Source organism: Labrus mixtus, chromosome 12 (genome assembly GCF_963584025.1).
Source record: "Labrus mixtus chromosome 12, fLabMix1.1, whole genome shotgun sequence".
NCBI lineage: Eukaryota > Metazoa > Chordata > Actinopteri > Labriformes > Labridae > Labrus > Labrus mixtus.
In genome coordinates, this window is record NC_083623.1 from 12,011,728 (window position 1) to 12,300,085 (window position 288,358).

Sequence of the window (288,358 nt, forward strand, 5' to 3'; positions counted from 1 at the left end):
ACACTCCTTCACTGTGCAGACGTCTGACCTGTTGATTATGTTCCACAGCTTCAGGCCAGACGAAGTTTGTGATAAGAGTCCAGTCCTGATGCAGTGATGTTGACTGGCAGACAGAGGGAGCTGTAGGTCAATTCAGAGCATAGACATTTGTCTTTCCTCATGTAGTATCCTCGTATTTTCTTTCTGTAGTTTGTGTTGTAGTGTTGGCTGTAAAGCAAATTGACCCTCTGGGATAATAAAGAAATTCTTGATCCTTGAGTTAACCCTAAAATCAATAATACCATTAGGATGAAGACTGATTTATGACTCCTGGAAACAAAGAAAAGAAATACTGAGGGTAGATGTGGTTTGCAGAATAAGTTAATTATTGTATCTGTTTGATTTTTGTATTATATTTACGTGTCACGCACACAAAGTGCCCAACCTTAATGGGTTTAAAAGACACATGAAATAAAGTTACATAAAGTTGGAAGGTCTGATTTTTCAGAAATGAACAGCAGAGATCCATGCTGTGTTTTGTAAATGCACCATTGCTTTTATTTGGAGTCATATTCATGAGAGATCAGTGAGCTATCTGAACAAAGAGAGGGAAGATCAAGGCTTGTGTTTATTTTTAAACAAGCTCAGATTCAAGAGTAGGCAGCAGCTAGCATCGGATGACTTCATCCCTTTCTGTGAATTGCCTTGATTAATCCTACAAGCAACTTGAGAAAGCTGCACTTGCATGCAAATATCTGTTTAAAGACATTAAAGCTGAATCGTGACAAACTACTTCAACTTCTTTGTCCTTTTCAATCTTAGCTGAGCATGCTCCAATTGCCCCTCAGTGTAGATCAGGGTAACATACAAGTGGTCAAATACGAAAGTACTGTCCCATATTGCCTACTGAGCTACAACAACTGAGACAGAAAAAAAGCAGGGACATCTGGCTCACCATAAGTAATATACTCTGTTCAATAAGTGATGCTGACATTTGTGAGGAAAGACAAGACTGTTTCCTGTTATCCAGGCACCCTTTGATTAAAAAAAAAAATTGACATTCAACAAAGAAGAGCTTAAAAAACAGGTCATTAAAAGGCTGTAGACACTTTATTAAATAGTCACAAGTCAAGTGCATTATTGGGCTGTCCTTGTGTTAACATCCCTCTGTTGTGATTCTTACTGACGTACTTCAAACCCAGACAACATATTTGCATAGGGGTGAACTGTATAGGGATCAGAAGGACTAGATTATTTAGTGTCACATGTCAACATTAGAGGGATTAGCAAACCTTGTGTAAAGTGCCGGCATAAATTCTGAGACACAGAAAAAATGCAAAATAACCAACAATCTGCTTTCTCCCATGGCTACTGCTGGAAGGCAAGATAGTGAAAACATTACCACTCCCCTTTCTCTGAGATTTATACAGAATAATATACATCTATTGTGCATATGTGTCTTTAAGAAAATAGACTTATTTTACCAGAATAAGGGATTAATTTCAGCACAAACCCATGCAAATCTAAATCTTTTTATTTGTTCTTCACCACACACATAGGGACCACAGACCTTTATTGTGGCAGGTAGGTTTCATTAAGGCTTTTAAAAAAAATCTAGTGTGATACATGAAGTGTTTTATGTTTTAAGAGACAGAAAATTGTAACATCCATATAATACCGGAGTGAATTTAGTGCAGTTTTTAGTGTGTTCGGTCAGTGGTTCACGTGACGCAGGACGCGGCGCAGCGAGTGTCCGTCTCGTGCGCTGCACATGGCAGGAAGAGGTACAGGCTCCGTCTTATGTTCCACTATGTTGAAGGGGCACTTTTTTAGGTGGTCCGACATGCTGGGGAGGTCGGTGAAACCCCACGACAACACCGGACTGAAGGCAGTGGTGAATCTCCACACCTGCAACAGGAAAAGAAAGCAGCTGTTGGAATGATGGCACTACATGACATTAATTCAGGCTCATTAAATTGTTGCCTGTATTTTCTAAACAATTCTGGCTCAAAGTTCAGTTCACATTCACAAAAGCAGATTTTGAACTAAGTTCACAGTCCAAAAAGTGAACTAGTCCACGTTCATTTATTCCTTTTTCTTTAGCTGCACAGGCTACTCTTTTTCAGTAGACTTGTGGGGATAATTCACTTGCAAATTTCCCCCAAAATTAAGTCCATAAACACTACACCCTGTGAAAAATTATTGGTTTGATTTATTTTAAAAGGGTCGATTCTAAACAGGAAAGGGTGAAGAGGCGTGTGCTCATCTGTAAATTGTAATTAATACAAGTCAATACATTACACAATTGAATCACTCTTCGCTGAGCAGACTGTCTGCCATACATATACAGAGGTGGTTTCAGTTACTTTAGGTTTCGGGTTGGGCTTTAAGAAAACGATCTATTTAAAAACCTGTTGCTTAATTAATACACAGGCACAAAAACAAGTGTATACATACAGACTCAGGGAAGCAGAGAACAGGGAGACCCCAAAGAATAAATATCGACTGTATTGTGATGTTTATGAAGTGGTCATGAGCAGGACTAATCATCCATCTATCTCTCAAAGTGAAAATGTATATTGAAGTACAAAACTTGTTCTAAGCTTTGTGGGCACCACTTCACAAATATATCAAGAAAAGGGCTTTAAAATATTTTTTCTTTACTCCATGAAAATGCAAAAGGACGACTCATTTTTGTTTACTAATGAATGGGGAATTTGTGACAATGTGGGTCATCTACTCACTCTGTCTTTGATCTGCCATGACACAGTGCCAGGAGCACCAGGACCTTGTCTCCGCTCCCACTGAAGCTCCACTATGCCTCTGGTCTGCAGCAGACTGGCACACACCTCCCTCATAGTCCGTGACACTAGCGACAGCTGACAGAGGCTGAAACTGTCCAGAAACCCAGCTATGTGCCACAGAATCTCAATGGGAAGCCCACTTATTTGGTCAGACTTTGAGTCAGTAGGAAGTTTGGCCCTAGGGCAAGGCTGAACCCCAAAGGACCTGAGGTGCTTGTCGTGAACCACTTTTGCTCCGTGGGTGGATGGGTAAAACCTCCGCTGGGAAAAAGTGCAGCCGTAATAAGCCAGGGGGCAGCGGTGCTCCATCCAACCGTTGAGGCCGGCATGAATGTCCCCGTGTACGTTTGTGAAGTGGGATGAGAATTGGTCCCGACGGAATGACTGAGCACAGACGAATGGGAACATGTGCTGATAGCGAGGCTTAGGAGGGAGGTAACGGTTATGTGGGACTGCCTCCACCTCCAGAGCTTCCAGGACAAGGCCAAGGCGAAGAGTGCAGAAGGGGCTGGGGTAAGGGAGCTGGGGGGCGGCGTGGTCACAGGCAGGCGCAGAGGCCATGTCGCCCACTCTCGTGTTTGTTACCAAGATGGCGGCAGGGAAAGTAAAAGTCTGCGTGCCAAAGTCAACACGAAAGCCATCGACGTAGACCGTATCAGAGATCCTTCTGCACTCTCTGGACTCTTCTAAACAGAAGAGCAAGGCTGCTGTGATCAGATCTATCTCCCCAAGACCCATGGGATCATCCTCCTGCTCCAGGTCTGAGGTATCCACTGATTTGTCTTCCATTTTGGGTCGTACTCTATGAAGTGACCTGTCTGGGAAGAAACCTATCCGTCCATTTGGTAAGGAACAAGGGCCCAGGCCCCTAAAGAACTGGTAGTTGTGATACTTGCGCTCTTGCATGTGGCTTTCTAAAAGAACGACTCCTCTATCTTCCAGCACCACATGACCGGCCCTCTGTGCCACACCCTGGCTGACGTGAACTGGAGCTATCATTGGAGGAGTAACACTAGCATTCAAGTCTTCTTGCACCTCACCAGGACAGTCTGCTTCCGGACAGATCGCCGCTGCTTCTGAAAGCGATCTATTTGCTGTGTTTAAAATCTTAAGATCTGCTTCTCTTGGAGCCCCGTTTTCTATTAAACAGCTGGAACAAACACTTTGCTCTTCCAGGTCTTTTAAATTCAGTCCTTCAGTGGTTATGGCTGTTCTGTCTTCCAGTCCATTCTGAAGATCTCCATTACTAATCTTCTGCAAAGCAGCTCCCCTGTCTGCACACACTGTGCTGCTGTCAACAGAGTTGGCCATGCTTACAAAGTCTAAAGCAGCGCATAAGCTTCTCGCAGTCTCGACTGTGGCCTCGTAAAGTTTACCAAAGTGCTCCTCGTTCAAGCCATTAATTCCACTAGCTATTTTCTCCTTTACAGAGCCTGGTGGGGGAGCTTCAGGCTGATTGGGGGATAATGACTGAGTAGGTGACTCAATAAAGGTAGAGGCTCCAGGAACAGGCAGCTCTCTCTCTGCGGTAGGTGTCATAGCAATCACCTTAAGGGACTCCAGTAATGTACGCTGGTCCTGAAGAGCAAGTGCCATGTCTAGCTGCTCTGCTTCCTCCACCCCGCGGCTCAGGCTCTCATAGGACATATAGTCCAGGCAGCTCACAGGCCATCTGTTCCACTCCATAGTGCAGCACACCACTCCAGCTGGACACACCTCGAGGTGTGCGTACATTTGATTGCGCTGCAGGCTGGCGGGGCAGCCATAGCCACCGTTTAGGCACGGGACCCTCACCAGTGGGCACAAAAGGTGGTGCTCTTCAGCTTTGCAGGAGTGAAATACAGCGCCACACACCAGAGGACAGGAGATAAGATCACAACTAATGCCTGGCTCAGGTTTCACCATGCATCTCTGGATAACACAGGACATGCAGTGGACATGGTCCTCCTCCATCTTCAGACCCGAGGGTGTCAGTGAGGAATCCACTGTCCTAAAAATAAGAGAAAACAGAATTGTCTGATTATTTAAGACGAGACAAAACTCTCGTTTGAATGGACCTCTATTGGGGAAATAAGTGCTGGTTGGATAAACAAGAGGCACAAAAGTCTGTTTCAACCCTGTTTTGTGCACTGTTTCAATACATTGTGTCTTTGTTTTGTCAAATGACAGCCACCATGTGACTGATGACTCTACAAGGGTCAAAAGTCATTAGTACATCGAGCAGCGCTTCATTCAGTTAGACAGTTTTAAAAGCTCAATAGCAAAACTCTATGTTTAGCCAAAACGCAAGGTAACTATGATGGCACAATTTAAGAAGAGTAATGAAACAAGGATGGTAAATAGAAAACAGAAACATTTTGAATTTAGGTAATACATATTGTGTTTCTCAGTCACACAATCATGAAGAAAAACGTGGCCTGCCCACAGAGAACACATGACCTGTACAACACTAGTTTCTTCAATAATTGATGCTAAGAGAGTTACATAATATGCAGGCTTTTTGGGCAACACATTTATGAAATAATCTTTGTGAACTTTTGCAAATTAATATTGCAGATAAAAAATATTTAAAGAACCCTTCTTGGACTTTTGTCACACCCATTTAGGAATAATATAATGTAATCAGCGTGGCATGGCAATACAGCTTGGGTCATGTCATGAATCATTGCAATAATTACTGGCAGCCACCAGGTGTCACTGTCTCTGCTGAGATTCATGCTTCAAATTTATTTTCAGCACATTCAGGAAGAGAGCTCCAAAACGTCTTTGTCCAACAAAGAATAAAGACAGCATAACATTGTACACAGGATGGATCACATGGAAGGAGTCACATGGGAAAAATATAGAAAACTACTCCATAAATCAGTCTTGAAAGCTAAATACAGACAGTGTTGTAAGAAGAGAAGAAGAATAAAAACACTACTGGAAAACAGAGCATCTATTGTCATCTTATACCTCAAGCTTTCTCATCAACACTGACACAGCAGCACAACAAGCTAAACTGATATCACAGTGAATGAAACACAAATACCAAACAATACACAGCCTTTTTCTAAAGCCTGCTTAAACACTGCCCCCACTCCACCTTATGGGAAAGTCATCTGCAGTCACGTGATTCATCCAAAATGTTGTCTCAAACCAATACCTTATTAGGGAAGCTTCCCAGCTGGATATCAATGAGGTCAAAACCTTTCCTTTCCTATTCTGGGGACATTTCTCCAGGGAGTGCTCCTCAGACCTAAACAAACAAACAAAAACACACGAATGAATCTTTGAAAGTAGAGTCTCTGTGAGTGATTGACCTCTGCTATCACACACATTGTACAGTTTCCTCTCAGCAGGATGATTTCCTATACTGACTGAATAATAAAAAAAAACAGTGACACTAACACTGTGACTACAATGTATCTTATAAACATTGTTCTCAGTTAATATAAACATGCAGAATATGATTAAAATAGCTTTTCTTATTGTGTATTTAAATGCATTTTGTTGATATTTAATAAATCTGTAGCAGACTAGTGAGAAAATGCTGATTAATCTAACTCTTTACCACTGGATTGAATAACTAAATGTAGTTATTTTAAGGAGTAGATTTAATTAATGCGTCATAAAAGCAGCTTGTGTTGCATCAGAAACCACACGTCATCTATTGTTATCAAGCCATAAAGTTATCAAAAGTAAATCACATGATATGCATGCATTTAAGTCTTAATTAGATATGAGATGTAGCCACAAAAAGAGAGAAGACTAGAATCTCCCTAACAGGAAATATACAGTCCTAAATATCCTGACAAGTTTACTAACAACAAATAGCACGAATGCAAATGCATGGGAATGTGTAACTTCTCTGTACACTCGCTTGAATAAACTCTAATACTAATAAGACATAAGACAGTTTGTTGTCAAATGTTCTCTCGCTGTTACAACTTGTTTTGCTCGCAGCCGGCTAACAGCAGCTAGCTACCTCGGAAGTTCACGATAATCTAACTTAACTAAATAATGTTGAGTTGGGCATGCCGGAAGCTTCTTACCTTATCGTAGCGTTTGTAAAAAAACAAAACAAACAAAAAACGTGTGATCCGGTATGTTTGGTATTAAAACAAATACAACATGCAAATGCAACTAGCTGTTACTGAGGTTACCTTTGTGGAGAAGCTGCTAACTCCAGCTAGCTACATTTTTTTTTCTTGGTCTCCTTTTTTTTCTTCCCCCGGTTCAAAACTTTATTGACAAAATTGTCATGTTCATTTGACATTTATAGTTGCAGGTGTTCTTAACGACTCTCAGATGGACACGAAATTAGGCAAATAAGAAAAATAAAGCAAGACGTAGAACAGGGTGCATTTATGATAATAGAAAAATCTAAATTCCGGAGAACTTGCAAATGTATGAAGAAGTCAAAATGTAGGCCTTTTAAAATAATTTAGTCTACACAGAAGATTAAATTGTTTAGAAACAAACGTCATCTTTCGTATTTTATTAACAAAAAATACACAAACTTATTTTAAACGTTTAAAATTGTGTTTCTAATTCATATAATTAGATGACAAAAATGTCACTAGCCTATATGCTAATTATTACAGAATATTTTAGTTAACGTTAATATGTTCAATATGCCATTGATAATCCTATTTGTTTATGCAAACTATGAAAAGCCTACAATAAAAAAAATCCCGATAACAGGTAGGCTACGTTATAATGCTTGTCAAATCATGTTTTAATGACAATATGATACAAAATTAAAACTTGTTATTTTCTGATGAAAAAAATACATTTTCATTAATAAAATCACTTCATGTCTCTCGACCCTAACAGGCTTACAAGCAGTAACCAGAAACAAACAGAGGAGTTCGCTGTTGCACTGTTTTTCAAGTGGCCTCCTGGCTTGTGATTCAACTGTGTGCCTCAATTCATTGTTGTAAGACACCACGTATCGAGGTCGGGGTCACCTACAAAACTGCACCCCTGGAGCCCTGGAGCTGGAGGAGCTGACTCATGGACATAGCAGCAACACATGGCTCAGCAGTACCAAATACACTTGACTTTAAATGTGGAAACAAATGCATGAAGACAGAGAGACCATCACTTTATTTCGTTTGAAAATAAACACATTTAACAATATAAAGGGGGTACGAAATTGTACTTTCTTGTAATGAAATTACACGGTATTAAAAAAAATAAGAAAAAATGATTCTCTTTGTACCACAAGGGAAAATTTGTTTTGCAGGAGCACACAGAAGATACAAGGACAACAGCAACAGCAAAATCCGATTCAATCTAAAATGTTAAATGCACAAGCTTATGTTACATCTTCAGATCGACTGAAGATGTAAAATATGTTCAGAGGGTTTAGGATGAGAACAAAATGCATTCACAGTTTCTGTCCGGATTTTCTCTTGCATGCTGTTTTCAGTTATATTTGGGAATCCAAAGCAAAATGACATGAAAACGATTATGATTCAGTGGTTTATGTGCTTCATTTGAGGATTAGTGACTGAGCAAGGCGACCAAAAAAATCTGATACTAAGGTCCCACCGTAAATAGCCTTCCAGTTGGATGTGTTGGATGGCTGAATATGTGAATCAATGATAAACCTGACCACTAGTGGGGCTGTGAACTATCCCACCCACCTGTTTCATGGAGGTGTCTAGTGTAGAAAGTCAAACCTTCCTTGACGTTACTTTAAAATTGTTTGATGGGCTTTTTCACCAACAAAACAAGCACTTGCTTTTTCATTTTTGTGTGATTTTGTTTGCGAAATTTCGTGGTTTTCCCCCGCCCCCTGAAAAATAGACTTGAACGCTGATAGTTTTTTTTTTTTTTTTTTTTAAGAAAAAGCCAGACATTGTTATGTTTTTGTCTCATCAGAAACTAAGACATTAACAACAGTTTTAGTGAGAGAAAACGGCCTTTCAAATAAATCCGATTATTGATCACTAGCTTTCTCTTTATCACCAGGCTTCTGCTTGATCAAAACAATAATAGCCTACTCATGTACATTGGATCTTTCATACTGATACTCAAAAACTGGATGTTAAATTCATTTCCCATACGAACTCAGATCTGGGTTGTATAAATAAATACATACCAACACCTTTACTGCATGATTGTTAATCTCAGGCTAGCTGCAGATGAAGTCCCATTCAGCAGCTGGAGTAAATCTATGACTGCGACTGCATGGCTCTTACCTGCTAATCGAAACTTAATCAACGACCTCCAGCTAAACGCCAGATGGCGCTGTGCAAAACGTTAATCGCTCTCCATGGTGCTAAAACCATTAACTGCAGTGTTTTTTTTCAGGCGCTCTATTAAAAGCCATGTGGCCTCATGTAAACTCAAAGATGGATCGCATGAGATGGTTTAACCTACCTCTTCTATTTTCCACACGTTTTAGTGAGTGGTCATAAAATGAAATCTGAAACTTTGGCAAAAAATGATTATTGGCAGACTGAATGTTAAGTTGCTACCAATGTCGAATATAATGGAACATGTGGACTAATAACACATTGGAACTGGTTTAAGCGAGGTAGAAACATTGTTCGGACGTAGCTGCAGTTCCGCCCATTTCCTTTAACATTCGTGTATCTTATAAAAAACAGAGCTCCACATTTTTTAAGTTACTGATAAAGAGTTTAAAATATCATGCGTATAATAACTGCATATGCATTGTTGTGATTATTAAATTCATATAAGTGACAACACATTTCTATAGGCTATGGTTTGCTTTCATTTTAGCTCAGATAAAAAAAATGCAGGTGCTATTCTCATTTACATTTTTATTAGGCCTACATATTTGAAGGCTTTAGATGATAAAAAAAATAAACTGTATTGAAGGCGAAATGGGGGTCTACATGTTCACGTTTATGAGAGAGTGAGTGAGAGAGAGAGAGAGAGAGAGAGAGAGAGAGAGAGAGAGAGAGAGGGAGAGAGTGAGTGAGGGAGAGAGTGAGTGAGGGAGAGAGAGTGAGGGAGAGAGAGACTCAAGTGATTCAGCCAAGGACCACGCGCCACAGAAGACGGACGAAGGCGACATGTCTCAAGGATTCAGGTAAGTTTTGATGCGCTGAACAGAAATTTCCGACCTAATTGTATTTGATGTGAAAATGAGGATGAAAAAAAAAAAATCAAGATAACGCAGGCTACTGAAAAACACAATTCATGTAATTCTAACAGATACTAGTTCAGTGTGTGTGTGTATGGATGGATCGATTACTGTTATGGTTATAATGATCATCATCAAGCGATGTACTCTCTGTTGCATGACGGATAAGAAGCACGCTGTAGGGTGAGTCTGAACCATACGCAGCCTCGTGCATAATCTTTATGTATAATTCCTATAGATGTCGAATAGGGAAGGATTGTTGTTTCTCGGTTTCATTACAAACGGGAGAACAATGTGTATTTGTGTGAGAGAGGATAACGAGTGCAGGAAACATTCCCTGACACGTCCTTGCAACGTGTTTGGAAAGCGCACTGTCCACGGTGCTGAAATCTGCTTTCTGGACGGCTTTGTCAATGGAAAACGAGCTCAGTGCATCCTGCCTCTTTTAGCCTTCTATTCTAAATGTAAAAAAAAAAAAAATTCTTGTGGAGATTTTAGAGTACCTGGTTGCTCCATAGAGATCTAACTATCCCTCTAAGAAATTCCCTTTGGAGAGCCACAAAAGCCCGCTGGTCAGGAAGGGGTGTGTTAAGTGCCTTGCTCAAAGGCACCTCAGTGGAAAAGGCGCGAAGACTGTTGCCAGCAATAGGAATGTATAACAGGGCGTGTATGCAAATGAGCATGCGTGCTAAGTCAACTCTGCCTACATAAAGCCAGAGCACATCTGCTCTTGTTTCTCACTTGTCTAAGCAGTGTGTGTCATTCTTCTACAGGTGCGCGCGGATCTGCCCCGGGTCTCGTGCTCGCACATCATGGACGCTGGGATAAACGTGGATGTATCGACAGACAGCGGATAGTATGCCTATGCCTGCGCAGTTGGCACGGCTCACGCGATGTGGCACGACATGGCACGCGTAAAGATGGGTCTCTTCGCTCTCCTGTGTCTCCCCACGCTCCTCTTCCGCGCCCTCGTGCTCTCCCACAGCAGCGCCATATACGAGAGGGCGGCGGTCCCTCGCGCGGTGTCCCGCTCCGTGGCCCGCATGGACGGAGACGTGATCATCGGCGCCCTCTTCTCTGTGCACCACCAGCCGTCTGCGGAGAAGGTGGCAGAGCGGAAGTGCGGGGACGTCCGCGAACAGTACGGCATCCAGAGGGTGGAGGCCATGTTCCACACCTTGGACCGGATCAACGCGGACCCGAACCTGTTGCCAAACATCAGCCTGGGTTGTGAAATCCGGGACTCCTGCTGGCACTCATCTGTGGCCTTGGAGCAGAGCATTGAGTTCATCCGGGACTCCCTCATCTCCATCAGGGATGATAAGGACGGATCCAAATGGTGCATCGACGGGACCCCCTCCCACCAGCCTCCACCCTCAAAGAAACCCATCGCCGGAGTGATCGGACCCGGCTCCAGCTCTGTGGCCATCCAGGTGCAGAACCTCCTGCAGCTCTTTAACATCCCGCAGATCGCATACTCTGCCACCAGCATCGACCTGAGCGACAAGACTCTGTTCAAATACTTCCTGAGAGTGGTGCCCTCTGACACCCTGCAGGCCCGGGCCATGCTGGACATCGTCAAGCTCCACAACTGGACCTATGTGTCTGCGGTGCACACTGAGGGTGAGACCCTGACCTAAATATTTGGAACATGAACATCATCAGCATCATCATCAGCATCATCATCATCATCATCATCATGTACAACAGCCACGTTATCATCCTTCATTGTGCTGTTTTTGATCACCCATGACATCATTACTGTCAATAGAAACTATGATGATTTCTGAGTTTGAGAGAAGATAACCATTTTAAGTGAAGTTAGTCTTTAATATACAAAATAATAACTAGGCTATTATTTAAAAATGGCCTCTTGTGGATAAACTTAGATTTGAGATGTTTTGTGGAACCTTGAAAGTTAAACAAAATGTGCATTGACCAACTCCGTGAATGTTTGGGTATCTAAAAGCCTCAAGCAATCCCAATTAAAGTCACCAAGCCGGCAAAGTTTGTCTCTTTTAGAAGAACTGATTTCAAAGAAATCTTCTTTAAAGCTTCTCTTTGACTCTCCACATTTTTGCAGCCTGTCGTTGTATAATAAATCTCCATTAGGATTTGAATGCAGTTGCCTGGAGTTGAGTTTTATGTGGACATTACTGAAAGCATCCTCCCACACATGCTAAGCATCATGCTGCTGGTGTGTGTGTGTGTGCACTATTGTATGGACTGTAAGTAGAGGGAATATGGTGTAAAAATTAGCTGGTTGTGATTTCTCTCTTTGTGTTGCCAATCTCTCCTTTTACTTGATGCCTTTTTGGATAATATGATGTATCACAGTGTTTTGCATATTTGCAGTAATCACTGTCATGACCGGCTCAAAGGCCACGGCAAATCAAGGGAGAGACACTGAAATAACACTTAAATTAAACTGATTTATTTACAAAAATATGAATTAAATTGCCAAAGAAAAGAAGTTTGGATGTCAGTAGAGTCAATAGTGTAAGTGAGTGGGTGTGTGAAAAGTGTATCGTGCATGTGTGGGATGGCGAAGGCAGACAAAGTAACCAAACAAGGCGCATGCAGAAAGTCTTCCTGAGCAGACTGAAGTGGCAGCTTTTAGAATGACTGTGCGCATCGGGCCCAGGCGCTCTCAGTCAGACTGACTGGTCAGCCACACCTTACACCAACCTGCAACACAAGAAAAGAGAAGGCACAACCTCATCACGCACTGAACTTTCACACGTTGTCATGTGTTACAACTGCAAGTTCAACACAAAATAGAACATTAATTTGAAGTGGGATGGAAATCATTACATATAGCTTTTACAAGGATTTACAGCCATAACAGTTTTGAGTCTAATGCTGTTAACTCCCTAAATATCCTGCGAGTCATACTGCCTTCAGGTAAACTTGTGCATCCAACAAATATCTGCTTTCTGGGCTGTTCTGGTTTGTTAATCAAAAGCTGAAAACCCCCATATAAAAGTGTTTCAATTGTTGCAACACAGCAAAATGTGGAAACATCAAGGTAGGTGGAAGTACTTTGCTGCGTCAGAATTGTGTCATTTATTTTTTTCAAGTCAGTATCCTGCCAAACAAGAGTGCTCCAACTTAAACTATATTGAACAAGGGTCAGGGGGGAGGATGTATGATCTTGACAGAAACCCTGGCATTATTACTATTCACATCTTGGCGTACTCGCATTCCTTTGCGAAAACTCTCTTGTTAATTTTTATGCGACACAGCAAAACATAGTTTAAAGACATGAGGTGAAATTAGAGAAGGGTAGGATAAAATTGAGTGAATTATGTCTCTAGTTGAAGTGAATTACGTCTCTAGCTTTTCATTAGTCTTGAAGTCAGTGAAGTGCATCCAAACTATGACTGACAGACTACATTACCCATGACACCCCACCCCCCCCTCCCTCCGAGGAGCTGAGGACTCTTGGGGAGTGTAAAACATCTTTGGAAAGTCTATTATAGTCAGGTGCAGGAGATAGGCAGACGGATGAAGAGAGGGAGTTTTGGAGCTGTAGTACCTGGAGGCAGAACTAGGTGGCGTCAGCTGTCTGACCTTCAATAAACCTGCAGGAGGATCCTCTGGGACTCAAGTCATAATTTAAGAGTAATGAAAGACCAGTAAGGGGGAGGATGGATGGATTTGATTGGCAAGCAACATTATTCACCCAAAAGGCATCAGTGAGTGATATAAGTAGGATACTTCCAAAAAATAGTTGAAAGTACACAATTTAAAGATTTAGTTGAAAGTAAATGGTGCCGTTTTCTTTCTGTAAACACATTTTTACACTTATAGGTGCAGATTTGATTTTTTTTTTTTAATGTACTATTTATTTTTGTCCTCCATCTGCAGTTTTCTCCTCTCCACCACCTCAGACAAGTTATAAATGCAGCCTGTTCCCGTAGCAACAGCTAAGGAAAATGCATAAATTACCTGTTTTGAATATCATCAGGCTGGTAGAAAGCAATCAAAGCAATTTTTTTTCTGTGGTCATTGTCAAACGGGTTGTCAACTAATGCACCACCACCCACCTGTCTGCAGCCTGGATGGCAAGCTTGAAATAATTGGAGAATATTATTTCCATTTAGCGGTTGGAGAATGAAATGAGGCAACTGGGAAAAAAAAAAAAAAAAATCATCAAAGGACTATTGGAAAAGCAACACGTGCGTCCATCGCGTGCCTGAGTGAATGCGAGGAAATGCATTACTGCGATGCCTATTTCAGCTGCTCTGCTCACGAGAAAGAAAAACATGCATAGCATATAAAGAGTGCTTGTTCTCCTATCCCTGGTGACAGTACAACAGGCATTCTAGGGTGCCATAAGCCCCCTCCATAAAAATTGATTGGCCAAACAGGGTGCCACATAATAACCTTAAACTTCGATTGGCTCACAGCCCGGTCAGACAGGACTTTTTTTTCCTTCTTTTTTTTTGCAACAGGCAGCATGTTAGTAGCATTTGTGGCAATTCATGGTTGCACATTTTTTGTAGGTTCTCTATATATCTGATTACACACTGTCCATTTTGCTCTGACAGTAGTATATGCTGGGACTGAACCCTACTTCCATGTTCCAGCTTGAGAGTCCTATAAATAAAGGAAATATGACCTTTCCACCATTAAAAAGCAGTGGATTGTGAAAATCTGAGGCAAAACATCTATACAAGCAATATTCTAAGTTAATAAATGTAATTGATAAGCCATTTGCTTAAATTCACATTGACTAATTAAAAGTAAGCCTGGAAGTGTCTGAATGTTATAATGACCTTTTAAAGGAGTTATAGGCTACGGTAAGAACTTTGTAAATTCCTTTTGAACAATAAAGTTCAAGGTTTGATGCCTACTAAGCTGTCAGAGGTGCCAATGAGGTTACCAAATGTTTTTTTTAATTGATATGGCTGAGTGATGATTCATTTCCCCTATCCATTGTCCACTTTTGACTTGCTGATTCATTCGTCAGGGACCTGAGCAAAGGCAATTTCACAACAAATGTTTCAGATATGTACGGCTAGATGCTGCTCACTTCCCCTTGACAACCACAAACACACATACACACGCGCACACACACACGCTCAAGCATGCACAAATGATTGGATTGTCTGTGTAATCCAGCTCTCATGCTAAAGAGCCCTGGGCTTTACCAACAATCCCGATCGTGACACATTAGTCAAGCCGCTGCAGCCTGAATGGAAATGGAAGATTTAAACTCAAACAGCTTTACAGAGGCGTTTGATTGGGTTGGTGCATGTGCAGTTAAAACAAGGATAGCTATCTTCTTCAACCCCCTTGTGACTTTGATTGCAATCAGCAGCCAGGAAACTGTCTTCAGTGACAGTCATTATCAGAGGATCAGCTCGGTCTTTACTCGAAGCACTGAGCTAGTGCTGTGTGTGCTTTAAGCAAAACATTGGTTTTGTCACAGAGTCATGATTATACATGTTTTGGATGAGAGCAAGTAGACCCGTATTTTAAAATATTGATGTGTTTGTGCGAGGAACACGGCCTGTAAACATTGATTGTGTCACTTGGATCACAGAACAACGCTCTTTATATTGAGTACATGATTAGGGAAACTGCCTCAGAAAATGATTTATATATACCCACAATGGCTTATTTACTATTACCCGGCTGTGAACATACACTTCAAATGGAAACAATGTTGTTGTTTTCTTTCAGGTGAAGTCTCACTTTTTAACAAACTTCTTCTTCATCACTTTTAGGAAACTACGGTGAGAGTGGCATGGAGGCTTTCAAAGAGCTGGCCTCTCAGGAAGGCTTGTGCATCGCCCACTCGGACAAAATCTACAGCAACGCGGGGGAGAAGCACTTCGATCGCCTTTTGAGGAAACTCCGGGAACGTCTCCCAAAAGCTCGTGTTGTGGTGTGTTTTTGCGAGGGCATGACCGTCCGAGGTCTCCTGATGGCCATGAGGAGACTGGGGGTGTATGGAGAGTTCCTACTCGTCGGCAGGTATGTATAGATGTGTGTATGCGTGCGTTTTAACATTTTTAACGCACAGTTGAGAGCATCTCTCTCGATGGAAAGTAGGCCCTAATGGCTGGAAGGCCAGGAGATGCTGCGTTGTCTTCCTGATGTGCATGTCACCCAGGCAACTAAGCAGAATTAGACCACATGCCAATAGCAGTCAAAAGGAATGTTCTCCAGTGGTGAATAATTGGTATTTCTGTGACAGAGACAAAACCAGGGAGGGAAACAATGCCTGCAGTCCAGTCTCTTGCTTTTTGGGATGTCTTATTTTTTTTTTTTTGGAGGTAGCATCATTTTTGCATTAAGTAACCCAAGAAAGCAAACACACCTCCATTTGAAAACCTGAACGCCTTCTTCCTCATCTTCTCTGGGTTTTTAACTTCATCTCTTCCGTCAATTTCTCTTCCATTCTTTTCTCTTCCTCTGAAAGTCTACGTTGAGTGACAGTGACTGACTGTAGCTGAGTCTTAAAAAAAAAAAAAAAAAAAGGGCGAGAAGAGTCTCCTCACACTTCCACGGCAGCACATTACACCATGAAACTGCCCTCGAGGAACATTCACACTTGTCAGTAAAAAAAACCCCACAGAAACCTTGATGCTACTTTTCAGCTCATTCATGTAAAATCATTTAAGAGAGGACGGAGGGGTTTCTGGCAGCGGTCTGTTTGTAGGGCGGCTGTCAGCTGTATGTTACATGAGGAAGGAATTAATAAGACAGCTAAGGATGGCCGAGGCTTTGGCGGCATTCGTTGGGAGATTTGCTGAACGCTGCATGAGTGCGGCTCAAATCCTGAGCCATCATCTTCTAACAGGAAGATCTAGGAGACACAGCACAGAAACGTCCTTCTTCACTGCACATTTAAGATGGCTCAGGGTTTTGCCTTGTAGTTCCCAGAATGTTCAAAGATATTGACCTCACTCCTGATGCTTTAAAAACTGAGCAGAGCACTAAATGCGTCTTCATTTGCAGCAGAAAAAAGTCTAAAAAAAAAGGTGTTTCATTCATCCCTTGGACTAAAAATGGTTTAAAAAGACAGTTCCTGAGGGTCTTAAGAATTTACACACCTTTAAAAAAAACAATAGATATTTGTTGCCAAATTCATTAACATATAATTGGTTTTGGCTACACTGACAAATATCTTGTTGATCGGCTACAGTATCTATCTAACTGATCTGAGTTAGGAGTCCTTGTTGTGTAGATTTAAATCTGGCAGTGAAATTTATGTCACATCTTATTTTCCTGTATGTACTCACATGCATACGTAAGAAACTTACTGACACCTCTCTGGCTTTCTTGGCATGCACAGAGGTCTTTGTTCCTTGTTATCACTATTATTCTTATGAAGCTTTTCCTTTTATTCCTGTGACGTCTCCTGGGGGAGGAATAAAGAGGCATCAAGTGCTGCTCTTACCAGCCTCTGTTTATGTTATATGTGTTATGTTCAGTGCAGACGTGCATGTTTAAGTTCCTGGCAGGGGGAAGGCTTTCCAGATGCAGAACCTGGCTTTTAAATTATCCATTGTAATGACACTGGGGTTGCATTCCTCCTCGTGTCTCTCCTTTTCTCTTTCCTCTATAAGAGACGGGAAAGTGGCTCTTTTTTTAGCTTGTGTGGAAGTCTCCATCGGCGGAAGAAGTGCTTCTGGGTCAGCGCGAGAAGGAGGGGAGGAGATATAGGGACAGAGTCTGGGCAGATATAGATGCCAAACCCTGTGTGGGTTTCCTGACATGTAGTCAACGACCGAATGAAGCTTGCAGACAAGTACGGGCTCATCAAATGGGAAGCTTGTTTTCATAGTTTATGCTTTCATCTTTAAAGCTTCATCCATGACGTGCTGCAAGGATGTAAGCATACAAAGACAAAGGAAGGGCAACGTTCAAATTTCACTGCTCTCTTTGTCGTACACTTCCTGTACTAAACGACATACACAAGGTTAGAGACGCTTTTAAACATTGTGGGGCGTTGTTCATTAGGTGGCCGGAGACAAAACTGAGAATGAAGGCTAATATCACTATGTGACCGATGAATACATACAGATTACTACATTAACTTGAAAAGGTGATAATATGTCAGTGTTATGTTTAGGGCTCGTTTCCACAGCCCCAGAGTGGTAAGAGGGGCTACATTGGTAGAGTTGATCATCTCTTGACCAAAAGGTGGGGGTAAGATCCCCAGCTCCTGCAGCCACATGTCCGATGTGTCCTTGGGCAAGACACTTAACCTCAAGTTGCTGCCGCTGCTTCGTTAGCCTATATAAATGTGTGTGAATGGGATGAGTTACTTCTGATGGTCACTTTACATAGGAGCATCTTTGCCATGTGGGTGTGAATGGGTAGGTGTGATGTGCGGTGTATAAGCGCTTTGATTAGTCAGAAGACAAAGAAAGAAAAGCACCGTACAAGCTCAAGTCCATTTACCATTAACCATTTAAAACAGTAATGCAGGTTTAAACATACGAGTGTCTAAATCCAATACGAGTCAGAAGCAACATTTTGTTTTATAAGTTTGTATTTGGTTCGTTCAAATATCGAAAGGGTGATGAAAATGATCAATGTAGCAGCATTTTTCCGATTTCCGTTTTGGGTGAAGTCCGTAGGTAAAGGCGAGATCTCAAATGAGATGCATCTGAAAAATCACTGTGTGTGAACGTGCTGTGACAGAAGCAGCAGACATCTTTTCAACTCTGACCATTGTCGTCCTTAAAACGTCTTTCCGATGGAAAGGTGCACACTGGGATGATCGTCTGCTGCATGCTGCTTATACACATCCAATCAGATACCAAAAATCGTGTTCACAGTCGTTAAAAACAGCAACTGTAACCTAAAAGCCAAAAACACATCACCTACTATACTCTGGAATACTAAAAAAAAAAAAATCCCACAATGTGTACAGCCTGTTTTTACAGTGGAAATGTTTTGCGCCCTTAGCAGCATGTTAGCCCTTGTCGGCCAGCGTACACCATGGCTTGACAACATGGTAAAAACTGAAAGTGGATTTTTACATTTTGGAAAGTGCCCAACCGCTTAAAGCCGTGCCAGGCCAGAAAATGTATCAGAGAATAAGTTGGAGGTCGAATTTGACACCAAAATAAACCAATCCTCCATCGCAGACAACCTCTAGTGTTCACACAGTGTTACTTTCTAGGAAATTGTTGTTTTGATCCAAGCACCACTTTTGGATTAAAATTATACTTTGAGATGGTGGAACAGTGGTTGCTTTACACATGTTGTACTTTATAGCTCCCTGTATTATTGCAGTCATTACAGGGGCGCTGGTGGTGCAGTGGTTAGTGCGCGCGCCCCATGTATGGAGGCTGTCGTCTCAAGCAGGCGGCCCGGGTTCACATCCCAACTGTGGCCTCTTTCCCGCATGTCATTCCCCACTCTCTCTCCCTGATTTCCGACTCTATCCACTGTCCTATCTCTCTCCATTAAAGGCATAAAAGCCTAACCCAAAAAAAAAAAGTCATTACAAACCCGCCTGAGAGTTTGGAATCTGAGGGCTGTTTGTTTCAACCGCTCGGCTAACCTGCTCTTCAGACGAGGGCCAGGTGAGGCAGCAGCCTCGACCCACTTTATCCCTGACCTGCAGACTCCACTCTGCATCACTTCAACACTTTACTCCCACTCTGCTGGGCTATTGTCAGGCAAAGGGGCTCTTGTCATTTCTACTGTGTGATGTCAATCATGATTTAGCCAATCAGTTGCTTCTACTAACACATAAGAAGGCATAATTTCTTTTATGCATGCACTCTACAGACATGTTTCAGACAGATTCCATACAAGAAAACACTGATATTTGATTAGTTCTTGAATGCAAAAATATTTTTTAATGATTCTATTAGCTAAAAAACACATTCTGCTTAGAGATGAGCTGTATTGGTATCACCACAGTTACATTTTATGAGTCTAAGTAATTGTATCACTGACCTGGGAGCTGATTCTTGAGTGGATAAGGAGAAATCTGCATTAGGTTGCAAAAAGCTGAATAGGAGTAGATGTTGGATTTATTGGTTGTGTTTTGGAGTCTTGCTGGTCTGTACACAGATTAAGGATTTGAGCTTGCAATAAATAAGACAGAAACAGAGACACGAGGAGGTAAAGGGTGTGACAGGAAGAGCATGGGCAGGATAAGACAACTAAAAATGGATGGGAGTAGATTGTGTTATGTAATAATCACTAAACTAGGACATTTTCATTTGAGAGGAGGCTTCTCGAAAGGATGAGAAATCCTCCTGTGTTCACCAAACAAGATTTTGCTGAAAGGGAAAATGAAAAGGGAGAAACTTGGGATGAAGAGACACAGCTAATGTTAATCTGTGTATCTAGTGCCAATCCGCTGGCTACGTTATTAGTTTCACATTCACCATCGCTACTTCACAAATGGGTATAGAAAGTGTTTCAGTGAATGTCAGTGTTTTGGTAAAATCTTGTTGTTTGGCCCTCAAATTGATAAATATATCAGGTCATGCAGGCTTCACAGAGTAGAGCCCAAACCATCTGATCAGAAAATAGTTCGAAATGGATACATTCATAAAACCTTCATTTGGAATTTTACTTGCAAAAAATATCAACCTGTCAAAAGGTGGTCCATCAAAAGTTGTGTCAGATCAGAAAACGCAGAAAGCATGAAATACATTTCATTATCTCATCAAAAGATTGTCACTGGGGCGCCGGTAGCCTAGTGGTTAGTGTGCGCACCCCACCTGCTGAGGCCATACTGTAGTCCTCCAAGCGAGGGCGGCACGGGTTTGAATCTGACCCGTGGCTTCTTTCCCCATTCTCTCTCTCTGATTTCTGACTCTATCTACTGTCCTATCGCTAAATGAAGGCATTAAAAAGCCCTCAAATAATCCTTTAAAAAAAGTAGATTGTCGGCTACCGAAGCCCTAAAAGAAAATGCATGTGCAAATGTTTTCTTTACTCCGTTCTCTTCTTTGACTCTCAGTTGTTTTTTTCGCGAAACCTCGACTTATTCATCTTCTATCAGGGTTGCAAAAGCACAGCAAATATAGAAACAGGCCAAACTTACCACATTAGTGTGGGCAATGGCAGCTTGGCATGTCGGGGTCTGACCTATCGCACAGTTTCTCACATCGTTTAGTTTTTCTTGATCTGTTGAAAATGATCCTGCTATCAAGAAAACAGGCTATGTTATGAGCTAAACAAGTTAAAAAAAAAAGATCTCCAGAAAACAACCGGAAAGTAATCATTCCCCAAGTAAAACGGAATAAATAAAATGGATGGATGAATGTTCTCTCAGAGCCGCCTTAGTCATCAGACTCAAAAAGTCCCCGCCTGTTATTGGATGTGAAGATGACATCCAAATCCAAGGCTTGTAAGTTCTGTAAAGAAATATCGTGTCAGTTTTGAGGATGTATTTTCAAAGAGCATTTTAAAAAAAAAAAGAAATTGCTTGAACTTTCAGAAACCGACTAAAGAAAAGTCCTACACAGCAGTTTGTGTGACAAATTGACCTTATAGCAAAAAATGACATAAACATTTTTTTACTCAGGTGTCTTTGAAGTTGCTCAGAAATAACGATTGCTTCAGTTTACCTTCAGAGGAGCCCTTTTCTCTTTTGGAATACAGCCACTTGACTGCTGGAGTGAAGATATTTTCCTCTTCACTTCACAAGAAAGTTGTCTGACTTTTTAAAGCACTCGTAAAAACAATCAAGAATTCACCAATGTGTGTATGGGGCATTAGTCTCTTGTAAGACAGGAACATGATATGGTATAGTGTTTGTTGCATACAGTAGGGTACACTTGATGCTGTAAAATGGTCTCAGATTTCTCGCCATTCATTTGCCCCCAGAAACATTACACACACACACACACAGATACAGACACACACATAATCACTCCCAGGGGACGGCTCCAGTTGTTATTACAGATTCACCAGCAGCATGTTGTTGTTACTGAGCGCTGATCAGTGCTTTGTGCTGAAGCAGTTGTGCTATTTATAGATTATGTTTGTCCAGATATTTAACCTTATAGCACCAGAAAATAGCATTTTGTAAGAAATGGATATAAGAATCAGGGCACCAAATTTTAACCAATTGATTTTACTTGCCTGTAACTTGCTTGTAAAACCAACAAATGTGTGTTCCTTACTTTACAACAAGTTACATAACAGAGACACTTGGCAGAGGGAGATTGTGCATAGCAACAGCTATCTGATGCAAACTGGACACTTTAATCACAATTGGAAGTGTAATGTAGTCATTTCTCACATAAGGAAAAAGATCTCACATTTCACGCCAAATTGTTTCAAAATCAATGCAATTGGAAATTGTAGGCTTTGGGTGCATCTGTCCGAATTGAACTTGAAAATCTGTGAGTTTTGCAACCAGTTGAAAGAAGATTCAAAAACTCTTTGCAGATTTCTTTCAGGTCCAAAGGCTACGCAAACAAAAAAAACGAACAAAGATGGCACAAGCCCTGCAGAGAAGGTTTTTTCCGATTTGATTCGAAGAGCAGAGAAAAGATAGGTTTGATTCATAAAAAAAATTTTTAGGGTCTAATGTGATAAAAGATGTGTAAGAGCTTGACAAAAGCTGTAGAATCCATGAAAATATAAAATGTCAGCGTGTGTTTTTAAGGTTTCCTTGAGGTGCTCATCATTACACCGTCTTGTTAAACTGGGTATTATAGTCCATTTCTGAAACCTGACTACACTTCCACCTACTCGGTTATATAAAGAAACAGCCATGAAATCATTTTTTGCAGCTTTTAGAGATAGATATACATCTACTGCACTGTCTTTTGTTGGTGTTTCCAGGCAGCGTGCAGGCTTTCTGAATGGCAGCGTGGAGTGAACCCACCTACCCATTTGCCCGTCTGCTTGCTCTCATTGCAATTAGCTCCATTCGTTCTCTCTCTCCTCTAATGCTGCTTGAATGCTGTTATTACTAAACATCATTTGCATAAGCTGCTTTTCCACACGTAACGCTCAATTCCTGCCCCTGTCTTACACGCACACTTTTGGTCGGGGTCCCATTTGGAAGGCTTGATACTTGTTCTTATTCCATTTGTGACAAAAGGGACAGGAACATGGACTTTCTGCCTCCGTCTGACTTGGAACTGGTCACTAAGAGGGCATAATTGTGAAGCTGGTATTGTGTCTTACATGAATTTCTGTATTTTGCTGTCCTATTGGATGCTTTGCAAAAAGGGCAACTCTGGATTTGCTCTGAGATTGAATACTTAAAATGTTCAGGGTGTTAGAAAGGGATAAAAAAAAAAAGAAGAGGACTTGTGGCGCAACACATTTAGCTTTCTGTTTCCTGTCATCTCTGAGGCTTTCATCTCCTCCCCATCGCAGGAAGGCGAGTGCAGAGGATGTGGAATTCTGCCTATTGAGTTCTTGTTGCGAGTAATTTGGCGAATAGCATGAGTGAAAAGAGAGTTTATCTCTAGTAACACAGTCAAAATAAAAGGGTATCCTTCTCATCCAGGACTGCAGATGTACTAATGCTGGTAGCTGAATTTGGTTGATACTTGGTATTATCAGTTCTTTATAATTTCTGATGAATTAAATGTAGAATATAATCAGATTTTTGAAAGCTGCTTGGATCTCAAGATGAAGGACATTTAGGGCTGCTGAAATGATTTCAACTCAGTTGCTTGGTGGAAATGATAGTTTTAGGATTTATGTAACAGTTTCAAGTTGTCAGCGCAGAGAAAAAAAATACAGCAGGACCGTGTTTAGCTTAAATCCAATCAATTGAATGATCATCTAAAACGCTCCTCTTCCCTTTTGAGGCACGACCCACACATCCAACCATCTGCTTCTCTTTTCTAGAAAAGGCCTTCTTTCTCACAACATAAATCATGAATGTAATGTGTCAGAAAAAAGAAAGTTTGGAAGGCGCTAGAAGGATGAGCTGGGATTGTTTGGTATGATTCTGCCCTCTTTTTTAAGTTTGGTAAGAGTTTACTGGGTCACGTCATGCAGGATTCAAAAACTTAATAGAATTTGTTCTTAGCAGGGCAGGATTTACTGTACTATTGAAAAAAAGAGGCTTGTGTGCTGATTCTATTGCTGTCGCCATGGAGATTGTGTTTGGGCTCATGGCAGGGTTGGTGCGATCGTCTCACTGCAGATCTGTCACTCAGTCTGTCAGCAGGGCTCCAAACAACAATAGTCCCTTCTAGGGTAAATATGGCTGACATCTGAAAAATTCCACCCAGCAACAAAGGTTGTAATTATAAGATAGGCACACAGTGTCTGTGTTCATCCAGTAATGGAGGATGTCTTGTACACACATGGAAAGTATATTCAAGTTGGGTCAGGATCCATGATTGCAGCTGTTTGTGTTCCAGCGAGCACAGGGAGCACAATGAGCTACATTTGAATATTTATAACACGCCTCTGATGTTAATTGAAAGCAGCCACACATTGTCAAGGACATCTCTGTCTCTTTCCAATTGATGCCTTGTGTTCCCTCGTGCATGGGGATGGCTGAATGACATCGGAGTGATCAAAAATAGCACGCAGGCTTTGCATCTGGACATAGTTGTCACACGGTGATTAACAGACGCTGAAATGCTTTCTTGTACAGACAGCTAGCGTTCTAGCGAAGTGTATGGAGATAACATATAAATAGAGAGAAAAACAGAAGATAGGCAGAAAGACATTTGAACCAAAGACAACCAAATCAGTGAGAATCTGCATTGGTAGAATTGTGCTCAAATTAAAACAAAAACAATGAATTGAAATACATAATTACAATGAAAAAAATAGAGTTTAACATTTTGCAAATGAAAAAATAAAGACTTTTTAAATAGATTTATAAGATTAAAATGTACGTGGCCTTAGGGTTTGGTCACACGGATCAATCATTTTACAAGACATCATGTTTGTTTGTTTTAGTTATTTAATTCAGCTAATTGATTTTGTGCACATCAAACCTCAGATGGCTTCAGCAGCATACCAAAAACAAAGAGGCACTGCACAAACAGAATTCTGCCAGCTCACTAAAATGTAATATTGCATTGATTGTATAGAGCTAAATGGTCTTTGTATAGCAAATATACTTTAACAGAATTTACACATTATGCAGGATATAATAACAATTGCATTTACACCAGGATTTCCACCTTCTAACCATCCCTAAAGCCCGTACCGAATTAGGAAAAAGGGCGTTCAAGTATGCTGCTCCCTCTTCTTGGAATCGGTTGCAAGATACTTTAAAATCTTCGGGAGCTGGTTTCCTTGAATGTTTTTAAAGGTCGTCTTAATGATCTGGAGACAGAAATATCTGACTGTAGATGTTTTAGCTAACTCATATTGCCATTTTTGACTTATGACAGATTCTGATGAACGTTTTTTTTTGTGATTCCTGTATTTATGTTCATTGTTGTTAAGTGTTTTATGTCTGAAACCCTGTAATTGTGCTGCTGCCTGTCTTGGCCAGGATGCTCTTGTAAAAGAGATTTTTAATCTCAATGAGACTTTTTCCTGGTTAAATAAAATAATATTCCATTAATACTTTTAATGGAGATTTAAAGTATTTGAGACAAATGATTGAATTGGTTATTTTGAAAACTAGACATATTTATTGCTTTTGAAATTAAAGTTGGACACTGCTGAACAGAATTTTATTTTTTCCAAGATGAGCATCCAAAATGTCAGGAAACGTTAAGTGTGGAAGCATTTTTCTGTTAATGCAGTAAGGTTTTACCAGCAACAAACCTCAATTAATGTTTATACACTAAGTTGACCAACTGACACTTAGATCTTGTCATCCATCACTCACTGACACTGCTGATATTGACTTCAAAGACTTTGCCATGAGGCTCAGTAGTGGACTGGTGTCTCTTGACGGTAAAAAGCAAAGAGGTTTTCCTCCCGGCAGTGCTTCCTGTCGATGTAGAAGAGACTGATCTCCCAACTAAAACTGGGGCATGATGAATAAGTAAAAAGCAGCTTGGATGGGCTTTTAAAGTCTCCCTGGCTCACTCGGGGTCCTGTGTGTCACCTCAGGAGAGCCCTGCTGCTGCTGCTGCCATTGAGCTAACAAGCCCCCATCCCTCATTTAAACTCACAGAATAAGAGAAATGGAGGAGAATGGGAAAGTAAGGAGGGAGAGATGAAGGCAGAAAGTTTTGGAGATGTAGCATTAGTGTTCAGCCAAGGAGAGAAGCCCCTGTTCGAACAGTTCTTCTACTGCCACAGTAGTTTCAAATTAATTAAAATTTTGAATGTAGTGTCATGGAGATAAATGTAGAACTGGAAAAATTACACTGTCATGTAAAGTTAGAGGTAGCAGTGGTAGATAATAGGATGATACATTTATAAAAAAAACAATATATGTTGCGCATAATTTGTAAGGGGAATGATGGATTGCCAATTCACTACGTTTGACAGATGTCTTACATTATAATGCATTGTTATAAACCAAACTACCCAACAGAGGAAAAGGGTAAATCGCTTCTGCCGCCTGGATAAGTAAGGATTACTGACAAAACATAGCTAAGGCACAGAAGTTAAAATGCTATTGTCATGTTTTACTGCTACAGTGTAAACAAAACCTTGCTTACCAGGTAGGCTAAGCTAGAAGACAAACTTGCCTGAAAAAGCTAGATGATAAATTATTCATTCCAAGCTAACATTATCACTACCCCTACCCCATAACATTATCAAAGCTAATGTTAGCTAGAAAGCAGTTAACAGCTAATGTGCTGTTATTTAGGAGCTCAAAGGTAATAGGTAAGGTGTTATTTTACCTTGAAATATGTCCCAAACTGCCTATGGGATAGCCTAAACTTAATAGTAGACACTTTGGGGGTTTTAAGCTGTAGCCTAATGCTAGCTAGTTGTCAATTCCTTGCTAACATTAACATTTCATAAGAATTGTAGGCCTTTTTTTCTGTAACACAATCAAACAGTTGTGTTCGCTTGAGAATGGTGGATTGCTGTCTAACAGGTGAAAAATATGACGTTTTACTTTGAAATATATACTGAACAGCAACATAGAACTATTGTTTCAAAATTGAATGTTGTTACCTGCTTTGATTAACCAAAATACTACAAGGAACATGTTGTGTGTTTTAGTTAATGGTGGTCCAACAAATGTTTGGTGGTGTCCCATTAGGCTACTTTCCAAAAGGGGGAAGAGGCTATACAGCTACTTGAGTAAGGTTTTGTTGTTCCCTTTTGCAAATCTTAACCTGTTTCATTAACTGGTTTTGTTGCTGTTCTAAGCTATCCAATGCGGTCAGTGACACCTAAACGCTCACAGATTTCGCTGGTTATTTGGACCCCTGTTCTGTAATAATCTTGACAGTTCTCACAAAAACCTTCTTGTGACAGAAAATGTCCATATGAATGAAATTGTTTCATCATTTTAATCAGTACATTCAATTACTATAGCCTAAATAATTCAGATCTATTTTTCTTAATTTTCAAATAGCCTGAGTTATCTTGAAAAAGGAGTCATAATCACATGAATATTTGATGCTATAAACGTCTTCAAGCATCAGGGATAATACTAACTTTTACAGAGGCCAATCTGCAATATGTGAACTCCTACTTTTGATAATTAAGGCACATTTTTTTTTGCTGAAAATCGCTCAGTATAACTAAGCAAAAAGAGAAAGAAAGAGAGACGATAGCTAACACAAGGAGTAAATTAAGTCAGTTTGTGTTTTACATTAGGTTCACAGACTTACTTTCAAAAAGTTATGTAATTCTCTCATTGCACCGATTGACATCTTCCTGGACTGAGACTGACAGACAGATTAAAAGTTTTTCCATTAACTACCTGAACTTTTATTTTAACACTGGCAGAGAGCAATTAGGAAACTCTTGACTCCCCTATCCTCCCCTTTCTCTTTTTAAAGTAACTCTTCCCACTCATCCTCCAGGGGAAATGGCGCATGTGATTAAATCTCTGCCCTGCCAATTAATTCATGGCTTCATAAATATACAAATGTGCTATCAAACTGGAACTGGATCATCTGGGGGAGTCGAGGGAGCTCTCCGTCTACTTGCTGTTGTATACTGCTCTATAAATTATCCAGCTGTTGGCAAGCTGTGCCGCTCTAAACAATGCCTCACATCATCAAGTCTCAGTAAATCTTCCAAATACACACAGATCATTATTAAGCACATGGCATCAGAGGATCAGCATGCAGCTGATTTGACTAACAGAGATAAAAATTGGATTAAATGATTCATTAGATGCATTTAGAAAGTTGAGAGTGAAGAAAATTATCTATTTTCTCGTACAGTCATGGAAAGCCGTGTTAGTCTCACTGTGTAAACCTGTAAATTGTACCCTGTCTGTCAATGTGCATGTGATGCATTCATGGGTCACACATTGGATATCTTAGGGTATTATCAACTACATGTCATGTTTATTTAGGAGTGAGTGAATTGTAGTTTAGTTCAGTGTTTCAGAGCTCAGTAAGATTGTCCTCACCACGCAGAAGAGCAGCAGCTGTTGAAATGCTTTAACCCCGTTTACATTTTCTGTTGAAAATTGACTGTAGCAGCCACAGCAAGAGATAGATATCTTAAGCAGATATATGAAACTCTTGTTTTACCTAATGCAGTGTCGTAAGTCTCACTAAGACACCATAAGAGTACAGAAACCAAAAAAACTGAAAGAAAACCACCATGAAACTGCAAATGACCATAAAACATATAACACTCACAACACCTTATATTCAAGTTAAAATACCATACATATTTAAAATATGATCATACTAGATAATAGATAAAAAGGTATTTAAATAGAGAGCACAAGATAAAGCTTTACTGTTTTTTATAGGCGGTGGCGCCATTACAGCAGAGGGCCTTTCAGCGTCTGCTTCTGCCTTCTTATTGCGACAGGATAGTTAGATTTAAAACGTCAGACTGCTGCTTATGAAGGTAGCTTAGTCTGGGGTTCTTAATATTGTTTAGTTTTTACATATTAGACAAATTTTACAACATCAACCTGATGACATAATGGAGAAATAAAGAAAAACTTAACCATCCATCACATCATATGTGATGCTGTGCAAAATAACGTTATTCTACAGGCTAAGTTAGCTTCATCTGTTAACTGCTGCATTTAATCATCACAGACTAGTTGCATCGTGAAATCCTAAATAAGTTGAAGAATTATTTTCAAATTGTAATCATGTCAGGTATTATGTGCTTTCTCTACACACCCTGTCCCATCTCAGTGCCACCAATGCAAAACGCATGACATACCTGGACAGTGTTGACTCCTTAATCTGCTTAAACAGGTGTTCCTCCGGTCGATCAGACTCAGGTTATGCAGTGATGGGCCTTTTAATATATGCAGTGTGAATCTGGGAACATTTAGGTGACATTAAATCAGATTTTAGTCCCATTAGACGTCTCTCTGATGGCCCCAGAGTTTTGATGAGCTGTTTGGAGTTGTGCCAGACAGCTTAGTGATCCAGAGAGAGGAGAGCGACACGAGAGGATGTCATTTTACTTCATCACAAACCCCACTGTTAAAAAAAACAGCCAAGCATATCTTCAATGCCTTGTGCATTATTCATTCATAGTGTTGCAAAGCCCTTTGTCCCCCCTCTGATTATCTAAAAGCCAATCTGTTTTTTTTTTACTGTTGTGTTGGGACAAATACAACAAACACCAAGTTGTGATAAACAGACCATAATACATGCAGTTACTCTGTTAAGCTTATGATTTATGCTTGTAAAAACAAAACAAAACAACTTTTAGGTTGCAAGTGTGTCTGTGTGGCCTTCCATACTTAATGCACTAAAAGAGAAGGGGAGGGACAGAGAGAGCATTCACTTGGAGGGAATGAGGGAAATGTGACCAGAACCAATGAAATTCACGTGTTGGACTTTAAACTGAATTAGGAGAGTGAAAAGGATGACTATGTTAAATAGTTCTCTTTAAAAATACAGCAAAACTACAGCAAACGTTTTCAGATAAATAACAGGCAGGCATCATCACCTGAAGAACAAGACTTTACAGCAGGTTATGTTAAGCGTGCTTATGTTGCTGAATGTCAGGCTCTAACCATTACTAGGCACGGAACCAGTGATTTACAAAAAGCAGACAGTAGTAGCAGCACAGTGTATTTAGTTATATTAGCTTGCATTACGACACACATCAAACGTGAGAACATTGTCATCACATTTTCCAAACATTAGTTAGACTATAAGCTTGTTTTTTTTAACCTCACAGAATTTTCTGAATTTCACCTTTTGATAGAAGGTCAACAAATCTGAACATTTACAACACATCTGTTCTGTTTCCTGTCTTTGTTGCACCTATCTTGCCCTAAACACACACTGCTGGCTCTGGTTGTGGGTAACAAAGAGCCAATTTTGTAACAATTAGCTAAATAAGAAGCCAAATCTCTCTATTGGCTTTAACAGAGTAAATCTTGCTAAATTGATGCATACTGGTTGAAGCACCAAAACTACTGAGTTAAGACTTGAATGATGTTGTGGTCTGAGTGTGAAAATTAACATTTGTTAAATTACGTCACTGTAGTTTTATGTTGGGTACATAATGTTAAGATACGCAGATTCTTTTATGAGAACTGTTGTGTAATGTTACATGAAAAAATGTTACAGGCCTAGCTGGCACATTTACTTTTTGTATATTCATCTTATTTGCTCTTAATAATTCAATCAACTGGAGACAGACAGTAAACAATAAGTGATAAAAGTTGTAGTGGTATGCAACAGTTGAACCTGAAAGGTTTCTGCCTCAGTCATGGAGCAGGTGCTCTAACTACAGTAATGACCTACAACCATTGCTCCAAGAACAACTGATTTCAGTCAAGATAAGTCTATATGTACATTTAGTTTCACAAAGGTCTCAGACTCTGGTCTCCTTGGTGAGAAATGTCTGCCTTTGTTCCCATTGTAATAACAACAGCCAATACAGACAACCTTCAAATTTTAAACGTACATTTGGTTCATGATAAGCTGTTGCAACGTTAACCTATACAGTCAGATTTTTAGTGAGGACATTCTCTGTGCTATAGGGAAATCAGAAAGCATGGAGGGAATGAGAAGTGCAATGTCAGTATGCACATTTTTGCCTTTATTGGACAGGACAGCTGGAGATAGACAGGAACTGTTGGGAGGAGAGAGTGGGGGATGACGTGCAGCAAAGGGCCGAAGTCTGATTTGAATTTGAGCCTTTTTAGATGGGGAGCACAACCGGTAGACTATCAGGCAGCCCCTATTTTCCATTAGACATTTGGTCACTGGTGATGAGTCAAAAGGATCACAAAGACAGATGTCAGGTTCAGATCGAGAAACTTTAACAACCACTGCAAGACTTGGGCACTATTTCCAGGATGATTTCCCCACCGCCTGTCAGACTTTTGTAAGGACCTGTGTCTTTAACTCAAAGATATTCTACTTCAGTCCCATTGATTGTAGAGTTACCTTGAAACAGTCCCATGAATTTGGTGAAATGTCTGCTTTGCCATGACTGACAGTAATTGTGGACGTAAAGGTCAGAAACTTTGGCCCGCACACAAAAGAAACTGAAGACACACATGTCGTCATCCATCTCCCAGAACATCCCATGTGTGCAGGATAATTGCTTCCTTGGTGAGTCATACCTAATTGGTGTGTAGCTGTCAATGGCCCAGGTATTTCAAGGCAGTAGCCCAGAGCAGAGATTAAAGATAGAAAGCCTGTGAGTAAAATAAAGCTGTGATCCCTCACTGGGCTGAGATTTAGTGGAAAAAGCAAGGCTCGGATTGGAGCTGTTTTTCAGTAAATTTGTATTTCAGAGTCACCGTCGCTTGTTTGATCCATTTCTGTTTAGGACAAATGAGAAGCTGTGTGTCCAAATAAGTTTGCTAAGGTAGAAAAACTGGCATATAGGGTTAAACAATTTAGCAAACAGTGAAGCTGAAGGGATTGTGTAAAGCTTGCAATTATTGTTTAGACACTGTTGTTGAGATTTCCGTCCTTCCTAAATTGAGGATGGCTGCAGGGACTTGAGATAAGCCTCCAGCCAGAGCAGCCACTCTAATTTAACATTTTAAAACAGTAGAGGCTCTAGTCTACCGAATTCAGCCATTCATGCCATTTAAATTGCTGCTTTTCAGTGGAACTTTTCAATCAATTTTCACCTGGACCAGACAGTACTCTACTTTTGTCTTTCAGTCTGTTACCGCTACTCCAGAGAATCGCCAACCAATTAATTTATAATTTCTGTTCAAATAGCACCAAGTCGTCACCAAGTTATCTGTGGTAAATTTGCCAAAAAGGCAGGTAGAGACCTACCTTCTCTTTGTTAGATTATTAATAGTGACTTTTATCTGTTTTGTAATCTTTGAATGTCCTCCCCTAAGGTGGTGTAACTAAAGTTCCTTCTTCTTCCTCTCCGTCTCCTGCAGTGATGGATGGGCGGACAGATACGAGGTCGTGGAGGGTTTTGAGCAGGAAGCAGAGGGAGGAATCACCATGAAGCTTCAGTCAGAGGTGGTCAAGACCTTCGATGACTACTACCTGAAGCTGCGTCTGGACACCAACAACAGGAACCCTTGGTTCGCTGAGTTCTGGCAGTACCGCTTCCAGTGCCGCCTACCGGGCCACCCACAGGAGAACAAGAATTACAAGAAAGTCTGCACTGGTGGGTACTCTGGAGAAATGTCTATTTTTGAAAGAAAGTGATTGGAACACTGTTTTATGGTTCACGTATTCCTCTCCCTGCTGTCATATTGCTGTCAGTAGGTAATAAGGGTTAGATATGACCTGAGGGTGAGTTTTTACAACTCGTAATTAATAAAAACTGTATCTGTCTCTGCTTTCCTCTCTGAATACTCTCTCCCTTTGCTCCCCAAAAGGTGATCATGGTAAATTGTGTTCTTGACTTCTTCAAAATTACTTACACCAAATCAAAAAATTAAAAAGTCATCAAATGAACAATGCAATCATAGCCACATTTCAATTAATTGCGAAGCATGCTTTTAATTAAATGATAAATCAAATCAATTAGTGCTTTGTGATGTCTGTTACTCGGAGCAGTTGAGTCATAGGTTCTTATTTTATTTTATTTTTTACTTCCTCTGCATCACATTGTTACATAATCTGTTAATTCCCAAGACCTTCAAGGTGGTAAGTTCATTTTTACAGCTAATATTATGCTGATGACTTTAAACAGAATTGCACCCGCACTCTGTAAGCATTTGAGTCCTCAAAGACAGGAAGACTTTGACTGATGCTCTCTTTTACACAACACTCTCTGCAATGTCTTAAAACTGAGATATTTTGATGCTGGGAAAGCGCAGAGTGAAGGATTGCATCAGTCAAACTCTAGTACAACTGAGCACTGGCCTTGTTTATGCTGTATGAGGAATACAAAAGAAAATGAGCCCAAACTTTTACACAAAAGTGGCACAAAGGAATGTCTCACCCTCAACACTGTTCACCCAAACACCTGACAGATGATGCATATGACTAATCACAGTACGTGCATGTTGCCTTCTAAAGATGATACTTTTAATGCACTTCCTTAGGAGACAATGGGAAATGTTAAAGAAATATCTTCAAACAAGCATACAAAAACATGTACTTTTACAAAGAATCTTCCACCCTCCAAACAATGATGTGCCTTTACATGGCTGACAAGGAAAACTTGGCGTCTGCAGTCCTGGGATTTTCCCAGACATCTGTTTCCTATTGAGCTTTTTGAACATTGTGCAATGGTTTCCTTGCGTGCCCATGTAACTTGCTGCAAAATAACATTGTGTTTTGCAGTAAATGATCAAATTATTCAAAGTTTATCAAGCACTTTGGAAAAAACACCAAATCTTTTTTTTTGTTTCAGAAACAAAACTGCACTTTGAAAAACAGAGCTCAACAGAAGAACATCTGGGAATTTTCTTCAATTTAAAATGATTCCATCCTCTTTTTTTTTTTACCCTCTAACAGGAAATGAGAGTCTGCATGAGAACTATGTTCAGGATAGTAAAATGGGCTTTGTCATCAATGCCATCTATGCCATGGCTCATGGCCTCCACGATATGCATAAGGAGTTGTGCCCAAGGCAGACGGGGCTCTGTGAGGCCATGGACCCCATCGATGGCAGCAAGCTGCTGGACTACCTGCTGAAGACCTCCTTCAGAGGCGTCTCAGGGGAAGAGATTTACTTTGATGAAAACGGAGACACCCCAGGAAGGTAAGAGGATGCGGACGCTTAAAAGAAGGAAAGAAAATGAACTGAGTCTATAGATCTACTTGGCTGTAATCTTTGCATATCTCCTGTCTAAAACGGTCCTACTCATTAGCACACATGTGCACCAATGTTAAGCACCAAAGGATCTAATTAGTTTGGACTGGAACAGATTCAGTGGATTGTCCACTGTGGCAGCCACTTTCATCTCTCTGCAGTCCAAAAGACAGCGTTTGACAGTGAGAAAACACAGCCGTGTCATTCCTCCGTCAACTAGAGGTCAGGTGGAGCAAATCCTGGATCAGTATAGAAATGAGGCCACAGTGCACATTGGCATGAGCTCTTGATGTCACACTAACCGGGTTGTACGCTGTTTAAGTGACTCAGGATAAGAAGAAAGGTTTGCTAAGCTGTTAGGTTGTTATCATTAAATTACCTGTCACTCTCTTCTTCTCCCCTCCCTCTCTATCTCCCTCTCTCTCTTTGATCAAGTCTAATTTCTATCCCTTCTCACTTCATAAACTTATTCATGCTGATTATTTTCCTTCTGTCTTTCCATCCAGGTATGACATCATGAATCTCCAGAGTGTGGGTGATGGTCGCTATGACTACATGAATGTGGGCTCCTGGCATGAGGGCATCCTTAACATCGATGACTACAAGCTGTGGATGAACAGCAGCGACATGGTCCGCTCAGTCTGCAGTGAGCCCTGCTCTAAAGGACAGATTAAGGTGGGCATTCAAATCCTCCTACGAGCAAATCCTTTGTCATTAAATTCACTTTGCCACTGTAAATTTAGTCTGAAAAACCCTCAAACCTCAAAGAGATTCAACAGTGTAGACTTTGCTTTGAGACTGAGAGAATGATCCAAAACTATGTTGAAGTGACAATGTAACACTATGCCAGTAAGCAGATCTTATTTAGCACCCATTCTGCTCCGTGTAGCAAACCTTTCATCACAAAGAGTAATTTCTCATGGCAGACACACAATGGTTTCACAAAAACTTGCTCTTTATCATCTACAAGTGTGCCAACACAAGTGAGATAATGTTCTATCAAACCCTTCAGAACAAGAGGGTCTGCAGTCAGCCATGCTAGTGGCTCTCTGGGGCTGTACTTCAGCATACAGGGGCAATGAGCCTAATGCTACATCAGCATGCTTATATACACTTGTTAAACAGGTAATGTCTATCATTGTACCAAGTTTCTTAGATGATCATGTCTCCAAAAGGTAGCTACTTTAAGCACAAAATGCACTCAATATAATTCGAAGTTGAATGCAATATTTTGGAAGATATTTGCCAAACTCTAAAGTTTAAAATCAGACTGCAGGTTGTACCAAACAAAAGGTGCAGAAACCCCGATGATGGTGCTTGAAGTTATTGGTCAATATTTGGGGGTCAATTGGTATTCCCTTTCATGTCTACAATAATGGCTGACAGCCAGCTATTACTTAACATGATCACACCTAGCTTTGTACTGTTTGAAGGAAACAAAATTAGCATAGTCAACCAACACCTTTAGACCTCAACACTTTTTTTTAGGTAGTATGATTAAACCATGCAAAAATCGAAGAGTAAAATCAATACATGTGTTTTTAGGAGGAAGTATGTGCTGGACTATTCCTAGGGTGTGACGTGAAGTATCAACTTTTTGTCTACCAACTGGCCTCAGCAAAAAACGCATTAGATAAAAATGTTACTTCAGGTTTAGAGATGCAGGCAGTTTTTTAAAAAGATTTTGGAGACACTTTCAATTGTATCAGTCGTGTCAGGTATAACATACACGAGTAAAAATATTCTCCAAAATGTTTTGTTTCCTCTCGTTATAGTTAGCCTGTGAAGGACATAGATAAACACATTCAATTTGATGGCAATCCACCTAATAGTTGTTAGAGTGGGTGGTAGAGTGACTGACCATCTGACATGGCCATCCCTCAGTGAGACTAAAAATAAGCACAGTGTGCAATCAGTTAAGACAGACATGGTGTTTTCCCCTGTGCTCCTGAACAACTTATAACTTGTTTTTGTTAAAACTGGAACTATTTCACCAGTTGTACATGATGAATAGTTCTTGAGGGTTCTTATTTCTTCCCTTTGGTGACTGTGTCCTACATTTTGGAATCCTGCTTCATCCTTGAAATGTTTTGTGAAGGGCTTTAAGTAAGATAAAGCATATACAACGACTTTATCATTTGTAATGTACGAGCACACATTGTCCCAGTCTTATCAGAATATGATGGAAAAAAGGTCTTAAGTAAAAAGACAGTTCAGGATAGTAGATAAAATGCTTATTTGCTGAAATGCCCTGATTTGCTTCAACGGGAGCCATTTGTTTTCAGTCTCCAGTAGCTGTGCTCTAAGTCGCCCTTGGGGAGGGTGCATCCTCTTTCCTGGCGGCTCAAGCTTCCCCTTCTATCTGCTTTGTTTCTTGCCCCACTTATCACCCTGCTTTACATATCACAGTGCTGGTAAGAGCTTCCCTGTGTTCTGAATGGCAATGCAGCTGGCCTTGTTCTATAAACAGTATGTCTGGGGCTCACTAAAAGAAAGGCCCCATCATATCCTCATCCTTAATATCCCTGCCGACTACTTCTTCGGGTTTGCGTTGCGTGTGATGTGCTTGTCGTGTTTTGATTTTGTCGATTAGTATTGTGACTGCTCACTAAGATGTCTTTGACCCCTCACTGTTGATGTGTGGCCTCTCTGTGTGCAGGTGATTAGGAAGGGTGAGGTCAGCTGCTGCTGGATCTGCACCACGTGCAAAGACAATGAGTACGTCCAGGATGAGTTTACCTGCAAGGCATGTGAGCTGGGATGGTGGCCTGATGACGACCTGGCAGGTAGGAGGAACTAACTAACCAACCAATCATAACCAACACACAGTAGCTTGGCTAGCTTTGACTGACTTAATATTCTCTGCTAGCATTATACTTCTATAGTTTGTTATTGTCACATAGTTTACTGGAAACCATTTTTTTGGCCTTGTTGGGTAAGGTATTGGATTAGTTCATAAACTGGCATACTTGCCAACACCTAATGCATTATTTGAGCTGTATTGGGACTGACACTGTCACTTCATTAATAGATAATACTGTTTCTTACACCTAGACTTGAGTATTTGGTAATCCAAGTGCCCCTCTGACTCAAAAAAATAATAAAAATCCATAATATTGTTGGTAAAAACACAAATTAATGTAATTTCTTAGCTCTGAAAAATATAACACTCTGTTTAGTTTTGGTAATGGATCCGTGGATAATTCCAGATACCACATTTTATGCTTTCATGTCAATACTGGTATCAGTTTAAAAAAAAAAAAATCATGTTTAAACATCAGATGTTATGATACCATTTTTTCCTCCTCAATACTGATTTTGATACCTAGACTTTAGTAGTGGTCAATACAGAGTGCCCCTTTGATAACAGTGCGATTAAAGAAATTTAGATAATATAGGTGGAAAATGCTGATTGCTAACATTTCACTAGTTTTGTCCAGTATAACAGTTTCTGTGAGCAGGTGGGTGTAAGTGGAGTGTTGACTGCCATGCTTGCGGATACATGACTGTACAGTCTAGGCTGAGTCAGAGGATAATATTGATACTGTTATCTGTTTGGGGACAACTTCAGGTCCATTTACAGATGTCTCTATACAATTTTGTCCGTCCTGATTAAGATTCCAAAACCTAGACTTGAGTGTGGCTGATACCTAATGTCCTTCTGATGGTGGTGCAATAAAAAAACAACATTATTTTCATAGAAAAACACTGATTGCTAAAATGTTTATAGGTTTGACTAAGTATATACTATCATCACCCTGTTGATCCTGAAATAGGTCTATTTTGGGGGACTTTGGTTATGAAAGAAGATCAGTGCATTGACTGGCATACTCGCTGATACCCAATACTTAATCTCCAATACATCTCCTTATTTTCGCTGCTTGGTAACCAACCTTTTACCTGCTTCATTTTCTCGACATTTATATCCCATAACACCAATCTCACATAAACAGTACATATCGTTTCCCTTGGACTACATTCATCCTACACCCATAAGCCTGTTGACACTTCACACCCTGACACCTTCTTTTACTGATGCTGTTCATCATCCAGGTACAGTGACCCTGCTCCCTCTGCACAGCTCCCCTCATAGAAGTGACGCTGCTCACTTCCCTCCTCCCTGCTCTTTGCATGGTGGTGACCCAGGGGTTGTTTTGACAGCGATTTATAGAGTTGAGAGGAGCTCTCAGTTCCCAGGTGTAAAATCCTATTACTGACATGAGAGGCTTGGGGATACATTTCGGCAGTGTGTCGAGGAAGAAATTCTCCCTCCTCTCTCATTACATGTCACATCTAGAGAATACTAATAGAGAGAGTTGGTGTCCTATTCATAGAGTGAGGCTGTACTGTCCATATGTTCAATCATTTAAGGCTTCTTTATTTTTTACCAAGTCATAACATAACTGTAAAGTACAGCAGAAAGGTGAGCTTTGTTTTTGAATTATTTAAGTGTCATTCCAAAGCCTAGATAGGAAGAGTTTGAGAATAAGGGATTAAGGGAAAGAATTGTATAAATACAGATACGTGCTTTTCCTCCTTGCCACCCTTGTCCGTTTGCACACAGTGAAGCCAAGCCGGGTGGGTGGTCATAAAAACAAAAGCAAACAACACTTCACTGCAGTGTGCTTCAAACACTTTCTCCTCATGTGTGTTTTTGCAGAACTGCTGAAGTAATACTTTGGAGCAACAACTGGTTTGCACCTTCATTCATTTACATCAGTATATTTCAAATTTTGTGTTGAAAATGACCAACCTCCTTCTTGAGGTGGCAGGTGAGGTTATTTAAAAATTTCTCATGATTTGACACATTTGGAGTAAAGGGTTCCCATGTGCATAGCTGTGTTTGTGATGATAGTCAGCGAATGTAATGCTATTAGCAGCAGCATGTAATTTATGAAGTGTTAAGCTGAGGAAGTCTAGGGATGTCACTTTATTCCCATTAAGCTCGACAAAGTTCCACTGTGTGGTGGATGACAAGCATGCAACTAGTGCATCATGACAGAGTTCACACACTTACCTGTGTGTGTGTGTGTGTGTACATACGTATTTGACATTACAGGAAGACGGCAACAGATAAATCTGAGAGAAATGCTGCTTTGGAAGGTGTATGATTGCACATGAAATTAGTTACTGAGCTATTTGAGGCCATCTTGAATGACTAATGTCTGCTGGGTTGGTCTCTTCTCTCCCACCTAAAGAGATTCTGATTCTGATACCAGTGTCGAAAATCCCTCTACGGCCTAGAATTCAGTGTGAGGTACCAGTAACGTTGCCAGATAATGCACTGTTCTTCTAATACATAGACTGTATAAAATATGGACAGTGATGTCACCAATTGTTCTCTGTAGAGACATTATGAAGTCCAACAACCACCTTTATATTGGAAATTCCTTCCAACCTAACTTTCAATCAATCTAGTAGCAGATAAAGAGGTGGTGGTGAGTGCTACAGTGTGCCCACCTGTCAGTCAAATCAGACACGCCCCTAACTATGTAAATGTATGAAAAACTAGACATGGATGAGTTTTTGAAAATGTCAACCCTGTCGCAGTGTGTGTGAATAAAAAAAATATTTAAACCAGTCTGTAAACATGTTTTCTGCTGTAAAAATCTGCATTTTTTTATGGGAGCTAATGGGGATTCCTTATTTGGTTTTTGCAACCAGACTCAAGTGGACACTTTTCTCCAATTCAGCATTGTCTTTATTTTTTAACACCAGAGGTTAGTGGTGCAACAGATCACAAATCACATGGTTTGGATAAGATCGTCACAATTGGAGCATTTTTTTTGGAATGGCAAAAAAGATAAAAAGATATTAAAATCTCTTACATAACTTTTATACCAAAACTCAAACTGTGCATTTTAACAGCACAACAAATCCAGATGCATCTTCATGAATTAATAATAATAATGTATTATGTCCTCTTTTTTTTTTTTTTAGTTTGGCTTCAGTATATTTGCTATAATTCCAATGATAACAATTCAAGCAGGTAGATAAACCAGAACTCCCTTTTTTTATTTGGAAAGCAGTTTTAAAAATCTGAGTTCAACAGTCTATAATATAAAAAGCTGCAGCATTTCAATAACAGTATTTGTTACTCCCCATCAGGGACATCCACGTTAGAAATAACTAAAGAGAAATCTGTCTGAGAAAAATAAGTCGGCTGAAATCTGCAAAAACATGTTCTTTATCTCATATGAGCTTTGACTATGTTGAACACGTTACATTCACACTGTTCATTTAGGGGATGTATATGTTTCATGTGCACTGGCTGCGCCTGCAGCGTGTGTTGTAGTTCAGAAAAATCATTAAGTGGGGCAGTTGCATTTGGAACCTTAATGTCAGTTTTTAAAATGTTTTTTTTAACCGAAAGCAGTTCTCTGTAACAGAGTTTGTTTGGCTTAGTTTGCAGCTGCAGCAGGCTGTGACGCTAAACTGAAGCTACTGATTGTTGTCACACCCCTCTCCCACCCCCTTAAAAAATGTTTCTTCTTTTCCAAAACAGTAACCTACACCGCTGTGCTAGTCAAGGGTGTTGCAGAAGTCAAAGCTAGCAAATGTCAACAATGGGATTGTCGCTATCACACATGCTAAGACTCTACTTTTTCATTTAGAGTCAATTTAAGTCAAATAAAAATACAAAATAAAACAATTTAGAATAAATATCAGAAGCTTGTGTAAATAAAATATAAAGTTTAGGATCTAAGCTTGGTTGTTGCTAAAATTAGCAATGTTAACTAATGTTAACAGGTGCTAGCCTGTTTAAAAGGTTCACAGCTTGTTTTAAGATTTAGGTTTCCATCAGCATACAATAATGATAGCAATAATTATATTATTATATTATTCATTCAAGACATTCAGAATCCAGATAATATGAATACCTGTTTCATTGCAAGGGTACCATGGGCACTTGTAAATGGCTGAGTCTAAAGATAGGACTCAGTCTCAGAAAGGAAATAATGGTATCAGAACATCTCTACTTGTACATCTGTCTGCTCATGGGTTCTTTTCACTTGTCTTCATGTGCCTTTTTTTCTCACAAAGATGTACAACAAAAGACAAATCTAACAACTCCTCTGCTCTTTTCAGTCTGCCAGCCCCTGCCCCTGAAGTATCTCGACTGGGCTGATGTGGAATCCATAGTCGCAGTGGTTTTCTCCTGTGTGGGCATCCTGATCACCTCCTTTGTCACCTTTGTGTTCATCCAGTACCGTGACACACCTGTGGTTAAGTCGTCCAGCAGAGAACTCTGTTACATCATCCTGATAGGTATCTTCCTGGGCTACATCTGTCCGTTTACCTTAATCGCCCGTCCTACGGTGGCCTCCTGCTACTTACAGCGACTTCTAGTGGGCCTATCATCTGCCATGTGCTACTCTGCTCTGGTCACCAAAACAAACCGCATCGCCCGCATCCTGGCAGGCAGCAAGAAGAAGATCTGCACCAAGAAGCCCCGTTTTATGAGCGCCTGGGCCCAGGTGGTCCTTGCCTCTATGCTGATCAGTGTGCAGCTAACTCTGGAGATCACACTCATCATTCTGGAGCCCCCTGAGCCCATCAAGTCCTACCCAAGCATACGTGAGGTCTACCTCATCTGTAACACAAGCAACGTAGGCATGGTGGCACCACTGGGCTACAACGGCCTGCTAATTATGAGCTGCACCTACTATGCCTTCAAGACGCGAAACGTCCCAGCCAATTTTAACGAGGCTAAATACATTGCCTTTACAATGTACACTACTTGCATCATCTGGTTGGCCTTTGTGCCCATCTATTTTGGCTCAAACTACAAGATCATAACCACGTCTTTCTCCGTCAGCCTCAGTGTGACAGTGGCACTGGGCTGCATGTTCACGCCTAAGATGTACATTATCATTGCCAAACCAGAGAGAAATGTCCGAAGCGCCTTCACCACATCTGATGTGGTACGAATGCATGTGGGAGACGGGAAGTCAGCCCAGTGTGGGGGCAACAACTTCCTGAATATATTCCGTCGGAAGAAGCCTGTTACTGGAAAAGCCAAGTGAGTATCATTTTTAAGTTGGTTTCCTTGTCAGATTCTGTGTTGTTTCCTGGGGTGATGAATGCCTAAACACTCAATGGTGCACAGAGTTTTTACAAAATGTTGTTTGGCAGTTCTAAAATAACTGATGGATGTTCCTAGGCCTCCAATTTCAAAGTCTATTACATGCAAATTTAAATGACTACTAGTCGGCCAGTCTAAAGTTAAGAAAAACCTTCAGAAAACAGTCAAAATTTAGCACATTTATTTCAACACGCATAGACACGGGATCACAGCATCTGCAGGTAAACAACGTCAAAATTGGTTTGCCAAGTGAGGCTTAGGTTAGCAATGCAAGCACCAGCCTTTGGTCCACCTTGCAGGTTAATGTCTACATCCGTGTGTTGGTTACACATTACTCTGGTTGAGTGGTTATATGCCAGTTTACTCTAACACAGCCTACACACAACTTCAATTTTTTCTACATCATAATACTGCCAAATGCCATACGTTCACTGGGCTGTTTACATCAGGGTAGTAGAGCATTTTACAGTATGGCTGTAGCAATTAATCAGAGCTACAATGCTCGATAGTGGCCGGCTGCTTCTTTGACACAACACTGGACCTGCATTGTGGGCCTGAATTGATAAATATATTCATTATAAGTTATACCCAGTAGAGACATTTTGCCTAACCAGTTGGGTTGATGACACTAAATTGATAAGTCGGCTAATCACACCCCAAAAAAAATATTTCCAAGAATATTTGAGTGTTTAAGCATGTTATTATTGTTCTAATTTTACCATTTCAAATCTACCTAAAATTAAAGTGAAACAATGATTTAGAAAATGTGGGCAGTAAAGGTGAATATATGTGGCGCATTCCCCTCCCCCAGACAGTGAAATAAAATCCAACAAACAAGCTAATTCAATACAAAACTCTGAACATTGATGCTAATTTGTCATCTATTAATAAAAGTATAGATTTCTCACCTTCAAACTACATATAAGACTTGCATATAACTTTTTTTGAGATCCACAGCAGTGACACATGGACAGGTGTCTAAAGTAAGAAGTGGAGCAGGGTGTGACAGTGGTCCCAATATGTTTACATGTTGTCTCTCACCCTTGTTATGCAGCCTTCTTAATCTTCTAACACCTTTAACACTCAAGAGAGCAGCATACTGTCTGCAAGTGTCCAGGCTGGCTAATGTTAAAGCAAGGGTGTCATTCGACTCTGGAGAGCTGCACTGCCAACAGAGACACTGACATTTTTTATTGTTAAATACAACCAGAAAAAAAAAAGTTCACTTGGCCTTCATGGTGGTTTAAATTACCTTATGAAATTTAGGAATCAATTACCTCTGTCAATTATTTGTTTTGACACTGCAGCCCTCCAAGAAGTAGCACTGGCACCCTGCTGCTTTTGGTTTATCCTGAATTAACCTCACATTTAACTTTTCTCAGCATGAACGCCCCTCCCCTCCCCATCTCTCTAACTAATCATATCAGAGCCAGACCTAGCTCATTCTGTTCCAAACTCTGTGTCGTCTTCAGGCCAGTAAAGGCACCAACTGACATACTTATTTCAAAAGCATGCGTCCCATTTTAACCAAAAAGAATATCCCAGAAAGGAGGAAATTCTATATGCTCAGTGTTATGAGTGATCTAAAAATCATTACGCTGTCTTCAGCACATTATGAATCACTGGCTCCTCGGAGCTCATGAGTGAACCCCTTAACAGTGCTGTTAATGTCATGTGACTAGACTGTATTTTGACATGCATCAGAAATGTTGAAATGCTGCTGCTCTGTTTTGTCATGTTGCTGCTGTGTTGATGTTGTTTTCTCTGCAACCACTTGCCGGTTTCCAGTGTTAGTAACTTGGGTCTTTATCTCGTTCATAGTTCTAATGGCAAGTCTGTGTCATGGTCTGAATCAGGTGCAAGACACCCTCCGAAGGGGGGGAATGTGTGGCACAGACTGTCTGTGCATGTGAGGAAACAGGAAGCCGGCTTGAATCAGACGGCGGTCATCAGGCCCCTAACTAACAACCCCGACCCCCACAGTTGTGAGCCCTCGTCCCGCGACCTTGGCACAGACCACCATCCCGCACAAGAACCGCGCGCCGCTAAGCCTCTGTACAACCTGTCAGAGGAGGATGACGAGGGCGATTCCCAGCGCCCCCTCTGGACCCCGACTTCCTCTGGACAAGGGCTGGAATCTAATTTGAATAAGCCGGCTTCTTATTTGCCCTCTAACTTGAAGGGCTGCGCCACGGAGCGCTTGCAAGGGGCTGTGGTGGACACACACAGCTCCTATGTCCCTGCACTAAATGACTACACCCCCAGGGAGACCCCCCCTGCCAATGAGCCTTTGAGCCTGATATCCTCTCCGCTTCCTCAAGCCCTTAAAGTTGGGGCATTTGAGGAAGAGGGACCCGAGGACGAGGACGAGGAACTAGACCTCTTACACAGCTACATTTATGATGCCAAGGAGGAGGGGGAGGAGGAGGAGGAGGACGGGGACAGCGAGGATTTGACTCAGAGCAAGCCAACTCTGGAGGATTCCCTTGCTCTGTCGCCCCCCTCCCCCTTCAGAGACTCTGTGTGCTCGGGAGACTCTCTGAGCGGCTCCCTTGCCATGGAGTCCATGCTCGGAAGCCCTTCGAGCTCGATCTACACCTCAAACATCCTCCAAGACTTTGCACACAGCTCCTCAACACTGTGAGAGCAACACTGATATTCATTGTCACATATACAGATTACACATGCGCAAATACAAATTCACACATGTACAGACGCATACTTGATTACAACTTGATACAACCACATGATTTGATCATCATCTAAGGTTTCTAACATTCATTTTATGCTCTCTCATTAGCTTCCTTGTAATTAGTATCCTGCTTTTATCGGTAAGGGGTTTATCATAACTATAAGTAGAAAAACACTAGTAATCATCAATGAGTGCTACCTTTCCTGAAGGGCTGTCTTATCACAGAGCCTTTCTGTAAAATGTAAAGCAGGGACCAGTGCCAAATCTCGTCAGCTGTCGTGCCAAATTTTGATGAATTAAGCAACATCAAGAATCACAATACAGGATGTAGCTGTGGGGATGCATTCAGAGAGGTCTATGAGTAACAAACAGAAAGGGAAACACAATTCAGTGTGTGTACTGTTTGTGAACTGTACGATACATCCAGCTCTGGGGAGCGTAAAAGCTCAAGTGCATTTCATGCCATTCTTTTTTTTTTTTTTTTGCTCTGTTCTCCTTTGCTGCACACGTGCAGGTCTGTTAATATGTGCAACAGGAACAGCTGCATCCACAAACTATTTGATTTTTGCATTTATAATCTCACTTTAGCTTTTTGTAATCGGACCTCATCACGATTTAAGTTTTACAAAGAGATGAACTATAAGAAAAGTGCAGTAAGTTGGTTGAATATTACTTTTTATGTGTTGCAAAGTGTGCTCATCACAAAAGCATTAGAACTTAACGATTCTGCTAAAACTTTGCGCTGTATGATATACGATGTAAAATAAATCATGTGCCAATCGCAGTTGTTATCGACCTACATCCCTGCTTTCAAATTTTGTAGCTGATACAGGTTATAGCGTGATTGTAGGTGATCGGTTGTGTGTATTCAGTTTACACTCATTCATAACCCTGAGAACAAATTTTACACACATTTGGGGGGCATGATAAAAGACCTACATTATGCTTTTTGATGCCATGTTGATATTTCTCATGTTTTCTGAGTTTGCTGTGTCATCGTAATGAAAAACACAGTACTTGTACGAGTTCTTAAAAGTTTGTAATACTGTTAAGCCATCTCTTGTTTTTCACACAGGTGGTATGTTTGTAATACTGATAAATGTTTCTATATTTAGAATGTCAACAGAAAAAAAGAAGTTTATACATTTTGAAACTGTCCTCAGAAACTTGTCACGGAGCATTGTGTTTGGTTTTTTGGGTAACTTTAAAAGCTAACTTGTATCCTCTTGAAAATATTCAGTTGTTAAAGTAACCGATGATTAGTTGCTTCTTGTAACGAGATTATACATGTTTCAATTTTTTGCTTCAATCTTGCATTATAAACTTAAATAGATTACTTGAGGTTAAGTTTCTTAGTTCTTTATCTATAAGAATGAAAATTATTTCAAAGTACAAGCCTATACAGTACATAGTGCAATTGTATTGTATTTCCAAATGTTTTTAGTCTCTTATAGTGTAAGTTGTTCAATGATTTTAACCAATGTAAAATATATGAGGGTGCCACCTGTTTAACACTGTCAAATCTAGAATGACATAGGCCTTTATGTTTTGGGCAAGCTGAGCAATGCTGTAAAATAAAAACTATTTATATTAAGAAGACTGATTAATGCCTACGATAGACTGATTAACTGGGTTTCATTAATTTAGAAATATCCATAGATTTAGTCAGACTTAATATTTACAAATATTTCAATCAAGGCAAAGTATCCTATTTACTATGAAATGTATTTCACTTACAGTCACTTCACTTTGATGCAAATCTGAACTCGAGGTATGAAGTTTACTCATATATAAAAACTATTTTAAGTTAAGTACTTGCAAGCACAATTTGCGACATCACAGTGAGTTTGGAGCCGGTCCTAATCAAATAAGAAATCTTTCATATTTGATGTGTAAGAATTCAGATAACATGCTCATAAACCTTTCTGTCACCAGTGCAGCTTCACAGACTGCGAGTAGTGCTTAACGTGACCACAAAGAGTCCGAGGAAAATGCAGAAGGCACACTCGATTCCAGTATTTTGTTTTTCCAGTCTATTGTAGAAACACAGTGTAACAACATATTGGACTCTTTGGAAGAGGACCTGCTCCTAGCAGAAGGGCGAGGGCATTGTCGTTGGGCGAGCTATGACAGGGCAGGACAGGAGCTAACAGTTTTTGAAAAAACATCAAATTATATGTATTCGGCTGCAGAATACTATTAAAAAAAACGACAGAAATGTTCAAGTTGATTGAGCTAGAATTGAAATGCATGTTACTAAATAAACCAATTAACTGTGTAGAATACTTTTGAACAAAACCAAATGGATAAACAACTCAACAACAAACACAAATAATCATTAAGCAAATCACAGTCACTTTAAAAAAGCCTCTTTGGATTTACAAAAACCTAAGCCATGACAAAAATCAGCTTCAACACTGATAGTTAAATACTTTATTATAAAGCCAATTTAGCTATCATTTCAAAACAGCAATACACAACTCCAGTTAGCTAGCAGTTAGCTCTAGCTAACTTTAGCATGAGACCCACACCAAATGTCAAAAAGAGCTAACTTTTAGACACCGATGCTGACTTCCAGTATCAATGCAGCTCAGTCAGGCAGTCCTCTTATTTCCTGGTCTGCCTCATTGTGTCCTTACATTCCTCCATTCATCCAGTTGTTCCAGCACTATGTCTTCAACACTGACCTTAGCAATTAGCATCATCATAACTAGTACTAGAATTAGCATTATATATACTTTCATATTGAAAATTATAGGTTTGGCTGACCAATGTATCTGTTTGCCAAAAAGCTTCAGGCCCAGCTCATCTTTACTGCTTTGTTGGTTACTCGGTAAACAATGGTTGAGGAAGAATAATTTCCAATATGGCAACTTGCATGGTTTTGCTTCAAAACTGCACTTCAGAAATCCAGTGGGTGACATTGACACTAGCCTATAGTACAATTTAATTGTTTTATTTTAATACATAACTATGTAAAGGTCAGATTGATGTCCCTATAGGCCTATGTCTCTGATATATAGGCCTACCATATTTTTTAAGAAACTTTTTAAAAATTATTTATAATTAAACACCCACCCCACCAAATTTCCTTTTTTCAGCCCTGCTCGCTGTGATAAAAAAAAAAGAGGAAGGCTTATTCTGTGTTACCAAATAGATTATTCTTATATATTTAGCCTACTAAAGTAAAAAATTATTTACAACAAGGGCATTTTAACATTTGTCTTATTAACTACGCTGATAATGTAGGCTATATTTCGTATGGTAATGACACTTCTCGTGAAAAATCCCTGGAGCTTGAATACTAATAAATGACTGTAATCATGAAACCATCATAATCATGCTTACTGTAATCGCCGGAACACGAGGAAACTCTCGCTCAAACATATGTCAACTTTCCCTCACATTTCCGGGTCCTATGACTTATCAGGTGGTGTCTGAGCGGCGTCGAGGAGGAGGAGGAGGAGGAGGAGAGTCAGAAAAAGTGGGGGTGAGACAAATCTGCGTTGCGGCTGGCCCTCAGCACCCCCTTGGCATACCAGCACCATTCAGTCCTCAGCAGCCCCCCTCACAGGACAGGAAGCCTACATGAGCGAGAAAGCAGAAGCTGTCTGAGTTCAGAGAGAAAAAGTTGTCAGTGTCAGAATCAGCATGGCCGGGGGCTCGGTGTCTGAGTGCAAGGAGTACTTGTTCAAAGTGCTGGTCATCGGGGAATTAGGCGTGGGGAAGACCAGCATCATCAAACGCTACGTGCACCAGCTGTTCTCGCAGCACTACAGGGCGACGATCGGAGTCGACTTTGCGTTAAAAGTTATCAACTGGGACAGCAAGACACTTGTCAGGTTACAGCTGTGGGATATCGCAGGTAGGAAAACACTGGGTTCACTATAACACACAACTGAGTCACCTGGCTTGAATAACAACTTTGGAGCACTTTCACATTATAATGGAATTTTACATTTGCACTTGAAGTTTCTAGAGATATTCTGTGAGCGTGAAAATTCCCAGCTGAGCCTGAACGCATGGACGGATACCGGTTGATCATGCTGGTTGTCATTTCCACTTTGTGATCACGGCGGAGCATAATTGTCAGTGGAATGTAGGTCACGTTGTTATTAGCGACCGAGCGCCGCCCCCATCAACCAAACTCGCTTTAGTCTTGTTGTATTTTCTCAAGGGAGTGAAAACTGTGTTTACAAATCATCTTTATTCCACGCTGTTCACAGTGCACTGTCTCTAAGAGTCTTCTAATGTCCCTGCCGCATATGGCTCATGTAGACTAGGCTACTTCTGAAAAGGATAGTCAGTCAACTTCAGTGTCTTATTCTCTTCAAAGTGTTTAAACTTGGCAAACACACAGACACACACACACACACACACACCAACTAATCGGTGCATACCAGCAGCTTGGGTAAGCAGAGAAATCAGAGCAGTGTAAATAAAAAGTTCCTCTACTTGCAGGCAGACAGGCAGCCTGGCTCAAACGCTCTCTGTTCGTCTGTATCTTCAGGCGCAGTAAAAAAAAAATATATCTCACTGTCAACAGAGCAGCTCTGAGAATGATGTGCTTGAAAAGGACAGGTGGGAGCGGGAGTGGGGGCAGATGAAATATAGACAAACAAAATGTTTTAGATCACAAATTGACAGATGCAGGTTGACTACATGTCCAAGCAGGAGGAAACATGGTGTACCATGCTGGGTTTATGTGATCATTTGCATCAATATTTTTTTTATTGTTGTCATGGAATCTTCATAGCTGAAAATACATCTGACAATAGGGCATGTGAAATTGCTTGGTCACATATAAAGTCATTCTTAAGTTAAGTCCAGTTTACAGTGGGTGGTTTTATGTGAGGTATAATGAGATCACATGGTGTAGGGCTGTGTGTGTGTGTGTGTGTGTGTGTGTGTGTGTGTGAGCGTGTGTCTTTGTGTGTGCGTGCTTGTGACTTAAAAAAAAAAATGCATTTAGTGTCCGTCATTTTGAACGTTTATTTAGAATTTTTTTTTTGTAAATAGCATAGACATCCTTTAAATCATTACAGTTTGCAAAGTGTGTTGCATGGTTTTGCCCAGTTCCAGAAACAAAAGTGATGTCACATGCCTGGAGGGACAGTATACCAGAAGTTCATAGTTCTGTGAGAATTAAGCATTTAAAGACTTTGATTCAGCCCTTTTTTTTTCTCTGTGTAAAGAATATATTCACACTGCTGGAAAAAATATATACAGCTGTAAACTATTACCAATGTCATTATTGCTAAAAATGACCATATGCAAGTGTTTAGCCTGCACTGAGAGAAGTGTTTCTAGTACATTGTGTTCGGCAATAGCCTCTCATTAGGGTTCGTTGTAAAATGTTTTATTGTCTCGATTCCGTCTTGAGAGTCAGCTGACGTCCTTTATCTGTGGTGTACGTAAGTTAGCTCTCGTTAAACGATAGGCCCATGTCCTGAAAGGGTTTACTTGCATGGATACTGTTTCCTTCATGAGCTGTAGTTTAAAAGGACTACAGACACGGAAAATAGTTTTTCCCCTTTTCACAGTAATTGAAGGTTCACTAGTTAAACTTGTCTGTTACACATTTTTAAAGGATACATTTTTGTGAAACTGGTGTTAAATTGGAGTACAGTAGTATGACTTTAAAAAAGCAACAACAAAAACATTTTTACTTCAACTTGTACCGTGTCAGGGAGCCAAGCTGCTTCTTATAATGGCTTAGCTTGCTACAGTGGGATTTTAATCAGCAATCCCCCTTAGAGACTTCATCACCCAGCTCTAGTGGAAATTGTGTTAGGAATTCTTTTTTTTTTTCAACTGCAGGAAAAAGATCAATTTGGGCAACTATGGTGATTCATTTAACGTTTATGTAGATGTGCTTTTTTCATCCTGTTGAAAGAATAAAAACTGTATTCTGAGAATACCAGAGTCAAATTCCTTGTATGTGTAAACATGCCCAGCCAATATGCCCTCATGATTCAAAAAGAATTAGCCTTAGCTTTAGTTATACACATGATTGTGATGGTCTGATACTCCACCAGACAAAACTCACAAGCTGAGAAGAATCAGGGCAGATGGTTAGAAGAATGCTGTTTTTATTTATTCCATCGCTAATAGCAGCGACAAGAAGACAGTGGACATTTTGTCGTGTAGGGTTGTCGTCTGGAACAACTTGCATGTCTGTCACTGACTGATTGGCAGTATGGGCCACGTTGCCTGCTGTCACTTGGGCCCTGGCAGCATGCGCTCAGTGCAGAGAGGCATCTGTGACTGAGAGAAAGGGAAGGCCGTCTGCCTGTCACAGCCAGACAACACACGATCAGAGGATCGGTGAGGGTAAATAAAACAGTGACACACACACACACACACTGACTGATATAATTCATGGAGACAGGGGAACATGACTGCACACATTTGGTCAAAGGAACCGTCTACATTCTCACACACACACACATACATTCACACACACAACCACGCATACACACATCCTGACCAGAAACAGAGGTTAGATGACACAGTCGCTAAACCTCATTATTCACACAAGGCCCGGCCTTAGGACACTCCGAGAACAAGATAAGTAACATAACGTGAGTGTGAAAGCTGGAAGTATATTCGCCAAGACAAGCCATTAAGCCGTTTAATTGTGCAGAAAAGGAGGAGGGATATCTTCTTGGCAACGTTAAAAGCAACTTCAGAGTGTCTTCTGTGTGTTCTACCAACCTTTAATAATTACACCCTAGTAGGAATGATAGTAATCAGGGGTTGTGCAAGAAGAGGAAGAGGGAGGGGGGGGGGGGGGGGGGGCACAATAGACGTCAGTATGGAGCTCCTGGCTTTCCCACCCCATCTTTAACTAGAATTGCTACTCTCTCCTGGATTTGAACTAATGGACCGGATGATTACCACCATGGTATGAAGTGGAAAAAAACTGTACCTTTGAAGACATAACACTCATTATGTTTATGCACCTCTGCGGTCATACTAAAGGCAGGGAATTCATAAATATGTAGGGAATCTAACAATTTTTCAACACTTCTCATCCGATTGGAAAAAAAGCCAGCGGAGAGGCATTGGGCAATTAAATAACTTATCTTTTAATTAACAAGTTAGCTATTGATAAGCAACAGCTTATGTTAGCATTCAACCACCTTCCTAGCTAACACTAGGCTATCATTTGACTGTTTAAAAAACACAAAACTCTCAAATTCCTTGCTACTGTAATGTTAGCCAGGAATTTTTGTCTCTTCATTTTTTTTGGATGGCCTTCCCCAGATTGTTGGTGAGGTATCTCACGACACCTGCATTAGTAAAGATGAATAATGTTAGCTAGAATTGTACAGTATGCCTTTCCTATCACATTAGCATTGCCTTGTGGACTTGGCCTACCTATAGTGAGCTATTGGTTGAATGCCAGCAGTAGCTGTTGACAGAGATTACCAAATGAGTTTTCAAGGAAGTTACAGCATTATCGAACGTTTGTACTTCCCATCCTGAGCATGCGGTCAGATAAAAAATTGCCGCCATGTGAATCTGGTGAACGCCTAAAGTAAGAGGTCACACATTAGCAGGATTTTTATCACAGTGCTAACCTGCAGTCCTGACAGAAATAGCCAAGCCCATGACCCTTGACACTAACAAGATTAACCCCTCTTATTCTAACAAACAAAGCTGACATTTTTCAACAGGATTAAAAAATATCTGCTCAGCAAACCTTATAACTCAAAAGGCAAAAAATGTAATGTTTTCCAATTTCATTTCAGTCAATTGTCTATATTGTACTTTTTTTTTTTTTAAATGAACAATTTCAGCCTATTTCCTGTTTGTCTGAGTCACGCTCCAGTGTTGAATAATATTGAGTTTATTGTAAGATTGGAAAAAAAACACCCTAAAATGAGAAAGTTCAAATAGGACGTTTTTGTTTTTTACATTATGCTTTTGGGATCATTTAAAGTTCTTAAAGTAATTAATTTTTTTGACTGCTTTATTGAATATTCTGTTGTCATTGATTGTGTAAATTGTCAAATTGATGAACAGACTTATTGTCAAAAAAAAAAAACAACAACACAAAATCACTGCCAAATAAATTAGCTATATTTGGCAAGAACTGTGTAAACAAAAGGTGATGCAATAACCTTTTCAAAGAATCAGTGTGAAAAGCAAATGGCATCAGGAGCAAGAGCAAGAGCGTGCCTGTAAAAAAGCCTGTGTGGCAATAAAGATTAAAACAATGGGTGACTAAAATTCTATCTAAAGGTATTGAGAAGAGACAGAATGGTCAATGATCTTTGGTTCGGCTTCATGATACTTTTGAACTCTACCTAAGAGATTGAACATTTAATGATTGTTGTGATCAATGGTGTCAAACATTTCACTCCAAAATCTTCCAGTGGGGTTAACTGGGTTGAGATCAGGTGACTGCAAAGGCTCTTGCAAATGCTTCACATGATTTTGATTCCTGCATTGTTGGTTGTGGAAGTAGTAGTAGTAGTAGTGTAATATATTGTATATGACGTATTTTACTTCCAATACTTATAATACATATAATACAGCCATTTGTACAATTATTATGATTGTTAAAACTTCCCCCTGTTCTGGATAGTTGCACAGATTCTCTGACTGTTTAAACAGGTCACATGTAAATATCCTACTTAAAATTCCTCGACAAATATGGTTGGTGTAAACTTAATGCCTACAACCTTGTGCCACAGCTTTACATTGATCATCCGCCAGCAAACCTTAAGTTGAAGGTGAGGAGAAACAAGGGTAAGCGCACAAACTGTAAAGGTTAGAGGATTTTCCCTGAACTCAGATTCTGCTCAGTAGTAAGCTGGAGTAAGTCACTCCTCACATGCTACTCTGTGGAATTTGAACGTGCCGGTCATGTGTTGTCCGTAGTTTCTCGTTTAAATCTTGTGCTAGCGACTACCTCAGCCACTGGACCCCGCTCTGTCGAAGTTATTTCAGTTGTTAGGAGGGTGTGCAGGGAACTTTCACAGCCAGTTGCCTCCTAACAACAGACGAAGACTGCTGCTGTTGCTACTGCCGTGTCTGGCTTGGACAGTTTCTATGGTTACCCGCCCACATGATCGCAGCATGTACGACCATAGAGGAAACTGAGGTTGCCAGGGCTATGGATAATGATGAGACTTTTTCTTACGGTTTCACCCACACAACAAACAGAGGCGATACAGCTGCTGTAAATCCAACAGTTTCCCTTTCATCAGTCAAGATCTGTATCTGCAGATTTCTGCAGATTTCATGCATTGGTACACAGAATGAACAGATGTCTTTAAGGTCACGCACCAGTACTCGTCAGTGTCGTGATCTGAACTGTTATGTCCTAGTTAAAAGCCTCTAGAATTCCATAATAGTTCGCTGTCTGTTCAGTACAGATTCAGATGTGCTGCTCTTTAGTTTGGAGGCATGTTGAGCGTTTGAGGCAGCAGCACATGTCTTTGTTCTCTCCTGCAGTCTCATGCTCCTCAGTGGCATTCAGTGTGAAAATACTCCATTGTTCACACAGCTCATTCCATTCCTGTGCTCTATGCTATTGGAGTAAGCAGCATATGACACTCATTAAAGTTTTTTTTTTTTGAAAGACATATATTATTTTGTAGAATAATAATGAAAACAAATCAAGTAGAATCTTCCATTACGTATTTATATCGCCCTTAGCCACCTTTGCCTTAAAGCAACAGGAATTGTAAAAAAAGATATAGATAAAGCAAGCTTTGGTTCCTATACTAATCCTTTTGCTGGCATCCTCCTGTTCATAGAGTCAAACCTTTAACAGAAGACACAACCGAAGAGGCAGAGGATTTCTGGCACAAGTTAACTTCACCAACTACCAAGGTGCACGAAGGGTGAAAGGCTTAGAAGAGGTCAAAAAGCTCCAGCAACACTTTTAGCACGAAGATCAACTTTGTTAACAAATTAGACCGACGCGTTTCGGCTTGTGGCCTTCATCAGGGTCATACAGAAGAGACAACCATCAGGCTATATATGAACTCAATCGGCCTGTCTAAATGAATCTCTCATCAAGTTGTAAACAAAGTGCACAGCCTTTTTTTTTTTTTTTTTACTTATTAAATCAAAACAAGGAAAACAGAGTAAGCAAAATGAAGATGGATACACTTTATTTATATGTTGAGGCATTATATGCCATCAAAGGTTAAGTTTAGGGTAGGCATTAATCTGCTGCTTTTTCAATAATCAAAATGTAGTTCTATTTAAGGAAGCTGGTTCCAGCTCCTTAAATGTAAGGCTTTGTTAGTTTTCAATGTTGTGCACACTAGTAAGCTAATTCATTTTTTTTAGGTTTGGACTGTTGGTTAACCAAAACAACATATTTAAAGACATCACTTATAATTGTGGTAAGTTGTGGGACATAATTACTGATAAAAAAGATTACATTATAGGTAAAGAAAACATTGCCAGTTTTCAATTTCATGATGAAAACAATTATTAGAAATAATCGAATGATAAATATTTTCTATTGTCAACCTGGAAATAAAATGACTGATACACACAGACTTCTGAGCAACAGGACTCTGATAAGTAAATGCAGCAGAATGACATGTCAGACTTTATTATGACACTTGAAGGCAACATGGGATTTGCTGTCAGTTATTGCATGTGACATCTGCTTGGAACCGATGGCACATTATCGATACCCCAAATGACTCATTACAGCCTACAACAGTCAGGTGTGTATGTGTGAGCGTGCACATGTGTGTACTCGCACATGTGCAACAGCAATCAGTGATATTGATTGATAAAATACAACCCTTGCAAGTCTTTCTGATGCAGCATGGGTCTCTCTCAGGAGTAGTGAGGTTAACACTACAGGACTGGCTGTGCTTAAACATCGACCCAGCAAAGAGGAACAGACCTCTAAGGAAATCAAGTGAAGTGATGGATGTAGACAACGACACGCTGTCACTGTTGCTTCACAGTTAATTGAACAGGTTGTCCTTGTAAAGACTAGACTAAATGAATGATCATACTTAATGTCCTTGTTTTTTTATCATAGTTCTTTTTTTTATCATAGGTGTTATGAATGTCAGAGTTCAATGAAGGGTCTGCTGATTTGTCTTTGTTTTCCATTAATCGGTCACAGAAAGTTTCTTTCATCAGGCTGATTAAAACATGTTGAACTGTGCTGACTTAATAGCCTTTTGTAAAATTTCAACAATGTTTTTTTTTCTTCTAAAAGTCAGAAAATATGGTTTATGTGTAGCATAAGCATATATATTGAATCATTTTGTGTGCTACCAAAAGGTCATGACTCCCATTGTTTGGTTACTGGAGCTAAGAGTTTGATACTGTGCTGACGTAAACCTCTGACCATGCTACTGCTAAGCTATTCTGCTAGCTCGCTCCATTTACACACTAACACTCGTGGTGGAAGAGTTAAAATTCCGATTTAACGTCGAACAACCGTGTTCCAGGTTGTAACTTACCTAAATGTAGGGTATCTGCTTTTCTATTCAGAGCAACTTTGAAACACAGCCTTCAAGTTGTCTTCTCAGTAGAACACATTTTCTATGGTTAGACATTACTAATATTCAACCACTTTATAGCAAAAATTACGTTAGCTAGAAAGTAAATTAATTCTTGGCTAACTTTACATTAGCTGGGAGTAAATGCCTTTCCTATTGTTTTGTGTAAAACACCAAATGTTAACATGAGTTTTCTGCCACTTCTTGCTTACGCTAAAACACATTGCTTTAACTTAAAACTCCATGTCCCTCCAGATTTTTATGTCCATTGACTTATTCAGTGGCTTATCACTCTAACAAATATGACAATGACGTGTGCACATAAAATTATTTGAGCTTAACACCTTGAGCATGACTTACTGTAAGAGGGAAATGGCAGATGTGTGAATGTGGTCGATTGATTCTCTCACCCTGCTTTATTCTCCTATGTGGAGGTGGATTTTTGGTAGTTTTTCATTGCGAGATTAGCTAACAGCTAACAGAGCTAACGGTGACTGTTTCGCTCCTGTGCTGGCGAGTCACTCCACTCTGCTGTAACATGAAGTATGTCCCCGTCAGACCTTTAAATAGAATGTATAACTGACTATAAAACAATTAAGTCAGTAATGTATTTTCTGCATTTAGCTCAACTCTGCTGGATGTAGCGCTATGAGGCCTGGAAATAAAAGCCTTATTTCCATCTATTGGCTCTTTTATCCCACTGTGTCGTGTCTCTTGTGAATTCACCTGGGGTTACATTGGCTAAAATTAGACTCTCAATTATGAGCAATTACCGTCAGGCCTGTGGGCCCCACAGTGTATTCACTCTCTGGCTCACACCCGCACTGCGCCCATCACTCTACTTCCTTGTTGGGTTAATACCTACAATAAAGCGAAAGTATGCTTAGAGAAGCAGTGCTCACAGTTCCTCAAATGCTTCTCTTCGTTCATTTTCTAGTTTGTGACTCAGTTCTCATGGAGGCTGTTAATACAGGTCATTTACCAGAAGGAAACCATGTTGTGAAGAAGGATTGCATCTAAATATCAGCCTTGAACTTATTTCTGTTTGGTCTTGACAAAAAGTTCTGTTTTACTGAACATGTAGGACATATTAGTTCAAGCATATGTTCTGATCATTACCATGATAAATACATTTTCCAAAATGTATTTTTTCTGCGTTTTTTTAGCCCAGACTGACTAATGAACAGATAATTTTTAAACTGTAGAGTCCGTCTTTGTCCGTGCTAAGTTGCTACATTGCTACACATTTCTGTAACAGAATCCAGTCAAAGATCTCAGTCACATGGTTTATTGGTCTCTTAACAAAATAACTTATTTTTTTTCCAACCAAAACTCTAACCAAAAGTCAGTGGACCACGATTTGTTTGGCCGAAGTTGACAGAAAAATCATTGTCTTGTGCTGCAAATCTGCAGGCTCTAACAGTCCCAGTTGATTGATCTGATTAATGTTTGATTTGATTTGTAAGAACTGATGTTTGTTACACTTTTTCCACAAGATTTTTCATGAATACGTAAAACATGGAAAGTGGTTAGCCTTGTTGTTTTCTTGTAGGAGATGCATTCCTTCATGGCAAAATGAGACTTAATGATGGAAGCATTAAATGGACAAGGTCCTGACTTGCAGATTTGAGATTTCATACTGTATGTAAAAATAGAGCAATCTGAGCTTTAGATCACATCAATAAGCCTGAGGATCTGACGTCAGCCAAGTGTTAGCAGAGCTGCCTTTCATAAATTATATCATAGATTCACTTCCCTTATTGAAGTCCTGTAGTAGTCGCCTCAGTGAACATGTATGCTCGTGTGAAGCGATTTGGGGAGACTGAAAGGTATAGAACTGTATAGCACTGTTCCTTATTTTTCACCTCGAGTATATTTCCTCATCAAGGTTTCATTTGAGATTAATTTATGATCGTAGGGAAATTTGAAAAGTTCTTAAACCTTACATCTAGACTGATACTTTCCTCGCGGTGGCTTCTCAAATCGAAATATTAAAACAAACACTGGAGATCAGAAATGATGGATCATTTCACTGACATTAAGCACGGGGGAAAAGATGGCTTCAGTGAAAGGAGAGTTACGATCTAGTTGTATTTAAAAGAATGCTTCTCAGATTGATGATGACACCTCATACGCTGCTGGTAATTCCCCTTCCCTTGCCTTTGTGAAATATCACCTCAGATTTTCTCACAGAATGAGTACAGAGAATGGGCTTATTATCCTGGCAGATTACTTCTACCCTTCTCTGAGGGGGGAAAGTAGGTCAAAGAAGATCATCATTTTTGGTGCCGCATTTCGAGGAAGAAAATTGCAGAGCCCTCATTGAGATGTAAAAAAAAAAAATTGAGACAAAAATTAAATGCTTGATATTGCACCAGTTTCTGCATGGAGGATCACTCTTCGGTTGCTTTTTGTTCAGACTTCTAATCACTTAAGGATTCATCTCATTCAGTTTCAGTTACACAAAACATTAACACATACTTTTTACTGTATCGTAGGGAAATGTTTCGTCAAACTGATCAACTACATTCTCTTTCTGTCCTCTGCAGGTCAGGAACGCTTTGGAAATATGACGCGAGTGTACTACAAAGAGGCCGTGGGGGCGTTCGTGGTGTTCGACGTGACACGAGGCTCCACGTTTGAGGCGGTTGCTAAGTGGAAGCATGACCTGGACAGCAAGGTGAAGCTGGCTAACGGCAACCCGATCCCCTCTGTGCTGCTCGCCAATAAATGCGACCAGAAGAAAGACATCTCCAACAGCACGGCCCTAATGGACAATTTCTGCAGAGAGACTGGCTTTCTGGGCTGGTTTGAAACATCAGCTAAGGTGAGAGATCGATCCATTAGATGGATGTACCAAGTGCATGAAATAGATCAATGCAATTTTACACTCCTATAGTATATGTGTTCAGGCTTCTGATGTTTTATTTCTTGTTTCTCCACGCTTGGGTTAGGGTTAGGGTTAGGTGTTAGGGGTTAGCACAAAAAGCTCAGCAGTGTGAAATGACCAGACTTAAGCCTCAAATGAATGCATTCTGAAACATCGAGCATCATGAGGGTACATTTTCTCCTTAAAGCTTCTCAAGTCATGATCCAAACGTGACCAGCGATGGCTTCAAATCTTATTTTAACGCATGAGCATGACTTGTGTTTGTGGCCAATCAGATGTGATATGGGCTTTGAAGTGCCTGCATGTCTGGGCCAGAGTAAGAAAGAGCCACTCGGCTTTGATTGTGAAGACATTCTGCCATTATAATGAATGGATTCGTCACTTCTTTTACTTCACAGATATAATGATTAGAAGGCATGCTGCAGGGAAGACGGGCCCAGGGCCGAGGTGTAACGACACTGTGGTGATTGTGAAGTAGTTTTCTTGGGCCCTAACTAAAAGCATTTTAAACTTTATATAATATATTTTATTATAAATATATATTATTATAAATATATTTTATAATATATTTTATAACTATATATTACATATTGACTTGAAATTCAATGTTAAAGCTCCTGTGAGGAACTTTCAACTGGGTTCAACTTTGGCGCCCCCTGTGGTAAAAGCAGGACCTCTTTTTGTTTTGCTGTTTTTCTTCGTTGATGTGAAAGTAGCGTTTATGACACATCTTATCCTGCTGTCTTATAAGAGTCAAATGTGTCTCTAATTAAAACACCTTTGTTTTTGGAAATTAAAAAAGTATAAGAATTAGGGCCTGGGTCCATTATTGGTGCTTTTTGCACTGGCTGACACCAAAAAGGTCAAAAAGGTCAACATTTGGTGCTTTGCTGGACTCTCCCGTGTCACTTCCCCTTGATGGACCAGTCAAAATCAAGAAGAGTCAGGGCTTCTGATATCATCTTTGTCAATAACAACAAAACTAAAACTAATCTGACTCGTCTTTTCGAGGGTATCATTTTTCATTTTTAGGGTCTAGAGCTGCTGCTAATGCCAAGACTGGATTCCTTTACAATATCTTCATGTTTTCCTGGTGATATTTCCTTGAATAAAAGCAGATACTAAGCACACACAGCTATCTAAAACAGACCTAACGGTCAATACAGAGTGAAATGGATGTTAAATTCCGTAGCCTAGCAACAATAAGCTCCAGAAGTTAGTGAGCAGGCTGTAAATGGACACAGGCCCTAAAGCTGAGACTGTAATGTGTTCTGCAATATTTCTGAAACTATGAAACTTGACAAATGATACCATTAGTTACAAAGAAAATTGTTTCCCCTCTATCTTTCCCCTCTTTCACAACTTGTGTAGACACTTATCTTTCAAAGGAGTGGAAGGATTTGTTGGACAGCTGCTGTGATAATGTATCATGTGACGTTGATTGATGTTCAAGCACAGAGATGTGAGAGGTTCAGGGGCAGGGCTCTCTGAGAGACAATGTTTTGTCGAGTTTCTCGCAAGTTTGGTGTCACTGTGTTTATGTCTTTACGCTGTCCTCCTCTACTTCTGTCCTTGTGCGTAGGATCTGGTGAAGTGAGATCCTTTTTGCTGCCTCTCACTTCAACAAATGTTCATCAAGTGGGAGAATAAGTATTCCAATAATTTACAAAAGTGAAAGAAGCAATACAAAACTATACAATAAAATCACTTCTGGTAAATATTCTTTGTGCCAAATATTATTTTAGATAATTTAAAAAGCTCCCATGAGGAGTTTTTAGCTGGTTGTGAAACAGACTGAGATTAATACAAATTTCTCTTTATTTCCGACAAAATTATACAAGACCATCAGTGACAAGATTGATTATTTCTATTTTTTCTTTTTTTAATGTCTGTAACCAATGTCGCCAGGTAGGTGTCAGACGATGTAAGTTACAGCATGTTGCAAAAACGCCATTGGTTAACATTTGTCACAACAAAGGTCCACCGTGAGTGAAGCGATTGTTAAAAGACTGCAGGATGAGATTTTTCATCAGAAAACACTATACTTCAGTTACCTAGTCTAGTTGCCTTTGGATCGAGCTTTGAATTCACAATGACCTGGATGACCAAGAACCTACACAGACAGATTAGAGGCACCAGTTTTATCCACAAAGGGCACCAAAATCAAAACAAACCAAAAGGAGCTTTAAAGTATTGAACCTGAAATGACAAATACCTGGTAACTTTATACAAGCACATAGTCAAACCAAATGCTTCTGATTGTCTGCATGTGCCAGTCTGCATAACATGACTTCCTTTTGAAACATGTAGTTGTGTTTGAATCACTTCAAGTTTATTTTTTAGTGGATCCCATGGTTCTCTTGCCTCTGTTTCCCATCACATTCCCGTCTTTTTGCTAACTTTTACAAGTAATAAGTCAAGAGGATACTTAAAAACAAACCCTTCTACCCATTCAACCATCACCATCTTTTCTTCTCTCATTTGGAGGAATGCTTTGAGTTATTGTATTAACTCACTGAAATTGTGGGATAACCTTAAGTCCTGCAGCTGTGTCACGTGCTGTGTCATGTGAAGTCTGTGAGTGGGGGTGTGTGTGTGTGTGTGTGTGAGTGTGTATGGAAAGTATTTATTTTCATTCCCATTGTTTCAGTGAAGTGGTGTCCCTCCTGTGTGTCTATCGTGTGACTAAACCTAAAACAACATGTGAAAGGAATGCTGTAAAAAAAAAAAAGAGTAGCAAACTTTCTTTCAGTTTCTCTCTGACAGTGTACTTCCCTTTATAAAAAGACGTTATTATAAGAGAACAAGACACAATCATGAAGTATTTATGTAACAGTTTTGTTGAGGTTGGGGCGAAGGCAGGTTACTGGGTCAGATTTTGAGTGGCTGTTAATTTTCTCTTGCCTTAATCAACCTCTGCAATGACGTTATCATTGACCTAGTTCCTCTAATTAGTAGGTCCAGATTGGTGCACATCTTCTACTCATTGACAAATCAGGAGTAAACCAAAAATTGAGTCAAAAAGTTATCTAGCCTGTCCCCATAATAAGGGACTTGTCCAGACTGTGTTGACTCGGTTGGCACAAATTGGGCAATTCAATTCAAATCATCTAACAGAACTGGATTAAACCCTGGGACGATGGGTTGGAGCAGCATGTATGTAGAAGACATACATAAACAGAGTGACGTACAGAAAACCATAAATTAAGCAAAAGAGCTCAAATATGAAATAAGATCTTACATGAATGCTTATATTTAGCAGACAGATTCATAAATAAATACATACTAAAGGCAACAGAGAATATTCTCTTGAGAGAACATTTTCCAAAAAAATTTAAATACTTCCGTCCTTCTGAAGGATCTTTTAAGGTATCATACATATGAGACACGTTTTTGATTAAAAAATAACATCAAAATAAAGGCTCCTCCGAAAAAGAAAAAGCTACTACAGCCCCCACAAATTGGTTTGAACTTAAAGTCTTCTGCTGCATTCATGTGCTCCTTGGATGGTCCCAGTTTGGAAGGTGTTCTTCCGGCTTCAGTGTGTTCACGTGCTTTCAGTTCGGAGAGTCGAAATGTTGTGTGGAATGTCATTGTAACAAGCTATATTTAAGGAAAAAGACGAGGCAATAGGTGAATTAATAAAAAGCATCTTAACATTAACAAAACATCTTTTGCCCAGCATGTGATGACGACTATGACGCCAAGTCGTCAAGTCTGGTACCAAGTTCTGTACCAAGATTCTGAGTTGTTGTTCCGGCTTGAGTGGGCGGTCACGTGAACTTTCAAACTCGGAAACTTGTTTTTCCGATGCATCCGACACCACATGAATGCAGGCTATCGCTGACCTTTCAGAAAACCTACAGTACCATAGTTTAGGACTTTTGGGTGGCACCTGGAGTCGCCAATGAGATGTTGCCACTCCTTGGACACACCCCTGCTCATAATATATCAAAATATTCTTCCAATCCCTCTTATTGCTTCTTGTCTGAGGTTTTACTACTTTTTTTTTAATAGCAATTGTTGGACATCAATTTGTAATGCATGTCCTTACATTTGCAACCAAGTGCTTGTATTTGTTTTAAATGTCTTAAAACATTTATCCTGTGTTTAAACTTCAGTACTGGTGAAGAGTCATTAATATTCATCATTACGTCTTCAAACCATGTGCAGACAGCCTTGGGCCGCATTGTGAAGGACAATAGCAACGTTTTTTTTTGTTTACCTTGTCTCCACTGGCCTTGGATTGTGTTCCTGAAACCCTAGCTGTCTCACAGCTGTTGCCTTCATTTTAATTCATTTTTGGGCTTTTTGTCTTCATTTGATAGGACAGCTTGAGAGACTCAGTGCAGTCCCAGCTGTTGCTTTCAAGGGCTGCTTCATTTAATGGGGGTTTAGTGGACTTCTTTAGTCATTCTAAAAAAAGAAGCATGAACGGAAAATACAGGTGTCTATATTACAAATGTACAGCATTTTCTCTTTTGAATAAATGTCTAATTATTCCACTTGATCTTTTCTCAGGAAAACATCAACGTGGACGAGGCAGCGTGTTTCCTGGTAGAGAATATCTTGGCTAATGACAAAGGATTACCATACGAGGAGAGCAATGGAGACCGGATCAAACTGGACCAGGAGACTGTGGCTGCTGAGAGCAAGTCAGGCTGCTGCTAACACTGGAGTCCGTTCACACATCCGCCTCCCTTTGGCAGGATCCAACCCGCTCACCCAGCCTGTGGCTCTCAGCCCTCTACTGCAAGTCTACTGGAAGTCTTTTGGGTCTTCAAAGCTCCAGGATCTTCTCCTCTTTTGCAGTGACGCCCATTTGACCAGCACATCCAAGTTTCTTGTTGAAGCTTTCCCTGTAGGCCAGAATAAAACCACTCTTTTATCTTGATGTTTTCTGCCACTTCCCTTGGCCTTTTCTCTCCTTGTCTCTCACTTCATAATCCTAAAAATCTTTATTAATGTATTTTATTTTAATCACATCATATTTATGTATTAGCCTACTGCTAAGATCCCCAACCCAGCCCTCCATACTTGAACCCTGCCACTCTTCCTGTTGCCCTGACAACCTCTCAAGTCCTGGACTGTACCATTCTTAAGAAGGGGTGTAAACTAAGTAGAAAATTGTAAAACAAAAAGTAGAAAACTACCCGTGGCCTCGTTCATTTGGTCAATTCTTTTTCAGTATCCTTTCAGTTACCTTTATCTGTAAAACAATACACATTCTTCAGTTCAGTGTTTCTAAAATATGTCTTTACTTCATAAAGATAACTCCCCTTAAACAACACATTTTGACAGCAAACATATGTTTGTGTCCCAGGTGTTCTCAAGACTACTGTGTAAAAAGTAAGCAAATAAGTTATGCATTATCAAAGTGTTATTGTTTCTGTCTTTTTGCCATGTTTTCTCTCAAATGCTGTGCCGTCATGCCATAGTTATTTTGTAATGTTGATAAGAGGGGACCACTTTTGTTGTTTTCTTGAACATTAACAAGCACACTGAGAAAGACCACAGTATTTCAGGAAGAAGCACTGTATTCATGATAAATGTGTGACACACTGAGAAAACGTTGTTGAATTGTCATTGCACCAGTATGAAAATGTAGATCTTATTTACAGAATGTTTTTCTTTTTTTTTTTTTTTTAAATAATGTGTTGGGGCATACATTATACAACCTGTGGGATGTCATGAAAACAGAATCCTGAAGAGGACTATACTCTCTTGTACATAAGGAAGGTAACCTGTTTAAGTGTTAAGATATAATATGATGGATTTTTTAAAACATTTACATGTGAAAATACTTACAATTTACAAGACCAAAATAGAATAAACATTTGAACAGATTGTTTGTGTCTACTAGTTATTATTATAGGCCTACAAGTTATTATACTGTCAAATTAAAGGTTTTTATTTCATGTGATATGCTAACATAAAGAGTTTGATTAACATAAATCAAACTTTTTTGCTTAATCACAGAATAAAACTTTCATTAACTCATTTTGATGTTATAGTTCATACGCAAATGTGCTAAATCAGATAATGTTAATTGTTTCAACTGCAATATCTTGCATCTCAAGCCCCTTGAGTTGGTTTGAGTTTGACTGTGCACTTATTAGGCCTACACTGCAAGAATGATGAAGTAGCAACTTAGTTTGATACAACAAAATGAAACACAAATTTTGCGGTTTCACTTCCACAATCTCAGCTGTCTGGATTTTACATAATCTCGCTACATCTGAGCAGATTCACCATTTGTACTGAATCCACCCATCTTCCTTGCAAAAAAAACCTTGTGCCACAAAGGACTATGGCGAAAGCCTCGTGTGTGTGTGTGTGTGTGTGTGTGTGTGTGTGTGTGTGTGTGTGTGTGTGTGTGTGTGTGTGTGTGTGTGTGTGTGTGTGTGTGTGTGTGTGTGCTGATGTGTGCACGTGAGGGAGAGAACCATGTGACTCCACTCAAGAAACAGTGTGTGATAGTCATCAGACACTGTGCTCACAACACTACAGCTTGTGCTCCTCCACACACCTAACTGTTAGCAGATCAGGAATGCAGTATTGTGTGCAAACATTACAGCCACTCTCATTCACTTACCAACAATGCAGTCCACAACATGTCAGTAAAGCATTTAAGCATGCATGTCAGTGAAGTTGGAGCATTGACAGCACTGTTTTTTTTTTCTCAATGATTCTCTGGACGCTGTTCTATGAACCATGTGTGTATCACATGGTGACTTGAGGGGCAATACAATGCAATTCAATACCTAGGCCATCAGGCAAATACAATCTGTGAAAGGCTTTAAAGGTACCACCCTTCAGCACAGTATGAGGTTTTGTATTTTTTATTCAAACAAACTACATTTTCAGCTGCACACATTAGCTACGGAACGAAATCTCATTATTATGAGAAAATACCTCACAATAACGAGATAATGTGTCTGATTTTATTTCTTTGATGAATGCAAAGCGCTTCTGCACATTAAGACCACATGTTTATTTCAAGGTAAGTACTTTCCGAGGTTGAGTAACTTCCTGTAAATAGAGGTTTGGAAAGGAAATCCTTCCTCTCTGGCAACTAGTGACACTGTCGTTCAGACCCCGCCCATGTGAAGCTACGTCGCCTAGCAACCAACAAACTTTTAAGAGCACAGGCCAAACCCAAACAAACGCTACCGGGGAAGGGTACTCGTGTGTCTGCAACTTATCTTGTTAAATTATTACGCTGAGCTAGTACAATGTCCAAGGCAACACCAAAGAAAAAGGAGTCCACCTCCAGCAAAGTGTCTTTATCCGAGCGACAGACAGAGTGAGTTTGGTTATCAGCAATAATTAAGGTCAGCCGATTAGCTTTGACATTAGCAAAAACGACATCAGAAGAGCTACGCTAGCAAATCTGTCTATCTATCTATCTATCTATCTATCTATCTATCTATCTATCTATCTATCTAGCTATCTATCTATCTGTCTATCTAGCTATCTGTCTGTCTGTCTGTCTGTCTGTCTATCTATCTATCTACCTACCTACCTACCTACCTACCTACCTACCGATCCATCTGTCTGTCTGTCTGTCTGTCTATCTGTCTATCTATCTATCTATCTATCTATCTATCTATCTATCTATCGCTCAAGCTATAATAGAGAAAACAGGAATTTGATCAGTTTACTCCAGGGTGACACTGTGGCACTGAGATAACTAATGTTGACGCTAAATATATTACAAAAGGGAAGCCAAGAACAAATGTAGTGAATAGCGTCAATGTGTCATCATTGCAGTGCAGTTTCCCGAGCAGCCACTTCCTCTCAGAGCCTAGGAGGATGCAGATTCCCCATGTGGCCAGAGTGGAGTGACGCAGAAGTCAACAAAGAGAAATGGGACTCAAGCAAAGGACCTGAAGATGGAAAGACAAGCAGGAGTCCAAATGCGGTAAATCTGGAGATTTAAACAATTTGAATTGAAACATAATTATTTTATTTGTTAACAGCAAATATACCGAACGGTGCAGTGTATTGGAAATATTATGATTCTTTATACATTGTGTCTGTATTTCATGTTTGTATGCTTTTGTCTTCAGCCATTTTTTGAAGACCCTGAGGGAAAAATTTCCCTGCCTTTATCTTTGAAAGTGCACACCTGGAAGCGTGCTACAGAGTTGGTTGTCAACAAGGTAACCTTCATGCCTCTATATTAATGGCAAATCGTCTTAGGGGAAGAAGTTGTCAAACTTCTACTGGCCCAAATGAGTACATTGGTCCATGTGTATTAAACATAAATTACTATTGCTCACTATGTTGCTTTTCAAATACATGTCAAGGAGCCAGCACATGCACTGTGTGAGTATACAAAAATCTTCATAGATCACACATTTTGTTTCAATTAATTCTAAAGCTTTTGGTTTCACTTTCTCCTTAACTGTTCTTTCCGCTCCCTCCTATATAATTTTATATTAAATTCATGTAAGGTCATGGAACTACAACACATAATGAATTTCAAGCCCTTATTAGCTCCCTGTAGCCTCTCGTGGTTGTGTTGCCTTTACAATTTTTATTTTAGACTTAAGGTCAAATAGGCTTCATGGGCTTGCACAGGCTAAATAATTCAATTCCTTATAAAAAAAGATTGATAAGTAGCTGTTGGTTGCAGCATTACATGTATTAACAAAGTGCATTTCTCTGCCACACAGTGTGAAATGTAGTTAAGGAAATATGCTCTCTATTCGCCTCCAACAAAGTTTTAATTGCATCACTCCACTTTTCAGTTACCCTCTCTTGGTGCAGAATTGGGCAATTACTGCAAGCTTCCTGCTTTCTGAATTAGTCCTCGCATTTTCCCTCAAGATGTCGAAAGCATTTCATTAATTTCATACAAGAGGAACTCTAATCACAAAAGCCATCAGCCGTGCAGATGCAGGTTACAGCTCTACTGTGAAACTCTCTCTTAGTCAGCACACAGAAGTTTGCGGTTTCAAAATAAATCGACGTCGATGTTACAGACTGATTGGGAGAATATTTCAAAGATTGGTTCACACTTACAGAGAGGCTGTGACAATTTAAAAAACCCTGTGACTAACATAATTGATCGTTCTCACTATCCCCTGACCCAGTAATTCATTTTTAATTAGTTACATGGCTGAGTCTATTAACTCGGTCGTGAAGTATTCATCACAGACACAATGTTGAGGGTATCATGGCGAGGTTACACCAGTAGGCCCAGGATATAATAAAAAGCACTAAGTAGGGCATATACGTGTGTCTATTTTGAACAGGAGACATGTTACTCTGATATTCTGAAGTTTAGGGATTTGTGAGTGCAGAAAGTTCATCTGACTGTAAAAGGGGCGAATGTTCCAATCTGTGTTTCATTTCAGGGTCTCACAGTTGTTGAAAATCAAACATCCTTCGACCTGATCTCCTCCAATGATCACCTGACCTGCAGTGAGGTTAGCTTTGAACAGTTTTCTCTACTTTTCAATTGAAGACTGCACTGACTTTCTGCTAACCAGCATTGATCAGCCCTTGGATGCCGTAATTTAGACGTCCGACATGTTGACGTTTGACTGACAGAAATGAATTAGACCTGGGTAACACAATGCCCTATTGATTCTGTGAATGATAGATCTGATAAGTAGTGATTCAGCAGATAGATTTAAAGATTGGCTTTGAGTTGTTAGATCTGTGATTACTTTTTCCTTCCCTTCTCTCCTCAATCTTCTGTCAAGCTGATGAGGTGGATCATCAGTGAGATCTATATTGTTTGGACTCTGCACGGCAGCACATCTACAGCTGGGCATGGCTGGAGACCTTGGGAGCACATCTACTCACTGTGTAAGGTCGTGAAAGGTCATGTGCCACACTACAACAACTATGGGAAGTACGCTGTCAAACTCTACTGGATGGTGAGCACGATGCACACAAATCTACCCAAACATACGAATAAAGCACACATCCCTGCAGATGTAAAAAAACAGCTGTATAAAAATACCTGTTTGTTAATTATTCCCGTTATACTTGATGCAATGCATGGCATACGATTGCAGTGTATTCCTCATCAGACCCCATAGGATGCAGAAGATGAGAGGGGAACGAGGAAGGACTGATGCTTGGAAGGGGGAAGGGATGAAAAAGTCTTATCCACTCAGAGCTCAAATCAATCAGTCTCACTGCTGTTGCCAAAAGTGGCTGGGCTTCATACACTGCCTGATGAATAGATAGGGCTTAACAGGAGTCAGCTGCTTCTCAGAGAGCTAGGCTCAAGTTGTGTATCTACATCCAGTGAGACCATGAGAGCAGGCACCACCCTGAGAGGGCTTTATGCACTGTTGTGCCAGTCGTGTTCATTATTTGTAAACATTTCAAGGAGTTTTACCTCAAAATGATGTAATGCCTTAGATTGGACATTTTAAAGTTGCTTGTCGACAAGTCTCCGTATGCCCGTTCCTTGCCACAGATCTCTAATTAGTGGGAGCTCTATCATACTGTCAGTTCATCTCAGAAAAGGGGACTTCTTCTTCTTCGGGCACAAGAATGTGGGTCAGTAAGAGAGAGAGAAGAAAAGACGGAGCAAAAACTGATGGTGTTCTGTAACACTGTGACTCTCGCCTTGACAAACTGGCATGACACGGTTGTAGGCAGCAGTCCCCGTGCCAACCATAGCACGCTAACAGATGGTTGTTGAGATGGCATTAAGCACCCAACCCCCTCCTTGTAATTTCCTCGCCTTTTGTTGCTCATAGGCTACCTGTTTTTCCCCCTGCTCATATGATCTTTTCCCCATTAGTCTCTCATTCATATACCTCTCATACCACCCTGTCTTTCTCATCCTTTTACTCTGTCTCTCTCCCTTTTCTTCCTTTCTTCTGTTTCCTTTCCTAACTTGCCCTCTTGCACTCTATTTTACCCCGTCTGCGCGCACACAGAGCTTCTCCTCAGAGGGACGCTGTGACAAGAAAGTAGAAGAACATCCAAGAAAAGGAGTGTGTCAGTGTGCTTACCGGGACTCTTCGGAGGCTTGCACTGCTTTTGAACACTTCTCTGATAGATAAGGAGAGGCACAGCTGTGCGCAGTCAGTCAGATTATCACCTGCTTGTGTTGCTTTTTCTTACAAGCAGTGTGAAACTCCCCCAGACGGCCATAGACAGACCACCACACAGACAGCATGTAACAGGCTCTGACACCAATCAGGATGCTAAGACGCATGAATAAGGCAGCTCATGTTATGAGACGTGTTGCATTATAAAGACAATAGGTTGAAGAAAATGTGTTGAGCTACTGTATGTATTGGATTTTTACGGGGGGGGGGGGGGGGATCTCTCTCTGGGCTTATAGCTATGTCTTGTAGTAATTGCACAGCAGTGAACAGTATAACTTTTTATGAAAATTATTAGAAACACATTTTTCCACTTGTGCCATTCCAAGTCACATTAAAAATCAAAAGAGGTTGATCATTTTTCTATCAGCTTTATTAGTTTGCAACACACAAGAAAATTATGCAAAATAATTACGTACCATATTTTGTGTTTGTGGTGTATTGAAGATACTACACGTTAAAGGAAAGTTTGAATTTTGCTCGGCTTGATATAGGAAGCAAAATAAAAAACATCCTGGCAGCAAACCCCTGGTCAATTAGTCGTTTTTCTCCTCTCTGTTTTTCTCAAGAATCAAACTAATGCGAAAGGCTAGCTGTTTCCTACTGTTTCCACTCCTGATGCTTAGCTAAGATATCATCAATCAATCATTATTTGTATAGCGCCAATTCATAACAAGTGTTACCTCGAGATGCTTTACAAAAGAGCATACGGGATAATATGCAGGAAAGATTTCTCCTTTGTATTCCTCGCGTTCCTCTTGTCCACACTTCCTTGCCGCTGAGGTGGAGGTCGGAGCAGGCCGTGCATGAATGAGGATGGCGGTGGTTGTGGGGACGACAAAGTCCGATGGTGGTGGCTGGGCGTCAGAGACAACGGGTGGTTGTAGTGCTAGATCACCTGGCTGAAGAGAGCTCTGTCTACTTGAGAGCCTGGCTTCTGCTGCCGGGACAAGGCCTCCTTAGCTTGTTGATATCTGCTGCTGGCTGTAGCCCAGAGCCATGAGATTGGTATTGATTTTCATCTGACTTTTGCCAAGAAAGCATATAAATGTGTTTCCAACTAAAGGTCAAACCTTGCTTTTGCCGAATGACATGGATTGCTACAGTCTGTATAAAATCTAAACAGATTTAGGACAGTCTAATTTCTTTGGTGTTTTGATTCTTACAGCCTTTTTTTATTGTTATACACTATCATCTCCACATACTGAATCTTTCTCCTTTGCTTTCAGGGTTGTTGGCGGAAGATCACAGTAGATGATTCCTTGCCATTTGATGGAGAAAACAAGTTGCTTCTCCCTGCCTCCACCTGTCAGTCAGAGCTTTGGCCTATGTTGTTGGCTAAGGCTCTCATTAAAGTGGCCAACACAAAGTGAGTTACTGTAGCTTCCAACAGAATCTTTGTAAGCATCTCAGGTATCCCCCAAGGTGTTGAAATATAGTTGTTTAAGGCCCTGTGTCCACCTAGCGATTTTTTTCCCAGTGCCAGTGTCTTTTTTCAGTTGTTTTCAGTAGGTAGAGAGCTTCAGCCACCTGGATGAAAAACGCAGGGCCAAGCGTCTTTTTTTACAAGCGCTATGCCATTTTTGTGCGGCCGCTCGGAACGCTCAAGTTGAAAATCTTTCAACTTTTCAGAAAGGCGCTATTGACGTCACCGGCGCTCTTTTCCAAATGTAAGATATTCCCTGTATTTAAGCCTACTACAGATTGTATCTTGTACCCAAATCCTCTTCGCTCCGTGTCTGCTAGGGTAAAAAATGATCTCAAATATCAAACTTGCAGTACAAAGGAATGGAGCTGTGTCGATCATACAGCGGCCGTTGCCAACAAACTGTTGTCATAGAGACAGACGGGCAGCGCTTTTCTTCTCAGAGCACAAACGCTTCATGCAAAAAGTAGGAGATCTGAAGAGTTAATCTTCTTCCAGGTATATAACAGTGTATCTTACTTTAAGAAAGCCACTGGAACAGCACACACTGATGGAGAATTCAATTCAAATGAGTTTATTTGCCCCAGTGGAACAATCACAGAGGAGCACAAAGTAGAACAAATAACACAATGTGGGAAGAAATCCATGAAATATACATAAACGTACCTAATGAGGTGAACAACACCATTTAAAGCTCAAACACCTGCAGGGCCCCCACAGAGTGTCTTTCGCTGACTCAGCCAAACCTTCACCTGCCTCGGGCTGTGCTGAATTTGGTGACAGACAGACGATGTGCGTGTCTGTGATGGGGCAACATGGCGTGTGGTAAAGGTGGCTGTTGCAGTGTCTACAGAAGGTCGAGGTATAAATGTTTCATCCCAGACAGGAAACAAAGGAGCCGCTCTCCTGTTGAATCATTTATAAGTCGTAGTGAAAGTTCTCCGTACTGAACTGGCACCTAACTTTTTTTCCTAGAAGTCTGCTGGGAGTTCGGTAGTCCTTTTATTGAATAAAAAATGGAATTTGAAGGCTCCTTGCTGAGTATTATTTTTTCCCGTGGTTATGAGGTATGGCATTATTGTTTCAGCTGTGTGGATTACACTTCCTTGAGTATCATCACTGTGGACTGTACAGGTTGGCTACAGGATCCCAAAAGGACCAATTAGAACTGCTGCAGCTACTGTTTCAGCTGAACATTTTTGTTCACAGAATACATGCATGCTCACACCTTTTCTCAAAATCAGTTCTAGAGATTTAAATAATACTTGCAAAACACACAAGACAAATGTGTAACTGTAGAGCAGAAACTGAAATGTGAAATGTGTCCTTGTCATTCAGTCACATAGAGAGTAGTTTAAGAACAGGCTGGTAAAGATGTTGTCAGTTTGAGTATCTGTAGTCCTTCAGTAGTACACATTTTCTTGAGAAAAGATGATATTTCCAGCTCATGGAGGTCAGTAATTATTGCTGTTTAAACTGGCTTCATTCCTGAACGTGATGGGAAATAAAGACACAGGGACAGAAAAAGTAACATATAGTTAATTTGTTCTAATTTGCCTGGCAAAACATTGCCATGAGTGCACACTCTTGAATGTCAAGTACATAATGTACAATTTAACATCATGATTCATAACAAGTCTGTTTTGATAACAGTGCCAGTGCCACTATGGATGATTAGTCTCTAGGTTGTAGCATATTTTCTAAAACAGTGTGTGTGTGTGTGTGTGTGTGTGTGTGTGTGTGTGTGTGTGTGTGTGTGTGTGTGTGTGTGTGTGTGTGTGTGTGTGTGTGTGTGTGTGTGTGTGTGTGTGTGTGTGTGTGTGTGTGTGTGTGTGTGTGTGTGTGTGTGTGTGTGTGTGTGTGTGTGTTGGTTTTCTTAGTGTAGTATCAGAGCACCATGGTGAGATAGGGGAGTTCACCTTCATCCACATTCTTACCGGCTGGATCCCAGAAATCAGCCCTCTAAAGTAAGTTCAATGATGTTTACACCTCTGCCTTCTGCAACTCTTGTTCTAATTTTCCCCCATATATTTCTCCCTTTGTTGTGTCTTTCATATTGGAATTGACATTCTCTCTTTTATTTCTCCTCTTTCAAAAAAGAAAACAGAGTAAGAATAACAGAGAGCATCTAATCCATGTTATAGAGCTACAGCTACTGTGGGCACTGAACAAACTCACACAATCTGACAAGCTGGCTGCATATCACTTCCTCTTGAGGGTACTATTCTATACCAGACAGTGTTTCAACATCGAGCAGAGAAATGTATCTCTCTACAAAAATATGGGCAGTCACATGCCATGATCACGAGTCATGATAAAGCAATAGTTTGGAAGAAAGAAACAAATACTGCTTGACCACTTGGCTTAAAACTGAGACGTATTTAAAAGAAGGAAAAAGTTCTGCTCTGATTCATCATAACTTCCTTCTGCTGTCACCTTCTACTGCAAACAAGCTAACAAGTATTATAGCAGGAACTATTTTGTAAGGTTGTCTGAATTTTAAGACTGCTCATCCCTCTCTTTGGGGTAAACTTTAAAAAAATAATATGTTTGTGCAGTGAAGCTTCAGTTTTCTCTGTTATTTGATTTATTATTTCAAATTTTGATGTTGTTTTATAAAAGCTTAAATACGTAATTTTAAGCACTTTGAATTGGCTTTTTGTATGAAACGCGTTGTTCAAATAAGCTTGGAGTACCTTCTGTAAAAACTTGTGTGTGGTGAAGTAGAGAGAAGATTGAATGATGTGCTCTATTTTCCAGCCAGACAGAAATGCTGATATAAAGACCTCCATCAGCTTTTTTTCACAAATAGAAAACAAGAAAGTGACGGAAAGAATCAACAACTGACTCAGGTCCAAGAGAGACAGTGCAAAAACAGTTTACCTTATCTGATAGTGGCAGTGTTGTAGCTGAATATGATGAGGTCATTTCATCTATTTATGTATAAAAAATCAGAATGGCACTCAGATGAGATAGATAAACACTTATAAGGGAAACAGTGATGTAACAAAAAGATATTCCTCAACAAACAGGAAAGCATTACTGGATCACTCTCTCAAGCATTAATCCCAGTACCAGTTTACAAAAACAGCTTTGGCCAGAGATAGTTCTTTCATACTTGCACTAAAATCTGATTTTATATCAGGAAGACAATCTCAGTTAGGCATTTCAAACAGGCGTATTAACGCCACCTGATGAATAGACAAACGATATTTCAAAACCAGCTCAAAAAGATACTAACCTCTACCACATGAAGTTTAAAAGAAAAGAAGATTATTTTTCAAATGCAAGAGCAATTCTTTAATTCTTGTAGCCTGTCGTAAATATAAACATTATTTCTACTCCACTCAGGTCTATGTATGTGGGGGAAACCTGGGAATTCTTACAAGACAGCATCCCGATATTTACACATCCAGATGAGAGTGTACCGGAGGTGAAGCCTCAGACTGCAGATCCAGCTGCAGGGAGAGAATCCAGCCTTAATGACAGCAGGAGTCCGTCGCTGCATGAGCCAAAGAAAAGTGAAGGTCTGAATGGTGTCACAGTCTCACCCACAAACACACACAGTCACGCAGAGAGCCACAAACGCATACTGAACATACATCTCCATTACACACTCTGCTTGCACATTTAATTGAGCGAGTCAATTAAATCAATCATCCATTAGGTCGTGATGATTGGTACGCACTACAGCTTATTCATTTATCAACGGCTTGTTTGGAAACCATATGTTGTGTTTTATGTCTTGTATGTGCAGGACCACACTATACCTTTTGTACGCATGTATGTGAATGCACAGTGTGTGTATGTCACTATTTTCCTCCCTGCATCCATAATTTAACTAGTATGGAGCATGAGAATGAATATTTCATTGTCCTACAGAAACTCGCACTTATCAATGATTCCTTTCTATGTGATTCTCATATAGCAGTCATAACACATGCACCTTTGCAACATTCATAGTATAGCTTTGTGATTAACGTTAGCACTGGGACAAGCTGCAGGCCTAAGGTCACTTTGTGCCCTATTGCAAAATACATCCATTTCTGTTCTCATGTGGGCTGGCGCCCCACTGCCCCTTTCCTGTTGTTTCAAGCATCACTTCCTGTTTTCCCAAGCTCATGTATAATGGAGCGCAGGGAGCGTTAATGTGTGTGCGGTGGACTATAAATAAACCAGCAGAGGGAGCAGTGGCAGGGTGAATTATTTGGTGTTCCCTCAGGGCAGGAGAGTCTCCCAAGGCAAGTGTGGTTGTGTGACGGAAGCAGGATTGAATGATGTCGTCAGAAAAAGAGTGTGTGGCTTGAAGTTGTCTCAGGTCATTTAGGTACAGAGATTAAACATTATTTTCAAGGTTGAACTCTTCAGTTTTAATTGAAAATTCTTAAACAAAAGGGTAGGATCATCCTTAACAATGCTGATCACACTAGGAATAGTCTAGCATTTTTCATCCACAAACCCTGCGTAGGATAACAGAAACAAGCTGAACTTACGGGTGTAAAATTAAAACAATGTTCAGTATGATTTGTATTAAATGAATATTATGAACTCAATCAAACACATCAATAAAGTATTACTTGCTCTTACCTGCTCTTTGTGACAGCCATCTGCCCCTTAGTTTCTCTTGTGATCACGTTTATTCACAATAATTGAAGTCTTGAGTATATTAACATGATGCAATAACATGCATACACAAAGTGCTTATACTTCATAATAACATTACTGCACAAGGAAACTTAAATGCAAAACACCAGAGACCCACACAATCTTTCCCTGTCTCTGTTTCCCTGCTCACCACATTCTTTCATTGAAATGCATACATTGAAATGCATAAATCACTATGCAGTGAGAGAACCACTTTTCTGTTCAATTCTTAATGTGAAGCCTTTTTATTAGTCTAGCGGTGCTCCCATCTATCTTCACTATGGTCCCTCAAATTGATTTTCCATGTCTTCTGGCCCATGTGCTTCGTATATGATATACTCTTAAGATGCACTATAGGGGGCAGGGAGCTCCAGAGATAACCAGTGGATATTCTCTTGTTGTCTTATGTATACCTGTGGAGGCCAATAGTGCTTACACATCACCAGGGGTTCACTTTATATCAAGAAATAAAACCTAAATCAGCTTCATTTTCATTGGCATCTCTAAGTTTAACTAATCTTTATTGTGTCAAGGTGAGGTCTGCAATGTTAGTCAATCAGTTCAAGTATATCGATTTTTTTATGTTGTGTGTTTATTGTTGAAGTTTGCATATTACGTTAGTCTTGATGTGTGTGTTTCCCAGGTACCCCTGAGGTAGTGGTGTGTGCCAGCTTTTACCCCGTCCATCCACATAATAATTCCTTTGGGTTTGGACAAATGGTAAGTCTTCCTCTCTCCTCCTCCTCTCTGGCTTCATCCATTGTGTGTAATTAATCAAGATAAATAGGTTATCAAAAGTGCAAATCAACAAATGTTAAACCAGACAAATGGATTATGAGTTGTGCAATATTAAGTGACTGCTAATGAGGACAACACATGATGATGTGATTGTGAAGGCCTATAACCTGCTAGTGGGTGGCTGTGTCCATTAGCATACAAAGTGTGGCTGCAAGACTGTCTTCAGGCACATTTCAAAGCTATGTAGAGGAACTGCAAACCTGTCTATCCATGACATACTGTAGCTGTTCTTGCTAAAAAAAACTTTTGTTGAAACACATTGATTAAAAATATTAATAAACATTTTTTTCAAAGATTTATTTTTGGGCCTTTATTGGAGAGACAGGACAGTGAATCGAGTTGAAAATTGAGTGGAGAGAGAGAGAGAGAGAGAGAGAGTGGGGAATGACATGCGGGAAAGAAGCCACAGGTCGGATTTGAGCCTCTCACGGGACCACTCGGCCACCAGCGCTCCAGAAATTCATTTTCGACTTGTAAAATTTCACGTAATTAAATCCCACATAAACCCTTCACCCTTAATGTAAAAAACTATCCATATGTTAAGCTTCTTTAAAAATACTGTTTTTGTCACCGTGAAAATGTACAAAAGCCCTATAACAACACGAGGGTGAAGAAGATGACACATAGTACTTGTGACCTGGGGACATGGTGTGTTCTACTTGGATGAGTTTCCTCAACAGGCCTCACTTGTTTTATAATTTAAACACAAGCTATGGCTAATTGGTGGACAGTTTCCAGAATTCTCCTCTGATAGAGGTGTTATATCACGTTTGAAACTTTAGGAAGATCCCCCTTTTTTGATAGTATATAGGGTTTGTTGGTGGAAATGCACTTTAAATGTTCATTAGTGGGTTTAGATGAATATTTATTTTTGTGCATTTGTCTACATGCTTGCTCACAGGCTAATTCCTCAGAGTATCTGCGGCAGTACGGTCTCTCCTTGCTGCACAGCCATATCGTCCTGTTGACCAGAACCCGAGCATGCCAGCTGGAGGCACCGCCCAAACCTCCACCTGTGCCCCGATGGAAACTCATCCGCCAGCGCAAGGAGATCGTGGTCTCTGATGAACCACGGAGTGCGTGAGAGACTGAGAAGGAGGCAGGAGTTAAAATAGTATTTGGAAGGATAGGTGGTGAAGGGGAAACCAGGAGGAGGATGCAGGGGAGGATATCAAACAAATGAAAAAAAAATCACAAATTATGTGATAGAGTGTAGGTGAATTTCATAAATAAATATGACTAGAAAGGAGAGTGCTAATGCAGGAGATTCAGAAGCTGCAGTACAGAGGGCACACAGTACCACATGCTGAAATGAGAAAAAGGTGGAGGATAGCTACAATATTTCTGTAATGAAAATAGCTGCTGGCTCAGGCTTATCTGACATCAGCTGATCTCTGAGGGAAACAAAAAAGTGCATATAAAAGCGTAAGAGTGTTAAAAAAAGTAGTGTTGGCATGATGTGTGAGATTTTTTTTTTCTCCATTTCTCTTTATTGTAGAGCTTCCTTTGTCAAAACCAGAGTGGTGCATAGAGGTTGCCAGCCCTTTTCTCTCCTACCGTGTCAAGAGCAGCGTTGGCCCGATCCCGGAGCTGTGCGTACACAGAAATGATCTAAAACTTAGACATGAAAGAGGATGAGCATTCTTCTATTGTTCTGCACATGTAACTGTGTTGTTGCTGGTGGAGGATTTAATGTTTCTATAGCTAACCTGTGCTCTGAACTCACTGTGGAGGAAGGAAAGTGAAAAAATAAGTTACTAGCTTTGGTTAAACATCCTAAAGTCTCACACTCTTTCCTGAACCTCTTTCTGTCCCTAAATCTGTTCCCATGTTTCTCCCTGCAGCAGGGCAATGAAAAATGTGATACACACACACACACACACACACATATATAAATACATCAACGCAATGCTACGATAGAAAGGCTGTTCCAGTGTCATTCCATGTCTATAATGTGACATGCATGACTCATGCTGTGGATGATACAGTGTGTTGCTTCAAAATGCCATGAGATGGGATGCGGGTACGTCATGACTATGATGTGATGCCGTATGTCGTTCTAACATGCAGCATGAAAATGTGTCTTTGTGTGTCAGAGAGGCCAAGCAGAGCGCTCAGAGGAGGCGTTCCCATGGATCCCTGCTGGTGTGTATTGCTGAGAGAGAGGAGAGAGACCGCAAAGAAGGACTCGAGTCTGATGCAGCTGAATGCATCTCTAACTCCCTGAACGGCACAACAGATGCAATAAAGGTAAATAGAGATTCTGTTTGCTCGGGCACAAAGGTCATTTTAAACATTCACAATGTGTGTGTTTAATAATAAAGAGAGATTCTGGTTTAATATAAAACCTTCATTGATTCTGGTTGCCTAAGGTCTTTTTTTTTAATAGCTATGAGGGTGTCTGAAGTCCAGCGAAATCCCACATGTTCAAAAACTAGAATAATAACAGCCAGCCAAAAAAAGTTGTCTCCTCTTGTTATTTCCTCTACTGACCCCCCCCCCCCCCCTGTAAATATGCAGTTGAAGGCTCACCCGGGTAGCTGTGTGTGTCAGTGACAACAAGGCTGCCATCCCCCAGTCTCAAAGTCACTTCTGTTGTCTCCCAGCCATGCCACCACTGACCAGGGGCACATCTGCACTAAAGACAGCACCAGCAAAAGAGGGATGTGAAGGGTGGGCTTTAGCAGCAAGAGGGACACAGAGATGAGCTTAGAAAAAAAAGAGAGAGAGCGAGGGATAACGAGAGAGGGACAACTGTATTGAATAAGACAGAAGGGGGACTGAAAAATGGATCGAAAGCGACAGTTGGACAGGAAAAGATGAAAGTGGCGCAGGAAGCAGAGGATCTCTGGTGTTCGGCGGGGCGCGTGGGTTTCAAACAGGGAGAGGTCGTGTACCCGCGATGATGAAAAAAGCAGTGCAATTAGATGGTGAGCCATCAGTGTCTGCGCCTCCTGGGGGGTTCATTATTACACTTCACTCCTAGCATACAGAGAAAAAATAGAGTTCATATTAATCGCCCTCTTGTGTAACAGTGACCAGTTATAGAGCGGCCCGGGCTAGGGCGGTATGGACACACTAATTTGATGTGTCGTTTGATGTGTGCGCGCACGTGCACTGTTGTGGTGTGTGTGTCATACATGTGCCACATTTTTATTTATTTAATGTGCGTTCCGGCTCTTTGCGAGCACATGGTGTGTCATGTGTTCGGGGACTGTACATCAAGTGAGTAGGAGTTTTTTGCTGTTTCGTCCCCTCCCTCTGATTCTTTGAACCTACGCTGACAGCACTAACCTCTCCGTCTATGCAGCTCCTAGAATTGTAGAAGGTTGTGTCACATGGTGTTTAATACCTGCAATGGCCTACTCACTCAGCAAAAGGGCGGTTAAAGAATTAGATTCCTGTGTAACTTTGGTGTTTCAACTACTGTATAAGATGCCTGAAATCTGTACAATCGCTAAATCAACATATCACCTCCATGGTTTAATTTACAAATAACAGAGAAATACAGCTTCCAAAATTTCACAGAAGCCCAAGAAAACATTGGATTTCATTGTGCCTGTGAAATCTAAACACAAAGAGATGTTATTTTTACGTGAATTAAAATTCACTTCAGGGGAAAATAGTGGAAGTCTATTTGTGAGACTTAACTGTGGCTGTGTGAAATAAAGCCCCATGAAGTGTGGGATTAAAAGAATGCCCCCTCTTCCTCCAAACCCATGGCTACGATTTGATCACTGTGAAATAAAAAGCTTTCTCCTCTGAAAGTACTAGCTTAAATCCCAAGAGCCTTGCCTGTAAGATCCATCAGTCTCAGTGTCCTCTTACTACACACAGGTGAGAGATCTAATAAAACGGTATTCTGTGGGCGGACGGAACCTACCATGCTTGCTTTGGTACTCGACTCAGAGTCTTGTCTACCCTTGCGACACACACATTTACATGTTTGGTTAGAATGAAAGTGTTGCTATTGTCGTCGAGAGGAGATCAAGTGTGCTTCTAGTCACAATGCCTCTTTCCGTCTGTCTGGGTCTCCGGGTACTTATTCAAATAAGTGATGACTCACACACACACACACACTCACTCTGACTCATTAGAAAAGTCTTGCTGGGGTTGCTCTAAGTTACAGAAAAAAAAGACACGTTTCTCACTCAGAGCAGAATAATCTGGTGGAAACCAGCTTTATTATCCATGTCCTGTTTCCAGGCACAATGTCCTGCCTGGCTCTGACATAATATTTGAAAAATGTGATAATGACTCATTTCTTTCTTGTGTTGGACAGACAAGTATGAAATCAGTCCAATAGAGGAACAACATGATAAACAATGTAATAAGTCTTCATTTGTCTCTGACAGGGGGAAGTAAATTAGCGCTGCTGTTCCCTGGTGGTGTTTTGTAGCGGGAGAGGAGCAGCCCTTGTCACATTAAAACCGTGTCTTGTGTCCCGGGGTGTTCGCGAAAATGGTGCAACGCCACAGCTGGCATGAAATCACTCGAGGGTGGAGGCGGATCTCTGGCCGTGTAACTCTATCAACCGCTCTCTCTAACTATCTTTCTCACTCTCTCTCTATCTCTCTTTTCCTGTTTCCCTTAAGGTTACTGCAGAGGACAAGAAGAAGGACGATGATGACAACTCAAATGGTAAAACCAGTGTCTCTGCGATGCTGGGCCCTAAATTAAAATAATCTAGACTTTATTATAAAACTAAACAGCCCCACATGAGGGCAGTAAAAAAAAAACGCTACTAGAATGGGTAGATGCTTGTTAATTCAGTTTTGGGGGTAGGATGTTGAAAAAAGTCTTCATAAATGGTTGACTTAAGCAGCATCCGAGCAACATAGTTCGATAAATGTGATCACAAGTATTTGTTTCTCTCGCCCTCCATCTCTCTCTCTCAATACCTCCTTTGGTTTGCCAAGACACTTAAAAGACATTGGGACTGAAATCATGCATTACGACAAATAGCCAATTCCCTGCCTTCTCTCTGCCCCCGTTTAGTTGCTTAGTAACACCTGCAGTTTGAGTTAGCGGACCACCATTGCTCAGCAGCAGAGCCAGTGGCCCTCGCCGCCTCAGCTCTCTGATCAGACATCTGGCTTTGAGAGGAGCTTGGGGGCAGAGCAACTGTGTGTGTGTGTGTGTGTGTGTGTGTGTGTGTGTGTGTGTGTGTGTGTGTGTGTGTGTGTGTGTGTGTGTGTGTGTGTGTGTGTGTGTGTGTGTGTGTGTGTGTGTGTGTGTGTGTGTGTGTGTGTGTGTGTGTGTGTGTGTGTGTGTGTGTGTGTGTGTGCGCTTTTAGGGCGGAGTGTTTGTTAGCCTGCTTGTGTCTATGGCTATGCTCTGCATGCATTGAGATTGTGGGAGTCAGCGAGTGGGCGTATGGATGTGCATGTGCGCTTACACTGTGCCATTATGTGGGAGTTTGGCCAATTTGGCTCACCAGGTTTCAGATAATGATTTGAGTCTAGGATAACTTGCTATGAGTCACAAGAGGAAAGGCTTTTTGATACTTGCAGCATTTTGAAAACGGGAGATTTCACAGGCTTTTCTACAGCTCTTAAGTGTGGCATGAAAACAACCAGTCTACTCAAATGCTACTCAGCTTTATAAGGACATATTTTTCCTATGTTTGGATGCTGCACATTTTTAGAAGCAGTTTTAAATGACATTTATCTAATTGCTAAGTGACTGACTAATGCAATCCTACTGCTTTACACAGAGAATAATGTTAACAAATACTTTCTTAATCACAAACAATGTCATGCTTATATCTGGATTTTGAAAATTCCTTCCAGATCACCCCAAAACTGCAGCAAAGGAGCAAGTTACTGAGGAACATTCTGGTCCTTTGCTGAAATCTGTCCTGCAGCAGACCTGGGTGGACCTAGAGGACTTTGCTAACTGCTTTCAGTGAGACAAACACACACATGTGTAATTGTGCACTGCATTTTGATGTATACAATTTGGAAAAAGCTGAAGAAGTAACAAAATACAGGTTTTATTAATCAGGCTAAAAATATCCTGTATTCATATTTTCTTCCCAGGAATCTCTTGGTCTTCCATAAACCACAGATCTACCCACATCATGTCCATAAATTTCATTTTAAGGTAGAGTATGTTTCATGAAATAACATACAGAACATACAGAAATGAAAAATGTCTGCATTCCCGTACGACTCTATGTGTCGGTGCTCTGAATAATTACCGTCAGCACATATATTGTTATTCATTTCAGTGTGTTTGTGTCTACAGAGTACTGTCTTGCCCAAAACTGCGACAAGCCCCACCTGTAATGAATCTACGCACTCTCTTACTACTGGGTCCCTCCGCGTGTCATCTGCTGTATCAAGACATGAGGTATACACGAGAAAACACACAGACATGCACACCATCCTCTACTATACAACCTAATCCTGTACAAAGTTTTCAGTCATCATCACTTGCAGGTGCCCTATTGAGATTTTTTGTAAATAATTTTTTCCCCCATTCAGTGTAAGTCTTTAAAAACAAATTCTTTGTAAACCTTGTGGTCTAAAATATGTGTTAGGTGCAGGTAGCTTACAGTTTTTTCCTCTCCCTTTGATCACACCTGTTTGCATTTCTACTCCCACCTGTAGATCTTTGGAACAGTATAAAACCAAGCAAAAATGACACAAAAAACATGGCAAATGGACATTTTTGTTATTTTGATGGCACCACTACCTCTAAAATCTTTAGTAACAACAGTTTATGTCCCGTGCTGTTCATAAGTGTGTGTTTTTGTCACATGCATCCTATGAACATACCTCTGAAGTGACCGTGTGCATGAGTGTGTAGCCAGGTTCTTGTCTAACTTTGTGTGTGTGTGTTTGTGTGTATAGACTGCTGAGTCTGTTTGTAATTCCAGCCACATTTGAACCCCCCCCTGCTCCTCTTGTTCTCTATCTGTCTTTTCTTACCCCTCCTTCTTTGTCTTTCTCACCTGCCGCTTTTTCTTACAACGCTAAATTCACCTTTTTGGCCTCTCCTATCCAGATGTCACTTCAAATGCCTCTTAAACCTATTCAGCTTTTTTTCCTATATCTTCTTATTTCCTCTCCTTACCGTTCCATCTTTCACTCTCTTCCTCTGTATTTCTCTACAGCTCGTTTTTCACTAAGCCACCCTCCTATCAGTTTATCCATCATCCCTCCCTAAGGCTTCCTCTTCTTCCCCTCTTACACTTGTTATTTTCCTTGTCTGCCTTCAAACTGAAATCTAAAGCCAGCATATGAGTGTGTGTGTGTGTGTGTGTGTGTGTGTGTGTGTGTGTGTGTGTGTGTGTGTGTGTGTGTGTGTGTGTGTGTGTGTGTGTGTGTGTGTGTGTGTGTGTGTGTGTGTGTGTGTGTGTGTGTGTGTGTGTGTGTGTGTCTCCCCAGTGTCTAGAGGTGAGAGGCACTCACTACCTGTGTGTGGACAGCCTGCAAACTTCACAGATCCTCGTCAGCTTCTCTCCTCTGCTCCTCTGGGGAGAGACAGCCGAGGAGAGTAAGAATCTATCTACAAAAAACATGCGCACACACATCTATAGCTAGATTACAAAACAGTTTTCTGATAATATAAGTATCACCAGGATTGTAATATGTATGATCACAATCACCATGTTTGTGATATTTGACCGTGTTGTTTGACCCTTTTACCTTTTATCTCCACTCCTAGAAAAGGAAATGACAGCTGCACGCAGGTCTGCAGTTCTTATCGCTCAGCCGTACTCCTGGATAAGCCTGCAGTCTCAGCTGCCACTTCTCACCATCAAGTCTACGTCCTCGAAGGCAGCCATGCTTAACTTACCCCCAGGGTAGGACAGCATTGATGAATACAGAGAACTGTGCACTGTATTGATCAAAATAAAACTGGGATAAGGCTCATGAGGGAACCAGTACAGACTACAATGTTGCAAATCTATGCTACTTGTTTCTGTAATCTACATTTATGTTTCTTGAAATATGATATCCAAGTAGTCTTGTACATCTCATAACCTTAAATCACCCTAAGCACTCATCATAATGGTACCATTGCTGCCATGGTTAGAGCTTTTTTATTCCCACTTTGGGAACCTGTGTTAAAAATGAATGCTTTTTTTCTTTTTGCATGGGACCCTTGAGAGCTTTGGTTGAAAAGGAAGCTTTTCACTCTTATTTGGATTTTGCCCTGCCATTCTGAAGTCTACTTAAAGCTCTCATACTGTAGAGTGAGATGTCTGCCTAGCCTCGGATGCTCCGGAAAGCAGCAAAAAAGCCTCTGTCCTAGTCTCTATTAATGGGTGCTGCTTGGCCTAGAATCAGAGGGCCTAGTTTTCTGGGGTCATGTGCAGGTGTGCAGCAGTGCAATTACCACTGAGCCATAATCACACACATAGCACTCAACTTATCATGCCCACATGCCCCATAGCACACTGTCACTAAGAGAGATGAGACAATGTGTCCATGCTTCTCAGCAGCGACCATTTTTGAATGCACTCCCTCTCTTTTTCTCTCTGTTTGTTAAGGTCATCCCATCAGAAGGTGTTACACGATCTCCTTTAATCTCTTCGCTGACCCAGTGTGCTTTCTTCTTTCACTTTATTGGAACATACTAACCTGTGTTATTCTATTAAGTGATGTCATCATCCATCTCCCTTTGTACAAGTCTCTTGCTTTTCCTCTCACCCTACATTTGCCTTTTATTCCCTTTCTTCTCCTCCTTACTCTCTCCTTTTTTTTCTCTCTCTCTCGCCCTCGCCCTCTCCCTTCCATTTCCCTTTTGTAGAATGCCCTCTTCTCCTGCAGCACTTGCCTGATGCTCATCCATCTAGTTAGGCTTGGATTGTTGAATTATGTAAAGCTAATGGGGCCATGGAAGTGGGGTTTCTTTCTCTCATGCCCGACAAGGCCCTGTGAACTCAGCCTGGCACTCAGCAGACTGGACATTAGGCTGCTGCCCTTGTGACAGAAACGTAGTTCCATTATTAAGACTTAAAAGGGAATTCAGTGGAATGCATGGACTGTTGCTAGTTGTTCACATTTTCTGTCTAATTGTACAGTCATGGCGTTTCAACTGAAACGATCTAAGAAGGCGGCATCCCTCTTTGATTGACTAAGGGGCAGCACATACTGTATAGCTATGATCCTAAGTATTTAAGATTGATGACCCCTGTTTTATTAGGTAGAGTGAGTCTGGACTTTGTGGTCCTGTTTTTAAATAATAATCACAAGTCTTTCTCCCTCCTCCAGGCGCCATGTGTTGTCCTTCCATACGAAGGCAGCACTGGGTTACCACGTTCACCTGTGCAGCAAATCACCTTTTATCTTTGGGGATGAAGAAACCGTCATGGCACAGCTTACCAAGGTGACAGAGGGCATTAGTTTACAGTTTACAGTCATGGTCATATAGTTATCTTTTATCTATGGATGACCTTTCTGACCACAGCTGGAGTGAGGTAAAGTAAGGAAACAAATCATGTCATTAAAGCAATATATATACAGTATATATAGCCCTTCAAATTAGCATCATGACTACCCTCATCATTTGATAAAAGTTCAAACAACATATGCATATTGCTTTAATACTATTCTCAGCCTCCAGATCATTTTCTCACCAGAAAGCTAAAATTACCCTCAACAAACACATACCAAGAGTCTCTGAGAAGGACATGTAGTGAGTGAGAAATACCGTGACTAGACAAAGGAGCAAGAAACCGCTCAGAGCGGTGAATTTCGTTGTCAAGGCTGCACCCCAAGAATGCACACACACACACACACACACACACAAAGACAAACAAATGGAGAGTGCAACTCGTGCATCCTAAGTTGTGAAGTTTTAAAAAGTACAAAACAGAGCTTGGTTGAATATACAGAGAGGAGAGGAGGAAATTGCCTTTGTAGCAATATCCTGGCTGTAACATTTTTGGAAAAGGCTTGCCTCAGTTTAATAAATCACATGTCAGTAATTCTTTCCCTCTGCTTTCCTAGATTCTAGCCTCATGTTTCTGTTGCTGAAAATATCAGCTTTCTGAAACAAAAATAATTTCAGACACATGGGTGTATTGAAAGTCTAATGCATGTGAGAAAAACAAAGAAGCAATGTTTTGATCTTGTCTGCCATCCACAGTTCACCTGCTTGAAGCAATTTTCCACACAGTCCCAATGTGTGGGTGTTCTGCTCTTCTATTTTATTTAACCTTTTTTCTGTTTAATTCATCGCTATTCAACTAAATTAAATTACTCCCTGTCTGTATTTCTGTCTTTAACAGGAAAGCTCTCGTTTCACTGAGCAGGCCTCTTGCATCTTCAGGGCTCTGTGCAGAGTGGTGGCTTCCTTCAGCCATGAGCAGGACCAGCCAGCCGCTCGACTAGCCCTGGATGAGGCTCACCGTCCCCGAAACATGGACACCAACCAAGCAAAACACCGAAAGGTAGCTTGTTTACCTCTGGTTATATGGTGATGTTGACAATTTGAAAAGCTCCTCCTTCTTTTAGGCTGTTCTTAGAGGTAGACTGACTTTCTTTAAGTAGTGCACCTGACTGCAAAGCGTTCATTTGAGTTAATTAGGCTCTGCAGTGAAAAGCAGATACAGTTGTCTGAATCTTTGAAAAATAATTCAACTCTGCTCGGTGCCAAAAAATGTACTGGACTGATACTTATTTCACAAGGCTCCTGGTTGAAAGCTGCTGTGAAGAACTTTCCGTTTGTATTGATTCTGGCATCCGCTGTGGACAAAGCAGTACCTCTAATCTTTTTTGGTCTGTACATGTGAAAGAATTGTTTTTTTTTTATATTTGTTTTACAATATACAGTATCTCATCCTGCTTTTCTTTTAACAGTCAAATATTTCACTCACTTTGCATCTAAAAATTCTCCGTTTTCATGTTGATGGTCTTGTTTGCTTTTAAGGTCATAAAGAGGCATCGATCTTTTCTATTAGTGTGTTTCATAACCAGCTCTGAAGTCCTCATAGGAGCTTACATTTTTCAGAAAGCATTGTGTTTGTAATGTTTTACACCATATTTCTGATGAGTTTGAAAATGTAATATTTGGGTCATCTTTAGATTTTTGGAAAGTGGCCATGGTAAACGAGGGATAATTGACATGATAAAAAGTCTAACTTTGCTTTCAAGTTTGGTTCGTATGATGTACTTATGATATCACTTAACTGTATGTATGGCTTGTGTGTGTGTGTGTGTGTGTGTGTGTGTTAAGGTGTTTAACTCTGCAGTTTACCACATGCTGCGTGAGGCTATGGGAAGAAAGCTGACAACAGAGGAGCACTTGGCTTCATTGGCCCTCACAGCTGACCCTTTAGTCTTGACCACTGTCCCCAAAGAACACTCTACTTCATGTAAGTGCCAATGTCTCAGCTCAAACACAGTTTTACAAGGAATCAAACATGCCTAACTGATGTTTGTTATAGCACCTCATTGTCATTCTCCATTCCTAATATCCAAATATGTACCTATTAGCGTATGGAAATTAACTTGCAGTTTTTAATTGTTAAGCAGATGCAGAGCCTCCAGAAGGCTGGAGAGAAAGAGAGCCAACAGACAGGGAGGTGAATGCAGTCATCACTCTGCAGGCTGGATTCAAAGGGCACTTGGTGAGAGAGGTCCTGAATGCCTCAAAACCAGGTAACATTACCCGCCCACCAAACATTGTCTTTGTCTTCAAACATTGTGCTCTGTAATCAGAGCACAATGTTTGAATGTGTTCAATGTTTGAAAGACAAAGACATCTTCAGAGAGGGGAAGGCTAAAGGCACAATGTGTGGGGAAAATAATAAGAACTATAACAACAGAATACCTGAGCTTCATTTGAAGATTATTAGTCTGTGTCTGAATGCACACACATGCACACACAAAACACTTTCTTCTCCTTCCATTTACTGTTTGATTTAGCCTGTTGGCATGTATATTGAGCCCCTGAGCAGAGGCACAAAAATGTATTGATGAGATGCCACTCTTACTAATACACCCTGACAGATGAGCAGTGGCCATGGAGGACACACACACACACACACACACACACACACACACACACACACACACACACACACACACACACACACACACACACACACACACACACACACACAAGCAAACAGTATTCCAGCATCTATCAGCCAAACCTCTCCAAAGTGATACAAAGTGAAAGACAAGGCAGACAGAGCTGAGCAGCTTTTCCTTTGTACATTTATCAGTGTTGCTTTGGAATAATTATTTATTAAACTAGCTCTTGTGCAGGTCGCAGGCAATTTATCTCAGTTTCAAATGAAGAATTTTAAAATCCAATTTTCTTAAAGGAAGAATGTGCGACTTTTTGATCCAGTAGATGTCGCCCTTGAGCACCAGCATTAAACCAAAACAGTGTCACTCTCCTCCAGCAATACACACCTCCAATCCCTCGCATTCGCACAAAGGAGTTATCAATTTGAACGCACCATAATTAAGCACATTTAAGCACAAGCAGCGGACAAAATTATCCTTTGCTCGAGCTGCCATTGCCTGTGGCCTGCATTGTTGTGTTAGCAGGCTAATGTTAGCGCACGTTGGTTAACTCATAGCTTCATATTTGCACATAAATTGACATGAAATGATCGTGATCTAAAGACACTTATGTGGCATCGAAAAAAAGCAGTGAATAGTCTATGTTATTCTTCTTCTTTTCCTTGACTAACAGCTTTATACCCAAGGCTGTCCCATCCATGTAAACATGATGTAACGACGGCCAGACAAAAGTACAGCAGGCGAGACTCAGGGTGCGTTCGAATTGTCCCTCCTATCTCCTTTCACTATCCACTTTACCTTAACCCCGGGGAAAACGTCATGAGGTTAAGGAAAGATGTTAGGAGAATTCATAAAGGATTTAGGGAAAGGTGATCTCGTTGTTCTGACAATCAACCCTAACCCTAAAGTGGATAGTGAAAGGAGATAGGAGGGACAATTCGAACGCACCCTCACACTTCTCACTCATTGTAGACAGCCATGACTCAGAGAGACTTTTACACTTGATTTCTTCTGTATTTATGTGTAAAATGTCACACATTCTGCCTTTAAGAGTTTGCGCTAATTATCTTACTATGGTGCACCACTGTTTAAAGAAACTCTCGAGGTGACACAACATTCTCTTCATTGCCCAAAACCTGAAGCTTACTGAGTCTATTTGAGTTGTGATGAACATGAAACTGTCAACATTTCAATACTTTAAACACATGGGGGTATGAGGAGCTTCATTAAAGCAGCATTTCAGAAATCGGTGGCATTCATAGCAAAGAAGGGATTTTACCTCGTGTTCCGTGGCTTTAAAAGTGGTTTAAGCACACCAAACATCCAAAAGAAATCAACATCATTATGGAACTATTTTCCACCAATGCAAAAAATATTGCTGTCGATTATGTGCCATAAACATGAACACAAAGGCTAAAAAGCTTGATGTCCCTGAAATGGGACCTGTCATGGTTAAGTCATCTCAGATTTGATTCATTCACTTGTCAAAGCATAAAGTGCAGCTTTCAGACTGGCACTTAAAGTAAACGGCAAAACACCAATCATAGTTTAAAAAACGCTGCCTGTCTAACTGCGCTTTGAAAAGCTTTTCATTTAAAGAAAGCTTAAAACGCTGGCCTTTTCTGATCTCAGAGTTATATTCCCTGGTATATCTGTTTATCTCAAACAACCCCAAATGCCACAAGTCCCTCAACTCTTTGATTTCCTTTCCGCCTGCTTTTCTGTCTGTTGCCTCTCTGTGGTTGTAAAGGTGAGGATAAGGAGGTCTCCATCTTTCAATAGAGGCAGCCTTGGCCCACTGTAATAGCTGTATCAGTTTAAGAAAAGTGGCTATTTGAAAAGAAGGAGCAGAGCACAGGGAAGTAGAGGCAGCGGGAGGACACGTATTCAAATATCTTTCACACACAATTGTCTCTTTGAGCATTTCTCCAATGTGTGCAAAAACAAACACATCACACACTTACTCATGAACACATCGTATGACATATTTTACCAAAGGTTCTGTTTTGTCACAGTGGTTACCTGTCTGTCAAGATAAGTGTGACATTTAAATAATGTACTCCTATCACTGAATAAGGCAAGAATTGCACTTTAAAATGTCAATGTTTGTGTTGTGTTTTTATTAGCATCATGGTTTATCTCTTGTTCTTTATTGGTGTCTATTTATGTGTGTTTAAATGTGAGGATGTGTGTGTCCTTATGTCATTTAGGCACGAAGAAGAACCTCCAAGCGTCTCAGATTCTTTTAGACATGTGGTCGAAGGTTGAGTTGGATGCAGAAAAATACGCTGCCTTCTTGCTAAGGTAAATGAAAAATAAAAATACACAAAATGACCGACTTCTCATAAAGAATGTGTGCACATGTTCATGTATGTATGTAATATGTACACATACACAGAACATCACACATTGCTAGTCAAGCAGATGTATCATATATCATATACGTCATCAATCCCAGAGATCATGAGGGCTCCCAATACAGTCCTGTGCCAATGTTTTATATATATGTATATATATATATATATATATATATATATATCGTATGGCGTTTAGTCTCCCTGTTGCACTGCCCGCCCAGAATCTGCTCCCTCTCCTGTTTGCGGTGGCCTGTTGTGGCCAGGCAGGGAGCATTTTCCACATTGTGTTCCATCTTTTCCCAGTGGTACCATCTGCTGTTTATCCTCTCCCCGTTCCAATCGACTAGCAGCGTCTGCCGAATGACCCGCTGCCTGAGGAAGTATGTGTGAGCATGAGCAGTGAGAGCTTGGTCACTGTGTGTATGGATGGTGGAATAGGGGGGTTTGTTTTAGTGACCCTCTGAGCATTAGTTGTTGTTTTTTTCACTGACAGAAACATCCACTTTCGTCCAAAGTTCACACTGAGATTTTAGGTGCATTCGTCATTTTTAAACTGGGTTTAATTCACAATCCTTTACCTCAGTTATGCTTTGATAAAGATGTTGAAGATTAATTGGTTTTGTTATTTAATTCTTCAATTCAAACAAGAAACGTTTCTAAATGTGCTCTCCCCCTTTGTGTTTTGAGGTTTATCATTGAACATTCTGAGAGGACAGCAGAGCTCTACCCCTGTCAGCAGGATGACTGGACCAGAATCACCTTCACTGATTACTCTGTCTCCCTTCAAGACACAGCAAACTCCTGGGTCTTAGTCTTCAGGTTAGAAAACACTATAAAAATCTTACAACCCCTACAGTATGAATCCAGGCGGAAATTACTCGACAGATCATTTCATAATTTAATCAGAAATCGAGGAAATCTATTTGACAATAAGTCAGACCTTGGAATAAGATATCTTGTTGTGTACTTTGTTGTTTTTATTTATGAAGGGAGGTGTTCCTGGTTTCTGAGGAGATGTTGCTGGTACCAAAGGTCTACTCGCCGATCCCTAACAGTCTGATGAACGTCATAAATAACGACACAGGAGAGGAGCTGGACATGGTTTTCAACAAAGTAGCAGCTCAGGTCTATAAACCAAACAAGGTCTGTTGGTGCTCGAAATCTTTGTACTTTAACCCTTTGTGTACTCCACATAGATTTTGATTACATTTGTAATATAGTCCGATCCCAGTTTTCTTATTACCATGATGGAACACTTCACTTTAAGCATACTTCCCACACCTGGGAACAGTCTTGTGGATGGCTGGTGAAATAATGTGGGCGACCTGTTTTGTTGATTTATTTATCTAAGTCTGTCTTACACAGTCCCTTTTAAAACAATAATGATATTTTGGTATCATTATATCATTTCTTTCCATGCGTTGCAGCTTGGTTATACATTTGTAGCAGAGGCCATCACACCTGAGTCACTCCCGGCTGGTGCCAAGTGGAGGATGTGCCTGATTGGCTCAATGGGACTCCTGCCAAAAATGTCCCATGAGATGCCCCTCAACACATTTTCAGTGAAGGAATTCAGGGATTATTACATTCCCAATGACAAAAGTCTCATATGTCGGTAAGTGAATTTTTATCAAAAGATGAATCCATCTTTGTTGTTTGATTAAAACTTGTCGTTGTTGAAGAGGGTGTGTCATATATAAAATGCTCACCAATAGCTCATCCAAAATCCAATTTGGACTATAGTTTACAGTCTGAATCTGAGATTAAGATTAAGATTTACTTTTATTGATCCCTGCAAGGGGAAATTTCAGTTTTTACACTCTGTAAAATGTGTGATGATTATGTGATGATTGTAAACCAGTTTTGATAACAACCCAACAGCACATAAAGATAACATTCTAGAAAGCCCTGTTTTCTAACACAGGACAACATTGTAGATGCTCTGAGGGATTAATGCACACAACCATTTTGAAACTTCTCCACAGATACCTTGTGGATGTGACGGCGGATGTTTTAGGAACGATTCAGTTTCAGACTTCCAAGCCGGATGTTTTGATCCGTCTGTCCGTTCTGGACCAGGAGAAGGAGATGATCAGCAACACTGGGAGGGGCCACGTGGTTATTCCTGTTTTCAACTTCCTGGCAAACGAAGGTGAACTCTCAGGTTCTGTCATAAAGTTACTGATAAATGAAAGCCTCTGCCTCCTGTCTGTCTGTGTGTTAGGAAGTTACAGTATTTATCTAAAGCATTTGATTACATCTGTTATAATCTGGATTATATAAATTAACAGTTAAAATTTAATAGTGAATTATTAAAACAGTGTAAAGCTTTTCACCATTGTTGAATATACTTTCATGGTACTTTAGAGTTTAAATTTCTACACCTCAGTTTAAATTCTGGTTAATTTCTCCTCCCGTATAGCAGAATTAAAAACAGCAGGGCCCCTGTCTGCAGCTGTTTCCCTTACAGTGGTGATTTAGGGGTCATATTGTATGAGAGGGATTGGTGAGGACTGACGGTAGTTATATTTAGCTTTAGTGCACTAAAGGCAACAGGACACTTCTCACTTTAGATTGTTGTTTTTCACTTTTTCCCCCAAATATTTTGAATTGCCATGTGTCTTCAATTACTCTCAGCTTACTTTAAAATCATGCAAATGATGTCAAACACTTTTGTTTTCGGTAAGAACAGATAGCTTGACACAAAGATGGTGTTTATTAACGTTTACAAGAACTTTTCACATCCTCCCTTTTCACATTTTCTGTTTAATCTCCCTCAGCCATCCTGTTCTCTCACTACCATTATTCCTTCTGTCATGACTTGAAAAATAATAACGATCTGGTAACAAGATGGACTAGTCAAGACACAGCAATTGCCTGTGTGCATGGGTCCATAAACCTGTGAAAATCTCCTGAGCTCTATTTGCTCTGCTGTAGTGACTGTCAGTGATACATCTGGAGAACAACCAGTATTTTAAATCTCCTCTTTGTACATTTTCACACCTCAAATATACAGACAGCTGGGGCCCCGGTGGCTGAGTGGTTAGTGTCTACACCCCATGTGCAGAGGTTGCAGTCCTCGAAGCCGGCGGCCCTGTTTGAATCTGACCTGTGGCTTTTTTCCCACATGTCATTCCCTACTCTCTCTCAAAATGTGTCTCTCAAATAAAGGCACAAAAAGCCCCAAAATAAAATTGTTTAGATACCTTTTTCAATGAAATATATAGTGTCACAGTCATAAGGTCGTGGTGCTCTTTTCTCTGTGACTCGATCACAAGAAGGATTCAGCTCAATTTCTGCATTGCATGAAGTCCTTTTTAAAAGCAATATGCTAATGAGGTCTGTGATCGTTTATTGTTGTTCAGATGCCGATCAAGATTTCAAAAGTCATTGTTGCACGAAGCACTGTTGTCACAAGTCATAGAAATATCCCTCACAAATGGTTATAAAGAAATAGTTTTCTAAAAGTTTTGCTTGAGTTTTAGTCAAACTGACCCCTGAACTACTGTAATATTGAACGAGAATTTTTAGCTATGCAGACACAATCAAGAGCGACAAAAAACAAGCAGATAGAAGAGGCACTTCACACAGGAGCTCTTCAAAAGCTCGCCTCTCAAACACTTGAATCTGCTGTTCAGTCGTTGCTTCCAACAGTTAGTTCAAAATGCCGGCCACTCTTGTCTTTTCTAAGATATCCACTTGCTTCTTATCTTCAAGCAGACAGTTGCAACGACGAGAAGAAGGGATCCTCTTCCCAGGACAAGGGAGTGAAGGTGGCAGACACTTTCCAGCACAGAAACCGACAGGACAACACAGCTGGGAGATCAAACTCGTCGTTGGACCAGCCTCAACCTCCCACGGAGACGGCGGTATCAGTGACAGCTGCCTGCGTGGTATCTGCTGTTCCTCAAACACTTCACTGGTCTCACTTGTGCACACACACAAGGGCGCATCTCACTTTTCCTCTCTGTCTTTCTCACCCACTTGCTTTCTGCCTGTGTTGATATCAATTTTTCACTGCCAGATACACATTACGCCTTACTCTCAGGAATGCACACAAACACACACACACACACACACACACACACACACACACACACACAAACTTACACACACCCACACACACTCTCACACTGACAAAAATCACAAGAGAAGAGCAGCAGAAACTGGTTGGCTGTTTTTTTTTTTTTGTTACTGTCTGACTTATCAGTGCTTGTCAGGGAGCAGGGATTTGTGCATGACTTATGAGTCTCTTGATTGTCTGCAGACCCCCCTCTATTTAACACACCAGTTTGGTGATTCCCAAAGTGTATAGTAGGTGCTATAAGTGTGTATTTACATAGTCAGATACACACAAAGACACAGCAATTGCCTGTGTGCATGGGTCCATAAACCTGTGAAAAGCACCTGAGGTCTATTTGTTTTGCTGTAGTGACTGTCAGTGATACATCTGGAGAACAAACAGTATTTTAAATCTCCTCTTTGTATATTTTCACACCTCAGATATACAGACAGCTGGGGCCCCGGTGGCTGGATGGTTAGTTTTTGAGCGCCCTATGTACAGAGGTTGCAGTCCTCGAAGCGGTTAGAACCTGTTAGCTAATTTTTCCGCTCTCTCTCTCTCTCTCTCCCTGATTTTCCGACTCTACCCACTGTCCTGACTTAAGTAAAGGCACACAAAGCACCAGAATAAATCTGATATTTACTGCTGTTAATCTTTGTTTGAAGCATGAAGCTCACAAAGTTACCTGACAGGTGTTTAAAGTGTTACTCTCTGAATTTCCAACAGAATGCATGTAGGTCACCTTGATGCGATTCCTAAAGTTTGTGCTGCTGTGACTGCAAGGCTTTGTTAATGTTGTATTACAAACATAAGGAGACTGGTGACAAGTTCTTCAAAAACCTCCTTTGACTCTCTTAGTGATCATGAAGTATCAGAATAACAGTTTCTCCCCATCATTCTCGGTTAAATGCCTTCTTCTCAGAGCATGTGCCAACAGGTGCTCACATGGCAATTCACCGCAATTAGCTGCGCTTTGCAACAGCAGGATCCATTTTTTGAAAGCATGACAAACTAAGGGAGCACAGATATCTCTCCTGATAGAACATGTTGATCATTTAGGACTTTTTTTCTCTAAGCTGAGAATCTTAATAACTCACAGTGAACGTCATAGGAGGAAGTATACTCTCAGTCCATTTATGTTACTATTGCTTTTATCGATAGGACAACTGAAAACTAGAAATGTTGGGAGTAGATAGAGGGTAAGAAATGCATCCTGCGGCTGATGCTTTGAGGACTATAGTTTCTAAATGGGTATGCCTCTTCTTCTAACTGAGCTAAACAACTGCCCAAAAGCAATGTTAATCCAAAGCAGTTTAGATGTGCAGCTTCATTTACAAAGGTGATATTCTGTACAGTATATCTATCCATCTCTGGATCCATCGACACACCTCCAAACACATCACACAAGTCATATCAAAATCCTTCAGACATTGTATCATATTTTGCACTTGAATTGCTGTATCTTTTTTTTGACACAGTAGATGTGGTAGACATTATCGTTATGACTTGTCCCTGCGAAATGAAATCAACAATTCAATGTTAATCTATCTGGGTTAAAAGAAAGCCAGTTTTGTGGCACTCAGGTCTCAAGCTTTAAGATAAACATTCCTCACTTAGCCATTATTCTGGCTTCATAGTGCACCCTTCAGATCAGGAACGGCCAGAATAAACAGCTGTTGATCAGGAGTGAGACTATTGATTAAGACTTGGAGCTAAGGGTCAACGATTAAAGCACTGTGTTTACAGCACAGGGAGATAAAGATGCTCAGTAATTGTGCGTAAACGCTCAAGGCTCCTGTAGTGTGATCTATATTTTGAGGCAACCGACATGACAACACACATGGCTGATGACACTCACACAAATTTGATTGTATAATCTTATGTGCAGCGATGGGAATATCTTGCTCTAATAGTTTGATTCTGAGCCTGGGATTTTGTTGAAATCTCCTCTGTTCAGTGTGCTAGATATGGAAGTGACCACTCATTATAAAATCTTGACTTGCATGGCCTTGGTCTCCTCTGTCTCTTTGTGCCCAGCATGTGCTTCTGTCAAAGACTGTGAAAAACAAAAACATCCAGTTTCTTCTTTAAGACCTCTCTGTCTGTCTCTGAATAATCTGCATGAATAACACAGCTTAGTCTATGTTAAATACATTTGATCAGCATTCATCTCTTCTTGGCTTTGCATTTATTTCTGTTTTAATCGAGATTCTTGATGCTTTGTTTGTGTAATTCTTGTATGTGTCGCTCAAGTCTAGTTTGAACTGTAATATGGCTTTTGTCTCTTCTTGTTTTTTTCACAGGTTCACAAGTACGTGGTGCAAGCAGAGGTGCTTTATAAGAGCTGGGATTTGGATGAATCCCAACTGGAGTTTGTCCAGTCACTCAGAGACATGGAGAAGAAAGAAATGAGAGGTACATACTTAAAACAAACTTCATTTCTAGATTAACATGTCAGCTCAACTCAGTACCCGTCAGGAAAAATAGAAAATTAGTCAATTTTGAAATGTGCTCCTCCTGAAAGTAAGCGAGTATTTTTGATGATTTAGCAATATAAAGCTTTATACTACATCAAAATAAAAATCCCTATAAGCACTTCATAAGGTTATTGAAACATTTTAATTGAAAACATCACTTTTACCTTTTCTTGCTCCTGAATGGATTTCTGATCATTCCTCCCTGTTTGCATGTGCACAGCAGATTTTTTTGCGTTTGGTGTGAAATGTGGCAGATACTCAGATACGGCAGTGTCAGGGGGCCAAGGCAGGCGGTGTTTGTTCTTCGCCTCCGCTAGCCAGAGTCCTGTTAATCACAAGCCCTAATGAAAGCCAAATGAATACAGCTGCTTTAGCAGATCAGAGTGTGATTTCTTGTGCCCACTGGTCGTTGGCTGAGGCAATAATCCTGTCCTCTGCCACCAACTCTGCTCCTCCGCCTTTAATCATGTCGCACAAATTGGATTGATAGTAAAGTCAGGGCTTTGAAATTTATAGCAGCTTTTTAAAAATTCTGAGGGGGACCAATTAATTGCGGCACGGATGAATGTTGATGTGAAAGAGGTGCTGCATGGGTGACAATTTGCATGATTGCCGAAAGATAAAGGGCAGCCTGCTTGTCAGTGAATCATTATTCTTCTCTATCTGTTGCACCTGACAATAGTGTCTGTGCTCACCCATTCAGTTTGCATGGAATGAAATCTGAGGTGGATATGTGTGTCTCAAAGTGGGAGGCATAAAATAAACAAGCTGTATATACAGATAGATGTGTTCAGTTTACAGACAGGCAGCCCTGTGTAAGTGACAGTAATAGTTCTGTATGAGATAAAAAGTCATCATTCTTTATTGCTTTAACGTGCCGTGTGTTCATATTGTCATTAGCATGTGTGCTCTGTTCTTAGATATATGTGAGCACGCTAAGCTTTTCTTGCTCTCGTTTGTCCATGTGAGTATGTGTCGGCCAATGTCCACACAAAGCTCTTGTGGATTTTCCAATAAGCTTGTGTAAGTGGGTCAATGGGAAGTCAAATGAAGTTGGCTCTTGCCCCCTGGTGCCCTGGGAAATATCTCAGCAGGAAAGCGAATTAATTTCACCCAGTTCAGCTCTGTCTCAGCGGTGAGGCCGCGGCCTTGATCATGCTCCCTACATGCTACACGGATACACGCGCACTACAGTACATGCAACGCCAAGCTTTGAAACCTCCTTAACAAGCTGTTTAACAAGCTGCAGTCAAAATACTGCACTGTGTATGTTAAATGCATGCACTATTACACTGCTTTATACCTCAGTGTATACTGTAAAAGCATTCAGATGTAAGCAGTGTGTTGTACATGCAGCATTAGTTTTCTCCGTCCACACCTCGCTGACATTTCATTTCTGCTTTTTTACTACTAGAAAACATTTTTAGTATCCAAACATGATTCTTTTCGGCTTTTCAGTGAATAGATCTTGTTTAGCCATAAACAGCCATTTCAGTTTTCAAGACTTGTATCAGCCTGAAATTACACGACAGAGATTGATATTCAGATCCAATTTGAACATGAACATTTCTGTGTGACTTGAGATAAGACTAACTCGATGAGCATGCAACAAAGCCGTTCAGACAGAATGGCAGGGTGTCAGCTAAATGATGGATTATTATTCCTCGCTGTGTCAGAGGAGTGAGCCTCATAGTAAACGCTTCATCTAAGCTGAGGCTTGTGTTCACTCTGGCTTGAAAGTGCAACAGTGCCATCTAGCACACATGAAACCACACAACACGTGCAGCATTTTCCCCACATTTTTTTTTTTTGTTACAGTCCCACTTCAGAAAAACTGTAATCATGAACAGCTGAGGTTCCTTGTAATGACAAAGGACACAGTGTGTATTAAATCTTCAGAATATTAAACATGATACATTTAAATGTCAAAGCCATGTTTTACTTCAGAGGCTGACAGTTGAGTTGAATTGAATTTATTTTATTGGATAAGGATGATGTAATTGAATTTAACATTCCAGAGCATGAATCAGATTTGTTGCACGGATAGCTTTTTTCCAATTTTTAACTTTTGTCCTTTGTTGAGCCTTTACATCTACAATGAAATTAAACAGCACTCAGTATCATACAAATATTTAACTCTACAGAACTGAAGATACTATGAATGACATATACATTACTGTATATACACCATTGTACATTTAAAAACGCTTTAGTTTTTGTATAACAAAACTGAATCTCCCTTATCTCTGTTTATAAAATGCAGTATTCAGGCTTGAGGACTTGAAGCACACATCCACCACTGACACCCCTGTCCATGACAGGCACAAATCCAATACACCCAAAGCCAACCGCAGAGGAGAAGGTGACAAGGAGAAAGGGAAGCCAGCTGGCGTCTCAAAATCTGGCCCCCGGCAGGATGCTGTAATGGTAACAAAATACCATAAAGCTGTGATCTGCAAACTAGGACCAATATTATGTACAAGTACTTATATCTATAGACTGAAAGAGCTGTTGAGGGACTGTCGGTCACTATGCAGAAAATATTTGCGTGATCAGCTGTTCGATATGTTTGCAAATTGTGTTTCTCTAAAGTTAAACTTGGATCCATTGGCTTTTATTGCGTTAGATGTTCTCATTTGATTGCAAAAGCCAAATATAATACAGAGGTAGATATGAAAACTGTTGTGTGTAAATGAGTGTTATTAAGGTCAAGTGTTACACTTGGAAGACAAGGAGGTGTGGTCAAAACTCATCAGAATGACCAGCAGCAGTAATAATGACGTCTAAAGAGTGGAGGATGTGGAGGCACTTCAGTGGAGTACACACTCAACTGCTCTTCACAGACTCTCATCCGAAACTCACATAATGAGCGTGTTGTGGTTGAACTCTTATCTGACATCTCTTTTTTTTTTATCGTAATTGCAATTTGTTTTATCAGCAGGTTATCATTTGCATATGAAGTTGACTCTGCTGTTCTAACAAAGAGAAAACTTGGCATTAATCAAATCCCACAACAGGCTGGATGACCTGCACCTATTCAAACAGTAATCTTGTGGTCTGCAGTAGCAGACTTGGTCTAGTCATCTGAAACACAGCTTCTTGATGAATCAGCCACATAAAAAAATGTATTTTATTCTCCTCTGCATTACAGGGCAGATTTTCAGAGTTTCTGTCTGCAAAATTTCAATTTTCAATATTTACTCTCAGCAGAAAGGACATAATGATCTCTGAATAAATGAACTGAGAGCGATTCATAATTATTAATGAGTGACGACTAGACAGCCAAAAGAGGACATAACACCCTGAGTGAATGGCTGACTGGCTGTGTCCCTGACTGTCTGAGTTTCACTGAAAGAGACTTGTGATGTATTGTCGTTCTGTGACCTTCAGCTGGGATGTCTGTGTGGTTACCATTCAGTACCCTCTTTAGCCTTTGTGGTTATTGTGTGTGCATGTGGTTTTGTGATATGTGCAGAGCCTTGACTTGACAAAGGCGAACTGGACGCTGCGTGTGGTCAGTGACAAAAACAAAGCAGAGAGCATCAAGGTGACGAAGGACACAGAGAGACTAGAGGAGATGAAAGCCATTAAAAAAGCCTGGGAGATGGCCGAACCTGGCCGCTGTGCCAAGGTAAGACACAGGTTGTGATTTGAAATATGTAGTGTACACCTGTATTCCTTTAAATCTAGCCTTACCTGTTGATGTGTATCTCCTGTAGAAATATCTCTATCAATAAGTCTATTTTGATTTTGTCCTCTCAAACTTTCAATCAATGTTTTCCTGTCTTTTTAGGCTTTAAAGTCTCGTCTCACGTTTCTTAACAAACAGCAAGCAAACAACGAAACTCCCGTGGATGATGCAGAAATCAGAGGTCTTGTTACAACACTCTGGATACACACACATTAGTATTTGGGTCCTTCCTTTCTCCCATTAGTTGTCACAGTATGGTAATGAGGTCTTTTCTTTTGTTTCTTCTTTTACAGCTGCCTCTCTCACTCAGTCTGATCTGGACTTGACCAATACTTTCAGCTCCCTTCCTCCCATGGACTTCACTTGCTTCATCAGGTACTCAAACCAGCTTTACACTTTGCCTGTTTTACCCCTTTTTCACTTTTTTTCAATCCATTTCATGGCTCACTATCAAAGTATGGTTGCAAAGTTAGAAAGATGATCTGACATATATTTGACACCATAGTGCACTTAATTAGACATCGAAGTTTCAGTCTCTTGTCACACTGTGGCTGGTTTTATATCTGTCTGTAACAGATGTCAGTTCAGCCAACAGAAGAATTCTAGAGAAGGAAAATACAACATATGTAACCAAGACGGTTGTGCTTCTATATTACAACAGTCGAGAGGCCTTATTGTACTAAGTTCATGGTGTGTCATGTCATGGTTAGTTCATGTGTGTGTGCGTGTGTTGTGTGTGTGTGTGTGTGTGTGTGTGTGTGTGTGTGTGTGTGTGTGTGTGTGTGTGCATGTCTGTGTTTGTTCAGTCTGCATGTAGACCAGCATCTGTATCTTCCTCAGATTGGTTCCTAAAGCGTCCTTTGATTTCATGTGTGTCTGACCTTTGCTCCCATTGGTGCTGTAAGCAGCGTTATATATTACAAGGCTTGACCCTTTCGTGTAACAAAAGGGCAACACATGGACTCCAGAGGACAGGTCAGGTGTACTGTGTAATGTTCAGACATGCTGGCAGACACACAACATGCTTGGTTACATTAAAAAGAGTTTTCAACACAGAGCTGCAACCTCTCCCATCAGGAAATCACTCAAATGTTTTTAAACATATAAACAAAAATACAAATTGTGATTCAGTTTCTTTTCTTTGAGATTAAGAGAAGCCATCCAGTTTCACTGGATTATAAGAACGTTTGAAAAAAGTAACAAGAATTTTAAAAATATGTAAAAGCTGCCTATCCATGTACAGGACAAAATCAGCAGAGATAATCATTCATCATTCATCATTCATTTTGTACTTGTATATACCCCCTATTTTTATTTTTATTTATCTTATCTATTCTGTTTAATGTGTATTTTGAGCTTACTTGTCTGTGCTGCTGCAACGCCCGAATTTCCCCTCTGGGGATCAATAAAGTATTATCCTATCCTATCCTATAAGACATATACGATTAGAGGTATCAGTGTGTCCACAGGGGAGCAGCAAAATCAACACAAACTGAAAGTACCCCACTAAAGCTTTAAAAAAAATAAAAATAAAGCCGTAATACAAGACTGACACCTTTTAAATTTTGACCTGAAATAAGTGTTGTTGTACGTACTGTATGAACTATAAAATATTTCTTAAGTTTTGTCATATTGTCAAAAAAGAAACCTGAATTGAGCATTGTTTTTGTTAGCTTGATGCTGGCATAGAACATACAAACACCAAGATCATCATCATCATTATTAAATCAGTTCTAAAGTTCAGATTTTTATCGTTTGTCATGGTCGGTGTCCTAAAGGAAAGGTCTCCCTCCACGGTTCCCCTCAGAGTCTCTTGTTTCTCTCCCACACTCTCTGTCCCTGACTCCATCTCTCCTTCTGTCCATCCTTCTCCATGATAAATGAGATGATACTGCGGTCTGTTAATTAGAGCGCTATTTTAGAGCCCCGATGAGCTCGACGCTCCAATGAGATTTGCCCCTTCTCCCATCACCTCTCCACCCTCTCCTTGCTGCGTGTGTGTCCATGCGTGTGTGTCCATGCATGTGTGTCCATGCGTGTGTGTCCATGTGTGTGTGTCCGTGTCCAGCTTCTAACGGCGGCTAACACTGTGGCCTGCTATCTGAGAAGAGGGAAAGATCCTGTGGAGAAGTCCATTAGGGAAGTCTGATTAGTGTGCAGAACACCTCTTTCTCTCAAACGCCCACCACACATACATCATAGATTAAGACACACACACACACACACACACACACACACACACACACACTCATGCATGACAACTTTATAGCATTTGCACACACGCTGTCACCCACAGTGACAGAGGTTAAACCAGGGCAATGTTCATTAACCAAATGAACTCCATCACCACCTCCACCAGCCTTCCCCTCTTCATTAAGGTCATCTTATAGGAAATAGGCGACCATATTTAGCACTTACAATCTCTCTTTGAAGTCCTTCCTCTGTGTATGAGCCTCAGGGGGATATTACACTGTCATTTCTCCTTTATCAAACACACACACACACACACACACACACACACACACACACACACACACACACAGTAACTGACCCCTTACATGATCTCTCTACGTGTGTCTCTTTTTTTAAACAGACACACAAATAATACAGATATTAGCGAAGAAATTCCTAAAATACAATGATCATCCATATGGACTTCTCAGCGGTGCTGCCATATTTAGATGATTTTCCACCCAAATGTTGATACTTGGTGTTGGACAGGGAAAATTATGTTAAGCTATTTATGAAGCTTGATTTAAAGGCAACTGGACTTGGTAGAAAATCTAGAAACCACCAAGTCCAGTTGCCTTTAACTCAAGCTTCAAATTTTCCATGACCTTGATGACTGATAACCTACACAGACATGTTGGACTATTCGATGAAATTAGCTTTTTTCATTAAACTTAAAGAGAAGATATTGTGGAAGCAAGGAGGCCATAAAGCAGTTATTTGATGGTATAAAGAAAAGGTATGTTAACATCCCTATATCCATGCACTCCATGGATTTAAAGGTCCTGTGAGGAACTTCGACACACAGTTTGTGTTGATTTTGGCGCCCCCTGTGGACAAACTGATACCCCTTGTCTCTTTGCTGGTCTTGTCCCGTACATGGTTTAGGCAATGTTTACTGAGAAAATCTCATCCTGCTGTCTATTGTCAGTCAAATGTTTTACCGTACTCATTGGAAATATCTGCTGTATAAAATATTTAAAAAAGACAGTTTCTTCTTCACGTTCACCCGACAACGACCCTGAGGCTACAGTTTCAGGCATTAGAAATGAAGATATAGAAATAATCAGTCTTGTTGCTGATGGTTTTACTTGCCATTGTGTGTCATATAGAGGCATTAGTATTTAGATCAGTCTGTTTCATATCCAGTGATGAACTCTTCTAAGGAGCTTTAATAAATATATGATTAGCATGAGTTGGATTAAAGGGAAAAGGACAATCTTTCATACATAATGAAATTGTTGATGGATTAAATTCATCACGGTTGTAGTGAGTCAATCTCACTTGAAGTAGCTGTACTTAGTTCTTAAAGTTGTGACATTAATCTAAAGAGAAGACTTACATGTTTTTGTCAGGGTCAGGGAATTTCTATGTAGCACATTTGAACTTTGATTTAGAAGACTGTAGCCAATCTTTTCCAAGCCATTTACTGACAGATATATATCTATGTTAACATATTTCATGGCTAATCACTTAATTGTGGTTGAGTTAAGATTCCAAATTTGGTATTTGTTATCTGACTGACTCTTTGTGATTTTCAATGGCCTGTTTTACTTCTTAAATATTTATATGTTATGGTATGCCTTTCATTCCCTTTTATTTGATGCAGATGAAGTCTTTGTGGTGTCATGATGTGATATCTTTTGGGTTCAAAAAGTTCTGACTCAGGTTTGTTTAAAGCTCATGATTTGTTTTAAAAACTGTAAATCTGAAAAGTCAACACTGCTGCTCAGTTATAAATCCGGGTATACTATAGACTAGGGATATGAGATAAGCCATGTAGTTGCCTCTGTCTATCTCTGCATTTTTCAGCCACATTTCCATGTTTATTTGACCTGCCTGTATCAACACTGTCAGCTGTATTATCTCACAGGATTGCCTGAATAGGCATATGATAACTCAAGCCATGTTTTGAGGTTATTCATCTACAGTTTCTTTAATATCTGAACCTCAAAACACTGCCTGCTAACTAAGAAGTGCAACACAGTGTATTTCTCAGAAAACGTCTTTAGCTTTCACACTGAATAAAAAAACTGTGCACCATCAACTTCCTTGATTATATCTGTAGATGCCAAAAAGATGTGCCAGTGCTGATGGATCCACAGATAGAAGAGTTTCAGCAGAGGGAGCGCTTTGAAAAGATTCAGACGTACCGTTTGGTCCGAGACAATGTGCTGGAGCACCAGAGACTGCAGGAGCTCAACATGAAGGAGCTCATGAGACGCCAGCTGGAGATGTATGAGAACATGCAGGTGAGTGGAGACGGAAAAAGAGTTGTGTGACGTCTAGAAGTGAATATTTAGGATGTAATAACTATCAGTTCTGACCATCAAAAAGAAAAAGTGAGGAAAATGTTTTGTCAGCTGCTTCCCCCTCTGGTGAGACATCATTCTCTAAATTCCATCTGTTTTGTCTCCAGGCAGCCTTGTGGCAGCGCTGTAAGAAATTCCTTGATTCTTGCAATGCGTTCAGTAGCCGCCAGATGGCGGCTTTAAAGAAGGAACAAAAAGAGGAAGAGGCTGTGGAGGGGGCCCAGCAGGCAGTTCTGGAAAAAACAACCCCATCCTCTGCTACTGCCCAGCAGCCAAAGAAACAAGCCAAGAGTGCTGGCAAGAAGAAATGATGGTCTTTGGCACTAACTTCCTGTCTCAATATCCTCCTCAGACACTTCTGAACAAGCCTGTTTGAACAGTGAGCAATCTTCATTTAATCACATCATTGCAGCCAAGACTCGATGATGTAATATCTGACTATCCCTGTACACAATTTAAAGCGGAGTGTTTTCATGTCCTGCTCATGTCCTCTAAATTTGAAGAAATAAGAAACGTATGGACCTGCAAAGATTGTTAACTGATAATTGCACTTTAAGTTTTAGTCATTGTCTTTTTATCATCCTTATCCATATTGAATTGTATTCTGACTGCACTCATCTACATTCTTTTCATCTTGACTTTATACCCTCAATAAACAGTTGAAATGATCAAGTGTCTGTTATTGGCGTTCGTCAGACATGTAAAACAACTCTCCCTGTCCATACCCTGAGAATGTCAACCCATCGCGCCAGAAATATATGTCTTCGACTATTCCATGCCCACCGTGCCTGATTATATTCTGCGACTCTTGTATTGTCTTGAAGGTCACTGTATTGACTGTGCGCCTCAAGGCCTGCAGGATAAAGTCTACCTCCCACAAGCTGAGTGCAACTGATTGATTGGCTAATTGATGTATTCTTGCTGATAGAAGCCCACAGCAGTGCGTTCCAACAGCAAGACAAAGAGTTGTGTATGAAAAATGCATCATAGGTGGGTGGCAAATCTTTATGGCAACATAGCAACTATTGATTAACACCCCCAAGGTTGAAGTCAAAGTATTTCAAAACAGACAGTCAGCTTTCTAATATGCAAAAAACTTTTGATCAATCAGTTCTTTCTTTCTGAAATGAATACGATATGGTTAAACAAGTGCAGTTTATCTTCGCTTACAATATGAAGTGCATGTAGTGCGTTCCATGCCACAGAGGGAGTCAGCCGATCAGCTGAGGAATGAGAAACTAAATTTGAAATGAAAGGGAAGAGGCTGCCATCTAGTGGCTTTGGGCTGTAATAAATTTTCATTACCATGCCGGCACTATGCTTTTTTTCATGGCTGACAATAATGAATAGCTCAATTTTGTGCTGCGGCATGAAGGAAATGATCATTGTGCAGTGTGTGCATGTGTTTAGAGGACATGGATTTGTGTGTATGTGTGATTTTTTGTGCCTGCTTGTATGTGTGCATGTGCAAAGTCATCCTGTAGAAATGTCCTGGATGTATATGATGAAATAGTAATACTCGTATCTTTTACATTATTTACAGTGACTATCTGCATGCGATTCTCAATGCACAATATGTTAGCATGTGTGCATTGCTCATTCTTCTTTCAGCTCTGTGAGTGCTCTGTTGTGCTGTGTGTATGTCCCACTGCATTTTGTGCGTCTCCTCGGTGTGTCAGGCCTCATCTAGCAAGCCACTATTTCCCCCCTTGTATAACTGCATGACAGAACTAATCCTGAAAGCCTTGTTCCTGGCACAGAACATTCTCTCTTGTCTCTGCACTGTTCCCCCTCGCCCGACTTGTCCCTCCCTTTTTCCAACATTAGCTGTTATTTGCTGTCCCCCCCCCCCTCGAAAACCTACACACATCCTCCTCCTTGTGTGTGTGTGTGTGTGTGTTTGTTGTATGAGAGAGATCACCACACTTTGTAATTGTCTGTGACGTGTGTGTATTAACTGAGGGGCTGTTTCTTAATTGGCAGCTGTTGTTGTGAGCGACAGAAGAACTGTATTGTAACCTTGAAAACAAGGGGACCATCGTGTCTGTGTCTGTGTCTGTATCTGTGTGTGTGTGCATTGGACTTCCCACAAATAATGAGAGAATATTTGATTCTTAAATGGACCCACATAGACGGATGATGAAATTAAGTGAAAGTAGATCTACATTCCCAGAGTGGTGTGGAGGCTGTGGCGGCTCTTTAATTCACTTTCCATTTTGGCGGTAATAATTCAAGAATGCCTTCATTATTATTATTTTTCTGAATGGAAAAAGGGACCTTCTTACTTCCAGAAATTGCCTTTCTTTTTATTGGTTTTCTTTCAAGGTATAAGGCAACATTAAAGATCCTATACCTGCCGACTGTTTTTCACTGAGCGTGGTGATGTCCTCTCCCACCGTCCCTAGATCTCATGTATAAAGAGTCACAGCCTTTTAAGATAGTTTCTTCTGCATTATACAAATCATTTCATTTAAGTTAAGAACCCTCTCTATTAAAGAATAGTTTAAACATGGCAGACTAGCTATGTCTCACTGATGAAGCCAATGCTTTTAGTGGTATTAACTGGATGTCAGTGTTGACATCTCTGCGGGAAAAATACTTTTAGAACAGATAGATGACTACAGTAGAGATGATGCAACTTTAATAGGGAAAAAATCCAAAGAAATAGAAATAAAGGCAGCGCCCCCTAGAATTAGACAAAACATTGAAAACAAAGAAATAGAATGTCAGCAAGGAGGACATACCAGTTATCTGTATTCATGGATTTTTGACATTTCTGCACTAAAGAGAAGGAAATGTCAACTTAAACATTTGTATTTGATTTATTGTAAGTGAATTTGTTTTTTTGGCTAGAACCACACAAACGTTAACAAGGTGATTTCTCTCTGCTTAGATTTATGTAAGATTAATGCAAGGCTTGATTCACTTCTATATAATACGCATCATTTGCATTCATATTATACAAAAAGATTTTTCTTTACTTTGAGATGAAGTTAAACAGGTTCATTCATTTCCAAATTGAATTGGACCTGTATTCTCCAGTTAACTGCACCAAATAAGGTTCACTATTCAAGTTATCATTTAATTACACAACGTGTATTTGTTACAAAAAGCTGCCGATACAAGAAAGGCTTTATCTTTTTCTAAACATTGAACTCATGAGAGGATTAAAATCACTACAGAATCAGTCTCCTAATTATTCAGTTCCAGCAAGGAGACCTTTACTTGAAGTTATCACAAAAAGTGGAGGAATAAACTTACTGCTGACATGATTCCAGGATTTTACAAATTTCAATTAGACCACAATTTTTTTTTCTATTTACCTTTCTCCTTTGCCCGGGCACAAGCATTCCCCTGCATGCATCAATAACAACACACACTTCAAGCTGGTTGGGTCGGACACAGGGTCTTTCGCCTTATTGGCCCAGCATGCTGCAGTGTTGTCCATTGTTGTTGCTCTCTCCCCCTTGGGACTGAACAGCTCCAGAGGTCGGTCTTCAGAGTCCGCTAAGCCGACAAAAGACAGAAGGAGAGAGAGAGACTTTGAAAGAGGGCAGCCCATACAGCCAAGACTTTAGACTCAGCTCAGATGACAAGGAGCAAAAGGCCAAGTGTAAACTGTATGTTGACATCACAATAGCACTGAAGAGGACAAGGTGAGGGCTCAGAGATTTACACCCAGACTTTACTGCAGCAATCCAAAACCGCTGTAACTCTCTCTCTCTCTCTCTCTCTCTAATGCACACACACACAAACTAAACCTCAGACCTGAACACAGAAAAATGCTGACCTGGTTGCAGCCTCATTTCTGTAACCAACTATTCCCCCCGCCTCACCTTGCTTTGGCTTCACTCTTCTTTGGCCCACCCTCCAGCAATGCCACTTCTCTCTAAAGCCAACACAGCACAAGCTCAAAGAAAAAACTGCAGCGCTTCAGATTTGTAGGTGCAGAGTGAATAAAGCACAGAAGACAAGGTCATCATCACCATTGAAAATCAGGTGCTGTCATCAGATTTGGGTTGTAACTTATACAGATTACCTTTTCAATCATATCTACCTTATTCCCCCTCTAGCCCTGGTTTTATCAGCTTTCTCCCTGGACTACCAAGTCATACTTTGAAAAGATCCGTCTATGCCTATTTGAAGGTCAAACTGAGTCAATATTTAAGGCTGATGTCAGGAGTTGTGATCTGGATAAGCTGCCTGTGGTCCGGCACTGTGTACACTTAAAGATTTGACAGTGACAGCGGAGACTGGCAAGTTACTATTCGAAGCACAGGCCGGGGTTGGCAGCTGTCCCTCACTCAGCGCATCACTACATGATGTTTACAGCAGTGGGATCAAGGGATTGTTTGCAGAACAAAGTTTCTTTTTCATCTGAGCAGCCCTCTGGGGTGTTTTGATCCAGCTACATCCCCTGATATTTAATCTCACTACAGCTAATCCTAGGTGGCCACTGTTTCAAAGTTGCACACATCTGGAATTACAATATGTAGCATGATATTTGGGTTACAATTCAATAAATTGCTTTATACTGCAATGTGATTTTTGAGATTTTTCATGTATTTTTTTTGGAGAACAGGGATTACTTTGTTATGCAGACAGAACATGCATAAGAAAATTAACTTCCAGATATACTTTTCCAAATGATCACACTCCAATGTGTGCTGTTATAGCTCAATATCAACTTGATTGTTGATATTGGATCATAGGCATGATATTGCAGGCCTGTGGCTGAAGATGATCATAAATATTTCAAGAGGTGTGAGACAGCGTCTACTCAGGGCATCAACACTTGGGTGAGTCTGACCTGGAGAAAAGTAAAAAAAAAAAAATCTCAGCCTGTGGACTTTTTGTGGCCTTTTTAGCCTTGTGGAAATAGATTCTCCTCTGTAAATTTTGAAGATGACCAAAGCCATGCTGACATTCATTATAAAAGCATTACTTAAAGATGGGTATTGCTTTTAGAGAACAGTTCAGGTGCAAAACAGAATTACATTCTGATAAGCAGCAACAATTTATTTAATTACTCATTAGGATACAACAGCACAACAGTGACTAGCCTAGAAATGGACTGTTGTAGTTTTGTCTATCACACAATCAACTTAACATAATTCATTGAGCACCTTTTATACAGTCAAGTGGACTCAAATTAAGAACAGATATTAAAAACATTAGATACAATTTTGAAAGACTTCAATCAAATGTCATAAATAAATAAATACAAGTAGATGAAAAGTGAAATAAGACTAAATGAATATCAGGGATAACTTTTGTAAAAACCATTATTAAAACTTTGGCTAAGGCTATAAAACAAATTACTCCAAATTAAAAGCCAGATTGAATAAGAAGATTTTTAAACTTGGTTGTATCATCCAACATTAAACTACTACTTTTTATGTGACGAGTAAGAAACTGGCGTCAGCCTATATCAGTCAAAAGCTAATGTTGTCTTTATTGACACAAAAATTGTATTCAACAGTATTAGAAAACCCTATGTTTTGATTTTTACGTGTATTACTATTTCTTCAATCTCTTAGGTAATATAGAGAAGTCATTGTGGTAGTAAGGATGCAATGATTGTTACTTCCTGTTGTTGCCTCTTTCAACACTTTATTTCAAAAGGTCTTTCATAAGGCGTGTTAGATCACTCCAGATGTGTTCCCTACTGTTTTTGTAACATATACTCGTAAAGTGATTTATTCCATGTGTGAGTGGTGTTGAGGAGCACTTTTGTCTGGTTCAGCACTAATCATGCATCATTTGATGTCACCGCATCAAAGCTGCGCCTCTGCTGACAGGAGGATGAAGGATGATCTAATAGATAAATGGCTGGATGGGAGGATACAAACAATTTCCTTAAATAGCATCACAGCAACTGCCTGAATCACAACCTAATTGCCTTGTGTTGGAGATGATTGCATTAATTCAGCGCTGCAGATTTGGTTTACACAGCAGAGCCGGGAGGTGTCAGGTTGCCAATAAAACAGGAGTCTAAGTTTCATCCCACTTTATTGGATTGTGCGCTAGCCTTTGCCAATCACAGGGGATAATTGTGCGGCTTAATTTACCATCCGAGGCTCCGGAACTACGGGAGTCATTGGTAAGAAGGCTCACCGTCACAACACTGTATTTGGAAAAAAAAGGAATTTAACTTTCTATGTCTGCTTTTCAGACTTTACTGATAATCAGTATATTATATCAGCATTCTTTCCTGACAGACGGTCCCTCTTCTGTGCAAAGAGCAAGAATTCCTGTGTTGCCACCTACCAGCACAGCCCCACCAACACGGTCAGGGTGAAGTGCTGATTTGATAAAGTGTGAATTGATTAGGGCTAAAACCACCAGAGGGTGGCTGTACAAGGGAGTCATCGATAACCTGTCCTGTGCTCAGCATTGATTATTGCTATCTAAGATAACAGGACGCTCACACACACTTCCTGCTCGTGCATCATCCTCATATCTGTGTGTGAATGAGGGGAGAGGATAGTGATACAATCAGGTGCCTGTCCAGCCTAATGCCAGCAAAATCTTGGTGGCCCTTTTATTGACTTTATTGGATTTAACCGTTGCTGGACTGGGACAGACCGTAGGAGTCGTAGTCTCTCGGCTCATTAAGTCCGTGACATTGAACTGAGGACAAGCGCTACCCACCTCTCATGTCTCCGTCTTCCATCTCTGGATGACTGGTTTGAGTAAACTTAACTTTGGCTGCACGCCCGAGAACAGGTTCTTTCTAAGAAATCTGTCCACCCAGAGGTCCTGTGTCGCTGCGATGGTAACATTGGCAATGCCCTTTCCTTTAATAGTGGCATCCATCTGCTAGACTGTGGGTGTGTGTGTGTGTGTTTGTGTGTATGTGGCCGGCTTATCGCCTTGGCTGATTATTGGAATTGATACCAGCTGTGCTGCCCCAAGTCGAGACAAGCTGACGTTGTGTCATGTCCATCCCCTGAGCTGTCTGCACCAACATGCCTCCACACACACACACACACACACACACACACACACACACACACACACACACACACACACACACACACACACACACACCAGACACAGAAACACACACATTCAATTTTAGTCATTTCTGGCTTGTTTGAAACGTATGCCCTTATGACCTTGATGAAACAACATGTCTAACTGATTTCTTGCTGGAGACAGGTCCTTCTACTCCCTTCTCTCCTCCACGTTAGTTGTCAAAAAAGGAGGTGCGATGCCAGGATCATAAACTCATGCTTGTTTTAGACTTTAGCTATTTGATTAGCAGTTCTGCAGACGTGATGAAGACTTTATAGCCTCGTAAATTTCCTCATCGCCATCTCTTCATCTCTTTTATCCTCCCATCAATATTTATAAGCCGCACTGTAACTACAAGTGTTTGGTGTGTGTGTGTGTGTGTGTGTGTGTGTGTGTGTGTGTGTGTGTGTGTGTGTGTGTGTGTGTGTGTGTGTGTGTGTGTGTGTGTGTGTGTGTGTGTGTGTGTGTGTGTGTGTGTGTGTGTGTGTGTGTGTGTGTGTGTGTGTGTGTGTGTGTGCGTGTGTGTGTGTGATAGGGGGTGGGGGAGGGGCTCATTTACAGATGTACTTCTAAGCTTTGTTACCTTCCTTCTGCATGAAAAAAAAAACATCCACATGTGTGTTTTCAGGGGCAATGTTTGACATTGAAAACATCCTTCAATCGAACCAGCCACAGACAATCAAGTGTTCCCTCAAGGACATTGGCTCATTAACTTGCAACCCCTCTGGGACATCCATGTGCGCATGTGCATGTTAGTCAGCAATGTATATACCTGCTTGTATGTATGTCTATCATAATAGCTCTATATGCGTTGCTCTTTAAAGTGGATATTTTGATATTTTTGAAGTGGGGTTGTATGAGGTCCGGGTCAATAGTAAGTGTATTAGCCACAGGAGATGCGGTCAGCTCAGCCCCTTTGTCGAGAAACCGGCCAAAGTGCCAGCAGACAGGCTATCGGCTATACATTGCTGCGGATGGGGCCATTTGTACCACGTATTTTAGCTAACTTAAAGAAAAAACAACCCAAAAATCAATGAGGATGTAAGTGTAGCCTATATTTAGAATTTTCTCAGAGCTCTACTTCACCGACTGCATGCCACTTTGTTTTAGCAATACTTTGACGCACCACATGTTCTCTCACTTGCAGCTCAGTGAGAGTGATTAACAACTTGCATGAGAGCCTCCTCTTCGTCCCTTTTTAACCACTATCTCTCTACATGTTTCTTTTTGTTCTTTGTGTTTCATGATACAACGTCTCCTCTCAGTTGTTTGCCAATAATGAATTGGTTTACGTGGTATATAAGGACAAAGTGCTCGAACTCAGCAAGAAGGTTTGGGGTCATGAGGTCTAAACTCAGGTGTGCTATGATCCGCTTGATTAAGTACAGCTGTCAGTGTGGGTGGAAGGTCCTTGTCCCTCCAGTCATTCTTCATGACAGGCAGACACCCCGATGCTCTGTGACCTGCCTTTGTCCCCCCATGTCCCCCTGGATTTTTCACTTTCTGCAGACAGCACAGACCGTGCTGCTGGAGGGGGTCAAACAGCGCTGGCTGTGATGCCGGGCTCTGAGGGTGCACAGAGTGGTGCTGTGAATGGATCAGGATTGAGTGTTTGAGAATGTGACAAGATTTTGAGCGGCCCAAATCCACTAGAGGTGAATGGCCTGTGTGTAAGGACACTTATTTTTGGTGCAAATGTGCTTTGATGGAACGCTGCCTCTTACTCTCTCAGACTGTGTAAAAAGAAGTGGTTGAAGCCAATGTGACATCACTCATTAGTTTGTGGCTGTGTTTAAGCCTTAGTCATGGTTGCAACTTTTCAATACAGGAAGCCATGTCTTTAAGCATACCCTGCTTTTAAATTCACTCCAACAGGGACAACTTTATATATACTTTTCGATAGTGGATAGTGGATAGAGTCAAAAAACCGGGGAGAGAGAGTTGGGAATGACATGCGGGATATGAGCCACAGGTCGATCCGAACCCGGGCCGTCTGTCCATGGGGCACGCACACTAACCGCTAGGCTCCCGGACCCCCCCCCCCCCCCAAAAAAAGGTTGATAATTTGTAAAATTAACACCATTCTATATAGAAAAAAACCCTTTAAATTATTGATGGAAACCATAAACTTGTGAGGAAAATGTACATGCCTACACCCTGACTTTTTGTTGCAACAAAATTGAACCATCTCGAACATTTAGAGAACCTTCAATCTTATTTTCTAATATTACAGTAATGAGAGGCATGTTGATATATTGTATGCATATGAGTGAACATGCCTATTCATAATCTGTATGTTAACATCTGTGTAATACATCCACGTTTGCGTTGTACATTTTACCTTATAAAACACCGATGTGTCAAAACTAGATGAAACAATGACAAATTATACATTAATTCAGATGGAATGTTTTATATCTATGCGTCAGTTGATAAAGCTCACATTTCCTGATAAATGTTTGAACTACTGCCGATGTTTTTTTTCTAGTTATTTGAGGAAATCCAGCGAGTAAAGCACTGATGCACTATACTGTAGCTTCTTGATACAGTCTATAATAATTGTCATGTTATAAAAGCTCATCCAGCCTTAACCCTGACCTGGGATTAGCACTGGATTAGCAACCTGTTCACAGGCACAACAGTTACTAGATCTTTATGTACAAAATTAGCATATTTCCAAGGGTTGAGGTGTTGAATAATAATACGAACATAATGGGATGAAGGATGCAAGATGTTCTGCACTGATGTCATTGGTCCAATACAGATGTCCCTTACAATTAAGTTTACAATTATCTGGGATATAGTTCAATTTACCAATAATGACAAGGAAATGAGATTTAAAAAAAAGAACATTTCCAATTGCAAAACATAACGATGGCGGTATATTAAAAATATTTGTCAAATGTAAAAATAACCACTGTACTTGGTATTTACAGATCCTCCCATCCCCCTCTCCTTTCTCTGTCTGTCCTGCCTGCTTTACACATATAGGCGGTTTACAGAAATAGAAGAAAAAAAAGAAAGCCCTAATACAGCACTGCCTGAGTGAAAAGCCTTATCAAAGAGCACAAACACAGCAGTCAGACTCAAAATACAACACACACATACACACAATGCAGCCAGATGAATGGCTCAGTGGCAACACAATGGCGCTAAATTAAATCACTGATGTCAGAGTCGCCAAAAGCCCTCCTTCCTCTCCCACATCACTCACTCACACACATGCAAGGATTGACTAATAAGGACCCCTTTGTTTGCCCGTGTAATGTATTCTGGAGCAGGCCATATCAGTTGAGGTTGGAAGGTGCGTATGGTCAATTTCAGTTCATTATGCAAATCAACATCGCAACAATTGTTCTCAAGCCACCCTGGTACGATTACTGAATTAATAATTTGCTCCCTGGTCCTCTTCATATCTTTTTTGCCCTTTTGCTGAATAGCATCTTAATTCCCTTTATGCATCTTTACGTAAGCTGCGTCACAACAAAGGACTTCTCTGCAAACACATACAGACAGGCTCATGTAATCAGCATTGATTAATTCAACGTACCATTATGGTGGACGTAGAAATGTCCTTTTTTAGACATTCTGCAGTTGGCATCAGCTGCTGTTAGCAAAGAGCGCTATTACTCTCCCCCCTCTCCCCCATCCATGATGCTGTCGGCGGCATCCTGTCGAAGATGTGTCAGGAAACAGCCCAAACAGGTGGCAATGTCAGTGTCAGTCGAGCATGAGCGGCCTCAGCTGAGCTTGTCAATGCTGGTACTTTCATCTGTGACCTTTACAAACATTTACAGCTGCCGTGAGGTTTCTGAACTCGGCTCACTTCAACTCTAACGGGAAATATAACCAGTACAATAAAGTTGTAGAACTTCATGGCTGCTAGACCAGGTAGACCAGATGTAAGTGGGACCACTGAGTTGATCTGGTTTTCTGTGAAGACAGTTTATAGGGCCGAATTCCTGAGCTGAACGCCCTGACTAGGAGAGCCTGCAAACTTCACACAGCTCTGATTCTTAAGGAATTATTGCATCACCAAGCCACTTTGCAATATATGTCTGCATATTATCTGAAGGTCCGTGCAAAGAAGAGAAACATATGTCTCAAGTCAGCTGAAGCACATCAATATAAATCCTATTGTGCAAATAATCTATGTCCCAGTACTGTAGCTGCGATGTAGAAGAAAAAGTGAGCAGAATTATCATCTTGCCATGTCAGACAACTGACACATACAAAACATTGCGTGGGAGTTATTCTCACCATTACCCATAAAAACAAGTTGAGGCGTAGCTGAGAGCTCAGCATCTTACTGTACCTACTGCAATACCCTGTTACAGACAAACACAGACAGTAACTGTTGGCATTTCTGCAGAACTATCTGTTTTAAATATTGGATTACATTACATTTAGTCTGTCCAAGACAAGGACACCACGAGGATTGCAATGGAGAGGTAATGGACAGAGGACGCCTTCCTCTGCAACTCTGTCCTGTGAAGATTTAGTTTAGGGTTGTTGGGACGTTGAAGGGAGGTTAACAAAGTAAGAACCTCGTTGTGAAAGAGGAAGAAAGAGGGAAGGACAGGAGGTATCAGCAGTTGGATAGGAAATAGGCCTACGTGTATTGTGTTTTTTTTTTTTTTTTACGAAGTAGTCTAGATCTGACAAGTCACTCTGTAAAAGAGAGAAAGCAGAGTAGATGGATCAGCTAACTGACAGAAGATAGATTGTTTGTGTTGAATAAGGGGGACTGAAGATTGGCTGAACAAAATCTAAACAAGTTCTCAACCAAAGACACAATGACCTATGACCCCCAACCTTTAAAAAAAAAAAAGTTTTGTCCTCTTTTCAGAGGCATTATGCAATTTCACCCATGATGAAATTTCACACATTGAACCCATTTCTTACCTGGTGGCTTCTCCTTTTTAAGTGTTACTTACACACCTGCAGGTGTGGAGTGTTTTCCATATCAAGAGGGTATAAATAACATGCAGACTACACCTCTAACATGAGCAGGAAATAGTCTTCACCATGGAGACCTGTACATTCATTGCTTGCTCAGCTGTTGGGTTAATGTATACACTTTTTTCAAGATGCATAACCCACATGATATGATCCTTTATCAAAAACGGATTTATTGACATATTACCCAAATGATTTAAAGGATACAGGGAGGCTTTTTATATCCCAATTTTAATTATTTTGGCCACACTTCATTTCTTTCTTCGTCCAATCAGAGCGTGAAATATATAGCTGGAAATTTGTATGATCATTTATCAACAACAAAGCAGTGTTTCCAGTCCAACAAATGCAAAGCTTTAAAGGTTTGGCCTGGCCTTCCATACGGCAAACCTCCCACGTCACACACAAACAGTATAGTGGAAAGCTATAATATCACTGGGCCTCCGTCTGTCTACTTGTCATCCTTAACAGACTCTCAGTGCTGCAGCATCCCAACATCACCAGCATCACCAGGTGCAGTCGAGCAAAGCCTACTATGTGTGCGTGAGACGGAGAGGGGAGGGAAGGGGGGGGGGGGGGCGTTGTCGCTGGGGGCAGATGAAAGAAGGAGAGAGAGAGAGAGAGAGAGAGAGAGAGGGAGAGAGAGAGGGCTGGCAAGGTGGCGGGATTTGCGTTGAAGCCACTGCGTTGTCAGACATGCGCAAGAGCGTCATCATCATCATCAGCAGCAGCAGCAGCAGCAGCAACACAACCACTGCGCTGCGTTTCCGCCTTGGCTGAGCAGCGCAGGGGAGGGAAGCCGAGAAGAAGAAGAAGAAGAAGAAGAAGAAGAAACGAAGCCACGGAGACGCAGTGTTGGGCACAGCACACGGACTCCCGAGCTAAATTGCACCGACGCAGCAACAAACCCAAGGCACCTCGTCTCCAAAAAAAAAATTTCAACGCCAAGAAGCGACCTGTGCGGTGCGCGCCAGAGCCTTTCCAGCATGGAGACTACGCTGATAAACAAGCACTAAAATGTGAGATTTACAGAGGAAATCACAAGAGAGAGAGAGAGAGAGAGAGAGAGAGAGAGAGAGCGAGAGCGAGCGAGAGAGATAGATAGAGAGAGAGTGCATGTGTGTGTGTGTATGAAAGAGAAAGTGGCTACCCCTTTTTATCTTGTGCGGGTGATCTCAAATTCTGCAGTGTGAAAATGAAGAAGTTTAACATCAGGAAGGTGCTGGACGGCTTGAAAGAGGTGTCCTCCTCCACCCCGTCTGTCCAAGTGGGGCCACAGGAGAACCATCTGATCCAGGAGACCATCCAGTCCGAGCATTTCCAGCTCTGCAAGGTGGGCGATCCTTAGATTCCACCCCCCCCCCCCCCCCACCCCATCACATTTATGGCATGCAGTCTAATTTTTTTTTATTGGTCTCAATTTGTACTGCGCTCATCCCATCTCAGGATACAGCAGGTGCAAGTAAGCTAGACCCAAACAATGAATCTATGGGCAAATGTTTTTTTTTTCGAAACGATAACGATCAACTATTAAACGAATGTTTTTTTTTTTTTTAGCCTAACATTTTGAATGAAAGCCTTTTGAAAGCTCCCTGTGTTTGTCCAAGGCATGATCATCCTGTCTATAACAGACCTAACTTCAATGCGGATACTGTGTGGCTAGAGCGCAGGACAATACCCAATAGTTAGTTCCTGTTCTGTTTCATGTACGCTATTTAATCTTTTGTTTTGCTGAACTGCTAGTTATTATCAAATAATTTCAAAATGCATTATGTGAGCCTCTGTGAAAACACAATCGTTTGCTGCATGTTTGCTGCTAGGCATGAACTGTCATCGAGGGGCTGGGCCAATCTGATCCTCTCTTGCATAATCTGTTTGGATTAGCAAAACGCTGCTTCTTCTCTCTCTCTCTCTCTCTGTGTGTGTGTGTGTGTGTGTGTGTGTGTGTGTGTGTTACTTCCACCCTTGTGTTGTCTTTGCTGGCAGTTTGTCTCTCCATCCCTCACAGAGACACACCTCTCTCTCTTGCTCTGTCTCCATCTCTCTAGCACACACACACACACACACACACACACACACACACACACACACACACACACACACACACACAGCTTTACCCCAGATCATTGATCCATTGGGGACTGATGGCGCCTGAAGTGAGCAGGGCCTGTTTGAAAAAAAAAAAAAAAACCCTGGCTTGCCCTACTGTGCCTGAATTGGCCACAAGAATGGACGGGGTTAGCAAACAGGCTTGCAGTGCAATTTACATGCCATGCACAATACATCTTATCCCACTCACTGTATTGCACCAAGTGTGCCCTAATGGTTTGGTGTGGCCTTTTTTAGTCTCATCACTGTCTGCTTTCTAACAGGCGTACTTGTGGGAGCTTTCTAAGGTTTTGAACTGTAGAATGAAAATCGTCATATATTGTTACTGAAGTAACAAGTCATAAGTAGAAATTAACATCACATCAACTTAAAGTAAAGTCATGACACCTGAGGGCTGAGGGGGAGTTCGTGGTTATGTTGCCAGAGAGAACATCTCAGATAGCCTAGATTCTACAGCTCTACACGCAGATGTGTCAGTCAGCAAGCATGCATTTTTATTAAAGTCTCCTTGAACAAGACTCCCTCTCCTGCTCCCAGCACCTTCCCTGTCTGTCTGGACACAAACTGTGTAACGTTTCGCTGCGAGGAAAGCAGGTGTCTCTGCTGCACTGAGTGCTTCTTATGTAACATGCTTTAGCCTTCTGCCGCTAAGCAAACAAATCCAACAGCCCACCACCAGCTGACTGATGCCATAAAGTCTCAGTCAGTCAGTCAGTCAGTCAGTCAGTCAGTCACACACATATATATACACAGAGGGTGGACGGCAAAAAGCAAGGAACATCTTACAATGCAGCGCGCTAACATAAGAAGGCTCTGCGACAAACATAATCAAATGCTCCTTAACTGGTGTGTTTTTCCCTGTTTGCTAAGACTTCAGTGCAATCACGACTCTATGTGGGAGGCAGTGAGCGAAGGAGAAAGAGATGAAAAAAAAAGAGATGAAAAAGGGAGAAAATCTCAAAATAGGACCATGATTATAATGGATCCTAAAAAGCGAAGCCAAATATCAAGGAAGGACAGGGTAGCCATGCAGAGAGAGCGCGTTTGTTCCCTTCATTTTCTCTTGTCTCTTGCAATTTCAGCTTTACATTTCTGTTTCATAACGCTCTCCACGTCCATCTGGGCCATTTGTTTACCAAAATAATGTGCGCGACATCCTCTCACAAAACAACGCCCCTGCTGTAAAAATGCAAATTGTTTTCCTCTCTAACACATTTTTCTTTTTTTTTTCATCCTCCTGCACATCTCTGCAGACTGTCCGTCATGGCTTCCCCTATCAGCCCTCATCCATGGCTTTTGACCCCGTGCAGAAGATCCTGGCCATCGGCACCCAGAGTGGCGCTCTCAGATTGTATCCTTTTTTTTTGGTTGAAAGATTGCACCCATGAGAGGCAGCAGCAGGTAAGCAAACGGATGTCTCGGTGGGCTTTCAGGGTATTTTTAGAGGCATGCTGGAAAGGTTTTCAGACATATTCATGGGTTGCCAGTCGCTTTATGCTCTCCATGTGCTTCTGAGTTCCAGCAGCAACAATGCATTCTTTGATTCGTGGTTACATGAAAGTGCAAGGAGGTTTCACATGTATAATTTAAGTAATATCACACTGGAAGCTGTGCTGTTATACTGAATGTCAGCATGTCTTGTGTTTATTTTCAATTTCAAAGCCTTAGACAAAACATGGCCATGTTGATATTCAGTAGAGAAGAAGCACAACGTTGAGTGTGACATTGCTGATATCCAACAGTTCTATGAGCTGCCAGTTACAAGGATCAAAAGATTATCATTTTTTATTTATTTAATTGGTAATTTCCACTGACACAACCAGTTCCACATCTTGAGTGGAACATTTTCCTGCATTATTTTTTGTATGTCTACATGCTGCTGAAATCCGGCGACCTTGTATACGTTTATCGATATTATTTCATTCATATTGCGACCAGTGACATAAGAGCCTTTTGACAGCTGCTTTGGTTTAATATGTGATTCTGAGATACCAGTAGTGCTGGGAATCTTTGGGTGTCTCACGACTCGATTCTTGGGGTCACGATTCGATCGAGAATCTATTCTCGATATACTCCAGTCATCTGTGAGACTGGCTGAATTTCTTGCTGCTCCTTTTGGCTTCCTACTGAGTGAACGAGCTAGCCTTAGCACTTAGCAGGGAGGGACTGATCAGCCAAAAAAAAAAAAGGTTTTTGAAAGTTATGAATCTATTTAAAATCTCAATAGATAATAATAATACATAAATCGTTTTTTTTTCCCCCACGTCTAGATACCAGCTTGATCAATCTAGACAATAACCTTCTGCATTACTGTTAACACTATCCAGAACACCTGTACTGCAGCAGAGTGATGCACACAGGTAAAAGCTCTCAGCTGATTTTGCACTCTATATCAGGACTCATGGAATGGAATGGATGAGAACCATCCTCTGAAAACAGAGTCATTTTTTCATCGTCGTTGATTTTTTTCAAAAGTGTTCTGCGTTCAGACGTTTTGATAGCGACCGCCATGCACACAGCCCTGGAAATGTCGACTGGGAGTAAGCAGCACAAACAGAACTCAGGAGTTTGTCTTTGTTATTGTAGTCCACCTACTCAAGCCTGACTACTGAGTGGAACCTTAATGGGCATGTGTAACGAGTTCACTCCTGCATTTTGTCTGTAGCCGCAATGCACATGTGCGTAAGGTCACAGATTTCAGGAATAATGGCGTTCTACCAGGTTACACATAGATGGTGCTGTTTTCAAAAGTTTGCACTCTGGGACCCGTCTTTAAAATCTTCCCTTTTCAGGCATCCAGAACGTTGTTGTCATGTAAACGAACAGCCAAGACGCTACAAAAGGTTACTGTTTCAGGATGAAATCGTTGTCGTGTGGACAGGGCCTGATACTGTCTCATTATTTCCCTCCTCACCCATTTTACGTTTCTATAAATATACTTATCTTCTTCTTCTTAAAATAATATCTTCTTCCATGAAGTTTATGCTTCAATTCGGCGAGAGAAGTAAGCGGTTCAGGTTGCTCACGTTGGCTTTCTTCCTTGCAATATGAGGACGTTTTACACAAACAGGGACAACAGCTTGTGATGAAATGGCACCTCGGGGAGTCGTATAGCTTCAGAGAACACCCGCGAGCTCGCCTGTGTCAGTAGCTTTTTACAGGTTCTCCGTGTGTTCTCTTGCCTGTCCGACAACCTTTGCCAGCTCATTACGGTGTGATGAAGAGCTGTCCGCCTGGCTGTCCCTCGCACCCACCTGCTGGCAGTTATGGCTGTGACTCAGCCTCGTTTACCTGCAGAGGTATGGTGAGGATAAAAACAGAGGCAGTCACAGCGGCATAGAGTCCACAGAGTTGTGTTTACCAGACTTATTAAAAAAAAGACGACTGTGTTTGCAGATTTGTTTGTGTTTTTCTGCTTCTTAAAGCGGAGTGCAAGATTTCTTAACGTTCCTAAAGATGTTCAGACTGAACAGAAACTATGATTTTCTTCATCCGGAGCAGAGCAGCTTCTGTCAGTCGATTAGGAGATAGCAAGAGAAATCCCTCCTCTGGTAAAAGTACTATATCAAGGCTGATGCTGGAGCTGGTGGATAAGCCTAATGGGGCTCATGTCTTGCTGGCTGGAACATTACTCCTGTGAGATCTAGACTGGGTAAACTCTGCTGTACTGCCAAAGAAGCCATGTAACCAATCAGCTTAGAGATCAAAAACTGCATCCTCCCTCCGGCAGAAATGATCCCGTCAGATGCTTCCTACTGGCTGAAAGTGGTCACTTTGAAATTGAATGAACAAAGGGAGTGCTTTTATGTTTGAGCGATGTGGATCAGAGAGAGTCTTATCAGAGTCAGGGGAAGGTGAATTGGGAGTCATCCATCTATTCTTTGGTGCTGGTTCTCTTCTGTGTGTCTTTTGCTGTTTAGTCTGCCTCGCCTCTTTATCTGATTGCAACGATACCAGAGAGGATCAGGTTAGAATTCATGAATCATCCCTTTTTGCATTGCAGTGCTGCAGCTTGTTTTTTTTTTTTAATATTCATTTTTCAGCCTTGTACTCCTTTTATTGAAAGGACAGGACAGTGGAAAGAGTAGGTCAATTAAGAGGTTAGAGTGGGGAACATCATACGGGAATGGGGCCAAGGGTCAGAGCCGAAACCTGGGCTGCCCACTTCAAGGACCACAGCCTCTGCTCAAGGAGCGCCAAGCCAAACCCAATCCCCAGGACAGCCTGCGCCCAAGCTTGTGTGTTTTTGAATGATGTATCGCATATAGTTGTTCTGATACCGACCAGTACCAGTATGGGAATACCGATTATGCTTTTAATATACACTACAATAACACTACCGTTTCTTTAGTATACCTGCCGACACAGTTACAGGTATCGTTATACTGGTACCGTTAGCAGTATGGGTACACTGATAACATTACTTCTAATGGTGGCCTCTGATAGTGCCTAAAATGCAGTATCATAGATCATTTTAGTCAATGAAAAGTCCATAAGCCCCCCACAAAAAAATCTACAGGTTTTTACTGTATAGGTCAATTTTCATTTAACAACAACAGACAACAATGTTGCTAGTTGCTAGCCATGCTAGTGAAGGATGAAGCATTATTCAGGGCCAGTAAAAAGGCAGTAATTCATGTTTTTTCAACCAATAATATCAATTTAATCATGCCAGTCTGTAGAGGTGCTTATTCCTGGCTGATAATGAGGTTTGTGTATGGGGAAGGAAGAAAATGGTATCCTAACATCACTCTTATTCAAGTTAAAGTCTGCATAATTCATGAAAGATATCTTGGACTCTGCTGATAATCTTTTCTTTTTTTTTGCTAGAGGTCAGTCTTTTGCAGTTTGTAGCAACTAATGGCAGTTGCTGTCAATGGATGTTTGGGTGTGTGTGTTTATTTGCCGCCTGGCGTGCCAGGACATTTGGCTGCACCTCTCTCCCATGGAGGATTACAGGAAGTGGCAGATCAAGGGCCTCAGCCTGGCAGCATGGTAGAGGACTGTGAATTACAGCAGGGGCAGGAGGTGTTTGTGGATGTTGTGTACATGCCTGTGAGTGAGTACGTGCGTACAAATCTGTGTGCGCGTGTGAATCCTCAAAGGAGACGGCTGATCCCTCCAGCCAGAAAGCCAATCACTTCTGTGATCCCCCCAAAAATGTCTCGCGTTTGATGCTCGCCTCTGACTCCGCTGCTGCTTCCACCGTCCAGCTGGGAAGATGACAATGCCCCTTTGGTGTTGTCTGGAGGATGTAAAAAAAAGAAGAAGAAGGGGGATAGAGGGAGAGGAGGGTGGCAGGTTGATAGAAAAAAAGGGAGAGCAGCTGAGAAAGGGGATGGATGGGAAAAAATGAGAGAGGCAGGCTAACCTCTGCTCCAACATCTAATGGCCAAGAATAGAATCCGTATTGATCTGTGTGTGGTAATGCACTGAGACAGTTATGCCCAAGTGCACACACACTCTACTGTCAATTGTTTTCTGCACGATATCTCAGCGGCAGAGAGATGTTGTGAGCATCTTTGGAAAACAGGTTTTTTCGCTGTGCAAGCAGTCGAAGCATATAATCTATCCTCTGGATTAACAGTGTAACTTCAAGAATAAGCAGAAAGGCTCTGTTCTAAGATGAATTAAAAGAGCTTGTTTCTTTCTGTTTGAAGACAACGTGTGTATGAGGACGAAGTTTAAAGGACGAACAGAGCAGAAGAAGCTTCTTTGTCTCCTTGTCCTGTGGTCCTTCCATTCTTGACCAGACTAAACTACATTTCTTTCACTTCTGCTACTTCTCACTTTATATAAGATGGCTCAAAGCCAACACAAGACTCTTTGTCCATTAGTTTAATGATACTATGTTTAACAACTGCAGCAGCAGGTTGCTGTTGACATGTATTAAGACAGGAACAGACAGAAAGGTGGCATAAATTCCACATAATGTGCTTCATCAAATTAGCTACCATATAATGATATTATGAACCTTCATCAGGAAACGTGATGTCTCTAGATAAAGAGATTGAATCAACCAAAGCCTGCAGCCTAATCTGAGGCTTAATATAAAACATATGTTACATTTATGTATCTATGTGGCAAAAAAGTGTCTACTCTTAAAAAGTGGAATCATAAAGAACCTTGAAGTCGCCTGTCAGGCAGGAAAAGGAACCTTTGTGATGTGTTGAGTTCTACCAAAGAAATTATCTGTAAAGTTAAGTGTCAAAATTTAGTGTAAAAAATGTCCAAAGAAAATAGTTTTTTGTTGTTTGGTAAGATATCTATCCCTCTAAATCCATCCAAATCCATCCCTTATATAGCTGCTTGTGTAACAAAAACAACAATAGACTAAGACTCTGAAGAGCTGCACATTACTTTTCGCATTTTCATTATAATGACTAACCAAAAAAAAAAAAACTCATTTGAAAAGATGATTCAAATCGCAATGAATAAGCAAAACTTTTAAATTAAATTTGACGTATCAGATGAGGCTTGGATACCTTGGCCATGACTTCTCAACATTTTTAAAAAGCTTTCAAATCAAATTGGTTTGACTAATATAGATTAGTGGCAACTGTGAGTTGGTCTCACAAGATTGCTGAGAAGGTAGAGAGAAGTGGGGAACTGTGGCTGATGATGACCTTGTGAGGTAATGGGGAAAATGAAGAAGAAATCGGTTTTAGAGCCCTTGTGGTGAAAACATTTTTCTGGAAACAGCTGGAAGGCGTGAGAACTACAAGTCAGAGCTAGTATGAACAGTTTTTGTTTATTTACTGAACATCAGATCATCATCGCAATGTTATACGATGACAACGAACTTAGAAGATTTGCCGTATATCATGCAGGCCTAAGGCATTTTGAATTCAAGTGCATTGTAAAAAAGACTAAATAATTCCTCACACTTCAGTAAGGCATGATACAGCAATAGTATCAAAGCATTTCAGCCAACTACCCAGATTATTAACTTACTTGTACTTGTACTTCTGCGTGTGTTTACTTGTTGGCTGGTCTGCAGTCGTGTGTGTTACAATCTGGTGACCAGCGTCTGAGGGGATATGGCTCTTTACTGGTGGTGGCCAGGAGAGATGGCAGCTCTATAACTCAGAGACTCCCTGTGAGTCGGCAATAGATCAAACTGTCACTCCATGCTCTGCCAGATTATCTCATCGGCAGGCGGAGAACATCATAGGACTCACACATACAAATTTAGGGGCACAAATACACACAACACACACACACGAACAGAGTTATTATATCAGGATAGGGGGCAGAGCTAACGCACATTTGCGGGGCCAATGCAGGCGTATGATGGTAGATGACTTATATAAATGTTAGCAGATGTGCACATGCAAATAATGTATGTGTGCTGACATAGACAAACGTTTGCACACGCAGGCGGACAGTTGTGCACACATGTTTGCAGAGACATCTTTGCACAGACGTCCACACACACGCACGCACAGGCTTTTCTGTAACTGACAGAGGCCCTGTGCAGCTTTTGGTTGTAGCAACAGATTGACTATGACATATCTTTATCATCCATCTTCCTTGTGATTCACTCAGTGACTGTGTAACTGCAACTGTCTGCAGGAAGCTAACAGGGCAACGGGTTCTCTGACTGGACTTCTGAATGCAAATATTGAAAGTGAATGGATTAAATGAATGTTCAATTGGAGTGTACCTATAACTCTCTATGTGAACTAACTGTGATGGGAATTTCAATGCATTTATATTCATGTCAGAAATTCTTAAAGCCTTCCTCGGATACACTGCATATAATGTATATGTCTGTGTTGATGGTAATGGATTGTGATCATGACTCGCTTCTTTTTGCATGTCTTCGGTATCTGCAGAGAAACAGGGGTAGTAAAAAAAATAAATGTTTGTGTCGTGCTCCCTTTCCCGTTCATTGCTTAAGAGTGTGGGAGCTTCTTTTCAGGTCACAGAACATTTGTTTATTCATTTATTCTTCTATCTGTTTTGTTGCATCTTTATTTTCTTCCCTTTTTTTTTTTTTTGTTGCTCTCTGCTCACTAGCATTGGCAGTTGTTAGCTCACTCTTCTCGATGGCTTTTCATAGTTCAGACCAGGCCTGGGGTGGTGTGTGTTTGTGTCTGTGCTCAGTTATGCAATGTGCTGGAGCTTGGCACAGCAAAGACGAGGCGGCCTGAGACAGCAACAGCCTCATCAAAGGAGCTGAGCTGCTGCTGCTGCTGCTGCCACTGTGTTACTTACAGTACAGTGTGTTGCATGTGTGAGTGATTAAAACATGCATGTCTGTGATCAATTCATATGTCTGTCCTCATCTCACACATACAACTTGAGATATTACGACAGCAATTTTTTCAACTTCTCTTTAATGAGTCCCATATCTAATTTCAGTATTGAGTATTCAGAGCACACTCCCTAAAAAGATATACATATTACTATTACTTTTTAGATGCTTTGTATGACTAAACTATATGACCTAGCTAGCATCAAAAAAAGCTAAACTAAAGCTAGCTGCTGCAAGTGTTTTGTCGCTAAGGAAAAAATAATCAACGTCCTTTTTGGGTTTTACCTGTAGCCTATTCATTATCTTAATTTAAATTTAAAAACAAGTCTTTAAATGTGTGATAGTGAAACACTATTTGGTGTTTTTTATATTCTTGGTGCTAGCATTTCAGGTTTGTTTTTAGCTTACGTTAAATCATTTACCTATAAACTGTACTTCTTTTTCACTTAATTAATTTTAGGATTTAGTGTAAGTTTATTTTTTAACACTAATATCAGTAGAACCACTCTATAAACAAGAATAAATGTTTCATATGTGCTCCTTTGATAATATCCAAACAAACTGAAGGACTGTGTCACTACTTTGCTAGGGGTTAGCGGTTTAGCTAGCAGTAGTATTTATGGGCGATAAAAGAGGAGAAAGGAGAGGTGTCACACAAAATCGAGAGGAATTAGAATCTTTGCCCAGTTGACCTGATTTAAATTGTCACACAAGCTTTTCTTAAGCTGTTTAATTGTGTCTGATGAAAGAGTTTAGTTGTGTGCGACTGTGCGTTTGAGAAAACGGCCAGATGTTATTTGAAAAAAAAAAAGAAGAGTAAAATCTCTACTGAGGTCAACAGAGAGCTGCAGAGATGTGTCTTTCATGTCAGTTTAGTTTACATCAACATTACACCAGTACAGGACCAAAGAATGTTTCTGTGTGTGTGTGTGTGAATGTGTGCCTGCTAACTGTAGGGCACTGGTGGTAGATGGAAAGTGTAGATAATTGCTTTTCATTCATTTTGCACACATCTGTCATGGCAAAATGTATGTTTTCGCAATCTTGATGGTATTTTCATACAGATACACTTGGTCCTTTTAGGCTAAATTGTATATTATGTTCAAAAAGGGAGGGGCAGAATTTCTTTCCCCCTGCAAGCTGGAGGGGGCAAAAAAATAAATACAAAAAGTTTGAGGAAGTCTGCTCTAGTATAATCCTCTTAATTGTAGAGTCCTTGTGTACCAAATGTTTGTTCTCCCAAAGCACTCATGGCTCTGTTCTTTTGGTTCTTTGAAATGGAAAACAAATTTTGCTGCATCAGTACCTCAACAACGTAGCTGCTGCTGCAGTTTCACTCCCTCCAATATCCTGACAGCATGGCCTGCTTAAGTCCCTTAGTCTTGACAAGCCCCAAATGGGATCTGGGTCTCGGATGATTAAAGTTGTGCTGCCATGTTGCTACTCTTCAATAATTTAGTTTACATTTAACTCCAGCTTATAGCCCTCTAACTGTCCTTTATCTCTGCATGCTCCATTTTCCCCGGGAATGATAGTCCTGCGTTTGTGTTCAAGTGAGACACATTACTTTGAATATTTGTTATTTGGGGACATGCAGATAATGTCCATGCAGAAATAGACACATGCAGCCTTTCCTCCTCCAGTGACTCATCACAATTCAGGACAGGCTGTGATATTTTTGTTCACCTGAAAGCAATGTTATTGGCAGACAAGAAATCTTGATGACCTGGAGAAAGGTTAACAGCGAGGGCTGCTGTTTGTGATGAATACTAAAGATGTTTTGTCTGGTACTGTGTGTGCTTTTAGCCGTTTAATGTAAATGAGGATAATCATTGCACACTAGAAACTGTTAACATTTATAACCATTTGATACGGGAGTAAAAAAAAACTTTGTTCAAAAGGCACTGTGTGTACACAAATAATAGAGAGCAAGCTGTACACTAGAAGAGTGCATGTGTGTGTGTGTATGTTCTTTTGCTTGTGAGTGTGATACAGAGCAGCAATGCTGGAGAGGTCACCAACCTTTGTAATAATTATTTGCCACAGAGGGGATGCCATGCTCCAGCAACTCCTCATAAAAACACAGCGTCATTGGCGTTGGTGAGATTGAATTGGTTCAGATCTCAGGGCGTAGCTGGGATACTGGCTGATGGTTGGTCCTTTCTTTGACTGCTTGTGGACGAGTAAAGCTTCAGTGTTTCTATTAGGCATATTATACTGTGTTTGGTGCTCTGGGATTTCTTTTCATAATGTGTTGAAGCACTTATAAGATTGCATTGATTGAAAGAAAGCACAAATCAAATTTGACATTGTCAAACCTGATTATGTTACAGTTCTGCTATATTTTACAGTTGTTCAATTTCATATTGAAGTGTTATCTGAGAAAGAGATAGCAAAGTTTTCACGGTCATAAGCCTATAGCTTCCACTGAATGAAATGTCTGTAGGATACAACAACCTTTACACTGTTTCAATACCTTCATGCTAATGCCCATTTTTTCTGACTCTGGATTTCATCGATTTAAGTAGCTTTCTCAACAGTTTAAATCCTATCTGCAAAGATCTGATTGGTTGATTCTTTCTCCTCCTGGTGCAAAAAGCTATCATTTGGCACAACACTAGAGCTATATAATTTAAGGAAATGAAGCGGTCTGAACCCAAGTCGGTATATAACATAGTTGACTTGCACACAGTTTTTCCTTTGCAACCCTATTTGATATTAATTTAATAAAAATATTGATAATTTGCGGCCATGAGACGACAAAAAATATATATATCTATATATAGATATATATATATGTGCTATGCGACCCTGCTTACAGTACTAGTTGATATTGTTGTTGGAAATAGACTCTCTGTAAGCCCTCGGCCTTATAGACAACCAGGGTCACAGTGCTGTCAGCCTGTTGTGATTTATGACAGGATTGACTACAACTCCTTCTTCAGCATCGTTAGGGTTGCTTGTGAAGCCCTTGTACTTTCTGTATTGACATGCTCGCATATAAGTCATGGTCAATATGCTTCTGTACTGTTTCCTCAGCCTCATATGACCAAAGGGTTTGACCATTGTTCAGTCCCCACGCCACAGAGGTCCCTTATCATCCAGTGTCAAGTTTCCAAAGTAAATGAGCCTTTGCCCGTTATTGAGTTTGTTTGTAGTGACTGCGTAGATCCAGGAGTTATTGTATGTGTACATTAACATGTGGTTACACTATGCCTCCTATTGATTTCAAATTGTGGTTCATTTGTAAGTCTGAGGCTTGCATTATCATGACACTTTGGTGAACTCCCTGAAGAGGAAATGATTCCAAAGTCATACCAGCGGCAATTCCTCTACAACTGTCAAAACTAAAACAAATGCTTCGGTTTGCCCTCTGTCAATAAATAAGGCCACGTCGGGCCGATTGCCAACTACAAGTTGTTGTTTGAGACTCGCCCTGAGCAGATTATGGCGTGTACTGATAGCTCTCGCTTGTCCACTGGTATAAATATCACTTCATCATACATGCTGTAAATGTGGCGTCTCAGTGAAATGTCACTGTCATTTACCAAATTGTACATGACAGTGACGGAGAGCTAGCTGTGCGTGATCAATAGAAATGCATTTCTCGTGTTTTGATGAATATATGATGTCTTTCAGATATCTCCAGGAACACAGAGCGCATGATAGGGGAAGTTTGAGTAGACACATCTGGTTTATGATCATGTGTTTGCCAACAGGTTTTTAGATTTGATTCTCTTTCCCTCAAGGATTTAAATGCAAAGGCATGGGGCATTTCAGGAGCAGAAATTGTCATAGCTATTTGTTTTCATTCATTCTGAAGCTAAACTGACTCAAAGTATGAATAAAATATTACTTTTAATTAACTAACCATGAAGGCACGGGGGTAAGGATGTCTTCTTCGGCTCTCGTTTTTGTAGCTGACGCTGTTTAAACTCAACTTGTTGACGTGCCAAAATTGGAAGTAAATATGCACAATTCTCCTTTGATTTCCAAATCGTTTTATACATTCAATCATGACACTTTTCCTGTAAGTCTTTATTATGTTTCCTTTTTAAATTCATGCAGATGAACTTTACAAAAAAAAATGTAAGTCATGAATTGGGCAGGAAATTAGGTGAAGAGAATACACAGAGTGAGAATTAACAGTTACAAACAGCTGATTTGTTATATGAATAAATGAGAGCCAGTGTTGTTTTTCCTTTTATCTAGATTTGGCAGTGTTCCAGATACTTCTGTGAACAAAAAAAATGAGAGTTTGAGCGACATGTTTGAATTTACCATGAGTGTCCATGACTGATACTTTGTGGTTTTCTTGACATTGTTGTCGAGTTGAGAAGTGTGGTAGTGTTGAGTCTAACTCTTTCTGTCAGGTTGGCATGCTCCCTGTGGTGTTAGTAGGAGGACCAGCTTACAGGAAATCTGTGAAGCACAAAGATTGTGTCGTCTAGCTTTCTCCTCCCGCCCTTCCTGTGACCTCTAGGTCCCCAAAGAGCCACACTGTTAAATTAAGTATGAAGTGTTTTTTTTTTTCCCTTACGTTATCTCCTGCTGTACTGTTCGTGCTTTAAAAAAAAAAAATCTCTTATCTATAATTCACATTCCTAGAGAAATAATTGTTCACTTGTTGTAGCATTGTAGGGTTTTTCTAATGGGATTTACTGATTTTTTTTTTGTCCCCTGCTGATTCTCTGAAGCTCATTATTTTTGTCGAGCTTCTGTAGGTAATCTTCCTCTCTATCCCAATGTGCTCCGCTCCCTCATCATTTCTTATGTTTCGTACATTTTCTTATCATTTGTTTTCTCCTCTCCCCTGAGCCTTATCCAAACATACAGAGGCGTATGTTTTGGGTGGTTTTGTGTTTTTTAAATGTTACTATATATACACTTTACATCCTGCCACCAGGATAACTTAGGCCTAATTGATTAGAAAATGTATCAATTACATTTTTTTTTAAATTTTGTTATATAAAACATAGTTGATATTGATATGAGAGTGAGGAGTGACTGCAAATATTTTCTATTACGATTGCATTAAAAAAGTATCAAGGTTTGAAGGTGCTAGTTCTCAACAATACTGTTTGTAATAAGTGAGAAGTTGAGGAGGAATCCTTACTGATGAAATTCAGAATTTTAATTTGCCCTTTTCCCCCGTGACTGACAACATTTCACATGTTGTACTCTTGAGTGAAAACTTCTTTGCTTCTTGTCTCCCTTTGAGTCCCGCCTAGTCTACAAAGTCTCTACCAAAGCTCTTGATAGGCAAATAGCAAGAGGACTAGAGCTGGGTGATTGTCCACAACCTCACAATTCAATTCAATTTAAATTCTTTGGGTCACGATTCGATATTGATTCGATTCAATATTGATCAATATGCTTCGATATCAATTTAATAATACATACAGATGACAGGAATACCCAGATAACTCATCACAGTACCTTCTGATATCTGTTCAATAATAATGTGTGCATTGTTTGTATAGGTGTAAAACAAAATTACTCAAAACTGTATTTAATCGTTGCATTATTCTTTAATAAACAAATAATAAAACATTAAAGTACAGTGTGAGTGCACATTTATGCCTGACGTGAATTCACAGCATCCACAGTGCCCCCACTGGAGAGGGGTGTTATTACAACATAAAAAAAATTGATCTCAGGATTTCCCTGAATCGATATTGAATTGGGAAAATAATAATTGCAATGCATTGATGAATTGACATTTTTAACCATCCCTAAAGAGGACCATACACTTCTCACTAGGCTTGTCACAATTCAACTTTGATGCAATGCTTGTAAAGCTCAAACAATACTGATACCCGCTTCTATTACATTGGATAATTTCATGTGTTTAATAACCATAGGGCACACTGTGCTGGGACAGGTCTGGGTTCAATACATTCAAACTTAATATGAAGTTAGATTGGAGGGCTAGTTTTAAACCATGTCTTACAAAAAAATAATCCTACTGTCTTTGTTTAATAACCCCTCTGTGTTGATCTTGACAACTTTGACGTTTCGAGTAAACCTGGTCTTTTAAGTCAACACGTTGGTGTGAGGAACCTTTCCAATTGCCATCAGGGCAAAAATTCAGGCTTCATCTGAATAAATTGACGGTTGGATTCAGCTCTTATATTCTACTGACAGTCTCTAGCCTCGAGAGCACCTGTGACAGTCACAGAGCCTTTAAGCATGTTCTTTTCAGATTGTGATATTACCTTCAATTATGTCAGTCATGTACGGTGTACTAGTTCAGGGTAAGATTGCACCATTGTAACAACCATTTTCTCAGCTGCAGAGACTGTTCTGGTTTGAAGACGTGCAGGCGACAAACCATGAGCACCTAATGGCCATGGGCTCTGTAAATGGCTGGTTATGACCTTACTAAGATCTAGACACTTTGTCTCTGTCTGCAAGCTGCTCTACACGCACACATACACACTCACAGAGCTCTGAACACAGTCACACACACACTGAGGGGGGAAGAAGGAGAGGTTCCCAAGGTACCAGCCCATGAGGAATTGCCTGTCATCGTGTTTGTGTGTGCTGAGATGTGAATGCATGTGTATGCCAAGGCTCTTGCAGACAGAGATGGAGCTTTTTGTGATTTCAGCAGCATACATACAGTATAGGTGTATGTCCTTGTCCATCATGGTTCTGTATTTGATATGTGGTTAGCCTCAGAAAGCCTTTTATCCAGCAAAATGTGCATCCAGGTGTTACATCTATTACGGTAGAAACGCACACGTTTTATAATTAAATTCCTTTGTGTATGTTAGTCCCAGATGTAATATTATACAATTTGAGTCTTGAATGTTCTATTTCATGCTTTTTTACCTTCTTTGCTAAAGGCTAATTTCTACACTCAACTAAACCGACTCCAGCTGGAGAATATTAGAGCCTCTGACAGCTGTAGCTAACAAGCCCAAGTCTGCTGTTGTGGCCATGTGGATAATGTTGCCTATAGGCAAAATATGGAAAACATAGGCCTACCACTAGGTAATTCACTTGCTGTTGTTTTGGCTGCACTAATTCCCCCTTGAGTAGAAACAGGGACTTCCCTCTTTGTAGCCAATACATCCTTGTTGCACAGTAAATGTTACCTGTGTTTACTTTTGTGTGTGCCAGCCTAACAAAGCGCATTTGATATTTACCCAGAGATAATATTTGGCACAGTTATATGTTCCTGTAACGACTGTCTTCTCTCGACACATACTATATTAGTCTAAGGCACAAAACAATGTCCTGAAATAGTATAAAGAGAGAGTTATCAAACTAATAAACATGTGAAAAAACTAACCTTAGGGTTAGTACAGGTTGTGGGGCTTTGCTATGCTAGCTCAATCAGACAACCAGACGAAGGCTTGCTGAAATGCAAAGTGTCAAATAAATCCTTTGGTTACAGTTTTACTCACTCATATCATATTAAAGGAATACTCAACATTTTCAATTCAAAGCAGGCTGCTATTATGAGTGAGAATGATTTAAAACCAGCACTGAACATTAAGCAGTTAGCCTGAAGATGGCAACTAGCTTGGGAACTTGTGTAGCATTTAGCAGCTAAATAGCCAGATTTTCATCTCAGGAGAGGTTAAAAGCAAAAAATGAAAGAGTCAGAAGAAGAGTAACTATTGGATAAACATTAAATATATGAACCAAAATGCATCTCCAAATCATCAGTGCTTTTGTTGCTTCAACTGGTAGCCTACTCTGAATATGAAAATGTTAGCTTGCTAGTTCTCAGTATCAACTTAAAAAGTGGTCAGTGGTAGTTTAACAGCTTTTTTCTGCCGTCTGACAGTGGTCATTGCAGGTTTTAACTGTGAAATTCAAATTCATTGGCTGCAGGAAACATTGATTTTGTTGTATGTTGTAGCTTTTTAATATGCTATTTTGGAGACGTCTTTTTATGTATTCAAAATAAACGGGTAAATACTGGACAACAGCAGCTTTGGAGTACAAAGTGTCTGTGTGCTGAGCTTAAATAATCCCTTGTCGTGTAAATACAGCTGAACACAGTTTTATCACAGCGTCAGTCTGGGACCTGCCTTTTATTTTGTCTCCCACGATTGACATCATGGTGCCTGCTGAGCTTCTGTACTTCCTCCTCTTGTTGACAGCAGCATTACAAACTGAAGTTAATCATTTTCCTCAGCTCGAGAGGGGGCTCTAAATATCCGCCCAGTGACTTAAGCCTCCCTGCTGCCGGCATAAACATATGACATTTTGTAATGCACTTTGCTTGACTCAAGCCAGTTTCCTAGACTTACTAGCCAGCTGATGCTGTGTTCCGTCCCAGGACTTGGCAGCATATGTGCTTGTCAAAAAAAGCAACGCAAATCTTGACGTTTGCCTTCCCCCGCCCTGCTGGTAGCTGCAATGATATTTGTCCTCCTGTTGCTGCTCTATATGCTGGCCTTTAGCATGCCGTCATGCTGAGCGCCTACAGGGAAGACACACACGTGTCGCATGACGTGATGACTCAGGCTTTAATGCTCTGCTACATGGCAGTCATATTCACAGCCCTTCCCCCCTCCTCATTGTGTGTGTTTGATATAGGCCTGTATTTAAATGAGACCTGTTTACATCCTGCATGTGTGTCCATGTGTGGAACGTGACTGGCCGAGGGGCTGTTTGTGCTTTTCCGTCTGATTGAAGCAGAATGTGGATTACGTTGTGATGTGAAATGCAGGAATAGCGGGGGTGGGGCAAAGTGGTTTGTTAAAGACATTTCAGGACTTGAGGGGACGTATGTGTGGGCTGGAGAATGGAGGAGAATAAAAAAGGAGTTACACGTCCGTCTGTCCAGAGACAAAGCTCTACGGTACAATTGTGTCTGTTTGCTTCAGTATCATCCAGAGTGGGAGTTGGCAGACGCAGCAGGAGGGATGTTTGTTGATTCCTTGCCCACACCAGAGATATCCAGAAGAGCATTGACGTGATGCATTGCTGCTCAGAAACAAACACCTGAAAGTGCTGCAGGTTTGTCCTTGGTTTGTCATTCAGCGCAGAACGACTAGGCCTGAATCCCTGCAGCGCTAGGAGACAGCAGGAAACGCAACAGGAAGATCGAAGGGATGAAATCACTGCAGACTGATGAAGTTGAGGCTAAGTTTAGAAAAGTGAAGAGGAGGAGGAGAAATTAGAAGGAGATAAAGTGTATTGTGGGAGTGACTGCATGTGGAGTGGAGCCAGAGTGGTCGCAGCCATTCATCTCTGTGAATCAGAGCCACGGTGTTGTGTGGGAAGGTTTTTTTTGCAGAGATTGGATGGGCAACAATTGGCTCCTGAAACACCTGTAATCTGAAACCCTCACTTGTTTGTCGTATCAGTATGGGATGTCAGACCCCTAGTAGGTGGGAGACACCCCCTATTTTTTTATCCAGCCCACGGAGCACTGCAGATCCCCCCCTTCTTTCTCCACTAAACCATATACAGAGTATCCTCTCTTTATGCATCCTTTGATTCATAACAAGAGCAGCCTGTGCAGGAAAGGACAACCTTTGCCACTTTCATTGCAGAGATGAAGTAGCTAATTTGTTTGATAAGCCACCAGCCCTTCCTCACCTTCTCCCTGACACCAGCAGGAGTGAATGATGAACAGGCAGAGCAGGCAGAGGTCTCAGCTAGTCGTGCCACCAGGCCCCCATTAAGCCTCCATCGGGGTCTATTGGCGCGATTTCTCTTCCTGTCGGGTGCTTGGCAACGCTTTTGCTTTTGCATTAGACGCGGGTGTCGATGATTGCTGATAACACGATGAGGGAGGACAACGGTGAGAGCATTAACCCTTGCTGGCACTGCAGCAGCTCTGACAGTACCGGCATCCAGTGAGATAACACATGCTGTTAAGCCTTTCACTCGCACTTAAACCACAGACATTAAGACAAGGGGTGCTTTAAATGAAACAAGCCTTCATGGAAGATTTTTTTTTTAAATTCTCCAACACCAAAATGTAATTGAAGGAGATATATCATTCTGTACTTTTCTCACTGTAAGCAGTTTTTCTGCATACCGATCAGCAGCTGGCCATGGTGCTCATTTTTAGAAACTGTTGCTGCATTGCCATGCATTTTTAATGGCTATGGCCATTGTAGCCGGCTGTGTTCTGTGTGTCTGTGCTTTTACTGTACACTTATTTATGTGAGTGTCCTTTGCTATTGTTCATTGGTGTTTCCACATAACCTGTGTAATTCGTATGTATGAGGTAGCTGCAGCATGTGGACAAAAACGCAAGGTGTGACACAGTTGTGTGCAGACTGTGCAGGTGCTTTTGTGTGTGTGTGTGTGTGTGTGTGTGTGTGCAAGCCTCCATCAGCATATGTGTACGTTTGTATGCAGGCGTCTGTTTCAATTGGAGTGTGTACATGGTTCTGTTTGGCTTGCAATCATCTACACACTAATGTGATACGACAGCTTTGGGCCTCCCGACAAATTCCCTGAATCATTTTGAAGAAGACCTCACGGGCTCAGATTCCCAGAGGTCTCTCTGCTGTTGCCGACAGGTCTAGTGTAATTTCTGCAAAATTGATCTGATGCTTTGCCAAAGTTTGAAAAAAAACCCGATTGTATTAAATATTCATGGTCAGTTCATTGCATTTACTCTGCAATGCACTAGATTGAAAGAAATCCAGCAAAAGGCTTGAGACGCTCTGTCATCATTACAGCGAACAACAGGCAGAAAAATATGTACTGCAGCTTTCATTAATCCAGGATAATATAGTGTTTAGTTGGTTCATAGTATGATCTTTTAATCCTCATCTAGTCTGTGAATGAAGAGGGCTAATAGATCAGTTAGACACCAAAGTAGTTATCATGGATAACTACGTGTTCTTATTTTTATGACTATAGAGCTGAATCTATGACCAACTAGCACATAAGATTGGCTGGCACGGCACCGTGGCTTTAAGACATTGCATGTTTAACTCACAGACTGTAAATATTACTGGACGAAGCCTGAGTGACGTCAGCCATCTGTTACTGCAGGGGGCTCCGGAGGCTCATCGGCAGCAGCCACCATGCTGGAAATACTGTCTCAGCCTAACTTTCAGCCAACCTAAGGACATGCTGAGAGCTGGAGCTGAGGCAGGTTTAAAGCCTCCTGACAAATGGCTACATTGCGGCCACCAGTCAATCATGTCCGCTGCGCGCCTAACTGTGGATAACACTTATCGTTCTCAAAATCAAAACAGAGCCGTTTTGAAAAAATTCACTCCCCGTACAGTGTGTGCCAGTGATCACAATAACTAATCAGACCTATTTAGTTTTTTGTACCAGGCTGTTAACATGTTAATTTAGCTGTAAAAACAGCTTTTTTCCCTGTTGTGTGGTTGTGAATTCCAGTGTTCCATGAGCCAGCCTCAAGCGGACATTTGACTCACTGCAGGATTTTGCACTTCCACATTGGCTTCATTTTTCAAGTCCGGAGTTTTCCGCATGGTTTAACTGCAGCTTGGTTATTAGAGTTAATAATTTAAAGCCAAGAGCAAAATGTCTTATCTCGAAGCATACTGACTGTGTGATGCAACTCATCAAAGAACGAGGGACGATAAAACAATGAAACACAGCATCAAATTGTACATCAATTACATGCATCAGTTATCAAGATATTATCCCTATTGTATCTAATTTTGGAATCACTGTAGTTTCTTCAACTCACTGTGTATTGTTTTGCATGCTTAAATAGCGGTTATGTCGCACCCCACATAAACAGAGGCTATCGTTCTCGTCCCAGCTGCACTGGGTTTGAATACGACCTCGGCCACGTCATCCCCCACTCTCTCCTCCTAATATTTCCTGTCCCTCTTCAGTCGTCCTATCTCGTAAAGGCAAAAAGCCCCCTAAAATTATTACAAATATTTTGAATTGTCACCATCCATTGTGAGACCCACAGTGTTATTGCAATACTAATTTGCTGTTCTCTTTCAAACGATCTGCTTTGTTAGGATTATGAGGTCAGTTGTTCATGTTTGATTAAATTCTAATAAAAGCCCTTTTCAGTATATTTTCATGCTCAGTTATTGGGAGGAGCTAAATCTTATGAATGTCTTACAGAAAAATAGTGTTCGATTGAACTGAAAACGTTTTACCTTTGGAGAATCTGTATAAATCATTTTAAAAAGCAGCTCCTTTAACCCCTTTTGTTATCTTTTTACATTTGACTTCACCCTTCCTTCCTGTTACCTCTTACGCAGAAAGAGAAATAAAATTGCTACCATGGAAATGTCTACAGCCCCTTTGGTTGGATGCTTTGCTTGATAATGTCTGGATGAGAGAGAGGAAGACAAATTGATGCTGCAGATAAATCTTCACACACACACACACACACACACACACACACACACACACACACACACACACACACACACACACACACACAATAAAACACACTCTTGTTTTATTTTCAAGAGCAGTACCAGTGAGATTTCAGCACATAGGACTCACTTTTATAGCCAGACATGTACACGCACACCTCACAAAAACTGGCCAGTTACAATCATGTGTGCTGAATTTCAGCTGTCACGGTTGGGCTACCTAGCAGGCGTCCTGGAAGAGCGATGGAATACGAGGGGTGAAGGGAATAAGAAGGGAGAGAGAGAGAGAGAGAGTTCAGACGGAGAGGCGATAGAGATAAAAATGACAGAGTTGGTACGAGCGAGAGAGGCGGAGGGGCGACGAAGGGGATTAGTAGCAGAGCGAGGAAGATGCTTTTTCTTTCTTCGTGTTCTCGCTCCTTCCATCTTTTTCTTCTTCTAAAAAAAAAAAAAAAACCTTTCCTGATACAGAGTGATAAATCTGACTACATCCCAGCCTGCGTGCCCTCTGCTCTGCATGGCCCATGTCCTTTTACACACACACTTACACACACACATGCATAAGTAGGGACAATCCTCTTGACTTATGTAACTGTCTTTGTTGCACTATGCACTCACCAGACCCCTCCCTCTAAAGGCCTTTACGTATGCGATTAAGTGTGTCCGTCTCTTCCCTCCATATCTCCTTTCTCCCACCCTGCATTTTTATAAATCCCACCGCTTCAGGAATAAAGTGACACACAGACGTGCACTGTGCCGTGTATGTGCGTGTCATTGGCTAACTTCTATATTGCACAGATGGACTTGTGAGTCATCAAAGTGCCGTTTGTATGATTAAGTGCACGGTGTGGTTGCCCGTGTGAATGTGTGTCCTTTTTCATTAATCCTGTCATTCAGGCTGAATTTGTCCTTTCCAGAATCCTGAATTACTTAATCCAATCTAATTCAAGCCCTGAATGAATCAACAGCCACTCCATCCAACCCCTTTGTGCTTCCGTGGCATAATCCTTTTTTTTTTTGTGGGTTTTCTGTTCAAATAATCTTTCATCCAAACACGGTGCAGTCCTGATGTTTTATAATCTAACATCATGTATGTATAAGGCAGAATGTACACTGTCTCCTACTGTGACAGATAAAAGATATGTTTTTGGATCCCTTGGCAAATAAAGTTTATTTTATCCTTCAGATTTAAAATGATTCTCAAACACTGCTCCATCTAACCATTTATTTTAAAGCTCTACTTCTAGAAATGGCCTGGATTTAAACTCGTGCTGGAGGTATTTATGCAGCCAATGGTGTGGCCTTAAAGTAAACAGATCTAAATGTCTGTTTATTCAACCTCTGCTGATTATCTCCCTGACTAAATCATTATTTTTGACTACTCTACAATGAACTAGAACACAAACACAAGAATGGACAACAGAGGTGACAACAGTTCTGTCTGTACTTCACTACTCTATGAGTATGTCCACATTTTAAGAAGTGTGCAGTTGGCGCTCACAGTCTGAAATGTTTCTCTGCTTAGGACCTCTTTGCCAAATGCATATCAGCAAATGACTTGATAAAATATATGTCATGCAGACTCTTTGACTGAAACATCATTTCAGCTCCATGTTTCAAAAGGGAGAAACCATAGGCTTTAAAGATTAATGGATGAAGCCAGCCCGTCGCTGGCGGACAACATGCTGGAAATGCTGTCTCATCTTAACTTTCCGTCAACCAAATGACAGCCTTAGAGCTGAGTTTTAAGGCCTCTTGACAAATAGCTAAATTGTGCTCGTCAGTCAGGTCAGACATGTGCCAAATTATGCATAGCTTGTATCCTTCATAAAATCAAAACAGAAGACATTCACCACCTGTGTGTATGATCATGAAGACAATAACTAATCAGACCAAAATCTTTTTTTTCTACCAGGCTGTAAACATGTTACTGTTTAAAAACTGCATTTTTGAATGCATGTATGTGACTTCCAGGTCAAGCGAGGGATTCAGCCCTTTGCTTGCCTGAAGGTACTTCAGCAGGGCAGATGGGCACCAACACAGGGGCTTGAGCCTTTGTCCTGAGATTGAAGGACATCTTCTATTCTGAATGTGACACCCTGCTGGCCTCAGTGTGCATGTGTGTCAGAGATCAGGGCAGACTGAAAATGCAGATGCCTCACAAATTGCAACCCAGCAGCCTCTGGTTCAGTGCTGAGGATACTTGGCCTTCTGTCTCGCATTAATCAAAGAGCAAAGGACAGCTCTGTGATTAATATTTTATGTGCTGCATGACACTGTTGGCGATATGCCCTTCTCAGGCGTGCCATTGGCATAATGACAACCATGTAACGGACCAATGGCGTGTCTAATTAGTTGAAAAACAGACAAAACAGAATTCATGTCAGCAGGGAGCACTGTATAGATAACTCAATCCGTCAGGCTGAGGAACTCTATAGATTATGTTGCGTCTACATTGGCAATCATGGTGTCAATATTCTTTATTGTGTGTCCAGAAATCAATATTCTAACATTTCTTTGTGACTGTAATGTCAGACTAGGGTGAGTGTGTGTCAAGGTAACATGAGGTAACATCTGACTTTGTGTATTTTTGACGTGTTGCTTGAAATTCATGGTTTACGCTACATCCTCTCCGTTTTATTGCATTTCGGTGCAGCTATTATACACAAACGCACACACATACACCCACACACACACACTCGTTTCGGAGGTGTTAGTATACAGCCAGTGGAGTGTTACTGCACAGCTGGCAATATACCGACTCTTGCTGCGCTGGCAGCTTACAGGCACCTGTCCTTGAAAGTAGGGCCAGGCTCTGCATTGGTTGGCACATCGCAACATATCAGAGGCCAACAGCGGCTAATCGCCCGTGGTCCTACCTTTGAAAAGATTTGTTTGATATCAGTGCCAGAGGATGCAATCTGTGTGTGTATTTCAGTTGAGAGAAGTGAGAAGGAAACACACACTTTGACTGCCTTGACATCCTGCTCCGTATGTGGCTAGGATAGCTTCAGGAATATACTTAGTTTCTGTTTGGTTGTGCACTATACAGTATCTGGTACAGCAGGGTTTTAATTAAGATTGGTTTACCAGAAGTTTTCCACGTGAAAGCTCCCCCCTCGTCCAGATGCTTTCCGTTTCCTTTGCTAGCTTGTGTTTAAACACAGACTCGTAATCTCGCAGTGTGAATCTATTAAAGGTTAATTTGGCTTTAAGTTATATTCTAATCAAACATTTTCCTTTGCTACCACTTTGAGAGGGCTGTACATAAAGCCATCTAAATGCATATGCTGGCTTCCTTTCAGCACATCCATTATTCATAGACAGGAGAAAACCCAGTCACACACTTTTAAGTCCTGCAGTATCTTCTTTCCCAGCTCACTTTCCCTCTTTTCCCCCTACTTTCTCTCTGTAAAGCCAAACCATGTTTCTCTGTAAATTATCCCCCGCCCCTCATTTTAAATGCCCACTTGGGGGTTGTCTCTGGAACTGTTCTTCTAGTTTTCCCTTTTTTCACTCTTCTGCCTTACGGCGCATTTTTTTATGTCCTTGAAACTCTGTGTTGTACTGTAAGGCAGACATGGATCATAATTAGCATTAGGCTGAAAGCCTTGCCTTAATAGGTTCCTATTCTATGTATGTAGTATAGAATTACATCGATACTTGTCCTTATATACCTCTTCACCCCATCCACACTACAGTACACACATCCACCGCATCCAATAACAAGCTTGTATAAACATTATGTTTACATGGTGAAATTGATCAGATGTCTTGGAGAGGGTTGTACATGCTCATCTCCGTGGCCTGTCAGGCATTAGATACCCTTATTGTTTGGACTATGTGATAGCCTGTTTATGGATCGAACACTTTGTTTTCATAGTGAGCATGTTCAATATGTGCAGTCCAATGACAACAGTGGGCTGGATGTGTGAAAAGTAAAGGTGGAATGAGCTGCAGAGACTTAAGTATCCCTTAAGCCAGAGATACACTGCGATTTCAGGCTGATTCTGATCTGATTTTTTTGACGCACAATCGATTTTGAAGTAGGGCCTCTGCTGCTCCGAACAGCACTGAAGTTTTGGTCATATGACAGTACACAGTCGCACAATGAGAGAAGAGCCACCAGCTTATTCTGCTCCTTTTTCTTCATTGTGCTCGCGCAAACTGGGAAACGGCGTCTGAAAGCGCCATGGCAACAGAAGGCATGCCATTTGATGTCTCTTTCCCCTCATATCACTTAAGATATGAACAAGAGTTAAATGTTGGCAGGAAATAGCTGCCAGGGATTTTTTGTTATGATTTAGCTTATAAGAATAGTTAGCTGTGTTTGTGGTTGATGGTTAGTGTGTGTTTTTGACGGTGTTTGTGCTAATATTGATTTGGTAGTGACAACATTGAAATACTTGCTAATGCTAACATCAGAATAGTGTCAATGCTAGCATTGAATCATTTAAATGTCTATATTTGAAAAGTGCTAATGTTGACTTTAAAAAAGTGCTAATGCTTAGAACAATACTTATGCGGGCACTTGAACAATGGCAAAGCTAACATCAACAGTGCTAATACAAACATTTAAGCAGAACTAGTGCTTGATTTAAAACAGGTTTTATTGGTACAGTGCTAACTGCTTTTTTATGCGCTACGTCTCATTAGCAATTGTTTTACAGCTAAATCAATTTAAGTAGTGATAATCAACCGATATTCTCTTAAAAGCGTTTCTGCCACCCAAAGTTGACAAAAAATGTGATGATGCAGGTTAATCTTTAAAAAGCTAATCAAAGAATAGATAGTTAATAATCTTATTTTTATATCAGTGAATATTTTACATTATGATACAATGGATGTTAAGTATTTGGCTAATTTTTTTTGGAAAGCAGAGAAAGACAAAAAGCTGAGGAAGAGGTCAGCAGGTCAAAATTGGGCTCCTGAGGCAACAGCCCAACTTTTAATTAGTCCAGGTAAGTCCACTTTAACCACGTAGGCTACTGGGCCTGTGGACCTTCGAGGAATTGTAGCTGGAGCTCAGAAACTACAGTAAAGTTGGAAACCACAGAGGGCAGATAAAATGTGGCCTGCAGAGAGGGTTGAGGGCTTTTGCTTCCACAAGTTCATGCTGTAATTGGCCAAGTGGGGTTCAGAGCGCTAGCGTGTTAGCAGCAGATGAAGTCGATGTCCTTGCACTCGACCATGAGCAAGAACTTGTGTTTTATACATACTTACCTTGCACCCCCCTGATTTTATGCGCTGTGTGAGTTATGCACCTAATGCTGATCAAAACAGAAAACTGTAAACTGCACAAACCCAAATCCAAACAGCAAATTTACCTGAAATTAGATGGCCTCCTCTTGGCTTGTTTCCTATGAAAAAATGTAATTCCTGCTTCTAAATTCATAAAATCTGAATAAATATCAGCAGAATTCCTTCAAAACAGGCAACAACATGCAATATAGTAACATTTCTATGTAGAAATAACAGCCACTTGTCACTTCCTGAGAAATTGTTGTGTTTCACGTCATTGCCTGTTGGAACTTAATCCTTTAACTGGCTTTGCATGATCACAATAGAAGAACGTCTGATTTCTGTTAAGCTGCTGTCTCTCACCCTCACATGAATGAGACTTTTAAACAGTTGCTGTAGCAAATCTATAAATAGTCTGTACTCCAATGTCCATATTTGTCATAAAGACTGTATTTTCTTGGCTTTTTTTTATTTATTTTTTTTTAGTCTAACTTATTTTCTCCTTCTTTCACCCAGGTTCAGTTTCCTCAATCTGTCCAATTCTATTTCACCTATTCTCCATTTTCATCCCTAGATTTCTCTTTTTCGCTCCAATGCCGTGCATGCTTTTGCAAAAAAAAAGGTTTGACCACAAGCTGTTCTGCTGACTTAACATTAATTCCCTCATAGTTACTTACCATCTTCTTTCCCTCCTATCTCATCCTCTCTGCTCCTCTGCTCTCACCCTCCCTTCTTTTGGTCTCTTCCACTAGTGTCTATTCAAATCATGTTCATTCCTTTTATACTGTTCCCAACCCTCCTTCTGTCTTATGTCTTTTTAGATATTGGCCTCACACTGGCTGTACAGTAGCGCAGTGCCGAGTTGTCCTGCTAAAAATAGAGGATGTCCCGGGTTATTAGCACCCTATGCCTTGGCAAATCTGGCCAAGATCCAGAAGCAAACAATCCACATTAGGCCTAGAGAATGGGGGATGTTACATATTTACACTTTAGCACCACTGTGTCCGCACGCCTTGCTGGCGATGACCCGGACTAAACCATAGACATTATTTCTTTAATAGAGGTCTTAATTATAGAGATGTTCTGCTCTGGTAGTTTTTGAACTGAAGAAGAGCTAAGATTTCTTTGCCAGTAATACATTTTTATGTTTCTCCCCCTAACTAACTGTTAAAGTTAGACACCCAGGCATGGTTGTGGGATAAAGTCTTTACATACATAATGTAGAAATATTTTTTTGTACCGGACGCCAAGCCTTTGTCATAAAAGTCTCTTTTATGAAAGTCTCTTGCTAAGTCTCTTTTGTGACAAACCGGCAATGAACCGTAAATTAATCGAGATTTGGATCAGAGTGTCTTTTATAGGAAAGGTTCACATCCCTAGTATCCGTATCTGTATCAATCTGTAACTCTATTAGTATAGGTATCAGTATCTTGTTCAGGTTTATTATCTGTGACTGTAACATTTTCGGCATTGGAACAACTCTTCAGAATTGAGTAGTTCATTGAAAGTTCAACTTGTTCTTTTTGTTTCAGCATTGTGCTTGTTGGTCAGAGAGGAAGACAAGAGCATGGTGGCTAAAATGTTGTCTATACTATATATATTATTTGTTCTATTTCTAAGTTGGTAATGTCCAATTTATTTTAGACACACAACCAGTGCAATTCTCACTGTGCTGCATCTTCCCGCCCTCTGAGAATCAGCCTCATTTTTCACCTGAATTTGGATTGCTGTTACGTTGAACTGTTCACCTCGGCAAATGGCCATTGTCAAGAATGTCATCGAGATGAATCTTGGGGACAGGGGGCTGCAGTGGATTTATGTATGTCTCTCTCTCTGTGTTTATCGCAATGCTTTTTCTTAGGTGAGTGTGTGGGAGCTGAGGCAGCGACAAACACTCAGAGGCCCCATCACAGTTTAATTGTTTGCCTGCATAATAAATCAAACGTGTCAAGGGAGATTATTTATACAAGGACTGTGTTAAACAAATGAATCACCAGTTTGCGCAGCTCCTGGTTTTTCTTGGTGTGTATATGTCGCTCTGTGTTTGGTGCACTCTCGGTATGATTGCATGACAGTCCTCGTGTGCCTTTTCTCCATGTGTGACTGTGATATTCATGAGGGTGCATGGCTTCCCTGCACTCTCTGTCATTGATGTATTCGATGCTACTTGAACGGACCGGCAGAGGGAGGGGAAAGGAAAACAAATTAACACAAATAGGTCTTAGAGCCGCCTTGCAGCCAGCATTTGTAAACCTTTAAAGTCAAGGCCTGTGCCTAGAGAGCTTTTTAAGCTTGGAGTGTGCACCAGCATCTTTCTAGAATGCTTGTCATTGTTCCTGCTGTTGCTAAGCGACAGCTGAAAACCCGTTTAAAAGCCCCCACCCCCTCTCTACTTTTTTTTGCTCAAGTTGAGATGTTTTCAAATTTCACTGACCGGTGTGCTGCTCAGCAAAAAATAAAAAATGCCCTTCACTGACCCCCTTCTGTACAGAGCATGTTTTTTTTTTTCATCAAAACCAAGAAAACCATGTCAGCATTGTAAAGAGAGGTCCCTAGACACACACTGGATATGCTTTTCATTTCTGCAGTGCTGCTTTGTTGATCTGAGGCAGTACATTTCCAGACATATGCTTTATGGCATAAAAACTGTGCTAGAATGCGTCAAAATAACTTTTTGCCTGCCCAGAACTTTTTGTTTTGGGTGATAGGAATTATGTGTGCACATACTATATGCCATGTATTTACCATTTTGTCTCATTTATTTGGCTAACATTAGGTATTATGCATGATAAACATTGCAGTGTAGGTTTTTTTTTTTTTACATAAAAAAATACACAAACTTGGTATGGCGTTCCCTCTGCTCAGCTCCATTGCGGCTGAAACAAAACTACACTTTTTTTTCCCGGAAGACCTATCGTTTCATACCGTCACAGGACCACGACAGTATCAAGACACCTTTGGTGTTGCGACATTGTGGAATTGATGATGTCGTTACGTCCCCAAAGTTTATTGGTTGGAACCTCGGGTGGCAAATCAGATTTCAGGTTTGGGAGCCCATGCCATCCCCGGTGCCTCCCTCTAGAAACGCCCCTGGACTGAAGAAGTAATCCGATTTATAAGAATGACTTGTAAAAAGCAGGAACATAAGGCACCTTCTAAAGTTTTCAAAAATAATAAAATATAATAAATGTTGGTGAAAGTGCAAAGTCAGGGTGGACTGATATAAATGCTTACTTAAGGAAGTCAGAGCTAAGTGCCTGGTAATAGCTTGAGTGCAGGCCACAGTGCAGGTCCGGATCATGATCCCAGAGAAGCAGCTCACTCAGCAGCATTGGGAATTGATGCAAACAGCCGCAGGGCAGGTGATGGCTGACATGGGAGCGCTCAGTTAGGTTGAGGTCAAGGTGGGGTTCAGCATTATGGATGATTTGTAGGGTGACACCTGCAAACAGGAGTTGAGTAATGTGCCGACATGCAGCTGATGCGAAGCCTGTTGCATCCTGTGGCAGGGAGGGGAGGGGGGGGGGGGGGGGGGTTGGTTGAAGGATTGTTGATTTTCTGGGCTTATTATTACCTTTTCTCCTGATTTATTGTCGTGGACACATTTTAATTCCCCCTCTCCTGCCCATCACTTTGCTCACACGTTATCTGACCACTATGTTTTGCATGTCTTTTCTTCTTGAATTCCATCGCCTGGTTGCTGCCTTTTGCAGAGCAGCCTGTTCCCTGTGGCACAGCCTCCCTCCCAGAGCAGAGTGATGTATGAGTGGCTGGGTTTGACGTCACCCCGGGGCCGAACGTCACAGCAACTCTGCGCTCCTGGGCTCACTCTTTTTGGTGCTTTCTCCCGGTGGCTCACCCTTTTCTCTTTCTGCTCTTTACCCTTCATTCCCCTGTTTCCTCTTCCTTTTTTTTTCTTCTCTATAACATTGTAGTCCTCATTGAAATGCTTGCTTGCTTCCCTGTTCCTTTCTCTGCATCCATCTCTTTGTTTCCCTGTCATTTTTCATCACTCTGTGTCCACCCCTCATTAGCTTTCTATTCATATCTTCCCTTTCATTCTTTTTGGTGTTTTTCTCTCGCAAACATACAAATACACAGAGGCTGGACATGTTTGAGGTAGGTAGACAAGCAGATAGCCAGCCCTCCTCTCATGTGAAACACAGTCTCGTCCCTATTCAATTACACTTATCGTGATCTACTGTATTCCTGGATGCTGCAGTTTCATAAAAACCTGCAGCCTGTTCCCCAATGCACCCAGCCAGTTCTCTCTCTGACAACTTTTGCTCCTCCAGATGCCCAGTGACTCACCTTTTATTTGTTTGGAAAGTTGCCTGTGGCTTCAATGAAAAACAAATATCCGAAGAGGAGGAGCACATAAAGAGAATTATCCGTCAACTCTGACTTTGAGAATAGCTGGGGAAAATGTCAACCCCCGACCCACTCTCAGATTTGTTTTTGCTCTCAGTTTTTCTCTCTCTCTCTCTCCGTCTTCTTGTCTCGCTCCCATTGCCGCCCGCGGTCAGTCTGTCTGCTTTTAACGTCAGTGCAGTGCAGCTCCGGGCCCTCAAAGAGACCTCTCTTGGTTAAAACGGAATGAGAAATGGTCTTGTCAGCAGCTGTGACACATTTCCTTATGGAGCCTGTCCCATGAGGATGCAGCAGAGGCACTGCAGAGTAAGTCCGGGGTCAGGTTTGTTAAAATCTCAGAAAAGATTTGACTATGACTTCTGAGATGTCAAAGAACTTTTCATGCAAAGTGAAGTGTGTGGTTTTTTAAGATTCAGCCAAGGTCAGGGACCAATTTTTTTTAGGTTACTTTTACCTTTTTTGGGGTAATTTTTTGTGTTAAGAAGATTTTTGTATTTAATATTCAATGTGTCTTGTCATTTAAATTTTTGACTGGTGACGTCACATCTTTCCTTTTTTTACCCCAAACAAACACCGCCCCCCCCCAAGAAAATATTGTGGGTAAAATGCACTGAATTCAAAGTAACACTCATGTTTATTATTGGCACTCAGACTGTTTGTCTTTATTGACTCCAGTGAAATATTTGTAAATGCTGTTTTGCCTTCTCAAAAGTCAATGACAGGAAAAACAACCAGCAGAAATTGGAGTTATGCTATTTCCCATCCTGCCGTGAAATCGAAGCAAACACAGACACACCGCCAGAGGAAACATGTATTTTTATAGGAAACTCATTTTGACACAGCAGTAGTAAATAGCTACCCCGGTCCTGCAGGTTTACAAAAACAAATGTAAAAGCTTTTTACGCGCTGCATGGCTAAAGATTGAATTACCATCACATATTGAGGGCAGCAGAAAAGGGCAGTTGAATAAATGACACAGACAGACTGTTACTGCTTAGATGGAGCGGTTATTCTTCTTCTGGTCGTGGATTGAGACGATGCATGGATGGACAATGTATCTAGAATCAAGGCCAATACTCTAGTCAGCAAGACAACCATTATATACTGTAAATCCGTATAGATTTCCACAGCTACACTGTAAGAATGATGTGAAGATTTGGATTGCCTCTAAAGCTTCAACATCTGTGCTTTGATTCTGAACTAATTAACAGGAAATATTTGACACACAGAAGCACACTATATCACAAATGTACACATAGAAACGTGGAATAACTTCATAAACATGGCATCTTGTCGTCATGAAACTGTATGTTCATAGTGAAGACTATTTTTAGTTGATTGCTTTTCAGAAACTCTGTGATTACTCGTCTTTGAGGTGAATGCAATCTAACATTTAAAGGGTTCACTCATGCCACTCCCTTTTCAAATTTTCCACATTAGGCCATTTGTTTCGTTGATATCCTTCTTACCAACATCCACATGGGAAAAATCTAATGCTTGGAAGGTATAAATAAACCATTTTCATTCAAAAGTAAGAAAAACTTTCCAGACAGACAGCAATGAAAATGTGTTATTTCATTTTCTGTTGTCATTTATTTAGACTTAGCTGAATCAAGATAAACAGCAGGTGGCGGGCGTTAACCTGTGCCTGAAACCATAATAGAAGAATTTTCTCAGATAGCTATATGTTTTGTTCTATCAGTTGGTTGGAAGCTTGTCTGATTATAACATAAAGATTGAGTCGTAAAGGCTTTCTCCTTTCCACTTCTTCCATTTTCTTTTCATCGATTAACACCAATTTTTTCCAATTCAACCAAGCTCAAAATTGCTGGTGTTATTTACTCAGCTTTAAGCATGTTCACTGACTGTGGAAATGCAATTAAAAACAGCATTCTTTTATGCCTAGTGGTTATGTTCTTAGAGCCATGTGGCTGTAGTCCTCAACGGTGACATGACCATTTCAGCTTCCTTGCAAGAACTTCTGCAAGTATTAGTGTTTGAATTCATCACATAGTAAAGTAGTACATTTACACAGTAAATCTCTAAGTTAACTGCATTGAAGTTCAGTCCATGGTCAAAGTGTTTGCGGACCTCTTTATGCATTAGAGCCGAGTCTTCTGCTGTTGGATTGGATGTCTTGTGGTTGCCTTCTGCATGTGTAAGATAATTATTATTCCAGCATTCACTTGAAACATGAGCAGAAGACAGTGACCGTCTTTGATGGTTTGAATTTATTTCCTAGGATGTTTTACGTCGGTGTGTGTGTGTGTGTGCTTCATGATAATGTGCTTGTGGGATGACTGCCTGTCTTCAGAGAGAAGGCAATATGAGCAGTTTAGAAAGCACAACCTTAAATCCCCCCCCTCCCTCTTTCTTTCTGAGGCCCTGAATGTGGTTGCCCGGCAACATTAGGAAAGAGTTTTCAAATTAATTTATTTTGAGTTAGATCGACTGAACTGTCGCCAGGACCGAACCAAACTGGCTGCGGCACACAGGTACTGTTGAGTATATGAAGGACACAGGAGGATGACGGTGCTCAACAGCTTTCTGTGCAGAGATGAAACACAAAGATGTGTTGGAAAAATTGTCTTAAAAAAAAGTTATGCTTAATTTGTATCATTCTTTCCATTCCATTCATTAATTCACTTTTTATCACAGTTTATGAAGAGGAACACACTGCTACAGGAATCACAAGTAGAAACACTTTTTACTCTGAAAGAATTTAGCAGACTATTTCTTATGTTTTGGTCAAAAACAATAACATAGATGCTACCCTCTCTGAACCACTTCTTAAACCGTATTAAAGCTTTCCCGTGCGGTTTAATTGAGCCGTTCAGAGCATGCTCTCCCTGTCTTCCCCATTTGACCTTCATCGGTGTTGATGTCGCTCTGCAGGTATGTGACAGTTTTAACCAGAAGCAGTATCCTTTAGGGTCAACTGTCGTCCTGGGGCAAGTCATGAGCGAGTATTATGGTCCTTCAATCCAAACCGAATGTATTTAGCGAGCTCATTAATAAAGATGACTAAATTGGACAATCAAACTTAATCAAACCATAGAAAGAACACAATAAAACAAAAAGACCAATTTAAAGACTACATGACAATAAAATACTAAAAAGCACTGAGACCAATTTGAAAGAAAAAGGATTAAAAAGGCAACTTTGATGCAAAGCAAAAAGCCAACCAAAAAAGTGTGTGTTGAGGTTTGGTTTGAAAACAGGGAGTTCTCATCCTACGACATTGAATGGTTGCATTCTGCCAAATAGCTTTTTTCTTTTTTCTTATGTTCAGAGTACTTTATTACAAAGCCCTTAATGTTGTATCTTCAGTACTAACAGTTGCTAAGTGATACTGAGTTTGTTTACAATTTTTTTGAACATTTATATTTTTCCCTTTTCAAATCTGGTGTTAATGACTGACTACTCACACAGTATTAGATACCATTTTGCTTTGGTCACTTTGGTCAAGCTATAGGAACGCATAAGCTATCTGTTTGTGTTTTTCTGTTTGGAAAACATCAGAATCCTGCAGACTAGACAAAGAACGCCCATTCTCAAAATAATTAGAAACAGCCCCATCGTGGTTTGTTGTGGTACTGCAGGTGGTCTACTCGGCGTCATTCATGATAAATGAATTAAAGACGTTTTATTTCAACCTGACAGGTATACATCTGATCTGATGGTCTAAGTCGGCCTCAACAATATTTTGTAAACTTCAAAGCAGGCTGCAGGATTTTGAAGGTTGGTATTTGCTGATCTAGATGATCCCATGTAATGTTTGTTTACAAGGTTATACCTCTGTTACTTTCAGGGGGGGGGTCATAATAATGGTGGACGTTTTCATGTTTTGAGCCTCGCTATCGCAGTGGCAGAGGCTACCGACTCACATGTTTTGTAAAAAAGTTATTGATCATCATTGACTTGGTGTTGCCCCAGAGGTTTTTAGGTCCGCTCAATCCTCCCCCCCCCCTCCCCCGAGGTTTTACTGGCAGAAATCCAGTGAAGCTGATATTTCCCCTGGTCGGGGCAGCACTGGCTTAGAGCTGCAGTGCTTTAATTTGCTGTCCAGGAGGAGGAGGGCAGAGATAATCCACCTGAAGAGTTGTGGGGTAGCTTTTGCAGGCCACTGATACCTGATTATGGGGCAAAAAAAGTACGAGCTCTGCAGTGATTTAAGAACTGTCTGGCCTTGTGATAAATCTGGCAGGATTAAGCAACATTAGTGTCAGAGACGTTAGAGCCAGGGCTTTTTTTTTTATTATTTAGTACCTCCTGAGTTATATGCAACACTGATTTTATATTCAGAAAGTGTGAAGTCATTATAAGCAAACAGCTGTTGTTTTAAAGATTAAGGTGACACAAAGGAACATAAGGGTTCCCATTGGTGTTGTGTTTCTGGATATCTTTGCAAAACTTGACTAGAAATTCCCTCACATTCAGCCAAGCTAACAAAAAGCACATCATGGTCACTGGTCACATAGAGATAGGAGACAAATAAATTGGACCTCAGGATGAGACTGTGACGAAGGGATGACATTACATGCCTATTATGTTTGTTTACCCAAATAACCTTGTGTTTTGTATCTCAGTTCAAATAATGCAGAGGATGAGTTGGAGGCTTTTGGCTGAGCAGAGACACGGCGTGTGGTGTTTCAGGCGTTGTTAATGTGGTGGCTTTATTCATTGGGATGGCCACGGCACACCTCAGGAATGATTACATGCATTAGAGCTTAATAAATTACACCGGGGCCCATCTGGGGACTGAAGGCGCAGTTTGCACTGAGCAAGAGGAGGACTTGATTATTGCCGTTTGAATTAGATTTTCTTTTTTTGGTGGGCTTTGTTTATTCTGCTGCTGCTGCTGCTGCTGCTGCTGCTGCTGCTGCTGCGGCTGCTGCTGTTGTCATTCCCAAACATGTGATGCTGTTTTTCCTGCTCGATGCTTGATTGAACAAATTCCCCTTTTTTTTTGTTGTTTCTATGTAAATGAATGAAAGACCGTTCTATAGTGAGATACATCTGTATTCATAAGTCGCTGCATGTGTTTTACTTGGATACCTCTGCAGGCAATTTACAGAAGCTGGTTGCATGAAGGAACACACAACCTACAGCCCCCCACCCTCACACACACACGCACACACCCTCTCACACACACACACACACACACGAACACATTAATGACAAGCCGTAGTCCTGTCCCCAGGGTGTTACACCTCTATGTGACCCCTACATGAAAAAAAAAAAAGCCATCTCCACTGTAGTCCAGCGAGTCATGGGAAGAGTGAATGGATATAATCAGTAAGCTTACCCATTCACTCTGCAGGAAGAGAAGAAGCTTGTTGTTCTCTTTGTCTCTGTTATTTTACCTCCAGTCTCCATCCTTTCCTCCTCTCCTCTCCTCTCCCCTCCCCTCCTTTCCTCTCCTCTACATCTTTTATCCGAGCTGTCCATCTCTGTCTAACTGTGTCTCCGCTCCCTCCCTCCTTGCTATTATTATTTTCTCATCTGCTCACATAATATCCACCTCTTCTCTGCTGATTCATTTTCTATATATTTAAATATCTAAACCCTCCAGTCCTCTCTCTCTCTCTCCCTCCCCCCTCCCTCCCTCCCTCCCTCCTTCCTTCCTTCCTTTCTTTCTCCCCATCAGCCCTGCTACAGTCTTCATCTTTCTCTGCAGCACTGTGCAGCAATCTTTCCCAGTTTTTGAAAAAAAAACAAAAACGTTATATAGGTATCTATGTGTATCCCTGTTACTTACTCACTTCTTCTTTTCTATATAACTGCAATAAGGTACATGGCTCAGTATTTCCCAGACATTTTGCACCCTACGATTACATGTAGCGCTCAGTAATTGACTGTTAAGTGCTCTTATTTTATATATTATATTACATTTATACATAAATTATCTGAAAATGTTAATGTCCCCGATGAAACCCTAAGTGTTCAAAGATCAGAAGTGCTTCTGAGTCAGAAAAGGTGACGTCCTGCAATAATTCTTGATGTAGGCGATGTGTGTGTAAGTGTTGGTCGACCATGAAGACACATTTCTCTGCAAATAGATAACCTGATATCAGATTTTATGACCTTCTAGTCGGGTGTAGAGATAAAACAAAATGACCTTGACAAGCTGAGACGCTTGTTCTGAACTGCAGTACATTTGGGAAAAAAAAAAGAACTCTTGCATATTGTCAGTGTTGGGGCGAGGTTATTTGGAAAGTGTTTGGTGCTGAGTTACAAGCTTCACAACATTAAAGCTGCTTTCCTTCAGTGAAATGTGGAAGCAAAAGGTAGCTGACTACATTGAAGCTGCTTTTTGAATGTCTTCTATCGAATGTCGTCCTATGTTGTACTTCAATCCCTGGCATTGTGATGACTGTTTTTTAAAAGGTGCTGTATAAATAAACCCTCCTCCCTTCCTTCCTCACTTTTTAATGCAAAAATACCTCTGACTGCAACAAATAAACAGCCATGTATGAGGGTTGTCATTTTACTTACGCTAAGCAAAGCCATTGAGTTAAAAGAAAAAGTGACACTATCATCAAGCTACTGAGAAATGTAGGGAAACTATGAATGCTGCTACTTTAATAGTTTGCTGGTGCTGTCTACACAAACAAATACAAGCTGTTTGTTCCCTTTGCTGGACTGTACATTCCTTAACAGAGAACCTTTCAGGTTTGGTCGTCCAGGTGTGGAGTGCTACTGTCAGCATGAGAGTGGATCGGCCGTCATCCAGCTACAGTTCCTTATCAACGAGGTAGGTCACAAAATACTGTACTATGTTACACCATGGAATTGTGTCTTCACCTATAAGTCCAGTACTACCAAAGACAGGTGACTCTTTTATAGTAAAAAAAGAGGTACGTTATTATCTTTCCTCAGTGTTCTACTGGAGTCTGCTAAAAAAACAGTCCTCTGTGCTGAATGTCATAAAGTAAGACTTAAGGCTTATTTATGAATGCTCATCCCGGTAATCACATTTCACGCCTTAATTTTTTTTTCAAAAAGTAGTGTACTGTTGTAGGGAAGAGGGAATGAATGAATGATCACATTGGTTGTCTGAAAGTAACTCAGCACCCTTATCTGCTTTTCCCCCTCTGGTCGTACATCACTCACTGTTTTATTCCATTACAGTGACTTCTATTCTCTGCCTTATATTCCTCACAGCCAAGGGTAGAGTCAATCATCGGACCAAATGCCTCTGATATTAAAGCTAGGCAATGGTCCTCAGTCCCTTTTTCTGAGATCTGCGTTCAAAGCAGAGAGTACTTTAAACTGTCAAGTGTCAAAAGTTTGCAACAGACATTCTTTGTCACATTCATCTTTGATATGTATTTCTACTTTGACGTGGTCAGGATATAAAGAGGTTTGCTATTCTAAGGCAATTGATAAAATTATTTGTATGTAATATGGCATATACTCACAACTGCTTTAAGTACCCGGTATGGCTTTAGAACTGACACAGATGCAGCCCTCTGATGACCACAGAGTGTTAGTATTAGAACTGAGCATGTCTCAAATACTGATATCAGTACTGGTATCCACACAGAGTTCTCCTCCAGCGCCATTATTGCCACTAGTGTCTGTACTGAGACATCAGTACTGCGTATGCCTTGAATAACAATAATGATACCTGTATAAGAACTGACACAACCCATACAAACTTTGTACTAAAGCCCCACAGGAGGCAAATACAAACGCAACAGTAAAAATCTGCAGAATTTTGTCAGGTGTCACCTGACAGACTGGAAACATACCATGAGTGCTTTCTGATTTATATGAAAGAAAACGATAATAAAATGGTCTGACTTCATATTTATGCAGTATTTCATACTTGGTCGTGTGTGTTTGTTGTGTGTGTGTGTGTGTGTGTGTGTGCGTGTGTGTGTGTGTGTGTGTGTGTGTGTGTGTGTGTGTGTGTGTGACTGTGACTCAGCAGCTTGAACGAACCCCTCAGGCAGATGAAGACGATTTTTATTGCCTCCTACACACACACGTACATGCGTATAGGTCCCATGAATCATCCTTGTTACCTGGGAGAAAGCTGCCGGATTTAAAGCGTCCAGGGAAAGCAGTCTGACTCATGCATGTCATGCTCACAGAGAGAGAGATTACACAAACAGGAAAAAAAAAAGAGGCTCATCTGCACAGGCTGCATAATCTCAGAGTATAAACTTGTCCTTTGTGTTTAATGTATTTTCATTTCTTTTAATTTCTTCTCAGGGAGCGCTGGTGAGTGCTCTGGCTGATGACAGTGTTCACCTGTGGAACCTGAGGCAGAAGAGACCAGCCATCCTGCACTCCCTTAAATTCAACAAAGAGAGGTGAGGAATGCACCAAAAACAAAAACCTAATAGTGATTCAAGCTCATGTTTTCACTAAGCCCAATATGTCTAGATTCACAAAAAGGTTTGACTACAAAGATACTGTATGTGCATGTACTTTCTAGTGAAGTTCTTGAATTCATTAGCTAAACATACAAAGTGGTAGCAAGGGGGAAACTGCTAGCCTAGCTCTTTATTCTAAAAAACTTGAATAGCTAAATTGAATATCTGTGATTTAAGTGAAGTTATGTACTGTAGCAGTCCAACTTGCAATTCTGTGGCATTGGGTTACTGGATTACTTCTCCGTGACAACAGAATTCTGAGAAGTAACGGCAGCAGGTTCCAGCGCATAACTTTGTGTGAGGCCACAAATCTTTGTTTTTTTTTGTACTGCTGTTGGTGTACGGTGTGAAAGAGCACAACAGGGTTCATATCCGCGTTGGGGCACAGCCATGAAGTGTGCGGCTGCAGTGATGTTTTTATCAGACCTCAACTTTGTAAAAAGCTGTGAACTGTCGTGTCTCTTAGACACTGTACAAGTAGGTGGCGCTATGAGAAATATGCCGTGTTAGAATGCAGATATTATCACAAGGGAACACTTTTCAAATAGGTAAAGTTTGAGGCAGTTTGGACTGAGCAACAGTAACTTCCTGTTTTATGGTGAGACATCAAACTTTGACAATACTACACAGCCTCGTCTTTTGAGTTTTGGACATGAGCTGAAGAAATGTTGATCTCTTTGAGACGGGTTAGATGAACCACATAGAAAGAGCTAATCCAATATTGTAGCTGTAAACCTCAATATGCAATGTGTGAAACACTGAGCAGAAGTCCTTCCGCTACTGATCCGCCATAGTAGGAAGTAACAGAGGCCTACCGGAGGGGAGACAGCAGGAGACAGTAGCGATGGGTAACGTCGGAGCCAGCGGGGCAGAACAGCGCTGTGTGTTATATATGTGAAGCTCCCGCTGTGTGCTCACATGTCAATCGCTTTTGCAACACTGTAACGCAATATGAAACCCCACACTGGGACACACACGCTGTCACGGATGCAATGTGTAAGAACAAAGGCATTATGACGACAGAACTTACAGCGCTGTTGTGGAATCACAATCTGTAAGCTGCTCATGTGTCCACCCTAACCCTACTCTCTTCCTCCTTCTCCTTCTGCTTTTCTTCCACCTCCTTCTACTCTGTCTTTCTCCTCTCCCTTCTCAATGAGGACTTCACACTCGCTCTGGTGCTACATGAACTGCGTCCTTCTGAGCAGGGCTAGTGTCACAGTTTTGCCGCCTGTGTGAACCGTCAGTTTTTCCTCTGATTCTCAAACTGTATGCCAACAGACGGCTTTTCATTTGGCAAATGTGTCTGCACGCCTGCAAATCTGTGCACAGGGCAAAGGAGGTGACAGAGAGGCCGGCTCTCTCTCCCTCCCTCTTTCTCTCTGTCTCTCTGTCTCTCTGTTTGGGTTGGTCTGTAACTGACTCTCGTTATTTGGGTCACTTCTCTGCCTCGGAGGCTTTCCGCACAGTGGGGCACAGGTGTGGACCTACCCAAAACACCTGAAGGTTCACTCGAACAGGTTGTCACACAAAAACACACACACACACATAGAACCACAAAACAGATTGAAGAATACACACAGCAGATATGAAAAGACTGTGAAATTAAAAGGTACAATTCTATAATAAGAAATATTACACTTACAGTTTATCTTCAATAAGGGGAAAAATAGTCTTGATATGTGCTGTATTATAAGTCTTTTATTGTAAAAAAAATAAAAATAAGCATAGTTAATATTATTGCAAAGCAGATTTAATGTAATTTGGATGTTTAACAAAAATTTCTATGTTAAAAGATAGGGATGTAAACATTAATCGTAAAATTGTGATAACCGATTCAAAGGTGTCAAGATTCACATCGGTACTCTCAAAAATGAATCGCAATAATATCATGAGCATCAGCAGCTGTAGAGCAGAGACGGTTGGCGGCAGCAGAGTAAGATTTTGAAATTGAGGTGTGGAAGCATTTTGGCTTCCTCAAGACAAAAAATGAAAGCGGTGAGTAGATAACAGACAAGACAAAAACTGTGTGCAAATATTGCAAGAAGACTGGGAACTATCACTAAACATGACGCAACATTTAATCAACACCACAATGAGAAGCTCCAATCACCTCCCCTTGTTGCGAGAAAAAAACAACATTAAAAGGCCAAACAGCACTGACAAGTGGGTTTGCAGCCCCTAAAGGAATCTTTTTCCGTCATAATTTGTCTACAGTCTCATTTTATAAAATAAATCGTGAGCGAATCGAATCATGAATTGTATCATGAGTTGAGTGAATCGTTACATCTCTATCAAAAGATGTTGTTAAATCTAACTAGAAAGCAGCTAAAGTTGATCATTTAGGTTTTGAGCTGCAGTTGAAAAAATTACCAATTTCAAATTGTCCATGAGTGACCAAGACTGATACTGCTTTAAACTTAAGTATGACTTGAGGGAAACATTTTTTAATCATACTCTATAATAAAAAAGGTTAACCATGGCAACATGGAGAAAAAAACTTAACGGAGATAATTTAAATCCAGCTAGCGACACGTAATACATGCTCTAATAAGAATTAAAAGGATTTAATAATGTCGGTCTGAAAACAGAAAGAATTGACAAAACAAACAAGAAAGAAATCGTTCGAGACTCCAAATTCCAAGTTGAATGATTACTTCAAGGAACTAGGTTTCCACTGTCTCCTCCAAACACAGATGCAATGATTACCAATCAGAGCCAATCATGTCACCGACCAGTGATCTGTCGCTGGGATAAGTGTTTCATGGGTTAAACGTCAGAGCCAATGATCTGAGGCAGTGCTGATGTGACAGACAGGTGACCCGCAGCTGCTTCCAGGGCGCATTGTGTATTTGCGCAGGCGCTCCACTGCCTCTGACATTTAGTAAGCGCTGAGGTCCAATGCAACAACCTGGAGACAACAGAGACTAGTCACAACATTCACTAGTGAAAGGACTGCAATTCATGAGAAGTCAAGATAGGAGAGAGGATGTGCAAAGTGACTCGGGACTTGGGGAAGAGGCTTGGGAGGAAGTGTACTTAAAGAATTTGGGAAAGGAAGGAAAAGGAGAAAAACAAAGTGAAATTGGTAACACGAGCAGGAGGAGGTCTATACGTCCCACTCCTCATTCCCTGTTCTCGTCACATTAAAATTTCAAGAGAACGAATGCTGGCTTTCAGTCCTCATCTATACATAATAAGACGTGGACATTTGGAGGAGAAAATGCAAATGCCGTGCTTGAGCTTCAGGGAGACGGACTCACTAGCTAATCTGAGTATTAGACATCAGTCTGCTAACCTGCACCTGAGGGCTTTGCGGTCTCACAGAATACCAGTAGCTTTTCTCTGTTTAACAACTGGGAATCCGAAAAAAAACCCAGATATTTTCTCTAGCTCGGGTTCTAGTTTCCCTATCACATCCCAAAGACATACTGCTGAACTGAGCTGGTAACTTAATTGCCCGCAAGTGTAACTGTGTTTGTCCTCCATATGTGTTATTTGCAACACAGAGCAGCTGCGGCACAAAGCATTGCATCAGCAGCTGCCTATAGTGCACATGCCAGATGTAAACACACAGAAGAGGCTGTAGAGCACTGCAATGATGATCCAGGAAACGGATGTGACAGAATTGCTGCTTGAGGGGCATTGGCGTGTGCGTATCGAGACCTGGACGCTTTTTGAGTTTACATATAAAATAGCGGCGTCAGGTGCATTGATGCATGTCATACATGGTTGTATGTGTAGCCCTTTTGTCCTGCGACATACTGGCGACATGCCAAGTACTTAATATTCCTGAGGTTTTTGGCACGGCACACCATGCTCAAGACCATGCAGAGGAGTACGCAGGTGTAGTTCTATGCATGTATGCATTCATGTGTGCACAACTAGGACCTAAACAGATTTGCATGTAACAGATTCAATATAATGATTACTTATCTAAGAACGTGCCTGGAACAAGTGTTTGTGTGTTCAATGTAGTTATTTCTTAAAATATGCTAAAACGAATGCTATTTTTTGGCTTTGCAAGTTATTGTAGCAGAAGAAAATCTTGATAGACAGCTATGTTTTTCTTTCTCTTTATCCCACCGGTTCTTATAAAATGCAGGAAGAAAATCACATCTTACATCCCTATACAATTATGTTCACGTGTGTGAGTGGCTCAGCCCTCCATTTTCCAGTTTGATTCACTTCTCCGTAGTCTTCTTCATATATAATACTATTATATTTTCTAAATGGGACCATCAGGTTATTGTTAAACCCATCCTGATTTTTATTTTCCCATAACACGGCTCAGTTAATTGTATTGCATTCAGTTAAGCATTTAAGATGTCCTCTGGCTATTAAGGCTGTAAATATCTCTCTGCTTTGTTTTTTTTGTATATTTAATCAAAGCTATGCACACCTTTGTAGCTAAGATCCAGTCTTTTAAATATAATAATCAAAAGAAATAACCTCCGGTTAATTTCCAAATGGCTTTAGTGTCACTTTAGAGTAAGTATGGATGTCTCAGTGAAGCCATAACATAGTGTAGTTACCTCACTGCAGGGCTGAATTAGTCAGACCTGTAAAACCTTCAACAAACATTAAATATAAAAAGTCTTGGTCACCCACTGCCGCTCTGTCCCACTGTTTATATTGCTCCTTTGTTTTCCCTCTTGCTATTTATTCAGTGCTTGACTTTACCTTGTCAGGGTGTAGAGGACAAGGCAGCCATTTCCTGCATGAACAAAAGGACAGTCACCCAACCAGAACTGCCACAGCAGCTTCTTAACAAGGGGCAACAGAATGAAAAGAAACAACAAGTTAAACACTAAACTACCCTGAATACTTATACAAAAATGAATTAACATGTTGGCTGTATTATTACAAAGGCATATTTCAAAGCTACATGGATCATTAATTATCTCGCTATAGCCTCGAGTTGGTTAGCTTAGCATAAAGACTGGAAGGAGTTAGAGGGAAACAGCTTATTAAATATACTAAAACATCTTGATCTTGGTCATCTTTAATGGGGTTATCCAGTGCAAACGTGTCCATCTAGCTAGCTTTTCATTCTGTAGCTGTTAGCCAACTGGTAAACTTGACAATGATAACGCTGAGGAGTTAGTCCTGAAAGTGCCTGCAATCAACGACCCTTACACAACGGGTCCTTGTTCTTGTATTGTTGTTTGTGTAGGAATTAAAGAAACAAAATACAATGTTTTAGTTGTAAAAAATATTTACAAGGTTGTTTTTTATTTCGCTTTGGAGATACAGCGGGCTAGCTATTCACTGCTTCTAAGCTAGGCTAACCCTGACCTGGACTTAGCATCCTTCTTGGTGCGTTGACGTGAGTTATTTTTACATTTCTCATATTAAGGTAAGAAAGGGTTTTTATTTTGAAATGTTGAACTATAGTTTTATTTGATTGACATTTACATTGTACAGTAATATTGCGAATAGAGTTTACCTTTATGCCAACTAGCATCTCTAGGTTACACTGATAAACTAAATAACATGTATTAGTAATGGCAATAAAAGGATCTTGTTTGGCTCAGAGAAATATTTTTTTCTCCAACTATGTTCTGTGTTTTACCCATTAATCTTCAAATCTCTTTGCTTCCTATCATGGAAGGGCCTATTCCTCTACTCCCAACAGGTCCTTCTGTCCCACCTTCCCGTCTTCATGCACTATCCTTGCTTTCTCCTGATCAGAATTTGACTTGATGGGTGAAAGCAGTGTTGCAGAAAGCCTTCCAGCTTCAGCATCCATTCACATCAGATCACTGGCTCTAGGAGAGAGGAGAGTAGGGAGGAGAGGAGAGGAGGAGTTGAGACAGACTGGGTCTCAGCCAGCGAGCAGTGAGTCAGTCTGTGGGTAGGAGTGCGGGGATGGAGCAAGCGCAAAAAAGAAATCCTGCCGAGTCATTCTGGCGTAGGATGCTCTCGTCACCTCCTGGCCTCACAGGACAGCACTGCAGATGTGGATGCTATCTCCAATGCAGGGTGATGTGATGAGGTATAATAAGAGGGGGGAGTCGGGGTCAATACATATACATTTAGCACACATCAAAGCATGCAACACAAAGGAGACTTGATCTTTCCCTAATGGTTATTATTTATTATATTTTACCCGACTCTTGTGTATTTGATGTACTCAAATCTTTGCTTCAGGGACACACATTATTGAAACTGAAACAGCCTCAATCTAAGGGTTCATCTCTGCAGGAGCGCTGAGAAGCACAGAAACCAAAAATATCAACCATCTAGTTTTTTCACATTAAAGGTGCATCAAGAAACTGATTCAGTTCATTCATAGGGTGAGGTTGAGGAAGGATTTTCTTTCTCTTCAGGCCCATTTTTTTTTGGCTGTATCCCTCGTGGTTTATTATATTTGAATTTAGCTGCTTAAATCTTTCCATCGGAGTCACTTAATATAGATATTAAAATACCCTGAATCTCAGGTTTGATCCCAGAAGGAGTTTCCCTAAAAAAAAGGCACCACAACCTAAAATATCTCAAGTAGATTGTCCATGATGTATAAAGGTAATGTCCATACATGTCTGCATAGTGTATTGGGTAAACTGTACAACTCCTACTGTGTTGGCGTTGTTGCCTCCAGTGTTTGAAGGTGTTTTCTTAATGACGACGAACCCTCTCTGTGCAGTTAAATGCATTTCTTCTTCTTTCCTTCAGTTTTTTGGCTAACATTTATCAAACACTGAAGTCTGCTCTCAGCTGAGAACCCGTAGACACACACACACAAACACACACTGAGGGGTGGGGTTGACACAGATGGACAGACATCCGTCTAATACTTGTATATTGATTGGAAACCTACAGTCTTAAAATGTACAGGAAAAGCGGGCCAAAGCTTGTTAATCCAAACTATTTTATTATACTCAATAATAGAAAAAAAAATCAGACTGTAATAGCTTAACTAGTCCACTGATTGGCCGACAGCCGGTGCGTATGGAAAGATCTGCAATAAGACAGAATGTTAACATAAAAACTGATAGAAGCAACGTTTGTCCTCTTCCTTATCTGGACTTTCACGTACCGTAACCAAAAAATGACTGGTGCTCGATACCATTCCTAGTCCCTTCACTCTTTGATTAAAACTGACTCCTTCACATAGTCTCATGATATCATACATCACTGATCTTTCTAATATGTGTGCGTATTTAAAAAATAATGGTCAGTTTCCTAAAAATCTGACGGCTACTCAACACTTAATGAACCTTTATTTCTCATTGTCATCTGCACACTTTCTTTGTCCCAAATGACCAAATCTAAACAATGCCCAAAGGAATATCTGTCTTTTGTGCTCTGATCCTATTGTACAATAATATTGTACACATTGTATACCAATAATAACATAAACAGCTTTGATTACAATACAGTAATGACACTGATAACATTTAGTTTTCCTTGCCTTTAAAGTAGTACACATACATTGTGTATTGGAACTGAGGAAGTGACACACTCTTCACAGGAAGGAGATCGTATTATTGAAGCACTTTATTTCCTGGTCGAGGGCTGTTTAATAATGTTGTATCACTAGATTAAGGCTTTTTAGATTAAAGTATTCTAACTGGTGTTTTTCTAATATGAGGCAGACAGATTACTCCATCTATAGCGAGCTCCAGCTCTGATGGGAACATCACACAACCACGCATTACAGATGATGATTTTCTAAAGTACCCCTTCTACCCAATTCATTTGCAGTGAACCATGCTCTCATACGTCTAGTCCACAGTGCAGTTAATCTCAGGGCTGTGTGTGTGTGTCTGTGTATGTGTGCGTGTTTGTGTGTTTGTGTGTGTGGCAGGCGTCTGTCATTACTGAGGCAATGTGTTTGGCCCTGAGCCTCCAAGCTGGCAGCTGCCTTTGTGTGTCGTGACCACTTGAAGCTGCAGATTTCACCGGGAGACACGTGCATGCACAACAAGTGTGAACACAACCATACACACACGGTTTCGCCAACAACCGGGTGCCTATTTACACGCACTTAAACACACACGCGAAGAGAAACAGACGCACACCCTCTGTAACTGCAAGCAAATTTGTATAATTATGCCTCTGACACTGCCTCTCAGTCGGCCCTCTTATTCTGCCGCTCAACACTTCAGTCAGCTAGCTCGTGTGTGCACAAAGAGAGATCAAACACATTTATACACAACATACATTAACATGCAATATATACGTACGATGTATTTATCAAAATGTATGCGTGAAGATAAGCTGACTGTATACAGGCACATAAATAAAGATGAAGATAAATGTGTATGCAAACAGTGTTCTGCCAAAAAAAAAAAAGAAACATCTCTACCAGCCCTTATATGCACAGTGGAGGCACATCTGTTTGTGCAGATGGAAAAGGACATTAAACCCAGCAGACAGGCGGCCTACTGGATACGACAACACTACCAGTTGTCATGAAAAGTTATGTAGCTCTTAGTCATCGTGCATTTCAATGATCAACTACCCATATAAGTTAAAGAGCTCTTGGGCTTGGGACTCTGAAAACCAAGTTCATATAGGACTAATGGACTAAACTAATTCTTACTCAAATTAGTGAAATAATCAACAAGCAAACGTATCTGTCGTTGCAAATAGAGGCACTTTTGGCTTGATCTGTTGTTTTATTGTTATCTGAACCCAACTAAAAGACTATCCTCTTGATTTGTAATGAAAAAGTCTTGATTTAAAGGAGATCTATTATACTGACTTAATTATGACAATTAATTATGTCAGTCTGGGACACCTATTGAGTAGCGATGTGAGTTGTGTAGCTCACAAACCTCCTTATGTATCTCATACTGGCTTAAGTAAAGTCCTTCATTTCAGCCACTGTCTGAAACTGTCTTCTTAGCCGGCTCTGTTTGCAGTCCCAGGGAAGTTAGCTCCCTGCGTGCCTGTCCTTGAAAGAGCCCAGAGGTTGTTTATTAAGTCATTCCATAACGATAGAGTTAGGTGGGATAAATGATATATCTGCTGTTATAATGTTTAAAATGTTGCATACTATACCTTTAAATGCAATGCCAGGTATATTTCCTTCTAAAAACACAACAGAAAAATACAACTTTTAACAAAAGCTCCTGTGGGAAGTTTTGAACTGGTTATGAAACAGACTGATATTTAATGCCTCTTTGTGACCTACAAAGGCAAACAAGACCATCAGTAACATGACTGATGATTTTTACATAGTACGATTTAATGTACACGCTGTCAAAACAAAGTGACTTACAGCACCTAGCAGAACAAGCTACGTAGCAAAACACGACGTATGCATGTATGGAACAAGATCAGTCTAAGAAGTAACACTTTCCCCCGTTACTAGGATGAGCAGAGCTGCCAATTTAGACCAGTTTCAAGACATGTTATAGGAGTATCACTACCAAAAATCTGTTTTCCCTTAATTGTCTTTGGAAGATCTGAAAGACAGATGTGTTGGAAGAAAGTCTTCTCCATTTGGAATAGCTACTACTACCAAGATTTACTAAAGTTTTTTCAGTTGTGAAGACTGTGAAACAAGATACTGACATTCATTTCTATGGCATTCATTTTCAGTATTTGTTACAGGGGGAGAAGTATGAAACTCTTCTTGTTTTTCACTGTCACTCTGGGATTGGATAGACACTTGGTAATGGCAGATTTGCAAATTCCGGTATTTGAATTGTAAAGGGAAAGAAAAACATGTTCTTTTTCCTGAAATCTCTTGTGAATGTAAAAATATTTTTGAAGGGTTCCAAGAAAAGTCATGCTGTTCTGAGTCACCTTGCCTGGTCAGATAAGACCAAAAAAAAAAAAACACTGTGCATCTCTCTATCTGATTATCTAGGATATATATTCATGCTATATGTAAATACACCTGAGTGTGTTTGTGTTTTGTATCAGGCATTGTGTGTCTCTACACTGCATTGACGAGATTTATGTCAAGTAGCCCCGATGCCTCTCCTCCTCCTGCACAAAAAAATGAGAATATATCCATGTTTTATAGCAGAGCAGTGGGGCAGAAGGGGATGGTGTGTGTGTGTGTGTGTGTGTGTGTGTGTGTGTGTGTGTGTGTGTGTGTGTGTGTGTGCGTGTGCGCGTGTGCACATGTGGAGCTACTACTCACAATACAACCCTGGAGCAACCCTGTGAGATAAACTCACAGAGAGGGGAAGGGAGGGTGGTGGAGGGGAGGGATCGAGGCGGCTTTACAAGCTTTCGAAGCATTAATACACAGAGGGAGCACACTGAAAGTCACTGCAAGGACGTGTTTACACAGAGCATTCCTACTGGCTAATGTATTGTATTTGTATGTTTGGAGACAAAGGAAATTACAATATGGTCTCCCTATGTTGACATTTACTATGTTCATGTCATTCAGAGACAAGGTTGAAACCTGATTAAATTCAGAAAAGTGAAGAGATGGTGAAAAGAGGTTATAGTCTTTTTTTTTTTTTCTAGCACAGAGCCTGGTTGTAAAATTAGTGACAGTTTTATTAATTCAACTCCGACAAGATACCACTTGATGGGATTACAAGGAAAGAACTCATTCCATTTTATCTCAGTGTAATATTTTCTTGACATACCATTCTACATCTGCTTAATCCCTCCTTGACAGCAGCTCAAATATCCCACTTGTTGTGCAGACTAATTCCATTGTTAAATACGAGGAAAATCTCCGGCTAAACAGTGGAAAGTACTCCAGCGTGTCCTCCCTTTTAAAAAAAAAATAAAAAAAATGTGGACAAAGACGATAAAGCTGTCAAAAGACAACTTAATTTTCTCCGCCTACATGGTCCGGTGATGAAGCAGGTACTTTTGTATTCTCGGCACGGGCCCCCTGAAGTCCACAGGTGTACGAATAAAAAATCTGAAGTATCACTCAAGGAGCTGGACGACCTTGAAATATTAGCAAGCCTCAGATTACCAAGGTCGTGCACATTACTATTCCTCAGATGGATTGGGGGGTTGAGTCAGAGGATGGATGAAAGAACAAAATGATGAAAAAGGGATGAGGAGATGAATGGAGAGCTGGAGTTGAGTTTAATGAGAGGTTAGAAGCCCGTCCCTCCTTAAGTCTGATGGATGGATGAAAGGAGGAGGTGAGGGAGCAGTGATGAAAACAGGGAAATTATTGGAAGCTGCATCCTTTAATTTTTGGGAGGGAAGTGGTTGAATGAGTGGCTCTAAAATCGTGCTGGCTTGAGACCGCTTTGACCTGGATAAGTGGTAAATAACCCCCTCCAAGTTTTGTGCAATGATGCCGGGGGATTTCTCCAGTCTCTCGGCTGTCTCTTTTTCTTTTCTTTTCTTTTCTTTGTCCTTTCTTTTAACTCTCGTCTTGTTTTCTTTCTTTTCACAGAATAACTTTTTGCCACCTGCCCTTCCAGAGTAAATGGCTGTACATCGGCACAGAACGAGGGAACATCCACATCGTCAACGTGGAGTCCTTTACGCTCTCAGGCTACGTTATCATGTGGAACAAAGCCATTGAACTGTGAGTGTTATTGCTTCTTAATGTCCTCAATTTTCCCTGCATTCTTCTCTTCTCTACTTTTTCTTCCACCGAGGCACAATTCTTGCACACTAGTTTCTGGAAGAGTCTTCTAAAGGAAATCACTGAAAATAGATGATTGGACGATTTGGGAATCAACTCAATTCAAATTAGGATATAAAGCACCTGCCATGCAAACATGTAGCCTAATACCATCCACATAGGTACAGAGTGACAGACAATTCAATACTTAAATTGACCATATTAGATAGAATTTGAGTGAAAAATTTAATCAGTAAAAGCTAAAAAATGTTATGAATAGAACTGGAAATCTTACTGAAACCTAAAGTGATGTCTTTATTATTCATGCAACTAGTTCTAGAAACCCCCCCCCCCCCCCCCCCCCTTTGTACACTCGAGGACTAAAACAACCTTTAAGATTTATTAAAGATGTTCTCGGACTCTCAGGAAACACACAAGGCATTTATACAGCAGTCTAACCCATCTACTTTCTTCTTATCCTTTTCTTCTTCTTTAAAAATATATACTGTCATATGATGTGAAGCAATTCACTTCGTCTTGTTGACCCTGTCTGTTTCTTTGTTGTATGGATTATTTGTTATAAAACAAATAAAGACAAAAAAAAAATCACTGCTAATCCCAGCCGATTGCCACGTCTGAAACTGATGTTTCATTCATTACTTCTGTCTCTCTTCATTTCTGTTTTTCAAACGTGCGATGTGATTTGATCAGGCGTCAATCTCCGGTGTTGAAAAATGAAGCTGATGCGGAAGTGCAAAATCCTACAGTTCCTCGAGTGTCCACTTGAGGCCGGCCGCAGAAGCAGTGGAAAGTCACATAAACACCCTATTAAAAAAAACAACATGTTTTATAGCAGAACTTAAGATGTGTACAGCCTGGTTCAAAAAACTAAACTAGGTCTTATTAGCTCATGTTTTTATCGGCACACACTGTACGGAGGTTGCATTTTTTTTATTATTCATCCGTTTTGATTTTATGAAGGATAAGCGTTATTCACAATAAGCTGCATAGCTGACCTGTTTGACAGGAGGATGCAGTGTAGCAGTTTGTCAAGGTGCTTAAAACCCACCTCAGCTCCAGTTCTCAGCCGGTCGTTAGGTTGACTAAAAGTTAGGGTGAGGCAGCATTTCCAGCTAGGGGAGCTCCATCGGTGGGACTTCAAAGCCCCCTGTAGAAACATATGGGTGACATCACTCAGGCTTTGTCCCTTAACATTTATAGTCTATGAATTTGATGTATTGAAATTGTTGTTAGTCGTCCTTGGTCTCTCCCAGAGACGATTTTTAGTCTTCAACACTGCCAACATTTTCTTTCACGTTTGACCATGAAAACTCTCGGTCAAACGTGAAAAAGATTTTCCAACGGGGGGCTTCTTCTGCCCAGGACTAAACCTCTTCTCTGAATCAGCTGTTAGCTATACTAGCTTGCCAGCATTAAATTGATACACCAGAACAGATACATAGGCTACCAATGGCGCCACCCGTGCGTGCCACTTCATTTGCCACTGATTTTTAAGTTTAAAAAACTATAAAAATGTTGAAAATCAATGAATAAGAAATCACTAAAAATAAAAAAAACAATCCAATAGTCGCATTGGGGATGAAGCTAGTTAAAAAAAAAAAGAAGCTAGTCATGAAAAAAAAGGTGGTCATAAAAGATAGGGCTCTAATTTCATTGTAAATACCAAAAGGCTGTGTTCCACAAAGTCACATCTCCACTGACGCTCTGACTTTATTGACTCACCTTGCAGCACTTGAGTTAAGGGATGCAGTGTAATCAGCATTTTCCCTTTTTAAAGGTTATTGTAGCTTAAACATAATGAGATCAGAAGGACTCATTAGTCAGTCTATCATTTCCAGGCACCGTATCAGACTCCAGGTATAGTGAGTGACCTGTCTCTTTGCTGTTTCGATGGATCTGTCTGCTTGACAGGCTCCATTTTGGCTCCCCGCTGTAGAGACTTAAATTATTCACCAGAGCGTTTTGCTTCACGCTTTTCCCCCTCATCCCCTTCTGTGCACTGTGTGTGTGTGAGTGTGAGTGTTTATGTGTGTGTGAGAAGGGGGGGGAAAGATGAGGACAGGACATAGGAGAGAGGGAGGGGGTGGAACAGGTGTCTGCAGAGATCAGTGTTCGGTACACACAGACGTCTCATCTCGTCGACAGGGCTGCAGGGAGGAAAAGGCGAGAGTGAGCGACGGGAGAGAGGGGAGGAAGAAGGGGGGGGGGGGGAGTGTATGACAGAGGAGATGGGAGTGGAATAGATGAGACAGGGCTTTTGCCTGGGGGAGAGGACTCGCAGAGTGATGGAGGAGAAGAACGGAGTGGTGACAGAGGGATAAATGCAGGTAACAGAGGGCAGAGCAGAAGAGACGAGTCATGCAGATAATTGAGAATAGAGATGTGAGAGGAAAAAGGTTTCCAATTAAAGAAAAAAAAGGGCAGAAGAGGAAGGAAAGGAGGGGTGATAATGATGAGATAGAGGAGAGATGTGGGTGATAAGATAGAGACATATATACCTGGGGTTCTTCTTCACTAAAGGGCAAGCGATTTACTATTCTTTATTTAACTTTATTCTCCTTCCTTTCTCCTTCACCTTTACAGTAACTTTCCTTCCTCGTCACCATCACCATCTTTCATCTTGGTCCATGAAAACGTGCTTTCTAGTACAGCTCTGTATTCTAAAAATAGTCGCTGATTGAAAAAAAAAAAAAAGGTTCACTATTATTTGATAAGAAAAGCTGCTTGGGAATAGTAATTCAAAAAAAAAACCTGCAGTTCTTGAAATAATGGACTCCATTTGTTTAGTGATTTTTATCCAAAGTTCACGCACTCTGTAATAACCAAGGGCGTAGGTTTCACATCAGTATTGGTAGGGACGCATGTACTGTGTGTACTTGAGGAGGAGGAAAAGGTTTTTCTCCAAGAAACTTTGAGCATAAACTTTTCTACCAGTTTATCATGAAGTGTAATGATGCCGTGCAGAAATGAAAGACAGAAAGATGGTTTACTTCTTCAGTTACACTGCACTCCAACCTTAACAAGTTAGAGTTAGGAATGATCCAGATTAGCTGTGAAAAGCTTACTCTGAACGAGACGTTAAAAAAAACTTTGCGAGACTTGGCCAGAACCTGACCAGGTTTAAGAGCAAAGCACGGAGCAAAGTTTTACAAAATGCCCAGAAGCTAATGGTGCATTCATGTGGTGTCGGACACATCGGAAAAATTAGTTGTAAAATCCGCATGAAAACCCGCTCAAGTTGGGACAACACCTCAGAAACTTGGAAAAGAATCAGGTGCCCGACTGGCCGACTTGACGTCAGAATGGTAATCACATGAGGGGCAAAATATGTTTTGTTAATATTAACACACTTTTTATTAATTGCACTTTTGGCTCAAATATAACTTTTAAAAGTTATATTCCACAGATCTTCTTCGTAGCATTAACGCTTTTTTTTTTGCTGTTGTTACAACATTCCGACTTTCCGAACTGAAATCATGTGAACACACTGAAGTCGGAGGAACGACTTCCCAACTTGGAAACTTGGACCGACGCAGAAGCACATGAATGCAGCATTACCCCACATTTACCTGCAACTGCAAACAGAGCTGGCCAATCAGAGGAAAGTGGACACATGGGGATGGGGTGGGCCTTAAAGAGACAGCAACTGAAATGAACAGGTTCAGGCAGGGGTTTTAATGATGCCAGTATAAGATAAATAAAGAGGTTTTCAATCTACACATCTTGCAGCGTTACTTAATAGATGTCCCAGACTGACATCATTAATTGTGAAAGTGTATAGATCTCTTTTAAATGAATTTCAAATGTCTAAAATAATGTGATTTAAATTTAAGGGAGAGGCATTAGTTTGAGTGTGAAACCTTTATTATAATCCAGAAAATATAAGTTCATGTTTCAATTTTATTTTCTATTTTCTGGTTTGAAGATACAATCACCTTGACTACATCAACCTTGACCTCTGAGCGGAGGTTGCTTAAAGGTGCTTCAGTCCTTTCAACAAATAATGGAGTTCATTGAGGATTAAGAAATACAATCTAATGCAGTTAAGCAATAAACAAAAGGTCACACATTCTGTAAATGGAATTCTAAATTGAGTCAATAACTAATCCCCCTTCATCATATATTTAGCAGGAGCAGTGAACTCACCAGGTTTAGTCCAAGATGATGGAAGGCTGGTTTTTGTGACAAACAATATAATATAGTTTCCCCTGCATCATTTCTTCCATTTTCCCATTCCTATACTCTTCCCTGCCTTCGGTCATCTCCACTTCCTCAACCCAACCCAACATGAATTGCATTCATCAGAATATATAATACAAAATTCAAATTCCGCAGCTCTGCATATAAGTTTGCAGATATGAAGTTACCAAATTTCTCACACCAGCATCTTGTGGGATACTACGCAGGGAAGATGGCAGCAGTGCCAGATATTGATTCTCTAATTTGTTCGAAAGGCTCTCAGATATGTGTATCTGTCAGTGTGTGTGTGTGTGTGTGTGTGTGTGTGTGTGTGTGTGTGTGTGTGTGTGTGTGTGTGTGTGTGTGTGTGTGTGTGTGTGTGTGTGTGTCTGTGGTTTTGCTTTGATGCGGATCAGAGAGGTGTGAGGTGGATCTCTTGTTCTCTTGTCTCGGTGCCAGCTGTGGGGTTGATGGAGGTGGAGCTATACATACAAAAGCTGAAGTACCTCTCCCATTGTTTTCTTCTTCTTCTGATGCTGCCATCAGACAGCGATAGCTCTTTATTTGATAAACTGGAATTATAGATGTCACTATGTGTAACAATTTAAAAAACAAAAATGTATCAAGTGAATATGGCAAACAATTTTGGGCTGCACTTGCTTGAATCAGTGGATTTACTGCTCTTTCCCATTTATAAAAAAAATCTTAGATGGACATTTTTTGTGAGGGTTAAAATTTTAGTCTGACGAGATGATTAATATGGAGATATCAGTTTGAGTAAATACGGTTTGATTGGACTTTCAGACCTGAATTTCCATCTCGCTCATACATTAGTGGCTGGAGTTGTGTAGGAGTTCTCTACTTTAGTCCCTTTGATACCATCATTACTTCATCAAAATGATGATGTAAGGTGTCTTGCTGAGTGACAACAAAATCAGATTGTAGACAAATATGGATGAGAGATGTTATGTACAGTGAGGTTTGTTGTGTTAATGCAAGCAACGTATTGTAAAGGAAAATAGAAGCAAAATAGTAATAGTAAATGCGGGTAAAATATGAGCAAAATCTAAGCGAGAAAAGTTTGCAGGTTAAGGCACAGTAGAGAGGAAGCTGAGCAGCTGAGGCTGCAGCTTTTTGATCATATTGGATTCAATACTCCACATCAGGGTGTTCACTTCAACCAGGCTCCTCCTTCAGCTGAAGGACAACATTTAGATTACAATGGGTGCAGCATGCAAACTCCAGCAATCTAGGCAGGGGCTGTCACATCAACTACAGCGCATATAGTCCCATTGAAAACATTATTAAAGAAAGATTTGATTTCATTCTCTTCCTGTTTCACTTCTGTTCTGCTGTGATTGCTGTTATGAGGCTTGGCTATGGAGTGCACTGGGGTCATCACCCCTCAGGCCCTGCTATTTGGAGACAGGCTGCAGTCAATGTGCCAGAGGCCCCCGGGCCTGGACTGGCCCTGTGCTCCGTGTGTCTGTGTGACTCACACCTCTGTTCCAAAGCTACTGTACTGGAAAGACTATTGGACATGTTCTACAGTACATAACTAAGAGCACAGCACAGGAGTTCGGTTAGTGCTGTGGGCAATAAGGACATTACAGTAAGGCATGTGAATCTGTGTTTCCATGCATAATTTGTTCGCATTAATGCACTTTATATGCAGGAGTGTTTATGTTTTCGTACCTGGCAGGCGTCAGTGTTCGTGTTTGATTTGATTTAGCGAGATGGTCGCTGGGTACAAACAGCCACAGAGAAGTGGGACAGGAATGGTAAAATGTTAACAGCCTCCTATGTGACATATAGTTCACTTGAACATATTTGCCTAAGGTCTCTTACGTCCTCTATCATTTTCTTCCACTAAAGACCCTGAAGCTGTGGTTAAAACTTGTTTGGATATTTCATGCATCCATGTACGTATGTTTCCTGGGTTCTGTGGTTTTCTATTCAGTTAAGTGAGGACCTTAACTGGCACTGCAGTGTGTTGCTGAGGAAGAATCATAGCCTCTGGTATCTTCAAGCCATTTAATATGGATCTAGGACCCCCTGTTTCCAGGTATAAGCACCCTACAGTGACCTTTCCTGCGGGGAAGAAGCTTTCATGTAACACCTCATGTAATTAAAGATGGAAATTACAGATCAGTGAGCTAATTCAGAGACATTTTGTTCAGAACAGTGCATTAATAATACATATCTGTGAGCTATCATGACTCTGCTCAAAAGGTTCTGCCTCTGCCTTTCCTTTCATTCTAGAAATGTTCAGATAAGTCCGTTGCTTGATCTGTTTCAGTTGATTTAAATTAAAAACCAATGCCAATACACTTCTTGTGCAAGTAAATTGTGCAGAAAACACTTAGTGTGTTATAAAATGATTATTTTACATATTGCCATAAGACGGTTGAGAAGATCATTATCAATCTAGTAGCTGTCCTATAAATCTAAAGCTACAGTACACCAGGGAGATAAGCTAAGGTTAGCATAGAGACAGGAACGGGTGAAACGGCTAGCCTAGCTCTTTATAAATGGCTAAAATTCATCTTAACAGCGCCCTCAAACCATTAGCAGATAATTGATTTCCAGCCAGGCTAGCGATTTCCCACTGTTCTCAATTTTGGCGCTCCAAGCTAGCTAGCTTTAGTTATTGCCTGGTAAAGAAAGATTGCAACCGAGGATCAATATCACTTAAAATCTGTCAAATAAAAATGATGCTACAGAAAAAGAAATGAGAAGCTTAGCAGAGCTAGCATACAGCCAGGAAGCAGGTGAAAACAGCTAGCCTGGCTCACTCTAATGGTTAAAAATGTAATCAACAGAACATCGAGTTAACTTGTTATTTCATGCCAGGCAGTTGTTGCCCACTGTTCCCAACCATTCTGCTCAACTAAGCTAATAAGCTGCAAAGATTCCAGTCAATACCACATACATCTGTTTTATAAATATGATGCTACAGTAACATTTAGCATTGAGTTGGTGAGCCTAAATTAGCGGGGGGGGGGAAATAGAAGTAGGGTAAAGTAGCAAACCTGGAGCCGTACAAACCCATGGCTAAAAATGTCTATTTTCTGTCTTGAAGATAGAAATTAGACAAAAATAAGATTCTCTTTTTTGTCATTTTTTTTTTGCGTCAGAATTTTTTATTCTACGGGGCCCGTAGGATAATAGATGTTGACTTTATATCAGCTACATTCTATAAGCTTTATATAAGCTACTACACATTAACAAACACATACACAAAACAGGCTAGTCTACAGAGGTGATATGAGGTCACATATGGTACGGGCTGTTCCAGCCATGTTGCTGCGGAAACGCTGTTATGGTGACTGCGCCCGTGCTGCCTCTCAGAATGTCACCCATTGTGACACCAGATGTTCAAGACTGCAGTGTGCATATGTGTGTCAGTGCCGCGTGCATGTGGCCGTGTGTGTGGAGAAGCTCAGGTAGGTGTGCTATCATCATACATGCATAATATCAGAATAATAAAAGGCTGGTGTGTGTGTGTGTGTGTGAGTGTGTACGTGTAATAGGACAGGAGTGTCTGCACTGTAGGGATGTTTTCGGATTCAATGAGGTGTTACTCTGTCTATTGCTTAAACATCTCCCCTGTGTCGCCTTCACACATGCAGACAGTTGCTTCATGGTGCGTGAGTATTTTTGCAACACAAATGCAGCACATCAGTGGCCCATTTTCTTCAACACCAACTGGGACAAATATTTGATATAAAAAGAATATCAGGTGCAAATAAAGGTAAAAAAAAAAAAAAAAAAAAGACTGTTTGAACTGAAAGTGCCAAAGAATCAATGTATTTCTGAACAACCTTATATTTGCTTTGGGGTGCTAAGTTTAACTGAAGTGGTTGTGTGTGTTTTTTTTACGTGTACAACAACAGCATCAGTCTGTGGGAACATGCAAAAGAGACTCACATACCTGGATGTTATTGTCCCCAAAGCCTTTTTTTTAAAATAAATTCTGTATGTAAAATGCAGTCTCATTAGTAGGAAACAGGCGGAACTGTGTTTTCACAGGAGCATGTTGAAGTAGTTATGCAGGTGTTGTTTGTGTATGTGGGTGGGTCTGTGTTTTTGTGGCAGAGTATGGATGATTTTTGGGAGCCTTCTTTTTTTTTCTTTTTTTTTTGTCAGTTCTCTGCCCATCCTGCCTCTGTTGCCATGGTGATTCCTTTATCTCCAAACCTGAACAAGCATTTGTGGACTTTTTGGATGTGTTCATTTCAGATTTGTTTACTGTATAACAGGTTTGAACAAAACAGATTTGTTACAGAATATTGTGCATAATATCCTCAAACAAGAGGAAACAAACCATGTGGGTCAACAGCAGGGTGAAGCTTTTGTGGGCGCAAGTTGCATTTTGGTATTCAGCGAGACGGTAATTATTTGTTATGGATGTGGTTTTGTTACAAACAGGTTGGGTGTTAAGATGTGTCTTAATTGTACCGACATGCAAATGTGTGTGTGTGTGTGTGTGTGTGTGTGTGTGTGTGTGTGTGTGTGTGTGTGTGTGTGTGTGTGTGTGTGGACGGCTACTAGCTGAGAGACAGGCAGTGAAGGGGGATTAGATAAATCAACAGCTCCAGCTGCAGCAGAGCTTAGGTAATAAGGCTCCAGCACAAACAGGCTAAATATAGAGACAACTGACTGACTGCCTGCCCACTAACTGCTACCTTCTCACACACACACACACACACACACACACACACACACACACACACACACACACACACACACACACACATAGCTGTAGATGCTTCCCTTCTATAGCCCTTAGCTTACAGTATATCTATCTATTCCAGCATGTACGCTTATATAAAATGAAGAAATAAAGTTGACACATTCCTCTGCCTTTTTGATTTTAATTATCCAAAACACATATTTTGATTGGGTTTTGTCAAGTTAAGTACAGTTATATCAAAATAGAAATTTAGATGCATAGATGTCCTTTAATGATCCCAAACTTGGAAATTGTGGTACAGATTTGTCAGACCAAATTCAAAATACTATACAGGGAGACTGCTTGATAATGTCCCACTTTTGGACTTGATTTAATCTTCGTAAAAAAAACAAACATCTTGTGGCAAAACAAGGACCTTGCCTTCTCTCCTTTTGCATGACTTAAATATAGCTCCAGCTACTTCCTCTTCCTCTCCTTGGCAGGCATCCTTGACCTTGCTTCCTGGTACCAGGGTTTTGTTTCAGGCTTTAACAGTAACTCTTTTTCACGTGTGACCTTCCAAGGGTGCTCCTTCCGCCAGCATCCTCTCTGTCAGGCAGGCCAGGTCTGGTGAATTCTGAAGCCACGTGGCACACCCAGAGCGGAGCTTTGACATAAGGCTGTCTGGAGGGTAAAGCACAGACAGGAGGAGGAGAGGCACGGCCGAACATTTTGTGCTGCCTTCTCCGCCAACATGCAAATGGACACACACGCACAAACTCTTGCGAACACACACACACACACACACATACACACACGCATAGCCTTTGGGGACTGCCTAGCCTGACAGAGCCATCCATCAAAACCTTAAGTGAGCTTATGTCTTTGCACAGCCTTTTAGAGCCTTGGAGTGATTGGCAGCTCTGTCCCACCCAGTGGACCTCCTCCTCAGGTTCAAAGACACCTTAACCCTCTCCATACATCATTATGAACCGTGTGTCTGCGGCCTCGTTTTTTAAGTCTGCATCACAGCTGAATGTGGACATGACTTCTAATATGTCTCTCTCTTTGTCTCCCTCGTAAGGTCGTCCAAGGCTCACCCCGGACCAGTCGTCCACATAAGTGACAACCCCATGGACGAGGGAAAGGTAAAGAACTTTTTTTCCCCCCCGCAGACAAACTCAGAATGTACCAATCTTAGCATTTATGATTTATAATTACTTAATTTTGTGCAGTGCTCGTATAAATTTTGAACCAATATTTCTTGAATGATTTATTCACTAAAAACAATTGTTAAAATTTGGATCAGTATTCTTTACTACAGAAAGGAATAACATATTTCTGTCATCACTATCTATTAATCACCTTATTTTTTAAGGCCTTGAAACTAGATGTTGTTTCTATAAATAAGCCCGGCAGGTGCAAAAAATAAAACATTTCACTTTGTGCTCTTAAAAAATCTTCTCGCATTATCGTCCCATGTGCACTGGGGCGGGCAGGTTTCCTCCTCAGCTCCTGTAGCCGGCTTACACCTGACTTCCTTTCATGCTGCGTGTGAATGTCAAATGTATTACTTCTTTCTTCACCCATCATGGGGTCTATTCTATCTCGGCGCTGTCATCTCTCCTACCTATCTCACTGACTGCCTGTCGCTCTTCCTCTCCAGCTTATAATTGGATTTGAGTCTGGGATCGTGGTCCTGTGGGATTTGAAATCAAAGAAGGCCGACTATCGCTACACTTATGATGAGGTAAGCAAAACTCCACTCCCTTTGCTTTCCTTTTTTCTCCTACGGCTTTCAGTCATTCCTCCCAATTCCGATCTAAAGAGCTTTTTTTTCTAGTACAGAAACTGTGAATGTTATCTCATATCCATGAACTGTACTATATCCAGTGTGTACAGTGGTGCATGAGTGTGTGAGATTTTAGTTTATTTCCAGAAAAAAAACTTTACTTCAGGCTGCAGTATGAGAAATGTGCTGACTAGGAAGGAGTAGGGTGTTTTGATTCCTGTTTCAGGGGGACAGGTCTGTCTACACAGCAAATAGTAGAATTGTTCTGATACAATACCTATACTGGTATCCTTGTCAAAACACTGATCCATATCCATATCAATACTGATACTGATACTGGTATCTGTATCGTTGATCAATACCAATACCTATACTGAAACTAGTATCCTTATTAGCCTCCGATCCTGCCTGAAACGTGTTATATGGTATCAGTATGTATGCCAGTCTATGCACCGGTTTAGTACCATGATTTATTATCTCCTCTAAAACATTAACATGTTTCAACTAAATTAATTATGTGTTAAAATAGCAATAAAAATACAAGGTTTACCAGAACGTTAACCCCAACTGGAGTCACTGATTTGTGCGACGTCACTATATTAAGAACGGAGCAATTCCTTGACAGAGACTATAAAACAGATCAAGACTGCAAGCCTGGCAAGTAAAATGCATGTTTTTAAACAACTTTGTGATTTATCTATGTCTTTATGGCTCAAGTGACATTGCAAGGTCATGCAGTGATTGTGCTTACACATTACAGTTGTAAAAAGGGCAACATTTTGTAAGAGGTCCTTCCCTTTGAGCACTGAGTCATGCCGCTTTATTGGCTTCCCCCCGGAGGCAGCAGTGTGTGTCTATAAATAAAAGATGGCAACAATAATAAAAAAAAGAGTCACAGTGTCAGAGAGGCTTGGATCCCCTCTGGACCTGGCATGTGTCAAACCTAGACTGTGTCCGTCATGTGTGACATAACGTGGTTTGTATGCAGAATATTGTCTCAATTTAATTTTTTTTCTTTACATGATGTATTATAGATGGGATAAAATATGTCTGGCAGCTTTATTTTGAAAGGTTCTAAAGTGCATGTTTGCATGTAATACTTCTTGTGCTGAGCACAGTCTGACCTTTCAGAGTCCTTGTAGAAAGTGAGATTTGTTTTTGTGAATACAAGATCTCATTCATAAGCTTGTCATTGAGGTTAAGCCTACTGAATGAATGCATGGCCGTACAGCGTCCGTAGTACTTAGACACAGAGCCAAACGGGCTGTTTAAGATAATGAGATTACACTAACGCTCATGCTGGTGCTCACCTCGTTGGCAGAGCTGTGGGGCTGTTAGCACACTGAGATAACAGAGAGTCACAGAGGACGACATGGACACAAATATAAGAGTGGGATTTGGTGTGTTGAATGCGTACAGATAGCCCTCTCTGCCTCTGTCTTTGCCTCTGCTCTCAGATAAGCTAATATCCTCCCGCTGCTCCCAGGGCGCAACAGTCTCTAATATTGAATCTCCCGTGGGAACGCATTGCCTCTCTCCAAAGGCCTACAGTTACACATCTCCAGAGATTGAGGGGTTGAGTGGGATGGGTTTAGGGGGGGGGGGGGGGTTCTCTGCGTGGCTCATTTTGCTCTCTATGATTTACTCTGATGGAGCAGAGAAAGGGACTGCAAAACACAACAACCACTTCTGCTCTGTTGTGCTGCATCACTAGTGAAGTGTGGTTATGATTGGGCCGTGGCGTTTTTAATAGAACTGTTGTCGAGTAACTGACACAAAAGCCATCATTGAATGGACCTCATCATGGTTTCCTGATCCTAGCACTGGGGTCCTTGTAGGTTTGTCAAAAGTTAAAAAAAATTTGAACTGCTGAATTAATTGCGATTAATCTCATTTTTAATCACATTTTTTTAATTCCATTATATTGCATTTGAAAATAGACATTGTTGGGCTTTTATTTGGAATTTTTGTACTTAACTTTATTTTTTGATGGAGACCTGCTTTTATTTTGAAATAAAGTAAGGACCTGCCGGTAGATCGGAGGGAACCAGGGAAAAAGGAGCTCATTACGGATCAAAAACTGCGTGAAAACAGCTTAAATGAACGGTAATAAAGTAAGATGTTTGATGGGGTGGATATCACTTTTGACTCGTCAACTGAGCTGTCTCGAAGTGAAATGAGACATTCAAAGATGCAGCAGTGTTTTTCCTTTCCATCGCTGTGACTACAGGGAGACACTGCGGAGGCTTATCGACGGTGCGTCTGAAGGGTCAAAATAGTATCTTCATGATTAATGGAATTCAAAAATAATAATGCATTAAATTAAAACCTTAATTAATCGTGATTTACTAGTTAATGCTGACAGCCCTACTTTTTTGTTAGTTTTTTTTTGTTTTGTTAAATATCGACACTCTTGCATATATTGGCTCTGTTTTCATATTTGGAGATGAGGATTGAAGGCCTCTTTCCACACATCTGGTCTGTATTAAACATAAACATTCTGCTGGTTCAAAATGTATTTCACTTTTACCATGAGGCATATTTTGTTTTAAATTTCATTCACTGTATTTAATCTCGAGGACAGATATGCTTTGAGACACATGTCCCCCTTTCTAAAGAGAGAGCTGGTCAATAAGGTTACTATTGCATAATTAGCTTAAATTCTTCCCACATTCTCTTACATCCTGAACGTTTTCCCATCTCAATCTTTCTATACCCGTTTCAAACAATAATATGGAGGGAAATAGCTTTTTACAGCTTCCAAATCCATCGCCAGCTGCATTCTTCCTGCTGTGCACTCTGTCTCCTGCTGTGCGCTCTCATTCAAACATGCTTTGCCTCGAAGCTTGCTGCCAAGAATCAGAGTTGTTGACTGAAGTGAACAAGGAAGCTTTTCCTCTTCTACCTTTCATCAGTGATGGATTCAAACTTTGGAATAAGAACGTCTCTGAAGCTTTTTCTTTTTTTTTTTTAAGTTTTGCTGGAAATTTGTGGATGTTTTTACAAGTAAAAGACCGAGACTGTGCCGTAGGAATTCAAAGGAACAGAGCTGAAAGGTTTGTAAAGTTGTGATTGCTCCTGTTTTCTTGGCACATTTCTGACGATTCTCTCAGAAAGTAGGGTGCACATAAGAGAAGTACTGAAAGTGTTTTTTCACATGTAGATGCTGTCAATATGCCTGAATGTAAGACAAAAGAAAAGCAAAGTCTCAAACACCGTTCAGACAAACATCAAACATGGTGACTCTTTATTTTACCAGCTGAGACAGCACGTCTTTCACTCTGCGTCTTTTAGTGGATTGTACTGTTTATTAATAGCAGCTGATCAGTTGTGACCCTTCACTGTCACTGTCAGATCAAAACATCCTCTCTTCAGCTCTTGTTTGTCTGCTGTTAGCTAACGCTGGCCCAATGTATGCATGGATGTTTCTCTTTTCTAATTGTTGTGTCATACCTCCAAAAGGAATTTTTTTTATTCTAATCTCTGTCCAAACCAACAGTCCAAGCCCCCACCATTTTTTCTTTTAATACAACTCTATCCTAAGGATTATTCAAATGTTTCTGCATGTAAGTGTATCGTACAGTGTCATATCATATCTCATCATACCTAATCATATTGTATCCTGTCCTTTACTGTACCATACTATGCTGTTCCATTATGTGCTGTTACTGTACTGTAATGTATGATACTGTAGTTGATCCTACTATAATATATGATGCTGTAATGTATCATGCTGTATATTGCCGTACCGTATTGTATCATATCGTTTCTTCCTTGTGTTTTTACATGAGTCTGCTTTTACTTTTACTTCCTAATTCCCCAACCCCTTTCATTCTTTTTGTGTCTTCTACTTCTTTTATTCTCTCTGTCAAGTCATGAAAATGTTCTGGCTGCTTGTCCACAAAGGACTTACAATAACTTGCTCGAATTGTAGGTTATGTTGGCGTGTCACCCGTTAACCAAGCAGTTTTTGTGCACACGTCCATTAAATCACATAACTTTGTGTAGCACAAAAAAAGATTAAACTGCTTTGGCAATGGAGGATTTACTATTATCAATATATTTTACCACCAGCATTTACAGTATGGTAGCACTATTTTTGAATACAGTCTGATTTCAAAACAATTTTTTCTTAAATGTAATTTGAAACGGGTGAAGTTGTCCACATAGGGCAGAACATTACCAGAATTAAGTTCCTGTTGTATTCTTTTTGACTGACAGCTCATCTGACTCTACTTGATATATCCTGGTGCAGTGAGTCCTTCAGCCTGTGTTTGTCTGAAGAAAATACATGTTTTTTTTTTATCCAACTCTGTCTGACACCAGCCTGCTTTAATCAGGGAGGATTTATTTCTCCCTAAGGGGATTTTGAGAATTCATACAGATAACTCTTTAAAGCTGATGGGTCATTTGGCAAGACTGGTGCAGTTTCCATAAGTGTCTGGGGATATACTTCTGTATACCGTATGATAGTCTCTGTTGGGCTTGTTCCATCAGTGGGAACCGGATGTTGCTCTCCATGATAGCAAAGTTTTTGAGGACTAATTTCTCAAAGGTTAAAAAAAGGTGATTGTCACCTGCTGATGTAGAAATATATATATATATGTGTTAATGGATGTATTTTCCCAAATGACATTCCGTCAAGCAGTAAAGATGTTGAAGAGGTTATGTGGGATTTGTATCGTCAGTTTCTGCAATGAATTGGTCTGGAGTGAAATATCTCAATCATCTGGATGATTTATTGGTCCCTACAGGATGAATTATATCATTTTTAAGCAGTTAGTTTATTGAACTGTTGGCTAGATTTTATAATATGAACATTGCTTTATATATGTGTTTCAAGAGGACTGACCCAGAAAGAGACTAGTGCTGTTTCACTGACCTTTAAAACGACTGTTTGAAGGTGAGAACGTTACATGTTGTTGCTTTAAGGCGAGGCGTTGCGCTGTCCATGCTGTCTACGTTCAAACCTAATTTGTAAGAGGTTAACATCCCAAACGGCTGATTAGAAATGAAAGCAGATAAAGTTAGTTAATTGTTGTAGACCATTCGGACCTTTCATCTTCCATCATCACTTCATCGCTGTTTCTGTTTGTCTACTCCGTTTCTCATTCTCTCGTAGCATTAGCTACAGAACTAAAGCAAAGTTTGTGCTCGACTTTGAGATTAATAATAACTTTTCTTCTTCGCCCCAGGCCTTACCAAAGCCAGAGCATCATACTTTTTTAATATAAAAAAAGTTTTAATTGGTACATAGAAGCTCACTGGGGCTTGTTTCTTCGTGGGGTTTACATAATAACCACAACACAAAAACAGACAGAATGGATTTCACGTTCTTATTCAAAACAGGATTGCACTACAGAAATCACTGTTGACATACTTGCCCCCAAATGCTTGTTTTCAAGATTAAGCCTTTTTTTGAAAGAATGTTTTTCTACTTGAGCTGAATTACAACCGCTGTGAGAGAGCCTGTGTGTGTGTTTGTGTGTGTGTGTGAGTGTGTATGTGTGGCACTTCATGGCTAAGCTGTCTTTGAGTCCCAGTTTGACACAATGCTGGCAGAAGCTATTCTAATTAGGATTGTGATATGCATGTTTATGTTTGTGTCTGTTTTCTTCCTCCAACTTCAGTTCCTGTGTTTGTCAAGATCTTGTGCCTGTGTGAATGCATGTGTGAGTGTGTGCGTGTGTGTGTTTCTATGTCTATGAATGGGGAACACTTGCTTGTGTGTGTGACTCTAATAAGTGTTGACTGAACTGCTCATCCCCCAAAAGACCAATCTGTGTAAACTGACCTAATGTGATAAATCATGAAATTAGTCTTTTTAATTGGCATTGTTTGATATGAGGAGTACCATGTGTTTCAATTACCCTCCTCGTTTTCCAATTAAGCACAGTGTACTGTTCTCTGCTGGGACTGTCTCAGGGTACAATGCACTAATAGATTTATAAAAGTCAACCTGTTGTTGTCAAAGTGTCTTCAAACAGTCAAAACTTGGCTTTTTCCCTCATATAAGTGGGACAAGATTAAGTAAATATTAGTGGATACTCTTTTTTATTTTCTCAAAAATCTGCTACACAACTTTATTTTTTACTGTATTCTGTCCTCTATAATAGCTCATCCATATTCTAACTTTTATCATCATCTTGATAAAATGGGAACACGATACATGAGACATCAGTGCAGAAAAAGATCCAGAATCACATGATATGTCTAAATAAACCTATTATACACACAGTATAGGTTAAATGCATGGCGCTACACCGTGGCTAGGGGTGGGCGCAAAAAAACGTCATCCTGCGTCAAAAACGTTTTCCGCAAAAAAAACGTCATCCTGCTTTATTTTAACATCCAAACGTTTCACTCATTGTAAGACATTGCTGTAGAAATTGTCAACAAAGGCTTTTCCAATCTTGTGCTCTTATTCACTTGGTCTGACATCTACCCTGCGGCAGTGGTTACAAGCAACACAAAAACGACAACATATACATCATATATCATATCATATATCATTCTTGTTGCCGATCATCTCTTTTGATATTTTAGTTCAAAAAGAGGCGTCGATATTAATGTCATTCTGTTTCATTATACCAGCCAAAAACTCCTCACAGGAGCTTTATTAAAATAATAAATCCAGACATTATTGGATAATGTACTTAACTTCCACTTTAGATTCATACAGTATAACATCGCTGATGTCATTTTCTAATTAAACTCACAGTATGAGATGATTCATGAGTTTCTTTTTAAAACTCAAACAGTATGGAATAACATACTTGATTTACATTTAGAACTCAAACAGCGCAGGTGATTAATTTCCACCTAATACTGACACAGTAGGGGGTTATTTCACTCCAGTTCCTCAGTGTGGGATGCTCATTTTTTTTTACAGAAACTGAAAGGATTTCACACTTAATTCAGCACACTGCTATAACCACATCCACACCACCTGGCTCTGCACACCACAGATTCACCTCTGGCAACGAATCATTGACAAACTGCATCCCACCATCCTGTCACTCACATCCGCCATCATCTTAGATAACACACCTGAACCATTACTCATCAATTCTCTTATTTATCCTCAAGAGAGAGAAAAAAAAAACAGGAAAGCAAGAAACTAACCAATGGAAACTTTAACCAAAACAAAAAAAAAAAAACATTGAGGAGATTGCATAACTTCAGTCATGTTCCTTAGATGTGACTGTGTTGGAGTGTGAGGGGGGATGAGTCATGATCTGTGTAACGAGGTAATGTGAGTGTGTGTGTCTTTGCAGCATGATGTCACAGAACTGAAGCTATGTGTCATCAAGATCTCAGTGACCTGGAGGAAACCCTGATGAGAATACCAGGATGATAAGGCTGTGTATCCGGAAAAAAAAAAAAAAAAAAAAAACACCCACCACAGGCAATGTGGAGGGATTCTTTTTTTCTTTTGGATGGAAACGAGTTCTCCAAATGATCTCTTTATCTGTTTGAGATTAATGACTTCCCATGAACGACCATGCGAAGGATTATACTGTACTTTTCTCTCAAGAAAGAGATACAGTAGGGTGCACAACACTACAGGAATCAGAATCAGGGTATATAACCAAGTTGTACACATTCAAGGAATTATTTTTGATGTTTTGGACAAAAAACTTAGAAGCAGAATACGAAATGAAAACAACAACAGTTGTTTGTTTATAAGGACAGTGCACATGATAAGTGCCAGTGTAAATATACTGGAATATAATAGTTGTATTTCATTGGTTGTTTCAGGCAGGTACTTACAATGACATTAAAACAGTTATAAGACTTTAATAAGCCACCTAAGGGTACAGTCTACAAGACAGCACACGGAAAAATCTCAAACACAGTTTTATATACAGCATGGTCATATTCTTTACATTACAAATAATAGATCCATATAAAATAAGTTAAAACGCAACATAAGCCAGAAGCCCCCGCGAACACGCAACAGAGGAGGAAACAGATCTTTTATATTACCACATGACTCGTTTGTTTTTATTTTAGAGCCATCATTGTTTCCACGGTAACACGTGATTGATCTAGATTTTTTTTTGATTTTTTTTTTACATAAATGAATTATTTGACTTCATAAGCATTAAAAGCCTTGTTCACCTCAATTGTCCTTTTAAACACATTTAATGATGATAACAAACCTGAATGCAGACTCACAGCAGAGAAAGGAGGACCGGCCAGGCAGCAGAAAGCGATTGTGCGAGTCATTACAAATTGAAGTGGTGATGAGATCATACACTTTGTTTGATCGACAGTTCTGCGGGTTATCAGTGAAACACAAGAACTGCATTTCTGACTTGAGTCTCTATTTACCATATAAAAAAAAAAAAAAGACCAGTAGCATGAACACACAGATCCCTGTTGTGAAACGTGTGTCTCCTCACTGCGCTGCATCATCATAAATGCACAATCTCCAGATCGAGTGATTCATAGCATGTGGAGTTTATGCATTAAAATGGGGCCATCTGACTTCAAATCTGTCACTTGAAAAGTTCGATTTCTCTGCCAGCCGGGAAAAAGTGTATTGTTTTTGCACTATGTAAGCTGTTCATTGTAGTTTATCTAAGGCAGTAATGGTAGGTCTAAACATAGGCTCATGTCAAGTTGGGGTGTGTGGTAACATGTAAAATTGCATAAAGTTCAAATGTAGTTGTGTGAGTGATCCTGTGTTAGAATCTATAACATTGTGTTGGGAGCCTCGTATACGTAGTGGTGATAAGTGATGAGCTGGATGGGCTCAGATATTCTTGGCTGTGCAGCAGGGGTGGATCATAGGGGGTTGGTCAGGGTGGCCTGGGCCCCCTAGAAATCGGATGTGTCCCCCCCCCAGAGTCAGAAATGAACTATTTGGAAATGTGTTGCATCAGTCTGCTCGTAGATTTCTTTTGGTTTCAATGTGGCACATTTCAGGTATTTTACAAATGTGAAGGAGCAATATGTAACTCTGACACGTAGCGTTTAAAATGGGTTCTCCAGTCCAAATTCAAAACATTAGAGAGCGCTGTCTCCCCCTGCTCCCTCCTCTCTTGAGTCGATGCTCACACGGGTTACCACATTGCAGACACTGAGCCATCAGTGTTTAGCCAGCTCTGCATCTGTCTTGAAACCTTGCTCGTTCTTACCTCTGTCCATTTTTCCAAAGCAACTCCAATATTTACCCTACATTTACATTTCTGGTCGTTATGCTTGTTCGAAAAATGCTGAGGCTTTTTAGGTCGGGTAGAATAAGTTATATCTGAACCAGTTGGCTTGGCCTCTTCCATCGCTACAGCACCTGTTGGTTTGCTGTTTGCTTGAACAGCCATGTGGGTCTGCCTTAAAACCACCTGCCTTCTCTGGTCAAAACAAAAACAAATCATTCCGGACTGGAATCGAAATTGTTATTAATTGAGGTTAGTCACAGCTTCTGCTGTGAATAATCTTAATTTTAAAAATGAATCGATTGACATCACACATTTTTATTTAATGTTTCAGTAGTTTTCACAGTGCATGATTTGTGCTTTTAATGTTTTCCAGGAATCTGTGCCCCCACAGACTCCACCATTGGACTAAATTTCATGTTCTATTACTGAACTCTGAATTCCGTTAATAAGCGCTCTGAAGGTTTTGTATTTATTGTTGTTTTTCTTGGATGACATCATTTAAAGGTGGGAGGGAAAGCCTATTTTAATCTTTAAAAATGAGACAACCACCCATGAAAAACTTTTGGTCGTTTTATTCCTATTGTCAAGAAAAATGAATAAAATAAACAGAAACATATACAACAATATGATAAAAAACGTGTAAATAATGTGCAAAAAAGGGGTTTGTGCAGGATTGGACAATATGATGGGAGGGTGCTAAAAGCTTGGAGAGTGAAATACACTAAATCAATGTTTACAGTTTTTAATCCAGTGTACATTAATGTGAGTGAAAGTCAGAACGTAGAATATAGATGTCAAACAATTGAACCCTGGGACTGACACAATAAGTTGTATGCCATTGGTGTAACAAAAGCTGACATTGTCCCTCCTGTTATGATAAACTCAGCACATTCAGTGAGCCTGACACGCAGCAGAATTTATGATTAATGACACACCGAAGGCCACATTGATGTACACCTAAATAAATAGCAAGTCCAATTGGAAGAGATTGACCTAACCTGACTGCGCCGGGGCATCAACATTGACAAGCGAGGTGATCATTCATTTGGGATGAGCGATGATAAACAAAGAACAGCATATCAGAGACAGTGGCGAGCTCAAAAGTTCAACAATAAGAGGAGCTTTTTGCAAAAATGGCAGAATTAAAAAAAAAAAAAAAAAAAAGTATTAACACTGCTTTGGAAGCTGTTTCCTGAAATGTGGTGCACGTCATCATATTTACTTAATGTCAAGATGTTCGCTGGGTTTAATGATGAGCCATGAAAAGGGCATCAATAAGCAAGCTTGCCCTTTACTGGCATACTGTGGTCATGATGTGTTTGTGTTCACAATGATTGCTTTTAACTCTTTGTGAGGCGGGCTCATGACAGCAGGAGGAAAAAATGGACCAATGATGAGGACAATGAGGAAGACGACTCTCAAACTCTTGCTTTCCTTTTTTTTCATGGAATGTAAATTCTCCCTTGATATTTTGTTTTTCACAGTTTGTTTTAGACTCAAAGGTTGACCTAAAGAATTCTTTTGCGACTTACTTCTTTTTCAAAATAAAAATAAAAAACTGACTCAATACTGTTTATTTTCACTCATATTTATATATCTCACAACATATTTTTTGACTGTTGTGTATTAATTTAGTTGTCAAAGGTATTTTTAATTTCTAACATTGTAAGCTTTTCATGCGAATTTTGGGAAGTTTTTTACTATGAGTTTATTTTTTTTAACCAGGACCCTAACTAATGTCAGTACCGTACATACCTTAACCTTTTATTGCACTATTTAGGATTTAGTATTTTCTAATTATTTTAAGAATTGGATTTTATTTCCTTGGATGAACAGGAACCAAAAGCAGTTCAGAATTTGAATTGAGTTTACCTTCAGGCTTCAGTTGTCAGTCTCTATGAAGAAACAACCAGAAAATACAGGGTATACATACTCTTTTTTTTTTAAGTGTCTCCTCCAGGAAAAGTCAGCATTACGTGTGACCTCATTTTGCATTTAGCACATCTTGAGCTCTTTTGGGGAGACTTTTCTGAAGAAATCTTCTTGAACATTATGACAAGCATCTTCCAGCGCCCCCAGAGATTCTTCTCAACTTTAAGACTGTTTTTCATTTCTTTCTCTGTCCATGTGACCACAAACTGCCTCTATAATACTCCGCTCTGGATTCTGTGACGGCCAGTTCATGACTGTCAGCTCTTTTTCTCTCTCTTCATTAGCAGTGGGCTTGGGATTGTTCTCATGCTAAATGTGCTTAAACAACAAATCTGATAGCCTAAGACTTTTAAACTGTACTGAACTTACCTTTCTGGGGCAAGAACAAACATTCCTGTTAGTCAAACAGTAGCATCCTAAAATCGTAATGAAATCCTCTTAATTCCTTGACTTCCGATGACCCCAGCTGACCCTGAATGCACCGTCTTTATGCAGAAGAATTCTAAAATGTATAATAAAACCTTGCTCTTGGCATTCCTGAATAAAATGACCAATCCATTACCGTTTTTTCTACACACTCAGCAAAAGGCTTGTATAAAATTGCTTGTCTAATATATGCATTTATGCCAGAGGAAGTGATGTGAAGTCGTTTATCTCACCTTCCCCATCTGTTCAAGAGTATATAATGGAGAGGCACAGTGTTTAACCTGCATGAGAACATTGTTCTGTGCACCGTGTGGCGACGACAAACTTAAAGGTGATGGTGGCACATGATGTTTCATCTTCCTGACCCACTGACACCTCTTTGCTCTCCGCTTGTCGTTTTCTAGGCCATCCACTCGGTCGCCTGGCATCACGAGGGCAAGCAGTTCATTTGCAGTCACTCGGACGGGACTCTGACCATATGGAACGTCAGAGGAATGGGCAAGCCCATACAGACAATCACCCCGCACGGTAAGCAGGCGGAGACACACTCATACACACACACACACACACCCCTGCACCCTGTGTGATGGCTTCTCTGTAGGGATTCCATACAGCGTGCAAAATGTTGGAAACTCATGTATGTCGAGAGGAATTTGTGTTAAGACAGCTAGTGGAGGGTTAACATAAAACACAAATATTGGGTTCAGTTTCACACACATGCATGATTGTCTAAATGTGCAATACACTTGTGGTCATCCCATTCTAACACACTTTAGCTTCATTTTACTCTATTAAAGTCATGAGGAGTTTACAGATTTTGGAGATCTGTCTATTTGACATGATTGAGTTCCGATTTTTAACCTAGCTTTACGATATTAGATCATTATTGAGGAATACAATGATATCCTGAGCGGTGAGAGATACAAGGCAACGGGAGGAGCGCTGACATGGTCGGGGGTCGTCACATTTTATAGATACAAAAGAATTAGATGAGAAAATGTCTGAAACCATTGGATCCTTTAAACCACTAAGATTCTTCTGACTTTATACGTATACTGTATATTATGGATGTGAAACAGATGTGCCATGTCTAGATAGATGCATCGATTTCCTCTTGGTTATTGATTAGAACAATCACTGTTTCCTCCTGGTTGATTACTTTGTATTCTTAAAGGTATTATACAAACTTCCAAACCAGCGATATCACCTGCCCTACCTACCTAAAGAACCCATCCTTCAAGACTCTCCCCAAACATGTCCCCCTCAACGCCCCCTCACTTCAGGATTGTTGTCAGTTCAATTAAAGTCCTGCCTCTGTTTATTTAACTTTGTGTCTGCGTGTGCATACATCAGGGCGGCTGCTCTGTTTATTTCCTGTAGAGGAGCGAGTCTGCTCTTTTGAAGATGCATTTTAATCCGCGCTCCTCGTTCTAGCCCCTTACACACACAAACACCTTCCTCCCTTCCTTCCTCCTCCTCCTCCTCCTCCTCCTCCTCCTCCACCTCCCCCCCTCCCCCTCCAGCGCACGCAGCAGCACTTTGACAGTTCACCAGATGAAACAGACAATGTGCGAGTGCAACAAATGGACAGAGAGAGCATGAGAGTCAGAGAGAGGAACAAAGTAAAGGAATGAAAGAAAAGGAAATAACTTCTAACCAGTTTTCAGGCTGGGTTTGTGTATAGGGGATTTCACCACGCAGGCTTTTTAATTAGTTGTTTCTCCCACTGCTGCATACGTAATTAGTTTGGTATTTAATGGGCAATTATGCAAATTCTTTTGACGAGTTAAAGTAAGGCTTATAAGCCCTGCTTTAATTGTCTTTTCTTAGATATCTGTTATTTAGTATAGTTATTAAACGTAGTTCTTTATTACACAGACGTGGATTGTATAACCTGCCATATGGCTCACTTTGGCTCTAGATCAACTTCATGCGCCTTCTTATAACAAAAATATATTCACTGAAATCCATCCAAACCTATGGTATTAACCTCACATAGACCTCCCTTAAGGTTTGAATAGATGGATTCTGCAAATCATCCTTGATTGTCATCACACCTACTTTGCATGTCCCTGCCCCGGCGCTCGTCTGCCTCCTCTCTGATGAATACGCTTTTGTTATTGTCTGGCGACTGTTCATTGCTGCATTTTAAGTGCACCTTCTGGGCGGAAAGAAAAAAAATGAGAGGACAGGAGAAACAAGACAAAAGCAGAGGAGAGGAAAGGGAAAGGGAGGAGGGATGAACTGGCAAACTAAAGTAACTTCTGTCTTTTTTCTCTTTTTTTTTCTATTTTTAGGAAAACAGCCGAAGGACGGGAAGAAGCCAGAGCCTTGTAAACCCATTCTGAAAGTGGAGTACAAAACCACCAGAAATGGGTAAGGTCTCTCTCTCTCTCTCTCTCTCTCTCTCTCTCTCTCTCTCTCTCTCTCTCTCTCTCCCCCTCTCTCCCTCATGCACTTATATATGCACGCATGCCTGGGCATGAAAGTGCTTAATTATACACAGCTATGGCAAAAGAAACATCAAGGTTATTTACTGTACACGGGTTCAAGCTGCAAAGTGTGTGACAAATGTGCTCCAGAATAGAAGCTACTCAAAATGTATTCAAATACAGCGAAACCAACTGTTCCTCACTTCATTTCCCCTCTAACCAGTAGCTTGTCATTGTGTAGGTTATTTTATTATGCTGTAATATTATGCTGTTAAACTAATGTGATGCTCTTTGTGCATCATGGCATCCTATAATAGGACACCTTGGGATATTCCTTCATCACCCAGTTATTGTAGTTTAACAGTCTGGTCAATTGTCCTCGTTTCAGTGATTCAATGGTCATAAACCTGCTTTCAGGTTTCATTGGTCAAAGTTTACCAAAAGCATTTCTGCATTATATCTGGCTTGCCTTTTGATATAACTATGTGGCCTAAGCTGACTTCATTTATCATAAACTGTTGTTTTGTCATATAAGTTAAATGGAGATCTGTAGACCAATCAGAAATAAGTATATTGTGCGATCATGAAATAAGTTACATCCATTGACAGAGTGTTGAATCTTCTGCTTGTGTGTTTCTATGTTCTTGGGTTCCAGGGAACCCTTCATTATCCTGTCTGGTGGTTTGTCCTACGACACGGTGGGTCGGCGGCCATGTTTGACGGTAATGCATGGGAAAAGTACTGCAGTGCTGGAGATGGACTATCCAATCGTCGACTTCCTCACACTCTGTGAGACACCGTACTCTAACGGTAAGTTTGTGTCTGTTTGTGTGTTTATTGTCATCTTGTCTGGTCCTCCACACTTACACACCTTTCTGTTTTTTAATTACACTTGCTTGTGTTTTGTGTTTTCTGTAATAAATATGAAATTTCCCAGGGGAAAGGCTCCTATTCCACTTTCATTATCCCACAAACGGTGTATTATATTTTCATTTCATCTCTTTTTTACACAATTACCCTCCATCTAAATTACATTATTACCTTATTTCCTGTATGGAGGAGTCAACAGCTAAAACAGCAGAATGAAGCAGAACTGTGTGAGACCCTGTGCATATATAATCCACTATGTAACCTCTAGTGGACTGTTATCTCACACATATACAGCTACAGGAAGGATTAGGGAGTTATGTAACAATGGTGACGTCATTTTGTCACAGCCAGTCTGATGTCAGCAACCGCTGATTTCATCTGGTAATAGACATTATTGGCTTTTTGGATTACACAACACATGTCTGGCTGATAATGTGCATCGTATGTGAGCACAGTTTGACTAATGTTTGTGTGTGGAGGAGGCGTATAATCCTTCATATGATTCTCTGTGCTTATAAATGTGTTCCAGTGGGAAATGGAGAAGGTGGCAGACTTGTTTTTGGTTAAATATCACTTGTTCATGAACAAAAACACAGTATACAAGAAAAATACCTGAAATAATTGTGACAATATATTCCTATTCCTTCAGGTATTTTCTAAGGTTTAGGGAGACTCTTCCACCTTCTGATGGTTTTTTGGAGATAGTTTTCTCTTTTATGTTCAGCATCAAATGTCTACTGAGAAGGACATTTCCTTTTTCTGTCACAGATTGTCTTCTTTGTATTTAATTGGTATAATTAGGTCAATGTTCTATAGAAAACGGCCATAATTACTAGAGGTGGGGAAATCTTGTGAGATTTTAAATAGATTCATAACTTCCAAAATAATTTTAATTTTCTTTGCTAATCAGTCCACTCCCTGCTAAGTGCTAAAGCTAGCTCTTTCACTCAGTAGATTGCCAAATGGAGCAGCAAGAAATTCAGCCAGTCTCACAGATGACCGGAGTAGATCCTGAAGTATGTACTAATTAAAAAAAAAGACTTTGAATCATAAATCCAGAATCGTTTTGAATCGAAAATGGATTTCTGAATCGAACTGTGACCCCAAAAATTGAAATCGAATCGAATGGTGAGACACCCAGAGACTCTCAGCCCTGATCATCACACTCGTCCTCAGAAGTACAGAAGGATTCTGTCTGGTTATCTAAAGTTGCATAACAGTTTATATGAGACTGTGGATCACTTGTAGACCAGCACATGTTAAGTAAATCAAGAAGGACAGGGGAAGGTGTGTTGCCAGCAGTTGTCAAAGTGTTTCAGCCTCGGTGTATCCGACAGGCTGACATCAGCTGCTCTATACAACGACAGTTCTCTAAACACCAGTTTGCATGCAGACACACACATTCATGGATACAGTACATAACCTGAATGGTCCATAAAAATTAAAGTAAAGCCACTGTATCAAAACATTGATACATATTTCTATACTCTTCTCATTTGAATGACCCCCCAGATCAAGCTTAGAGTGCAACAAGTTATACAAAGTCGGACATGTAGAGTTACATTTCTGTCATATATTGTATCAAGGTTTTATATCACAAAGGATTCAACCAATAGTTAATGTACTGCAACGGTGGCCCTTAGTGGCCAAAAAGAAGAGTGGAAATATACTAATTATACAATTTAAAGTTACAGTTACAGCACAGATTCAGAGACATTTCTGTTCCTGCGAGCCTTTCTGGCTAAGTTTAAACTGTAGACTCTGAGTGCGAGGTGTAAAACAAGAACGGATAGACTTTCAGACACCAGAGCCTGATAAACACACATACAATACTACCTGTAACAAGATAGCAATAATTTTAATATTTAATCTTTTGCACTATTCACCACTGCACTGTTTCATATTTAGTCATGTAAATATTAGTCTTTTCTTTTTAAGTTTATTGTTGATATTTAATGCTGTATCTGTACATAAGAGAGCACAGTTCACCAAAGTTAAATTCCTTGTGTTTGTAAGCATACCTGACCAATAAATCTGATTCTGATTCTGATATTTCAAACATAGAAGAAAGCACTCTTCAGGTTATCTGATAAAGTTACAGAGGATGGATACACATACACACACACACACGCACACACACACACACACACACACACACACACACACACACACACACACTTCTTTCATGAATGAAATCAGTGTAAGTCTCTAACTGTAGTGAATTCATTTAATAGGCTGATGTCACCTATAATGACGTTCAGTTCAGTGTGGACCTTTATTGTTCCTGGAAGGGAAATTTGACGTACAGCAATGGACAAAAACACGACAAATAAAAAGACAACACAACTTGAAGGAAAACAACCAACCAGCTGTAGTGCTGCTTGAAAGTGCAGTCAAGGTCTAAAGAAGATTTAGTGCATTAATTGCGCTAGGAACATACATAAATCTGTGTCTGTTGGTCTCAGGATGGTCAGAGCTGGCCAAGAATGACTTTGCTGTCCTCCCAAGTTGTCTGTTCCCAGGAAAGCTGCTGTGTGTCAATTATTTTACTGGCGGTTTTAACAATCCTGGACAGACGCTTTTTGTTTTGTTGATACTGAAAGCTTACCATACTGTGAGATAAAACGGTTAAAACTCAATAAAAGACCTGTAGAATAAAACCACAAGCGTCTTGTCCACATCCTAAGATGGTTTTGTTGTGTAGCGGTACAGGTTTGCAGAGAAACTAACATGGCTAAAGACTTCGGGTCACTTTACTATAGTTAGGTCTAATTATTATTACATGTAAAAGGGAAACTTTTTAAGTTTGTATTGGACAAATATCTTTGTTTGCAAATACCTAAAGACTTTAAGACACAATGGCAATTAAATAGAAGGTATTCAAATGTTTTTTCACTTGAACAACATTGCTAGTTTTAGCTAGCACTACTTCATACACATTAAGGACTTGTCAATATCAATACCCCATAATTAAAACTGTGTTAAGTTCTTGTTAACAAATGTTAGCATTATATTTGGCCAGACTTAGATTGTGAAATTGGTACTTACCTTCTTTATATTAGCATGTTAGCATGTTAGCGAATGTGTTAAAAGTATTCAGCCTGCGCAGAAAGTAGAATCTCTGCACAAATTGCATTTGTGATGGAAGTGCATGCTAGGATTAGAAATATTATGCAGGTAGCTTGTAAAGCATGAGGGTGATATGTCCTGGTTACTGTGCAGTAACAAAAGGTTTGAAGGCTGGCATAAGGTAAAAACATCCTAAAAATGATTATGAGATTGAACTCCGTAATCAGACTGATACAAATATTTAACCAAAGCAATATTCCCCACAGTTATAAATCACATAGATTAATACATCTGAAGCGTTAAGTGTTGCTGCCCTCACATCTTCAGGGCACAGATATGTTAATAACATTTGCCATAGAAAAATCTGAGGAATTTCTCCCCTGTGGTTTGTAGATTTCAGGGGAGCTCTAGGAATTACACGAGTAAATGGAAAAAAAAAAAGAAAAAAAGAAGCTGTATGATGAATGGCTTGTCTCGTTGTTTCACTGTGCAGATTTTCAGGAACCGTACGCTGTGGTGGTCCTTCTAGAAAAGGATTTAGTGGTGATCGACCTTGCACAAAATGGGTGCGTATGACTTTATTAAATTACTCTTTATCATCTTGGCTTCTTTTGTTTCTGAAATGCGGGGCTAGAATGTCCCAGTTCATCTATTAGAGTTCATTATCTGTATTATTCATGGCTTCTACTTCTAATCATGATATAACCTCCTTCAGTGAATCATTTTCTTTGGTGTGTGTGTGTGTGCAGTGAATTTGAATAGTGCACTCACACTGGACAGACGGAGTAATTCTATTTAGAGTGCCTTTGTCTGTGCTTCCACGTGAACAGTTACCCCATATTCGAGAACCCCTATCCTCTGACGATCCACGAGTCTCCTGTAACCTGCTGCGAGTACTTTGCCGACTGCCCTGTGGACCTCATACCTGCACTTTACTCTGTCGGCTCACGGCAGAAACGACAGGGATACAGCAAAAAGGTACTAAATACTGTGGAAAGCATGTTGCTTCAAAAATTGTTGGTGGTGTGTTTTCTTTACTGTTAAGGGAAACTTTGAACCACCTTAGATGTTACTGGTAAATATTAGGCCTTGGATTGAACCCTTGGCATTAAAGAATAACAGCGTCTTTCAAGGACTGCAAGTTTGCATGGAAGTGACAAACGAGGAGGGTAGACATAATTTGTGAAGGATAAAAGATATTTCTATCTTCTCAGAAGAATAGGAGACCATTCTTGATCGGGAGAGTTTCTCCTCTTTTCTAGATGCTCAAAAGTTTTGGGATCCCAGAACATATCCTGTCAATGGGTTGTTTATTTGCAATCATCGTGAAGATAGGGATGTCATAGAAAGGAAAACCACTATATAAACACAGTTTAATACACATTTAAGATTTGTTGTTGGCTGATTTATATAGATCGTTATCTGTAGACAAGTCTTACAATTCTTACACTCAACTGTCCTGACTCTATGCTACACGGGGAATTAGAGTACATGGAAGTCATTCAGTGAAAATAAGCCACTTCAGCAATATTGCTAGTTTTCAAAAATACTCAAGAGACATAAAGTCAACTTATCAACATCCAAATCAAATCAGTCTTTGCTGTTTCTTGTGTAAATAAGCGGAGGTTAGCATTCTGTTGGGCTAAACTTAAACGCTGACACTGGTAGGTATTTTTGAAACAATGGAATATTAGCATTGTGAGTGTGTTAGCTTACTAACGTTAGCACCGGGTTGATAGTTTTGTTGTGTAGAGGTGCAGGTTTGCAGAGAAACTAACGTGGCGAAAGACTTTGGGTCACTTTACTATAGTTAGGTCTAATTATTATTACATGTAAAAGACACAATGGCAATTTAACAGAAGGTATTCAAAGGTTGTACCACTTGAACAACATTGCTAGTTTTAGCTAGCACTACTTCATACACATTAAGGACTTGTCAATATCAATACCCCGTAGTTAAAACTGTTTTTAGTTCTTGTTGGCAAATGTTAGCATTATATTTGGCCAGACTTAGATTGCGAAATTGGTACTTACCTTCTTTATATTAGCATGTTAGCATTGTGAATGTGCTAACGTTGGCACCTAGCTTAAAGTTTTGTTGTGTGTATGTACAGCAAAGCTTTGCAGAGCCACTAGATGTTGCATGGTAGTGGTGCTCTTGAGCAAAAGAAGACACATTTTTCTTTCAATATAGACATAAATCTCCCACATTTCTCCATCATTTTTTGAACACACATCTGATCACAGAGTAATGATGTATAACAGTGTAATAGTGTCCTGAGTGTAGAAGTTAGCTTCATGTCCTTCTGGATAGTAGCGCCACATTTTACCTTCTATCCGCCACGTGTCTTAAAAAACATCAAGGAGGTAAAGGACAGAATATCACATATAGTGCTAAGTTGTTTTTTATACTCTGAATTTATCCGGGGTTTCTCCTGCCAGCCCCCTAGTATTTTTCTGCAGCTATTCCAAGTGAGCTGATGTGAGAACTCAGCAGGATAAAATCAGGAGAATTCACCTCGAGCGAGTGAGAGGGGTTGGAGACGTTTATTCCCTGACATCAGTTCACGACCATAGATGGTATGCACGTAATGAAATTGCTGCATTACGTTTTCTGTTCGTCAGTATGTGCTCCTCAGCCCTTTTTGTTGATGTTGTGATTATGTCTAACTACATGTAGCGTTTAAATAAAGGCAATTTTCTTTTATTATAGCGTTGTATAGCGGACCTTGTTGTGTTCTGGACACCCCCCTCCCACCCGGGATAGTCCCCGCTGTAAGGTGCATGTGTGAACAACCAGAACAGGAGGATTTCAGGGGCAGTCCTCCTGAATTTATAGAGAAATGAAGGCTATGGATTTTTCAAGGCTTCCTTTAAGCGAAATGGACTGTACGGTCCTCAAATCTCTCTGCACACCTTCTCTCTTTCTCCTCTCATTATCGTCTCTTTTCCCTGTATCATCTAAGACAGACCCCCCTGCTCTTAAGACCATTATGTATGCCCGTGTTCTTCTCCCTGTCGCCTTGTTCTAGCTTTCTGTTGGAAATGTCAGCATGTACTGACCCAAACTGGCTGCCTAGCTGCTACTCTTTTTTTTTTTGTCAAGTAAAGGCCTGGCTGAGCTGCAGGAGGGCATTCTCACATAAAGATCACCATGAGTCATCCAGGTGACCTTTGTATGTGTCAACGTGTTCAAAGCCAGTCCCCCCACTAACACGCACGCACACACACACACACACACACACACCCACACACCCTCTTTCTCGCTCTCTCTCTCTCTCTCAGAGGTGCATAATGTGTAATTGCAAGAACCACAGAGAGACTCACACAAAGAATCCTTACTGTTTCCTCATGTACACTGACACGTGTACTTTAATCATGCCGTCTATTACTAAAATCAATGTTGCTATTGACATGCTCTACTTCTACTTGCTCTCTCTCTCATGGCTCTAATGTGCCTTGTGTTTCTGCTGTCTCTCTAGGAATGGCCTATTAGTGGTGGAAACTGGGGTCAAGGCACACAAAGCTACCCAGAGATCATCATCACTGGGTAAGACAATGCTGATTTCGTTAGCATTAGCATTATCCTCTCCCTGCGACTCAATTACTTTCACCTTTCCCGCTCGTTCAGGTCACAACAGCAGAGGAGCTCGTCTCTACACATTTACTGTATCTCCTTAAGTATTCCGATAGTGTGCACTTTGCTACATTTTGATGTTTATTATCCCGCGCTAAGCTGCCAACAAGGGTAGAAGGGGCGTTTTAAACAGAACACACACTCTGAACAATGTGACATTGAGGTATGGGCTTGGCAGCAGGAGGCTCTCGCTCCTCTTCTCTCCTTTCTTCCTCTCTCCTCACCCCGACTGTGCGGTATTACTATTCTGTCCAGGTTTCGCTCCCTTTCTAAGAGTGCCACAGCCTGCAAAATATTTCTCTTCCAATCCACTCAGAGGAATTGGCAACAAAACAATGAGGATTGAGGAAATAATGGCAACCAAAAAACAAGTTTTTTTTGACAACGACCTTGCCTTTGACATTTAATTTGAAGCTGTCCTGCTTATCACCTGCTAATGACGTAAGCGTTTACACTCATTACACAAGCGCAATTAGTTTTTAGGATATGATCAACTTGTGAAAGACGCTGGCTGGACATCGTGCTGTTAACACAATTTACATTATTAGGACAGTTGCATAACATTACATTGAGTATGTTAATGTAGAACATGTCCATTTAGGATTGTTGGCTAATTATGCCGCTCTCACACCAAGATTATCAGTGATTTAAACAAAGTGTGGATATTTTGTCCATATACCTATTGCTTTACAAATACTGAATGGACTGCAACTACATCATGAAGAGCTTTTCTGCTCTGTATTTACACTACATGTACAATTCACCCTTTCACACACTGATATAGAGCATTGACACTATATAAATATGGATGACGAGTCCCAAACTCTTTCCATTTTACAAAATAAAGCCAAAGTACCCCTGAGAAACGCGCTGACATATTACACTGGTGACGTGATTTGAAGCCAGGACATGCACACAAGGGATCTAGCTGGTGGACCTGTGGAATTCACATCATGCCCCTTCCACTAACCAAAGCACACATTCAACGTCCTGGTTAAAACAGTCCCTCAAGATCCCTCAAGCAGGCTCAGTAAGCAGCAGAACTGATTTTTGTGTTGGTTTTGGGTAAACACTCACGGTAAGCGAAAGTGTAATAGTTCTCATATGAGTGCTTGTTATGTTTCCCATTGTAGTTCCTCTAATCTGCTAATCCGGAGTACACAGATCTGTAGGAGCTGCATTTGTCAACTCAGATATCATGACTTTACAGCCACTCTTTTTTAGCATCAAATAACTCAATTAAACAAATACTTAAAAAACATGTTTGAGAAAACATTATTTGACATGTATTTAAATGTTATAGTTTCACCCATGTCCCCTTTGTTAACATGGATGAGGCATAGTTTATGACCTTACGACTTGGATCCAGTCAGTAGGAGGAGCTCCAAATATTTTGGCTTCACTTTAGTGGAGTTTTAGGGTATGGGGGGGTCATGCCGTCCATCTTTTTATGCAGTCCCTGGAATAGAGGCTGCTTCTTAAAATGCCAAAATGCCCATCAGCACTAATCACTTCACACATCGATGGCTCTGTCTTTGGCAGAAAATTGGGCTGCAGAGTCTTGCCCAAGAACACTTCGACTCATAGACTGCAGGAGCTGGGGATCTGCCAGCCAACACTTCAACTGAGAGAAAACTTTAGACTAAAGTATACCCAAGTACATCAGTATATAAAACCAAGAGTGGCATTTATCTGAAGGAGGGGTCTGTAGTGGTTAATTGGGGAATAAATTAAATGTATTTTTTAGTGGTTCTGTTTATATTTGTTTCATTATGATTCACACGCATGATATAAGGTTAACATTTTTTGTATTATCAAATTGTCTGTCAGGAAGATTCTAGAGATGATTTTTATGCTGCACATTTTAAAACACTGTTTCTGGTTGATCTGACAAGAAGTCAAAGTTCAATCTCAGAAATTGGAAAGAAAACAACTTTAATTAAATTACAAATTAATTTCTCTTTTTTTCTTTGTTTCCCCTCTCTGTTTCTCTTGAATCCCCAGGCATGCTGATGGAACTGTGAAGTTCTGGGATGCCTCTGCAAGTGAGTTTCTCTGTGGCTTAGCTTTGTTTGAACATCACAAATGAAAAACAGAACGTTCAATTCTGAGCACAAGCCTTTGCACACAAACAAACTTTTTTTCCAAGTTCACAGCACTACACCTCGTGATTCAAATCGACTCGTACGGGCCTGGATTGCGACTGATACTTCTCCTTTTCTTCCTTATTTTCCTAGTAATGCTTCAGGTGCTCTATAAGCTGAAAACAGCCAAGGTGTTTGACAGAAATCGCTCCAAGGAAGAGAAAGGCAGCACCGAGGTGTCAGACGAAGACCCCTTTGCTATTCAGATCATGGCCTGGTGCCCTGAGAGCCGGATGCTTTGTGTGGCTGGAGTGTCAGCAAATGTTATCATATATCGCTTCAGCAAACTGGAAGTAACTACTGAGGTGGTGCAGGTGGGTACAAGTTGAAAAAAACTGGGTTGAATGTTAAAAAGAAGAGAAAAAAATTAATGACTTTTGAAATTGTAAAATAATGTTTTTTTTCTCTGTCTTTGTATGAATACATAAATACACACAAATACTCTCAGAGATCTGCCTAGTCAAAGGCAGTATGGTTTCCATGCCAACCGACAAAGCAGTGAACATGCAAAGCTAGAATGTCATTATAATCTGCCTTGATAGCGACGTAAGTGTTAATGGGGGTGTGATGGGAGTCGGTGTTTAATGACATAAAGAGAAATGCTGTTTAATCTGTGTATGCATGCTCAAAGCTCCTATACTGCAAGAGAGAGCGAGTGCTTGCCTACATGCTTAGTTTCTGCTTTTTGGTCGCTGAAGCGGTGGTGTGTTAAATTGCGAACCAGTAAGATACTTTAATTATTTATGTATCATTTTGGCCACAATTTGTCTTGCTAAGCAGGCATCGCTGTGGTGTTGTTGTTTCAGACTTTCCCTGGATAGAGATCACTTGTCAATCAAAGTATGTGGGATGGAGTGTGATGCGTCTGTGAATTTTAATTTTTCAGCTTGTGCCCTTTGTGTTCGGCACCATTTGTCCCAACTATCCAATTCTTTTCTTCATCCACATAAACTTGGCTTACAGTGAATGCTTTGAATGTAGCGGAGGGGTTTGAACGCCCTGCTTTAAAGCACCTTGCTGCAGGACTATGTGGTTCAAATCAGGATGGGTTTCAGGCACTTTTTTTTGCTCGGGCTTAGAGGAGGAGATTTGGATGTGGATCAGGAGCAGATTTTCAGTTGTGGCAAACTGTAATTAGGAGTGCGCCCTCACTGTAACCTTGCAGAAGTGAAGGTAGAGGAGGGCAGAGACAGGCTGGAGTGAGAATGTGCAGAAGGGCACTGATCACTCTTCACTCCCACATGTCAGTGGGGCTAATGAGACTGACAGAATGCAAAAGAGAGGTGATTATGAGCATTGTGTGTGTGCAAGTGAGTTAAGGTGGTGTGTGTGTGTGTGTGTGTGTGTGTGTGTGTGTGTGTGTGTGTGTGTGTGTGTGTGTGTGTGTGTGTGTGTGTGTGTGTGTGTGTGTGTGTGTGTGTGTGTGTGTGTGTGTGTGTGTGTGTGAGAATGTGCAGAGGCGGAGGTTGCAGAGAAAGTAGCCTGAAGGAGGACTTAGAAGGAATGCAATATTCCAGTATTGAAGGACCTCTGACTCTCAGTCTGCCTACACGCACACACACACACACACACACACACACACACAAACAAAACAAATCTCTAATATTTAAGTGATTCTGTGAGTGTGTGTGGAAGTCATTCACGGTCACACGCCTTTTTCCCATCCTCAGAGGAATTAATGCAGAATTGTGGTTTACATAAGTTTTGTGCATTTAATGTGAATTTAATGAACTCCTCCTAATTTTTCACTGCTGATATCTCCTCTGCTGTGAATGTGTGTGTGTGTGTGTGTGTGTGTGTGTGTGTGTGTGTGTTTTCACAGTTACTAGAGGTGCGAATGCAGTATGAGCTGAACGACATAGAGTCTCCAGACGGCGGAGTAGGAGGGGGCGAACAGACATCGGCGCTTCCCACGCCTGGCGCCTCCCCTCAGACGAGCGGCCCGCCTTCACACCCCTCCACCAGCAGCAACAACTCTGACGGAGGCAACATCCCCTGCCTCAAGTATGAAACACACACACACACACATACACACACGCAAACAGAAGCACTTCGATAAACTCTCTTAAGAACCAGAAGCACACATTCTCATACTCTCTCTGACACACACACACACACACACACACACACACACACACACAAGAGTCTTGTGTTTCGCCTCAAGCACCCTCGCCCCGACTCAGTCAGTGTGTGAAGCATTCTCAGCCACAGCCTCTCTCCCATCACATCATCCCCTCGCAGCAAATCATGCCAGACCCTCCGAACACAACCGTCTCACAACTGCAGCTGCGCCACTTGTCATCCCCTTCATGAAACCATTTGTGTTATGTGTATGCTTCTCTCCGTTTCATTTCGTTTTTTCGTTTTTTCATTTTTTCATTTTTGGACTTTTCTTCTTCTCTTTCAGAGTGCGCAGTACTCCTCTGAAGCAGTCTCCAGGGTACCAGGTAGATCTGGTGGTCCAGTTAGTGTGGGTGAGCGGAGAGCCCCCTCAGCCGATCACAAGTCTGGCTCTCAATTCCTCCTACGGCCTGTGAGTGTGCAGACAGAGAAATCTTTATTAAGAACAGAAGCAAGACTTGTCTGAAAAGTTCTCACTGTTTTTATTCATTGAGAATATTGTTAGAACCATATTTAACATGCAGTGGACCTTTGCAATAGGTCCAAGCTCTAATGACAACCATGCCTTTAAATATGAATTCACAGTAAAGAGTAATAAACTCTTCAATTCTGGGTTTTTTTGGTTTTGTTTGCAGCTATACTGTATTGTGTTTCTGCTCAAAATACTGTAACTTAGTGACTCTAACAAATCTCTTGTTTTCTCTCTTCCCGTTTGTCTTCTTCCCTCTGACCCCGCCCCATCCTTAATCTGCCCCCCTGTACTCCCCGACTCCGCCGCCCATCCCCCAGTGTGGTGTTTGGCAACAGTAACGGCCTGGCGGTGGTGGACTACATCCAGAAGACGGTAGTACTCAACTTATCGACGGTGGAACTTTACGGCTCCAACGACCCCTACCAGAGACAGCCGCGCTCGCCAAGAAAGACACGGCAGCCTTCTGGAGGTAATGAGGATAAAAGGAGAAGAAGGACAAAGCAACAGTAAAAGAGAGATTGTTTTACACTTTTAAACCAAAGACATCAACTCAAGTCCATACACACTAAGATGCAGTATCTAAGGAGCAAGTACCACTTTTATTTGATGCAACTGGGGCAAACATATTTAAAACTTGTAAAATCCTTGAGAAGAATCTGCCTTGTAGGTCAGTTGGACATTATATATCAGGGAGTGTGCATGTGTTAGTCACAAATTAATTTTCATTGAACATCGGTGGCCTTTTGGTATCATATTCTTTGGTCTTATTATTGCCTATTGCTTGCAAATGTTCAGCTAGAAAAGTAATTAATTTTGTGGCACTGCTTATCTGTTCTTTCAGGCCCCAGCAGCTCAGATTACTTGTGTTTGAAACAAGAATACTGCACATAATTTTTTTATTCACTTCTCTTTTGTCTTGGTCTGAATCTCTAACGAAAGCTAAAATGTTGTCTCAGCATCTAACCAAGTCGGACTACGATCTGTAAATCAATGCTTCTATCCTAGAGACTAGAGAAATTAATTTTTTTTTTAAATGACGCTTAGGTTCCAGTGTGAATGGAGCCTAATATAGGTAGACAAACACACGGCAGGTTTAGGGATTCTGGGAATAGAGAGTGAAATTGCAGCAGTTTATTGCAAAACAACTCCTGGGATACACTTGGGAGCGAAATCAGATTTTACATTCAAGCTTAATTTTCAGCAAAGGTCTGGATAGGAATTTGAATCAGTCTCTCTGAGTGAATGTTATGATGGGTTTGTGCCAGTGAAGCCCTCAAATGATGATTACTTAGACTCCAGGTTCAGCGTCCCTGAACTCATCCGTAAACTGATCCAAATATGAGAGTGAAAGAAGTCACAGAAAGACACACGTTGCTTTTTAAAGAATGCTGCATAACACATTAACTTTGTCTGTGTCCATGTACTTCTTCCTTCTCATTCACACACGCGCGCGCACATACACGCACCCTCTTTGAGCCCATCCCTTTAACAAACATTGCCACTGCAGCCTCAAAGTACCATTGATAGATTACAAGATGCTTTCAGTATGGACACACTGCCACCTTGTGTTAGAAAACAGCAGCACAGCTACAAAAAAAGGGTGCCGCAGTGTCATCATGATGTACTGCCCATACTTATGCAGAAGTCTGACGGATGAACTGATGAACTGTGTGCATGTGGAAGCTGAGGGATCACATAGATGCCACAGGTACACACCAACTCATGTTTACACACACGTAAATGCCGACCAATGCGCAAGCATGTGGGCATGAAAAGACGCTCAGAGCATCTGGTGTCACTGACTGGTGAGCAGTGGGCTGGCACCTGTCACAGTTTGGCGAGCGTGAGCAGTAATCAGGCGTCCAGCTGTGTTTCCGTGCCAACAGGGGGATGTTGTCTGCCTGGCTTTCTGCCTCACAGGACATTGTCACACACACACACATTTATTCACAAACATAGGAATTAGTTTAAATAGGGTGAAGAAACATTTCAAATGAGTTAAATCTTCTTCTTTTTTAGAGTGTCTATGGCTTTTGTGTTTGTCAGTTTATGCGTCATCTATTTGTACATATAGTACAGTCCAGGCCTTTTTTAAATGGACTTATTGTAACAAATGGAAGTGCCAAGGGCCTGGAATTAGTATTTTTTAAGTCTGACCCAAAGAACTAGGGATTTAAATGTGGTGTACATATTACAATAAGAGCTGAAATTGAACTAGCTGCTCTCGTTGTAGGCTTTAAAGAGGATGTTAAATGACATGGACTCATCTGGCTGAAGATGTTCTCCCTGATGCGTTTGTGAATGATCTTGACAAACAATTTGCAGTTGACATTTGTTATTTGTTATTTGTGTCTTTTAATGTCTGATGTATTTTTTTTCTGTTTGTTTGTGTGCGCTACCGCCTGTCTTGGCCAGGACACTTTTAGATAAATAGATTTTTTTTACATCTCAACAACTTTCTTTCCTGGTTAATTGAAAAATAATTAATCTTAAGTGAGAAGTCAGTTGTTATTTTAACAAACACAATGTTGCATTTAACATGTTTTTTATTTTATTTACAATGGCTCTCCTAAACTCCTCTCCAAAATAATCAACATAGTTTACAAATGGGCTAAATAACCTACTTTAAATAATGAAAAATTAAATTGATGATCTTCTTATACTTAACAGTCATAAAGCCCATAAGCTTGAAACAAAATTGTTTGAATAAACAACAAACTGCAATGAACATCATTTAAGTATTCAGTTTTATTTCCCTTACTTGTCTCTGTTTAAACAGTATGTTAAGCTAAGGAATAAAAAAAGCAGTATTTATGTATTAAGATTAAAGAGCTAGTTTAGGATCACTAACAGCCCAGATTCAAGCCCCCTAATGAACAGGTATGGTCTAGTCCTATCGCAGATAAACATCCTTTAATCCCAGTTGATATCACTGTAGATAAAGTAAATAGAGTAATGGGCTCACATGTATTGAATAATCATGGACTTGCTTTATTTTTTATTCCATGTTTTGAATTGTGTGATCTCCTCCTGCAGGTTTGTGTGACATCAATGAGGGCTCAGCGACGTCAGAGGACCGCTGCAAATCCCCTACTTCAGGTAACATGTCCTTCAGCGTCTTAAGACAGGAAATCTCAGAGTTATATAGCAGCTTGAGGCTTTGTGTCATTTAGATGAAAAACCTAAACAGTGAACCATTAAAATATACGTTTCTTATATCGTGCTTTTAAATGCAGGAGGAGCTTTATTAAGCGGACCAGATTCATGTTTCAAAAGAGCCTCTTCTTTTAATAGTGCTTTATTGAAATGGTGGCTCATCAAACTGGAACTATTCAGAAGGGATTCTTGTTGAAGCGTAAAATTGTCTGCCTGTCAATTTCATTTTCCCTCAGTCTTTAGAAAAGCACTGTTTGAGTTTATTACCATAAGTTTATTGGTTTCTGGGAGTATTTTCCCATTTGTGCATGCATTCTTTTACCACTTTGCAGAGTTCAATAGGCAGGAATAAATTAGTTTTAATCTGACGTGGGCTCCTGGAAAACTAGGATTTGGCTGTAAATGCATCTCAACTCAAGTGATGTCAAGTCAGTGGGGAAACCTTAGAATTAAGAATTGAAGAAATTTTAAAACAAAACTCTGCAATGTTGTAGAGAAACCTATTTATTAACATTAATCAGCGGTCAATTCAAATAGTAAAAGTTCAGCCTGAAGGGGCCTCAAGTATTCTTACATTTTCATTCTCTGCATGATTACATGATTATTAACAAAAGCTTCTGCAGGTAAACAGTATATTTTATACTAACTGTAAGATTATGTGATTAACAATTCGACTTGATTTGAGCAGGGAGCTTCTCTCAGTCCAAGATCTGAAGAATGTGGTCAGGTGCATAATACTGAAGCAGACCTGGCCTTCCTTTATCGTATTAAACAGTTGTCATATCAATCAATATGACATAAGGACAGTTTGAATAAACACTTTTGATTCATTCATAGCGGTGTACTTTGAGTTTTGCAACAGTAAGATTGTCTGTTGCTCTTTTACTTGCCTCCCTCTTAATCTGCGTCGTTAGAATTTCAGCAGAAGGGGTTTGAAGACAGAACAGCCCAGATCCATCTCATTAGAGCTAACTTTGCATTAGCACACCGAAAAATAAGGAGCTTCTTAAAAAGGTCAGACAGAAAACAAATCTCAAAGTCTGGAGTCCTGCTGCTGTTTTCAGGTATGATGCCTGTCCCAGCCTCCCACGTCTGGTGCCACCAGACTGTGGTCTGATACATCTGTCTGCTCTACATTATTCATAGGACAGTCTGAGAGATAAGATTGCCTTTCTGCACAAATTCTGCCTTGACAAGAGACCAAGGATAAGCAGTTTTCTTTCCTTCGGGTTACCAATGAAGTTAACCATTGAAAGTAAAAGACTTTATGCATGATTCTTTTCATCTAGAGCCACCTATCAAAAGGACTATGAGAAGAAATGAACACAAGTGAATCACTTTATGTTGCTAATATGTGAAAGGATTTTAACATTACTGAGCAAAACAAAGCATTGTTTAGCCGAGACAATCTTTTTTTTGACTTTGATGTGTGCCTCAAAGAAGCTTGACATTTTTCTGAACTCAACACCAGCAGTATACAAGCTAATGTCAATAACAATGGCCTCCCACATGAGCACAGAGTCCAACACAAAGAACATACATCTTTATTTAAGTTTATTTAGTTTATTTAGTGTTGTGGCAAAATGGCAATGTGACCAATATGAGGGGAAAACTGGGGTCAACATTGACAGGGCTTTCCTTTTTTTTTCTTTTTAAGCTAGCATTAGCGTGCCTGTGCACACAGGCTAATGTAGCAAAACGATCTTGATTGGATAACCTTAGCTATTAAATCAAGACTCTTAGTTCTGGTCTGGCCTGGTAATTTGGTTAGCTTGCTTGCTTTGAAAATAACTTAATTAGCTTAACTTTCGAAGCAAGCAGTGTCGTTTGGCTTTTTTTGTTAATGGTAGATATTGCTGTGTCTGAAATCACTCACTTCACACTATATAGTCAACTATATAGTGAGTTTGCCATTTTGTGGTGCTGTCTGGATGTATAGTGAGATTTATAGTGTTTTCAAATTATTCACAAAGTATCCAAACTAAGCATTACATACCATCATGCATGGCGCTAAGGGAAGAAACATACAGCAGTGACAAGAACAAAGTGTTATTTTTAGCCACAATTGTTTTTCCTCGACACTTGGCAGTTCTGTCATATGGTTCAGATGAGTCAAACCACAAATATTTTAACCAGCATCTTAATCAACTTAAATAACAGGCCATTCTGCAGCTAAAACAGGGATAGGTTTTGTGTATAGTAACAAGACAGAGGGTGTTTTTGACTTCACATTTACTTACCTTATTTTTTCCCCCTTACACCCCCAAAAGTGTTGATGACAAACAGCAATCTGCAACAATTCTACAATGGAGGTGGTAGAGGAGGTAAGATGGGCCACATTTTTTTGATGACAGGCTGTTTACAGTAGGAAGGAAAAAACTCCAGACGTGTCACCCTTGTCTCTGTCCTTGGTGTCATGGTCACCACAGCGGGAGGAATAGGAATAGATTATGGTGAGCCAAAGTCAGCTTCTGCTCCTCCATCTTTCAATTCTCACTGTATTCAGTTTCAAACAAAGGTAGTTTATTTCTTGGCCAAAAAAAACCAAAAGACTCATATTGTTTGCTGAACTAATTTTTTTTGTTACAAAAGTACAAGGTTTGAAGACTGTACACCGAGAGCTGAAAGCTTGTGGAGCAGAGGCTAACCGCTGCCATTTTTATACACATTCGATACAGCTTAACGACCTTAGACATTACTGCATGCTACATGTACGTAGCACGAGTGTCATATTGTAAATGTGCCTGCGTGTGGTATTTGTTCTCGTACAATAGATTCCCTCTGTACTTCATGAGTTACATGATTGGTATTCTATGTCCATAGTACAGTATGGAGTGAAGAGCAACTCATTTGTCCAAATGTGTCTTTGTGTATCCTTAGTGCGTCATTGAAAAAGATAATTGCCTATCAACCACTGATGATCGGAACAGTCGAAAGTGATATGTTTACTTTTTTCGAGATCTTAGCCCCTTCTGGATGCTGTTGACAATGACATGGTACTAAATAATGTTTGAGTTTTTATGTGGTCCAGACCAGCACTTCTCAAAAACCAAAATCATGGAATGTTTTTAACTAGCCCAACAACATCTATTAAATATAAACCCTTTTAAATCCTTACATTTTTCAAGACATGCTCAAATATTTTAAGCTATAATGTCAACATATTATTGACCTTTTTATTAGTTTTGCTTCACCTTGGAAGGCAGAGAAGTTTCTTCTGTTATCTTATTGGTCCATCAAGCTTGGTGACTTCATTTAATTCCATATATAGCCACAGCCAATCTTATTCAAAGTTCAGGTCTTATTAACTTCTGAAATAATGTCTATGAAAATATATTTTAAGGAAACGTTTACTTATACCATTTCCAGTAGCTGAAATGCCTCTGATAAGAAATAAGGGATCTGTATCTGCAAGTGAGCCGGTACTTGCACTATACAATTATGTGTTAGCTTTGAAAAAATAATTGGAATATTGGAAATATCTGGTGGCAGATAACAGGTTGCACTGTTCTGCCACCAGATATTTCCATATATCTGTTATCACTGCCACTGGTGATCGCTGTTTAAGAGAGTATACCTACCTATTCATGTGACAATAGAAATGAGCAACTTTTGTTTCAAGCAGTAATTGTAAAGAAAGACAGAGTAAGCAAAATATCTGATATTCGGTATTAGACCATGTAATCATTTTAACTTCAATATATGTGTACATATGTTGTGGAGCTTGTCCAAAAAGAGTTGTAAAGTGAATCGTTATACGTTCAAATATGCCTCTCACAAAATATGTCATTGTTGTAATAAAACCATCCATTCATCCATCCATCTATCCATCCGTTCATCCATTTTCTTCCACTCAACCTGGCAGAAGCAATTATGCGCTGACATCCCTTCGTACAGTAATATTTTCCAACATTTCCTTGGGGATCCTGAGGTGTTTTCCGGGGCAAGGTTGAATATATAATATTCTCTCCATTGAGCTTGGCTCTTCCCTTGGGTCTCATGGCTGTCGGACTTGCCCATAAATCCTCCAAAGGGAGGTGAAGAGGAGACATCCTTATCATATGCTTTGCTCTAGGCTCCCTCTAGTAGTTACTACTAAAAGGTCATGACCATAGTAAGTAAAACTTTATTTATAAAGCACTTTTAATACAGTCAGTTACAAAGTGCTTCACAAATAAAAGTGATCAAACTAATCATAAGGATAGAAAATGTACATTAATAAAACACAATGTCAAACAGGGAAAAAAAATCAGGCAAAAAAAGATACTTAAAACACACAAGAGAGGATTTGGGAGTTACATGAAGAAGACAAGTGTTCACCCTTGTATGCTTGCATGAGGAATATCATTAGTGACCCTTTACAATGCTGTCTCAGAGTTGGAATTATCAAAGATATCATGGCCTTCAAAAAATGTTAGTAGTTGTTCAGAAACAAGTTTTTTTTAGGCAGAAATGGAAGCTTTGATATTTGTCTGTACTTATCTAAATGTGCTGGATGTAGATAGGTTTCTTTAGAAGTGGGTGAATACAAGCAATTTTAAAATAATCAAGTAAAGAGCTAGATATACAGTAAGTGAGCAGTTGATGATAGATAGCATGTTGGGGTCTACCACAGGAAGGACCGATTTTATACATTTTGAAGGGATTGCATCACAGGACCTGGAGGAGGGACACAATACTTGGCAAGAAAAAAAGATTCTGATTCTGCCATATGCACTACTGAGCTGGATAGGGTCCGAGAGATCAGATCAAATCCAGACAGTTGAGCAAGGCAGCTTAATGGGGTGGGGAGAATGACAGTCGGGGGGGAATTTTGACCTTTGATCTTGACCATCGATCTTGCCTTTAAAAAATTAAAGAAATGTTTCAGGATCGTCAGGAGATGATACAGCAAGAGTAATAAAAGGAGGGTGTATCAGCTGGTTATTAGTATTTAAAAAAGGAACCTCTGGTTTTGTTTATTACCACTGATCAACCCAGAGAAGTAGGCAGCTCTGGTATCTTTTACATTTTTTGGTCAAATTTAACAATAACTCCTTCATGCGGAGCTGGTGAACTTTATGACTTTTTCCAGATATGTTTAGCCTTTCTAAATTCCCTTCTGGGTTCCCTGATGTTGTCATTTTTCCAGGTACTTGTGTTTTCAGCTGACACAGTCCTAGATGTTATCAGAGCTGAGAAATAAAGGGCAGAGGTGCACAAATTATTGAACCAGTTAATTTGGTCATTAATATTGAGTTAGAGAGGAGGGCTATTGGCCATACTTGAGAAGTAGGTAGAGAAAATGGATAAAGACTGCTCAGAAAAAATGCAGAAGTGAAATGTAAGTTTTTGGGTTATCTTCGTAATGAATAAAGAAGCACACAAAGTAATACATTTATCGTTGGATACAAAATCCAACTAGTTCAAAGAGTTGAGGGTCATACCCGGAGTAAAAACAAGGTCAAGAGTGTTCCCACCATTGTGTGTTGGCCAGAGACATACTGTACAAGATTAAAATATATTGAATATTTAAGAAATCAGAGGCAAATGAGTTTGAGGGATTTTCAATATGAATGTTAAAATCTCAAGAAATAGCTGTATCAAATTGAAACACATTAGTTTGAGAATTTATGAGAAAACCAAAATTTGAATTAGAAGCTTTATAAATAATTCCACAGCAAATGGGGGTAATCACACAATTTTAAAATAGGTGATTTAAAACTGTTAATGGAACTGACACTGAGTGGAACACAAGTGAAGTTATCCTTTAAAACAGCTGCACCCCAACATGGCCATTTAACCTTGACTCATTTCGGTAAGTATGGCTGATTGAGCAGAGCTCCACTAGAGGACAGCACATCCCTGGTTTAAGTCAAATCAAGTGTTGGTGAGGAAGAGGAAATCAAGGTTTTGGGTTGTAATGAGATTGTTAAGAATTTAAGAATTCATTAGCAATGGTGTGTAAATTTAAGTGCAAAAGACAGCTGGGCTACTGGAATATGGGTCTTAGCTTAATTGGAATTTTTACAACAGATATGAATCAAATTATTTGACATGGCAGTTGAAGCCATGGTGTGTGAATGGTGATCAGTTTTAAGCCCAGTTCCAATTCTAAGAGGAATGGCATTTGGATCGATGATCGTTCACTGCTAATGCTGCATTCATCCGTCCAAGACATAATCCATTTGACCCTAACTCATGAGACAATACCATGAGATGCTTGAACACCTTTGCTTTAGGCAAACATTTCCCAACCAGAGGGAGCAGTCAACCATTTTCCTGTAAAGCATTAAGGCTTCAGACTTAAAAATACTGACATCCCGAATGCTTCATACTTGGCTACAAATGGCCCCACTGCCTGCTGGATGTCACAGTTTGATGAAGACAACATAACTCCATCATCTGTTAAAGACCGAGATACAGTTCTGGGCTCCCCAAAACGGATACTGTTCTCCCCCTGGTTGCACCCTAAAATCCTGTCCATAAAAACTACTGTCAGAACCCGTCAACGGGGTCAACCATGTTGAATGGCTGATCTCAGCTCCCATGACCATTCCGTAAACCTTGCAAGACTTAAGAGGTGGTCTTGATCTGCATTGTTCCTCCTGTTAAACTGGCCTCATTCCAATTACCCTGGAATAAACTTTGCCTTCAAGGCTAAGTTGTGTGATAGCCCAAATGTTGGAGCACACTCTCTTGTCCTCCTTTTCAGAAATGGGAACTGCCAACCTGGTCTAACATTTATACGTTAGGTTTCCTCTGTAGCTTTGGACAAAACCTGTGATCTTGGATGTATTGGTTTAGTTGAGGAGTTCCTTAAGGTGTACAGTATTTGCCTCGCCTGCTAAAGACAGCCAAGCCCTCTTACCCACTCCAGAGATATCTAAAAGTTGCCTGAACCTCCACAGGCCTACCGAATGTATTATCCATAGCCTTCCAGAATCCCTTCCACACCAGGTTCCTTTTCCACAATCAAAGAAGTCATAACCCTGCTAGCCACCCAGTACCGATCCACCCCAAGGAGACCCTTGGGCTAACCAAGTCCTGAAGGCCAACTTCTTCAAGCTAAACACTTCCTACACTGCTGATGTCCACCAACAGGTTTTGTTGCCACAATGGCAGCCACAAGTCCAAGCATCTACTTCTACAATAGAGGCTCTGATTTTGGCACTCTCAGATTCCTTGTCCAAAACCTCCTCCTGGATGCACCACAATAATTCTTCTCGGAGAAGCATCTAGGGTGGAGGTGTCTCATCCTCAGGTTACCTACATGTTGAAGTTTACCAGGTCAGTCTTGCAGCTACCGTCAAAATCTGATCCTACTCAACACCAGGCGGTAATTAGTTAACAGCTCTGCCCCTTTTATATCTGAGTGTGCAGGTCTGACAGCTGCATTTGGAAATATGTGACAACATAGATATCTGGCCGACGGTGTTGGGGTACCAGGTGGACTCAACCTGTGTTCTATCATTGTGTTTGGCATGGCAAACCCATGTCTAGCACAGAAGTCAAGTCTAGGAAATAGTTGTTGTCCTATACAAGGAAAGCTGATTCTATTCTGACTTTATTTTGGCTGCTTCAAATGGGGATTATGAATTGTGTTAAATGTGGACTGTTGTGGGACACTGGGACTTGTTCGCCTTTGGAAACCAAACCACAGATTATTGACCCCGGCAACTCAGCTCCAGGCTCCGCAGACATTTTTTCAAGATTATTTTTGGGACTTTTTGCCTTTATTTGGACAGGGACAGCTGAAGAGAGACAGGAAATGTGGTAGGAGAGTGTGGGATGACACGCACCAAGATGCATCAGGATCAGGTGTCAAATAGCATAAGGATTGGGTGGAACCTGCAAACAGTGCAATTGGGTGCCTGCTCTACCAACGGAGCTAAACCAGTGCCCTGATGTATTATTTCAGTTTCTGCATAATCAACTTTCCTTTTGGCAGAAAGCATTTCTTTCTCTTACGGACTGATTATTGTGTTTTGCCAACAAAATTACACGTTTCTTTTGGATTCGCTGTGACAGATTTTGGTGCTTCATAAAGTTATTAATGAAAGAAGGGGAAACAAAACAAGTCTAGATTGCAGACAGTAACAATCAGTAGTCTACCTCAGTAGCTTGACCATCTCTCCACTGTCTTCTTTCATCTCCCGTTCAGCATTTTCTGTTCCCTGTTATCTTCTTGTTCTTGGTGCATGCTACTGTGGCATGAGGGTTCTGAATGGCTGTGCAGTTATGGATGTGTCTCACTATACCAGTCCTCTTTTGCAGGGCAATGTGCAGTCACAGGTCATCACCTTTGTTATGTCTTTCACAGCATGTCTCTGTGATATACAAGGTTGTCTCTGAGTCCTTACACTGTGCCTTCTCCTGTCTAAAGCATTTTGGCTCACCTAGTCAATGAAAAAATAACCCCCCTGGCACATGTTCCACAGCTTTTTGTCCTTGTATTTCTAGCTTTGTGCACAATCCTAGCCCAGTGCTAGGTATCTAGCTTTGCATGGCATCGTGTGTTAGCTTAGATGTGTCTTTGTAAAGAGGGATGTTCTCTTTTTTCCAGCAAAGATGTCACGGAAATTAAGCTTGCCTACTGAGCTAAAGCCAGACTTGGGTAAGCCCTGACTTTGTGTCTCAGACAATTTGTATGGAAATGCAGTATATCTTTCTCACTTTAACTGGACTCCACCACATCCCATCAGTCCAGTTTCATCTGGTTTTTAGCCTCAAAATTGGCAAGCTGTGTCCCCTAAGTTTGCATGAAACAAAAGTAGCACTGATCTGACCAGAATTTAAATCCACTTAGCTACATCAAAGCATTGGAATTAAATTCATTGTGAAATTTTTCTGCTGTGCTTTGAATCCCACTTTTTGACCTTGGTGGGAGCTCTTCAGGTCAGTGGTGCTAGGCTTAACTATGCACACTTCATCTATCGGTAAAGCTTTCTTTAACTTTTGCAGCTTTCTCTCTCTCTTTTGTGTTCTTCATGTCTTTTCTTTATTTTGTTGTCTGATTGGTCCCTTTAAAATTTCCCCAAAGGAATTATTTTCGCTTTTGAACAAAGAAAATGCCATTTCCTTCTTCAGAGGTTTACAAGTATCAAAAACACTTCTTGATCTATAAGGGTCTAATTAAATGTGCGAGTGCCAACCCACGTAATTGTTCTAGTGTCATACACATTTAACCAAAGTGCCTGATAGCTGGTTATGATACTCTAACAAAATTGATGAACTAGTTTCCAGGTAATGCTGCTCTGTCAACCAAAAAAACATGAGATGGGATGATAAAGATAGACTACCACTCAATGCATTTTATAGATAGGCAATTGATACAAGACTGGTTACATCTTAAGATTGCTGTAATATTTAACACCTGATGTATCTAACAACAAAGTGATTTACTAACACGTTTTATAAAGCTGTTTTCTCTTTTATCATTTTATTTTGTATGTAAAAGAAAGTGTCTATATCTGTGTTGTCTGTCTCATGTTTTTCTGCTTAGCGGGTGCTTTACCTCTCTCCGTTTTCTCCTCACTGTCCTCCTGTCTGTATGCCCGCCGCGGGGTGCCAACCCATTAGACCACCGGGATAATTCATTCAGCCGCTCACGCTCCTCCAGCGTCACCAGCATCGACAAGGAAGCTCGAGAGGCCATCAGCTGCTTCCACTTCTTTGAGACCTTCGCCCGCAAGGGGGACAGCACTTTGACACCCTGCCTGTATGTGGGCACTTCCCTGGGAACCGTACTGGCTTTAGCTCTCACATTGCCTCCTGCTGGGGAGCAACGGCAACTGCAGCCAGTTATTATTTCACCTACTGGTGGGTAATGGGATGGACAAAATGCAGTTCAAATTGTCCAGTTACAATGTGCTAAGTGTCCAACAATTCCTGTTCCAAATGTTCTCCTTCCATTCTTCAGGCATGTTGGTGCGGTTGAAGGGTAGCAACTTGCGGATGGCTTTTCTGGACTCTACAGGTGCCCTGCTTCCCTCTGCCTTTGAGCCTTGGTTTGAACCCAATGTAACGGCAGATGGTGAAGAAAGAGAGAAGGTTCGAAAGCGCCGGCCCGTCTCAGTGTCCCCTTCAACCTCCCAGGACCTCAACGAGAGCCAGTATGCAGTGGTGTGTTCAGAGAAACAGGCCAAGGTCCTTTCCCTCCCCTCCCAGACCTGCATCTATAAACACAGTATCACAGAGACCTCCTTTATCCTGCGGGCAGATGTGGTGCAGATGAGCCAAGGCGTGTGTGTGGCGTGTTTCTGTGCCAACGGACACATCATGACCCTCAGGTGAGAGAAATGTCCATCTGCGTCCAGCAGAAATAACAGGGATATATTAAAAAGCATCAATCAAAGTCAGTTTGAAAAAGTGTTGCTTTTTATCAAATATTTCCCTCCACCTTCTCTTGTGCCCTCTGTGTCCTTAAAAGAAACAATCCTGGAGGGTAATTATGTTTTGCTAGAGTTGTGAATATTTGAGTATAAAACACTTTTAGGTACAGAGGTGTTTGGATATTAAGGAAGTGCAGTGAAAACTAGCTAACAAAAGTGCTAGGGTAGGTCACAACAGAGATGGAAGCTTGGCAACAATATGAGCCTTCTGAGCACACAGATGGACTTTAGAGGAGTGGAATTAGGCTGTAAAAATAGTTACAGATTTTTCTAGGTTTTGTCTATTAGAAACTTGCAATCATTGGAAAAGTATATCAGAGGTGACCCTGATCCCTTATGAATGTTTAAACTCAAAAGGGAGGAATCAGTTCAGTGTTTAAGAAAGAAAGTAGAATTTTCCCGTGTTGTTCAAACAAAGTCTAGACAGATTCTCAACCTCATTACCACACGCACCCATCATAAGAGCTGAAACCTTCAACCATACACCCCCACTAAACTTTGAACAAAGTTTGACAGTACCTACAAATTTAGCCTGTGTGACAAGATAGAGGAGAAGATACACAGGTATACACACACACACACACACATAGCATGGTTATTTTTATTTAGCGTGTTGAGGGGTTTTTGTTAGAAGGGTTTATTAGTCTGTCACTGATCCTCATTAATCTTCACTCCCCTCAAGGAGAGAGACGGAAACAGAACAACCATCCATATGGGTGTCTGACAAAGCAAGGGTGTCCTGCTGTCTGCTTGTGTCTGTGTGTGTGTGTGTGTGTGTGTGTGTGTGTGTGTGTGTGTGTGTGTGTGTGTGTGTGTTTCTTGTGTTTGTGTGCCTGTTTAGGAATCACAAGAGTAAGAGAACACTGTCCCTAATGTTTCAGGAGGTTAACATTTGCCATTCAAAACGTTCTCTCCATTGTAGGGATCATTTATCTACGTATGTGCTGACCAAGGCTTCATTATAAAAGGCATAAAGTCCTTGTAAGGTTCTGTAGATTTTAAATCACATCCTTCACTGTTTTGTCCCCTGTCTAGTTTGCCGGGGCTGAGACCACTCTTGGATGTAAACTACCTGCCCTTGACGGACATGCGGATAGCCCGGACGTTCTGCTTCACCAACCTGGGTCAGGCCATGTACCTCTGCTCCCCCACCGAGATCCAGAGGATCACTTACAGCCAAGACATCTGTGAAAACCTGCAGGTCAGGCAACTCAGTCTAATGCATATGGATTAAAGATACTGCGTAGGAAAACCTTTCAAAATAAGAGAGACAGTTGAGATGAGCATGCAAAACAAGTCAAAGTAATAACTTTGGGGACATGCATACTAAGTGCTGTGCATTTGTACACACAGTATAATTGGATATGTAAGGGTAATGTTTGTGTTGATGTTTCAGGAGATGCTGGGTGAACTTTTTACACCAGTGGAGACACCAGAGGCACCAAACAGAGGGTTTTTCAAAGGTCTCTTTGGGGGCGGAGCTCAGTCACTGGACAGAGAGGAGCTGTGTAAGCCACACCTACACAGGTCAAGATACACATTGGGTCAGTCCTTTGATGTTGCATAACACTTTCCTAAGAAATCTCTGTTTGTCTTTCCTCTTATTGTCTTTACTCAGTTGGTGAGATATCATCTGGAAAAGCATCCCGAAGTCTGGCACAGCACATCCCAGGGCCGGGCGGCATCGAGGGCATGAAGGGGGCGGCCTCCGGCGTGGTTGCGGATCTGGCACGAGCCCGGATAGCACTGGATGAAAGAGGCCAGAAACTGGGCGAGCTGGATGAAAGGACAGCTGCCATGATGACCAGCGCAGATTCCTTTTCCAAACACGCCCATGAGGTAACAGAAAAAGTTAACAAGATTATAAGAGAACATGAAACCCCCATTTGACTTCACAGCACGGGTACCATAGCTGCTCAAGCTTATTCACATAAATATACAAATGCTGGCTTGAATTGAAAGTCTACTGAGCAATTATCTTTGAAGTCTAGGAGACATTAGTAATAACAGACTCATTGTGCTTATATTACCATCAGAGTGAAACACTGTATGTAGTCTTGAATACTGGCTGACCTGCTTCCTATTCAGAAATAGTATTGTCTATTCTCCCACTAGAGGGCACTCTATGCCCAAAGAATGTTCACATTTATGTTGAGAGGGGACACTTCTATGTCTGTTGTTGGGTGACATGTTTCCTGCAATGTTTATAAAGTGACCATTTGTCTTAATCAAATACATTTTTATCCATGTATAGTTTACTTCAGTAATAACAGGTGGATTAACAGCCAATGAGAGACTTGGGTCTATACCATTGGTAGCAAAAACAACAGGATATTATTTTTCAATGATGAACAGTTGATTTTACTCCTGTGTAGCTTGTATAAAAAAAGTTATTGTTAGGGAGGTGAACAACAGCTCTCTCTGTATTGTAAATGTTAAAGACAAAATATCTTGAGCATGTACCTTTAGAGTATAGAATATAGCATAAAAAGGCAAATAGTTTTAACTTCAGAGGCCAGGCCAAAATCCTGGCGCAGCGCCTGCTTTAAATCTGCAAAAGTAATCTTTTTTAACTTTTATTTATGCACATTAGTTAGACCTGAGGTGTTCCTCTAACATTGAACCATGTTCTCACTCTAACGTTTTTCTGTTTCCAGATGATGCTGAAGTGCAAAGACAAGAAATGGTACCAGTTCTGATCCACGACAGGAGAGGAGCAATGCTCCACAGACACCGCTGTCATCTTCCGTCCGGCTCATTTGGACTCACCGTGACACCCCACCCCCCCCCCCACCTACCTGCCCATCCATCTGTCCATTCGTCCCATCCCTCCAAGCCTTCGTCGCTGGGACATTTGGGATTTTCTTCCCTAGCACAATGTTAAACACTGTTCTTACCTCAGTCTAAGGGTGGAACTGAGGAGTGGACAGGGGAAAAAAGGCAACCTCAAAAAGGGAGCATATAAATGGTGTCTTTTTTTTTTCTTTCCTTTTTTTTACGTTGTCGTCTCTTTGTTTATCTCTGTTCAGCCTCTCCTCCGAGGAAGCCGCCTGGCACACGCACCTGGAGATTTCTTCATTCTCATTTGCCAAAACATCCTTTACTGTCATCCGAGCCTCGAGCCCATTGTGGGCCCAGAGCTCAAACCGATGAACACACAGCTGAAAAGAGACAAAAACCTTATGAGGAAAACAGACTTTAAAAAAAAATTCTTAAAATGTAAAAAGAAAGAAAAAATAATCTAAATACATCATTATATATACATAAATCTAATAAATGTGCAAACGCTGTATCCACTTCCGGGGGGACAAGTAGTAAAGAAAAGGAAAACTTGTGGAGGAGACATGAAGGAAGTGCTGCGACAGTGACGCCTTCTCTATGCAGAGAGTCACAGGGATTAAAGCAACTTACTCCTATGTAAACTGGATACTTCACTTTAGACTCTCCTCTGTATCTTACAGACTTTCATATCGTTACCAACAGTGTGCGTGCGTGTGTGTGTGTGTGCTAACTTCTATTTTCTTGCCATTCTCTATTTGTTATTCGTTGGGTTTTCTCTCTGTCTGTATTATTGGAAAATCTCTTATTTTTCTATTGTTGTGAAAGTGGATGATGTTTGATTTGTTGAAAAATCTGTTTTTGTGGCTTTTTGTCTAACAACTCGAGTTTATCTTCTCCTTATGAAAAGGGCTGGAATCTAAATGGAGGGCAAGGATATAAAAGGCATATGTCATTTAGTTCTTACTGACATGGCAACATCAGATTCCTTGAATCTGAACTTAAAGCGTGTCACACACATTATTGTTTACCATGAATTGATCTATGTGATGTTAACCGCCTCTGTCGACCTCTTAATGTCGGACGCTTCCACAGTTTGGCTCTCTCTCTGAGCGCGACTTTGAATGCTAATGTAATCAGTGTTAAATCCACCGATCGGTGAGCCAATTCTGTGGGATTTCAGAGGTTTTTAAATGAGTAAACATCTGTATGGAGACTCAAAAAAACACATGGATAGAAATATCCATGTGTTTCATATATGCAGGATAATAGAAAAAAAGAAAGTGTAAACCTTTAAAGGCATACATCAGAAACACATTTCAGTTCTTTGATTGTCTGTATGAGCAAGTTGTCTGTGTGATTTCTTTGTCGATATTTATTTATTGAGGTGCAAGAAACAGTTGTTTTAGGTGTCAGAAACCTTCATTACCTTGTTTTGAATCCCATGTTTGCAGTAAAGCTCAAATGTGGTGTATCTCTCTGTCTACCAGGCTTTTAAACCTTTATTTGTATATAAGTAAATAGTTTGACAATCTAAGACCAACCGGAAAGTACAACGTTGAGGGTTGCTCAAGCAACAGAAGAGGAGAGAGGCCATATTTTTTCTGACGCCAAAGAGTTGCTTTAAACTTTTTCATTGCATTCTCATTTAATCCATCACGCACAACAGCAGCATATTAATAAAAGCTTCTCACATTGGAGTGCAAGCCCAGGATCGAATCCACACAGGACCATTTTCACCTTCATCATCTTTGGAATTTGAAGACATGGAGCAAGTTGCAATGGAACGCAGCCATTTATAGTACTACTGTATCGCATTATGTCATGAAAAATGTAACATTTGGACTAATGTTTAATGTTTCAAGTGGCCTAACTGTTGGTTAAATAATAAGGATGTTTCCTTAAGAAGAAAACCTGAACCATTCCACTACAGCTCAGACGCAACAATATTGACTGTGTTCATCTGTGTGTATGTGTGGGAATGTGTGTGTGTTTGACTCTGTCTGTCAGGGGGTCGTTCAAGTGATTTAATTTATTCGTTTTTGGTTGGTTAATAATTAATATTGATGTCCTAGTCTCACCAGTCTGTGTCCAGTCGAGTGTATGTCCCACTAACTAAAGCCCCCCCTTAATAATAAAAAAAAGATAAAAAATAGGATAATGAGCATAAGAGGATGACCTCTGAATTCCAGTTTTTTTTTTTAACTTGCACATTTCCAGTCTTGGCACATAAGCTTTGACTCACCTTTGCCTTTGTCTTCTGAGTTCTCTCTTCCTCCAGTGAGTCTTTCACAGACTCTACAGGTTCAACAACAACAAATATGGCCTTCTTTGTGTCAGTGAGCATTGTAGTGTGGTAGCTCTGTCTTTATCCCTCCACAAACTTCAGGAGAATTAGCAAGTTTTGAGCCAGAGGTCATCCCCTCCCCCGAAAAAAACCCCCTTGTATGATGTCTTTCCCTCCGATCCCACTGTTAATTGTGTGTTTTTCTTTTCTTTTTTTCAATGTTGTTGTTTTTAAATCCATCTCTATGTGATTTGTTTCTCGTCCCTACATTTCAGTATGCAGTATTCTTAACCCGATTCAATCCACATGCTCAAAACATCCAGAGGGAGTCCTGTCTTATATCTGCCGTGCGCCATCTTCTGTCCTGGATTTCACAGTTATCAGTGGGTTGCAGTATTTTTCTCATTGTAGCCAATTTTCTTGTACAGTTTTATGCAACTTTCACATGGATGTTTATGACTTTATCTGCTGCCACAAAAAGTTTAGAAATTCTGTAGATAGAGATTACTGTGCAATGGAAAATAAAAGTGGAAAATGTATTTTTTTTTTTTGTCGAAAAGTATCTTTAAAAAAAAAAGTAATTGAGTTAAAAATATGAAGATTTGACTGTTCAGGTGGGGAAAAGGCTATGATTATACGAACACATTAATTACAGTATGCTCAGATCAGGGTTTGGATGGATTAATTGCTTTAAAGGGTTGCCATATTTGTATCTATACACTAGATGGCAGCAAACACACACAGTTGTCGTCATATGAAATTGGACTCAATCGAGAATAGATGAACAGACAAAACAATAAGAATAGCTGAATCTTAAAAGCCTTGTTTCATGATTAAAGCACACCTACCATGTCACCTTTTACTTGATGTTAATTCACATACACATTAATGGATTGAGTGTAAAGTGCTCTTTCTTTTGAAGTAAAATAACAAGATATATTACAATGTTCAGTTTGCATCTTCACTGTGAAAGCTTGCTTTGTTAGCTTGTGGTCTGTTGTGTGTTTTTACTGTATTTGCTTTACTTTTTTTTTTAGAGCAACACAATCCTTTATTGATCACACTAAGTGGTTTCCAAATGTGCTCTCTGGTTTCTTCTAATTCATGACACGGGTGACAAAGTGGTCAGCGGAGCTCCTGAAGGTCAGCCTTTTCCCGGTAATAAGAGATTTCTTTACTTTTTGCTGGTTTTTCTAGCGATTACACACTGGCAAAGTTAAGTGACCTCCCCGATGAAGATTTTTTTGTGTTGTTGTATGCCACTACAAACATAGTAATCATCTTACAGGCTTTCTCTAGTTTTTCCACTGTATCTCAGTAAAACACTACCATTAGCAACCAAACTCTTGAATCTGGGATACAGTTGTCCTCATCTCAGCCCAAGCTGCTTACTGAGGTCACTGAGTTCACCCAGGACTGTGTAAGCAGTGACTTCTGGTGTGGATCAATTACTGCCGGAATGAAAGAGGCTCACAGCTTGCCTGATTTCCTGTAGAAAGAAAGATTTACATACTGTAACCTTACATTGTAACTCAATGCTTACATGCTTTGTAGGTGACTCATGGTAGTCAGAATGTAAACAATCACCAAGACATGAAGATGCCAGACAAACAGGATTAAAGAAATATGGACATAGAATTTTCTTTTATTCTTATGTAGTTACTGTTTTTATTACAAATTTAATCACCAATTCCCAAAACTTTTTGCAAATATAACTATTGTCCAATGATTGGAGGGATAAAACAGATCATTACTGCTTTTTTCCTTGTAGCTATGTAATGACCAATAAAACTAAGCAGATATAGAATATAAATAGTCCCTAGGGCCTAACTGTTTAACTAAGTCTGTAAAATGTCATCTAGTCTGGAAATCAGGTTGAACTACATGAGGAAAACCAGAACTGTGGTCTTTCTTATTGCCAACGTATTAACAAGTAATCATGTTCTTCCTCCTTTTTTTACTTGTTTGCAGTATAACGGTTTCTTTAGAAGATTTATGTGCAAAACAAACAGTTAAAATTCATGATTTATTAAGAACATTTTATGTATGTGGAAACTTACACAATAAGGAAGTATTTCTATAGTAAGATAGAAAATGGTTTTGGATCCCCTCCTCTTTCTCTTTCTCCTTCAGTACATAATGAATGGGGTTTGTGGTATCTCATCACTCCTCCTTTACATAAACCAAGCTATCAAACAAACTGGCCTCATCATTTTATCAAGCACATGAACATGTGTTTTTAATCAAAGATAAGCTTCTGTTGCTGTGAGAGGTTGAGGGGTGAGTTAAAGGAGAGACTCAGACAGAAGGAGGAACATTGGTTAGGCTATGAAAACAACACAGTGTTGATTTGCTCAATTTGGCTGATGCCACGAAGAGAAGGTCACCGAGGAGAAATGTTTGTTGATGCGTAGTGTTTGAACTACTGACCTCGTGTACACATGCACAGACACATACAGATATAGGGTAAGGCCATCCAGAGTGCAGCACAGCAAAGGACACGTCAATGTGGCTGTTGCCGTGGTGACTGAAAGTATGAATGACCTGAGCCATTTCAGCCATGGTAGGAACCAGAATGACACCGGAGGGAATGCACAATGAACAGTTTTAAAGCTGCCTTAGTAACAGAACATCCGAATGTTTGATGTGTATTTTTCTTTCTATACATTATTTGAGAAGATTAAACATTAAACTGTGTCTTTAAATATCATGAGACAAATATTGTAACCTGTTTTTTTTAAATGATATAGCCTAATCTATCATGTGAAATACTGATGCTCCCTCTGCAAAAGAGAGAAAGCAATCCAGTTTTATGACATAATGTGGAATCTGTTAAATTTTCTACATCTCATCTCTTTCTATGGAAGCAGAAAGCAACATGCATAAAAATACATTTTTACTGTTTTAAACTTGCAAGATAACTTTAACCTCCAGAAAACTAGATTTACCTCGTGCTGACAAAATAACAAACCCACTATCAAGAACAACCTAGTCGGTTCTTTTGTTGTTGCTGGCTCAAACTGTCATCTTTGCCATCTCCAAGCCATGATTGTTATTTGATTGTTATCCTTTTTTTAAATTGAGATCAATCTTATAATTATCTGGAATAATTATTAACCCAGAATCACAAGATAAATGAGCAGTGATTTGTCCACATAACAAAACAATTAATTTGCGATTTCTAAATATTGGCATATGAAAAGATGACATCACATTTTCTCAATTTTTTTTTCAAGAGCATATTATGCTTATTTTCTGCTTATTAAACAGTCACATTTAAATATCATACTTTATTTTATGATATTTTTTTATCTTCTCATTTTGATATGTCCAGACATACATTAAGATAAATAACAAAGCAGACCACTAGTTTATATTTGCTTTTATGTAATGTATAAAATAGACGGCTGATCTTGTAGATAGATTCCACTTTAAATGTAGGCCTATAGGCTTTGTGACTAAATGGTTTCTTCTTAAATCACTTCATAAATGATCTTTCCACAGTTCAAAATTTGCCCTCTAAAACGATTTATCTCATTTACATGACATCTGATCGAAAGCCCTGGGAAGAGTTCAATCCCAACATGGCGGAGTTAAAGTTAGCCAGGAAAAAGCAGTCATGTCAGCTTTTTAAAATAGGACAAAAGGGCTGAAACTAAGATTCATTTTTGTTGTCATAATGTGTTGATTATTTTTTTAAATGACTTATCGATTTATCAGGTCAAAAAGTTGTAAAAATAAAAGTCTCATGCATGTTTAATATCTATCTATAGCCTACATCTAATAGAATTAAATGTAGAACAAGCTAACTAGCTCTGACAGTCAATGTCATGTGATTCAGTCTACAAGCTGAGACATAAATCAAACGCACCTTTGGCCAGAAGGCTGGACTATTTAAACTTTCGGCTCCTATTTCTCTGTTTCACTGTCTGCCTGATGTAGCACTTTAGATAACAAACAATGATTTGTTTCTTTCACAAATAAATTCACTTTTTATCCCAGTGCCAGGCATTTAGCATGTCAAAGGAAGCTAACATGCTAGGGCTGCTGTTTTGCTATCGTAGGGCCTTGCTGAAGAAAAATCACATACACCTTTCTCTGAAAACACCAGTGTAGTTTATGCTATATAAAGCCACATTGGATCAAATTCAGCAGGTTTCACAGCTCTGCTGTTATTGCTAGCTAGCTTCCAGGGAAACTTTTTTGAGCCAAGTCATCGTTAGCCTACCCAAATTGGATTCACCTGTGATTGTCCTTCTGAGCCGTCATACTGTTATTTAGTGACTTAAGAATTGGTTTTTTTGTGTTAAAGTAGGCCTAATAGTTACAGGCTAAGTAAGACTCACTTGCCTCAAGCTGGAAGATGGAATTTATCGGAAGCAAGAGAAGTTGTATTTCATCTGTACCAAGATGCTAGCTATGACTTCACAAGGTAAGAAATAGCTAGCTCCTGTTGCTAACGATTGTAGCCGTTGTGTTGGTGTTTTGGCACTTTGGACCATTAAGCTGTGGATGCTGTTGTCTGAAGTTATTGAAGTTTGCCTCCAGCATCTGTTTTTTATTGTGTTTCTGCTATTTTCTGCCTTTGCTTCTGTGATACTATGCTCCTGGTGTTGAGTGCTTTAATGTGAACACCAGCATGAGCAGTAGAAAAAAGGATGAAGCTAGTGCTGCACTGGGTCAAAAAATGTCGAGGAATCAGAACAGGGTACAGAAGTCAAATAGCTTCTAAATAAATGACTGATTAAAAACAGTTCATTGTGAAGAAAAGGCATTCTTCAGAATCAGTAGGGTACAGTTTTTAGTCTTTTTGGTTTAACTTTACCCTCTTAACATAAAGGTCCCATATTATACTTTTTCTGGTTTTATATGCCCTTTAGTGTGTTTTCCATGTGTCCTGAGCATGTTTAGGCACATCTATGTGCAAAAAGTCAAAGTCCGCGGAAACGCGGCTTCTCCTCCTGTTAGGTGTAGCATTAGCCGCAGGTAACGCTCGGTTCTAGCCCCCCTCGATAAAAATTTGTCAGTGCAACGTCATTGTCAGTGTGAGATCACTGATCTAAGTCCATTGGCTCGTTGTGGCAAGCCCTGCAGCTCATGCCGAAATTTCCGAGACGCGTGCTGAGCAACTGACCAATAACGACAGAGCGGATCGGCGGACCAATCAGAGCAGTCTTGGCCCACGTGGGGGCTCAGCAGAGCGTAGCTGACGGACTCAGAGCGGAGAGGGAGCAAGGAGGAGCAATACATGAAAACAGACACTTTTTTCAGACTTTAGCTATTGTGAACGTACAAAAGTAGGTACATAGATTAAATATACGAACCCCAAAAAGGGCATAATATGGGCTCTTTAAAAGGTTACTTTGCTGCAATCTTTCAAGCTGAGAAAAATATGGGTTTTGGAAGAGGTCATCTGTGTACAGATTTTCTCTCTTTCTGTGTATGTGCGTGAGGAAATAGGAAGAAGGGGTATCTAAAACAGACATGGGTGGGGATGAAACTCTGACCTTGCAATTTCAAAATGGTCTTTTCTCTCCCTGGTGGAGTGAACACTGTCTAAAGGCTCATAAGGGAGCCGTGGCCTTCTGCTCTCTAGTTGGTCGGCCATGCTTTCATTGGTGCCCAGAGCACAAGATTCCTATTTTGCAATGACGCCCTTCTTTTATACAAATGCTGAAAATGTCCAATGAGAAATTAAAAATAAAATTCAAGGATAACCACATATGGACATTCTGCAATGAGGCAATGGGCAGAAATGCAAAGCGCCATGTCTTGGTACGCAGACCAAAACAAAATGGCCACCATCCAAATCCTCAGCCTGCACGGCCCATTTCAATTTACAGTAATATGTGGTTTAAAGATACCACAGTACTAATAAACACAAATTGAGGTCTTGTGTGTATAATTACAACAGGCACTGAAGTGGAGTTTAATCAGTCAGGCTCTGTGAGCCATGACTAAGAGATGGAAGACTTGTTCCTACACACAGGAGAGGGTGAAAAAACGAGTCATGTGTTGCTTTCTGTGAATGTTGTCGTCATAGTAAAGCTGGTTTGTTTTAACACTGGAATAAAAAATAGGTGACAAAGTTGACTTTTTGTACAGAACCAGTTGAAACTGTAGTCTAAGGGACTAGTTTTTTGTGTGAAATACAATCTTTATTTAAATGATAACCAGGTCAGAAAGTCTAATTCAAAATATTGATTTCCTTCACTAGTTAATTCATATAATAACCTGTCAATGTGCGGAGAAACCCTTCTGTCAGTTGGAGACCTGCATTGCCCTGTTGTGGTTAAACTCTGATTTAATAACCGAGTACATCCAACCATATTTAACACACAGACATTTCACATTCATTGTGTCTCTTTATCTGTCTTCTTATATTTGAGACTTTGCTCTTTGCATCATTTAGCTGTGGATGTTCCTGTTGTGGACCAATTGCTGTTCTCTAACCTCTCTAACCTATCAGAGTCCATTTCGAGTTAATATTTGCGAGTTGATGAAGATGAGTTGTTTTAGTGCATTTGATTTTCTGGCAATATAAGAATGTCTGATTTGTGAAGGGATATCTTTTTTTTGTGTGTGTGTGTGTGTCTGTGAAATCCTTGAACATTTCACTATCAAATATTTCATTCTGTTTGGAAAGAGTGGTTTAGTTTCTCCCCCTTCAATATGCAAGGCGTGCCATGTTCCAGCATAAAGGAATCAAACTTTAATCATGGCTGGTTTTGAAAGCAGCCGCAGAGCTGCGCCACGTTATTTGACTGCATGAGATAGTTCCACCGTTAATTCCATCATTAACTGCATTCAGGGGAGACTGCGAAGTTTCTTTTTAATCATGAATGTAATTAAATTTTAGTGCTTTCCTTTTAATTATTCCTTTACTGTTGTGATGTGATTTAATGTGGATTCATATGTGAGAGAGGAAAACATTCATCAAAGCCCATGAGATATGCTTCTGATATTTTCACTCTTCTTTAAAAAAACAACAACTGATGGGCACTCATCAGGTGAAACCCACTCAGAGGTGCAATCCCAGCCACACAGTAGCATCTGGCTAACACGCTTATGTGTTCTAGTTAGCATAACAAACTCATCAAGGATGTACTCTGTCTCCCATAATACATATTTGATCACACCCAAAGATCCTATATATGGCTGCGCCTCATCAATAATCAACTACCTCATCAAGGTATCTGTTTATATTCCCTGTGAGGCAACATTATACTCTCTTTAATACTGACAGTAGCATGTTGAAGGACATTCTTGACATCCTGCTTTGAGCATTATTTTGTATTAAAAAGGACTGGGGTTTTTTTGGTTTTTTTTTTAACCGAGTGGTATAGAGTAACAAATACCCAAGCCCCTTCTTCAATATTTGTTCAATATTCCCAAGACATCCATAATCCAAAGTGGCACTCTGAGGGTTCTTGTGAAAGTAATAAATACTCATGATCCTTATCTAGGTCACACAGATCCCCCATATGAAGAGCACAGAGGTTATCACGTCTCTTTAAAACACACCACTCGCGTCCGTCCAGACTAGAATTGGCTGTCGTTTTCAAGCAGGGGAACAATGGGCCGTGTGTGGGCTGCCGCAGCATTAATGATGATCAAACCACTCATCCATACATTTTAATTTCCTGATGACCATTTTAGAATTTTAATGAATTGAACTCGAATAAAGTGTTCAGGTGTTTCAATGTTTTTCTTTGAAAATTAGGTGCAATAATAAAATGTTAAAAATAGACACTTGACATTTATCAAGAAATGCAGCAGAGCTAAACACCAACGGGGAGGGAAACCATTCATTGTCCTAATTTGTCTGCCCTAAAACGAGCTCTTCCAAATCTGTTGGTAACTTGCTGTTTGGGCAGCCTCTGGTCTCTGAGGTCAGGGAGAGCTGCAATTAGAGCTGCCTTTGCTTTCCTCTGGTAGTTTAGTGTAAGCAATAATTTAGAGCAGTGTCTCCACACTGTGCCGTGATGACACGCTTGTCTTTTTAGAAGTGTGGTGTGGAGATGAAAGTGACACAACCAGGGAGCTGCTTGTGTAATGTGTGTTTAGAGAGTTGTCTTAGTTATCTAATTTATAGCAAATCAGCCTAGTGACTTTTTTCAAAGGTATGGCACACGCTCATATTTTTGTAATCAGGATAAAAGGAATACGTAGAAAATGTTTTATGTTACTGTATGTTTCATGGAGGCAGACTCGGTGCAAAAGTCCATTAACCATGAATTCGTAAATAAATAAATCCAGAAGTGTTTAGAAAGGGAGGGAGAACAAAACTTAAACACAACACAAAAAATAGATATTACATTCACAGCACTAAGAAAACATGTTACATATATTTGAGTCATACTTGATCCCATGTTGAGACGTGTAATACACTTTAATAGTCCCATAACCTTGCAGGGACACATTTTATGAAGAGAGACAGAGGAAGACAACTGGAAAATGTCGTGGATCGGACTTGAACCCAGGTCTGCTTACCTGCCGCCTCACACTCTAACCACGAGGCTAAACTCGCACCCGAACTGGTTATAAATGAAGAAGCATCTGTAACCTCTTCATACCAGTCTTGCATTATGGTATTGTACACGTTACCTGGTTTCAGAAAATATTTGTTTTTACCCCCTGGTGAATTTCTCTTTGCGCTCCTTGGTAACAGTTTCTTAGACAGTAACAAAAAGTTGTGTGGAGATGCTAAGCAGCCATGCTGTACCCCTCTGTGATGGAAAGACTGTGGCATTCATTAAAGTCTCTGGCTCTGCAGGATGAAATTTTGAGAGAGAGAGAGAGAGGGAGAGTCAGGCTGTGATTCAGGCTGACCTTTTCCTTTTATTACATACAATACAGGGGAGTTAGCTAAAGCCATTTACTGGCCTCCGGGATGTGTGAGTAATACAAGGTTATGCAGGGGCAAAACTGTAGGTGTGAATAGCCAGAGCTGGACAGTGTGTCCGACACCACAAAAAAACCTTTAATGGACATACAGGCGAGCTGAAATGTGGGCTTGGAGAGGATAAAAGTATTGTGGTGAGAGGTGAGCAGGCATTTTTAATGGATGACTTGTTTATGTAAAGTAGCTTTTGTTCTCCTTATTTATACTGTTCCTTTTTTTTTTGTCTCTGTTCCAGCCTAAGCTCGGCTGTGGTTTTGGTATGCAGACCTGATGAAGACACACGGTTGTCATTTTTTATCCTTATGCTCCTTGCCGTATTGCTTTTCACCAAAGCTAAACACCATGAACATCATGTAGGTATACTGATAAGAAGAAAAAACTAAATGTCACCTTCCCTTCACTTACTGACTGTTGATTTTATGATTGATTTTAAGATACTTTTTCGATTACGCTTGAGGCACAACATGGGCGGGCCCCTCCCTATATTTATGAGATTTGCCGAGATCCTCTGGTTGTGCTCTGCTACCTGTTCCAAGGTTCAGGCTGAAAACTAAAGGTGAAAGGGCTTTTGTGGTCAAGCCCCCAGACTTAAGAACAGCCTGCCAGAGGAGATCAGACTTGTGGAGTCGGTCCCTCATTTTATATCTCAACTCAAGACATCCTTTTACAAAATATCTTTTACTGTCTGTTAGCTTATATTTCCTGCCGTGAATTACTTTGTAACCTGTATTAAACATTGATGTATTAAAGGTATTATTATGAATTGTGCAGCCCTATTATTGGTACTTGGAATTAGTGTATCAATACAACAATGTCCCGTAAAATAACCTGAAACAATGCTGTGAGCTCGGCGACAGTCACTAAGTGGAATCCCTGTTGAGATCTCGAACAGACAGACTGTTACCCCTTAATATGGAATCATAAGTGTGTGTGTGCACACAGAGGGACTTTAAACTTCTCCTATCTGCTTGAATAGCACACAGGGTCTAATTAACATGTCTGCTCGCTAAATTGCCCTGTTCTCCCACAACAGCAGTTTTGGCGTGATAAAAAAACAAAAAGAAACTGGGAGAAGAACAAACTCTGCACAGTGCACTGCCTGCACAAACAAGGAAGATGGTCTGGAGCATAAAAGCGCTCCATAAAACACAAACCACTAAGTACACAGCTTAGCCTTTACTTCCTCATTCAATTTTCCTTTGTGTCATTTCAGATCACGCAGGATAATTGTTAAATGCACCGTTTCAGGAAACAAGGTGCTGCGGAAAGCAAATTAACAGTATGCGTCCATGTGTGTTATCCCCCCTCCTCTTGGACCCATGTGTCTCTGCCTGATGATATTCCTCCCGCTGGAATTTCCACAGATCCAGGCGCTTCATTTTGGAATTTTTAAACGACCGCCTGGCAGCTGCCGGTGTTTCCAAGGCAACTGTGTGATTGGGAAAAGGGGATTTGAATGGTGGCTGTCAGCGATGAAAATTGAGCGCCGCCACAGAGATACGTTTTTACCCCGAGAGTTTACGTTAAATGTGGGTCAATCATAAGCTTCTATTAAGTCTTCACCCTGGTGAGGCATATTCATTTGCATTTTGCTTGACTTGTCTGTGTTGCGTTTAGACTGGTGGGTGCTCGCTGGATTCTAGAGCTGCAAAAATAATGTGTGATGAATGTGTTGCAGTGTGAAGCGGGGGGGGGGGGGGGGGCTTAATAAAGACAACTGCCACTGCTTGCAGGCTAATGGAGGCAGATGTCATCCTGCACTTTGCTTGCCTTTTGATCGTTGTTTCCCCATCAGGCGGCTAATTTATCGAACAATTTGATGACATCGGCTGCAATGAACAGTAATAAAGTACAGCAATGGATGGCAGAAAACTGGACCTTCCTTTGCATACAAATTAGGATTTTGTTCCAAATTGTTTATAAGTGCTGTCATTATGGCTCCATTTTGTTAAGTGTGCTAAGTATTATCACACTCGGTATAATCATGTTTATCTGAGCAGCCAGGACATTTCAATGTTTCCAGACTGAAGCTCAAAGACTGTTACACAGACATGTGTTTCTAAATAGTACGACTGTACTGTAAGGTTCAAAGCATTTAGCAGCTTGAATTGCAGAGAATTTGAAAATTGAGACGTTTGATTCCAGATGCCAGAACTGACTTTGTATCAATGACGGACAGTATAGTCAGTGTGCTTCTGATGTGATTCATTTTTTTTAATGTGCCATCCTAATTCCATCAGTATCGATCGAGGAATATTTAAAACTGGTATGCAAGAGAAGTTTTTCAAGGATCTTACCCACAAGGAAGAGAGGAACATCTGCATATAAGCTCATGAAATATTGATTAAAGATGTTTTATAGAGGTGCCACACTGCCGTTATGAGCAGTTCAATAATTACTGAGAGTCTTCCTCAACAGTTAGGCTCCAAACATGTCTCATGGACTGAATATATGAGAAATGATAACCGATGTCATTGTGGCTGAAGGTTTTTGTTATTGTCCTCCATGTGATTTCCTAATGAATCAATGATTGGATATGATCCTTCAAAGCATCAGATGAACATCTATTATACATCAGTAAAGAAATGTGTCCAGTAATGTGTTCATATATTTGTTCTAAAGACTTTTCAGACTTAACAGTATGAAAAGATCTTTGAGAGTACAGGACATGAAAAGGTCTCGACTGTCACAAGAGGCATAAGTGGAAAAAGGATACTTGTTCTGTCCGCTGAATAATATAGGCTGTTATATCAGTCTGTTGTCATGGTTGTCCGAAGTCACGCCAGGGCAGCTCTCTTGCTTTGTCACAAAAATGTTTTGTTTTTTTTGGCCGGTGAACTGAGATGCTGACCATACCACAAAGCTTTTGCACAGAGCCAAGTGACTGGATATGCAATCCCAGCTGTACCTTTGCCTGTAGACACACATACGGACTATACACAGTGTTACACACACACACACACACACACACACACACACAAATCCCAAATGCATCAACGCTTTTGGTAATGAATAGCTATCTGTTACTCTAAAGAGTCTCCTGAGAAACTGTAGTCATGAATGAGGTGTGTGTGTTGGTGTGTGTGTGTGTGTGTGTGCGCGTGTTTTTGTGTGTGTTTGTGTGAATGTGTGTGTGTGTGTGTGTGTGTGTGTGTCCCAGCATGAGCTCTTCACACAGTCTGAAACTTCCTCCCCAGTGGATTCAGAGCAGTAAAGAGGCTGTCTGCTTACCTCAGCACTAAAACCAGAATGAAAGCAGCCAGGACGTTCTCAGCTATGGATGCACTGCTGCTATTCATGCAAACGGCAGAGTCAGATTTCAAGCACTAAAGAGCCTCTCCCGTCTTTGCAACAGTATACACTCTCATCCTCCTTTCAGAGGGCCATGAATTTACCAAACAAAGATGAACACAGAATGGAACAACTGCAATTGAAGCTACAAGTGGTTTTGTCACTGCTTTATAAAAAGCCAAATGTTTCATTGCAGTGTTATTTAAACATTTTGAATGGGATATACTAGGATGCAGGTACAATCCAACATTTCAACACAGGTGCTTTTCATGGCTGAATCTCTGTTCTGTTCTCTGAAGCTGGGGCGTCAATCCAAACTCCATGACACCGCTTGATTACTGTAACAGATATACTAAACTACAAACACGTCTTTCACCCAAAGGCAAATCAACCCTCAGTCCAGCCAAGGTTTTAATAGCTGAAAGAGTGTTAACACATACTGTATGTAACATCGTCAATGGGTAAGGGTGTCACTTAGGTTGAAATGTTGACTATACAAAAAACTCATTTTAAATGGTGTCTCATTTTCCATGCCTTTCAGTCTCTCCATTTTCTACCCTAATAAAGTAGTAGCCTATACTTTTGGCAGAATACATTCATCACAAGGTTGCATACTGAGTCAAAGCGAGTGAAAAAGCGTCAAAACAGCAGCTCATAACTTCATAGTAAAAGGAAGGTTGTTTTAGAGGTAATACATGTTTTCAGTTGCACAAAGGTTTATTTTGTGACAAGGTTAATCTAATTCCTACTTAGATGACTGAAAGAACGTCTTGTTGGCAGGTTCAAAATGATTCTTGATGTGGATGTCAACACAAAAAGAACAAAAAAGCCTTCTAATAGTTTCTAATACTAATTTTAAAAATATTTTAGAAATGTAAATATTGATCAGAACTGGGCTGTTCTTAAAACTCTCAATTTAATCTCATCCACTTTGTCGTGCACTTTGTGAAAGTTTCACTCCTTAATTCAAAGCCTTGGCACAAGTGTCATCTTTTTAATGAAATTAATCGAAATGTTAAATCACAGTCAAGGTAACTGGAAGTCTATGTGTGGAAGCTGCTTTTCTTTGAAATGAGCCTTTTGTATGTTACTGCAGTGTGCAAACACTTTGATCAAATATGACCTTGCTCTACATTTAAGAGAGAAGTCAAGAAGACTGCTGCGGTTGTGTGTTAATTGGCTGAGAATCTGGAGAGGGAAGTAATGAAGGAGAAGGTACTCTGAAAGTCACTATCAAGGCTTTTCATTCGAGTCCTCTTGTTACCAGTAAACCCTGATCATTGTCAACATTTAGAATCAAGCCTCACATATCGGAATCTTCTCACATTTTCACTCGACACAGACTGCTGTTGACTTTGTTGTTTGTCTATAATTTAAGTTTAAAAATATCAGACTTTCTAGGGCACATTTTAAAAACTGTAACATGATTCAAAATTGATTGAAAATGTCACATTGTTCTGTATCAGCTTCTCATGATTCACAAAATAAAAAAAACAGTTCAGCTCTTCTTGAGAACTTGTGCTTTCTTCAAGGGATGAAGAACTGTAGTGATGGAAGCTTTTGGAACGTGAGATATTCTTATGTGTTGAAGAATGTTCTTTTAATAGAGCTGTCTAATGATTTGTTTTAACACAAAATGAATTAATACATTTCAATAGTGAGTTGCGATAAAGCACATGTTTAATTGCATGTTTTTTCTTAAACACTCGGTAAATCTGTATGGATCATTCCTTTTCCTGTAAACCAGGTTACTGGTGCTCTGTTTCCATCCTTGAATCGATCAATCAAAAACTGATAAAATAGCAATGAACAACATACTCCATTTGACAAGTCTTATCGAAACAAGGTGAGCCATTGATAATATTGTCTGAAAGGAAAGAGCTATTCAAACTGCTGTGACGCTCTGTGGTGAGTTGGAAGCTTCATGCCATCCTCTCCTGCATTCAGAGCTGCACCTCTGGTGAAAATCATCACAAATCAAAAAAAAAAAAAAAAAAAGCACTACCACAGTACACACTGTGAAACATGTTCTCGCAAACCACTCACTCAAGCACTCCCACAGCAATATGTACAAACACACCATATGCAGTGTTGGTTGTCTTTTTGGTAGTGAGCATTCGACAGTCTGCATGTGAGGCTTCTCTCTGGGATCAGAGCAGCTGTGGGTTTTTTTCTTTTTTTTCATAATGGCACTTACAGAATGAATTTTGGCTGAATAGATTTTTTAATATCTTTTCTGTTCTTTGTAGATCAAAATGTTTTTTTTTTTTTTTTTCAAAATGTATCTGCTGTGGAAAGTGTTTATTATTTGTTAGATAATAATAGACTGTTAATTGTAATATAATTTGTAGGGTCCGCCCTGTCTTTCTTACTGCTCCATTTTGAAAATAAAGGGATCACCTGTGAGGAGGTTATGTGACAGAACGAGCATGTGCCTACCCAAAGTCTTCCTGCACATCTTTAGGGTGAAAAAAATACAACACAATACACTTACATTGAAACATTTTCTGTATTTCAAGAACTGCCATCTGCCATCTTCCTTTACAATCTTCCAGTTGTCTTATCACGTTGGATCTTGATGTGTGTATTGTGTGTGTATAAACAAAGCGGCGGCCCCTTTGTCACATCTTTCCTGCTGTCAGCAGAACGTGCCGTTTGGCCCAGTGGCTGCTGTTTTGCAGCCCCTGGATCCTGCCTGCTCTGTCACGGCTGTGTGTGAATGTAATCGAGAGTGAACAACATGCACACACATCTCCGGACAGGCATCACACAATGGGTTAGGGAGTTGATCGGTGCCTGTCCTCGAATAAGCACAAAAGCCTTTTTTTGTGTCTGGCTGTGATAGAAAAAGGCTGGAGCATGTCCCTCCTTGATAACACTGTATGCTGTAATGGAATTATTCACGGTGGATTTGATGCGCAAATGTTTCACCATGCTGGTTTTTTGTCACATTGCAACATGTCGTAATGATCCCATTATGAGCAAATCAGACACATTTCACCCACAGCTCTGATATTGTCCTTGACATGTGTTTGCTGTTATCGAAATGTCAGGCCAAAGCCTTAATTAGCCCTGGATTTATACATTTTTGATATTCTGCAATCACTGGTTTCAACTATAATAAACTGACCAGGAGGTTTGAATATTTGTACATGTAGGTATTATGTGCAAAGTTGTCCGATTACCTAACTGATATGTTATGTGATGCTCCAGTTCTCTTCTGCAAGTGGAACAATTGAGGTTTAAACTTCTGATCTTTAGTGTGCTCTGCCATTTCCATATGGACCATCATTGAGTCAGGTGATTATTATGTGGTTTGACTAAAGCCCCTTTCACAAATGAACTCTTGACATTGTCCCGACTTTCCCTTTCAAACAGCAGCAGGAGATTATGTGTGCCGGGCTGGTTTTTGACAACTGAAAATACTCAACTTTGTTAAGAGGAGGGTGTCTGGGGAGATGGTGCAGGAGGAGGAGCACGTCTTTTGTAATTGTGACTATTTACGGGGTATAATATGTAAAACATGTTAAATGTAACATCAATAAAAAAACATCCATTGCTCAATTTTCTTTCTGCTTATCCGAGGCCGGGTCGCGGTGGCAGCAGGCAAAGTAAGTCAACCCAGATTTCCCTCTCCCCAGCAATGTTTTCCAGCTCCTCTTAAAACCAAGAGAGGAAAATAACTTGCAGGCAACTGGGGTGAGACTTTAATAGTATGAAAGGCACTAACATTTCCTGCTATTCACACAGGCTCAGACACCACATGGACTTTGTACTAGAGGGCTGGCAGGAAAAATTCCTCTTAAAGTCCTTAATTAAAGATTGAGACATTTGCGTTCTCACAGGCACTCTGGGTAATCTTTTGATATTTTCAGGAGTGCATTGTGTGTTTAAGTTGCTTAACGGCAGTCCCTCGGTATACTCAATTGATATTTGGTATTAAAACTAGCACTATATTATGGGTAAAGTCTTAAAATTGAAGATTAAGTAAATGGTAAATCATTTTTTAATGCTATAGATGTTGTGCTTTTTGATTTAGTTTTTCCACTGAACTGCAACGCAGCAACTGTTGATGTTGTTGACTCTGCTTCTTCATGCTGATTTCTTTCCCTTCATGCACCTCTACTTGATTTTACACCTGACTGAATTGACTTTACACCTGGCTGCTGTAACTCCTGACCTGTGCAGCTGGTTTTAACTTGCCTGGCAGTGAGTGTATGATGTGTATTTTCCTCCAGACTCAGCCACTTCGTTTAGTCTCTTCTCTGCACTTCATTAGTCTGCTTTGCTAGCTGGACTGCTCTGCCCCCCCCCCCCCCCCAGTCTGCCTAAGTGGTTAAAGTGTCAATCTGTCAGTCCGAGGCTTTAACTATAGAGGACCCTTTCACTTCCATTGCATGCCACTCACCCTGATACACATGGCTGCATGTTTTAGTGTCTTATCAGCAGTTCCTGATGTCTGTATTCTGCACCATAGGAGAGACATTGGATCAATTACTGGAGGTACGCATGAATTCACACCATCCATAAGAGCCATGTATAATGAATGATTCAGATAGAGACACATGCAGGCCACTCATGATATTGCTGTGTCTGCTGTTTCCGTGAACAATGATTTACTTTCTGGTCAGCTGACAAGGTGCTCTGGCTTTGTGTTGAATGCCTCTGTTATAGATGCTAACTTCACGTATGTGAAATATTTGTATCTAGTCAAATATATTCAACTTGAGACAAGAGTTCATCAAACCGTGCCCACAGAATGCAAATCTGACAACATTCAGAAAAGTATCATCATTAACGTTGAACCTTGCTGTAGGCTGTAGCTGCAAACTTAGACGAAAAACTCTGCTACAGAGCGCTGTGTTGGAGATGTAACTCCAGTTCTATGAGTACGTGCATAACCCTCTCATGTGTATCGCTATTGGTAAGATAACACACACTATTATTGCAATGAAATAGCTTTTCATACTACAGTCAGTTGTACTCTTGTACTTTTTTTTTAAAGCACTTTTATTTGTATTTATTTTGTGTACATGTTACTTGTTTACTAAACACTGAATGCTTCGTTGCTGTTACTTATGTGTGGAGCAGAGAGGACTAACTCCGTTATCACAACAGGTGAGCCTCGTGTGGGGAGGCTTGTTATCAAGACGCAGCCAAACCCAGAGAGCGCTGGGTCCTAAAATTGAAAATAAAAGAACGATATTTGAAGTTTTGTGTAACAGATGTTGCACTGCAACAATTAATCCAAAGAGATTTAACAGCGGATATCTCTCAATGCTTCTCTCTCTCTGGTCACCTGCTGAGTATACAGACCTGTGACGTGTACTAGAGGCGCTCCCCCCCTCCCCCCTCCCCCTTTGATGTCTCGCACCTACTCCTTAGAAATACTGGTGTAAACCCACATGTATACACATTCATACAGACACACAGTTGACATGTTTTTTTGGCATAAAAATCCGTTTCAACACGTATCACCATTGGCAGTCATCTGGATGAGTCCAGTCAGTACAGATTCGTTCATGGATTAGCATCACTGCTTTTGCCACACTGCTCATGCTAATCAGAGCAATTAGGTAACAGCGGCACGCTTCTTAATTTATGCGGCTGGGGCCAACACTGAACCTTATTTTGAAGTACGGTACAATGACAGTGATCGTCAATTAGAGACATGGTATTAGAGACGTGAAATGCCACAGATGGATAACACATCATCATGATCCCTCCTGCTAATTGATAGCCTGATTTGCATGATCCATTTAGGAAGCACTTATGAGAATGGGAAATAGCTGTTGTCAGTGATGAGGAGGCAAGTGGGAAAGATATTTAAAGGTGGATATTTTTTTTTTCCCCGTGCAGCTTGTTTATACCTGCTGTAATTTGTGCAGATGGATTCTCAGTGTGAACCAGCAAGGATTAAAATAATTAAGTGAAATAGGGGAAATGCAATTTAGATTATGATTTTCTGTAACCGGCCGCATGTGGATTTTGCAAGTGTCGTACTCAGCTTTGCCTCAGTGTAACAGTTAATTATAAGTCGAATAATTAGTTAGTACAGAAGCCTTTTTCAGCTAATGAGGCGCGGCTAAACCACACAGAGAAAGTAGGGCAGTTTGGGTACATCATGTTCAAATGCTGGAAAAACAACAGATTTAATCAGCCACTGTCGGGTCAGTCAAAGGTTATCATGAGGGAAACTTCTTGTACTATCCGAAGAATTGGTTCAAAAAGATACAAATTTAAAAGTGATGTCAACAAGAGTTTAGGCAGCTTAAATCACTTTCAGAACTGATAATAATCGAGCGTGATAACTGATTTGTAAGATTGATAGTCATAATGACATTTCTGAATGATTTACACTGAACTGAACTCTCCGCACAAAGCTTTTTAGCCTTATACAATACTTCCTTTTGGGACATTGAGTCCAAACAAATCACTTTAATTGGATTTAAGTAATTTGTGGTAAACAAATCTTCTTTGGATTTGAGCTAAGGTTCCTTTATTGCTTATTTAAAGTAGACGCCTGCTAAGTAGCCAGACTGCTGCTGACACACACACACACACACACACACACACACACACATATATAACTCTCATCCTACTCGGGGGGACCACGTATTGACAGCCGTAATAGTTTGTACTCCTCTGAATCCAAACTCTGAAATCTTTTCACTGTTTCAGTAAAGTATTACATGGATATCTGGGTCAAATACAAAGCTTTTATTTCAAGTGGTTAAGGCTGATACTATGTGTTGGAATACCATGTGTAAGAAAAACAGGCTGTAATTCCGAGGGGGAAGAAGATCTAAGCACCCTGGCACTTCCCTCGTGTCAATCCATGTCCTTCATGTTTTCCCAAAACCACTAAGTTCATCTTTTTCACTTTTTTTTTTTTAAATACCTCTTCATTCTCTTACATCATTGGCTCCATGTTTGAGTTCGATCCCACTGCCATTATGTTTCCAGGCTCTTCTTCTTTGTGGTTCCATTCAGTTACAATAATAGTTGAACCGATCCCCGGGTTCAGTGGTTCTCATACATCCTCAGGCTACTTTAGATCTCTTCATTTAAACAGCAGCGATTGAAATGTAGACTCTGAGTCTCTGTACAACTTTATGGGAGGGGATCAAACCACAAAACCAGCATTTCTGTTGTCAGCAGATCTCGCTTGTTCCACATTGCCAAACCCTCTGTTTGTTTCCAATCGTATTTGAATCTGTCCAATATGCTGGGCTTGTGTCTGAAGCCTCCACCAAATTTGGACCACTTGAATGTTGTTTGGGATGCTGCTGATCCAAAAGGATTCTGGTTTTCAGGGCCTTTTTTTGAAAACAGGAAGTTGAACCTGATATCTTGAAATCTACTCTGGTTGTGTTAAAGTTTTGGCTGCAATGAGAGATATAGTCTCTATATATCTGGAATAAGCAAAGCAGTTACAGACCCAAACCTTGTACAGATGAAATGGTAGAAAGTTACTTTTTTCATTTCTTTACAATAGGGACATTTTTTAAAGATTCTCCTAGTTGCCCAGTAGAAGTTCATATCAGCCATTAGCAAAACTCATCACACGGGTATGATATTGACTTTTCTTTTGGTGGCTGGTGTTTTAAATCTTTATAGCTACTATATGAGTCTCAGGTGTAATCATCACTCTGTTTGCAGTTTTTGATTGAGTCTCTGAACTTGGATGTTTGAGGAACATTAAACCATCCCTTGTAACTGATGCCAAACTAACAAAGACTTGAAAGCTGAACTCTGGCTAAATTGAAGTGTAATAAAGTCAATACGTGCTACACCATTGGCCGAATTTAATCACATGATTCGGCTTTTTATTTTTAAACTTGGTTTGTTAGGTTTAAATTCAAATTGAAATGTATAGGACCCTCATGTAAAGACATTGGTTAAGAAAATATTTTTTAACCACAGAAATTTCTAAGAATTTGCTTAGCTTTAGCTTTAGCACCGGCAGCACCGCCTATGCAATAATATCATAAGTCACAAAAAATGAGCCGTCAACTAGAATACTGTTACATTTTTGATTGTGAATTTCTGTAAAAACTAGCATTGAACACTTGTTTAAACATTGCATAATATCATCCCTCCTGCACAGTGTCATCTAAATGGTAGTTGGAGACTGCTGGTCTCTTCAGTCTGACTCAGTTAGCGTTAGCCTAGCCCATAGCTGCTATGTCAGTCAAAAAGAGCAAAGCACCTTTGTTAATGCAACATTACCATGCCACCTTGCAAACACAACACACAAGCCTTTTTGGAACCTCTTGAAACTGAACTCAACTAGATACTTTAACCTGAGTACTGTGTCTTAACAGCATGAGTAAAACGTGTGCTTCAATTGCAGTATCTTCTCTGTTTCTCTGTTAACTGCAAAAAGGAGGCTCTCACATCCTATAATAAACATGCCAGACCCAAAAGGTCACCTTTGTCAAAGGGGAAGGTTCAGTGTGTGAATAAGAGGTCCCTGCACAGACAAAAGAAGACATACTGAAGCTCCTGGATTGATATAATACATTTTTTGTCATTGACTCCCCAGCCAATGAGAACTTGGAAAACTAAGGCACTTTTCATTTCGCAATGTTTGGTATATTAGGGAGGAGGCCCTTTACAAATATTTGGCCCAGGATTTTTCTTGCACTGTAATGCAACCTGATACTGAAGCGTGGGATGTAGACTTAGACTCCAACATTCTATAATAAAAGCACACCATCACTCTTGTTAACCCAGCTGGTCGTCCCTGCAAAAGCTAGTACTTCAGTCAATAGAACCAAGCGTTAATTTGAGTTTTGTCATCGTTTGTGTTATGTCTTTCCATGCTGCCAGGAACAACATATTGATAATCCCTTCCGACAGCAGGGATAAGGAAAAAGATCCGAAAAAGATATGCTGACAGTCTAATCCTCCACAAATTGCTTTCCTCAGTATTTTGATTTATTTGAGCCTCTGTCTGTGGCTTAAGATGCATACAATATACAATTATGCCTCTTGGAGGATAGTCAAAATATTTCATGGAGAAAATTATGCATTGTTTTTAAGATGATTTCCACATGCCAAGAAGCAGAATCCAACACTGTATGTATTTAGATGCAAATATATGTCAACTGTAACAATTCTGTCTAAGAGCTGGTGGATACACTAAATCTAATTTACAACAGACGCATGAGCTCATATTCAGGGTGTCTTTGTCATTTTATAGAAAATATTCAAACTATGAATTATTCATTTTTATTGCAAAGCCAATAATAAATGCATTTATTGAAAGAATCTAGCCTTCAGACAACTTTTCACATTACAGGTGTGACCCTCTCAGCTGCTCTGCCTAAATTTATGATTGAAGGTCTAAGCTGAGGAGACTATTATGAAATAGTGAAGTAATGACTTAAACTTTAAGTCTTGCTTAAAATAATTCACACTAACACTGATTTATTTTATATTATTTTTTCAGTATTATAGTTTATCTTCTTTTTGTGTTTTGTATAAAAAAAATAACCCAAAGTATGATTTTTTTAAACATTTACAATAACATACCTTTATGTTTTCAACTTAAAGCTTTTTTAACTTTCTAACGAGATCAGAAAAAAATGTACTGTAGAATAATTGGGCTTCCCTTTAAACCCACAAAGTTTGTTTAAAGGCTTTATATGCGATTTTTTTGATCCAGCAGATGTCGCCCTTGAGCACCAGCATGAAACTAAAACAACTCGTGGTGCATTGTTGTGTTAGCATGCTAATGCTAGCGATCTTTATTATGCTCGTATCTTCACACTGCGTGATCTAGAAACACAGTTAAGCAGTGAGTACAGTATGTTATTCTTCTTTTCTCTAGTCCCTCAATTTAACAACTTTTATTCACGAGGGGAGGAGTCAGCCGGCCGTCCCGGCGATGTAAACAAACTGAAAATATGACTCGGAAAACTCAGAAAACATCACAGACAGTGGGACTCGGGTGTTACACCCATTGTAGACAGTCATTACTCACAGAGTTATTTTCAGAGGATATACTTGATTTCTATTACATTTAAGCGCATATAAAGCCTTGAAGTTTGTTTGTTTAAAATAAGTTTGTTTGAGTTCCTACCCAACCATTAACACATACTGTCCATCCTGGTTTCAGAGTGATGTTGTGTGGAGCAGAGAGGACTAAAGATTAGAGTTGATGATCATGATGATGAAGATGATGATGATGTAAATCTGGTGCAGGATGTGGGGGATGAGAAGGATAAGAAGATGAAGGTAAAGACCAGGGGCAGTAGAATGGCGGGGACTCGTACTTAAACTGCTGAGTTCTGATTAGCTCAGAAGAAGAAAAAAACTATTCTGCACAAAATGTCCAGAAAAGTCACTTTCTGTTCAATTACCATCTTTTGGTAACTGCATGTGTTATTCAATATATGACATTTAACCATGAATTACTGTACTGTACATACACAATGAAGGAGGGGGAAAAACAAGTGAAAAAAAACACACAACACAATGACACACACATACTGTACAACACACACACACACACACACACACACACAGTTACATCAGAGCTGATGTGTGAAGAGGATGTGATGGTTTTTGCACATTTGATGCTATAAATGAGTCGAACAGCCTCCTCTTTACAGTTACATAACTGGTGTTAATGCAGGTTGTTATCGTGTCTTTGAGCTGTAGCTGTGCTGTTTTCCAGGGAACTTGTTTTTATTGATGATTCATTTGATTTTTATGCAAGTAGAGGAATATGACCCAGTGGGTTTAACGTAAAAATAGAAACATCATAAGGTTTTGGAAATCCCTGATGGCAGGAAATCATTTTTTAATGAAAGATAAGATGAAGATTTTCTCTGTCAGCTTTTAAAATATGGATTTTCAGATTTTTCAGATAAACATGCTTAAGGAAACACCTTGACTGCAAAATGATCCTTCTTCCATCTTCTGGAATCTTTTTTTTTCTTAAGAGGGCTGAACTTTTAGTCCATCAGATCAGAGTTTGTGCAAACACTGCAGGGGCATGAATGGCTGAAACAATGCAGGAAGGGGTCAAATCAGATAGCCAGGCCCAGTTTATACTTTTGTTTTTCTTTTCAAGTGTATCAAATTATGCCAACTGCCAGGGAAACTTCACCTTTTGTCCTTTGGCTGCACGCGTCATAAAAACCTTTTCAAATATGGACAAGAGATAAAGATAATCACTGCATCAGCTGGGTTCAGTCAGATGCTGCTGAGTAAATGTAACCTTGGCACTATACATACACTACACTGTTTGTTCAAAGCTGATGTTATTGTATGTTCCTGTAAAGTGCTGAGCGTAGACACACCTCTACATCTCTGTCATCCTTGCACCTTACAAACTAGCTGGCACCGGTGCTATTCCCCCCCCCCCCCCCCCCCCCCCCCCACAGTCAGCACTTTTTACTCTCAATATGAACATTTCCCTGACGAGAGGTTTTCAAGGACACAAGAAAGAATAATGACAAGTAGGATAAGAGGGATAAAAAGCTCAGGCTTGAGAATAAAAGATGTCAGGCACAGGGGTTACAAAGAGTAAAAAAAAAAAGAAGAAAAGAGACGGAGAGATGGATGAGATTACAGACTGATAGCGACAGAGCGGCATTTTTTTGTGGTCGAGCTTTTGTAAGAGTGAGAAAACAGCGTGGGTGTGACTCGAAGGGCTCACAAAGCTTTTTGCGAGCATTTTGACATGTGCGGTGTCCAGGGAAAGGAGATCCAGAAAGCTCTTAGGGAGCAGGATGACAAGATGAGCTGTAATTCGACAGCTGTCGCATGTCACCTTGAGAGGACAGACTGTGTCAGAAAAAGGAGTGACACCGTGCTGATGTTCCTGTGAAGTGGCCTGTAAGACCACCCTGGACCTGTGAAAACATTGCTGTGATCCCAGCCCAAATGAGCTGGCCTATGGGGGTATAAAGTTTGAAAAATAATTTAAAAAACAGGCAGCTAAATCTGGAGATGGTATGCAAAGTTGGGTGAATGTACAATAGGGAATTAGGGTGTTGGAGTTGGCTCAATGTGAAAGTACCACTCTTTCACCTAGAGTTGTTTGGATAAAGATACCATTATAGAAATGTCTGATTCTCCCTGTGTCCAAGTGTGAGAGGTGGTTTTAACTTGCACAGCATAAATTAAATAGCCCTGATTTGAATCAACTCACTTCAACAGAAATGATTTCTCCTTTCCCATTTTCAAACCAGTAGTCTAGCTTCAATCTATCAACTATGGATGTACCACTGTTTTACAGAAGCAAACATCAACTGATACAAGATCATTTATCACACAACAATAGCAATCCACAGTGCAGTAGAGAGAAGGAAATGTGAGCCAAGGCTGCTGTGTCCAGTTAACAAATGGCGTTTATACTCGATGCATGTCGGTAAGGCAGACGTCTGCCCAGCTACTGACTGGGAGAGTTAAGAATCATTTGGCTACATCTGAAAAAAAAAACCTCAACAACTAAGAACCATCGAGGAATGCTAACCTTTAAAACAAGCAGAGCTTTCGTCCTCTCCAAAACAAATCGAAAAGAAAAAACAACTTCATGTCAAACACCAGTCATTCAAACACTCTTCAGCACATGTGAGATGTCTTAAACAAACTCTCCAATTTCTCTTTTTAATGTCTGTAAAACTACATCAGAAAATAAATATCTCTGCCACATATTCTTTAAACCAGTCGATTAAAAAGAAGCTGTCATATTAGAGCCATATAAGGTTAACAGCTAACAGCTGCTGTGTTTAAGTCTTGCACTGGTATTGTATTGATACTGAGTTCTTAACCATTTGTAAATCAAGTTAAGGGAAAGAAAGGAACGTCTCTTCTTTCACGTCATTATAGGGCTTAAGGGAAAAATAAGGCAAACAGATGGTTCTGAAGCAATGATCTCCACACTCTAATCTCTCCATGACAGTCGGCTACAGTAAGTACAAACAATAATGAAATCCTATAACACACATCTCTGCAAAAAGCTGAGTGGTTGAATCTAGTCATGAATTCATACCAAATCTACTATCTAGTTTTAGATGCTGTAAATCAGGCGGAGCCTTTGTGTTTGTCTCTTTCTTTTGGGGTTTTTGTTCATTTATGTCTATCGTCTCTATTATTTTTAGTTATTGTAGAACTGTTGTGGAAGTGTGTTTGTATAGTCTGTAAAATGTATTGTCACAATATAAACTGAGGACCCCAGGAAGAATAGCTTCTTGCTATGCTGAAGCTAATGGGGATCCAAATAAACAAACAAACAATCTACACACTTCAGAAAACACAGTATGGATTCCACACACCCACTCCAAATAAAGTGACAAGAATGAGCCAACACTGACTGACAAAAAGCTGAAATAAAAATATCATACGTTTGGGGATTCATTGGCCCTCTCTCCTTCTGTTACATAGCCATTCCTAAGCTGCACTGCATGCTGCAAAGAACACATGTCTCCAGACAGCTACATAAATACATTCTGACCTGTAACTATAATACATGTCACTGGCACGCATGCTGTTTCATGGTGTTTTTTTTATTTTAGTCTATGAATGTGGTGCCAGATGTCATAAAACAATTACAGTTGATCCACATGTATGCATCATTTGCTGTTGCTTTTGCATTTCAACCCACACGGCTAAAACCTGCCACATAATCCTGCACCCGTCTCTGTTTTCGTTCGGTGTATGTAGGCATCCGCGTCCACTTGGGGGACAGTATCAGTTGCCGCTTAGAGGCTCCTGAGCCGAAATGCTCAGCCGTCCATACAATGCATCAGAAACAAAAGAGACAGCTGAACACACTCGATGTAGTTTCCTCCCTCTGTTCCCTGTCTGTGTATCTCAGAAGCACCTGAGCCTCACTGCCTCCGCACTGTAACAGCTAGTCATCCATCTGAGAGGAGGATACGAGAGACTCAACCGAGAAAGCAAAAATGTGTCTCAAACATCACAACAGCTTATATCTCATGTAGCTCTTTACCTTGACTTTGATTGGTCTTGTTGTCCTGTGTTGCCATGTCCAAATTTGTATAAAAGGAATTGGAGAGTGTTTTGTTTCTGTTCCGATCCGATTCTGATTTGTACCAATACTGATACCGATATTGTTATAACCTCACTTATAATGTTATTGCTGTTTTTGGTAGTATGTGTAAGGCTACACAAAGCTGTCGTAATCCCAGCATTGCATTGCATTTTGTTGGCTTCACATACTAACAGGAAGCAGCAAAAATGGTCAGGTTTTTAAAATCAAATCTTTTAAAGTGAAGTGTAGGAATTGTACTTTTTATCACATAGAAGCAACAAGTTCCATCTCGTCTGAACGTTGTCATGGAGACAATTTGTGGGCACTTCTTACAGTTCAGTCTGATCGTCTTTAAAGCCAGACTTTACGAGCTGAGAATGTTTAAAGTGCCTAACCATATTTCTTGATCAGTGACGTGGATCTGCACAGTTAGTCCGATATCCTGTAAGTAAATTATGTCAATATCTGGCCCCATACCGACGTAAGATTGGATCGGTCCCACCTCTAGTGGTAACACAAAGAAAAAATTTAGCTTAAAAAAAAGTTGCATTTAGGGCTTTTAAATATGAAAAATATTTCTAATTGAAGATTAATTTCAAATGACATAAAACTCAAACATTTAAACGTGCTAATGAGATGTGAATGTGTGGCTGTGAAAAAACATAAATGGAGCAAATACAAGGTTAAAGCCTACAGTGACCTATAGTAAAGCACAGAACAAGCAATGACATAGAACTTAATGTTGCATTAATATTCCCAATATTTGGTCAAGATCAGACACTGTATGAAACAGCATGCTGTTGTAGTAGGTTTGATGCCCGTTATTTATCATACTTTAAGAGTAAGTCCAGCTGGTGTTATCTGCTGAGATAGTAGGACCCCTGTCTAAATCAGTCTTTCTCTGTACAGATGGTTCTCCCATACCTTTCACCTGCCCCCACCTTCCCTACACTGACTGCAGCTTGCAGAGTGATTAGGCTGAGTGAAATCACCTGAGCCTAAGTGGACAGAGTGAGGCCTTCAGTTGGGTTGTTTCTTCAGCCAGAGTCTGGGGGGGGGGAAATGTTTGTTGGTGGCAGCTTGTTCTGAGGCTGTGTTTTCTTTCAGTTTATTTAACCGAGTTGTTTTATTAGATTACCCGGGACTTTTGTTTTGCTATTTTGTGTTAGTTTTGGTTAATAAATCAACCACCTTATTTTTCATCGATTTCTGCCTCCTGACATCTTTTTGCTCACCACCAGTGCCGATCAGCCACATTAAATCCCAATTTTGATGTTGATTTACAATCGGTAATGTTACATAGGGCAAACACACTTACAGTACATTGACATAAGAGACTTTGTGTGCAATGCCTGGTATTGGTGTCAAAACAGTTGTTCTTTATTGAAGTATATGCGGCATAAATTCCAATCAGTTTTCACACTTTTGTTAGTCAGGCATCCGTTAAATGTCACTATAATGATGCTTATATATTATATTTCACCACTATTTACAGGTTCACATTCTTTACAATGCATTTCCACAATCAGTGATTATATTTATAGTTGTGAGTGCTGAGTAAATGTTTTACACATAAATAAATCTGATAAATGTGAACATTACTAGTAAATGAGTCGAGTAAGCCGAGCGGGAAATAAACTGTGTGTACTAAACATTTACAATATTGTTTAACTTCGCATTTACTCGACCACCCAGTGTCACAATGGGAATCATTATCTTAATCTTCATCGGGTTTTTACGATGTATTACACATGCATACATTAGTCACACACATGCAATGCAAGTGTGTTTATATCATATTCTCATGGCCTGGATATTCTTTATGGGTTTGCCCAAATCATATCAAGAACACAAGCACGCACACACACACACCCACAGATCACACAAACACACACAGAAAGCAACAGTTGTGTGTGTGTGTGTGTGTGTGTGTGAGGTAATTGCAGTCGCCGGTGACTGTAAAAGTCAAATAAGAAGAACCCACTCTAATGCATCTTCTCTCATCTTGTAACATTGCACAAGCAAGCAACAATAATTACCCCCACCACTCCAGTTCACTGCAACAATCACTAACCAACCATGCTCGTATCATATTGACCTCCTGCGCTCTAATCGCATTGACTTTCTCTCCTTACTCGCTCCGACTACGAGGCGTTCAATTCAGGATGTGTTCTCATCTGAGAGGCCTGTTTATGTTGCTGATGTCACTTTCAATCGAGTTGCCTTCTCCTCCGCAATTATCCACGGCTGTGGCCTTTTGTTTGTGTGTGTGTAATTCCTCCATTCATTCAAATCAGGTCCCCGTCTGTTGCTTCCCAAAGAGTCCTTAGGGGAGCAAAATGAATGGATTGCCGGTTTTAATTTGAATAGAACAGACCTCAGAATAGGTCAGTCACCATTAGCAAGTCTCTCTATCTCTTCTGCTTCTTCTTTTTTTTTTCTCTGCTGTATAGGATGCACACTAAGGCGCTCCAGAAGGAGAGGATCAATTTGGCCTATTTTTTACTTCCTGGGGTCTGGACTTTATTAAGCAGATCATTTTTTTAATCACTCTGTGTTCATTTTGCTGATGTAAGTAGATTTTGTTGGATGCTATACTTCAGGAACTAAAGACTAGTTGTAAACGCAGATTTATTACAAGCATGCATTTTTCCAGTTTTGACACATGGTTTAAATGGGTCTCCTGGGCTCAGAGGGTCATGAAACTCACGCTCTCTACTTACAGCCATAAATAATAAACACAAAAGCATAAATCTCCCAGACCACACATAATGACTTGTGAGGGGTTTTCCCAAAAGCAGTAGTGATATGAAATGTATTCATCTTTTTCACTGAATGAACTGAAACTGAACTCTGATAGTCAAAACACTCGATTTGGTCCAACCATGCAGTGGTTTGATTCATTATGACAACCTGATGGGGATTAATATAACGTCTGTTGACAGTATCAGCATAGTCCTGGTTCTTTTTGGGGTGCTTGTCCTCATCTGAACCAAGGTTAATGGTTATGTGAGATGGCATTTATACTATCGGTGAAACTGTAGCCAAAGGGTCTGTAATATTATTAAATCCAAAATGTTACAGGTACTTCATGCAAGGTTGTCCATTATTTTTGTTCTTTGCCTGCCATGACTGAAAGAGAGAAGGCACTCCACTCTCTTCATTGCACAAATACGTTTGCAAAGTTTTTGTACTGAAACAACGCCAATGTATTTGTGCAAGTAAGACAGTGTGCACCGTTTTCCTGCATTTTTAAAAAAAGAAAATAAACAAAAAAAGACCCAATATTGAGTGCCTAGAACTCCTTATTTTGTTGCCGTGGTAACTAAACATGTATCGATATTGTTAAAATTGTCTAGAATCAGATTCAAGGTTTAAAATTTGGTTTTGTAACAACCCTATATCGTTTTGAATGCTCCTGAGTAAAGAAGTCATTCGTCCATTATAAATACTCATTTTTTCAACCTTTGAATTGGAGATAAAAATGCTGAGTAGGTAAACACAAGTGAAGCACATTTGTACAAATATTTTCGTCTTATCATTGTAAGCCTCGGTTTCTGTTTTCTGTCACTTTAATGACTGAGTGTTCCTTGAGCACTGACCCTGAGGGTTTCTTTATCATAGTAGTTTTTATTATTGCATTTTACTTGAAGTTCACCTGTCATCAAAGATTTGTGTTATTTTTCGACTTCATGCAAACTCTGATTTTTTTTCTGAGAGTTTTGAGTATTTCGACCATATTTTGGTGATACCATTTCTGCTGGGAAACTGAATGTCTCTTCAGCACTCTGAACCCCCGAGCACTCTGCTTTGACTCGGAACGAGATGTTTCACGTTGTCTGCTTGTTTTGCACAGCGGTGGAGATGTTTTAGGGTCAGGCCTGTGGCCCAGCCCCCTTCCTCTCACATCCTAAAAACATTACCCAGATAACCCCTTCTCCTGACCTCGTCTTGTCAAAAGCTTTTAGTGTCGTTTCCCCAAAAATACGTATCTGCTGAAGATAACCAGTGTGAACAAACCACCTGGATCACAGGCTCGCTTTTAGCAGAGACAGATGTTCAAGTTGAAAAGTTCACCTGAAGTAAATCTAAAGACACGGCTGTCAACAAAACTGTTATTATTTAAAGGATCTACAGCAGAGTGGCTTTATGTTAGCGCTGGGAAGGAGCCAAACAATAACAGAGAGAATACCTTTAGCTCCACTACGTATAACTCGTGGTGTATAACCTCGCCTAAAATGGAGTGCTGGGGTTCTCCTAATGGCTAACACACAGCGTGGATTCTGTGTTTATAAAACGAATCATGTCCATTGTGGAGGAGAGAGTTAGTAAAACTTGACCACATGCCAGGAAGTGTTTCATTGTTGTCTGTGGTTTGTTTCTGTGACTTTGCCCTCTCTTGTTTAGAGGAGAGTTTACATTCCTCTGTGATTTGCTGTACAGTAAGAAGGCGGTTCATTTCAAAGCATAATCAGGGGGGAAAAAAGTCAGTCTGAATAAAATATTTTCAAAGGGTCATTCAAAAAAGATGATTTTGAGCCGCCACCACCTTCATGGTTGTCAGGATACTCACATTTTAAACTTAGATAATGATACTAGTAAAAATCTAATATCAATACCTGTTTTGATCCCAGTCCAGGACAAAAAAATAAATCTCAGGCACGACATTTAGTTGTTTCTTGTTTTTAGTTACCTTATTCTGTCGAAATTGTTCTTGTGCAATTAAGGGCGCACTCGCAATAAGCAATCCGTACCGTGCCCAAGCATGTTTTACCCGTGAAGTCCAGTTTGTTTGACTAGTGTGAGTGCTCCAAACCATGCTCAAGCAAGGTACACTTCCTTGGACCTGGCATGCTTCAAAGAGGTGTGCTTTGGCCCAGTACAGTTCATGCACGAGCACAAGCACGTGGGAAAACAACACTGATAGCCTTCATTCGGGAGAAATCCCAGAGTTTTATGGCTGTATTTGACTAAAATGACTCAAAATCAGCCATAAAGTCAGTAGAGTATCTGTCATGTTCTCTGTGTTGACGCGGACTCGACGGTGCGTCCCTTTTTTTTTTTTCTTTCTCGAGTCCGCCTGTCTTGTAAACTGACCAGGCTTCATAATTAGGTAAAGCCATGCATGTGTTGTACTGTGACGTTATGTACAAGAGGTAACCGTGCTCAGGCCCGCTTAGCCCGTGAGCAGTGTGAGTGCAGGCCGACGGGGGAATGGGGAGGGGGGACAATCGTGCTTAAGCATGGTACGGGACAACTTTCCAAGTGTGAGTGTGACCTTAGACAGTGATCTTTCTTTCTTTTGGTCGTGGTGGCTTTTGAAAGCTTTGCAACCATGTGTCAAAAAACAATGGAGATTATATAATTTTAAACACGTGGTATTGAAAAGTGTCAATAATCGATCATTTGGACAATCTTACTCCATTTAAATGGATGTCGTTACAGAACTGGGCCGTTCCTTAGCGTGTGTCCTGACCAAAGTGTGACAGGGATTGAATAAACTTTGACCCCAATTAACCCCCTAGTTTATGTGCGTGAGCTGTTGTTGTTTTGTTGTGTTTCACATTTCAGTGCGCAGCCCTTTCTAAGCCGTCGATGGCTCGTGTGTCATTTGGAATCAAAACAGTGTGTGGCCCCCGTCAAGAGCTCGCCCCTTTTCTCGTCTGGCAGCTGAGTAAACACAGCAAGATCATTAAGAAAGGGTGAGGTGGGAGGGTTGGGGAGAAAAGAGGTGACCTTGTTTTCACTGGCTGCAGTTCAGACGGATCATTTCGCGACGCTGTTTGTAGGTACCCAGTCTATTAGTCCTGCAGGCTTCCAGCAGAAGCTTTAGCATGTTCTGCCAACTCATTACACAGCTCATAGAGCTTCCTGCCGAGCGTGTTCCCTTTCATCCTCTTTAATGTGTGCTGTTGTCTGTTTTTGTTTACACGTTAGTTTGTTTGGACATTCTCAGCAATGAAAAAACAAAGCTTTAGTTCATGTTTCATTGGATTTGAGCTCCACAGATCACCCGCTCTCACAGTGTTCTCTCAGGGCGTTGTGCTCCCCTGGTGCATGTCCAGTACGAGCATGAATATGCACGACTTCAAGGAGATAAAGTTGGAGAGCATGCATGAAAACATGTGATTGCGTTGAAGGTAATAATATGACTTAAAATTTAAAATACAAAGGTACTTTTATTCCATGGTTTCCCACTGTGGGAAGCAGAATTCTCAGGCAAAAAAAAAAACCCCACAATCGTAAAATCTTATGACACCTCTGCATGAAGGAGTGAAACTGTTTAATACTCACTAGTTAAGGTAGATCATTATTTCAAGTAGGTTGTAAAGGCGAGGACACGCTGAGCGGGAGAGCCAGTCAAGAGAGAAAAGTGAATTATGGGTCAAATGAATGCTCAGACATGCTGAAATAGCTCCTTTGGGAAATGGGCTTGGACGATGTAAAGGGAACATGATGGCTTGTGTTTTATGTCGGTAATGTGTCAGTGAATGTTGAGCAGAGCTGAAGTCTGATTGAGTCCTAAGATCGGGATGTTTCTTGAAGATTTAACCAGTGTTTATCCATGAGGTTATTATTCGGCTTCTCCTTAAACGGTTAGCGGGAATATACGACAGAATACCTTTTCATGCCTTGAATGTAAAGCCTCAAACAGTAAGGGATGTTATACCAGCCAGTTAGTTTTTCTACAATGTCAGCATGTTTTTAGTGTTTGTTTCATCCTTCAGTTCGCCGTCTGAGAAAGTTGAAACGAAGCTATAATTGTTGACTGTACTCGATGAGGGGACGATACACTAAGCTTGTTGCCTGTTATTAAGAGCGACAGGGATACTAAATACAGGGCACGGACTGGAGCCAAACATCCACAGTGACACTGACTGTGTTTAGACTGTTTTGGTGGGGGATGACATTTGCTGTCAGTAAGGATTAACTTCTCTGATTTGTATGGACATTTGCCATTCCTTAAGGTTTTTCCATTCAGGAATACATCACAATGTCTTAGAAGCACAAGCAGCAACAGTTGAAACGATGACACAATGTGCACAAATGCACGAGTAGTTGAATTTGATGGAATGCATCGAGCACACTTTTGTGCGTGCATATGTGTTTGTGTGATTCTCCCAGCCTTTTGCATTTGCATGTGTACATGTCTCCAGCCATTTGTTCCCCCTTGGGTCCGGGTTTGTTTACTCCAAGGACTCCAGATCTAACATGGCTACCATAACATGCATTCTATTAAGTGTGCCTGGATGGCTCTCCCACACACCACTGAGCAGTCGGTGCTGCTCCTGACTCGCAAAGTATTAAATCAAGCTTACAGGCTGTGGGCCGACTGGAGGAACATGACATATGTTGCCCTCAGTCGTAAAGGCTTGTTTATTGCTGTTTGTTTATTTTCAATGCAAACACAAGAGTGTATAATGTTATGCACTGCAGCTTTTTGTTATATAGTATCCTGACATTGTCATATTTAAAAAAAAAAAAAAATCTTTAAAAGGGGAAGATACCTGAAACAGATGCAGCAATTTTTAAATGAACGGATGTATGTTTAAATGTATAAGTACATGTTGATCTTCCATCCATACAGATGTAAGCTCATATTATCATTGTCCATTGTAATAACTAGGACATAATGCATCTCTTACGCATAAAGTCCTGCAGTGTTTATTGCCAAGATCTAGGACTAGAGGGAAAAGAGGGGGGGGGGGTCAGGGGTCACAGGATTCAAACAGAAACCAACCACCTGGGTCCTTACTTACTGAGAAGCATGCATCCATCCCAATAAGTGTTCCTATGTAACAAGATAGTAAATACAGTAGATGGTTACACACAGGCCGCCTTACGGGGAATTGTTTTGTATGAAAATATATTTAAAAAAAAAAAATCAATCCTATGCCTTTGTGTACACCAGAGCAAAGCTCAGTTTAAGTCCTATTGGAGAGTCTGTGCTGTTAAGTGCTGCTCTACAGTAAGTAACTTCAAATCATGAAGTGAGAGAGTTCCTTCTGCGATGGTAATATCACAACAGCAAATATTTCTACGGCAGGAATCCTTTTTTCATAGAAACGACATAGAACATTTCAAAATTAAATATAAAATAAATCAAATGCAAGACACTTATTTTTTTTCCCTCTCACCCTATTTGCCAGCCCTCCCAGTGTTTCTCATTGAAAAGCTTTACATCGGCATGAACACACACACACACACACACACACACACACACACACACACACAGACAGTGAAGGCAACAGAGCTTCTACAAGCACCAACAGCTGTATTGGAGTGATAAGGTAGCAGAAATCCAAGGCTGGGGCTTTATTTTTTTAAACATGGTCAGACTCCCATTGCGGCAAAGGTTTTTTGCAACACAATGTTACACAGAGCTTCAGAGGATTCAAGTTTATCATCCCCGCAACCATTTCAGCGCCCCAAATGAAGACAGATGACACGAACCGTAATCTGCTGTACATCTTTTTCATTATCGAAAAACATCTGGATAACAGAGAGGAAGACAGAAAGAGGAAGGGGGAAAATATTTCCCAGTATAAGCCTTTACCTTTCATTTCCAGCACAGCGACAGTGATGCATGTGTCCTGGTGGGTGAGATAGTTTGTTTTTTCCCTCTGTCCTTTAATCTCAGATATACTGTATAGATAGAGAACACATCAGTGCAAGGGATGAAGAGGAGACTCCCCCCCCCCCCGTAGTGCTTTATCAACGACTTTCTGCGGGGACTTTGGTTGATCATTTCTCACAGTCCGAGGCTGTCACAGTGGGTTCAGAGGAATAATGGAGACCAGAGTTTAATAACATATGAAGCATGTACTGTACGACATACCGTACATAATAACATATTGTCCCAGTTGTGTAATGGATTCTGGTCCAGTTTATCACACCCACCCTTCATATAGCAGTTTATATGTTAACCGAATTGAAAGTAGTAGCACAGCTGTGTCTATTTTTACTCCAGCACAATTAAACAAACTGACTGGACATCAAAGGAGTTGAATCACCGAGGATCGCTTGGATTTTTGTTTATATCTGCAACCTTTCAGGGCTGTTACTGTCTATTATCAAATCAGGACTTTGATGTCCTTTTGAAGAGATCTTTCAGATGGAGATGAAACACCTGCAAATGTGTGGGATGATCAAAAGTGCCAGTATTTGAGAACATATAAATGGGGGCGTATTGCTTTGTAGTTTTGCTCCTACCTCTGTCTGCAACACTTTGTCACAACTGCTGAATTTCTACAAACTCTACTTACTTGTATTAATTCACTGGCATGTTAAAATAAATGTTAGAAGTGTACAAATGATGTGTTTATTCTTTTCAACCTAAATGTTAATTATGTGACATTTTTGAATGTGCTGAAAAGGATAGGAACTCGTTTTAATTCCATCCTCTTCGGTTTAAAATCATTGAGTTAATATACTGTATGTTCTTTCATTAAACACTGCTCAAAGAATGAAGGAAACACCTAATCGTCACAGTATAACACCAAGTCAGTCGATCTTCAGGGATCCATTTAGGAAGCACAAGTGATTTTTTTTTTCTTTGATAAATTTTTAGGCTTTTTATGCCTTTATTATAAAGATAGAAAAGTGGATAGAGTCCGAAAATTAGGGACAGAGAGAGTGGGGAATGTCATGCGGGAAAGGAGCAACAGGTGGGATTTGAACCCTGCTTCGAGGATTACAGCCTCTGTAACACCACTCGGTCACTGGTGCCCATGCAAGCGCAAGTGATTTTGAATCAATTCCACCTGCTTCCGTGCAAATGATAGTGACAACAGGTGCAATGGAGAGGCAAAGGCAAGAAAACCCAACCAAAAGGGGAAATGTTTTGCAAGTGGTGGCCACAGAAAATTGCTCTCTACTTCTCCTTCCTGTCTGATTCTTCTCTAGTTTTGTGTTCTGCTAGTGTCCTTCTCACTGCTGGTAGCATGAAGCGGTACCTACATCGCAATCAGGTTCTACAGGTAGTCCAGCTCTTCCAAGAAAGCAAACCTTACTGCGGCCACATGCATGGATGTGCTTTGTTTCCTAGCACATTCTCAAGAACATAGAGGAGATACCAGGAGTACTGGAAGTTACGGAAAGCAGGAATTACAGCAAAAAAAAATTTGACTGAAAATTCTCAACGTACCCTAACCAATTTGAATTAGTGTTTTCTATCTAAGGAATAAAACTGACACATAAGATCTAGGCTGACAGATATGAGCTTGCTTCTTTTTAACAAATTTGAACTACAGCCAGGTGAATTTTATGTCTGTAAAAATGAACAGGGACAGCAGGTGTTCTATACAAAACTTTAAAGAAGTCTAAAAAGTAAATAAAGTTAGGAAAATCTAGCTATTCTAACATTCAAATGAAGCTTTTTGGAGCATTTTAAGATTAGATCATGATGTGAGGACTTTGTTTTGATACTAAATAAGAAGCCTACTCTGTTCTTAACCTTAAGCAGCCTAAAGTAGTAACAACACAGAAATACCCTCAAACAAGTTACAGAAGTTGGAGTAAAAACGTATCAGACTTTAGTCTGGAGTAACAAAGGAATAATAGTTACTTTGCAAAAATGTATATTTACAGAATATTATTCATATATATATTTTTAATGCATTAATGTGTTCCTCGTTTTGTTGTCATTGCTACAGTTGGAGCTAATCCTACTTGATTAATTTACACACATATAGGTGGATACCTTGTGAATTCCCAGGGCATATAATAAAGATATTTTGACAAATAGTGTATTCATCCTATTTTGCATTATAAAACTGAATCTAAGAAGTAACTAGCAAACAAATTTAAGATTTTCTGTAAATACAGTGGAGTAAGAAGTATATTTTTTATTAAGTAGCCTACAAGATTTTTTTTTATTTTTTATTTTTTTACATTGGACAGAACTTATGTTTTTTATAACTTTCACACACTCAGTCGTTAAAAGTGAACTAGTGCTAGCTTGTTAAGCTAGTATAACATGTAAGAATTGTGTCATCAAACAGTCCAGTTTACAGGTGATTCATGTTGCAGTGCTCTGTGTGGATAATGTGATGTATTACCTGTTGTCTTGACGCGCGTTCCTAAAGGAGTGTGTCCGGTAGCGGAGCAGTCGGCGTACCAATCCAGCGGCTACTGGTGGTCCTGTTTCTGACCAAACAATGAGAAACAGACTCCATGAGGATGGTATGAGGGCCTGACATCCTCTAGTAGGACTTGTGCTCACAGCCCAGCACAGAGTAGCTTGATTGATATTCACTAGCAGGCAACAAAAATGGCAAGTCCGCCATTTGCACTCTGTTCTGTTCACAGATGAGAGCAGGTCTACACTGAGCACATGTGACAAGCATGAAAGAGTCTGGAGATGCTGTGGTGAAGGTAAGGCTGCCTGTAACATCATCCAGCATGATCAATTTTGCGGTGGATCAGTGATGGTCTGGGAAGGCAGATCCTTGGAAGGTGGCACAGACCTCCATGTCATAGCCAACAGTACCCTGACAGCTGTTAGGTACCAGGATGAAATCTTCAATGCGATTGTCAGACCTTTTGACGATGCAGTGGGCCCCGGGTTCCTCTTGATGCAGGACAATGCCCAGCCAGGTATAACCATAGTGCGTAGGCAGTTCCCAGATGATGAAGGAGTTGATACCTTTGACTGGCCATCTTGTTCCCCTGACTAAGATCCAATGAAGCACAGATCGGACATTATATTGGTGCATCCAATGCCACAATGTACTGCCACAGACTGTCCAGGAGCTCACTGATGCCCTGCTACAGGTCTGGGAGGAGATTCCTCAGGGCCCCATCCACTGACTCACCTGGAGCATGCCCAAGCGTCGAGAGTACAGGCACGTAGGGGGCCATACACACTACTGAGTCACACAATCAGTTGCTGTGATAATAGTCGGATCAGCCTCTTGTTCCTTTATTTCGGTGTGACTTTGAATATTTTAAGCAGTTACTATTTAATGTCATTTTTGTATTACATTTAAACCTGTGCAATTAATGCTCATTTTCACATTACGGCCGCACCAATTCACAAAAAATTCAAGCTGTCACCACCACCCACACTTTGAAAAATCTCGATGCCCTGCACTGCAGCATAATGCTTCCGCCCTCTGTTTTGTAATATTTCCAGGCCCTTGTTTTGTGTTATAATACCTATAATTACATAATATTGCTGGACCCGCAAGCATATGCATCTTTTGACTCCCCCACACACACAAACACTGTGCATCCTGACATTTTTCAACCCTTCCTGTCTCTATCTCAAGCCTTAATGTTTCTCCAATTACAGCCAATTACCGCTCTATCTACTGGTGGAAAGTGGCAAGATTAACACCCAAATACCAAAGTCATCAAGCCGCTCATTGAACGTAACTCTCCTCTGTCCCAGCATGCTGTTGCCATATTGATTTTCAAAAGGCGACGCTGCTGATCCATGAAGGCAACATGGTGGCATATATTAGAGCCATTTGAGCCAATTAGAGGTGATGTATGTCTCGGCAGCCGGTGGTGGCACACTCGGCGGCGACACACACGGATGGAGACGCACTCTGTCGTTTTTCAGAGTAATTAGAAAAACATCACATGCCATGACAGGCGTGGGTGGGGTGAGAGTGTAACCCCTGGCATGCTGTGATACTGCCACAGGCTGCAAACAGACACACAAACACCAACAGGACGAAACACTTTTTAACGTTGATTTATGGTGCAGGTTACGCCTTCAAACCTCACTTCATTTGTCTTCGTTTAAAGGGGATACATGTCTTATTTACAAGTCAAATTGCAGATTATTAACCTGGCAATATTTAAGGGAAAGAAGAAACACTTCCGCCGCCGGCTGAGCAAGAGCAACAACCTGTAAACAACCTTTGCATAACACCTCTAGGGGGCGCTCTGGTGCAACAGGGTCACACACAGGTGGGTCGGAGATACGGCAAAGAATAAAAGGAGCTTAACTCAGGCAGCCAAGCTTGGTGCGCCTATTTCAGAGAGGATGGGAAGGCTGAGAGATGTGAGTGTACATGTAGGTGGATGTGTGTTGCACAATCATCCTATTTTTCTCTCCAGTGCTCCCATGGACATGATCATTCGTGCCCACTTAAATCTTCCCCTACAGAGTCACACACAGATAAACAACAAACTGGTGCTACAGCTCTGTGTTTGCAAGCTTCTGTGTATGTGTGTGTGTGTGTGTGTGTGTGTTTTCGTATATGATCTGTGGCCCATATGCGCCACCTGTCTACCTGTCTCGCTCTTCAAACTTCAAAGCTTAACTGGGGTAGACTGATGAGGAAAATCCAACATGACAAACGCCTCCAGTTATCTGCACCTACTGTAAGTTTTCATGGGGAAGACCTAAGCAAACACACATTTCCTACATGGATGACATGTATGATTCAGCGAGGTTTGTGTATGTGTTAAAGCACGCAGGGTTGAGCACCTGTGCACAGCAATGCCTCCTCTGGATGGAATGACAACAGAGAGATCAAGAGATGTCAAAAAGGACTCATTATCTCCATACAGGATGGAGCTAAGTCTCCATCCAACTGTTGCGCCACTTTACGTTGTTCATCTCACTGTTTTACACGAGTTAATTTAGAGTGGAGAGAATGTTAACACCCATCTGCCTGCTGCTGCGTGACAACAGCGGACCAAGTCGGATTATTAAAGAGGGGTTTTGGATGGAGGGAGATGATTTATAAATGTCAAAGTCATTTATCAATTGTCTGTCAATACACTTCTCTATCATGGCCTTCGTGCTTGGGGGATCGGTCTGAAACACAGTGTCTATGTTTAATTCCACTATTGAAACTTTAGTGTTATATTTGTTAGCACAAGGTTTTGGCAAGTTCCATACTGTGCTTAATGAAAAGTGTAGACAGAATGACCTTCTAAAGCATTCAACTTGCTGTTTGGGTCTGTGGGAGTATATTTAACCAACAGAGATGGATACAGCGGGAGACAGGAGACAGAGAGCCACTGACACATATGCATGAACAGAAAAAGACTCCCTGGGACGATGGTGACTGTTTTTCCTCTGGATGACAAATTAAATCAGAATGCTGCTTGCTGCTCTAATGGAGTAGCTCTGTTCAGTTTTATCCATTTACCACTGGACTACCTGCTTCTGTTTGGCTTTCTGCAGACATAATGGATACTTAATAGTTCTGTCCTGGGCTGGATCAGATCATAGTGATCGATATGACACTGAATTTCTCTCAAGAAATTCGAGACACTGTCACCAAGTTGTTTTAACATCTACACAGATTTAAAACTATTGGCCTGCCTTGAAATGTTCCAATCAAAGTCTGATTTTTCAATGGCTTATTGTTCTCCAACCTTTACACCATCTGTGTCCAGAATGATCCAATGTTACATTTGTTTTTTTCCAAAACATGAATTGAAAGGATACAGGCAGATTTTATCCATCACAGATTCTTAAATTAATATTGTCCACTTGTGTTTTCTGCAGTGCATTCCTTTAGGGACTTTAGTTCACAAAGATCACAGATCTGGTAAAGGTAGGGCAATTGCATATTGTGACAGATATCACATACAGTACCAAGATATGCGACTGACTCTAATCCACCCCAGTGCAGTAATAACTCAGGACCCTGTCTGAAAAGATCCAAGGTATTAAATGTTTACTGACATGAAGGGAAAGCATGAATACAGATTCGTTTGATGCTAACGTAACGTTGTTTTTGTAGCCATAGTCTGTTTTAAATGCAAGGTTAGGTTTAGGCTTCTATTAGATATTTATGAACCTGAAACCCTAACCCAAACAGCATCAGAACTGTACATCACAAATGCATTTAAAAAGACAAAGAACATTATACAATTGGGTTTCTTGATTGGATTTTTTTAAGGTTCCAACTTTGTCTGTTTAAAAATCAAACCCAGATAAAGATGTTGTGTGTAATTCTGTAGATATTGTCTTTATCTGACCAATAATAACAAAAAACATCTTTTATAGAACCACATTTTTGTGCATTGAATCTCTTTTCACTCTGTAGAATTGAGCATGTTGTTAGACTATGAACATTTTGACAGAGTTGTCCTAATATCAGTGGGTTGGATTAAAAAGTACTGAGTTGTTTTTAGGTCTTATCTTCCACACCAATGAGCTTTACCCAAATTAAATGTTAGTTAAAAGTTCAGCCAAGCACTGTCCAGCAGCAGAAGTAATTTAAATTATGTTAAGTTGCTTTAAACAAATCAAAGAAATGAAGTGTGAATAACAGAAACAGGTCTTGAGAGAAATGTGTTCACACACACTTCACATCATCAAAATAAATCCACCTGTTCACCTTGTCTGCCCCTGTCTTTCTCTTCTTAATCTAGACTGATCCTGTTTCCCTTAAAACACAACACCAAAGGGGGTTTTAATCACTGGTAATTGAAGACCCTGCTGGGAGTAAATGAGCCTTAATCTGACAGCTGAGTGCGTACCATTAGCACTGGGGGTTTAGGCATTTGGATGGCACATCTCGTGCGAGGCACAAAGAAGCGGGATTTATAGAAGTGTCCACATCTTGCTGCTGTGTTAGAGAGAGTTGTCCGAAATTTAAGTTGACTATACCCCTTGAGGGATCTTTAGCACATGCTAAACCTATTCCAAATAAGATTTTGGGTTATCGCTTTGGAGTTGTTTTTAAGCAACACTTTCCCCAAAAAAACATGACTGAAAAGTTTAGCTATTCAGACAGAATGTTTTTCTCTGGATTATTTTCATTAATTCCGTATGACACGATTTAATTCATAGTTGATTATATCTAAATTACATCTCTTTGCAGCTTCACTCTGTCACTCTTACCAAGGAGTTTTTTTTTAACTTTTCTGCCGATAATACATTTTCAATCCAGAGTTTATGCCTTATCACCCTTTCTGTATGCACCGACTGTGGTGAACCCCTTCTGACTTACATCCCATTTGACTGATAAGGTATAAATTATATATTTTTCTCTCCTCAGTCACGTCTGGGCCTCAGTCAGCTGGCAGCACTGGGGGGAAAAAAGACAAATCTACAGATAGAGGACAAGCAGGAATTAAAAGATAAGACACAAACTTTATTTCCTTTTCATAACATTTTGGAAGGTTATAAAAATATAATCCTATTTAAGATACATCTACACATTCAAAAATGTCATTTACCAATACAAAGATTCCACAAGAAGGAAGACCTCTAGAAATACAGAAAGCCTTGCTCAGTGTATAACAAATGAAGGTAAGCATCCAATACTCAGTATTCTAACATCATAATTAATTAATGTAAACACCTTAAGACTATTATGTTGGCTATGCTGAAGTGCAACATCAGAGAAGCCTATATCTGTGTGAATGCAGGTCTATGTGTATCTTTGAGTGTTATGTTGAGTCTGCACTTTCCATGCGACTGCCTGTGTTGGGCTAAAAGCTCCAAAAAAAAGCTCATCTTCACTGTTTGCTAAGAGCCCTTCCACTTGAGTAGCTTAAAAACAGTACTTAAGGCTGAAAGGGTTAGCAGGAGTCAGTGGGACTGAATAACAGAGGGCAAGACGTAGAAGATATAAGTCATGTTTACTCGTACAGAATAAAAGCCACTAAGATGCTTCTCAAAGGGAAAATCAATCAATCTTTATTTGTAGAACGCCAATTCATAACAAATGTAATCTCAGGACACTTTACAAAAGAGCAGGTAAAAGAACGTACTCATTGTTATACTATCCTCGAAGACCAAACATGAATCCATCATGAGTACAGCACAAAGCAACATTTAGCAAAGTTACAGTGGTAAGAAAAAACTTCCTTCAAGAGGCAGAAACCTCGAGCAGAACCAGATTCATGTTGAACAGCCATCTGCCCAAACTATGTTGGGATAGAGGGTGATGCAGGAACAAGGGGGCTATAGGTCTGTGAAGGTTCTCAGTCATCCAGGTCATGGTTAATCCCAAGCTTGATCCATCTCCAGTTTCTTCAGTTCTACTGGTAGGTGGAGCTACCATCTACCAGTTAGTTTAGAACTGAAGAAGCCTTTGGAAAGGGGGAGGGGAAACGCCTTCAAGATCTTCAACCAGTCCAGTTGCCTTTGGATCAAGGTTCGGAAGGAGGATGGAGACAGACAAAGCAACAACAATGGATAAGATATAGCTAGTATGAATTGTAAAAGCATGTGTTTAGCAGTAAAAGCTAAGTATAATAATATTAATGTTAACTGTAATGATGATGAAACAGGGAGGACTTATTACTGATAGAGGTTTAAGTTGAGCAGCTATTAGATGATTCACATAAACCCTTGAGTCTCCACCTTTTTTTCAATCCCATCATACCACCACCTATATGCGTAGCTCTTTAGATACTATAGCTCAGATGTTCAGTATCTCCAGTTGAGGGGAATCGGCGAGTAAACTCATCAGATAAAGGTGGATTTCCTGAACCTGGAGGTGACTTTGTCAGGGTCTCCATGGAGACTTAGCCTTTTTTCCAATATAAGCAGGGAAAGAAAATGTCAATCTGTTCATACGTGTATACTGCCATAACCTAAATGATCTTTCCTGCTGATAAGTAAAGCTTTGAATATGTGGAGGAAGCTTATAGACTGTAGATAAAAGAAGCTCAAGCAGCCATCACATTATTTGCGCACTGCTGTTGACATCTAATTTTGAGGAAAATCTCACCCAGCAAGATTAAAGTTAAACCCAAAGCACAACCCACTGCACTGCAGTTTTTCTTTGCCAGTACAAAGACAACAGGCTGTGTGTATTTCCTCTTCAAAGCGACACTGGGGCAGAAGCAGTAAAACATGATGAGCTACAGCATACTGCGCTATTCCCAACATTGTACTGTATAACTGCAGTCTTTGTTAAATTCATATATGAGATGTATAGAAACTATGGCTTTCTCTGATCCTTGTGATCAAGATCTGTATGGAAGTATGTGTATTGTGGTGGGCGTAACTCACTCACTGTAAACCAAATACATGCAAACAACAGGACATGATAAAGTGACAATAGTGCTGAATCGCCAAACTAAGATAGCATAACTGTTTGATACAGTGGAAAAAATAAGATTAGATTATATTTTATAAATAAGATTATGGGTTATGAGACTAAAATGTAAAAAAAAAAAAAAAATTGTCATGAATTTTAAAATCGTTTTTTGTTTCTGGGCTTTTTATGCCTTTGTTGTAGAGATGGGACAGTGGCTAGAGTCAGAAATTGGATCAGAACCCGGGCCACCTGTTTGGAGGAATATAGCCTCAGACGGGGCGCCGCACTGACCACTAGGCTACCAGCATCCCTGAATTTGACATGCTTCATATTCGTTATGGAAGCTCTACTGTATGAAAATGGAATTATAGAGTTTCAAAGTCTTCATTTAGCCGTCTTCTTTTTTTCTTTTTAGCTTCCCATTAACTTGCTATCCAACCCTCCAGATCCACAGAATTTTTTTTTTTTTTTAGCAAATTGGATATTTGTATTATGAACTTTACAGTAACACTCTGTAAACAATTTCTCGATTTAAACAAAGCTCTTGTTTCATCCCGCTAGCTTTCCTCCTTTGTGCGACCTCTGTGACTCTTTTTGCTGGAGGTTGTGACCAGGAACTGGATTAGCAGCTTCTCAGCCGGCTCTGCAGCAGATCGGGATTGACTCAGTACTCTGACCCATCCTCTTACCGCTAATTGGTTAACCCTCTAATCCAGCTGGCGGTCAGCTTTAACACTCTCCAAAGGCTGTTTGGCCACATCTCAGAGTGCCAGGCCAGCAAACGGCTGCCAAACTGTCGGTTCATTAACAACAAGTGGTGAGAATATGCAGATAGTTGCTTGACACATTTGTGTGGGAGGCCTGTTGTAAACCGTGAAGTTTTACTGCATGGCTCATTGCGTTGAGTGAGAGGCGAAGACACAGACGCTGCATTTGATCTTTTTGCAGTCTTATCACTTTCTCAGATCAGTCTGATCTGATAACACAACACTGTGATCACTGATCATGTAAAGAATCTAGTTTATTTTAATTAACAGCATGAGTTTTGATTGTATGAAGCACCATCAGATACTGAACAAAAGAGTTCTGATACATATTCATGAAATCCTTCTCATTTGCTCTATTGCTTTTACTGGAATAAGTCATTCCGTAGTAAGTGATGAAGAACTGGTTGTATGAGTTAAAATAGTAAATATATATCTCTGAACTCAACAGTTACAACACTGAAGTTAAATGCACAGCTTTGACATTTATTTGTTTTCTTTACTCCCGAAAGAAAAAAAAAACTATTAAGGAAACAATGATATATTGATAATAAATAAGAAACCAAGTGTCGTTCTCACACCTACATATACATTTGGGCGGTTAAACAACAACCTGAAAGCCTATTCAGGCAGATGTCACTGTGTAGAGACGCAGCATTTTGCATGCTTTTTAATGACTCTCTGAGGGAAAATGGGAATGAAGAACGGAAATAACTTTCCATAACTGATACAATGCTTAGCCTTAGAAGAATATGATGAAAGTTGGATCTTCAAAAATTACTTTATTTTATTTATTCTGACTTTTTAACTGGCTGTTAGAACTTTTGAACCCGTTATAAAACAAATCAATACTTTGCATCTATATGACCTCAAAAAAATAGTGAGCAGATTGATTATTTCTACAGTGTATAGTTATCTTTTATGCCTCCAACCATTGTAACCTATACCATGGTAGGTCACAAGCTGATTCACAGTGGAAGAGCCTTTCTTTATAATTTCCACGGATCAGATTGACAGTGCATACATTTGTCGGTTAGAGGGATGTGGATGAGGTTGTCAGAAAATCTGGCGGAAATTACAATTTATAAATGAACGGACCAAGAAAACAAAAAAGTATTAATGCTTCGTCAACAAGCGTCGTCAAGCGTCAGCACAAAGTTAAAGATCCTCCCAGTAGCATTAATTCAGTTGTGAAACCAGTTTGGAATTTGAATATTAAGAAAACTTTCAGATTCATAGACTTGCATCTGTGTGACAGTAGGAAAAGAGTAGGAAGTAAGAAAAATGTTTGACTAATATACAAGGCAATTAGAGATAATGACTTTCAAGCTTTGATTTGGCCTTTGATACTGTTAGAAACAGACAGTACTAAAACAATCCAAATAGATAGAATTAAAATTGATTTAAACACACACACACAGATAATGCTGAATTGGTTAGCTTGATTAGATAATAGAGGTGAAAAGGTGGCCATCATTGAGCCAAAACACCCCCAGTAAGAAATCACACAGAACAGGTAATCAGGTCATCTGAATGAAGATAAACCAGAGCCTGTAGGATGCTAATTGCTTCATACATAATCTCATTGACACACCGTGTGTGCCAGTCTCTCAGTTTAAACTAACAGCATTATGCTCAAAGACAACAAGGTGCCATATGTTCAGGTTGGAGCTGTCAACTCAGATAGAGGAGATTTCTGCCGCCTAGAGTCCTCTTTTCTCTCCAGTTGTGTCGGCTATTTCCCCCTATGAGGGAAACTGGAACAAATGTTAGGTTTAATTGATACAGCAAATGAAATGGCTCGAGATACACACATGCTCTTATGCTACAAGGCAGGAATTGACGACTGATTGAGAGGGGGATAAATGAGTGCTATATGAGTAATGAATTGCTCTAATGAATTGTGTTGCATAGTTTGTGCACATGTGTGTGTATTTGTGCATATTTGGATGTCAGCCACTGGTCTAAATGTAGGTATGAAGGCTGATGGGATGGATTAGTCAGAGGGGAGGTTACAGTAAGGGGCTCCTTAATGGGCAGCTGTTGCTTCATCTGTTAACTCTGGACAGATACATTAACCAGGCAGTGTACACACACACTCGCACACATGCAGCTGGTGGCATGCTGTATGAAAAACATCAACTTGTTGGAGGTGCTGACCCGATCAGACGATGGATTGATTGATTGTCCAGCTAACATCTTCGTTGATGAATAATAATAATCAGTTATTCTACGTTAATGAAAATCTTTTGTTTAAGCTTTTTAATATGGAGATAGCTGCTTTCTCTGGTTGGTATAATTTTCCCTTTTTTTTAAAGATTTATTTTTGGGATTTCTGTGACTTTAATGAAGAGATAGGACAGTGGATAGTGCAGGAAATCAGGGAGAGAGAGTGGGGAATGACATGCGGGAAAGGAGCCACAGGTGGGATTCGAACCTGAGCTGCCCGCTTGGAAGAATACAGCCTCCTTACATGGGGCGCGCACAGTAACCACTGTGCCACCAGCGCCCCTGTTGATATCATTTTCAATTAAATATATTTACATTTAAGTGTGTAAGTAATGATATGAAACCAATAGGCTATTTGTAAATTTTCCATTTTTGGATGATTTTACGACAATTTTAATTGGAAAAATTATTTTTTTAACTCTAATGTTACTGTTGGTTTGTTTTGCATATTATTCCAGATTCTCTCAAAATAGCTAGATATTCAAACCAACCTGGTAACTATTTGCAAGATGAAAGACGAAATAGGTGGACAGCAAATTTATATTGTGTCACCTAAAGATATGGATTTTGGTTCTAAACCACAGTGTTTTGTTATCTATATCTCTTTTCTGTTTGAACGGCATAAATAGGTCTGATTTTGTGCTCATACATCTTCTTCTATGTCTGACAGTCCAGCGAATGAAAGCTATGAAGGTGGGCTTCAGAATGAGCTTAGGCTGTCGTCTTTCTGTGCCAAAGCTGAAAAAAACCTCAGCTGGCTCAAAATGGCAACAAGCTTGGATGACTTTGGTTCGTTTAAGTTATAGTTTGCACTAACTTTTAGACAGAAGTCTCTGCAAATCTGTTCAATAATGCTAACTGCTTTCTAATTCTGTACCTGTGCAGACTAAAGGAACCTCTGGGCATATATGAAATAAATTAAATAAAAATCCCTGCCAAACAGGAAAAAGGGCCGATGAATGGCAAAGTGTATTTGCTATGGCATTACTATTCAGACAAATAAAAAACACAGAAGACCTTAGCAGTGTAGATACGGTGGTCCTCCCCCTCATTTGAAATGTATGGGGAATCAATAAAAGCAGCATCAGTAAAGCTTTGGAATTCCTCTGCGGTTTCTCTTTTCAAATCTAACAAGCAGGGATTTGGCATTCCAGAGGGTTTTTTTCCATTACATTATTGATCATGAAATGATTCTCCATTCTTTGTGTCCTTGTTTATTTCCACTGTACATTGGGTCCATCTGCTTCCTCATGTCTTTTTAAGCAGTGCACACAGTTGTAGCCATCATCTCCTTGCCATTTTCATACACACAAATGTCACTTTGTTTTTAGGCATTTCTGCTCCTGGCACATCACCCTCCTTGCTGTCATTCTCCATTTAGCTCTGCTTGTACCAAACTGTGATGATTTGAGCTCTCCGTGTACCTTTTGGGCAAACTGATTGACGCTTGCACAGTCTGCCTGCCTCATAATGGAATATTCCATTAGGAAGTGTTTTTTTATGCCCCTGTCTCTTTGTGTGCAAGTGTTTGTACACAGGGGTGGTGAATTGAAATAAAACTGTGCTGATAAATATGCCTCCTGCAGACCCCCCAAGCATCATTAAAGAGCTGCAGTGCCAGGAGAGCATTTGTCTCTGAGTGGTAAATACACAGTGGAGGCAGAGGAGTGATGGCACGGCGAGATGTGTGGTCTCTGTCTCTGCTAGGGAAGAAGTGCATAAGGTGGGAAGTGTGTTTGTATGCATGTGTGTTCACACTCTCACCCTCTGATTTTTCCCTACTGAATAATGTGCTTCATTTGAATCCAAGGTCACACCGCTTCTATTAAAATAGATTCAAATACCTGGCGCTCAGTCAATATTAGTTAGAATTAGAGGAATGCAGATTCGAGGGGGGTGAAATTGATTTCTGACTGTAGCCTGTTCTGCATAGACATGGTTTAATGTGGTAAACATGGCTCCTGCCTCAGAAGAGTGCGGACTATCTGCCATACTCTTTCTCAGAGAAGATGTTTCTTTGTGAAGCTGCAGCACAGACTTTCATGGACAGTTTTTGTATGAATTAAACCAAAAAATATATAATTTGTTATTTGAGCTTGAAGGCTAAACGTTTTACATATTTTACCTACCTACCTGGAAAAGCAATGGTTGGCTACACCTAGTTGCCTGTTTATGCTAAGCTAAGATAGCAACATACAGGATGTCACTTTACAACAAACTGAAAGACAGAGCAGTATTAATATTTATGATCAAACTCTGACTGAGGAAAATCTAACTAATAAAAGTTTTTTGTTCCTTGTACATAATAGTTTTCTCAAGTTTTTTTGTTTGTTTTTTTACTGGATTCATTTTTTGTATGAGTAAGAAATGCAAAATAGAACAATCAGAAAAATGAATTTACGAGTTAGCTATCCGTTTAAAGGGTTTGCTCTTACATTATTGAATCTAACACAGGCATAAGGATTGGTCCCCTCTGATTTCTCATATCCCTTTTATAAATATCTCAGAGCAGAATCAACACTTTGAAGCAAAAGCCTACTGTTAAACACAAGAAGTATATCCTTCAATAATTCATGTCCATCATCTGAGAACATTTTTCTGGTTGCAGTTCATCTTTTTTTGGTCTGGAAAACTGTTCTCAAGGCAAGAGTTTGTGCAGCCAGCTCCTAATCGTTTTACAGTTTTGTGGGATCACGCTCCTCTGCAAATCATCGCCACATGTCTAATGATGGATTTTCTAATGTACCAAGTCTAGCATGACAGCTGAAGGACAAAACTTAAGTCTAGTGGGTTGTCAAGTCAGAGAGAAGCTGTTCCTCAACATACTGGGCATGCCTTGTACACCGCACACACATTTACACACACTTCTAATAATAATAGGGTGGGACGCCTGAAGAATGTGTCCAGGCAAGCAAAAACACTACCGACGGTTTGGCAGGAACTGACTGCCAAGTCTTTTTAATTTGCCCTCCTACTATTTTCTCCCTCTAGCGCAATCAGGGGTTTGTGTATTTCCATGTTTAGCAGAGGGAGACAAGACAGTGAGCAGTGCCTATTTATTTACCACTCGCTTCAGACTGGGGCTGCTGGTGCGTGACTGGGAGCCGTGCTCTGGAGGCAATGCTGACTAAAGCAGACATGGTGCAAAGATTTGGCTTGGCTGCAGCCAGGATTCTGTCAATGGGCAAACCACAAAACAAAATGAGTTCTTGTTTTCTAATAGCAGTAGAAAACTGCAGGGGAAAGCTCAGATATCCTCCCTACTGCTGCAATATCAGCACATATCTCTGCATGAATGTGTGTTGTGACTATTTGTAGAAGTGTGTATAAAAAATGTTTAAATCTAAATAAATAATGGACTTTATGGAAGCCTAAATCCATGTATTTTGGGAATGATCATGACATGAAATTGTTCAGAGGTCATCTGTTGGATCTTCCAGTGGCATCCACACAATGCTAACTGAGCCACACCTTTTCTATACTATAAACAAGGAAATGGGTGGAAATGGATGCATGTAACAGACAAATTCCAGTTTATAATTCACCTTATTGCGGTATGATTTTCCTTTCCTGTCAGGAGGACGGGGGGGAATACTCGGATTCCTGTTCTGTCATTCTCCCAGATGAAAACATTTTATGGCGCTTTCTTTCCTTTCATTTTGCAGCTTGGTCAAGCAAAATTCATTCTTGTCAGTTCAATTTAATGTTTTTTGTATCCAGCAAAGTGTTATTCAATGGAACAGAGCATGCTGTCATGAAATGAAAAATTACCCAAAACATGCTATTACATTGTCAATTTCCTGTCCAGTCATTGTGTATTTGAACTGTGCTGAAAATGGGCCAGGACAGTTGAAATTTTCTGGTCTATTCCTCATGAGACCAAAGGTCACTTTTGTGTTGTGTTTGTAGTTTATATATTTTATACATGTTTCCAGCACACTCCTGTCTTTTGAGCTGTGCTCTGCTGCACACATTAACACCTTTCTTTGACCTGCTGTTTGTAAAACCAATTTGGATTGAGGTAGAGAAGCATTGTAAGTTGACACTGATGATAGTTGTTCAGAGATGAGAGACACTTACCTCTCCACTACTCACAGACTACTTTTTTTTTCTTTACAATGGTCCTAGAGACGTTTCAACCTTGGAAAGTTTCATGCTGTGGTATGAGGATATACCATCATCACATGAATGTCTGTGAATCACATAATGATATGTTTTCTGCATACCCTGTTAATACATTTTAGCACCGGAAGAGGTAAAACTGTCCCCGAATTACAGAGAAAAAAGCAGAGCTTTGATTCTTGCTAAGATTATATATCTTTGGATATACAATCAGATCTGGAATCAAGATGAGCAATAACTGTCATTGTATCCTTTTTGTGGCTGAATACAATAATTTCTGTCTCGTCTGTGTTCAAATGAAGGAAATTTAGTTGCTTCCAGCCAATAACTTAACATGAAAAGTAATAAAGTTAAGGACTATAGTCACTTGGTGAAAGAGCTACTAAATCTGAGTGTCGACTTGGTAGCTGTATTAAACAACTTTACAGTCTATAATTTGACCTAAAGGTGGGCATGGGTAGGTTAAATAAAAATGGCTCCAGGATTGAACCTTGAGGACTCCCTATGTCATGGGGATCATATCAGAGTTTTGATCACAAGTGGACTAGAGATAGGGATTGTAACTCAGTTCTATTAAATCACTGGTGCACATACATACAATGTTTCCTTGGCCAAGCACATCTGCGTTGTTCATTAAATTAAACAAAAATGCAGTATCTGAGACTGCCTACAGGTTGAAAAAACATAGTTATCCTCCTCCTCCACTCAAAACAGCTTTGGTGAGCACATCTAAACTTGGTTGCAAGTAACATTAGTTAAAAATAGTTTCAGCAAACAGAAAATATGTCTCACCAGATAATAACCTCCACCTCACTAATTATCCTCAGCGGGGCTCTGCAACTGTATCCAGTCTATCTGTTTAACCTTACAGGCATGCCTTAAATCACAGCCTTGGAAGCAAGGTGGCCCATGACTGCATTTACTACTCTCAACCCAACCACAGAGGTTCCTAGTCCTTTTGCATTACCAGCCATTCATCATTCAGACACCAACAAAAGCTCTGGGCCCCCTCGGTAGACAGAGGAATTATGCTGACTTTCTTCCTTTAGACCATCTTGCGCAGCAGGACAGATGCTGTCGTTGGCGTAAAACTGGCTGATTCATTATGATCAATAATGTATTATTAGGGTTAATGCACTTCTTATAAGCCTCAGGGCAAGTCCAGGTAACAGAGGAGCAGGGGCTGAAAGTGGAGCTAGTAGCATTAGGGATAAATGGGGCTGAGGTGGGTAAAATATAATGTATATAAGTCATAATTGTCTGAGTATGTCTGTAAAGAACAAAACATTGCCTTCAGAAAAGTTTGCACTGATAGACCTTTGTAGATTTCAACATCTATTAATACCATTTCTAATCATGTTTTTGACCTCAGCTTCTCTAGTTTGCTGGTTGTACTACAGAGATTACAGTTTCTGGTTTTGGCTACCATTCTGTGCCCCTTTAAATCATGTTTGGGGCGTAAAGCTCTCGATGTCTTCTGCTTTTGGCCGTTCCCTGTGGTAAACCTCAACTAGGAGGTCCCTGTGTTCTTGGCCTTTTTTTGGCCCTCCTCGTGTCTTCCTGACGTCATGCCCAAGCAGAGTGGAACGCCATCTGTTGCAGGCTAGGGGACAGGAAAAATCCATGGGGGCCAAGAACACGACCCTGGCCTCCACCTTGAGACATGTAAAGCAACAGTGATCAGATCCAATATCAACAGGCATTTTCATCAAATCTGGTCAGAAAATCATCTAATGAGGCTAATTATCCAGATGTGAACTAAACTAATTGATAGATTTAAGCAGAAACATGAGTATTTTTCCTGTAATTTCCCCTTTACTTCGACAATATTTCCCCTCCTCTGTCAGTGAATTAAAAAGAGAGCTACAGGCTTGTCCCAATGTTTCTCTCTTTTGTCCCTCATTTCTAGGCAAGGCCACATTTTAGCTTCTCTCTTCCTCCTCCTCTGTACTCTGGAGGAATATCCTATGCCGTTGCCCTTGCTGTCTGTATAGATTGTGAATTCTAGTTACGGTGTGTCTGAATCATTGGTATGCAGAGCACAGGGCACAAATAGCGGATGTGTCAGGCCAAATCGGCATGTACAGGTTTATTGAAATACTCTCCTCATTCTTCCTGTAATTGCTTTCACTCTTGTGATTCTTTCTTTCGCTCTGTGTCCCGGCAGTACGTCGCTCGATTTCTCTCATTCTTTGCTTGTTGCCTGTCTTTTTCCTCATCTGTCTCCCACTATTTAGTACATCACTTATTACTCCCTCCACTAGCCCTATTTCCTCATCCTTCCTTAGTCACTCTGTCTACGTCCTGTGCTGCTTCCTTTCACCGTTTTCATCTTCATTATCATTCTCCCCACCCTCACCTCAGTGTTCCTCCTCTGTCACCTATGAGATTGGAGTGGAGGATAACTGAGATTCCATCATGGCTCTCATGAATAGGTTATGCAGATGTCACTGACACCGCCACACCTCATAAATACTCGGCTTATTACCCTGCCTCCTCTGCGGCACACCTATAAGGCCTCATGTTCATCTCGCCTAACTAGCTGTCTCGTAAAGTATATGCAGCATGTATGGCATTCGGTGTAACAACACAGCAAATATATGCGAAACACATCTTCCGTTCACCTGTTCTGAATGTCATCTTCGCCTGTCTGGATGTATCTGCGGCGTTCAGCCTCAGGAAAAACAAACAAAAGCTGTATGCTCTGGCTTTCTGTGAATCACCTCTGCTGTTTCTGTTGTTTGTTTTCTTTACTTCTTCTTTTTAACTGGAACTTTACTTCCTATGGTGTAGTCTTTGTACAGTATTTGTTTCCCTGATTGAAGTGTTTTATTTTCTGCGTCTACTGCACCCATCTCTTTTTTCTAGACTCCTCAAGGCTGTCCCAAAGAGACTACATAACTGTGTTTGCACGCTTGAACACCGAAAGATTTGTGTGAAGGTATGCATCAGCAACCCATTCTAGTTAACCTTTCTTCCTTCATTTCCCTTCAAGCACTACTCGAGGTGATATAGAGTTCATTTTCAGGCCTGGGATGAGTGAGTCTGGAGGACGCAGACCCGGGCTGTTAACGAAGACAGACTTATGAGCAGGATTTCCTTTTTCCTGACAAGTTTAACCTTGTAATCAGCAGAGGTCTTTACAAGGATCGTCCTCTTTATGTCACTATCTAACGGGCCATACGGGGGCCAGAGATAAGGAAAAAGAGAGAGGCGAGGGCAGGAATGTGCATTTGCTGCTCGGCGTCATGTGATTTGTCAGCATTATCATGGTGAATGCAGCTTTAACATGACAGAAATAATCAAAGTATGTCGCACAGTGGCGTTGCTGTAGGATAAGAAACATCACATTATGCAGTAAAGATCTGCGATCATATATATCAGTCATCTCCAGATGGCTGAACGCCGAAACGCAGTTTGACTTGGCTTTGCTCAATGATGCATGTGAGCCACATTGACCACCAGTGAGATCATCTGACCTTGCATCCCTCTGCCCCTGTCTGTGTCATCTCCCATGTCCAATTCTTTTTCAGTGTTTATGAACATGAATGAATATTCAGTGTGTTGTTGGTGATGGAAAATCTGTCTTCAGTGCACAAAATCCACCAGCATTAAAAGCATAATCGACTCTTTTAAAAGGCGGCTTCATGTGCAAATCATAAAACTACACTTCCTGATAAAATATTATGTTACATTTCCTCCATATTTCTCTATATCCTAAGGCTGTGGTTATCTCTCTTTAGCCAGCTTGTTCCTTTTTTCCAGCCACACCTCCCCTTTTAACTACAAAGGAGATTTTAGGAGGGGAAATTAAATGCATCATTTGGGTTTAAAACTGCAGGGCCTACTACTTCTTTTTTTTATCGTTTGGTCCATGGTTAATGCTGGACATGAATATCTCTTCCACAGTTCACGTGCATCTGATTGAAAGAAAGAAAGCTAGAGAATGTCTTAGTGCTTAAAGACATGACCAACCTTTCTGGAGGCTAATGAAAAGAAAAGACATTCATCTGGGAATGTATTCATATTGTAAATGGGGAGTAATGAGGTGGGAAATGAAGGCTGGGGATCGATGCACCCGATGTCAAGAGGCTGGGTATCAGTACAAGGGAAGAGAATGAGGCTAAAGGAAGGATATGGCTGAGAATGATGTTTGATGGATGGATGAAGAAAGTGTGTAGAGAGGCGTGGAGGGATATCAGAGGGGCTCTATCTGCCTGCTGCCTCTCCCCATAGGAACAGCTGTCTCTCAGAGTGCAACAGATGTAGATTCACAGACGGGGAGAGGGGAGGGGGATCTGACTACTCCTTTGGCATCTTCTCTATTTTTGGCTGTAGAGAGAAATGTTTAACATGGGAGATACGTATTTATACATGACTGTCAAAACATTTCAAGTGCCGCCCTACCAGAAATGTAAAATTCTCTTTCCTCCTTACCCACCTCAGTGGTCCATGTTGTAGGATGTCCACCATAGTCGAGCCAATCGCTGCTGTTTATACTGGAAGCTCCTGTATTGAACAGTATAAATCTGATCAGCCCAAACCCTGTCTACCTCTAATAGATGTTTTCAATCACTATTTCTAATTGTTTACATCCCTAAGGCCTAAACAGTGGATGTGAAGGTTACATAATGACTTACTGAATTAAAAATGAAAAAGAGCTCATTAAGTCAAAGGTAACATGTTTTATCAATCAGCTGTTTTTACAACTTTAAAAAGGATTAATCATTTTTCACATTCCGTCTAATTTTCCTAACTAGTTTATAGGCTGAGATTTCGATCATTTTATCACCAAACATGAAATCTTCTGGTGTGGACCAACATATAATTCTGAATACAACACAAGTTATTTTATTTTTTTAATCAAAACAGTACACATTTTTTTTACCCTGCATTTTTGTAAAACAGAAAGTCCTTTTAAACCAGTTACACTCCCAAAAGCTATCTAACTAACATTCAGTTTCTCAGCACATCTAAGGACACATTGGACATATAGCTGCAGGAGCTGGGTGTTGAACCCCCAACCTTCCGGTTGAGAGACAACCAATTCTACCAACTGAGCCACAGTTTCCACCCCAGTCTTTATAGCTTGACTTTAATTATGAACTAAACTATGAAAAGATTGAACATAAACATCCACCGCATCATGTCTTTTGGTTCTTGTTAGCTTCAAACACAATCTTTCAGGTCCAAAGGTTCAGGTGCATAATAATGTATTCATCCCTTTGATCCCATTTCAACCTCAACTTTTAACATTCAGATGTTCTGAATTGATTTATTTTCTATGCCATCTGCTCTTGCATTGGCATGATATCGCCTTAATGAAACCTGAGTTTTGCAGAACTGTGTGTTTTGTCTTACTCTGAAACTACTTAGGGGTAACTTTGGACAGAAATATGGGGAACAGCAGGTTTTGAGTTGTAAAATGAAGAGCTAAGCTGCCGTTTGCTGAATTTCTCATGAACTGATAATCGTCTCTTTCTGCACGCTGAGATCCAAGACCTTTTGTAAAAGAGTGTCAAATCCCACATGTTTCACTGCTGATGTGCTAACCTAGTTTCTGTTTCAGCTGCAGGAAGCTCTCTTCACTTTCTGGCCCCGTTTGGGGTTCATTTAAAGGATAGTCGGAGTGTTTCTGTGTGTGTGTGAGAATTGTGCTTGTGCTCGTGCTCGTGCGATTGCATGTGCGTCTTCTTCCTTTGTAGCAAATTATCTTCTTCATTAATTTTGACACAAGGAAATTAGCCTGTTCTTTGCTGGAGGCTACGTCTGAATTAGAAGGATCGAGTTAATCCGGAGATTTCAAGGGCTTGAGAGACTAAAAGCCCATTCTGGTCAAATAAAGAGACTCACTTTTCTGTGTGATTTCTTATATGAGGTTATCAGAAAGCCTTCTTATGTTTGTTTAGCTGTCTGAGCGGTCACAGTTGGATGTTTCTTTGCTTTCAGCGTATGTGATGTATTGATTAGTGTGAGATCCAGGCGGTGAGAACAGAGAGGATTCTTGCACAGGTCATCTTTAGGTTATCACAGTGTATTTAACAGAGTATTTCTTTCTGAAAAATGTGACTCATGTGGTCCTGACCCATACATTTCCAAAGATACAAAGATTGAACACCTCTCTTCTATCATCCTTCCCCTTCTTTATTTTATATATTTTTGCATGATGTGTGTAAGGCAGGCTGACTCTCCCGAGAGCCGACGGCAGATTCCGAACACAAAACATTTGACTTGGGTGTCAGAGGATGTGCGCTCAGATGCTTGACTGTTGAACCTCCCAGCCAGTGGCCTGTCAGAGCAGCAGTCAGCACAGACACAATGGACCATGGGAAAATGAGGAGGAGGCGAGAGGAGGAGGTTAACAGCTGAGACAACCGTGTACTGTGCAGAGTTCTAACCCTATGGGAGGCCTATTGAGTGAAAGCTCAATGTGCTTGAGTGGTTTGCAGTACAGCTTGGTATTGTGTGCTGAACACAAACACTGTGTTGCATTTGAAGCAGATTCATGTTCCTTTAACCGACTGGTTTCTTGTGTGGTCTTGTTTGCTTTTACTTTTAGAGTTCTGTTTTTGCAAGTAGTTCTGATTAGAAAAACCTGTCTTCAGACACATGCAATTGTTCTTGTAATAAAAATGGTATGAATAACTTGATGCATATGAAAAGCAAAACTTCAAAAACAAATCACAAACCATATATTTTTATGCACAAACGTACCAGTTACAATCAAGATCGAAATATAAAATGGTCGGTGTTATACCTAGTTCCTATTATCACTCAAATGCATTATTATGAAAAGCCTTGGAACAGGAGAGCTTCTTAGATGTCGTTATAATACAAAAAGAAGGTGTTCTTTGGTGAAGGCCATGAGCTTATCTTGTAAAAAGAAAAAGAAAAAAAAAAAAGAAAGAAACCAAGGCACTCTTCTTTAGAAGAAAGTAAAAAGGCTTTTAATAAATTGGCATGTTCTATAAGGAGAACATGATGAAAAAACTGTTTCTTTGACGAGTTTTGGTGTCTAGCCTTCGACAGGAAGTCATGTTCAACTAGAACATGCAAATTTAGTAAAGGCATTTTAACCTTTCTTCTAAAAATGAGTGCCTTGGTATTTTCCTGTCCTTTCTCAAGACATGTAATGTTATGTTCTAAAAAAAAAAAATGTTTCCCATCAGGGATGGGATCTTGTCTTCTGGCATAAGAAATTCTGCTGTGATGTTTTAGAAAGCTCAAGCATAAAATTACAGAAATTAGAGATTATTATCCAATTTATCTCAATATTTACAGCCCGATTGACTGAAAGTTGTGCTTCACTTTGTCCTTGTTATAAAAACAGGTCTGTTTCCTGGGGTTACCCACTACTGCCTAGTTATACCACATTACGTTTGTTTTGACAGAGCAGCTCACACATTTCATGCTAGCTTAGCATCAGAGCTATTGGGTTCACAAATTTTTACTTGCTTAAACACAAAAGGCTGTAACACCCCAACATGATGGTCTGCCAGTCACAAATCAACTTTTTATAGTTGTGAAGAGGAACTGTACCCCTTGGAGTCTTCTGCTTTCTGAAAGGTTAATCCATCAAATTATCTGACACTAATGCAGGTAGATTCTCCCAAATTCAGACCAGCACCCTTGTCACATGTAATTTATGGCTCATGAATATCAACCAAGGCTCAAAAAATAATCTGTTATTGGTGCAGCAGTTGACATTTAAAAAGTCCAAACCCTTACTACATTAGGATACGTTTGATTTGCTTTAATGGTGATTTTACATGGACATCAACATGGAGAGGCTCATTGAGATGGCACTTGGCCTGCCATCCCAGCATGAAGCTAGTCCTCCAACACCTTCACTGACTTCTCTTAGCAAAATTAATCAATAATTAGCTACAAAAAATGCTGGGATGAGGATGGTGATGCCCTATTTGGAAACGTAAAACCTTGCACTATCTCAATTTCCTCTTTCTACATTGAGTTTTTCTTTCATTTGTTTCAGCCCACTTACATGACATCTTCGAAAATTTACAGATGATCAAAACTCTACGAAATACAGGTATATGCCTTGTTTTCATCTCTTTTTTTCATGTACGCAAAATCTTATCTCAAAGAGGTTTTTCTTTAAAGAGTCCTAGATTCAAGTACTGAAAACATCTTTCTTAACTGTACAGGATCATGTAACCCCTCAGGTTAGGCCATGCATGAAAATCAGCAGAACTACAACTTTTAAAATAGAAGTGTATCCCTCTGTCTGCTGTCAACACAGATAGTGTATTACCGGATATATTGTGGAAGATATTTTCAAACCTGTTAATTGCAGCTCCATTTATAACATACAAATTACATATTCCTGACACAATATTTAAAAAAACATAATAATATATATATAATAATAATAATAATAATAATAATAATATTCAAGGTCCTTCAATAAACTTTTCATCTGGGTTTAAGTTCCATATTCAATTTGAGAACTGATAAAAAATTCTACTAAAGAGTGCTTCAGTCTGACCTGATCAAAACATTGGACCCTGTATTTTTAATTTGGTGATTCAAATTCACTGGTCAGAGTGTGGTTAGGCTCAGAGACAATGCTGTTAGCAAGCCTTAACAGGTTGTTTTTTTTATTGAGGGTGATTCATAGAGTCTCTGGAGGGATCAGTCGAAAGTCTTTGAGCAGTTTTTTTATTTGGTGGAGCAACTTAGAAAATTTAAAGAAGAGGACAGACACTAATTTAAAGTTATTGAAATGATGGCAAAACTTCAGAGAATTTCACAGGCCCTGGATTCTGGTTAGCATCTCTACAGTCATGTGCTTGTCTATAAGTAAAGTTTGAATCACATGTACCTCCCATGATCTGATACCGAAGTCTCCTGAGGATCATGTGAGTAAAAATAGTGCAGCTATTGATATTGCTCCCTCCAAATACCTCTGATGTTTAAATCGGTCAGATCTAATAGATTTCACTTTCACTGTTTTTCCAGCCAGATAAAATTTAAATTCCCTGAGAACACCCAGCAGTATTCCAGCACCATCTGTATCGGACAGCCAGATGAAAAGATTGGGTCTAGTTGTCACCGGCTATCACAACAAATGGATGTCACAGCGTTCATTGAAGTGCTGAAGCGAACTTGGGTTTTACGGAAGATGTGGAACAACAGTGGATGAATCAAATCGGCTTATCTCTCAATAACTGTGATGCATTTCCCACTGGAGATTCTTTTTTTCTTCTCTTTTTGTCATTGTCTGCTTCTCTCCTGTCTTCTCCCATATCCAATAACCGAATCTAGGGTACATCACTTTTAGATTTAAGTCATACAGTAGCTTATTTTTGGTCCGTTTTTTAACTTTCCACTAATTAGATTTTCTTCAAATTTGAAAATTAGGTTTATCACAAGATAATCAATCCATATAGCCTAATCATGAATAAATGATGTCCCTCTGTTTGTTTTTTTCTTTAGAGAGTCTGATGTTAAAGAGAGTTGGCGTATAGGCAGCCGTCCTATTTTGCCTCTGCAACTATTTGAATTAGAAATATGTCTTTGACACTGACTCATCCTCCTTCCAGAGCAAAAAGCCAAACTAGGCAAACACAGGTCTAAATAGATGGATTATTCATAGAGCACATGAGACACTCCGCCTCTGTCGAACTCCTTCTCTCCAAAAGAAGCCTCTGTGGGCCCTGAGTAGGAATCTAAAGATGTAAAGAAACATGGAGCTGCTCCTTCAAGCTGTCAGTTGTTCTGCTCTGCCTTTGGAGTCTCATCTTTGTTATGGTAATAAAGAAAGGAAAAGTACGTTACTGCACACCTTCAGAGCAGAGGAATTCTTCTGGTGTACCCGTTTTGGTACTTGTTTCCTGTAAATTAAATTTGTTAAATCATAAATATTAAATTCAAGTGAAGGGGGGGGGGGGGGGGAGGATTGAGACAAAAACAACAAAAAAAGCCTTGAGTCCAATTCCTGCATTCTTCTCCACTCATTTTGTGCTTCTTCTTTTGTTGTAGTTCTTTACCACGTGAGAGTCCCAGAGCTGCTCATTACAAACTGCCTTTTCTTCCCCACTGGTGCTCCAGCACTCCTTACCCATGGCTGCCATGTTGTTGAGGCAGAAGTTCCCTCAGACAATGATCCCGCTGGGGACGCGGCTGGAGGAAGTGAGGGCCAGTCAGAGCAGTGCAGTCGCAGCAAAAGCAGAAGACAAGAATAGCTTTGAAGGTTTGGAGATGTGCAAGGTAACCGAGTTGAAAATCGATATCACACACGACAGTATTATGTGTCCTTTGTAGTAACAAATATTTACTTTCTAAAATAATTTTGTACACTCCTTCTGCATGCATTTTGCAAAACATATAGCATTTACTTAAGTCTTTGATATTCACACGTTGGTTACACTTCATACAGTCAAACTTAATCAGTACTCTCATCAACTTTTCACAACTTCATGGGTCTCATTCACAGAAGTGTGTATGCACAAATCTGTGCTTAAACCGTTTGTACGAAAGCATGTTCTGACTTGAATTTGTTCTTATTCTGCGAACAAAGTTAGAACCTTCTCAGACCACACGTCTGCACAAATGATGGACCAGCTTTACACCAAATGTATCAAATAACCATGAAATTGATGTATTTTCATCCTTATTTTATTAAAATCTTGGATCTTAGTTTAAAGACTTAGTTGACATTGAAGCATATGACAATGAGGGCATGCAGGGTACATAAATGATTACAACTTCTACTTGTCTTCACCTTACCACTCTCATCTTGATACACCAATCTTATGTTCTCTGTGACTTGAAAACGCCTGTCAAGTAAGAAGGATTCTTTTTCACTAACATACGCAAGGCAGAGAGAACAAAGTTGGCCGGTGTACACTTGTCATGAATCTGACAGCGATTTTTTGTATGCACTTATTTTATGTGCTGATTAAGAAGATTTCTACGCATAGAGAATCAGGCCCATTGAGAACATAAAATAAAATGGAAAAAAAAAATACTTGACATATCAGTTGAACCCTTGCAATTCTTGGG

The 288,358-nt window shown here is 40.3% G+C and overlaps 5 protein-coding genes across 8 annotated transcripts; 4 read left to right on the forward strand and 1 right to left on the reverse strand.

Moving 5' to 3' along the window:
* Positions 1-1,070: 1,070 nt before the first annotated feature.
* Positions 1,071-6,954, reverse strand: LOC132984947 (F-box only protein 30-like). Its single transcript, XM_061052003.1, has 4 exons — positions 6,927-6,954; positions 5,929-6,020; positions 2,724-4,773; positions 1,071-1,887 (listed from the first exon to the last, which is right to left on the reverse strand). Exons 3-4 carry the CDS (start codon positions 4,734-4,736, stop codon positions 1,693-1,695), a joined length of 2,208 nt encoding a protein of 735 aa, XP_060907986.1. The 5' UTR covers positions 4,737-4,773; positions 5,929-6,020; positions 6,927-6,954; the 3' UTR covers positions 1,071-1,692.
* A 2,740-nt stretch (positions 6,955-9,694) lies between these two features.
* grm1a (glutamate receptor, metabotropic 1a) lies at positions 9,695-46,470 on the forward strand. Of its 2 annotated transcripts, none has more exons than XM_061052013.1 (9): positions 9,695-9,834; positions 10,662-11,511; positions 15,624-15,873; positions 32,261-32,496; positions 33,798-34,044; positions 34,602-34,770; positions 36,755-36,881; positions 41,185-42,118; positions 44,003-46,470. In XM_061052013.1, the coding sequence occupies exons 2-9, from the start codon at positions 10,782-10,784 to the stop codon at positions 44,823-44,825; spliced, it is 3,516 nt and encodes a 1,171-aa protein (XP_060907996.1). In that variant the 5' UTR covers positions 9,695-9,834; positions 10,662-10,781; the 3' UTR covers positions 44,826-46,470. The 2 variants fall into 2 exon arrangements, with proteins under 2 accessions (XP_060907996.1, XP_060907997.1); XM_061052014.1 differs by having other exon boundaries at positions 44,038-44,293.
* Positions 46,471-48,401: 1,931 nt separating this feature from the next.
* Positions 48,402-65,108, forward strand: rab32a (RAB32a, member RAS oncogene family). Its single transcript, XM_061052015.1, has 3 exons — positions 48,402-48,738; positions 58,921-59,198; positions 63,783-65,108. The coding sequence occupies exons 1-3, from the start codon at positions 48,525-48,527 to the stop codon at positions 63,930-63,932; spliced, it is 642 nt and encodes a 213-aa protein (XP_060907998.1). The 5' UTR covers positions 48,402-48,524; the 3' UTR covers positions 63,933-65,108.
* A 1,351-nt stretch (positions 65,109-66,459) lies between these two features.
* On the forward strand, positions 66,460-107,003 carry adgb (androglobin). Its single transcript, XM_061052016.1, has 35 exons — positions 66,460-66,567; positions 67,035-67,185; positions 67,334-67,426; positions 68,627-68,698; positions 68,978-69,154; positions 71,575-71,714; positions 73,652-73,738; positions 75,123-75,298; positions 77,059-77,135; positions 78,115-78,289; positions 78,712-78,805; positions 79,310-79,463; positions 81,809-81,854; positions 83,006-83,120; positions 83,255-83,318; positions 83,463-83,567; positions 84,608-84,716; positions 84,888-85,026; positions 86,441-86,555; positions 87,460-87,621; positions 88,407-88,545; positions 88,706-88,831; positions 91,417-91,510; positions 92,251-92,382; positions 92,553-92,706; positions 92,991-93,178; positions 93,549-93,715; positions 95,281-95,456; positions 97,930-98,041; positions 100,367-100,530; positions 101,579-101,734; positions 101,897-101,975; positions 102,088-102,169; positions 106,092-106,275; positions 106,443-107,003. Exons 1-35 carry the CDS (start codon positions 66,497-66,499, stop codon positions 106,644-106,646), a joined length of 4,479 nt encoding a protein of 1,492 aa, XP_060907999.1. The 5' UTR covers positions 66,460-66,496; the 3' UTR covers positions 106,647-107,003.
* Positions 107,004-118,965: 11,962 nt separating this feature from the next.
* Positions 118,966-226,575, forward strand: stxbp5a (syntaxin binding protein 5a (tomosyn)). 3 transcript variants are annotated; one of them, XM_061052017.1, is made up of 27 exons: positions 118,966-119,647; positions 121,677-121,774; positions 157,282-157,363; positions 158,830-158,930; positions 170,332-170,466; positions 180,465-180,528; positions 181,047-181,130; positions 193,102-193,225; positions 194,995-195,073; positions 195,785-195,939; positions 199,562-199,634; positions 199,899-200,046; positions 202,551-202,618; positions 204,710-204,750; positions 204,943-205,163; positions 206,672-206,853; positions 207,257-207,382; positions 207,760-207,911; positions 210,479-210,541; positions 212,869-212,922; positions 219,144-219,193; positions 220,117-220,399; positions 220,500-220,869; positions 222,007-222,172; positions 222,368-222,479; positions 222,590-222,810; positions 223,629-226,575. In XM_061052017.1, the coding sequence occupies exons 1-27, from the start codon at positions 119,510-119,512 to the stop codon at positions 223,668-223,670; spliced, it is 3,432 nt and encodes a 1,143-aa protein (XP_060908000.1). In that variant the 5' UTR covers positions 118,966-119,509; the 3' UTR covers positions 223,671-226,575. The 3 variants fall into 3 exon arrangements, with proteins under 3 accessions (XP_060908000.1, XP_060908001.1, XP_060908002.1); XM_061052018.1 differs by lacking the exon at positions 212,869-212,922; XM_061052019.1 differs by lacking the exons at positions 212,869-212,922; positions 219,144-219,193 and having other exon boundaries at positions 118,967-119,647; positions 220,160-220,399.
* The last annotated feature ends 61,783 nt before the right edge of the window (positions 226,576-288,358 follow it).

Coding starts and splice junctions, on each gene's coding strand:
- adgb (XM_061052016.1), top strand. CDS start 66,497: ATGTCCAAGGCAACACCAAAGAAAAAGGAGTCCACCTCCAGCAAAGTG. Junction 69,155..71,574: donor CTGTCAAACTCTACTGGATG/GTGAGCACGATG, acceptor CTTTGCTTTCAG/GGTTGTTGGCGGAAGATCAC. Junction 83,319..83,462: donor TCCATAAATTTCATTTTAAG/GTAGAGTATGTT, acceptor TTGTGTCTACAG/AGTACTGTCTTGCCCAAAAC.
- rab32a (XM_061052015.1), top strand. CDS start 48,525: ATGGCCGGGGGCTCGGTGTCTGAGTGCAAGGAGTACTTGTTCAAAGTG. Junction 48,739..58,920: donor ACAGCTGTGGGATATCGCAG/GTAGGAAAACAC, acceptor TGTCCTCTGCAG/GTCAGGAACGCTTTGGAAAT. Junction 59,199..63,782: donor GGTTTGAAACATCAGCTAAG/GTGAGAGATCGA, acceptor ATCTTTTCTCAG/GAAAACATCAACGTGGACGA.
- grm1a (XM_061052013.1), top strand. CDS start 10,782: ATGTGGCACGACATGGCACGCGTAAAGATGGGTCTCTTCGCTCTCCTG. Junction 36,882..41,184: donor GCCTGATGACGACCTGGCAG/GTAGGAGGAACT, acceptor TGCTCTTTTCAG/TCTGCCAGCCCCTGCCCCTG. Junction 42,119..44,002: donor CCTGTTACTGGAAAAGCCAA/GTGAGTATCATT, acceptor TCTCGTTCATAG/TTCTAATGGCAAGTCTGTGT.
- LOC132984947 (XM_061052003.1), bottom strand. CDS start 4,736: ATGGAGGAGGACCATGTCCACTGCATGTCCTGTGTTATCCAGAGATGC. Junction 1,888..2,723: donor CATGGCAGATCAAAGACAGA/GTGAGTAGATGA, acceptor TTCCTGTTGCAG/GTGTGGAGATTCACCACTGC.
- stxbp5a (XM_061052017.1), top strand. CDS start 119,510: ATGAAGAAGTTTAACATCAGGAAGGTGCTGGACGGCTTGAAAGAGGTG. Junction 199,635..199,898: donor ATCGACCTTGCACAAAATGG/GTGCGTATGACT, acceptor CCACGTGAACAG/TTACCCCATATTCGAGAACC. Junction 202,619..204,709: donor CCAGAGATCATCATCACTGG/GTAAGACAATGC, acceptor TTGAATCCCCAG/GCATGCTGATGGAACTGTGA.